The sequence below is a fragment of the Bos indicus genome, chromosome 18, assembly GCF_029378745.1.
Source record: "Bos indicus isolate NIAB-ARS_2022 breed Sahiwal x Tharparkar chromosome 18, NIAB-ARS_B.indTharparkar_mat_pri_1.0, whole genome shotgun sequence".
NCBI lineage: Eukaryota > Metazoa > Chordata > Mammalia > Artiodactyla > Bovidae > Bos > Bos indicus.
Window position 1 is genome coordinate 7,945,283 of NC_091777.1, and position 288,358 is coordinate 8,233,640.

At 43.9% G+C, this 288,358-nt stretch overlaps 2 protein-coding genes and 1 pseudogene across 3 annotated transcripts; 2 read left to right on the forward strand and 1 right to left on the reverse strand.

The window, feature by feature from the left end:
- Nucleotides 1–10,149: 10,149 nt before the first annotated feature.
- Nucleotides 10,150–20,344, forward strand: DYNLRB2 (dynein light chain roadblock-type 2). Its single transcript, XM_019980231.2, has 4 exons — nt 10,150–10,291; nt 12,732–12,807; nt 18,900–19,067; nt 20,097–20,344. Exons 1-4 carry the CDS (start codon nt 10,289–10,291, stop codon nt 20,138–20,140), a joined length of 291 nt encoding a protein of 96 aa, XP_019835790.1. The 5' UTR covers nt 10,150–10,288; the 3' UTR covers nt 20,141–20,344.
- A 47,728-nt stretch (nt 20,345–68,072) lies between these two features.
- On the reverse strand, nt 68,073–237,796 carry CDYL2 (chromodomain Y like 2). 2 transcript variants are annotated; one of them, XM_070770359.1, is made up of 7 exons: nt 237,371–237,796; nt 126,109–126,697; nt 95,661–95,878; nt 85,243–85,415; nt 79,182–79,392; nt 77,279–77,422; nt 68,073–74,728 (listed from the first exon to the last, which is right to left on the reverse strand). In XM_070770359.1, the coding sequence occupies exons 1-7, from the start codon at nt 237,392–237,394 to the stop codon at nt 74,570–74,572; spliced, it is 1,518 nt and encodes a 505-aa protein (XP_070626460.1). In that variant the 5' UTR covers nt 237,395–237,796; the 3' UTR covers nt 68,073–74,569. The 2 variants fall into 2 exon arrangements, with proteins under 2 accessions (XP_070626460.1, XP_070626461.1); XM_070770360.1 differs by lacking the exons at nt 126,109–126,697; nt 237,371–237,796 and adding an exon at nt 108,520–109,980.
- On the forward strand, nt 201,022–201,558 carry LOC109572789 (EEF1A lysine methyltransferase 2-like; annotated as a pseudogene).
- Nucleotides 237,797–288,358: the final 50,562 nt, after the last annotated feature.

Genomic DNA, 288,358 nt, shown 5'->3' on the forward strand with positions numbered 1-288,358 from the left:
ACCCAGGGATAGAACCCAGGTCTCCTGCATTGCAGGTGGATTCTTTACCAACTGAGCTATCAGGGAAGCCCCAAGTGCTATGAAAGCGGGGCTATTCCTATTTTATTCACTGCATTCCCATGTATTCCCATGGTTCTTGTGCAAACACTCCATCAATATTTTTGAAGGAACAATTCCCCTATGTAAGTATGATTCACCTCAAGAAGGACTCTGAGGCTTCATATATTATCTCCATCACTTTGCCTTCCAAACATGTGCCTCAGTTGTGCTTCCTCACTTACCTTGTCCTCTTAATCCCTACAGTGGTCAGAAGAAAAGCCCAAGACTCCATAATGTAAGCTGCTTCTTGCTAGTCAAGGCTTACAGTAATTCCACTTGGGAGCCTGGTCACAATCTCCAGACGATTCTAGGATCTGCAGACTACCCATCTCAGCTACTGAGTCACTGCAAGAGAAGTGGTCAATCAAAATATTATATTTGCAGGATGGCTCTTTCTCCGATGTCTGGTGTTCTCTTAGGAAGCAGCAGTCAACTGGGAGGAAGATGAGAACCCTCCCTCTTTACAAGTAGATAACAAAGTCTTCTCTCTTGTATGCAGTTGGCCTAACAGCATAAAAGGAAGATATCTTTGTTTCTGATTGGAGCACTTACTGTACCCATGGAAGGACTATGATATTTTGGAACTAGGTAAACTGAAGAGTGTAAAACAGGCACTCAGAGAAATCCTGGGAAATTTCAGAGTGATATGAAATGGGATTTATCACTTTGGACTCTTATTCTGTCAATTGGCTTTTTTGCCTCAGAGACTGTATCTACAAGCTTGACAGGCTCAAGGAGTCGCTGTGAGGGCAACTGAGGCTGGGTATATCAAAGTGCTTGGAAAACTATGCCCAGCTAACAAAAAATGAGAGAGAAGAAATTGTTAACAGAAGGACCACAGACTTCCCCAATACCAATTATATTTAGTTTTTAAGGGTCTGGAGAGAATATTTCACTGCTTACATCCTCACATGGGTTTAATTAAGAAAGAAAACTTATAGAAAAATTAGCCAAGCATATCCTAAATGATAATCAGTAGATTCTGAGAGTAAGAACCCGGTAGAGATCACATAGGGTACAATAAAGGGGAAACACCATATATAGTTGTGTCATTTTGTTTCCATATTTGTAATTGTATGGATGGAAATATACATGCAGAGTATGATGAGTAAACATTTTTCACTCAGTCACCTTAGACAAAGCTATACTTTTTATTCATTCATAAAAAATGTTTTTATCGTAATTACTGAAAACTGGAAAAACAGAATAAGAGTTTCCTGAAATGAACAAAAGATATCAAGCCACAGTTTCAAGAGACACAACAAATGCCTAGCATTTTGTTTGTTTTGCTTTAATTTAGTTTGTTTCTTTTGTTTATGGATGTTCAATTTTCTCCAGCACCATTTATTGAAAAAGCCATGTTTCCTTCACTGAATGCTTCTTCACCTTTGACAAAAATCAGCTGGGAATATTTGTGTGGGATTATTTTGAGGTTCTCTCTTCTGTTGCATTGATCTATATATTTAGCTCTCCACCAACATAACCTAGTCTTGATTATTGTAGCTATATATCTTGAAATTTAGTACAGTGGTTTCTCCAACTTTATTCTTCCTTTTCAGAATTGTCTCTGCTGTTATATTTTGTTTTTCAATACAAATATTAGAATAATCTTCTCTGAATCTTCAAAAAATTTTGCTGGGATTTTGGCAGGAATTGATCCTGTACATCAGTTTGGAGAGAACTGGCATCCCTTCATTTACTTTGATCTTCCTTTTCTTCAATCAGCAGTTCATAGTATGAGGCATACAAATCCTATGCAAGTTTTGTTATATTTACACCTGAAGATTTCATTTCTACAAGTTGTTTTCATAGATTCCATGGCATTTTCTACATATTCAATAATCTCCAAATAGAGACAGTTTTATTTCTTGATTTTCAATCTTTTGAAAATCATTTGCCTTTTCGGTCCTTTTCTTGCTTTACTGCACTGGCTAACTGGTCCATCACTGTGTTAAGGAGTAGCAACAGAGGACATCCTCTCTTTTTCCCAATTTTTGGAGAAAAGCATTTGTCTTTCAGCATGAAGTACATTAACTGTAGCTTTTTACACACTCTTTATAAAGCTACAGTCCATGGGGTTGCAAAGAGTCGGATATGACTAACACTTTAAGAAGTTATAGAAATTCCCTTTTATTCCAAGTGTGCTGTTTTTTTTTTTTTTTAATCATGAATTGGTATTGAATTCTGTCAAATTCCTCTTTTTGCATCAATTATTAATCATGTGATTATTTTTTCTTCCTTAGTCTGTTAACTATTGACTACTGACTGACTATTGAATGATGAACCAACCTTGCATTCCCTGGGATAAACTCCAGTTGGTAATGGCTTATAATTCTTTATAATTGCTATTTCTATTAGCTAATATCTTGTTAAGGGTTTTACATGTACACTCATGAAAGATACTGGTCTATAGTTTCCTTCTCTTCCTTTTTTAATACTGTCTTTGTTTTTTATAACAAGATAATGCTAACTTCATAAGATGAATTGGTATGTCTTCCCCCTTCTACTTTTGGAATGATTGTGTGTAAATGATATTAATTAGTCTTTAAACATTTTTGCAGATTTCTTTGGTGAATCTCCAGTGGAAATTTCTTTCGGGGAATTTTCAAATTATAAATTCAATGTCTTGAATATGTACACAGCTATTTAAATTATGTATTTCAAACTGGGTTTTTGTGGTAGGTGATTTTAAGGATTTGGTCCATTTCATCTAAACTGTAAACTGTATGCATGCAAAGTTGTGCATACTATTCCCTAACTTTTTAAATCTCTGCAAAGTATGTAGTGACAGTCCATGTTTCATTCTGATACTGCTTATGTGTGTTTTCTCCCATTTTTGTCTTTGTCCATCTTTCTAGAAGTTTGCAAATTTTATTGATATTTTCCAAGTACCAACTCTGATCTTCTCTATTGTCTTCTGGTTTTAAGTGTTTGATTTCTGCTCTTATGTTTATGATTTACATTCTTCTGCTTCCTTTGGTTTTTTTGTAAGTTCTCGATATGAGAGCTCACTTTAAAATGTTTTACCTTTTCTAATGTAATAATTTAATGGCTATAAATTTCCCTCTCATCATTGCTTTAGTTATATCCCACAATTTTGATATGTTGTATTTTCATTTCCATTCAGTTCACTGTATTTCTATTCTCTTAAGATCTCTATGATTCATGCATTATTCAGAAATGTGTTGTTTATTGTCCAAGTGTTTGGAGATGTTAATATTATCTGTTATTGATTTCTAACTTGACTCCACTGCCCCTGGAAACATACTCTGTTTGATTTTAGTTCATTTAAATTTGTTGAGGTTTGTCTTATTGCCCAGGATGGTATATGCTCTGTGGGTACATGAAAAGAACATATATTCCACTGGTGTTGGTTAGAGTATTCTGTAAATGTCAAGTAGATTCTGTTGGTTGATAATGCCAAGTTCTTTATCGCTGGTAGTTTTTGTTATTCTTCTATCAATCATTGAGAAAGGGGTCTTGAAGTCTTCAATTGTTATTGAAGATGTGTCTATTTCTTTTAATTCTGTCACTTTCTATAGTTTGCAGCTCTGTTGTTTGATGCATACCTTTTTAGATTTGCTGTATCTTCTCTGTGGATTGATCATTTTATCCTTAAATAATTTTCCTTTTATATGTGGTAATTTTCTTTGCTGTGAAGTCTATTTATGAGATATTAACATTCTTGCTTATTTGGATTAATGTTTACATGGTATTTCTGGCTCCTTAGTGGAAGTGACTAGAGAGCTAATAAACACAGCTGGAGGTGTCTCTCCATAGGGTTTGCCTGTCCACATGAGGGTGGCTGGTTGCTAGTAGTTGGCTAGAGTACAGTGGTTATTTTCAAAGGGTTTCCATCTTGCTGGCTGGCCCTTCCTGATCCTTGGACTCAAGAATAGGGTTTTGGATTTTTTGTTTTTCATTTCTGTGCCTATCGGCATTTCTGCATTACCAGCTTCTTCAGTTCCTAGTCTGGGATATAGGAGGCAAAAAAGAAACCCAGGTAACTTACACTCATGTCATTCCTTGGGTCCCAAGGTCCCTGGGCAATCTGCCTGATTTACTCCATCTGTCAAAGTCTTCTTGGGTTTGTACATATAATTTGCATGACTTTTAGTTATATTCCATGGGAAGAATAAGGAAACATACATCTACTCCATCTTTCAAAAACAGAAATTACTGGTCATTTTTTGAAGAATTCTGACAATCTCTCCGTGTGCTTAGTCTGTATCCATTTAATGTAACTGTTGATAAATCAGAATTCTACAATTATATCTTTCTTTTCTGATTGTTCCATTTGTTTTCCATCCCACTGTCTGTCTTTCTCTTTTAGGTTATTTGAACAATTTTTAGTACTCCAGTTTATCTATTATGCTATGGAGGCCTGCTGCTGCTGCTGCTGCTGCTAAGTTGCTTCAGTCGTGTCCGACTCTGTGTGACCCCATAGACAGCAGCCCACCAGGCTCCACCGTCCCTGGGATTCTCCAGGCAAGAACACTGGAGTGGGTTGCCATTTCCTTCCCCAATGCAGGAAAGTGAAAAGTGAAAGGGAAGTCGCTCAGTCGTGTCAGACTCTTCGAGACCTCATGGACTGCAGCCTACCAGGCTCCTCCGTCCATGGGATTTTCCAGGCAAGAGTGCTGGAGTGGGGTGCCACTGCCTTCTCCGATGGAGGCCTGGTGTGCTGCAATTCATGGGGTCGCAAAGAGTCAGACACAACTGAGCAACTGAACTGAAATGAACTGAACTGAATGGAGTTTTGGGGCTTCCCTGGTGGCTCAGAGGTTAAAGCATCTGCCTCCAATGCAGGAGACCCGGGTTTGATCCCTGGGTCGGGAAGATCCCCTGGACAAGGAAATGGCAACCCACTCCAGTATTCTTGCCTGGAGAATCCCATGGACGGAGGAGCCTGGTAGGCTACAGTCCATGTGGTCGCAGAGTCAGACACGACTTAGCAACTTCACTTCACTGTATTTGTATAAATTTTTATTGGTTCCTCTATGGATTACACACCTCACTTCAGAGTTTACTTAGAAGTACTACTTGAACACATCAAGTAGAATGTCAGGATACATCCCTTTAGCCTCCCTACTCTGTGTTGTGATTATTTTACACATTGCATTTACATACTTTTAACAATGTTTTGTTTTCAACCATCAAACATATTTAGAAGACTCAAGAGGGGGAAAAATGTCTATTATGGAGGTCACCAAGTTTTTCAGCAAAGATCTAGACAGTAAATATTTTAGGCTTTTCAGGCCATACAATGTGAAGGTAATGATTGGAAATGACCATGTGGAAGCTTCTGGAATGTGGGCAGTGTTCTATCTCCTGACCTGGTTGGGGGTTACGTAGGCATTCACTTTGTGGTAACTCACTGACTTTATATTTTCTTTTAGGCACGTGGCCTATGTTAGTAACTCACCAATCAACTTTTGTGCACCAAACTGTCTTGTGTGTTATACCTAACAATGAAAGTAATTCTGAACTGAATAGACTAGAGACCTTTTGACTGTATTATCAGGAAAAAAGAAGGGGTATATAAAGTACATGGTTCTCTTATTGCTCCCTTCAGTCCTTTCTTTGAACACAATTAAAAACCAGGAAATAGTAACAATTTTCCTTCATCCCTAAGATACTGAGACTATCTACTGGGTGCAGTGCACAACGATGGAAACTGCTTGCTGGAGCGATTAGTTTAAAAATGGGAATTGTGAAAAAATGAGATGAGAGGTAAATAAATTACACTAGATGAACATTTTAAGTGAATAACTGGAGAAGGGGAATAAGAGAACCAAGGGAAAGATTTTCTTTAGTGAGAAAGTCAGTGATACAAGTTATAAATTTTTTTTCATAGGGAGGGCATGAAGGAAAAGGAGGCTGAAGAGAAAGTAGTCAAGAAGGGAGAGAGGACAGAAATAGGGGAGGGAAGTAAGGAGGGAAAGGCTAGAGAAAGAGAAAGCTGAGAAAGAGGGAAAAAAGGGAGTAAAGGAATGGAAGAAATAAGGAAGAACACTAAAGAAAAGAAATGACACAGAAAGTAATGTGGCTAAATGACCCATAGCGGGCACCTGACACAAGCCAAGTAGTTCACCCACATGATATCTTTGACACCTCACATAAACTCTGTGAGATACTGTCTTTCCTATTTTATAAGTGAGGAAACAGAAGCTCTTATAACTTACTTTACTCACAGAAACACACCTAGAAACATCACCCTGCTGCTGCTGCTGCTGCTGCTGCTAAGTCCCTTAAGTCATGTCTGACTCTTTGCGACCCCATAGACGGCAACCTACCAGGCTCCCCCGTCCCTGGGATTCTCCAGGCAAGAACACTGGAGTGGGTTGCCATTTCCTTCTCCAATGCGGGAAAGTGAAAAGTGGAAGTGAAGTCACTCAGTTGTGTCCAACCCTCAGCGACCCCATGGACTGCAGCCTTCCAGGCTCTTCCATCCATGGGGTTTTCCAGGCTAGAGTACTGGAGTGGGGTGCCATTGCCTTCCTAGCTGCATGTAACTCCAAATTCTGTGCTCTAGGAAACCATTTAATTACAACAGAAAAGATTCTCTTACAGGAAGTAAATGCTTACGTTACACTTGAGTCCTGAAAAGAATTACCCTAGAGGTTGCCTTTGTCCTAATATAAAGTAGAAAATGGCTGATTTTCTGAAACTCTAAATCTGTCATTCTAAAATGGTACTGGGTCAGTTATAATACTTACTGATGTCACTGACATCCCCTAATTCTGCTTCAGTATTAAGAGCAATTTTCAAGCAAACTGTTGTTGCTGTTGCCGTTTAGTCGTAAGTCATGTCCAACTCTTTTACAACCCCATGGACTGTAGCGGGCCAGGCTCCTCTGTCCAAGGGATTTCCTAGGTAAGAATACTGGAGTGTGTTGCCATTTCCTTCTCCAGGGGATCTTCCCAATCCAGGGAGTGAACCCGAGTTTCCTGCACTGGCAGAGAGATTCTTTATCACAGAGCCATCAGGGAAGTCAAAGAATCTAGTGTACACTTTTTTGAGCAATATCACTAGAGTACTAGGAGAAGTTGTGTTTAAACTGACAAATAATGCCTTATTTTATGAGAAAATGGGCACAAAGTATACTCCTTGGCTCATTATTTAGTATTTGCCAACTGGTAGGAATGCCAGTTTCTATATGGGATGGTACTGAAAATACCAAGATAAAACTCGAGCTCATGAAGTTACCTGGGTTTCTTCAGATTAAACAGAGAGTAGAAACAAATTATTAGAGAGATTCCAGCATAAAATCATCTCACTTTCACAAAATTATATGTGAAGAACAGTAGACTTTATCTTCGCATGTACCACAACTTTGGTGGTCACTTCAAGAGTACTTGCAAAAAGTATTATTCATTAAGTCTTTCACTTTAGTTCAAAGTTATTGAACTATAGTTAGCATTTACTGTGGGTCAAAAGAAATGGTGAGGGGATGAACAGAAGAGAAAAAGAGAAACAGAGGTTCCCATACACTGAGCATGGGTATAGAGAACGTGATAGATGCTGCCAAGATATTTTATACAGCACAGTGCTGGATATTCATTATAGTCCCTCAAAAAGCATAAAAATTAAACCATGCTACCTCCAAGGAATAATTAGAAGTGAAAATCAATACGGAGAAAATGGCTCATATTCTCCTCATTGATTTTCTGTGCACAGTGAGTCAAACTTGACTGTTTGTTGGAAGTCAGTTTGGCTACTACTTATTACTTTTTTCAGCAGTTGGATACTCCTGCCAGTGCCTTTCATGCCGGAGTCTCTCTTTGCTCTAATCACAGCTGTCAGCTATCGAATGAGTTTGATACCCTGACTTCAGAAAGGAGGGGATTCGCGGACCACGCATATGCAGTCAGTTCCTTCATTAAAGCTGACTGACATCAGTGATAATACGGAGCACTGCCACTGATTTTTAGAAGCAAAACAAATTGCTGCACAACCAAGTAGGAATCTCCTGGATCTAAAACACCCAGAGAGCCCAAGAATCAGTGTTTATACAATTTATCCAGTATTGCAGTATATGCCTGCACTTTTATCACTGAAAAGCAAACAAGTTATCAGTGCAGAACTAGATCTGCAAACATACACACCAGCTCCTCCCCCAGAATCTCAGTTGCCCATTCCAAATGACCTTGGCTGGAGTGTCAAATGTGGAGTGACAAGGCAGTATGAGTTAGCCATTGTGACTTGGCTTTTTGAGAAGCAGTAAGTTTCTCAAAGGAAAAAAAAAAAAAAATTGAAGCAGAACTAGAGCTTCAGCGAGTGTTTCTGTACATAACATAGTATCATCAAAGGGTAAGACTCCAAGTTGAAATGGATCATCTAGTCCCAAGCCAAGTTCAAAATTTTTCCAGGGCATCCCTGACCAGGAAGACAAGGACCTATTCAGATTCTAGATGACTTCCCTAGCAATAACTATGCCTTGTTTGGTGTAACGTACTTATTGGAAACAAAAGCACAAACTGAGTCAGTATTACAGGGAGCTGCTATAGCGGGGTCCCTATGGAGAAGCAGTCCCAACTTGACCATTTATATTTAGTGCATGCATGCTCAGTCGCTAAGTCATATCCAACTGTCTTTTGATCCCATGGACCAGGCTCCTCTGTCCATGGGGTTTTCTAGGCAAGTAATGGAGTGGGTTGCCAATTCCTTCTCCAGGGCATCTTCCCCACCCAAGGATAGAACCTGTGTCTCCTGCTTGGCTGGTGGATCCTTTACCACTGAGCCACCAGGGAAGACCTGTCTAGAGTTCAGTCATTCAAGTTCTCTTCAAACCCCAGGACCAGATGCCGACCCAACCACAAAATTTTCCCACTGTGCCTCAGGTACACTCTGTCTCTTCCTCCCAGACTACCAAGATACATCAATGCCCCTCGGAAGACCAAGAGACTTGTAACCATCCCTAGTTGACCTTTAACTTGTTTCCTCCCTCAGTTCCTCCAATACCCAATGGACTGCTCTTCTACGGAGATTTGCAGAAACTCAGCACTAACCTGCCACTTTTCAGCAACTCAGAAATGTGGGCAAATGGCTTTGTAAAAAATAAAATAAAGTTCTAGTGGGTTAAATATAAGTACTGGGTAGTAGCAGCTCTACAACTGAGGGAAGAGCAGCTCGGGGGTGGTACAACCACCACGAGAACCTAAGACGTTATGATGACACTTCACCTACGGTGTTGGGGGTTGCTGCTGCTGCTGCTAAGTCGCTTCAGTCGTGTCCGACTCTGTGCGACCCCACAGACGGCAGCCCAACAGGCTCCCCCGTCCCTGGGATTCTCCAGGCAAGAATACTGGAGTGGGTTGCCATTTCCTTCTCCAATGCAGGAAAGTGAAAAGTGAACGTGAAGTCGCTCAGTCATGTCCGACTCTTAGTGACCCCGTGCCTGCAGCCCACCAGGCTCCTCCATCCATGGGATTTTCCAGGCAAGAGTACTGGAGTGGGGTGCCATTGCCTTCTCCATGTTGGGGGTGGGGAGATGTAATTTAATAAATATATATTTACTATATACATACTTATTGTTTGTGTGTGTGTGTGTGTGTGTGTGTGTATGTCTTCAATTAAAAAGAAATGCGCTTGGTGGGCGGGGGAACAAATGTGTCAGCCCTGACCCGGCAGCGCCTCAGCAACTCTGCGGGTCACAGGGCAGCTGAGTCTATACCTAATATCACCCCGGGGTCAGACGGAACCACGCCGGTTTATTTGCTCCAGAACACGTATCACACTTGGACAGTACTGCTTCGTTTGTCGCGCATTTTGTCTGTCTCCCGTTCTAGAATGTACCACAGGCCCAGAGAACGGGACACGGTAAGTGGTCAATAAATCGTTCTTGAACGGGGAATTGGCGGTTACCGAACGCGTACCTCAAGGAATGACTGACTGAAACTTCGAACGAAAGAATCGAAGCCTGGCCTAAGTACCTCAGTTCTCCTCAGCTCAGGTGAGCGCTGGGGACAACGGTCCCCAGCCCCTGGCTACGGCAGCCGAGAAGGTCAAGCCAGTTCCGGGCGGAAGTGCAAGCCCCGCAAGGCCCGCCCCGCGCGCACGCAGGCCCGGGTACCCACGCTTCCGGGAGATCACTTCCTCCACTGTCTCCTAGCAACGGCTGGAAGCGTTGTTGACATCCGAGGCCGCAGTGGCGCAGGTCTGAGCCCAGAGTCTCGCCGCCCATAAGATGGTAAATCCGAGATCTCTGTCAACAACCCGCCCGCCAAGGGTGCCGACAGGCAGGGTCCCTTCGCTGCCCAGTTCTCGGGGCCGCAGGGAAGGCTAGGAGCTCCAGAAGCTTCTTGGAGGGGCACACGGAGACGCTGGAGGGACCAGAGGGGGCGACCGTGGAGGAAGGGAAGATGTGTAGATGGGGGGAGCTTTCTTGGGGAATAGATATCGAGGGGTGTTTTCTGGGAGTAATACTCGAGGAGGAAGAATATCGAGAAAGAGACACGGAAGGGATGAAAGATCCTGAGGGGAATGAGTAATCTCCTCGACAGCGAGGGAAGTTTGAAAGGGGAAGAGGCACCATGGAGGAGAGAAAAATCACCCCGAAGGGAAAGAAAGACATGCGACAGCGCAAGGGAATGGAGAGGGGCGAGAAGGAGGAGCTGTTGAGGAGAGAAGAAAGAAAAATAGAAAAGAGGAAGTAGGGATGGGAGAAGGGAGGCGAAGAAAAGGAAAATGGAGAAAGAGAAAGGTCGAAAAAGAACAAACCGAAAGTGTTTTTGGTGTTTTGTTTGTTTGTTTTTAAGGAAGGAACAGGTATTGGCGATGGGAATTAAGAGACTATATTATGAGGGCTCAGAAATCACGAAAGGAAAAAACACCTGGGAAAATAGAGGGACAGGCTGGGTCGAGCAGGGAGAGAGAAGTAAAACAGAAATAAAGAGGTCAGCGGATCTTGTAAGGAGCTGTGGACGTTGTCCTATAGATGGCACAAAAAAAGTAGTTATTTAATCCCCTGTACAGGTACTATGCTTTAGTGCAGTGTTTCCCAAAGTGAGATGCAAACATGAGTTGCTACTTTAAGATGGCTCAGAAATACCAAATACCACAGAGTGAATCACATCAGAGAAAGTTATTCCTCTTTCATTTTTTTCAGCCTCTAGACTATATCCAGGAGAGACTTTCTGGCACTTTTAGGTCCTTTTAATACTTTGGCCACCTCATGCGAAGAGTTGACTCATTGGAAAAGACTCTGATGCTGGGAGGGATTGGGGGCAGGAGGAGAAGGGGACGACAGAGGATGAGATGGCTGGATGGCATCACCGACTCAACGGACATGAGTCTGAGTTAACTCCGGGAGTTGGTGATGGACAGGGAGGCCTGGCGTGCTGCAATTCATGGGGTCACAAAGAGTCAGACACGACTGAGTGACTGAACTGAACTGAATGCCACTATCATCTATCTATCAAGTAGTTTTGATTTTTCACCTGAAGTGCAAACCTCAGGCTCATAATTTTCATTGGAGTAGAATTTAATAATACGATCTCTCTTTTTTTATGATTATTTCTGCCTGTGACAAATGATACAGAATTTGCATTTGTGGTAGCGATGTATAGTTTCCTTTTAAAATGCATTCATTTAAACTTTTAGCAGTGAGATAATTCTAAAAATGTGCTGGGTGAATAATATAGATGTTATTTATAATGGCAGAAATTGAAAAGCTGGTACACGAATGCCTGAAATTCAGAAAACACCTGCTATAGTGGTGGAAAGAGGAAATAAGTGCTCCCGCCCACATTAGGGTCAAAAGAAAACTGAGTCAAAAGAAAACTGTCTTTGACAAAAGTAACATAGCATTCACCCATACAATGTTGTAAACAAAATTATTTTATAAACTCTCATCAAAAGACTCTGCAGAATACTGTTTGAATTCAGAATATCCAGTGATTACTCTGTTATGAAAAATATGCAGGCTGGAAAAAATATTCTTTAGTTTAGCATTTGTAGAAGGAAATAAACTGGTACAATATAGTCTATGCATAAGATTCAGAAAGCTAAATTTAAAACCCAGTAATGGGATTATAACATTTATGGTTGAACATTCAGCATGCCCTGAGATCCAGGCTATAGTTACCAATAGAATCCTGGGATACATTGTTTTCACAGAATATTTTTAATTTAATCATCTGAACTCCCAGTTAGATGACATTTACAACTGAGAATATGATTTTTTATTAAGTGATGCTTTTAGAAGGAAGGAGGTCGTAATATAGCTCTATAAATATTTTTTTAAATCTATAATGTAGAAATGGGATTTTTTGTGTGAATACAGAAAGATCAATGAATGAAAGATGACCCGAGCAGATTTCTGTTCAACATAAAGGATACTTTTCCAGTGAATAGAGACAGATAAAAATGAAGTGCGCTCTTGTAAGGCAAGATTTCTGTCTCAACAAAAGTTCGGGGCAAGATATTTTTCAGGGTTGTATGTAGAGAGTCTTATATAAGTTTGCATATGGGTCTTGACAGTTTGAAAGCTCTCTTCCAAAAGCTGAGATTTAGCATCCAATACCTTAGTTTAAGGAGACAGAGGAGTAGGGATCTTTCTAAACATTACTCTCGTTAGGACTGGGATCACCATGAAGACTCTGGTTAATTTTTTTCCTGATCTCTTCCAGGCAGAGGTGGAGGAAACCCTAAAGAGGATCCAGAGCCATAAAGGGGTTATAGGAACAATGGTTGTAAATGCAGAAGGTAAATACATCACAGGCTGCCTTCTTGACACGCAGAAGCAGACCAAGAGCCTTTTTTTCTTTGAAGTCTTAGGCAAACATCTTGGAATTTTAAGTCAAAAGTATATTTTACATATTTTAGCTGAATCATTTACTTATCAAACATCTATTGAGTGTCTGTTAATTACATGCCAAGCACTCTGCTAAAAGGTAGGGAAATAAAAATTTTAATGTATATATATTCCTAAGAAGTGCTGTACATTGTCTAATTTTTAAAGCTTTGGTAAACTCTCTTCTAACATTTCAGGAGGAGCTATGAAACTATTACAATGAAGATAAGAATACCATTGTTGGCAGTTTGCTTTCATTTTGAAATTGTAAAGCGTACAGAGTTTCAATCTTCATTTGAAAAGAAACCGTTCCTTCACCATAGTAAATGAAATCTTTGAGAATTAATTTTAATGTAATTTATAGTATAGTCTTCATGGTTATAGTTAAAGGAGGGCCAATACATTTCCACCTATGAAATCTGTAGACTTATTCCAGAAACTTGCCTATTAACAGTCCACAGAGCCTTCTCTCTGGCACGTTGTTCCATGCTCAGCTATGGTGGCAGCCTCTTAAAGGCTTCTGCTGGCTTCATTGCTAATTCAGGCATCTGTAAGGGCGAGAGGTGCCACAGATCCCAGAACGTTAGTTGAAACAAGAGTAGCTACTTCACATAATTCATGGTATAACCATGGAATTGGCACACTGCCAACTCGGTGCTTGGCAACGGACTCTCACAGCTAATCATTATTATGGAGCAAATCCATCAATAAATATTTATTGAGCAACTACCCACTGAAAGTCTGTTTAAGCTCTCAACTTCAATCCCTTATTATTAAAAATGGAAAATAACCCAATTTACTGATGATTGTGACAAGTAAGTGAAATAATAATTGTCAAGGGCCTGGCACAATACCCAATACTTAACAGAATTGTAATGAAGTAGTTCTGTGAATGTGGAAATTTTTAATTTATTTATACAGATAAAATATTTGATGTGTTTTACAAAATAATAAAATTTAAAAATGCTCAATGTCAAGAGAATGTCAAGTAATAAATTCACCCAGCTTGAGTGATCAGGAAGGAGAGGTTTTAACATCAGCCTACAGGTAAATCAAGAGCTATGCCTAATATTTCCTGGAGGCCATCCAGTCTGAGTCCATTGTTCTGGTTGAACTGATTTTAGTTCCAGGCATTTGCATAAGCTCTATCACACCCCCTAAGATTTGAAGGACTTCACAGAGAGGCTGTATTTGTTTTCTTTGGCTGCCATAACAAAGCACTACATACTTAGTGGCTTAAAAAGATTAGACGTTTATTCTCTCTCAGTTCTGGAAGGCTAGATGTTGAAATCAAGGTGTCAGTGGTCCAGGCTCTCTTCAAAGAAGCATCCTTCCTTGCCTCTCTCCCAGCTTCTGGTGAGTTCCAGCAATCCTTGCTGTATGTTTGCTTGTAAACACATCACTCCCACCTCTGCCTCCATCATCGTGTGCGTTTTCCTCTTCGTACTCTTTTTCCTCTTCTTATAAGGACCCCAGTCATTGGGTTAGGTCCCACACTGATCTAGTATGACCTCACATCTTCAAAGACCCTATTTCCATATAAGATCACATTCTGAGGTTTAGGGGAGGCTTGAAATTTGGAGGGGACTCTATTCAACCCATCTGGTGGCTCAGACAGTAAAGAATCTGCCTGCGATGCAGAGGACCTGGGTTCGATCCCTGGTTCAGGAAAATCCCCTGGAGAAGGGAATGGCCACCTACTCCAGTGTTCTTGCCTGGAGAATTCCATTGACAGAGGAGCCTAGTGGGCTACAGTCTATGGGGTCTCAAAGAGTCAGATACAACTTAGCAACTAACTCAGGTACATTCATTCACCAATCCTGACACCGAGGACAATGTATCTAAAGGCAGACTTAGTCTAAAGTTCATAATTCTGGCAATATGCTTTAAATGTTGGAAAAATATCCATACCTTTTGATCTGTAATTCCACTCCTGGGAATTTATTTAAGGAGTAATGAAGAAAAGATTTAGGTGCAAAGGATCTCAGAGAGGCATCATATATAACAGCAATAAAGCGAAAGTCACTCAGTCTTGTCTGACTCTTTGCAACCCCATGGACTATACAGTCCATGGAATTCTCCAGGCCAGAATACTGGAGTGGGTACCCTTTCCCTTCTCTAGCAGATCTTCCCAACCCAGGGATAGAACCCAGTTCTCCCACAATACATACACAGACAAATAGGTAAATAAATCTCTCCCAACAGTAGGGAAATTTTTGAATTAATTATGTAATATTTACTCAATGAACCATTACTCTATTTAAAATGTTGAAGAATATTTAAAGTCATGAAAAACTACTCACAATATTAGATGAAAAAAAAGCAGGAAACGAAGCAGTACCCAGTATTTTTAAATCCTAAATACAGCCAAGCACACATACACACTGAAATATGGAAGAAAAGGCAGGGATGTGTTAACGGTGATTATCTCTTGAGCAGTTGAATTAAAAATGACTTTTATTTTCCTGAGGTCTCTCAATTAACACTTTTCTCATCCAAGGGTAACACAATATTATTTTTCATACTCATTAACTTCTAATTAACCTCTACTAGGAAAAGGTTGTGTTAAGGTTCGGGGCACTTTTCTGAAAGCCAAATTAACCTTTTCCCAAAAAATACAAATGAGGGGCTTATTTTTATGGTCAGATTATTAACAACCAGAGTGTATGACAAGGATGTTTACTAATAGCATATAGTATAAGTTGTGTGACTCGAATGAAATGAAATACTCCATCTCAACAGCCTACTCAAGTTTAAATGAACGTGCCATTTATTACAATGTAGCTTTGCAGCATTCAGAAGTCCCATGAAATTTAACACTGTAAATATTTAACTAAGCTGCTGTTTGTGTGTTCTTGCTCTCTACCAATGGTTTTAGTTGACTAATTCCCAGTAAATCATTTTAACAGTTTTTTAGGTTTTTGATTGTGGTGAGGTAAGCCTTCTACCATGTTATACATTTAAACTCATTCTCTGCCATGTGCAGCAGAGTCCTTTGGTTTCACTATCTGAAACATAGACTTATCCATGACAATGAAATGAGCTTATCAGTTTAACCCAATGCTGAGGGGTGTAGGTTTTTGTTAGATTCTTTGTTAACACTGGTTCCCCATTTATAAAATAATTCATTGTTTACAATATTACAGTCCTGATCACTGAACTAGATACTGGTGAACATGCATATTTGTTTCCCAGACAGTCATATCCGTTGTATATTCTTATGTATATAAGCCTGATTTCTGCAGGCTCTTAATTTTAAATATTCTTGACATTTCTAACAATCCATCATTTGGATTTCATTAGATTTTATCCAGCCATCCAGCCATTTCCTTTTATTTTTGAAATATAATCTAGCAACCAAAATACAAGTGTACAGTTGAAGAGTACCACCTTGGTGGGATCATAAAGATTCATATTTTTAAAGCAGTGTCGTAAATTTAGGAATATTGAATTTATACTCTTTGTTCTAGAAGTTACATTTGAGGAATTTATCCTACCCACAAGTATATACAAATGTGAAATGGCATCCACACAGATATATTCTGTCGCCTTGTTTATAAAAGGCAAAGATTGGGAACAGCCCAAATGCTTGGCAGGAAGATATATTAGTTACGTGCATTACAAAGCATCCATTCAACAGTCACATTATACAGCCATTAACAGGAATGCCCTAGCCTTATGTGGACAGAAGGCAACAACTTTCCAAGTGTATCAAATGGAAGAAGTTAAGGTACAGAATAGAGAATGATACAGTTGAAGAATGCAAATGTGAACAGACTTAAATAAACTTAGACTATCTCTGCAAGGACACCAAAGAAACAGAGCAGTGGTTACCTCTCAGAAGAAGTGGGTGTGTTTTATACCATATGCTATAATTACTTCCTAATAAATTATTTTTTAATTACTTCACATGGTCCCAAGCAAGAACTCAATAAATATTTGTTGATTGATATTTTTTCCCCAAGGGTCCACAGCAATATGAAGAACTCCAAGAGTTTCCACAGTGCACACTTATTATTCAGGAAGGCTAGGTCTATTATTTATTGACTTGGATCATGAATAGACTGACTAAGTAGGCCCGAGCATCTGATTCATAATCTTGTCATCTGCACTTTAAATAATTTATTCTGCTTGTATTTCTTTTTTGACACTGAGCAATGCAGACTTTGTAGATAGTCACTCTTCGTGATGCAAAATAAAACTGTTTGGTCAAAAAGCACCCTTAAAAGGTGGAGTGCTTGCTCCACTTTCAGTCTCCTGCTTGGTAAAGACACACACGTAATGGTTCGCCAGGTGTGAAAGACAGAACTGACTTCTGGAGAGAAAGTGGCCAGCAAACAATAATACAGAAATTAACAAGCTTTCTATGAAACCTTATTTACTGAAAAGGTTTTCCTTATAAATATTGTCCTCCTCATCTTGTTTGGCAAGACCGACTCTGGAGAGAATGAATTTCTTAAAGGGGAAGGAAATTAGTCTGTTTCAGAGTTGAGGCTCTCCAAAGGTTTTCATGAAAAACAAAGTCCCAAGTTAGAAGCACTCAGACCAGTTTCTGGAGCTACATTCTCTGAGGGAAAAAACCAAGAGGGCCACCTTAGCCTTTTTTATTGATGGGCCTTCATTTGGGTTCCTGAGGAACTTGACAACGATCCCAGATTCACCTTCATGTGTCCCCCAAAACTCAAGGCACACTTGCAAATCAAATCCTTGGAATTCCCTGGCTTATTTGGTAGTTTTCAAAATAATATGGAGGTCGGCTCTGATTAGGTACGATATATGTAAAACAGCTAGCACGGCACCTGTTCCACAGTAAGCACAGAGTGACCTGAAGAGAGGCTGGATGGATTTGAATGGAATGAAATTATACTCGCATATTTGTCTGGCTAGGAGGTTTTTTTCTGCTAAATTAATAGCTTCTGTTTTACACTCATAATGAAACAATAGAGCACACAAGTAGCCAAATCTAATCATGCTTAAACCAAGAATGAGTGCAAACCAGGGCATGCCCAGCCAAACTACAGCATCTTTGTGGCTGTGTTTTCTAGCATAAAAATTAAGGTTTGCAAAATACTGTATGAGGAAGTTACAAAGAAATTCTGAAAACCCCTTTTGATACTCTCTAGCAGGTGCAGATACCCCCTTCTATCTCTGTTCTCAGGAAACTAGCACCATGTGTTAAGTGGACTTTTCACAGCTTCTCACGGTGAACTCACCTCACTGTAGACAGGATGCTTGCTGCTGCTGCTGCTAAGTCACTTCAGTCGTGTCCGACTCTGTACGACCCCATAGATGGCAGCCCACCAGGCTCCGCCATCCCTGGGATTCTCCAGGCAAGAACACGAGAGGGTTGCCATTTCCTTCTCCATTGCATGAAAGTGAAAAGTGAAAGGGAAGTCGCTCAGCCATATCCGACCCTTAGCAACCCCATGGACTGCAGCCTACCAGGCTCCTCCATCCATGGGACTTTCCAGGCAAGAGTACTGGAGTGGGGTGCCATTGCCTTCTCCAGACAGGATGCTTAGGGAAATGCATTTCATATAGAAACATGTTACTACTGAAATAATCAATTAACAATTTCCAAAAGATTTGTATACTAAAGTGTTCATCACCATTAGGTACGAAAACAAAAACACACAACCTAACAATCCTATAGTAGGGGGTTGATTATATTATGTTGTATCCAAAGAATAGTAAAGTCTACAGCCATTAAAAATAATGTCGATGGCACCGTCAACAAGGAAAACTTGTATGCTGCCCTTTGAATGAAGAAAAAAGCAACAGTCAAATCTACTTTTATAATTTGATCCAACTAAATTTTTAAATCCATGTGGAGGCAGAAAGATTGGAAGGAAATAAAGTAAAATTGTTCCAGTGAGTAATATGAGTCATCACTTTTTCTTCCTTTTTAAAATTACCAGTATTTTCCAGTATTTCTATGATGCACCTATTGCTTTTATAAAAAGAAAAAAAAAAAAGTTTAACCCATAATTAAATCTTGTACTAGGCATTCCCATCCGAACAACCTTGGACAACTCAACAACAGTTCAGTACGCAGGTCTCCTTCATCAGCTGACCATGAAAGCCAAGAGCACCGTCCGTGACATTGACCCTCAGAACGACCTAACTTTTCTTAGGATCAGATCCAAGAAACATGAAATCATGGTAGCTCCAGGTAATCTGGCCCATTTCATGTCACATTTCAGGCATCTTTCTACTTTACTGGATAAAGGCTTTGTGTCTCAAAGGATGGGGACTGTGGGTTTTAACATGCACTATGACACATCATGTTCCTCAATTAAAAAATGAAGAAGTTTGAATCTGAAAATTCCTTGAAATTAGTCAAGAAGTTGGATTTTGCCCGTTTGTACCTGTTGTTAGTAAAACATTTAGGAGGTATAGATTTCCTGTTACGTAAACTTAGCACACAGACCTCCTGAAGAGTGGGAGAAATATCTCCTATCCAGGGGATAAAGCAGAGGGTGGGTCAAAGGTCTGTTGGGTCTCAAACCTTCCCTGGGGCGGAGCCCATTCACTGGGGCCACTAAAAGCCAGCCACCACAGAAATACTTCTTTCCTCGAAGGAGGTGCATTCACTGTGTTAGTGGATGTCAGTGTAAAACAGGACTCATGTTCCTAAATCTAGTCTAGAGCAAACTTCTCTATAATGCAGCTGTAAAATCAGAGTCGCCCGCAAACTAAATAAAGCTTTACCTGCACCTGTGTTTTCACACAAGGCGCACATTAGAATTGCTTGGAGATCTTTTTAAAAATTTTTACTGATACCTGGAACTCCACCTCAGACCAATAGAATCTGGGGCTGGGCCCAGGTAGCTCAACAGGTGATTCTGATGTGCAGCCAGGCTGGCAAGCCACTGGTCTACACAAGGTCCAAGAGATGTGCTGAAGAGACAAGCAGATGAGCTGAAGCATTCTTTTATTAAATTTAATTTTTAGGGTAGCCTAACACATAAGATGGGCTCCCCTGGTGGTTCAGTGGTGAGGAATCTGCCCACCAATGCAGGAGATGCAGGTCTGATCCCTGGGCCAGGAAGATCCCTTGGAGTAGGAAATGGCAACCCATTCTAGTATTCTTACCTGAGAAAACCCATGGATAGAGGAGCCTGGTGGGGAACAGCCTACGGGGTCGCAGAGAGTCAACCAATTTTTAGGGTGGATTAACTTTGTCCATCTCTCTCCACAGATAAGGAATATCTTCTGATCGTCATTCAGAATCCATGTGAATAGACCTGCAACAGCCAAATTCTGCCCTGTGATGCCAGGCTGAAAACACTTCACTCTTTAAAGATTCCTGAGATTATAATCAATCCAAGTGATCTTTTGGACAATCCTTTCTATTTTTACGTTTAAACTCTTTACATGTCTTATTTAATCCCTTTTGAATGTATTGTAAATTTATAATTTAACTATATAATAAATAAGTTTCTGAAACAGTAGTAAAGATGAATAAAACTAAAAGCTGGTTCTTTGAGAAGATAAACAAAATAGACAAACCTTTAGCCAGACTCATCAACAAAAAAAGAGAAAGAATCAAATAAACAAAATTAGAAATGAAAAAGGAGAGGTTACAACAGACAATGCAGAAATACAAAGGATTATAAGAGACTCTTATGAACAACTATATGGCAATAAAATGGTAACTTGGAAGAAATGGACAGATTCTTAAAAAAGTTCAATATTCCAAGACTGAACCTGGAAGAAATAGAAATTATGAATCCAATTACAAGCACTGAAATTGAAGCTGTGATCAAAAATCTCCCAAAAGACAAAAGCCCAGGACCAGATGGCTTCATAGGAGAATTCTATCAAATGTTTAGATAAGAGCTAATGCCTATCCTTCTAAAACTCTTTCAAAAGATTTCAGAGGTAGGAACACTTCCAAACTCATTTTACAAGGCCACCATCACCCTGATACCAAAACCAGTCAAAGACAACACACAAAAAAGAAAACTACAGTCCAGTATCACTGATGAGCATAGATGCAAAACTCCTCAACAAAAGTTTAGCAAACAGAATTCAGCAACACATCAAAAAGCCATACACGATGATCAAGTTGGGTTTATTCCAGGGATGCAAGGATTCTTCAATATATGCAAATTAATCAATATGATACAATATTAACAAATTGAAAGATAAAAACCATATGGTAATCTCAATAGATGCAGAAAGAGACTTTGACAAAATTCAACACCCATTTATGATTAAAACTCTGAAAAATAGGCATAGAAGGAATCTACCTCAACATAATAAAGGCCATATATGATAAACCTACAGCAAACATTATTCTCAATAGTGAAAAACTGAAAGCATTCCCCCTAAGACTGGGTGTCACTTTCACCACTGTTATTCAACATAGTTTTGGAAGTCCTCGCTATGGCAATCAGAGAAGAAAAAGAAATAAAAATAATCCAGATGAGAAAAGAAGAAGTAAAGCTCTCACTGTTTGCAGATCACATGATACTGTACATAGAAAACCCTAAAGATAGTATCAGAAAATTACTAGAGCTCATCAGTGAATTTAGCAAGGTTTTAGGATATAAAATCAATACACAGAAATCACTTGCATTTCTATATACTAACAAAGAAAACTCAGAAATTAAGGAATCAATCCCATTCACCACTGCAACAAAAAGAATAAAATAGGAATAAACTTACCTAAGGAGACAAAAGAACTGTACACAGAAAATTATAAGACACTGATGAAAGAAATCAAAGATAATGTGAACAGAGAGATATTCCATGTTCTTGAGTAGGAAGAATCAATTCTCTGGAAATGACTATACTACCAATGCAATCTACAGATTCAATGTGATCTCTATCAAATTACCAATGACATTTTTCACAGAACTAGAACAAAAAAATTCATATGGAAATGCAAAAGACCCTGAATAGCAAAAGCAGTCTTGAGAAAGAAGAATGGAGCTGGAGGAATCAACCTTCCTGACTTCAGATTATACTACAAAGCTACAGTCATCAAGACAGTATGGTACTGGCACAAGAATAGAATTATAGACCATTGGAACAAGGTAGAAGCCCAGAAATAAATCCATGCACCTATGGGTACCTTATTTTTGACAAAAGAGGCAAGAATATACAATGGGGCAAAGACAGCCCCTTCAAAAAATGGTGCTGGGAAAACTGGACAGCTACATGGAAAAGAATGAAATTAGAACACTTCCTAACACCTACACAAAGACCAACTCAAAATGTATTAAAGACCTAAATGTAAGACCAGAAACTATAAAACTCTTAGATGAAAACATAGGCAGAACACTCAATGACATAAATCAAAGCAAGATCCTCTATGTCCCACCTCCTAGAGTAATGGAAATAAAAACAAAAGTAAATAAGTGGGACCTGATTAAACTTAAAAAGCTTTTGCACTGCAAAGGAAACTATAAGCTAGGTGAAAAGACAACCCTCAGAATGGGGGGAAATAATAGCAAATGAAACAACTGACAAAGGATTAATTTCCAAAATATACAAGCAGCTCATACAACTCAATAGCAGACAAACAAACAACCCAATCAAAAAGTGGGGAAAAGACCTAAACAGTTATTTCTCCAAAGAAGACACAGATGGCTAATAAACGCATGAAAAGATGCTCAGCATCGCTCATTATTAGAGAAATGCAATCAAAACTACAATGAGATAGCACCTCACACTGGTCAGAATGGCCATCATCAAAAAGTCTACAAACAATAAATACTGGAGAGGATGTGGAGAAAAGGGATCACTCTTTCACTGTTGGTGGGAATGTAAATTGACACAGCCACTATGGAGGATGGTATGGTGATTCCTTTAAAAAAATGGGAATAAAACCACCATATGACCCAGCAATCCCACTCCTGGGCATATACCCTGAGGAAACCAAAATTGAAAAAGACACAGGTATCCCACTGTTCATTGCAGCACTATTTACAAAGCTAGAACATGGAAGCAACCTAGATGTCCATCATCAGATGAATGGATAAAGAAGTTGTGGTACATATACACAATGGAATGTTCCGATCACATCAGTCGCTCAGTCGTGTCCGACTCTTTGCAACCCCATGAATGGCAGCACGCCAGGCCTCCCTGTCCATCACCAACTCCCGGAGTTAACTCAGACTCACGTCCATCGAGTCAGTGATGCCATCCAGCCACCTCATCCTCTGTCGTCCCCTTCTCCTCCTGCCCCCAATCCCTCCCAGCATTAGAGTCTTTAACAATGAGTCAACTCTTCGCATCAGGTGGCCAAAGTACTGGAGTTTCAGCTTTAGCATCATTCCTTCCAAAAAAATCCCAGGGCTGATCTCCTTCAGAATGGACTGTTGGATCTCCTTGCAGTCCAAGGAACTCTCAAGAGTCTTCTCCAACACCACAGTTCAAAAGCATCAATTCTTCAGTGCTCAGCCTTCTTCACAGTCCAACTCTGACATCCATACATGACCACTGGAAAAACCATAGCCTTGACTAGACGAACCTTTGTTGGCAAAGTAATGTCTCTGCTTTTGAATATGCTATCTAGGTTGGTCATAACTTTCCTTCCAAGGAGTAAGCGTCTTTTAATTTCATGGCTGCAGTCACCATCTGCAATGATTTTGGAGCCCAGAAAAATAAAGTCTGACACTGTTTCCACTGTTTCCCCATCTATTTCCCATAAAGTGGTGAGACCGGATGCCATGATCTTCGTTTTCTGAATGTTGAGCTTTAAGCCAACTTTTTCACTCTCCTCTTTCACTTTCATCAAGAGGCTTTTGAGTTCCTCTTCACTTTCTGCCATAAGGGTGGTGTCATCTGCATATCTGAGGTTATTGATGTTTCTCCCGGCAATCTTGATTCCAGCTTGTGTTTCTTCCAGTCCAGCGTTTCTCATGATGTACTCTGCATATAAGTTAAATAAACAGGGTGACAATATACAGCCTTTATGAAATCCTTTTCCTATTTGGAACCAGTCTGTTGTTCCATGTCCAGTTCTAACTGTTGCTTCCTGACCTGCATACAAATTTCTCAAGAGGCAGATCAGGTGGTCTGGTATTCCCATCTCTTTCAGAATTTTCCACAGTTTATTGTGATCCACACAGTCAAAGGCTTTGGCATAATCAATAAAGCAGAAATAGATGCTTTTCTGGAACTCTCTTGCTTTTTCCATGATCCAGCATATGTTGGCAATTTGATCTCTGGTTCCTCTGCCTTTTCTAAAACCAGCTTGAACATCAGGAAGTTCACGGTTCACATATTGCTGAAGCTTGGCTTGGAGAATTTTGAGCGTTACTTTACTAGCATGTGAGATGAGTGCAATTGTGCGGTAGTTTGAGCATTCTTTGGCATTGCCTTTCTTTGGGATTGGAATGAAAACTGACCTTTTCCAGTCCTTTGGCCACTGCTGAGTTTTCCAAATTTGCTGGCATATTGAGTGCAGCACTTTCACAGCATCATCTTTCAGGATTTGGAATAGCTCAACTGGAATTCCATCACCTCCACTAGCTTTGTTCATAGTGATGCTTTCTAAGGCCCACTTGACTTCACATTCCAGGATGTCTGGCTCTAGGTCAGTGATCACAGCATCGTGATTATCTTGGTCGTGAAGATCTTTTTTGTACAGTTCTTCTGTGTATTCTTGCCATCTCTTCTTAATATCTTCTGCTTCTGTTAGGTCCATACCATTTCTGTCCTTTATCGAGCTCATCTTTGCATGAAATGTTCCTTTGGTATCTCTGATTTTCTTGAAGAGATCCCTAGTCTTTCCCATTCTGTTGTTTTCCTCTATTTCTTTGCATTGATCGCTGAAGAAGGCTTTCTTATCTCTTCTTGCTATTCTTTGGAACTCTGCATTCAGATGTTTATATCTTTCCTTTTCTCCTTTGCTTTTTGCTTCTCTTCTTTTCACAGCTATTTGTAAGGCCTCCCCAGACAGCCATTTTGCTTTTTTGCATTTCTTTTCTATGGGAATGGTCTTGATTCCTGTCTCCTGTACAATGTCACGAACCTCATTCCATAGTTCATCAGGCACTCTATCTATCAGATCTAGGCCCTTAAATCTATTTCTCACTTCCACTGTATAATCATAAGAGATTTTATTTAGGTCATACCTGAATGGTCTAGTGGTTTTCCCTACTTTCTTCAACTTAAGTCTGAATTTGGCAATAAGGAGTTCATGGTATGAGCCACAGTCAGCTCCTGGTCTTGTTTTTGCTGACTGTATAGAGCTTCTCCATCTTTGGCTGCAAAGAATATAATCAATCTGATTTTGATTACTCAGCCATAAAAAGGAATGTATTTGAGACAGTTCTGATGAAGTGGATGAACCTAGAATCTATTATCCAGAGTGAAGTAAGTCAGAAAGAGAAATATAAATATTGTATTCTAACACATATATATGGAATCCAGAAAAATGGTACTGAAGAATTTATTTACAGGGCAGCAATGGAGAAACAGACATAGAGAATAGACTTATGGACATGGGGAGAGGAGAGGAGAGGGCGAGATGTTGGAAAGAGCATCATGGAAACTTGCATTACCATATGTAAAATAGCCAACGGGAATTTGCTGTATGGCTCAGGAAACTCAATTACCAATGACATTTTTCACAGAACTAGAACAAAAAAATTCATATGGAAATGCAAAAGACCCTGAATAGCAAAAGCAGTCTTGAGAAAGAAGAATGGAGCTGGAGGAATCAACCTTCCTGACTTCAGATTAGTTGACACAGGGGCTCTATATCAACCTAGAGGGGTGGGATGGGGCGGGAGATAGGAGGGAGGTTCAAAGGGGAGGAAATATATGTATACCTATGGCTGATTCATGTTGAGGTTTGACAGAAAACAAAATTCTATAAAGCAATTATCATTTAATTAAAAATATGTAAAATTTTACTGATACCTGTAACTCCACCCCAGACCAATAAAGTCAGAATCTCTGGGACTGGGCCCCAGGTAATGGTTTTTTTGTTTTTGAGAGCTCAACAGGTGATTCTGACGTGCAGCCAGGCTGGTAAACCACTGTTCTACACAAGGTCCAAGCGATGTGCTGAAGAGACAAGCAGATGAGCTGAATTCATTTATTAAATTTAATTTTAGGGTAGCCTAACAAAATCCCAAAGAAAGGCAATGCCAAAGAATGCTCAAACTACCGCACAACTGCACTCATCTCACACGCTAGTAAAGTAATGCTCAAAATTCTCCAAGCCAGGCTTCAGCAATACATGAACCATGAACTTCCGATGTTCAAGCTGGTTTTAGAAAAGGCAGAAGAACCAGAGATCAAATTGCCAACATCTGCTGGATCATGGAAAAAGCAAGAGAGTTCCAGAAAAATGTCAATTTCTGCTTTATTGACTATGCCAAAGATTTTGACTGTGTGGATCACAATAAACTGTGGAAAATTCTTCAAGAGATGGGAATACCAGACCACCTGCCTCTTGAGAAACCTATATGCAGGTCAGGAAGCAACAGTTAGAACTGGACATGGAACAACAGACTGGTTCCAAATAGGAAAAGGAGTACGTCAGGGCTGTATATTGTCACCCTCCTTATTTAACTTATGTGCAGAGTACATCATGAGAAACGCTGGACTGGAAGAAACACAAGCTGGAATCAAGATTGCTGGGAGAAATATCAATAACCTCAGATATGCAGATGACACCACCCTTATGGCAGAAAGTGAAGAGGAACTCAAAAGCCTCTTGATGAAAGTGAAGAGGAGAGTGAAAAAGTTGGCTTAAAGCTCAACATTCAGAAAACGAAGATCATGGCATCTGGTCCCATCCCTTCATGGGAAATAGATGGGGAAACAGTGGAAACAGTGTCAGACTTTATTTTGAGAGGCTCTAAAATCACTGCAGATGGTGATTGCAGCCATGAAATTAAAAGACGCTTACTCCTTGGAAGAAAAGTTATGACCAACCTAGATAGCATATTCAAAAGCAGAGACGTTACCTTGCCAACAAAGGTCCATGTAAGTCAAGGCTATGGTTTTTCCTGTGGTCATGTGTGGATGTGAGAGTTGGACTGTGACGAAAGCCGAGCGCTGAAGAATTGATGCCTTTGAACTGTGGTGTTGGAGAAGACTCTTGAGAGTGCCTTGGACTGCAAGGAGATCCAACCAGTCCATTCTCATTGCAGTCCATTCTGGTCTGCAAGGAGATCAGTCCTGGGTGTTCTTTGGAGTTGACTCATTGGAAAAGACTCTGATGCTGGGAGGGATTGGGGGCAGGAGGAGAAGGGGACGACAGAGGATTAGATGACTGGATGGCATCACCAACTCGATGGACGTGAGTCTGGGTGAACTCCGGGAGTTGGTGATGGACAGGGAGGCCTGGCGTGCTGCAATACATGGGGTCGCAAAGAGTTGGACACGACTGAGGGACTGAACTGAACTGGACTGAACACATAAGGTGGGCTCTGCTGGTGGCTCAGTGGTAAGGAATCTGCCTGCCAATGCAGGAGATGCAGGTTTGATCCCTGGGCCAGGAAGATCCCTTGGAGTAGGAAATGGCAACCCATTCCAGTATTCTTGCCTGGGAAAACCCATGGACAGAGGAGCCTGGTGGGGAACAGCCCATGGGGTCACAGAGAGTCAAACACGACTTAGTGACTAACCACAACAAATTTTTAGGGTGGATTAACTTTGGCCATCTCTCTCCACAGATAAGGAATGTCTTCTGATCGTCATTCAGAATCCATGTGAATAGACCTGCCACAGCCAAATTCTGCCCTGTGAGGCTGAAAACACTTCACTCTTTAAAGATTCCTGAGATTATAATCCAAGCCAAGTGATCTTTTGCACAGTCCTTTCTATTTTTACATTTAAACTTTTTACATGTCTCATTTAGTCCCTTTTGAATGTATTGTAAATTTGTGATTTAACTATATAATAAATCAGTTCTGGTAGTTATGCCACCTCTTTTTTTTTTTTTTTTTGAATTGGCCAAAATGTTTGTTCAGGGTTTTCTGTAAGATGTCATGGAAAAACCAAATGAACCTTCTGGCCATACCCAAAACTGAAGCATTCTGCTGACAAGGCAGACTTCCTTGTGACAGTTCTTTTAGTCTAGAAGTAAATATTCAGCCTCCTGAATATTCTTTGGAAGGACTAATGTTAGAGCTGAAACTCCAATACTTTGGCCACCTGATACGAAGAACTGACTCATTTGAGAAGCCCCTGATGCTGGGAAAGATTGAGGGTGGGTGGAGAAGGGGACGACAGAGGGTGAGATGGCTGGATGGCATCACCGACTCAATGGACATGAGTTTGGGTAAACTCCGTGAGTTGGTGATGTACAGGGAGGCCTGGCGTGCTGCAGTCCATGGAGTCACAAGGAGTCAGACACGACTGAGTGACTGAACTGAACCGAACGGCCACCAAGAATCAGAAGTGTGATTTTGCCCATTTCGCTGACATGCCCAGGAGATTCAGCAGAGTCCTGTGGGGTGGAGAGGAAGCAGGGTGTCCCAGCCCTTGAGGAGGGTTAAGTGCCTTCCCAGGTTAAACAAGGACAGTAAGAAGTCAGGAGCATGGTTCTCAGTTGGGTCAGCACCGCCACCTGCAAAACTCCTCCGGCTTGTCCCTGCATCGCACTAGCCTGAGCAAACCAGGAGCTGGTTCTGAGCAAGGACGCACATGTCTAAGGCTGCCTAGATAATTCTGGAAGGGTATTTTTTTTTTTTTACAATTTTTAAAGTATTGAATTTGTCGCAATGCTGCTCTGTTTTATGGTTTTGTTTTGTGGCCCTGAGGCATGTTGGATCTTAGCTCCTCAACCAGGGATCAGACCTGCACTCCCCGCACTGGGAGGCGAAGTCTTAACCACTGGGCCACCAGGGAAGTCCCAGGAAGCTTTATTTCTACTAAGGATTTCAAACACTCCAAAAACAATAACAACGCTAGAACAAATACGACAGATTTTCCATGACCCACAGAGCACAGATGTCAACCGTTTGCATATTTGCCTTATATCCTTTTTTTCCCCTAATAATTGTTTTATTTTGAGATCACTAAGGATTCACATGAAATTGTAAGAAATAACATAGATCCTGTGTACTCTACCCAGCTTCCGCCATGGCAACACCTTTCAAAACTATAGTGCAACATCATAACCAGGAAGTGGACCCCGATTCAGCCCAGCCATGGAGCATTTCCATAAACACCAGAGTGCCTCATGGAACCCTTTTTGCAGCAAGCCCCCAAACCTCTGGCACCCAGCAATCTGTCCTCCATTTCCATAATTCTGTCACATCCAGAAGGTTGTTCAATAGATGGAATCACACAGGATGTAGCCTCTTGAGACTGACTTTTTTTTCACTCAACACAGTTTTGTTGAGATTCATCCAAAAAATAAGAAAAATTTCTGATTATTCACTTGAATTAAAAAGATTAAAACACAATGTATATATAATTTTATGGGGAGAAAGGAATTGCTTTAAATAGGATTGTATCCCTTGCTGGCATGTTTCTTCCTCTTTTAAATAATAAATGTACTGATCTGAATCCCTAAAAAATATTAACTGTTAAAATTTTTAAAATTAAAAAACATTATGGGTATAACTGCAGCCCATCTGCCCCTCAAGGCCTCGGCCCTCTCCTTTCCCAGCTGATTGCTTTTCTGTCTGTCTGTTTTAAGATGTATCGAATGACTTATCTCGGCTGCACTGGCCTGGCTGCGGCTGGCCGGGCTTTCTCCAGCTGTGAGTGGAGGCTGCACTCCGGTTGTGGTGTGTGGGCTTCTCACTGGCGCCTTCTCTTGAGAGAAGGTTCAGCAGGTGAGGCGCATGGGCATAGTTGCCTCCATGCATGTAGAATCTTCCCAGAGCAGGGATTGAGTCTGTTTCCCCTGCATTGGCAGGCAAATTGATAACCACCAAACCACCAAGGAAGCCCACCCAGAGGATTCTTATCGGATGCTCAAGTTACCTTGCACAGGGGGCCACAGCACTTCCCCACAACTCCTCCAAGGCACGCCAATGGTGAGGGACAGTGCAGGACAAGTCTAGTTCCACACTGCCGCAGTGCCAGCTGGCATCCTGGGGGGCTACCATGGCCCCACTCAAGCAATGTGTTAGTCACTCAGTCATGCCCGACTCTTTGCAACCCCATGGACTGCATCCTACCAGGCTCCTCTGTCTGTGGGATTTCCCAGGCAAGAACGCTGGAGTGGGTTGCCATTTCCTTCTCCAGGGGATCTTCTCAACCCAGGGATCAAACCTGGGTCTCCTACACTCCAGGAAGATTCTTTACCATCTGAGCTATGAGGGAAGCCCCCACTCAAGCAGACCATAGTGTAACCTGAGCAGCAAGCAAGGGCCTAGGCAAAGCCCTCAGATGAAAGGGGTTTACTCAGCACGTGATGACGTGAGAGGAGGCAGGTCAAGGCTGAGAGAGACCATGGTGGCTGAAGCCAAACAGTTAAGTCTATCCACACAACAGAAGTCTGCACCCCACTGCAGATCTCAGCGCCCCCTGGAAAGCAAGACCAACATGCATATACTCTGAAAATGCTCTCCAGATATTTGCAGTATGGCTCCAGGCTGAGAGCCGTTGCTGTTACTCAACAATGGGTCTTACTGGGGTAGTGAGGAGAGGAGCCCAAGACAACAGATAAATATTATACCAGTTCCAGCCTGGGAACAGCCCTGCAGTTCCCCCGCATCGTCCAGCCAGCTGAGCCCTAGATTTACAAAGAGGTTGCTGACTCTGTCTCTGGAGAGAACAGAACAAATGAGGAAATGAGCTTAAATTACAGCAGAAGTGAGTTCTTCCTAAAAGGGGATAAATAAACACAGAAGAGACAGATTGCAGAATAGAGAACCTGTATACTATAGCACATCTTTGACTTTCAAGCATTTCCCCCCACACTTTTTATTTTAAAAAATTTCAGCATTGCAGAAGAAGAATCAACACCCACATAAGTTTCATCACATTTACTGACTCAATATTTTACAACAGTTCTTCATCTCTCTCTCCATATATAGACTATATGGGTATATTATATACCTATGACCTCAATATCACACTTAAGAAATGTATTAATTGATATAACAATATTATCTAATATATAGTCATATTCAAATTTCCGCAATGGTCCCCTCCTGTCCTTCATAGCTAAGTTTTAATCCTGCGTTCTATCAAGCGTAGCATGTTACATTGGGTAGTCATGTCTCTTGCTTTTCAGCTGTTTTCAGAACCCCTGTTTTCTATTCTCCACTTTGAGGTGGTATCAAATTTGTGCTTGTTCTCCCTCGAATCCCCCATGCCATCTGCTCCCCATGCCCCTTGAGTGCCTCCTGATTGGACCCAGGGGCTGCCAGTAAGAGTAGAGGAAATTCAGCCCTAGGGCGGGTCTTCATTACTGGTGACTGCTTCCCCTGCCTCTGTCATGACTCAGAGGCCAGACATAGTACCACGGACCCAACCTCACCCTTCAACCCAAAGAGGGCTGGGTACCATAATAATACCCAGTGGTCCAGGGGACACGTCTACGTGTGCTGACCATCTCCAACATAAAGAGCATCTCGTGAGAAGCCGAGCAGCAAGGAAATGCACTATTGACAGAGAGGATCACTGACACCGTCTCTCTCAGTCCTTGGTGTTAGGGGTGAAGGTTTCACCTGAGCCCGGTGTGCAATGTCTTTCAGGAATCAAATATGTGAGTTTGTACTGAACTGGTCATGTTATGGGCTTCCCTGGTGGCTCAGACGGTAAAGAATCTGCCTGCAGTGTGACAGACTGGGGTTCGATCCCTGGGTCGGGAAGATCTGGAGAAGGGAATGGCTACCCACTCCAGTAATCCTGCCTGGAGAATCCCATGAACAGAGGAGCCTAGTGGGCTACAGTCCATGGGGCCACAAAGAGTCAGACGCGACTAAGCGAGTAACACTTTCACTTCACTTTTCACTTTTTTGGAATTGGGGCTCATGATCTCATCAGAGGGTTCATGCTCTTGTGAGACCCCCTCCATACCCCCCAGAAAAAATATATCTCACTGTTATACAATGTACCAGAGGCAACGTTTGATTGCAATCCCCTAATCTGTCCTCTCCCCATCGTTTCCCAGCCCACCCAGAGCTCAACAGCAGATGCACGGCTGAGTGGGAAAGCCACTTCCTCCCTCCGGGCCAGGCCAGAAATTTCAAGCCCCATTTGAGATGCAGCAGTGGGAAACCTCTGGCAGGCGCAGGTGCCACCACTTCGCGTGCCAGGACTCTGTGTGGGCTCTTCTGAGCAAGAGCCTCCCTCCATTCCACCGGGCAGGGAACTCTGCTGCAGTCCTGCCTGCACATTTCCAAGGGAAACTGTAACCCTTTGCTGGAGGCAGAGACTGTGGTAGAGAATTTGCCAAACCCAGTGACAGTGGAGGAGGATGTGATATTAGGAAATCTGTGCCACGTCTCTCTGCCTCAGCAGAGAGACACTCACACTCCCCTCGGATTCCTAACAGCAGAGTAAATTAGCTCATTTAAAAAAATATCACAAGATGTCTGTATCTATAGACTCAAGGTCCACATTCATACAAAACCACGGATAGAGTTTTCATTTCCTGTGAGAAGTACAAGCCTGGACTCACTGGGGCCTCCCTTTAGTCCAACTTGCTATAAATTTTATCTGAACAATAGGAGAGCTATTCACAGACTCTCTGGAGGAACATATCCCAACCATCAATATTAATGAGAATGAACCTGGGAAGACCAGCTTAATAAAATAGCTAAAATGCATTTACACATCATTAGCATGATGAGCTCCCAAATTTTCATCACTGAACAGCCAGCCCATTTCAGAGAGGATGGTCAGAAAACTGCCCAAAGATCCAGAGAGTGTCTGCCTCTCAAAGCCACTTTCACTGTGTACGTTCTGGCTTTTGAGCTAGATCACCTCTTCAAAGGGGTAGGTCTGGTGGCTCAGATGATAAAAAATCTGCCTGCAGTGTAGGAGACCCAGGTTCGATCCCTGGGTCAGAAAGATCCCCTAGAGAAGGGCATGGCAACTCACTCCAATATTCTTGCCCAGAGAATCCCACAGACAGAGGAGCCTGGTGGGCTACAGTCCATGGGGTCGCAAAGAGTCAAAATGACCGAGCAACTAACAATTTTCACTTTTTTTTTCACCTCTTCAAAAGCAAAAATTGCCATAGATTAAGACTTGGATTCTGCCCCACTCTTTTCTTGGCCTTCAATAAACCACAATCCTCAATATGTCTTTGACATGGGGGGAAATACCCTTATTCTTCTGCATTTAGAAAATGTGTAATAATATATGCCCTTGAATAATACAGCCATAGGTAGTCAATCAACCAATATTTGGTCTTACAGTTCCTGTTTTAAGAAAAAAGTAGATCATGTTTTGGGCCACAGCAGACCTTTCAGAGTGATGGTAACACCTCCAATCAGGAGTCTTACAAAAGACAAACCAGTATTTCAAATCCTGGGAATCATGGGTCTGGAATGCCCCCCTAATACAAAACCATCTCTAATAATGGACACTCTGCATCCCCAGGGAAGTCTGGATTACTTTTAGGATCTTGAATATTTTAGGTGAGTGAAATATCAAAAACCTCAGATATACAGATGACACCACCCTTATGGCAGAAAGTGATGAGGAACTAAAAAGCCTCTTGATGAAAGTGAAAGAGGAGAGTGAAAAAGTTGGCTTAAAGCTCAACATTCAGAAAATGAAGATCATGGCATCTGGTCGCATCACCTCATGGGAAATAGATGGGGAAACAGTGGAAACAGTGTCAGACTTTATTTTGGGGGGCTCCAAAATCACTGCAGATGGTGATTGCAGGATGAAATTAAAAGATGCTTACTCCTTGGAAGAAAAGTTATGAGCAACCTAGATAGCATATTGAAAAGCAGAGATATCACTTTGCCAACAAAGGTCCATCTAGTCAAGGCTATGGTTTTTCCAGTGGTCATGTATGGATGTAAGAGTTGGACAGTGAAGAAAGCTGAGCACCCAAGAATTGATGCTTTTGAACTGTGGTGTTGGAGAAGACTCTTGAGAGTCCCTTGGACTGCAAGGAGATCCAACCAGTCCATTCTGAAGGAGATCAGCCCTGGGATTTCTTTGGAGGGAATGATGCTGAAGCTGAAACCCCAATACTTTGGCCACCTCATGCGAAGAGTTGACTCATTGGAAAAGACTCTGATGCTGGGAGGGACTGGGGGCAGGAGGAGAAGGGGACGACAGAGGATGAGATGGCTGGATGGCATCACTGACTCGATGGACGTGAGTCTGGGTGAACTCCGGGAGTTGGTGATGGACAGGGAGGCCTGGTGTGCTGCGATTCATGGGGTTGCAAAGAGTTAGACATGACTGAGTGACTGAACTGAACTGAGCTGAATAACACTTTGCTCCATATTTCTTAGGCAAGATTTAACCTAGAGGTTGGATTGGCCATGTGCTCAGCCATGTCTTGGACACAGAAAAAAAGACTTCCTCCTGGATTCTGACTTTGGGAAACTCCCCTCCTTCTTCCCCTCACCATACATGACCTCAGGACTGCCTCTCTTGCCGCCCTCAACCATGAACATTCCTGCTATAGGCAGAAATGATTTTCAAAGTCTCTTTCTCTGGTCAATTAAACCCCATGAGATATAAATATGGGGCAGTTGAAACATCATAAGACCAACAGTCTGACTCTATTACTTACTTATAGGCAGTATCCAAACTTCTCTGAACTTTAGCCTGATGTTGTTTAGATTCTAAGTCATGTCTGATTCTTTGAGACCCCATGGACTGTAGTCTGTCAGGCTCCTCTGTCCATGGGACTCTCCAGGCAAGAATACTGGAGCTGGTTGCCAGGCCCTCCTCCAGGGGATCTTTCCAACCCAGGGATCGAACCTGGGTCTCCTGCACTGGAGTGGTCTCCTGCATTGCAGGCAGACTCTTACTGCATGAGCCACCAGGGGAGCCTGAGCCTTAGCATCCTTACCTGAAAAAATATATATAGGCCATAATTCCTACAATGTAGGTTGTCGGGAGACAAGAAGAAATTACATAAAGCCCTTGATACTGAGGAGATGTTCAACAAAGGGGAGTTGCTATGATCATCAGTACTCTCTAGAGAAGCAGCAAGAGCCAGGAGATGACCATCACAGCAATTACATCATCATTAGAGATATGATCAGTGTCACAACGTCGACATTTGACAGTATTCTGTGGGGTTCATCACGTAGAACAATTACTGCTAATCCTTTCATCAAACTCCAGCAATCAACCATCCATCTGGGTCTCCAGGATGTCAAACCACCACTCCATTCATGCAATGTCATTATATCAGGGACTGCTCTTAGGACAAATCTCCCCATCGAGAAATGAATTTGAGTCAGTTCTAGTGAGGTGGAGGAACCAAGAGCCTGTTATACAGAGTGAAGTAAGTCGGAAAGAGAAGAACAAATTGTGTATATTAACACATACATATGGAATCTAGAAAAAATGGTGCTGATGAACCTATTTGCAGGGCAGGAATAGAGATGCAGACAGAGAGAACGGACTTGACACAGCGGGGGAAAGGGAAGGTGGGGCGAACTGAGAGAGTGGCGTTGACACATGAACACTCCCGTGTGTGAAATACGCAGCTAGCAGGAAGCTGCTGCAGGGGTGCAGGGAGCTCCGCCTGGTGCTCTGTGACAACTAGAGGGGTGGGGGAGCTTCAGGAGGCAGGGGACACGTGTGTACTTGTGGCTGATCCACAATGTCGTATGGCAAAAGCCAACACAGTATTATAAAGCAATTATCCTCCAATCAGAAATAAAAAAGAAGGCATCTACTGTTTAATATGCTGACCAAGCCTATGTTTTACCCCTCCCAGTACAAAAACTAATTTGTACTATGCTTAATCCGCCTCCCATACCATCCACATTTGTAACCTGTTTGAACTGTTCTTTCCTTCCTTCTCCCTACCCTGTGTACGCACATCACCAGCTTTCTTATTCAGTCTGGATTGATGGATCAATTCAATCCATCAGACCGATTTTCTGATCCGTATTAACTGGCTGCATTGCTTCACCAATCCAATCAAGAGACATTGTGCACTTGGCCGCCTGTGAGGCTTAAGGATGCAGACTCTGCCTTGTCCTTACCCCTACCCCAGCATCTGGCTGAAACCCTGGCACAGGATGGGTGCTCAGTCCTTAGGGTAAATAGTCAAGATCTCTATTCCCACTCAGGCCCTATTTTAGAAACACTGTTCACTGGATCATGGGCCTGGTTGAAAAGGGGCTCACCAAGTTATTGAGCACCTCTGAAGTGCGCATCCTCCAAGAATACTCAAGACAGGATTCTGACCAATTGGAAGGTTTGCACTGGCAGGCTAAGTCACTTCAGGCATGCTGACTCTTTGTGACCCTATGGACTTGTAGCCTGGGGACTCCTCTGTCCTTGGGGATGCTCCAGGCAAGAATACTAGAGTGGGTTGCCATGCCTCCAGGGCATCTTCCCAACCCAGGGATTGAACCCGCGTCTCTTACATCTCCTGCATTGGCAGGCAGGTTCTTTACCACTAGTGCCAATTAGAAGCTTTAGAATGTCTCAATTCAGATTGCAGAATGAATTAAAGCAGCTCATTGAGTGCCACGGGCCTCCTTCTGCATCTGTTCCTGCACAACTTCCTGCTTCTTGAATGGCTCCCAGGAAATACTGGGGCCTCCCCATCAATGCCAGGAGAGCAGAAGGCCCAGCTTCTCAGCAGAGGTCCAGTATTCACAGCTGCACCCTCTGTGAAGTGTGGATGGGAGGCCTGTGTCAGCAAGTCCCAGACCTCCCAGGAATGGGCTGGCGCCAGCCTCATCAGATTACAATGCCCTGAACGGTGCTGTCAGCCAGATCCTTTATCCAACATGAACTTTAAGTTGTTCACAAACCCTGAACCTTTTGGCTGGGTATTTGATCATATCTCAGGGACAGAGGGGGAACGTGAACATCTAGTGTCTCCAGGAAAGGAAAAAAAAAAAAAAGCACACACAACACCGTCTGTGATGTCAGGAGGACAGGAGAGAGGCTGTTATCTGAACGTGTTTACCTGCTCTTTCCCAAGCCAGGTAATTTCCGGGAGATGCAGGCGGAGATGAATAGCCATTTATGAAACTACAAATGAATTAAAAACACTGGCTCCATCTGAGAAATGAAAGGAGGTGTGCTTCTTAGTCAGGGAAGTATGAACCAGGTGGTGTCTCGTTCGAAACAGCCTGCCCAGGAGGGGACATGACTGACGTCATCCCCGCCCTCAAAGGGCTCTGGGCGTAGAAAGAGGAGAGGCGTGCAAAGAATGCACTTTCGACACAGTGAGATGATGGTGAAAAAGAAGTCTGTGTGAGGGCAGGTGCCAACACCACGCAGATAAAGGACCCTGACCAAGGCTTGGTGTTTAAGGAAAGTGGCTTGTAAGCAAATATCCCTGAGCTGGAGGCTGAAGGCCGAACAGGAGTTTACAAAGTTAGGGGGAGATAAAGAGCAACCTGGGCTAAGGGTGTGTAAAGTGAGGCACATTCTAGGTCAGCGGTCTTTCGATCTCGCTTTAGGAATCGCTCTCCTCGAAGTTGCGGGGGGTGAGCTTCCATTCTGCCCTGCCCTGCACTTCGCCCCGCCCCACCACACTTACACACAGCAGTTCTTCAGGGACCCCACCCCAGACCTGCTGAACCAGGGTTCAGAAAGACTAAACCTGCTTCTGGGTTTAGAAAGACTCCCAAGGACCTGTGTTCTTCCCATTGAAGTTGGATGAGGAAACCTATGTTTCCGCCAACAAGCGTCCCCGGGAGAGGGGTTAGGATGGGAGTTTATGAACACCGCCAGCCCACCCTTGTTCTCTTGAAATCTCCCTCCACTGTCAAGCACAGGCCCCCCAAAGCCTGGGCTAATAGTAAGAGCTAGAGAAACAAGAAAAAGGATGCCATAAGGCAGTCAACTTATGCCCCAATCCTGACCAAAAAAAAAGAAAAAAAGAGGAAGGAGATGACCTGGAAAATCCAGGCAAAGCTGATTCCCCAGCCAGGTTTCACACACAGGCATTGGGGGGTCCCTGGGGCACCTCAGCTGCCCATGTGTCAGGCCAGCAGTTTTAAAGCAGCATCTTCATGACCTTTGCCTTCACTGCTCCAACCCTCTTGGAGCTCCTACCAGAGCCACAGGGCTCCAAACATCACGGATAGCCTCTGGGGACCAATCCCTCATCTGTGACCACCATCCCTTACCGTGCTGGTACAACTGCCGCCCACGAGGAAGGAAACGTCCCCCTCCTCCTTCTGCCTGGGCTCCTTGTGAAGCCCATCTTTCAGTTTTTACACACAGGGACCCTTCCTGGGTCCTGACTCCATTCTATACTCAGATGATTCTTGCACTCAGAGAATCGAGGATTCCACAGCACCCAGTGCAAACAGGTTTCTGGCAGCACCAGCTCACAGGGGCCCTCAGCCAGTGGGTGCTGGGGTTAGGGTGTAGAATCAGTTTCCCCTAAACCCAGGAGAGGCACAGGGTACCACTCAGAGCCCCTGCGGGAGCAGCCTACAGCTCCCTTCCACGGGTCTCAGCCTGGAGTCACAGCTCTGCCGCCTCCTTCCTCTGCCCTGCCCTGCTCCTGACCTAGTCCCATGCACAGGACTCCGCGGGCAGGGCCCACTTCTAAGGAAACTGCCCTCAGACAGGGTCGTGGATAATTGCTGTATAAGCCACCCATGCACCTTTAAATTTGTTCCCATGTCTGCAGTCAGGATGGCCCTCCTGCGGGGCTGCAAGCCTCGACTCAGGAGATCCCCTGGGCTAGAGGGAACCATACACGTCCTGGAGCCCTGAGCTCCTGAAACACCTTGAATCACGCCCACTTCTCCCTGAAGGGGATTACAGCAGCTTTTGAGTGAAATAACCCAGACAGCCGAGCCACCCCCACCATCACTCCAGCTTTATTGCGCCACAATCAGCAGCCATCTCAAGTGGAGATGAAGCTGTGGAGAGCGGATATTAAAGCCACCTGCCGCGCCCAGCCTCCCCAGATCGGAGGCCAGATTCCCCACCAGCCGTTCCGAGCCGCCTTTGCACCCCTCGACCCTGCTCGGCTGGCAGGGAGGAGGGCTCTGTCCTTGGGCCACAGGCCCTCCCCTGCTTGTTAGCACCCACCCTTCCTGAGAAGGGGGTCTTCCTGCAACATAAGCTCAGAAGTACAAAAAGATATTAAAAGATGGTGAGACTGGGGGACACAGCATGCACGAAGTTATCCTCTCTTTTGAAAAGAAAATTCACTGTCTGTGAATAATTCGTGGCATTGATCTGTATTCGAAGAGCAGGCTTTGACGTCTTCCCCCCAACAGGAAGAGATCATGGGGGCCTCAGAACGACAGGGAGCACTTGGTTAACATCAATAGTTGCCACTTATGTGCCAGGCACTATGTCCAATGTTTAACAGTCTTTTTTTTTTTTTGGCATGCAGGATCTTAGTTCCCCAACCAGAGATCAAACCCACACCCCCTGCACTAGAAGACTGGACAGCACAGAAGTTCCGGAGTTTAACAGTCTTTGAAAGAGGTCCGTTCATCTTTGATTCACAGGTGAGGAAATGGAGACTCCAAAAGGTGAATGGCTGACCTCGACCCACATGTCTGGTAGTGATAAGTTAAGCCCCACGCCCGGTTCTGCCTACCTCTAGGGCTAGATTCTCAAGCAGAGCTTTTGCCAGGGATTTGGGTTCAAACTGTGGTTTAACTTCCTGTTGTTGTTCAGTCACTAAGTCATGTCTGACTCTTTGCAACGCTATGGACTGCAGCCTGCCAGGCTCCTCTGAGGCAAGAGTACTGGAGTTGGTTGCCATGCCCTTCTCCAGGGGATCTTCCCAACCCAGGGATCAAACCTGAGTCTCCTGCATTGCAGGTGGATTCTTTACTGTCTGAGCCACCAGGGAAGCCCATTATCCAATAAGGTCCCATTCTTATACTGTGAGGTTAGTACTTCAATGTATCTTTCCGGAAAACTCAGTTCAACCTGTAACAGAGGACAAGCAGCCAGAACCAGAAACTCTAACTTTCTAAATGAGATTCAGAGAGGATGAGGAGAGACCTGGCCTCCTCCCCGACTGAGGGACCCCCAGGTGACCACTTAACACCTTTGATCTTGAGTCTCGATCTCCATCTCTGCTCACTTGCTACTTAGGGGATGTTCCCAGAGGAAGAAGCCTGCTCACCACTGCACCGCAGCAGGAATAAGAAAGAACACAGAAGGAGGGAGGGCCAGTCTTTAAAATGTGGCACCCTCCAAATGCAGTGTTCTAGGGGACAACCTCTACAAAGCTGTTTTGTTCAGACTTTAGTCTTATAAAACATGTCTCATGAAACTGAGATAGGGTTCTCAGTTGCATGCATGGAAACAAACTCGAGATGGTTTTAGCTGAAAGGGAGTCTATTCTAAAGAGAGGGTCTGGTTCACACAGGAGCCAGGAAGGCTGCAGGACCCAGCTGAAACGATGGCCAGGAATGCGGGAGTCTGACAGCCAGAACCACAGTCAGAACCCCAACCAGCCCAGTGGGACACCCTTACCACTGAGCATGGCCCCAGCCCCGTCACCATAGCTGCCCATAGGCTTGGACACAATCGCTGAGGCCACACAGCTCCCAGAAGAGATTCCCCACTGCCCCTGACTTCAGGGGCCACTAACTCCAGACTGGTTAAGATTAACTGGTTGATCATTAAATCATCGGTTAACGATTGGCTAAAATCATTGGCTAAGCCTCCCACATCAGGGATCCAGCAGCAAGGGAGTCTGGGAAAACATGTATTCAGCTTTTTTTTAAAGCTTTAATACAGGGCTAGGCTTTCCTGGTGTCCAGTGGTTGAGAATCTGCCTGCCAATGTAAGGGGACCTAAGAGCCTCTTGAAAGAAAGAGGAGAGTGGAAAAGTTGGCTTAAAACTCAACATTCAAAAAACTAAGATCATGGAATCCCGTCCCATCACTCCATGGCAAATAGATGGGGAAACAATGGAAACAGTGAGAGACTTTATTTTGGGGGCTCCAAAATCACTGCAGATGGTGATTGCAGCATGAAATTTAAAAGAAGCTTAATCCTTGGAAGAAAAGTTATGACCAACCTAGACAGCATATTAAAAAGCAGAGACATTACTTTACCAACAAAGGTCCATCCAGTCAAAGCTATGGTTTTTCCAGTAGTCATGTACGGATGTGAGAGTTGGACCATAAAGAAGGCTGAGCGCCGAAGAATTAACACTTTCAAACTGTGGTGCTGGAGAAGACTCTTGAGAGTCCCTTGGACTGCAAGGAGATCCAACCAGTCAATCCTAAAGGAAATCAGTCCTGAATATTCATTGGAAGGACTGATGCTGAAGCTGAAGCTCCAATACTTTGGCCACCTGATGCCAAGAACTGACTCATTGGTAAAGACCCTGATGCTGGACAAGATTGAAGGCAGGAGGAAAAGGGGACGACAGAAGATGAGACAGTTGAATGGCATCACCAACTCGATGGACGTGAGTTTGAGCAAGCTCCAGGAGTTGGTGATGGACAGGGAAGCCTAGCATGCTGCAGTCCATGGGGTTGCAAAGAGTTGGACATGACTGAGCAACTGAACTAAATGTAAGGGACACGAGTTCGATCCCTGGTCCAGGAAGATCCTACATGTCGTACAGCAACTAAACCCGTGTGCCACAACTACTGAGCCAGAGCTCTAGAGCCCAAGCACCTAAAGCCTCTGCTCTGCAATAAGAAAACCACCACAATGAGAAGCCCGTGCACTGCAACAGAGAGTAGACCCTGCTTGCTGAAAGCAGAGAAAGTCCACGAGCAGCAATGAAGACCCAGTGCAGCCAAAAATAAATAAATCTTAAAAAAAAAAAAAAAAATAGAAGGCCTCCGACAATTAGCCGTACACTATGGAATTCCACACATAGGAAGGAGGTTCAAATGTTGAGCAAATAATGAAAAATAGCTCTAAGGGAAGATTAGACCTGCTTATCCAGGAGCGAAGGTAAGACAGAGACGGCAGAAAGTAGATTAGAGATTGCCACAGGTGGGGGGAGGGGGGAGGTGAAGGTACTCAAGGGTGCAGGGTTTCTTTTTTGAAGTGAGGACAGTGTTCTGGAACTAGTGGTGATAACTGCACAACTGAATTATATACTTTGAGAGAGTGACGTGTATGTACGTGTGAACTATGCATGAGTGTGCGTTTAGGCACTTTAGTCGTGTCTGACTCTTTGCAACCCCACAGACTGTAGTCCACCAGGTTCCTCTGTCTGTGGGATTTCCCAGACAAGAATACTGGGATGGGCTGCCATTTCCTCCTCCAGGGATCTTCCCGACCTGGGGAAGGAACCGGAGTCTCTTGTGTCTCCTGCATTGGCAGGCGGGTTCTTTACCACTGAGCCAAGTGAGAAGTCCTGTATCTCAATGAAAACAGAAGTCTCAGAGAGGCATCCAGGCTCCTCTTATTAGCAAGCGGTGTTGGGAAAGCTGGCCAGCCACGTGCAAACCACACGGGAGTTAAGATGTCTGAAGGTCCACAGCTGGGACTCAGAACCCACCAGTGGGGACTTGGAAGCCCAGCACCCTCTGTTTCCTCCCTGGGCCGGGCCAGTGGGATTCTCGGGGCCTGGGCAGAGGGTGGCCAGGGCATGCCCCTCACCCTCCTGCCCTCCAGGATCGGGCCTGTGGGATGTGTGGGGGAGCGTTCTCAGGGTCCAGTCCAAGCCAAGCCTTCCTGGCGATGCACACCATCTGCAGACAAAGTCTTACATCAAACAAATTAAAGGCCTCTCAGCCCTGCTCCTGCCTCACAGGCCAGGGACGGGGGGCTGATGCTGGGGCCACGGGGACTCAGACTCATCAGCAGGGGCTGGCAGCCCTGAATGCTGCAGCAGATCAGACGGGGAAGGAGGGGTGGGGCGGAGCACCCAGCTCTCGGCCAGCAGGGGTCTGGACTGAGCTAGACCCTGAGTTGTGGGGAATTCAGGTGGCCTTCCCCTCAGCCCTGGACATCCCCGCCATGGAGGCTCAGGGCGTGCATCTGGCCCCTCTGGCCCCCAGTTCACAGTACTGCATTATGAGAAAGCATGAGATGCTCAGAGAGTGGGGGACGGTCTCTCCTCTGACTCATTTACTAGGATCCAGGCTCAGCAGGAGAGAGCGGGTGGAGGGGGAACCCCCAAACCTCGCAGAGCAGCATTCTCCAGACCTGTTTGGCCACGACTGGCCGCATCACATCCTGGTAGATCCGAATACAAAACAGAACACATCTGCATGAGGGAATCCTCACCCTTACCACCTGCAGTACTCTGGACTTTATTCCATTCCATTCCTTTTCCTTTTACACACACACACACACACACACACATATATATATATTTGCAAATGCTGGTTGTAACCCACAAAAATGATGTCACGCATCCATGAGGGGGACACCTGCGCTCAGAATGACTTGCCACACGGGCGCTGTGCAGTTGAACTGGGTTTGAACTGGCTGGCTGCAGAACCCAGCCAAGTGACTTAGTGTCTGGCGTCTGGCCACTTTTCCTAACTGCTAATACCGTGATCCCTTGTCCCTGGCCTCCGTTCTGGACTGGGGCTCGACTTGCTGACTGGTCTCCCCAAGATGCACCCTGGAACTCCCTCTTTGCACATTCCGTGCACAGCCCATGGCAAATTTGTGAGTGTGGGCATGCCAGCCCTTGCTCAACACCTCCACACTTCCCTTTGATCTCTGGATGAAGACATAGCTTCTGCCCCGGGATGATGGGCGCACAAAGCCAGAGGGGTGTGACCCCTGCCCCCCTGTCCTGCCCCTCCTCACCTTGAGCCCACCCCCCACTGAAGTCTCTTCCCCCTTCCTCCTCCCCTCCTACCCCTCCTCACAACTCCAGACCCACCCGTTCTTCCAAGTGCATGGTCAGTGTCCTTACCACACTCCTGCTTGCACAGGGACTTTGCACACCCTCTCCCTTCACCTTTTTACCTCGTTCACTCCTACCATCTGCCCTTCAGAACTCAACCCAAAGTCACTTCATCTAGGAAGCCTTCCTTAACTTCCTGAGCCAAGTCCAACCTCCCAAATAACCCCTCTGGACCACACTCCTCACCCCCATAGCGCTTCAGGGCTGCAGCTCTGTGCTACTTAGAGAGTTACTGGGTTAATCCAGGAGACTTCCAGACCAGGACTTCTCAGTGCCCCCCCGGGAGTTAGGATCAACTAGAGACATTTCCAAAACTGCAGAAGGCTGACTGCCTGCCACTCGACTGTAACCCCCACCTCCCACCTATTCCAGTTCTGTTCTTCTAAGATTGTGGCTTCCCAAGGGGAAGGAGAATCACTGGGCCGGGCCCTCAGCCTCAGGATGGCAGCGATGAGGTCGGCTTCCTGCCCCACTGTGCGCCCCAGGGCCTAAGGGAGGGAAGGAGGGAGATGAAGGAGATAGAGGAGGGAGGGAGGGAGGGAGGAGGTAAAGGAGAGAAGGAAGGAAGGCAAGGGAGGGCAAGCAGCCTTTTAAAGGAGGATACACCTTCCAGCATGAAGAATTGATGGTTTTGCCCTTCTTGGTTCCAGCCCTTGGAAGACTCTAAGGGCCTGGAGGCACGGAGCAGGCTGGCAGCATGGGGACCTGGGTTCTCAGGGTCCCAGCTCATAGGGGTGCGTCCACTGGCCCTGCAGCCACCCCCAAAGCTGAGAAGGTGCCCCCACGGCTGTGGTGGGGTGGGGAAGAATTCTGCTTAGCTGGAGGAGAAGATGGGATTTTGTCTCCGTCTCCCTCCGACCTCACACAACGGAGCGCAACCGCACTGACTCTTATCCAAGCCCCTTCCTATCTGCGTGACAGCACCCCGAGCCTGTGGGGGCATCAGGGTGAGAGGACAGCCAGCTAGGGACACAGCCAGTCCCCCAGCTGGGGGGTCAATGGGAAAAGGCCTCAACAAGATGACAGCCCCCAGTCTCCCAACGGCTTGTGGTATGGAAGGTAAGAGATAGGTCGAATACATAACCCACTCAACTAAAGCCTCTCTGCTGAGCACCATGCTGCTAGGGTTGGGTGCGGAGGTATTAGGAGCAGTGGCTTTGGAGTCACGCAGACCTGGGTCCCCGACCCACCTTCCACCCGTGGAGTCTTGGTCAGGTGGCCCCACTTCTCAGCCTCACTTTTCCCAACTGTAAAATGGAGACAATAAGATGCCCTCATTGGGCTGTTTGTGGGGCAGAAATGGAATAATCAGTCCAAAGTAAGAATGAACTTTTTGGCCAACCCAGTACTTAGACTCGAATTTTGCGGCCGAAGACATTCCTTGACTTCTGGCCCCTGCCAGTCTCGCCAACCACCTCCTCCCTCTCCTGGCTCTAGCCTCCTAGGATACCTTTCTGCTCCATGAGTAATTCCAGCTTGTTGCCACCTCAAGGCATTTGTTCCGCTGTTTCTCTTCTAAGAACACTCCCGTCATTTATCATCAAGGGCCTGGCCTGAGGTCTCCTCTGATGGCTCCGTCCTGTTCAAGAGGCCCCTCTCGCCTTAACAAATTTCTGCCCTCTTTCTCCATTTTACTTCCTTTTGAGTATTTATCAGTAACTGAAATAATCCTGTTCATTTTTTAATTTTTTTTGTTTACAACGTTATAATTGCAGGGGAGGAGGAGCTTCTGTCTCCCCTCTACCTTCCCTGAATTGTCAGCTCCATGGGAGCTAATTGCTTATCTGATTGGTTCTCACTGCTCTGGCATTATAATGATGCCTGGGGTTAGTGGTACTCAAAACATGTCTGTTTCAATGTCTGTGTGAATGAATGAGTGAGTGAATGAAGGAACGGACGGACAGTGCAGTGGTTGGTACACAGTCAGTGCTCAGAAAAGGCTGTTTATTTAATATCCACATTGTGACGATCACCGTGAGAAAGCTTGTTGCTAATAACGGAGCCCTCACATGTATGGCATCCTCATTACTTCATTAGTTCCCCTCCAGGGGGATAACCAGCTGGGTTAGCTGTCAAACTGGAAGCCACAGGGGCCTGTGATGGGTGCAGGAAGTCCAGACTGGCAGAGGCCCAGTCTGGTGGCCAGATGTGAGGGCAGAAGCTTCCTTGGGGGAGGTATTTGTGTTATTATATTTGCTAACTCAGAGAGGCAACAAGCACCCGCTCTTGGTGCACAGACACACGCACACACACTCCCCACCTCACTCCCACCAGGGCCCTGCCAGGCAGATCCAGCAAATGAGAAACCTCTGGAGGAGAGATCTTCAGGAGCCTCCCTGGGCACCGTCTGGAGCGACCCTCCCATCGTTAATACCCCCTGCAGCTGAGCACATGTTTTTTATGGGGATGAGTATAAATAAACAGCAGCAGGAGCCTTCAAAGAAATGACCCCCAGAGGAAACCTGATCTTCAGGCAATTAGAATACTTCTGTTAAGATAATTGCCAGCTGAAAAAGTGAGCGTGGTGCCAATTCTCAAAAGGCGCCAGCACCGGCCACCCCAGGCTGATCGCAGCCTCCCGTCTGGCGTGGCACTGGAGATGGTGCTCCAGCAGGGGTCCCCGAGGGTGTGAGGGGGATTCTGCCGCTTCAGGGACAGTTTTAGCAAAGCCTTTTTGGTTGTTCCAACTGGCACTTAGTGGGTAGAGGCAAAGGATGCTGTTAAACATCCTGTAACATGGACGGCCTCCGCACCAAAAAATTGTCAGCTCAGAGGGTCAGGAGCACTGAGGGTGAGAAACTCTGGTCCAGGGTGGGGAGAAGCCTGCAGGGGCAGAAGCTTCTAAGGCGCTCCAAACACCCACTGCTCGTCAAACACCTGGTCAAACACAGCTCGCGATCCCTGAATCCTCAAAACGTCACTATGAGGTTTAATCACCATCCTCATTCTACAGTTAGGGAAACTGAAACTTAAAGTGGTTTTTATTAATAAAAGGGGGCAGCTTGCCCACGATCGCCCTGGCAGTCAACACAGAGCCAGATCTCAAAGCTGGACTGGTGCCACAAAGCCTGAGCTCTGCCCTCCAAGCTGGACCATCATGGTTATAAAACTCTATGCTGGTCACTCTTACATAAGCATCTTCTTGACCCCATGGGAAACGTGAAATGGTGGGAATAGCAGGGACTTAGGCTTCCTGTGGACCTGCATTCAATGTCCTGCTCTGCCATTTTTTTACCTGCCACGCAACAGGTTATGATAAAGTGAAAGAGGAGAGTGAAAAAGTTGGCTTAAAATTCAACATTCAGAAAACGAAGATCATGGCATCTGGTCCCATCACGTCATGGGAAATAGATGGGGAAACAGTGAAAACAGTGTCAGACTTTATTTTGGGGGGCTCCAAAATCACTGCAGATGGTGACTGCAGCCATGAAATTAAGACACTTACTCCTTGGAAGGAAAGTTATGACCAACCTAGATAGCATATTGAAAAGCAGAGACATTACTTTGCCAACAAAGGTCTTTCTAGTCAAGGCTATGGTTTTTCCAGTGGTCATGTATGGATGTGAGAGTTGGACTGTGAAGAAAGCTGAGTGCCCAAGAATTGATGCTTTTGAACTGTGGTGTTGGAGAAGACTCTTGAGAGTCCCTTGGACTGTGAGGAGATCCAACCAGTCCATTCTAAAGGAGATCAGCCCTTGGTGTTCTTTGTAAGGAATGATGTTAAAGCTGAAACTCCAGTACTTTGGCTACCTCCAATGCAAAGAGTTGACTCATTGGAAAAGACTCTGATGCTGGGAGGGATGGGGGGCAGGAGGAAAAGGGGATGACAGAGGATGAGATGGCTGGATGGCATCACTGACTCGATGGACGTGAGTTTGAGTGAACCCCGGGAGATGGTGATGGACAGGGAGGCCTGGCATGCTGCAATTCACGGGGTCACAAAGAGTCGGACACGACTGAGTCACTGAACTGAACTGAACTGAACTAACAGGTTATGGGTGTGCTAGTCAAACTCTCTGGACCTCAGTTTCATCATCTGTAAAATGGGTTGATATGGCCCATCAGAGGGTTTCCATGATACTGTGTGTAAATACCTTTGAACATCGCCCAGCACATCAAGGACCTCAACAATCAATAGCTATGAGTGTGATTGCTACTAGTGAATTTGAAATTCAGAGCCACAGAGGTGCTGATTTTTTGTAGGGAAATGGGGTCTTGTGGGGCAAGTATGGGGGGAAGGGGAGGGGCATTGAGTGGGTGAAGGGAGTTGATTCCTCGGGCTGCCAGAACTCTTTACTAAGTCCCCTGTGCATGGCTTCCTTTGGGGAAAGCCTTGTATTTTGTTTACTGGTGATGGTAGCAAAATGTAACAATTCTCTGTCTCACCAAATGCCCAAATATATAAGGTTCCAAGCAGGACTAAGCAGGTCCAGAGAAGCAGGCTGAGGCGAGGGCAGGGGAACTTCCCTGCAGTTTGTAAAGTCACCTGGCTTTGAACCTCACCCACCCTGGCCCTCTCTGACGGAGGGGAAGAGAACTAACACTTCATAACCTGCTGTGTGCAAGTGCTTTTGACACAGCGCTTCCAGTCTTCCCACAAGTCCCTATGAAGTTGTGGCACACACATTTCACAGTTGGGGAAACTGAGGCCCAGGGAGGTTTATTAATTTTCTCAAAGTTGCATAGCTGAAAACTGGAGATCTGAGCCCTGACTCCAATGCTGGTGACTTCAACCACCTTTGAGCTTAGGCAGGATGGCGGCAAGACTGACGAGTCCGCCAGGAGCCTCTCTCTGGCTCATCTCCCCATCCCACTGATGCACGCTGGCCACAGTGACCACAGGCTCCAAGCCCGAGCCCAGCCTCCTTATCTGAAAAGATTAATGTACTCAGAGGCCACATGGGGACTGAGAATCAGGGCCTTCTAGGACAGTACTGAGAGAACTTTTAGCAATGAAACACTCAACAGTCAATGGCTGCATAGCCAACATGGTAGCCACCAGCCACAAGTGATGCAACGTGGCTAGCATAACTATGGGACTCAATTTAACATTTTATTCTATTTTAAATAATTGACTTTTAAAATTTAGTCACTAGTGGCTTCCATTTTGGTTGGACAGTGCAGGGAAAACAGAGAATCCTCAGCTTCTGAGCGTTTTTGGCAACAATGTGCTTCTCAGAGCACCCTTCCACAAGAATTTCAGGTTTAAGATCCACTAGCCCTGGGCTGCTGTCTATGGGGTTGCACAGAGTCGGACATGACTGAAGAGACTTAGCAGCAGCAGCAGCAGCAGCCCTCGACTGCCAGAGAAGGCGATGGCACCCCACTCCAGTCCTCTTGCCTGGAAAATCCCATGGGCGGAGGAGCCTGGTTGGCTGCAGTCCATGGGGTCTCGAATAGTCAGACACGACTGAGCGACTTCACTTTCACTTTTCCCTTTCATGCATTGGAGAAGGAAATGGCAACCCACTCCAGTGTTCTTGCCTGGAGAATCCCAGGGATGGGGGAGCCTGGTGGGCTGCCGTCTATGGGGTCGCATAGAGTTGAACATGCATGACTGAAACGACTTAGCAGCAGCAGCAGCCCTTGACTGCTCTGGGCACATGTATGAGAAACCTCTTGGATGAGCTGAGCTCACGAAGGGTCATCTCACTCATGCTTCCAATCCACAGACACGTGCTGAGATCCTACTGCTCGTGTGGGCACCATCCCCATCCAAGAGGAGCTCCAGAGCTCACAGACACAGTTAGGAATAATGATAATGATGACATCATCACAGCGATGCTGATGAGGATGGTGGTGATGAGAGTGGTGATGGTGGTGAGGGTGGTACCATGCTGACAGTGAATAGTGTGATGGTGATGATGGTGGTGAGGATACTGACGACAGTGATAACGGTGATGGAGAAAGACAGTGATGGTGAATGACGATGATGGTGAATGACGATGATGGTGAATGACGATGATGGTGACGATAAATGACGACGCTAATGATGACAAAGGCAGTACATATGAGGTAAGAATATGGACTCGGAGTCTCTCTGGATTCAAATCCACATTCTACCATTTCCCGGCTATGAGATCATGAGCAGGTCATTTGGCCTCTTTAACCCTCAGATCTTTTGAAAACTGAGGTTAACAAAGTATGTCTTCCTAAGATGGTTGAGAGCATTAAATAAAAAAATATAATGTGCATAGAATAGCCTAACACATAGGGAGGACCAACTGAATTAACATTTTATTATTATTACAATTACTCATTATCACTGATTCAGGGCACACTCTTTCCCAGGTTGTTTTACACAGTCTCAGTTGGTCCTCACACTGACTCTACTCTCCTTCCCATTTGACAGGTAAGATAACTGAGGCTCAGATAAGGTTAAAGGATTTGAGGATTCTTAGAGCAAGTGGCAGTGCTGTGATCTGAGCCCCGGTCTACATGTTTTTGGGCTTCCCAGATGGTGCAGTGGTAAAGAATCCGCCCGCAATGCAAGAGATGGGAGTTCAATCCCTAGACCGGGATGATCCCCTGGAGGAGAAAATGGCAACCCACTCCAGTGTTCTTTTCTGGAGAATCCCATGGACAGAGGAGCCTGGTGGGCTGCAGTCCATGGGGTCACAAAGAGTCGGACACGACAGAGCACACGCACACACACACACACACACACATGCGCGTGCGCGCACTATACTATGTCTTCAAAATGTTTTAAGTTGCTTAACTGCCCAGGATGCTATTAAATACAAATTAGAGATGATAGGGGTTCTCAACATGGCGCTTGTGGAAAGAAAGAAAGTGAAGTGTGACTTGGGTCAGTCCCATCACTTCTCAGATCCTCAGGTGCCTCAGCCACAAAACACTCTACAGATGTTAAAGGATCACACAGGTGAATAAATAAGACAGTCCGCATAAAAACAGCTGCATGGAGCTTTCACAGATAGAACACGCATTATTAGCTCACGTTTTCAACCAGCATTAAATCACCGGGCATAAGCCTGGCACACAGTCTCCAAATGCCCCAGGCCCAACCTTGTCTTCACGTCCCCACCCCCATGATGACAGCACAAACCTCCAAGTGGTTTTATCTGAATGGGACAAAGGAAAGTGTTATTTCCCCACAAGGCTTTTGACTGCCTGGCGAGGCACAGGGAGTAGGGAGGCAGCCCTAGGACGCATCCACCGCAGCCTCTGCCGCAGACCCTCCCCAGGGCTGGGGGTGACCCACCACCCTGGATTCTTGTCCCAGCGAATGAAGCGCAGAGGCTCTGTGAGAAACCCTGGAATCACTGACAACTGGCCAGGGAAGAGAGAGGGTATTTATAAACCTGGCGCCGGTGCCTGAGCCCTCAGGAACCTGAGAGGGCGGCAGCTTCCCCACCCCACGGGGAAACCAAAGAGGAAAAACACCAACACGCTCCGAGCTTGGGCACCAGTCGAAAGCCACAGAGGGCGCATCCAAGTCCCCTTCTAAATTTAGAACATTCTGCCAAACCAGTTCTCCAGCTCACCCCGCACCTCTCCCCTGGGCTGGACCACGGCGTTCTTCTGAGAGGCAGCCACACGGATGGGAGCCCAGATCCCAACCCGCTTTGTCTCCATGCTCGTCCCCATGAGCAAGGACAGCCAGGATCCCGGGGGCCTCTCCCACACCTGAGACAGCAGTGCAGGAGGAAGGGATCTGAAGTCAGAGGTGGGAGTTCCCATGTTTGTGCTGGTTGCTGACGCCAACCAGTTGGAGATCTTAGACAAGCATCTCCAGCCTCCTACTGTCTACTCCGACAGTGTCATATTCATCTGGACCACGAGCAAACCTAACCCGGCAGCGTAGGGTGGGCACCCAACCCCTGCGGCTGAACCAAGACGGAAGCTGGAGCCTGAAAGTCCCTGTTCTGAGTCTCTCTCTCCTTCTCTTTGACTGAGTTCAACACATTTATTTCAATATTACCCATGAGTTCCAGGCTCCATTTTTAGTCCCAGGATTAAAAACAGGCATCATGGTAATTATAATCAAAATGTATTTCCCCATCTTTAAAGTCCTCCTGCTATTCTAGGACCATCATCTCCACTGATAATCATAATCATAAAAATAACAAAAGCAATTAGCAGCTGTACGTAGCACTTACTACGTACAGACATTGGTAATTTATATAATTTAATTAAATTATTAATAGTACATTGTTGTTCAGTCACTAAGGTGTATCTGACTTTTTGTGACCCCATGGACTGCAGCACACCAGCCTTCCCTGTCCTTCACCATCTTCCTGACTTTGCTCAAACTCATGTCCATTGAGTCAGTGGTGCCATCCAACCATCTCATCCTCTGTCATCCCCTTTTTCTCCTGCCCTCAGTCTTTCCCTGCATCAGGGTCTTTCCCAATGAGTTAGCTCTTCGCATCAGGTGGCCATAGTATTGGAGCTTCAGCATCAGTCCTTCCAGTGAGTATTCAGGGTTGATTTCCTTTAGGATGGACTGGTTTGATCTCCTTGCTGTCCAGGGACTCTCAAGAGTCTTCTCCAACACCACAGTTCAAAAGCATCAATTCTTCAGCACTCAGCCTTCTTTATGGCCCAACTCTAGGGTCTTCCCAGGTGGCACAGTGGTAAAGAACCCACCTGCCAATGCAGAAGACTCGAGAGTAGAAGATTTGATCCCTGAGTCGGGAAGATTCCCCTGGAGCAGGAAATGGCAACTCACTCCAGTATTCTTGCCTGGAAAATTCCATGGACCAAAGGAGTCTGGCAGGCTACAGTTCATGGGGTCACAAAGAGTTGGACACGACTGAGCCCACATGCAGGCATGTATATGTGTGTGTGTGTGTGTGTGCGCGTGTGTGTTAGTCGCTCAGTCATGTCTGACTCTTGTGACCCCATGGACTGGAGCCCACCAGGTTCCTCTGTGTGTGTATGTATGTGTGTGTGTATATATATATATATATATATATATATATATATATCAGAACTGAGGTTTATTTGACATAACAATTAAAATTATGAAACAGCAATAACAATACCAATGCTTTTCTTATTCTTTCATTTAATTCCCATGTTGACCCTATGACACATGCCACATTACCTCAGCTCCCTGCTTGAGTACACAGGGTGCCATGCATAAACCCAAGAACACGCCTCTCTTGGACACCCCATGTAATCTGTCTGTCCTATGGCCCTCCTGGCCAGCTCTGGCTCCATTTCTCTATGGGAGGGTCACTGCTGTCCCCAAAGCCCCACTGCCCAGCATGAGACCCTCTAGCATGACCTCATTCTGTGCTCCAACAGCCACCCCAACTGTGAAAGTACCCATCCCCATTTGTGCTACATCCTGTTTCCCTGGTTACAGAACACCACAGCCGTGGGCTCTCGACGCCTTTCCAAGTTTGGATGGATAGCAGGCTTCTGATTTTATGCTCAGAGCTTTATGGCAGGTCCTCACATGCCCCTGTTCCTGGTTAGAAGCCAGGAACATTTCTTCCCTCAGAACATTTCTTTCCAGAAGCCTTGGGTGAATAACCCCACGAGGCCATCCCATCATCCCTTAGACTTGCTGGACTCTGCTGCCTTCTGAGTGAAACAAGGGTTGGTGCTGTCCGGCTGGGACTGAGCTGCTGAACAGCCATGTCTTTCGGTTACCTTCTGGGTCGGTTTCATCCTGACTCATCCACAGTCTCCCTCTGCTGTTGTAAGAAACCCTGTGCACTGTTGAGATAAGTGCTTGGCAGTACGAGTGCTTCTCAGTTCGTGGTAAGCGCTCAGTTATTTGAGCCAAACCTCCTTCCTGTCTCCTTGCACTCATCTCATCAGGAAGGTCAAGTGTTCGTGGGAGGTCAGACTCATCACTTCACCTCTTCAAGTCCACGTCCCGACCCCATGGGCTAATCGTAAGGAAGATGAGGTTCTGAGCTGTCAACCGGAAATTCCAAAGCAAGATGCGCTCGCTGAACTCCGTGCATGTTTGGAATGAAGAAGGACCCCCAAATGTGGAAGGACCACCATCAACTCTGAGGACAGCCCAGCCCACTTGGTGGTGCCAAGATGGCAGCTGGCTTACAAAACGTCCTTGAAGGAACAGCCCCAGCCCCGTGGCTCCCAGCCTGTGAGTCAGCAGCCTCCACTGCCGCTCACTGCTCACCACGGAACTGCGGGTGTCTGCAAAGTTGATGACATCTGGAGTTTCGGTCTCAATCAGGCTGCTTTTGGCAACTACCTTTCCTGGTATGGAGCTGATTCTGAGTATTTTTCAAATTTGTACCTAGGGACTTCCACAGAAAAACCTCTAAAGTGCATCCCGTGAAAGCCACAGCTTGAAATTCCTCGACTGGCACACTTGTCACATGGTTTGACGTGTATCCACACCGAGAAAGGTTGACCAGAGACTAAAGGCACGGCAACAAGCTGTACCTAGACAGACTTCCCTGCGTCTCCCGCCCTCAGGCCCAGCTCTGCCACGTCCCAGGTGTGAAGCTGACAAACAGCTTCCAGGGGCTCCTCTAACTTTGTCTAAAAAAAATGGTGGAAGTGATATAAGTAAAGCACTTAGAAGTTAACTACACATGTTTTAAATGGAAGAACATTTAAAAAATAATTTGATTTATTTATTACTGATGTTGGCTGTGCTCGGTGGGCTTTGTGAAGGCTTTCTTTTCTCTAGCTGCAGCGAGCTGGGGCTACTCTGGAGTTGCAGGGCATGGGCTTCTCAGCGTGGTGGCTTCTGGTGTTGCAGAGCACAGGCTCTAGGACACGCAGGCTTCAGTACTTGCAGCTCCTGGGCTCAGTACTTGTGGCTCCACAGCTGTAGTGCACAGGTTTAGTTGCTCCGTGGCATGTGGGATCTTCCCGGATCAGGGATCGAACCTGTGTCTCCTGCATTGGCAGGTGGATTCTTTACCACTGAACCATCAAGGAGGTCCAGAAGAACATTTTTAAAAAGGCTAACTACAGTGTCAGTATCCTATCAAAAAACTACCAGCAATTCCTTAATATTATTCACACATACACATGCACACAGTTTTTTTTGTTCAAATCAAGATCTGACACAATCTACATATGATGTTTGGTACATATGTCTCTCCTAGGTTCCCTTCTCCCATTGATATTTTCTCCTTTGAAAGTCATCTGGTAAAGGAACCAAATGCTGACATAGTTTTTTTTCTGCACTTTTCTGCATTCTAGATTTGACTAATTGCATTGATAGAGTTTTGCTTAACATATCCTCTCGCATACAGTTCCTGGACATTGCAAGCCCAATTTAGAGGCAGGTGGTATTATGTCTTTCCATGAGGAGAAAAATAATGTCCAGTTGACTCCCTTTTGGTGAAATTACTAGGAATGGCAATCATTAATTAGCTAAATGTAATAACTCATGAGGGGCTGCAGCCCAATCTCTTTTAAGAGAAAGAGAGGTGCCTAAGACTAAGAAGAATGAGGGCCATCAGCACAGAGTACAGGTCATAAAGCTTAAAACAAGACCACTCCACATTCCAAACCAGCAGCTGCCATTTACTAGTTGGGACTAATTGTGACTTGGAAAAGTGACTTAATGACTTTGAGGCTCATTTTCTTCATCTGTAAAATAAGAAGATCATAATATTACCCACCTGGTTTGCTGTAAGGGTTAAACAGCAGATATAAAAGGCAGTGCATGAGAAGTTGAGGAAACACATGCCCTGAGCTCAGACTAAACTAAAAAGTGACAATAATGAAAACAGTGTGGTACTGGCCAAAAATAGAAACATAAATCAGTGGAACAAGACAGGAAGCCCGGAACTAAGCCCACGCACTTGTGGTCAATTAATCCATAACATGGGAGCCAAGAGTATACAATAGAGAAAAGACAGGCTCTTCAATAAGCGGTGCTGGGAAAACTGGAGAACTACGTGGAAAAGAATAAAATTATATGCTATACTACCATATACAAAAATAAATTCAAAATGGATTAAACACTTAAATGTAAGACTATATATTATAAAACACCTAGGAGAAAACAGACAAAACACTCTTTGGCATAAATCACAGCAATGTTTTCGGATCCATCTCCTAAACTAAATAAAAGCAAAAATAAACAAAAGGGGCTAATTAAACTTACAAGTTTTGCACAGCAAAGGAAACCATCGACAAAATGAAAAGACTGAATGGGAGAAAATATTTATTTGCAAATGATGTGACTGATAAGGGGTTAAAATCCAACATAAGTAAGCAACTCATACAAACATCAGAAAAACAAATAACTCTACTTAAGAATGGGCAGAAGAACTGAACAGACACTTTTCAAAATGGAAATGCATATGATCAACAGGCACATGAAAAGATGTCAACATCACTAATCATCAGGGAAATGCTGACCAAAACCACGGTGAGATATCACCTCATACCTGTCAGAATGGCTACTATCAAAAAGAACACAAATAGCAAATGTTTGCGAGGACGTGGAGAAAACAGAACCCTTATACACTGTTGGTGGAAATGTAAATTTGTGCAGCTGGTGGGAAACTGTATGGAGTTTCCTCAAGAACCTAAAAACGGAGCAGCTACATGACTCAGCAATGCCACTCCTGGGTATACATACAAAACAACCCAAAACTACTCACTTGAAAAGATACATGCACCCCAATGTCCATGCTGCTGCTGCTGCTGCTGCTAAGTCACTTCAGTCATGTCCGACTCTGTGAGACCCCATAGACGGCAGCCCACCAGGCTCCCCCGTCCCTGGGATTCTCCAGGCAAGAACACTGGATTGGGTTGCCATTTCCTTCTCCAATGCATGAGAGTGAAAAGTGAAAGTGAAGTCACTCAGTCGTGTCCGACTCTTAGCGACCCCATGGACTGTAGCCCACTAGGCTCCTCCATCCATGGGATTTTCCAGGAAAGAGCACTGGAGTGGGGTGCCATTGCCTTCTCCAACGTCCATAGCAGCATTATTTACTATAGTCAAGATGGAAGTAGCCTAACCGTCCATCAACAGATGGATGCATAAAGATGTGGTATACACATACACACAGTGGAATGTTACTCACAAAAAAGAATGCATTTTTGCCATCTGCAGCAGCATGGATAGGCTTGGAGGGAATTATGTTAAGTCAAGTGAGTCAGACAGAGAAAGACAAATACTGTATGATACCACTAATGTGCGGAATCTAAAAAAATATGACAAACTAGTGAATACAACAGGAAAGAAGCAGACTCACAGATACAGAGAATAAACTAGTGGTTATCAGCAGAGGCAGAGGGTGAAAAGGAGGGGCGGTACAAACTGCTGAGTGTGAGGATTTATTGTACAACACGGGGAATATAGCCAATATTTTGTAAATGGAAAGTAACCTTTAAAATTGTATTAAAAAAAAATTTAAGGCAATGTATGGTACCCAGGGTATGGAAAGTAATCAATAATTATCCCCCTCCCTTGATAACAACCTAATCTACAAGCCGATAGGGAAAACCATTCTGAGTGAGACCCGAGGAAAATGGCAGACTGAAGAGAGACAAAAGAAACCACGCTCGCCTCTTCTGAGGCACAGGGACTACCCCATGCTGTGACCTCCAGAAGAAATAAGGTGTGTTTATGACTCAACTAGAGCTAGGTTCAAAGTATGATTCTGCCATTTCCTGGCCATGTGACTCTTAGAGCCTCAAGTTGATTCAGCAGTAAAAAAAAAAAAATGGCTGTCAAGTCACAAAGAAGACATGGAGGAAACTTAAGTGAAATTAGCCCGTTTGAAAAAGCTGCTGCTGCTGCTGCTGCTAAGTCGCTTCAATCGTGTCCGACTCTGTGCGACCCCATAGACGGCAGCCCAGCAGGCTCCATCGCCCCTGGGATTCTCCAGGCAAGAACACTGGAGTGGGTTGCCATTTCCTGCTCCAATGCATGAAAGTGAAAAGTGAAAGTGAAGTCACTCAGTCGAGTTCAACTCTTCGCAACACCATGGACTCAGCCTACCAGGCTCCTCCGTCCATGGGATTTTCCAGGCGAGAGTACTGGAGTGGGTGCCGCTGCCTTCTCCACACACTGCATAACTCCAACTATGTGACGTTCAGAAAAGGCCAAACTATTGCTGCGTAACAATGCATCACAAACTTAGCCACTTACAACAACACAAATGTATCATCTGTTTCCATGGGTCTGGGAGTTGGGGCACAGTATAGCTGAGTTCTTTGCTCAAGGTCTCATGAGGCAAAATTAAGGTGTCAATGGGTTTCGGTCCCATCTGAGGCTCAGGTCCCCTTCCAATCTCACTCAGGGTGTTGGTAGAATTCAGTGCCTTGTGTCTGTGGACTGAGGTCCCTGTTTTCTTGCTACAAGCCCCTGACTGGTGGCTGATCTCAGCTCCTAGAACCCTCCTCCCATTCCCTACCATGTGACTCTCTCCCTTTGGTCTCTCAAGTCTGAATCTCTGAATACTCCATCTCTGACCTCTAGTCTCCTAATGGTTGAACCGATTAGAGCAGGCCCACCTCACTCAAGAATAGGGGATTATATCGGGTGGCAATCTTGAAGCCATCTCAGTATTCTGCCTATCACGGGCCCAAATAATTAACCAGCTTTCTTAAACTAAACAGTTATGGTCTCCATCTGTGGAAATACCACAAACAACCAAAGATAAGAAAGTTATTTTTACACACCCAGAATCAAAGCAGAAATACCTTTGTTTAATAAGAAAGAGCTGTGAAAAAAATAAATATTTTTCATTTTTTAAAATACAAAATAGATATTTTCCCCTTCTTCTTGTAAGTCAGGAAATATCCACTTGGAAGTGTTAGTTTCATTCACTCACATTATTGAGTATCCACTGTTTGTAGGCAATATAGAAAGCAAAGGGATATATAAGGTATATATTCCTGCCCTCAACTTGAACTGAGAACCCCATTCACTCATATGTTCATGATTTTACTTATTTTCATTCAACAAACAGCATCTTGGCTTTCTCTCTGTGCAAGGCACAAAAGCACCGAAGATTCAAAATCAGTTTTTGCCCTCAAGGAAACTCACAGTATAAAAGCAACATCTTGAGTTGTGGTATCATTTAATATTATTTTCAACAGCTTTAACGGCAGGATCAGTTCTGACAGCTTGAGTCCAGTATATAGAAATCAGATTGTTGGTAGCATGGTGCAGTCAAAAGAAAAGAAGCCTTGGAATCTAAACCCAAATGATCAAGTTGACATCATCGGTAAGAGAACAAATGGCCCTGATGCGATGCACTCAGAGAGACATGACATGGCTTCTGTGATCCTCCTCCCAAAATGCATAACCTGAATCTAATAACGGGGAAAGATGAGACAAACCCAAAACTGCAAAATGTAACTAGCTTCTTATATTCTCTTCCAACTGTCAAGGTCAAGAAAATCTCAGAAAGGTGAAGGAACTGCTCCAGGTTAAAGAGGAACAGGAGAACTAAATGTGACGCATCACCTTGGATTGGATTCGGGACCAGAAAAAGGACAATCATGGGACAGTCAGTAAAGTCTGAATAATTAGATCATAGTATTGTTGTTAATGTTAATTTCCTATTTTTAAAACCATGCCATGTTTATGCAAGATGTTATCGTTTGGGGGATCTGGGTGAAGGGTATGTGTAATTTGGGGGTATACAATTTTTGCAACTTTCTTGTAAGTCAAATTATTTTAGAATGAAAGGACAGAAAGACGCTCTGGAATTCCCACTCACTGCTTACTACTGTGTGTCCTTGGGCAAGTCATTTCACCTCTCTGAGCCCCAGTTTTTCTCTCCTATTAGACTGAGGCAGGCAAAGAAATTGGGCACAAAATGAGTACACGTTTTTCAGTTGTATGTCTGCATACGAACTTCCCTGGTGGCTCAGACAGTAAAGCGTCTGCCTACGATATTTCTTAATTCTTAAAACAAACAAACAAAACCTAGAAGAGGTACCGAAGGCAAAAGGAGCTGAGTCATCACATGACATCACACCACGATGGAGGGAGAACGTGAACTCAGCTCCATTTGACGCCAAACGCCAGGCGCTTCCGGCTTCCTCTTGGCCATTGCTGTGATGATAATACTACAACCAATGCAAGACACAGGGAGGAGCAGAAGGGGGAGGAAAAGACTCCGCAATCAAACAGGAAATGTGGCCAAGAGGAGATACAATCTTAAAGACACAACCGCAAGACTCCTTTAAAAAAAAAATAATTGTCAACCACAGATCTCCTCTGCCAGGAACTGGCCCACAACGTCTGAGTTTTCTCTTCTTTTGTCAGTAACTGCTTGTTACCATCCAAATGGCTGTGAGAGCAGCCTGCGGGCCCCTCTTTGGAAGTGAAAGTGTAAACAAGTGTGTCTGCGCGAGACAAGGAGGCGTCTTGGGACATGGAGTGTGGCCTGAAGCTAGAACCCATCGGGGCCCCCTGGCACCGTGAGACAGCTCATTTGCCATCTGTCCTGGTAGAGCCCAGGCTCCATGTTTGACAATAGATGGAAAATCCCAAGGACACGCGTCCCCCACCTCTGCCCCCCGGGCAAGTCCACAAGTGTTCTGTTAGCATGTGTGTGTGTGTGTGTGTGTGTGTGTGTTCTGCACGTGGTGGCTAAGCCCGTGGACCCCAACTGTCCTACAGCCACAAATCATTTTTAAGGCCCTTAATCCAGGAGGTTAAGTTACACCCCACAAGTCACCATCTGGCTGGGGGGTTCCCACGTGGGTGGGGTCTCCTGGCACTTCTTGAATTACACCAGCTTGAATGTCAGTCCCTGATGACTGACTCGCGGAGACCCTTGCTGCCTCCCAGTCTGCATCATCTGCTCCGCCCCTGTGCTCCAGACAGGTTTCCACTGCTTTAAAGACGGGGAAGGGGAGGAGGTAGGTATCAGGCGATCAACATGTATAGGACACCTACTACGTGCCACTCTACTGCGGGCACTTTCTGCCTTCAGCTTGCATGAGCATTATAATGACCTGTAGTGAGAGTTATTGTGCCCATTGCACAGATTAGGAAATGAAGACTGCCATTCAATGAAGTCAGATCAGAGACGTAAATGCAAGGCTTTCTGCCCATATAACAATCATATACATCATGCTCTTTCCATTGACATTGTTGCTGTTGATCTCTCCAGTCACTTGTCAGCAAGATCTCTCCACATTTCTCACAAACTGACAGCCTTGGAGGAGGAATTATCACTGACGTTCATACACATATGGGTGCTGCCCGCCTGCCTGGTGCCCTGGACAGTCTCCTCCTGATCCCTGAACAAAACAGCAGCTGCCCTATAAAGTGTCCCCCTCCCACTCTCTGCCCTGAACCTCCCAGCCATTCCAGATTTGTGCCCCCATGATGCCTGTCAGCTCCTGGACGCTGATTTCTCAACTTGCCTCGGTGCCCAAAGGGCTCTTGTCCTCACCCCCAGCTTGGGAAGGCTCCTGGACCATCCTTGGGCCCAAGCCTCTGCATCCGCATTTCCAGGAAGGGGTTTAGAGGATGGAGAAGTACAGACCTCACTGGAAACCTCAGAATCCAAGAGCTTCTGACAGGGCCGCCTTAGGGAATCCCCAAGGAAAAGGGCAGCAGGCCTCGCACACATTCTCATTGAATCCTCCCAATAACCTTAAGAGAGGCAGCAGCATGAGCCCCACATGCAGGAGGACACAGAGGCCAGTGAGGAAAAGGGTGTGCCACGGTGTCACAGCCAGGGGCCTTCTCTGGGGAAGTGTCCATTCAGCCACCAGCAGAGACTAGTTCTCACCTGGGAGAGCAGAGAGACATTACTTTCCTACCCAGCTTCTGCCTGAGCCCAGACCTGCATTTGCTCTCGTCTAACAGACATACCCGAGTCCCTGACTGATGTGACCCAGTCTCTCGCCCCGGCCTCCACCAGCGTAAGTACTGATAAGGCTACTCTTGATTCAGTAGCAATGCTTTGCCAACAATGGTCCTAAAGATGAGTGTGTGTTTGTATATGTATGCAGGTAAGTACCCACTTAATCTCACACTTTAAATAAATCTAATATAATCAAATCCCTTAATTATACAGTGGAAGTGAGAAATCGATTTAAGGGCCTAGATCTGATAGAGTGCCTGATGAACTATGGACGGAGGTTCGTGACATTGTACGGGAGACAGGGATCAAGACCATCCCCATATAAAAGAAATGCAAAAAAGCAAAATGGCTGTCTGAGGCCTTACAAATAGCTGTGAAAAGAAGAGAAGCGAAAAGAAAAGGAGAAAAGGAAAGATATAAGCATCTGATTGCAGAGTTCCAAAGAATAGCAAAAAGAGATAAGAAAGCCTTCCTCAGCGATCAATGCAAAGAAATAGAGGAAAACAACAGAATGGGAAAGACTAGAGATCTCTTCAAGAAAATTAGAGATTCCAAGGGAACATTTCATGCAACGATGGGCTCAATAAAGGACAGAAATGGTATGGACCTAACAGAAGCAGAAGATATTAAGAAGAGGTGGCAAGAATACACAGAAGAACTGTACAAAAAAGATCTTCACGACCAAGATAATCACGATGGTGTGATCACTCACCTAGAGCCAGACATCCTGGAATGTGAAGTCAAGTGGGCCTTAGAAAGCATCACTACGAACAAAGCTAGTGGAGGTGATGGAATTCCAGTTGAGCTCTTTCAAATCCTGAAAGATGATGCTGTGAAAGTGCTGCACTCAATATGTCAGCAAATGTGGAAAACTCAGCAGTGGCCACAGGACCGGAAAGGTCAGTTTTCATTCCAATCCCAAAGAAAGGCAATGCCAAAGAATGCTCAAACTACTGCACAATTGCACTCATCTCACACACTAGTAAAGTAATGCTCAAAATTCTCCAAGCCAGGCTCCAACAATATGTGAACCGTGAACTTCCTGATGTTCAAGCTGGTTTTAGAAAAGGCAGAGGAACCAGAGATCAAATTGCCAACATCCACTGGATCATGGAAAAAGCAAGAGAGTTCCAGAAAAACATCAATTTCTGCTTTATTGACTATGCCAAAGCCTTTGACTGTGTGGATCACAATAAACTGTGGAAAATTCTGAAAGAGATGGGAATACCAGACCACCTGACCTGCCTCTTGAGAAACCTATATGCAGGTCAGGAAGCAAAAGTTAGAACTGGACATGGAACAACAGACTGGTTCCAAATAGGAAAAGGAGTATGTCAAGGCTGTATATTGTCACCCTGCTTATTTAACTTATATGCAGAGTATATCATGAGAAACGCTGGGCTGGAAGAAGCACAAGCTGGAATCAAGATTGCCAGAGAAATATCAATAACCTCAGATATGCAGATGACACCACCCTTATGGCAGAAAGTGATGAGGAACTAAAAAGCCTCTTGATGAAAGTGGAGAGTGAAAAGGTTGGCTTAAAGCTCAACATTCAGAAAATGAAGATCATGGCATCTGGTCCCATCACTTCTTGGGAAATAGATGGGTAAACAGTGGAAACAGTGTCAGACTTTATTTTTGGGGGCTCCAAAATCACTGCAGATGGTGACTGCAGCCATGAAATTAAAAGACGCTTACTCCTTGGAAGGAAAGTTATGACCAACCTAGATAGCATAGTCAAAAGTAGAGACATTACTTTGCCAACAAAGGTCCATCTAGTCAAGGCTATGGTTTTTCCAGTGGTCATGTATGGATGTGAGAGTTGGACTGTGAAGAAAGCTGAGTGCCGAAGAATTGATGCTTTTGAACTGTGGTGTTGGAGAAGACTCTTGAGAGTGCCTTGGACTGCAAGGAGATCCAACCAGTCCATTCTGAAGGAGATCAGCCCTGGGATTTCTTTGGAAGGAATGATGCTGAAGCTGAAACTCCAGTACTTTGGCCACCTCATGCGAAGAGTTGACTCATTTGAAAAGACTCTAATGCTGGGAGGGATTGGGGGCAGGAAGAGAAGGGGACAACAGAAGATGAGATGGCTGGATGGCATCACCGACTCGATGGACGTGAGTCTGAGTGAACTCCGGGAGTTGGTGATGGACAGGGAGGCCTGGCGTGCTGCGATTCATGGGGTCGCAAAGAGTCAGACATGACTGAGTGACTGAACTGACTGAATATATATATATATATATATATATATATAAACTCATGCATATATATGTAAAGTTCATTTCATCACTAAAGAGTGGTTATGCACATAGACAAGACATGGAGACAAAATATCCATCAACAGATGAATGGATATAGAAGAAGGAATGTTACTCAGCTAAAAAAGGACAAAATAAGGCCCTATGCAGCAACATGGATGCGACTACAGATTATCATCCTAAATGAATTAAGTCAGAAACAGAAAGACAAATACCATATGATATTGCTTATATGTGGAATCTAAGATATGACAAAAAGGAGCTTACCTATGAAACAGAAACAGGCTCGTGGACATGGAGAACAGACTGGTGATTGCCAGGGAGGAGGGGTGATGGGGAGGAACGGACTGGGAATCTGGGATTAGCGGATGCAGACATTGTATATGGAATGCGTAACAATAGAGTCCTACTGTAGAGCACAGGGAACTACATTCAGTGTCCTGCGATAATGGAAAGAGTATCACAAAAGGATGTCTATGTACAACGGAGTCGCTTTGCTGCACAGCGTTAATTAACACAACACTGTAATTCAACTGTATTTCAGTTTTAGAAAGTGACTGTGTGCCAACAGCTGTTCTAAACATTTTGTACATAGATAAAACCTCAATTACATATGTATGTGTGTGTGTATATTAGCCACTCAGTCGTGTCTGACTCTTTGTGACTCCATGGACTGTAGCCCTCCAGGCTGCTCTGTCCATGGGATCCTCCAGGCAAGAATACTGGAGTGGGCTGCCATTCGGATCTTCCCAACCAGGGATAAAACACAGGTCTCCCACATTGCAGGCGGATTCTTTACTATCTGAGTCCACATATAATGATAATTATATATAATCTCTAAAATTTATATATGATGCTGCTGCTGCTAAGTCACTTCAGTCGTGTCTGACTCTGTGCGACCCCATAGACGGCAGCCCACCAGGCTCCGCCATCCCTGGGATTCTCCAGGCAAGAACACTGGAGTGGGTTGCCATTTCCTTCTCCAATGCAGGAAAGTGAAAAGTGAAAATGGAGTCACTCAGTCATGCCCGACTCCTAGCGACCCCATGGACTGCAGCCTACCAGGCTCCTCCCTCCATGGGATTTTCCAGGCAAGAGTACTGGAGTGGGGTGCCATTGCCTTCTCCATCTTATATATGATACTTATATATAAATCTCATTTATATAAATTTTGCATATATAAGAAAATCTCACTTAACCATTAAATATGGACTATGTTAGCAACTGTTCTAGAGACTCTATATAATTATGCAAATCTCATTTAATCATTAAAAAAGACTTCATGCCAACTCTTATAAATATACATAATCTAATTTTATAATTAATGTCCTTTGTATATTTAAATAAATCTCATATATATAAACTGTCACATATTCATACAGTCACATATATACATATGTTTTTATAAATCTCATTTAATCATTTAAAAACTCCCTAGAAGGCGAGCACAGTTGTAATCCCCAAAGGCTAAGCAAGTTCAAACACCCTGTCCATGTGATACCAGGACTCAGGTGAGCTCCAAGCACTCCAACTCAGATCTGCCCCCCTAAACCCCAGAGCTGTCCCTGCCTCAGTTAGGGGGCAACCCCAAATCCCAGGACCAAACTTGACTCGTTTTAAGTCTGCCTTAAACATACACTCAGGATGTCACTCCTTCCTATTACCTCAACTGCCCCATCCCCAATTCAAGCCTTCATCGAGGGCAGACAGACAACTACCAGGGTCTCCTTTGGGTCCCCTTGCCCTCAGCTCCCTTTTGCCCCAAACTAGCAAATATGCTAAAAGCACAAGTCAGTTCTGGCTGCTCCTTCCTAAGCCCTCCAACCTCCCTTAGAGTGGAAACTTGAATCCTCAGCACAACCCACGAGGCCGTACAGCACATGTCTCCCATACAAAGACCTGCCAGCATGTTGAAACCACCACTCGCAAGAGCCTGAATCATTTTGGGATGTAATGTATGAATCTAACATCTATTAAGGAGGGTTTGTAAGAATTTCTTTGGTGAGAACTATGCTACCTACCACCCCTTCACACACACACACACGTATACACACCCCAGAGTGAGTGAGAAGGCCTCCCCTTTCATCTGAAGTCAAAGGAAACGAGGCTTTAGCAATTTATATGCATCCCCTAAACCTTAGGGAACACAGCAGATTGGCATCTGACTCGTGCCTGAGAAATTCAGTGAACGAGAGGCCGACTAGCTGACTAGTTTGCCCACCAGGGAGGCAGTCGCTGCTGTTTGGGATTCAGCCTGTGATCCCTGGTCTGTGTGAACAGAGGTTGCATGAATGCTCCCCTGAGCCAGATGGGGTCTAGGCATCATCTTACCCTACAGGGACAAACAGACGCCCACTGAAGAAGCTGGCAGTGGACCCCAGACTCCTAGGGACTGAGGAGGGAGTGATGTGCTGATGATGCAGAGTTTACTTGGCAACTGTAAGAGACTGGCCACCATCAACTGAAGAAATCACCAAGAAACCCATATGGGTTCCCTGAAAGAGAGTCAGTATAAACATTTATTGGGCCCAGAGAAGGAGAGTCCCCATGTGACAAGAGCACCACTTGGTCCTTATAAAATCTTTCGAGCGCTCCCTAATCCAACCAGGAAAGGAAATGAGAGTCAGTAAGAATGAGTGAAGTCTTGACATTGAATGAAATTGGAAGCATTGATGCTTAAATGGAACATAACCACCTTTGACAACTGAACTGACATTGTGTTTGTGACACTGTATTATTTGCTGAAAGACTGAAGGCAGGAGGAGGAGATGACAGAGGATGAGATGGTTGGATGGCATCACTGACTCGATGGACACTGAGTTTGAGCAAGCTCTGGGAGTTGATGATGGACAGGGAAGCCTGGCATGCTGCAGTCCATAGGGTCGCATAGAGTCGGACACGACTGAGTGGACTGAACTGACAGCCTACCTGTGTTTTCATCTAGGAGATGATTATTCAGTTAATCCAACTTAAAGAAACAGTGAGAGGCAAAATTTGGGGATTACACTCCATTACTGTTCATCCAACATAGTGGCGGTCCCTTTAATTGTTGATGTGTCTGACCACGTGAGACCCTCAGCTCAGTTCTCACCACTGGGTGAGGGCTTCCTTCAAGTATCACATCGCATCAAAGGTAGCCTGGGAGAGACAGTCAGAAGAAGAGGGTTAGTCTTACAGACGCTTCACCCTGAAACATCTGAAAGGCTTCATCTAGTCTTCTGGAAGGACCAGACACAGTCAGGAGCAAAGGAGTTTCCAGGTTTGATCTTGACTACTCAGGATGGAGTCAGGACTTCAGAGAAAGGGCAGAGAGGCACACAAGACAATACTGAGGACACCAAGAACAAGAGAAAGGAAAGGGGACCATCAGCGGGACGATCCTGGGCTCCAGCCTAGGCTGGCTGGTCCACACCACCGGATGGGGATTTGATGGAAAACTAACACCACCACACCATCTTCTAGATTCTAGGGGTGTTGGAGATTATGTAAGCTCTTCTTTCCAGTACCACATTGTGGGCAGTCTGAGAATTAAGGCAGGATGACATGTCTTTCTCACACTTCTGGACCCCAAGATTCTGCATGACAGGGACTGAGTAATCTGTGCCTGTCAGCACTGGTGTGGCCTCGAGGCAGAGCTGGGGGCTCAACACCGCCGCTGGACGGACAGACAGGTAGACGTGACCTTATGCAAGTTCCTTCCACAGAGTTCCCTGCTGCCGCAAGCCCCTGACAGACTTCTTCTTCCTCTTTCCTGTGGCCTCCGTGTTGTCTCCAGAGCCAGGCGTCCTCAGCAGCATGCTTCTCCTGAGAGCCACGACATGACGACCAAAGCAAAGAGAACAGACTTTGTATAATTCCATAGTGACAAACATGCCTGTGAGTCACGTGTGCAGCTGGGATTGTATAAAACCAAGCTCTGCAGAGGTTTATCTCCAGTGAGGAGGGATAGCTATGCAAAGAAACATGCTGGCTGGGTCAGGGAAGGAGTGGATGCTCCTACCAATTTCTGACAAATCCTACCTGCACCCCTCTCCATTTCCAGGTCTTCTGTTACCAACCCATTGCCCCGCAGCGATCCACCGGCCTGAATTACTGAAGCTCAAGGTAGATGTGGGTGGGAGGCACCTTTGCTCCCTAGGAACTCAGACTCAACCTAGAAGCCTCAGCTGTTGCAACCCCCTGGAGACCCCAGAAACATCTCTGTTTGGAAACCACAGAACTCGTCTGTGAACTTCACCTGCCAGGCTGCCAAAGGGAGGACACGAGTGAACGCAGACCAAGTTTCAACCTTTTTATTCAAAGCAGCTTCTCACGATGTATAAATACTGCATATTAGCACACATGAAAAATACAACTTCTAAGGCACCCAGAAATGTGTTCATACACGTTACAGGACCATTCACAAAGAGAGTGTACAATTTGCTCTAGACAGTCAGCGTTTGATAAATCAGAAGGTTATTATCCCTCAGTACCGCACCCAGTCTCGGGTAATATTTACAGCGTGGTGAGAAAGGGGCACTGTACCTGCTTTATAAGTCTATGAAGTACTCATACTTACAGATATTCAGAACTAGTTAAAGACTTTCCCATGATAACCTGGCGAAAGAAAATGAGTAGCCTAATTTGCAAAGGTCTCCTTGGATTTTGGTGTGTGTGCTAGATCCATGATCAAATCTGAACACTCCCGGGGTGGGCCGGATACATTTTTTGGTAGCCTGCTTCATTATCAGAGGTTTGGTAATAAGCCTTACCACTAGAATCCCACTTCTTCAGTATCAGATCATTTCTCAGCCGGCCGATGGATGAATGGTTTCATTGTGGATGAGCATGGAGCATCTACCTAGTGTGAGAAGTGAAGAGATTTCTTCCAGGGCTAAACAGAAAGCGGAACGGGTTGATGGAGAACAAAAAGGAGGTGGAAATTTGGCAACTGTAGGATCTGGCTGCTCAGTGTAGACACACATCTGAAGAACGCGCGCTGGAGGTGTCTACACGGATGGACAAATCACATGCTGATCAGGGACCCTGAAGGATGCCGGACCTCCACTCTCTACGGTACCGACATGGATAAAGGCTGGACTACACAGCAGAAACACCCGCCTGGGACAGCGCGTTTCAATCTAAGAAACTCATCTTCCAGAGCCTTCGAGAGGGGACGGCAAATCCCTCTGTAGGGCCAGCCGGGGGGAGCATACGGTTGGTGGACGGGGGCAGCTTCTCTGTGCCATGAAGCATGCACACCTCTGCCTAAATGTGCCCACAATCTATGGAACTCGTGCTTTGCTGGAATAATGGAATTCTTTGGTCCTTGGTTTTATGAAAGGCAATATTTTCACAGTCCTGTCAACACGGGCATCAGCAATGACTTCAGGCTGGGACTGATGGCACAGGGACACATTAAATACTATACGGAAAATTCCACACCCTCCAAACTGCCCAGAGTCACCTTAACGAGCTCCAGAGCGAGGCCAGGTGCTGGGCCAACGAGGCAGGGTCAACCCACAGAGAGGTCAGAGCAGAGGCTAAAATCTAGATGTCAGTTTTTCTGATTGACACACACACTGCAAATATTTGAAGCCAGTCTCCATCCTAGTGGGAGACAGGTTGGCTTTATGAACACGTATTTTGAGATGAACCGAATAACTTGACTTTAGCCATTCTATGGCCCTGGTCTCAAGATCATCTTTGAAACCTTGATAAGGAGAACCAGGAGGTAACTGCAGAAGCAGGGCCAATGAGAAAGAATCATTTTTTTTAAGTTTAATTTTCAGAGTTTACTTGGTTTTATCAGACCCTGGTGGACGCCCGTCCAGTGAGCTCCACGACTTATGCGCCATTCAAACAGCCCAGAGTGGGCTGAGACCGGCTCAGCTGATGCGTGTGTTGCACACCTAGGTTGCCTCTGCCCTGCTACACTCAGGTTCAGTATGGCTTAATACACCTACTTCACTGACAAGACACTCAGCACATGTGGGAATGCGGATGACATAACTGAAATCGACTTCGGATTGTCTACACAGTAAGACTCACATGTAAACTTTGTTAACATCTCTCAAGGAGTGCTGACCGCAGCCAGGCTGGACATTCCCAGGTCACCTGCAAGGAACCTGGGGTCAACCGCCAAGGTCAGCAGCAGGAAATGCCATTGGTTCAAAACAAACAATGGACCAGCGGCCCTCCCTGTGGCCGTGTCTACACCACATGAACAGTACGCAGGGGGCTCCAGAACACCTGTCCAGGGCCCCTTCGTATGGCCAAGACAATCGCCAAGGTGTCTAACTGGTCCCTGCTGCCGTCAACTCAACCGCACTCTCCAGATTAGCCATGCTGTACAGACTGCACAGAGTCCATCCACATGGCTTACGCTGCTTAAAAAAAAACAACCCGTATTACCTTTTTTTTTTTTTTTGCAACAAGCTTAAGGCTCTGTTCACAAACTCCATCAACTGCCACACAGTGAGAATTTATGGGGAGATCCTCAACTACATACCTAGTTGCAAAGGTTGGAAAATTTTACTGATCCTAATGGTAAGGCTTATTCACAAATTCAATACATTTTTTCAAACTCAATTACTTTGAAAAAAAGAAAATTAACCGGCTCTCTAACAATTTAGGAGCACTCGATTTTAACGGGAAAAAAAAAAACAGAAAACCATTGGCACCAAACCAGAATGCTATTTCTTGAAAGAACAAGTGATATTAATGGAAAAGATTGCCTAAAACGCAGATCCTAACTTACCACAGAAATATAAAAGTTTATATTCTGAAAATATATATACTGTATTAAAGTCTGTACGCATTTCAACCAAAATTTGCAGAAATAACTAAGCAATACTTATCTACAACAAAAATATACATGCAAGACAACCCCCAAATGGTTTCCCTTAAATATCTACAAAAGCAAAGTGTAGATTTTTAAAGATCATACAAAACCATTTACAGAGAATAAAATAAAATACTTAAGAAATCTCATTTAGAGTCTTAAATACTGTGTATATTAGTGAGGATGTCTAAACTAATATATACAACAGATCTCAGTATCTGAATACAGAAACACAGAAGAGAAGCAGTTCTGCATTTTAAATATTCACTTAGGAAGATCTGAAGGTGTTTCTATATTTTTTCTTTGTTAAAAAAATTTCCACAGAAACTGGCTTGAAAAATTATATGAATGTGACTAAATTTCAAATTAAAAAAGTGTACAAAATTTTTTAAACCAACAGTTAATCATGGGAAATGCAATTCCGCATCCAGTGGAGGCTATTTTTCAACATGGATATCAGGAAATAGAGTTGCATTGGTCAAAGTCTAGTGTGATTATCATTTTTCCATCCTTATACTAAACTCCACATGGGAAAAACCTATTTTCATGCTTCAGTGAGAACACTTCCCAGTTTGCTTTATACCAAACAAGAATAATATTTTAAATCAATTCTCTACTAGCTTCTTAGAGTTATCCACCTTCATTTCCTAGAGGGTCATTTTTCATGGTTTTCACCCACAGGCATTATTTCAGAGCAGGAAGGGATACATGGGTATATCAGCCTTAGGCTGAGCCATTGGAGCTCTGACCATCTTTGCAACATTCTCCAAAAAGCCCTCCTGAACCATGCTGTTAACTCAGGTGCTTCCACTGCAAGGCCCTGGATGCTAATCACCAGGGGCTGGAGGAGAGGGGGGTCCTAACGCATGCCTCACAGGATGGCACAGGAGGTACTGTCCAGAAGACTTCTTGACTAAAGAAGTGCCCTCATCTTCCCCAAAGGCAACCCAGGACGGGGCTGCCTAGACCACATACAGTTCCTCTAAGACCTGCCCAGGCTCTGGGACATGAGCGACTGGGTGGGGAGCGGGTGAGACAGAGTAGAGAGAGGGTAGAAAGGATCGTATGGATGGAGAGAAGGTTCTGGGGTAGAAGATAAGAAATGAAAACCTGGGCCCCATCTCAAGAAGGCTATGGAGGACAAACCGTGACACAGCCACAGGTTTGGCGAATTTCAACCCATGTCGGCCATAAGTCGACAACCCATGTCGTAAGTTGGCCATAAGTTACCTGGATCTCATCTCTGCATTATCAAAGCAATTATTCAGAAAGTGAAAAACTCAGTGGTTTGGTCTACCCTGTAGCCAACAGATTAAACTGACTTTTGCCCAATTTGTGGAACATCCTTCTTGAACTGACTGTATGGAAACAGCCGAAACACAGACTGTCGGGTAAAACATCTCCTCTTATACGTGGAACCTGCCCAGGCATTCCACCTGAATGATGGTTTCACGTTCCTACCTTATCATCAGAGATCCTGGAGGTGTTTAGAAGTTTGGATTTGATGATCCAAAGCTACATTTTAGTCCAAAGCTAAAACACTTCTGGTTTTTCTGGCAGGGGACAAAGATGGGCATTGAGCCAAAGAAATTTCCAAACATTGTCTTCCATCTCCAACAGGAATCCTAACTCTGCTTCTAGAGACGATGAAGTGGTTGTCCTTAGAAGGTAAACAGAAAGCAAGGTGCTCTTTCTTTAGACGACTTAGTGATGGGAGAGAGATTACCTGCCAATAACAAGGCCGTCCAGGGGCTCTGGCAGAGCACACATTGGCTTTCTCAAAGGAGGAGACAAACCCAAATAAAGATGTGACCACAGGTATCTGGGCAAGGGGAGGTGCTTCCCTATGGTAACAGTTCCTACAGGATCCCACGTGGACCACGGTGGTTGGCAGGGGGTGGGGGTGGTGTACACAGGACTTCAACCCATCGTCCCGTGGATGGATTTAGCCAAGGCAGCTGTCTCCCTGCCGAAGGAAGAAGCAAGTGAGACGTGTGCTCTTCCCTGATTCTCTTGAGGTCACAGGAAAAGGAATGGGGCTTTCTGCAGATGGAGCCAAGACCATCTGAAGGATGGAGAACCCAGGTTAAGTCTCTAGTTCAAGTGCAGAGACTCCACCTGTCCTCCGAAATGCAAAGCTCAGCACCACGAGTCCTCTCCACCTGCCCGGCCCAGGGTGTCCAGCTGCCTCCAGAGGAGGGAAGAGGACCAGAGAGGGAGAGGGAACTACAGCAATGACCCTCCCTCAGCCGCCCTCCCCTCCCTCAGCTGTGCCCAACTCTCACCGCTCCTCTCCACTCTCTCCAAGGAAGGGCCAGGAGGGGCTGGGGACTGACAGAGGGCAGAGGAGATGGGTGAGCGGAGGTCCTTGAGAACACTCGGGGGCTGGGGTGGAAATGGAAAGATCCTGCCACGCTGAGAACCAAACTTCCTCTGGTGTGTGACCCCCACGCGGAAGAACATGGCCCTGTAACTTCTCTGCTTGAACCCCGATGCTGACGGCCTCTGAAACCAAAACCAAGGCCCCAAACCAAAACCTCTCCCCTCCATGGCCGATCCGGGGACTCTGGGCGACAGCCTGAACACAAAGGCTGGGGCCCTCTGTGGCCTACGGGCAGAGGCCTAATCCCTGGTTACTGCTCCCTCATGGGAGTAAAGAGCCTGAAAACAGGACTTCTGGAGGCAGAAAGACTTAGACCTGCTGCTGACAGCTCCACAGAGTGGGGACTGTCCCCTGTCTCTCTGGAAGGCCCCAACCAGATACCACTGCCCTATGAGAAAAGGGACTCTGAAAGTCAAGCCCCAAAGGAAGAAGTGTCCCTCAGCAGTATGCAACCCCCAGGGGGCCCAGCCCCCACCTGCCTGACATCCAGGGATTAGGGACTGGCTGTGTCTCAGGACCATTCAGGCGGGAGGCCCCTTTATGTCCTTAAAGGCAGGAGAGCGAAGAGAAGACCCTTCCATGATTTCTCCTAGAACAAGTATTCAATGACCACAGAGCTGTTTCATACGCAGAGAACCTGGTGCAGAGCCATTCCTTCTAATTCTAGCAATCCCATTTCCATCCCTCTGAATTTTACATCTACGTGGTTCATTGCTAGAATGCACCAAACAGCTCGGACCCTGTATGGGATTTGCTCTAGGGCAGCATGAAAGTAGTATCTGTGTGAACAACAGACACCGTGACGTATAAACAGAAATAAATAAATTAAATAAGTCTGATTAAAGGGGGGAAAAACCACTTTCCTAGTAGTTTACGTGTTTTGCAAAACTAGCTTTACATATTATACACATAAATTATCAGAATTTCCACTTACATCGTTTTAAAAAATATATATTTAACAAAACGCTCCTAAATGTACAATATCTGGGTTTTGTAAATCACTTGGTTGGGTTGTTAAGACCAAGCCCTAAAAGTCACACAGACGTGCATCAGAGAGGAGACTGAGGCCGGCTCCACACAAGTGTTCTGCTCATTGCTCTGGAAAATCCCCTAAGACTGGTCGTCCCCCAGTCACTGGATCTGCCCTTAGCCACAGAGGGCATGGCAGCTGAGTCCCCACGTCAGAGGCACTGTGTAGACACAGCCTGCGTCAGAAGGACTGGTGGGGCGAGGGGACTGGTCTTCCTTCCTGGACAAGGATGGTGGATCTCAGCAAGTGGGGCGGGACAAGGGCGCTGGCAAAGGCCTGGGAAGAGATAGCCCTCGATGGCCCTCCAGCCAGTTGGGGTTTGAGGTGCGGACACGGGGCAGGAGGCCAAGCACACTGCGTTTCCCATCATTACACAAAACCAAACCAATGAGGAGCAACCAAAGGACACAAGGAAATGGACACAACCCTAGGGACAGAGAAACACCTGGACAGACCCCTCGGCCAGGCATACACTGGGCTCTGATCTCTGAAACACAGGGGCGGAGCTGGAAGTCAGGGGCCCCGCAGTGCTGGGCCCTCACACTTCGTAAATTTTGTCCTGCAGGTAGCTGAAGAGGGAATCCAGGCCTTTGGAGGAGCTCCAGAGCTGCTTGAGCATGATGCATTCTTTCTCGTTCACATCTTCAAGCACCGACCTCAGGAAGCTCCGCACGAGGCATTTTGACTCCTCCAGCACCTGCAGGGAAATGCACAAGCCTCGTTAGTCAGGCACCGGGGACCTGCTCCCGAGGGACATACTTGGCCTGGGTAACCTTCTGATGTCCACAGCCAGAGGAGGCGCCTCCTGTGGTCCTGGGCTTCCCAGGCCTCTGCCCCTTAGCAACACCAGGAACAGGTTGCACGTGTGCCCAGATGTCAAGCCCTCAGTCCCTGGGATGGCTGAGTGGGACCTGTGTTAAGCCCAACTGCAAGGACTTGGTCTTTTACCCAAGGGTGACCGATACTCAGTTTCACTTTCTATGGATGTCAGGAAAAAACTTGGGGAAACACTGCTTTAACCTCCGTGTGCTACCTAACTCAAGAATGGCTGGGACCGCAGAGTAAGATAATGAAATGAACTAATGGGTTGCCAAGGTACCCACAGGACCCGCCTCGACAGCAATGTCCCTTGTTCAGGCTTAGCAGTAAGCAGTGGTAATAAAAGTAGCAATCCTTGCAATAGCAAGTAATAACAATGGCAGTAAATGGCAGTAACGAGCAATAATAGAGACAACAGTAATACTATAGTATTATAGCTGTGATAACAGTAATGTTAGGGGTGGTAATAACGGTAACAGTAGTAACAGAGCTATAGTATTACAGCAGCAATCATAGTAATGCCAGTGATAGCAATACGATAGTACTATATTACAGCAGTATTAATGATTGGAATATTAGTAATACAGTAGCCAGCGTGGTAAAAATAGCAATAATAATCATGATCATGAGTAAGAACAATCGCAGCAATCACAGCGACAGCAAAGCCACTACAACCACCGTTAGCTGTCGGCTCTATGACAGGCACTCTCCGTGCAGTCGTTAATTTCCACCTCAAGTTCACAGACAGGCAGTATGTTTATCTCTGCATTACAGATGAAGGGAAGATGAAGAGCTCAGGGAAGTGGAGGTGCCCACGGCTGCCTGGTGGACATGCCCTGCAAACCCCTGGCTGATTCTATAGGCCCCACGGCTGCCTCAGTCTGGCAGAGGCACTGCTGGCAGCAAAGTGTCTGAGCATCCTTCTGCCTCCCCATTCTCTGTGGACGTGGGAACTTCAGTTCTCAGTCTTACCAAGCGCTTTCAAACAGAAAAAAGCAAGACAAGAGCTCCCTTGCTCAAGCAGGCTGGAACCATATCCTTCAGCTTGGGCTGGAGGCTCACGGGTGGTAAGAAGGGATCAGCTGACGAAGGACACCTCTTCCCTCCCCCAAATTTCTCTGAGGACCACCATCTCTGGGGGTTATGGGGGAGATTCCTGTCTCAGGTGAATCACCCCGAAGCTCCTGAACTCCTATCTGTGGACAGGAGAGTCTTCCTTGCAGGACTTCTTCAAAAGCCGTTTCTGAGCACCCCCAGAGGTCAGACTCCTCAGGGGAGCTTTGGAGTCTTTGTCCTCCTGCCTTTTCAGCCTCATGGCCCCCAAACATGCTGTGCGCCAGCTCACACCACCAGGAACCACTGCCTGAACCCCACGTGCCCTCACTCACACTGTTTACCCCACTGAGAACGTCTACCCACTCCTGCAGGCAGTGGCCCCTATGGCACCAACCACCCCTGTCTACCTAGGCTCATGCAGTTTCCTGGGACCTGAGATCTTTGGGGTTAAAACCACAGGAGAGAGTCCTGGGCAAAGAGTTGGCCGCCAGAGTCATCAGGAAGATTAAAAGAGAATCCACAGAAAGAGCTGAGCAAAGGGCTCGGCCCACGACAAACGACCACCAAGAAGCCAGGGCTGTCCCCACCCTGCCACCGTCCCTGGGACCACAGGCTTCCTGGGGGCAGCGCTGCACAGTGGGTGTCTGTAAAGGCTGGCGGGGGCAATCAGGAGGTGAGTGACTGCGGGTGGGGACTCAGGGTAGACGGGGAGAAGTTGTGGGGACCGCTCGGCCCCCACAGTCCAGCCCAGTGCCCCATGACGCTGCAGCACAGTGAGCGGCCAGACCTTCTGCTCTCAGAGAGCCTTTTCTCCTGCCCTGCCCTTTCTCCCCCTTCCCAGGGTATTCCCACGCAGTGCTCAGAGCGACTTTTAGGAGATAAAATCGACAGTTAAAACCCAGTACCTCCATGGAGGTGTTATTCACTTATCCCTTTTTCAAGGAGTTGAACTATAGACTCTAAATGTGCTGCGCGCTGGGCGGGCAGGAGAAATGAGGTACCAGGGCGGCAGGAACTGGTGTTTCTCATCTCTCAGCTGGCTCATACCCTGCCCTTATTCGCTTTTGCTTCCCCTTTCTTTGAAAACCATAGATGATTTGTGTGTCTGTGCAAGTTTAGGAACTTTAAAGCATCACTTCTACCCCAGGCTATAAATCTCTTCTGAGGTTTCTGCACTGGAGCTGACGTGGGAACACCTAATGGTGCTCACCGTCTCCCTCTGGATTTAAGCTCTCAGCACCAAGACTCGGCCTCTGCGAAATCACACAGGGCCTCCCATGGACTCCCTGCGTGACCTCTGGCAAGTCAGACACTCCCTTCCGGTCTCGCTGCCCCCACCTGCGAGAACAACGCACAGAGACGCGGAACTTACCACCGCGCTGCAGGAGGCCATCTCCTTGACCCGCAGCATGACCTCCTGGCTGAACGTGGTCGGCCAGAAGACCTGGGACACCAGGCCTCTGCTGCATGCCTCCTGGGCGGTGAGCTTCCGCCCACAGAAGAGCATCTCATTGGCCTGAAAAAGCAAAGGCAGGAGAAAGCTGAGAGCCGGTATGCCTGCGAGCCTGTTAATGAGTGAGCATGCTGTGGGTGATGGTCCCAGCTCTCAGAGGCGGCATCCTTAACTGGAGACCAAAGATGCTGGGGGAACTATTTGCCAACGCTTGTATCTGTATGCATCTTTCTGAGCCGAGGGCCCCAGCTTCTGTTAAATTCCCGAAAGAAGTCATGTACCTACAGGAGCTTCGTCTGCCCAATACCCCTCCCCGTGTCTGGTGGCAGATGCCCCAGGAGGGACAGGGGACAGTTCAGAGTTGACACCCCGTCCTTGATGGCTGATATGGGAATAAGCAGAAGAGCCACCCTAGACATTAAAGCTCTCTGTGAGGTCTCCAAGCTGGAGAGCATGGGGAAGAATCTTTCTCCTTCTCTGGTGGCTTAAGTCACTCAGCCCAAGGCCACCCACTGCTGTGTCTGTCCCTGCTCCATGGAGACGAGGAGCTGCAAAGACAGGACAGGTGGAGAACAAGAGCCCTGCTGCTGCTGGGATTCTGGGGCCTGGCACCCCGAACAGGGGCTCTACTGCTGGACCTGCCAGTTACGGGAACCGTTAAACTCTCTGTCCACACCACCCTTTAAGCCACTTCAGGTGTCTCCCTCACCGACTGCCCAAAAGGTCCTGAGTAACCACATGATCTCGACACAGAAAATGCATCCTTTCCAGGGGCCCAGAGTTGGACGCAAACGCTGCCCAGCAGCCAAGGGCAGAAACCCCTCCTGCCTTCTGCAGAGTCCTCTGTACTCTGCTCCCCCAAGAACTTCTCTCAGCTGTGATCCGTGTTCTGGGAGGAGCTACGTGGACAAGGTCCTAGGCAGCAGCGGGGCACAGTGCAGCCACCACTGACACCGAGCGGCTGTCCCACTGACACTCAGGGCAAGAGGGTCGTAGCCCCTCCCTCCTCAGGACAAGTCCCTGCCTCCTTCCCACAGAGGACCGTGCAATCCCCTCCCTGACTGCTGTCTACCGGCCTCCCCTCCCATCCCCTTCCTGGCTCTGCACACTTTAGCTGCTCTTAGGCAGATGTTGAAATGCCAAGCTCTCCCAGCCTCTGGATCTGTGCACCCGCTTCCCCTCTGGGGGGGTCATGATGACCCAAAGGACAATCTTTCACGGCCGAGGAGCAAAATTTGTCAGGTCGATAACAGGCTAATGGATGCATCTGGTTGGAGGTTTGAAGACAAACACACGCTGTACGTATTTAGAGACAAGAGACACCGTCTCAGGAAGAAGAAATGCGAGGAAGGAGCCCAGTGGAAGAAGCCAAACGGGACGCAGTCAGTTGGCAAAAACAGGTCTCAATTGGGAACATTCTTGGAGTTTCAGAAATGACTGAAATGAAAGAAAGAGACCAGGCTCTGCAATGTTAATATGTTTGTGACCACCAAGGCCGGGAGGAACGGGGCAGAGCGCAGAGGCTGAGATCACAGGGGAACGTGCCTGCCTCATCTGCCCACCACCGCTGAGGCTGTGAGCCACAAGAAAGCGGCCCCAGCTCCTGAGTCCAAACCACCTTGCAATCCACCTGCTGGGCTGCTGCGTAGACACCCGCGGGCAGCAACCCCAGGGAGGCAGAAGAAGCTGAGATGACCTGCAGACTGCACAGGGAGGGAGCAGCCCTGGGACTCTACCCACGTGAAGGGCCACGTCCTAAACACCAGGACAGAGGAGGGGTGCTCTGGCACCCCAAATGTGCTGCAGAGACGAGGAGGCTTACCAGGGCGACGCCTAGGATCTGGGGGAAGGTGTAGGAGGAGCAGCCGGCGGGCGTGAGGCGGATGGTGGCGTACGGGGTCTGGAACCAGGCCTTCTCGCTGGCCCACACGATGTCACAGAGGGGCAGGATGGAGGCACCCAGGCCCAGAGCAGGCCCATTGATCGCCACCACGATGGGCTTCTTGAACTGGATAAAGGCCTTCACAAAGTCCCTGGGGAAAAGACAGGACCCTCTTTAGCAGGTGAGTGGATTTGCCAAGACCCACAGACAAGCTTGATTCTGTCGAGGTGGGAATAAGCCTTCCCAGGTGCTGGAAAGCACCCACGGGTCATCAGGGGACCTCCCAGATGGCGAGCCCCGGAGCCACAGGCACAGAAATGGCACAGTGCTTGGCATCAGATTTTCAGGGGAAAACTCATGGAGTGACCACAGTTTGCCCAGAAGACCCCAGGTCAACCCATGGTCCCAGCACTGCACCTGGCTACCCTGCCCTCCCACCTCCAAGATAGTAATGAAGAGCAAATACCCTTAAGGAGGACACCCTGAATGTTAACGTTCAGAACGGACCTAAAGGAGGGTTTTATAAGGAGGGGTATTTGAACTCAAGGAGAGAAGGAATGTTCTAAGGGTAGTGTTGAGGGTGGAGTGGGCGCCTTTGGTGGCATGAACCCCTTGGTACTGGAGGTACCCCAAGTTTGGCCCGATGATCACCCTGAGTGAGCTTTAGACCATGGGCACAGGTGGGGACTGATGACCTCTAAAGAGTTCTTTCAGTCTCAGGACTGTCTGATTTTGAATTACCTACAGGCATACCAGACTCACTGAGTGTGGTTCTAGAATGTTGATGAAGGTCTGTATGTTTGGGTGGCTTTGGCCAAAACTGGGGAAAGATGCTGGGCTCCCCTGGGGGCATGAGGCATCTGGCTCCGTGGCTTCGGATCAGGCAATGTCGCCTCCCTGTCCTGCACCGAGCAAGCTTACAACATGCATCTTGAATATTAAATAGGGACACCTACAACAACCTCCGGTCCTCTGCCTTAGGACACTCTTCACCTTTCCCCTAGCTGCTTTATAAGGTCCATAAAACATTAATGTTATCGGACATGGAGGAAAAACCCAGGATGTCTAGTAAAGCCTGCATCCCTCATTATTTTCAGGCGGAAGACTGGAAACTAACAGGAACTCGCAAGAATAAAATCCAGACTCCAAACTGTGACCTTGGTCTGCCTCCGCTTCCCTCTCCAGACTCATCTCCTGTCTCTCTCATCTCTGCTCACTGTGCAGGGGCTGCCTCGGCCCTCTGAGAGTTCTTGGAACACTCCGTGATCGGGATTTGCAATTATCCCAATTATTTGCTGCTTGCTTGAACTCTCCTCCTCTTCCAGTTCCTTAAGGAAACTCACAGGTCTGCCTCATGCAGTGCTTGGTCTCCAAGCACATCGGGATGAACACTTGGTAAATCAGCTCCCAGAAAGAGAGCAAGGATGGTAGATGTGCAGTAGGGAGGCACTGGCTGGTCATCAGACCTGCTTTCCCTTCCCTCTTCTTCCTAGGGTTACTGTTGGAACATGGTTCTCAGTCTCCCTGGCAACTGGCTATGCCCAAGTAACCAGGTGCCGGCCGATGGGACATGAGTAGAAACCAGATACACACTTCTGGGCCTGGTACAAGAAAATCTCCCACCACACAGCCCTCCCAGCCCTCTCAGCTTAACAAGCTCAGCAATCTTGGAACACATTTGTTGAATCACAAAATGGCAGGTGTTTGGGTTCCTGACTCAGCCCTTGGGGGACAGCCATGGGTTGATTGGTAATATCTACTCTGAGATTACATACGCAAGAAGTAAATTTCTTTCACAGCTGAGCCATTATGTATGTTGGGGGTTCATTTGTTACAGCAGCAAATACTTAACTTATACAAACATCAAGCTGATTTATCTCTTCTCAATTGATACTACTCCCCCAAATTCATCTCAAAAGATCTGGGTATCACAGTGATACGCCGGGATTGGACTGAACTGTGAGAAGATGGCTTAACATCATGGCTCCTGACATGGGGGTTATCTTGGGACCTACGTGCTGTCACAAAAGTATGCACCCAGGCTTGAGCCGTTGGATTTCCTGACTTCTGTACGACTCTGTGCGTAGACTCTTTGTGACGCACCTCAGCCACTGTTGTCCCAGTGCAGCTGACCCCAGAGTACAGTGCTGCACAGAGGGAGATGTGGCCCTATGCCTTCTGAGTCCTGGTTTTCCAGTGGCCTGTTTCCTAGCTTGACTTCCTAACTTCATGGCCCCAGTCACTGGTTTTAACAGGAGGTTTTTGCCAAATGCAATTTGGAATCTGCAGGGGGACGTGGGGCTTCTTTGCAGGGTCCTTGGAACCACGGGGTTTGGGTTTGGGATTTTCAGCAGATGTCCCATTCCTAAACCCCCTGGTACAACTCCAGGACCTTGGATCTCACAATTGGGAAGGACGTTAAGAGAGAGGCAGGGAACCAAATCTTCCACTTGGCATAGAATCACCTCCTGAGGATGCATCACAGCCTCTGTTGCACACTCTCAGTAAAGGGGGCACACCCTTATCAGGACGCCCCCCCTGCTGTGGCCCCTCTGATACTCCTATTCCCTCTGCTTCACCATCCACACGACAGTCCTTCCAGAAAGTCACTTGGGCACTCCTGACTCTCCAGGAGCTTCCTCTTCCAGACCCCAGAAACTTTCATGCTGTTGTTTCCAACCTGAGCTCTGTACATAGGCACCAAGGACCCCCGAGGAGGGCAGAGGGGCCCAAGCACGCTCAGCTCCGACCCTCTGACCCTTCAACCCACCCTTCCATTTCAGTCCAGCGTGCCGAGTGCTGTTGCTTCGGTTGTGTCCGACTCTTTGCAATCCCATGGACTATAGTCTGCCAGGCTCCTCTGTCCATGGGACTTTTCAGGCAAGAATTCTGAAGTGGGTTGCCATTCCCTTCTCCATTCAATCCAGCAGACTTGCAAATTCATTTCCTTGATATAAAAACGCGGTGAGCAGACCACACTCCCCTTCCTTTTCCTCTCACCTCGAGTAGGAGATCTCAATCACAAGGGCCCGCTGGACGTGCAAGCCAGACAGCAAACAGGATATTGCATTACAGATGCTGCCGCTCAGATATCTGATCCTGGCCTGGATGGCAGGGCAGCGCTGGGAAGATGGCTGGCGTCTCCCCCCATGTCAGAGCCCCTCGGGCTCACGCCAGCCCTCATCGCTGCCTCCACTCAACCTGAGCCTGTGCCGGGAGCTGCAGGCTGGGCTGACGTGGCAGGAGGATCAGGAACTTTGGGGGCTAGAGGACTTGGCCTCCAGCTTCAACACTGCCGCTAACGAGTGGGGAGACCTGGGGCAAGTCACCTAGTCTCTGGAACCTTATTTGGCTTCTCTTAAAACGGGAAAGCCAGTGGTATGTCCTGAGATGAGAGCAGAGGCTTCAATGTGAGGGTCCACCCAGTACCAGCTCAGTGCCTGGCACGTGGGTCTCTGTCATCACGGTCAGCACATCGGCCGGGGAGGGCAGACACAGCTTTCATGCTGTTCCCAGTGGTCCGTGAGCTCCTCTCCTGGCCCACAGGAGACTCGGAGCAAAATCCTGCATCAGGAGTGTCCAAAGTCCACCCGGAGCACTTGGCAACTGTGACCCTGCTGCCCGTTCCCTTTAACAGGAGCTGTGGGGTGCAGCCCCCGACTGCCAACATTCGGAGCCAAGTCGGCTGAGATGGGGCATGTGGGCACCAGGCACACACACAGTGACAGCCACCCTGGGCCCCCCACTAGAAGCCCGTTCCATCGTCAGATCCAGGCTTTTAGCTAGACCTCATGGCTGGAAGTAACGGGAAGAACAGTGAAAATCATTCTTTACACCAGTCCTAAGTACTCATTATGGGCCAGGAATGGACCAAGTACTGCACACAGGTAATCTCACTCCTTCTTGTCCCAGCATCCAGCCAGCAGGCCATGGTCTCCCGTGAGGGGTTCAGGTGAGGCTGGCCTGGATAGAGCACATAGCTTTTTTTGGGTCCTGGATAGAGGCTTCTGCGGAATGAGTCATCCGAGCTCTTCCCACATCTGCTAGTTCATTCAGCAAACATCTGCAGAGGGCAGGCAGCTTCCCGGGCCAGGTGCAGGCGTGTTTTCTTTAGGAAACTATCAGGATGGGGAGGGACCACGGCGGGGGTGCCACGGCCGCGTGTCTGGCCCAGATCCTGGGCTCAGCCCAGCTGAGATCGTGCTTAAGAACTGCAAGGGACGCCAGCAGCTTACAAGGTTCTGTGGCCAAAATACGTATCGGCCTTGCTAGACTCTGAACGAAGTTCTTTCACAAGAGACCTCTCAGACTGTAAATTTCTTAACATGCCTGGAAAATCCACAGACGAGGGGACAGACCTCATTTATCAGCAGGGTCCCTCATTCACGATGCTTCTCTGGAAAGCTGCAGCAAGTTTTCCGGGAAATGCTTCTCTACAACACTGTGGTTCTAAAACTTCTGGGACATGTGTGTTAAGTCACTTTCAGTCATGTCTGACTCTTTGTGACCTCATGGACTTATAAGCCGCCAGGCTCCTCTATCCATGGGATTCTCCAGGCAAGAATAATGGAGAGGGTTGCCATGCCCTCGTCCAGGGGATCTTCCCGATTTCTGGTGCACTGTCAATGTGGAGAAGCCTCTTGGTTGGCACGCGGCAGGGGTTCCTGATCTTGCTTTCATATTAGAATCACCAAAGAAATTTTGAAACCCAAGGCATGCTCCCCCAGCGCTCCCCTCACTCATTAAGCCCAAAGCTCCTGGAGATGCTGCCGAGCTGCTGGGTTTTGGAAAAGCTCCCGGGCTGAGAACCAGTGGTCCGGGGGAGTGTGGTCCCAGACAAGTCATGGTTCGGTGGTGCCTCCTGGTCCCTGGAGAAGGAGCACTTAGTCCACATACGGTGGAGCAGCGGGTGTGTGCCCCTCCCAGGGTGCAGGACCAGTGACAGCCGTGCTGGAAGTCACACTCACTTGCTTCTGACAAATCTGTAAAGAATGAGGTTGTAACCACCCTTTGCTTTCCCAAAAGAGATACTGATCTATGGGAGTGGATGTCCTCCCCAGGATCCCAGCTTTTGCCCCAAAGATAATGCAAGAGGGGGAAATGCTCCCCACCCAAGGGTCTGCATATACAGAGCTGCACATCCCTCCTCCTCCTCATGGCTGAGGCTTGTCAGCTCCATGAGGCTGGGACGCCCAGAAAAGCAAAGATTTCACCATCAGGCAGAGGGTGGGATTAGTGTGTATAATACTTGGGCATTACCAGAGGCTGGGTTTAACATGAGGAAATAAAATCTCTTTATGATAAAAAAAAATAAAGTGGATTATAACCTACAGTGTAAAAGCATCTCTAATTTTAGCAGGAAAATATCGGATGTCCAATTGAACTCTGAATTTCAGATAAACATAAAACAATTTTCCAATAGTCACATACAGATATGAGAATTGGACCATAAAGAAGGCTGAGCACCAAGAACTGATGCTTTTGAATTGTGGTGCTGGAGAAGACTCTTGAGAGACCCTTTGTACTGCTAGGAGATCAAGCCAGTCAATCCTAAAGGAAATCAGTTCTGAATATTCATTGGAAGGATTGATGATGAAGCTGAAGCTCCAATACTTTGGCCACCCGATGTGAAGAGCTGACTCGTGGAAAAGACGCTGATGCTGGGAAAGATTGAAGACAAAAGGATAAGAGGGTGGCAGAGGATGAGATGGTTGGAAGGCATCACTGACTCCGTGGACATGAGCTTGAGCAAACTCCAGGAGATAGAGGACAGAGGAGCCTGGCGTGCTGTAGTCCATGGGGTTGCAAAGAGTTGGACACGACTGAGCAACTGAAAAAATTTTTAGTATAAGTGTATCCCAAGTGCTGCATAGGATGGGATATACTTATGCTTTTAAAAATGTTTCCTTGTTGGAAATTCAAATTTAACTAAGCAGCCTGTATTTTCACGTGCTAAACCTAGGCATATCCCCCCACGTGTCTGAACTCCAGCAAGGCTCACCTGATGGCCTCCGCGATCCGGGTGCTCTCCTTCCTCCGGTCGCTGGACAACCTGCCAATCAGGTAGGAGTAATCCAGGCCACTGCAGAACACGCTGCCCACAGCGCTGAGGAGCAGCAGTTTGCTGTCATCTGTGGCTGCATTGCAGAGCGCACGCCGCACTTCCTTCATGATCTGAGGGCAGAGATGGATTTGTGGGAATGGTGAGTGGTCCCTCTAAAAGCAGAGCACCTCCAGGCCTGTGCAGAGCCCTGGGCGTAGAGGAGAGTGAATCTGCTCTTCCCGTGCAGGGAGCCTCCCCTGCATACACGCCACACCCAGACCAAAGAAAGAAACCCAAACCCAACTCCCTGTACCATCTCCGAAGCAGCACAGAGCGCCAAGGAGGTGCCAGTGGGGTCAGTGGCCGCAGGCTCGGAAGCCGGGTGTGAAGCTGTCTAAGCCTGCTAAATCTCAGCACGTCCTCCGCCAGCATTGCTTATTTGGCCCTTTCCAAGGTGTGGGGAAATATTCTTGTGCACAGCTCAGGCAAGGTATGTCAGCTGTCGCCAGAAGTCCCAGTTTAACTATGCTCCTGCTTATCCTTTTTGTTTTCATAGCAGCAGTCATTGATATATGTTGGGCTTCTCTTGTGGCTCAACTGGCAAAGAATCCGCCTGCAATGTGGGAGACCTGGGTTTGATCCCTGGGTTGGGAAGATCCCCTGGAAAAGGGAAAGGTTACCCACTCCAGTATTCTGGCCTGGACTGTATAGTCCATGGGGTCACAAAGAGTCAGACACGACTGAGCGACTTTCAAATTCAGATTTCAAAAAAATACATATCAATGCTGCTGAGGATACAAAGTGCTAATACCATAGCATACACCAAAAACCCACACTCATTTATATAAACGTTGCTACCTAGGATCAGGTTGCATCTTTTGGTCCCAAGATGCAATCCTGTCCGTCACAGTTCTCTTCTCCAGTTTAATATGTGTTGAATTGAGCAGTTCCATATATCCAGTAATAACAATGCTATCTTGTTTATCCTTAATTCCACTAAGATGCTCACACGGCTCAGAGGTCAAGTGGGAAGTGGGCTTTGGCACCAGACTGACCTGTAACATTTTCCAGGTGCCAAGGAAAATAACCATTAAACACAAATTCTATATCCAGCTAAACCATCATTCAGAGGCAAGGGTAAAGATCAGGCATTTTCAAGGAGGGAAGGATGGGGAGAAGGGATGGTTAGGGAGTTTGGGATGGACATGCACGCACTGCTGTATTTAAAATGGATAACCAACAAGGACCTACTGTATACCACAGGGGACTCTGCTCAATGTTATGTGGGAGCCTGGATGGGAGGGGAGTCTGGGGGATAATGGATGCGTGTATATGTATGGCTGAGTACCTTCACCGTTCACCTGAAACTATCCCAACATTGTTAATCGGCTATGCTCCAATATAAACTAAAAAGGTTAAAAAAAAAAAAAAAGATTAAGAATTTTCAGTAAAAGAATGCTTACTACCCTTAGGCCCTCACTGGAAGAACTAAAAAAGGATGCACTTCAAGAAAAAGAAAACTATATTCACAAAGAAAAAACTGACTTGCAAAGAAAAGCAGCCAGCAAAGAAAGGAGAAAATGTGTCAGTAAATCAATGTAAGAATTGACTATGAAATCATCATCAAACTTATAGAGGCTGACTGAAGGCTGGAGTTTGCACGGGTGAGAGGCCAGAGTTGGGGCATGTGAGGCTGTGTCTGGAGATGGTGCAGAGGCCACTGTCACATTCAGTTCAGTTCAGTTCAGTCGCTCAGTCATGTCCGATTCTCTGCAACCCCATGAACTGCAGCACGCCAGGCCTCCCTGTCCATCACCAACTCCTGGAGTTCACCCAGACTCACATCCATCGAGTCAGTGAGGCCATCCAGCCATCTCATCCTCTGTCGTCCCCTTCTCCTCCTGCCTCCAATCCCTCCCAGCATCAGAGTCTTTTCCAATGAGTCAACTCTTCGCATGAGGTGGCCAAAGTACTGGAGTTTCAGCTTTAGCATCATTCCTTCCAAAGAAATCCCAGCGCTGATCTCCTTCAGAATGGACTGGTTGGATCTCCTGGCAGTCCAAGGGACTCTCAAGAGTCTTCTCCAACACCACAGTTCAAAAGCATCAATTCTTCGGCGCTCAGCTTTCTTCACAGTCCAACTCTCACATCCACACATGACCACTGGAAAAACCATAGCCTTGACTAGACAGACCTTTGTTGGCAAAGTAATGTCTCTGCTTTTGAATATGCTATCTAGGTTGGTCATAACTTTTCTTCCAAGGAGTAAGCGTCTTTTAATTTCATGGCTGCAGTCACCATCTGCAGTGATTTGGGAGCCCAGAAAAATAAAGTCTGACACTTTCCACTGTTTCCCCATCTATTTCCCATGAAGGGATGGGACCAGATGCCATGATCTTGGTTTTCTGAATGTTGAGCTTTAAGCCAACTTTTTCACTCTCCTCTTTCACTTTCATCAAGAGGCTTTTTAGTTCCTCTTCACTTTCTGCCATAAGGGTGATGTCATCTGCATATCTGAGGTTATTGATATTTCTCCCAGCAATCTTGATTCCAGCTTGTGTTTCTTCCAGCCCTGCATTTCTCATGATGTACTCTGCATATAAGTTAAATAAGCAGGGTGACAATATACAGCCTTGACGTACTCCTTTTCCTATTTGGAACCAGTCTGTTGTTCCATGTCCAGTTTTAACTGTTGCTTCCTGACCTGCATACAGGTTTCTCAAGAGGCAGGTCAGGTGATCTGGTATTCCCATCTCTTTGAGAATTTTCCACAGTTTATTGTGATCCACACAGTCAAAGGCTTTGGCATTCAATAAAGCAGAAACAGATGTTTTTCTGGAACTCTCTTGCTTTCTCGATGATCCAGCGGATGTTGGCAATCTGATCTGGTTCCTCTGCCTTTTCTAAAACCAGCTTGAACATCTGGAAGTTCATGGTTCACGTATTGCTGAAACTGTCACATTAGGCATCACTATGTGTATGTACATAATGGGCTTCCCCGATAGCTCAGATAGTAAAGAATCTGACTGCAATATAAGAGACCTGGGTTCAATCCCTGGGTCGGGAAGATCTCCTGGAGAAGGGAATGGCTACCCACTCTAGGATTCTTGCCTGGAGAATTCCATGGATAAAGTAGCCTGGCGGGGTCACAAAGAGTCAGATATCACTGACCAACTAACACTTTAACTTTTTCCCTTTCATGTGGACACAGCTTAAGGAAAACATCTCAAAAGTACATGAGTTACAAAGAATGGATGGCGGAGGGTGTAAAATTTAAAAAAGCTCACTCAATCCAACAGAACTTAGGGAAGCAGGAAAAGTAAGTGCAGAAAGTGCATGAAAAGAAAAAACAAGGCATGTACTTGCCTGAGTGGAGCTGAGAGTCCAATAGAGGAGACAGTAAAGGAACAGGCTTTTGAATGATTGTTACTAAATATTCAAAAGGCAGAATCGTAGAGTACCGTGGGGACACTTTACGAGACCACTGTTTTATAGATTGTACTTTAAGTGACCATGCCCTTTTATTAAGCATAGAGGTGCCAGGATTGCATCCATGAATTTCCACATAATATTTTACCTGAAACAAAACTTCAGTGATGGAGGGTATGCTATCCCAGTCTTGCAGATGAAGCAAGGGAGACTCAGAAAAACAAAGTCAGGGGTTCAAGGTCACCAGCAAGAGGCAGAACCGGGATACAAATCTCACCTCCCTTCTCTGCCCACTACTGCACACTGTAGGATGACTTAAACAAATGGGTGAGTCTTTGTGGGGGAAAAAAAACACATGCCAAGACGTCAGTCTGAATCACAACCCTTGGGGCTTGAACTCCATGAGAAGGACGCGAGAAGTGCTTTCCATTCTAACGGGGATAAGCCATACATATTCATTTAAAACATCAGAAAAGCTAACAGGTCACTATCGTGTGGGTCCTTTAATCCATCTGCCTCCAGAAATAGGCAGGCTCTCACCTATACATGAGCTCTGCTTCTCCGAGAGGCAAAGAAAGGAAAACCCTGCCCTGGGGACGTGAGTTGTAATTCTTCACGTGACTCCCCACCTGAGGGCCTGCGCGCTGGTCAACTAGTAGAATAAAGTCGAACAAAACGGCCACCTCCTCTATGAGTTAGATGGAAAGCAGGTTCGTGTTTTGTTCATGCGACGAAAGAACAAACTCAGTTTTTAATTTTTAAAGTGTATATATCCTGGGGACTTCCCTGGTGGTCTAGTCGTTAAGACTCTGCACTTTCAATGCAGGGGGTGTGGGTTTGATCCCAGGGAAACTAAGCTCCCACCTGTCTTGCTGCTGCTGCTAAGTCACCTCAGTCGTGTCCGACTCTGTGCGACCCCATAGACGGCAGCCACCAGGCTCCCCCATCCCTGGGATTCTCCAGGCAAGACCACTGGAGTGGGTTGCCATTTCCTTCTCCAATGCATGAAAGTAAAAAGCGAAAGTGAAGTCGCTCAGTCGTGTCCAACGTAGCGGCCCCATGGACTGCAGCCTACCAGGCTCCTCCGTCCATGGGATTTTCCAGGCAAGAGTACTGGAGTGGGGTGCCATTGCCTTCTCCAGAGGTGTGGCCAAAAAAATAAATAAAAATGAAAATGTGTGTATCTAGTTAGTGTACTTTTCCTTGGCCTTTCTCGTGTTGATAATCCAACTTGGATGGAAGGCTGAGGTTCCCGCTTCTTGAAGGACCCCCACCAGTCATATAATGTAACTGAACCGTCGTTCTAAAATTCTTACACACTCCTCTGTCTTCTAAAACAGAGCATGCTGCACACGCGTCACTGCCTCTCCACGTCACATGCTAGTCCCCTCAGAGGCTCCCGGGCGCACCTCTGCTAACAAACAGTGCCGGACCACCGTGCGTGTGGAAACCCTGGGTCCCTTCTTGACGCCCACTGCCCTGCTCTGCACTTGGTGGCCACCGCCTGCTCCTGCGTGAGTGTCTGCTGGAAAAAACACACCCCTCCTCTGCAGCTTCTACCTTCTGAGCTGCCAGGGGCTGGAACCAGATAACCAAATCCATTAAAAATGGTATTAAATGGGAGCAGACCAGGGTCCCTCTCTCTCCTTCATCTCTACTTGCTGAATCCAGTCACCCAGGGCCCATATGCACTGAGACCACCCTCGTGAAGGCCTTCTCAAATATTCCCCACGAAATGCCACCTCCTCCTTCTCCTGACACCCCAAGTGCTTTAATCCCCTCCCGTGACACTTCTACCAGCTCCCTGGCAGAATGTGTGTGTCCTTACTTTATCCTGCCCTCTCCTAGCTTAAATCCCTGGGACAGGCGGCCTCCAGGTAGCTGGTATTCACACCTGCGTGAAGTCCCTAGTGACTCACTTCTAAGAGAATATGGTGAAGTCATGGGATGTTCCTTTCAAGAGGTGATTAAGATACAGGATGACTAAACTTGTCTCAGCTTTTCCTGGCCACAATCCAAGGCTTTCAGTATCTCAGTTCCCCAACCAGGGATTGAACCTGGGCCCTGGTAGTGAAAGCATCAAGTCCCTAAGTCAGGAAATCCCCTGAGTTGTCCTCTTTCGTTCTCTCTCTTCCTTAGAGCTCTCAGTCTGGGGGAAGCAAGCTGCCACACCATGAGCAGTCCTATGGAGATGCTATGCCATAGTCCATGGTGGGAAGCCAATGGCAAGAAACGGATGCCTGTGGCCAGCAGGGACCTAGGACCTTCCAACAGTCACTAGAAGGAGCATGGAAGTGCAGCTTCCCCAAGCGAGTCTTCAGGTAAGGCTGGAGGAGCCACTGATGTGTCTGAAGTAAGTGTGTGTGTGTGTGTGTGTGTGTGTATGAGGAGTGACTTGATCATATTTGCATTTCCAGCAGATCACTCTGCCTTCTGAGGAACAGACAACAGGGCAGGAAACACGGAAGTGGGCAGACCTGTTGGTAGGTTATGATTGATAACAATCGTGCAGACAAAACAGCCAGCAGTGTGGCCTCTCAGAGTTATGATGGAAATAGAAAGAAACGTGACTGGCTTGAGGATGGCGTGGACACGGCAGATACACCCCAGAGGGTGTGAAGATGCCTCCAGCGGGTCTGGGGGCCCCCGTGGAAGGTGGTGGTCTGTGGACTGAGGCTGGGGGCTACAAAGAAAACCCCAGAAACACAGTGAGGGCCTGAGGTCCTCTCCTGAAGAGAAAGTGGATGAGTTTTTAATCCCCAAGACTTTGGACCGTCTATTTTGCCGACTCTTTCCTGCAGGGGCATTTCCATTATTTTCCTGGCTCTTTGCTGTATTCCAGACAAGGAGAAATATGACAACACGCATGCTAGCCTCAGAATCCAGTTAACACACCCAGTAACGTATGGATTTCCGCCCATGGGGCCAATCCCGCCAACACCACGTACACAGCCAGGAAAAGAGTCCAGCTGTGACCCTGAGAGCGGCCTCTTTCCAGTCCCTCCCTGAAGGAGCAGGGCTGGGGCTGCCGGCGGCCACTGTCACACCTCTGTTTCATCTTAACAACAATAGGAACATTCACTGAATGCTTCCTAGGTGTCAGGGACTCTGAGAGCCTCTTTTGCAGACATTATCTCTAATCCCACAGGGAATACACTGTAGGATTCCTATAAATGAGAACACTCAGAGAGGCAAAGTAATCCCAAGGTAGCAGAAAAGGAAAAGTGTTGGAGGCGGGATCTGATCCCGGTTCTGCCGGGAGGGGCAGGGCTCCTCTGCTAACTCTGTGCGTGCTAAGTCGCTCAGCTGTGTCTGACTCGCTGTGACCCCATGGACCATAGCTCACCAGGCTCCTCTTAACCATGGGATTCTCCAGGTAAGAATGCTGGAGGGGATTGCTATGCCCTCCTCCAGGGCATCTTCCCAACCCAGGAATCGAACACGTGGATCTTCCGTTTCCTACACTGGCAGGTGGGTTCTTCAGCACGAGCGCTGCCTGGGGACCGGTATTCCTTCACTATCACCATGTCACATACTTCCACGGCTGCTCCACCCAGTTAGCCAATTCATCCACGGCATCAATCCACTCTGGTTGCTGGGAGAGCTGAAAACACCAGATCAATAATTGTTTTTCCATCTTCCTCCTGTTCTGTTACTGACAGACACCAATTAGGAGTAAACCTTGCTAATCAACCAAACCCGAGTCTCAGGAGGTGAGAACCCGGGCGCCTGAAACTAGTCAGATGCCACACACTTCTGTGATGAGAAGGCAACAGTTAATACACAGAGCTGCTGCGAAGAGAGAGGATGAACTGGGAGGCTCCACATCTATTCGGTTTATCAAAGGAAAATACCGTGCCTTTTTCAAGCATGCTTTTTAAAAGTAGTGAAGTAGAAAAAATCTGAGAAGAATTGGTCTCTTGGGAATGTTTTGTGAGGAGCTTAAAATAACAACGTTTCCAGGTGTATCAACATGTGAATGGCGGCCTTTGGGGTAAACCACAGGCCCTGGACTCTGAGATCTCTGCAGAGGTCTACACAGCAGAGAACCTAGAGGTGGTTCCACTGAAGGCGGAGGAGGGAGCGACCCCAAACACCCGTGCTTAGAAGAGGGGTGATGAGTCACCAGCAGCCCCCCACCTCCACAGCCCTGGCCACTCTCTTCCCTCACAGGCTGACAAACATTCCTGCCTGTTACCCCCACAGTCCCCAAAAAGAACCACAGTCTATGTAAATCATAGTGACAAGGGGGAAAATGTAATAGAGAAAAAAAGATAAATTGGATTTCAAAGAATTTTGAATTGAATATCAAAGAGTGCTATCTAGAAAAGAATAAGACAACCCACAAAACGGCAGTATTTTCAAATGATAGCTCTGACAAGGATCCGGGATCCAGAGCATATAGGGAATGTGTGATAATAATAAGTTCAAGGACACAGCACTTCCCATTCCACCCACTTCCGGGCCCCCCCTGAATTGCACTGGACACGCCGGGCAGTGCCAGACCATCTGCACCTCCTGTCTGGGTGGGTCACCAGTGACACAGCCGCTCCCTGACTGTGTCCCCCCCCACCCCAAACCCATCCCGTGGTTCACCCTCCAGGTCTGCATTGCTGCTGTGGACACCAGAGTGCAGGGTACCATGGGAACGGGGGTCTGCACTGAACTGCCTGCGATGCCCAGGCGCTGGGCTGAGGGCCACCCTCTCTGAAGCCATGGGAGCCCAGCCCTATTCCATTCTCTAGGCATACGCTGTCTCACCTGGAAGACGTGAATTGTAATAACCCTACACCAGAAGGCGGGATGAAGAGGGGCAAGTAGGACACGGTGTGCAGATGGTCACTCATCACTCTGTGCCCTCCCGGGTTGGTCCAGCAGGAGAAGACGGCTCGGATGCGAGTCTTCTCACACGGGCACTATCAACAATCTCTTCCCTGCCATCTGCTAAGCACCCCCTCTTTTGAATGGTGTTGTCTATGTAAATGCATTATGTATTCACTGCTTCACGGTTCTGCTCATCTAGACATAAGTAGAATTAGCATTTTAAAAAGTAATAGAGACGGAATCCCCTGGCGGTCCAGGGGTGAGGGCTTGGTACTCTCGCTGATGGGGCCTTGGGCTCAATCCCTGCTTGGGGAACTAGGATCCCGCAAGCTGCCGTGAGCCACAGTCAAAAAGAAAAAAGAAAGTCAGAGAGAAAAAAGATAAACTGGACGTCAAAAACTTTTGAATCGAATGTCAAAGAATGTTATCTAGAAAGGAAAAAGACAACTCAGAATGGCAGGATTTTCAAATCATAGCTCTGACAAGGGTGTGATATTCAGAACACACAGAGAATGCTTAAAACTCAACTCTAAAAAATTCCCAATTTTAAAAATTGGCAAAGGATTTGGACAGACATCTCTCTGAAGAAGACAGACAAATGGCCAACAGCCACCAGAGGAGATGCCCAACATCATCCATCATTAGGAAAATGCAAACCAGAACCAAAATGAGATAGCACCTCACGCCCACCAAAACAGCTGTAATAAAAAAAGACAGACAATAACAAGTGCTGGCGAGGAAGCAGAAGAATGGCGACCGTCATACACCGCTGTTGGGGATGTAAAGTGGCCCAGCCACTGGGGTAAATAGTTTGGTAGTTCAACTATGCAGTTACCATTGTTACTGTAGCTCAGTCGACTCTTTGGGACCCCATGGCCTGCAGCACACCAGGCTCCCCTGTCCTTCACTGTCTCCCAGAATTTCCTCAAACTCATGTCCATTGAGTTGGTGATGCCACCCAACCATCTCATCCTCTGCCATCCCCTTCTCCTCCTGCCTTCAATCTTTGCCAGTAAGAGGGTCTATTCCAATGAGTTGGCTCTTTATGACCCAGCAATTCCATAATTAGGAATATAACCAAGAAAACCTTATGTTCACACAAAAACATATACACAAGTGTTCATAGCAATATTATGCAAGATGGTCAAAAGTGGAAAGTGAAAGTGTTAGTCGATCAGTCGTGTCCAACTCTTTGCGACCCTGTGGGGTGTAGCCCCCCAGGCTCCTCTTTCCATGGGATTCTCCAGCCAAGAATACTGGAGTGGGTTGCCATTTCCTGCTCCAGAGGATCTTCCCGACCCAGGGATTGAACCCAGGTCTCCTCCATTGCAGGCAGATTCTTTGAGCCACTAGGGAAGTCTGCACCAAAAGTAGAGCCAACCCAAATGTCCCTCAACTGGAGAACTAATAGACAAAGTGTGGCCGACCCATACATGGGAGAGGGATGAGGCACTGATCATGCTACCACATGGATAAACCCCTCAAATACTGTGCTGAGTAAAATAAGCCAGCCACGGAAGGCCATGCATTGCACAATTCTATATCTGTGAAACACCCAGAAGAGGCAAATCCGTAGAGACAGGAAGACCATTCGTGGTTGCCAGGGACGTGGGGAGGAAATGGGGGTGACTGCTAACAGGCACAGGGTTTCCTCTGGGGGTGATGGAAATGTTCTGGAATTAATGCTGACAGCCACACAACTTTGTGAATACACTAAATACCACCGAACTGTACATTTTAAAAGGATAAAGTTTATGGTATGTGAATTATATCTCAATCAAAAAAACTGTAAGTGAGCTGAGCGAATATAATTCCATCTATATTAGACATGCTGACTACCATTCAGTTTTGCTGGAGAAGCCCAAGATGTGATGTTTGGTTTCTGGAGCCAATACTGACTAATTCTGTGACCATGATCAGCTTATTGAATCTCTCTGTTTTCCGGGGTCTTCGTTTTCAAAATGGGATACTGTAGTCACAGATCATAAAGATCAGACAGATGACGGATGTAGTGAGATCAGCAAATTGGGTCCCCAGGTCAAGTCTGCCTGAGGGTGGGTGGTCTCCACTGACTCCGGAGGGCTCAGAGAGCCAGCACCCACCCGCCATCCCATCCCTCTCACCTCGGGGGTCAGCGCGTTGTTGTCCGAGGTCTGGCTGGACAGCAGGATGTGCGTGAAGCCCTCTTCCTTCCGCACAACAATGTCCCGAAACCGACAGTTGCTTTCGTTCTGGCGGACGCTGTACCTGAGCCTTTTGTCGAAGACGTAGTCCTTCTCAGCTTCCAGCTTCCTCTTCACCGGGCTGTGTAGGTTGAGGCCCCCGTTGGTCAGAGCAGAGCCTTCCAAAATCAGAACACAGAGTGAGAAGCTGACCGCAGAACAGCCACACAGGAGCACGGCGGGAGAACACTCAGATTGTCGCGGGAAGGGTTGGATGTGGCTGGGACCTGCGGGCAGCCTCTGTTCTGGGTGGTGAAAGGCTACATCTCCAAACATGGAAGAGCACAGATAGCACTCTCTGTGAAGGGCCCCGTGAGATCCTTGGTTCCCTCTCCCACACATCCACCCTTCAGCAATGACGGATCCAGGAACGGTCCCTAAATAAAACAAACCACAAACCAAAAATACTGCAGCTTTACTCATAATCAAAAACTGGAAGCAACCGATATGCCCCTGAGCTTCCCTTGTGGTTCAGCTGGTAAAGAATCTGCCCGCAATGCAGGAGACCTAGGTTTGATCCCTGGGTTGGGAAGATCTCTTGGAGAGGAAAAGGCTACCCACGCCAGTATTCTGGCCTGGAGAATTCCATGGACTATATATGGGGTCACAAAAAGTCAGACACAACTGAGTGACTTTCATTTTCAGCTCTGATTCATTCACACAGTAGAATATTATTTGGCATAAAAAGAAGTCCACTGTCAAGCCACAAAAATACATGAGTGACTCTTTAATGCACATCACTAAGTGAAAGAAGCCAGTCTGAAAAGGCAACACATACTGTATGATTCCAATTATATGACATCTCAGAAAAGGCAAAAGTGTAGAAAAAGTAAACAGATCGTTGGTGGCCAGGGGGTCAGGTGGAGTAAGAGGAGGGCAGAACTGGTGAAATGCAGGGGACTTTTTTAGGGCCGTGAAACTACTCTGCAAGATATGATGGCGAATATGAGACACTGAACATTAGCCGAAACCTGCGGAACTTGACAGCATAGACTCCTTTGCTGCTGTTGTTCGGTCGTTAAGTCGCATCCGACTCTTTGCGACCCCGTGAACTGCAGCATGCCAGGCTTCCCTGTCCTTCACTATCTCCCGGAGTTTGCTCAGATTCGTGTCCACCCAAGGATGGAACGCAGGATGTGATAAAAAGAATCTAACTGTATGACACACATATGAAACCACCTCCCTGAAGGAGGACAGGGGAAAGGTCCTGACCAAAGTAATTTTAGGAAGGAGTGGAGTCTGTAAAACTAAAAACAACCTGCATGGAAGCACTGTAGTCCAGTTGATGAAGTTGATTCCTACAGAGGTAAACTGTTGGTGTTTAGTCACTAGGTCATGTCTGACTCTTTGCCACCCCATGGACTGTAGCCCACAGGCTCCTCTGTCCACAGGACTTCCCAGGCAAGAATACTGGGCTGGGGTGTCACTGCCTTCTCCAGGGGATCTTCCTAACTCAGGGATGGAACCCACAACCTTCTGCACCACAGGCAGATTCTTTACCAATAACCCACCTGGGCTTCCCTGGTGGCTCAGATGGTGAAGAATCTGCCTGCAATGGAGGAGACCTGGGTTTGCCCCCTGAGTTGGGAAGATCCCCTGAGAAGGGAATGGCAATCCATTCCAGTATTCTAGCCTGAAGAATCCCATGGACAGAGGAGCCTGGTGGACTACAGTCCATGGAGTAGCAAAAAGTTGGACACAACTGAGCCACTTTCACTTTCACCTGAGAAGCCCGTGGAGGTAAGTGGAGGTAACTAGGAGTTAAGAATTCTGACATCCTACATGCATGCTGGAGTTGAACAATTATGTAAATACATAGCAAGTGGGAGTGCAAGGTTTCTCTGTTTGAGTGGGAGTTTATAGAGAAATAAAGGGAGGGACCTAGAATGATCCATGTGTTGATGGATGAACACTGAAGACATCAGTATGAACTTAACACAGGTACAGATGGTTACATACAGAAATATTTCTAGATAAGCATCTACGCAGGTTCGTATACACAATGTATTTCCTTGCTCTGTCGGCTGAGAAGGCCCAGAGTCTGGCATCCCAATAGCAGTGGGCACCCCAGGAGTCCAGGTCTTGGTTTCTGATAACCATTCTCAACAAAAGGAACAGGGGCTCTCTGGAGAAATAGGTGATTCCAGGACTGGGGCAGGAAACATGCAAGATAAGCTTGCAGAGACTGAAAGGGAGGGAGTAGTGAAACCAAGACCAAAACAAGTAACAACCTTCACAATGGTGACACATGTCAAAGGACACAGGCATCGACTGACGGAGCTCTCAATGGCCAAAGATGCAGGAATTTGAGCAAGTAAAGTATTAAAAGCACATACTGTGTTATAACTGAAAGTAAAAAGTAAATATCCATGCGTCTAGACTGATATAATCAAATGACTGGATAAACAGGAGAAAAGAGACATGAATCTGAGCAAACTCCAGGAGATAGTGAAGGACAGGGAAGCCTGGTGTGCTGTAGTCCAGGAGGTCGCAAAGAGTCGGACACGACTTAGTGACTCAACAACAAGAGACAAATCTTCCATGGAGAAGAATTCCAAATAGTTCAGGTAGATGCTCTGTTCTCAAGGAGGTAAAACATAGCTTCTTTAAGGGTGTGCTTCATACCTTCCAAACGGTGTAGAAAGTGAGGGAAGGGGCTTAGTGGGGGAAGAGGAACAGTGGAGAAACCTGACTGGGGCAGATGGAGAAGCCAAAGCCCCGTGATCAAGACCAGCACTGACACGGATAAGTCATGGCATGGCCTGCACTCCTGGTATAATGTGAGGGAGAAGGCACTGGACCTCTGGGGTCTCCTCTCAAAACCCTACAACCCCAGTCTAATCATGAGAAACACACAGACAAATCCCAGTTGAGGGGCATTCTACAAAATACCTAATCATTGTACTGCAAGAATGTGAAGGTCATCAAAACCCAGGAAAATCGGAGAAATTGTCTCAGGGCAGAGGATCCTAAGGCGACATGACAACGAAAAGGGGTGTGGGATCCTGGATAGGATCGTAGGATAGATGGTAGGATAAGGTCTGGACTTTAGTTGATAATACTGTATGGATTAGCAGTTCATTGATTGTAACACATGGACCATGCTAGTTTAAGATGTCATAAAAACAGGAGAGGCTGACTACAGGGAACACACAGGAACTCTCTGTATTTTCTTTCCAAATTTCCTGGAAATCTAAAACTATTTAGAAAATAAAGTTTCCTTTAAAGAACATATATTAAAATAAAGTTAACTTTAAAAAAAAGAAAACGACACCCCAGGTGATTCTGACATGCAGGTGGGTTTGAGTCCCTAGACCAGTGGTTTTTGCACTTGAGCAGACACCTGGATCCCCTGGAGAAGGTTCGACCAGCCAGCTGGGCGCACCCCAGACTGTTGCCCCTGCCCCAGGGACTGGACTGTGAGAACCAGGCTCAGGACAGCTGTCAAGGTGGACTCAGATTCTTAATGAGCACGGGGGTTGGGGTGGGCCTTGGAATTGCAAGAAGCAAGCCAAAGGCAGAGACCAGGAAAGGCTGCTCTGGAGCCCTCTCCTACCCCACCGAGATGAGCGCCCAGCCCCAAAAGGGCACAGAAGCACCAGCCGCCGTGTCATCAGACAGACTCTGAGAAGCCTCCTCATTTTGTCCCTTTCCATTACCCAAAGCGACAGGGCTTTGTCAAACACCACAATGCAGGTAAACGATTCAATGAACTCCGGAAAGCAAGCGTGAGCATTTAATTAAAAGGCTCGTGGAAAGGGAGCTGTTTCTTCAGGGTCAAGCTCAAAACCTCCAGCTCCTGAGAAAGCCTTCCTAATTGGAGCCGGCAGATGCGTGCTGGGGACCTGCTGGCAGAGGTTAGCGCATCATGGAGCTGCTCTCAGCGGCGGCCACCCGGCTCACCCGCGAGAAGTCAGAAGCCGAGGGCTCCGGAACAGCAGTGTTTTCCCTGGGGCTGGGAGAGGTCTGACTTCACCTCTCCTGCCCTGCAACCAAGTCAAGGTGCTGGTTTACTTTTACATCAAGGAGGAGGACCTGAGGGTTACCTTTTCTGAGCAGCTCCGTAAGCTGCCTGTAAATTGCTCAACAGTCCTACAAAACTGCCCTTCTTAGTCCATTTTGCAGATAGGAAAAGTGAGGCGCTTGCAGGAAGCCACAAAGGTTTTAAATGGCAGAGCCAGGATCAGAGGCAACTGCCCCTCCTTCTCTTCATTCAGAATCTAATGAGTTATCACCTCCTCTGTGTCAGCCATCACACTAGATGTTAGAGGTCCAACAAAAATCAGAGAAATAAGGCCCATGCCCTCCTGGAGCTTGCTTCATGCCCTCCCAGAGGGTGGGAGACAGAAAGAAAACAAATAGACTAATCATCAAAATAATGATAAATGGGAAAAGATAGGGTGACGTGATAAAGAATACAGGGGTTCTCGGTGAAGGAGCCCATGGTCTTTCTGTTAAAGCATAAGGGGAAGCGGCCCCTAAGGGACCATCTGACCAAATAATCCATAAAACTATGTAAGAAAATAGACCCGTATGTCTATTATCTACCAGGACACAGGGCTCACATCATGAATGCTAACTTGGAGGACACGCCATCTCTGGGCCAAGGAAGGCAGGAAGCCTCCGTGAGGGCCTGGATTCACTCACATACAGTAGCGTTAAGTCACCTTTCTGAGCCCCACTCCGCCCTCCTACAGAGCTGCTCTCAAAGCTGCTACCCTTCTGGGGCACCATGCCTCCAGAGAGACAGGGGAGGCTGGCGGGGAAGGCACCATAGGGGACAGAGTATGCAGGAAGCAGGGAAGTCCGGGGCTTTGCGGCCAGACAGCATGGGAATCCCAGCACTGTGTCTGCTCATCGGGAGAAGCTGGAAACCCATGAGCTCTCCAGCGGCATCTCCTTCGATATAAGCTGGAGTCAGTGGTACCTGTTTTTGAGGGTTGTTCTGTGTAAATTTAATTAAGGAACCGACATGGGATTCACAAGGGCGTGGCTCATTCTAGGCACTTTCAGAAACATTAGCTGAAGGATGCCACGTCACTCCAAAGCTGAGGAATCAGTTGGTGAGTCCGTGTAGCCCCAGCTCTCCTGCTCCAAGCCCAGGACACAGGTCCAGGGGAGATGGGGTGTTCCAGGGGGACAGGGACTGACCACCTGATGAGGCAGAGGCCAGAGTGAAACCCAGGGATGGACCAGGTTTCAAAGCCCACACCCCCCTTCTCAGGCTGGGGATTCACTACTCCCTCTGCACCCCCACTTTCCACACATGGAATGGGAGATGCCATCCCTGCCTCCCAGGATGATCAGGCTGGTTTCTTTCCTTCCACTCCCATCAAGCCTTCTCATGCTCCTTCCTTCCAAGTACAAAGGAGTATTTCCCATTAAGAAGGCCCCACAGAATCTCACTCTCACACAGCCCCTCTGCTCCAGACAGGCAGAAGTGATGGATACAATGCTGGGCTCCAAACAAGATAATCATCTCTGTGTGTGAGAGGTAGAGCATCAACACAAAGCTCGCCGTGGGGGTTGGCACTGGGAGTGATGGGCAGGAAGGGGACGTGGGGGCAGCAGGACTCATGTCTCCCACACGAGGTGGGAGGATGGAGATGGGGGGTGGAAACCAGGGGACGGCGTGATGTCCTCCACGAAGACAGAACAGCGACAACAAAGCCATGTGCTGCCCACAGCCAAGGCTTTATTGGGACCTCTGGGTCGGGTAGAGGGAGAGAGAGGAAGCAAAGAAAGACAAAACCAACTTCCCTCTTGAAATGAGCCTGTCTGCCAAAATTCCAAAACAGGAAGATATCTAATGCTTAGGATTCTAGCTGATAAAATCAACGCTGGTGAAACGAACAGCTCCAAATCAAATCAAATAAATATTATGAGACAATATGACACGGACTTTAAAATAGGAATGCTTAGAATGCTCCAAGTGATAGATGTGAGGGAAACAGTCATTTAAAATAAATTCTCAGACAAAAGCAGACAGAAAGGAAAAGAGCACGGGGGTAAGGTAAAGAACTAATTAAAAAGCGAATGACAAAGAGGAAAAAAATTGCAGGCCACGGATAAAAGATCCCCAGACTAAAGAAAATTTAAACACTGAGGACAAAAAGACCAAAATTCCTCCAGGGGGAGAAAAACAGACGGAAGATATGCACAGATAATCCACAAATCTTACATAAAACCGCTCTTATGTATAAGAATTCAACTTCATTCAAAAGAATAATGCAAACTAAAATTCAGAATGAAAGAAATGAACATTAAAACTACACTGAGAAACCATTTCTTACCCATTCACTTGGCAAAAGTTTAGAATCTTGACAATATACCCTTCTAGAGAAGATGTGCAGAGAAGGCAATGGCACCCACTCTAGTACTCTTGCCTGGAAAATCCCATGGACGGAGGAGCCTGGTGGGCTGCAGTCCATGGGGTCGCTAAGAGTCGGACACGACTGAGCGACTTCCCTTTCACTTTTCACTTTCACGCTTTGGAGAAGGAAATGGCAACCCACTCCAGTGTTCTTGCCTGGAGAATCCCAGGGACGGGGGAGCCTGGTGGGCTTCCATCTATGGGGTCGCAGAGTCGGACACGAATGAAGCGACTTAGCAGCAGCAGCATAACTATCTACACACCCAAGCACAGACTGGGGAGATTAAACTACGGTGCATGCACACATGGGATGCTAATGCAACTGTAAAAAGAATGAAAACTACTTCTAGGAACTAACGAGTGATTTCCAAAGCATGTCTTCAAGTGAAGACAGGCAAGGTATAAAAGTATTTTACCTTTAGTGTAAGAAAGAAGGGGAAATAGATAAATCTGCTTATTTTGCAAAAAGAAACAGAGGAAGGGTAAATCAGAAAATGATTAAATTGGTTACCCACAATGGTTGGCAGAGAGAACAGAGTAGAAGGGATGGAGAAGGAGTATATATAAATAACTGATCACTTTGCTGTGCACCTAAAACTAATACAACATTGTAAATTAACTACACTTCAATAAAAACAAACAAAACCCACAGAAAATATTACTGGGTAAAGAGGCATGATGTATGCAATCTACACTTAAAGAGTTCAGAAAAAGAAAAATAATTTGTATATAATCTGTATAATCATTTGTACATAAGTTCTAAGTGTGTATATATGTGTGAGTCTATATAATTACCTATACATGTACATACACACAGATATATACACAAAGAGAGAGCATGGTAAAATGTTCAGTTCAGTTGCTCAGTCATGTCCAACTCTTTGTGACCCCATGAAGTGCAGCACGCCAGGCCTCCCTATCACCAACTCCCAGAATTCACCCAAACCCATGTCCATTGAAAATTAAAATTATATAGTATATATATATATATATTCTGAAAATAAGAATCAAATTAAAATTCCATACAAGGACTACCTCTAGGGAAGAAATATTTGAAGAAATAATGGTTGAATGTTTTTAAGAACTTAAGAAAAAAGACAAATTCTTACTTTGAAAGAGCACTCAGTATGAAATAGGATAAACAGACAAATAATAATGAAACTGCAGAATGTCCCAGAGAAAGAAAAAAATCTTAAAATATAGCATGGAGAGAAAAGAACACATTCTCAAAAAGGAATATCAGATTGACAGTAAAAGCAGTAACAGAGGCCTGAAAAAAAAGAACTTCCATCAAAATGCTGACAGAGAATAACTCTCAGCCAAGAATTTTATACCCAGCTAAAACCACATTTAAAGGACCAGTTAAATGGGCGTTTTTAGATATCCCAAAACTAAAAGAGTTTATCACAGATTTGAAAATAATTATAAATAGAAACTTAAGCAAATCAAAAAGTTAATTTGTAAGAAGACAAGAGACACAAGAAACACAGCTGATGGTTTTCTATATTGAAAAGCAGAGACATTACTTTGCCAACAAAGGTCCATCTAGTCAAGGCTATGGTTTTTCCTGTGGTCATGTATGGATGTGAGAGTTGGACTGTGAAGAAGGCTGAGCACTGAAGAATTGATGCTTTTGAACTGTGGTGTTGGAGAAGACTCTTGAGAGTCCCTTGGACTGCAAGGAGATCCAACCAGTCCATTCTGAAGGAGATCAGCCCTGGGATTTCTTTGGAGGGAATGATGCTGAAGCTGAAACTCCAATACTTTGGCCACCTCATGCGAAGAGTTGACTCATTGGAAAAGACTCTGATGCTGGGAGGGATTGGGGGCAAGAGGAGAAGGGAATGACAGAGGATGAGATGGCTGGATGGCATTACTGACTCGATGGACGTGACTCTGAGTGAACTCCGGGAGTTGGTGATGGACAGGGAGGCCTGACGTGCTGCAATTCATGGGGTCGCAAAGAGTCAGACACGACTGAGTGACTGAACTGAACTGAACTGAAATGTAATTCCTGGCTGCAAAAATAACAAAAACAATTTTTGCTGTTTAACAACACTGAGTGAGTGAACAAAACAAAAACATGAGGCTCCTTGAGAAGTCAAAACCAAGTAAGGTCCTCCTTGCTGCATCAATAGGAGGACAGCATATCTGTTAGAAAAAATGTGTAGTTGAATATGCATGCTAAAATTTAAGAGCACAAGTATAGCCTATGGCTAGCATCCAAATCAGCCCAGAGAGGAAATATATAAAATGTATAAGCTCAATTAGAAAGTACAAAAAGGGCCGTGGATGGGGATGAGAGAGGGAGCAGAGAGACAGAGTTACAAAGTGAAAATGCAAAATAAATTAGAAGAAAAGACATAAATTATGTTAACAGTCACATTAATTTGTGAGCAGGTTAGGCTCATATATTAGAAGACAGAGATGATCTGACTGGAGAAAAGAATCCAGAATCCAGATGTGAGGAAGCCTCCCTAAGGACAGACTCTTAAAGACGGGAAAAAAGCATCTCAACTCAGCTAGTGGGAGAAGGAAACCTGTCGGGTCAACTGAGAAATAGTGGAAATAATTCAAAGTGTCAAGAAACAGTGCATAGTTGTCACTGTGCGGCAGGAAGAGGTGTGTCGGGAAATGCATCGCTGTTTGTAACATACACAAAGGCAAACAGAAAGCTGGGATGTGAAAGGTAAGGGAGCAGCTGCCCTGGACAGGTGAGGGGTAAGTTTTCAGGGAGGACAGAGGGTAAAGGTCTAGGGGAAGCCACAGAGGACTGGATGGATGAGGGACAGACTGCAGGACACGACTGTGTGCAGCATCAGCCACTCTGGGCAGGGCTCGGCATCCATGTCCATGTTCTCCACCAGGAACATGGCATATCCCAGCCCTGGAGAGCACCGAGCTCCCTCCAGAGAGCAAGAAGGGAAGGAGTTCAGACAGGACACCAGAGGATGCCATCCCCAGGTGAGGGGTGCGTCTTCTATGTTGGCTTCACACTTAACTCTTACTCAGGATCTAGGGCAGCTCTAGAGAGTCCCTTGACAGCAAGAAGATCAAACCAGTCAATCCTAAAGGAGATCAACTCTGAATATTCATTGGAAGGACTGACACTGAAGCTGCAGCTCCAATACTTGCCCACCTGATGTGAAGAGTTGACTCAATGGAAAAGACTGAAGGTAGGAAGAGAAGGCGGAGAAGGCAATGGCACCCCACTCCAGTACTCCTGCCTGGAAAATCCCATGGATGGAGGAGCCTGGAGGGCTGCAGTCCATGGGGTCACCGAGGGTCGGACATGACTAAGCGACTTCCTTTTCACTTTTCACTTTCATGCACTGGAGAAGGAAATGGCAACCCACTCCAGTGTTCTTGCCTGGAGAATCCCAGGGACAGGGGAGCCTGGTGGGCTGCCGTCTATGGGGTCGCACAGAGTCGGACATGACTGAAGTGACTTAGCAGTAGCAAGAGGAGAAGGGATGACAGAGGACAAGATGGTTGGATGGCATCCAACTCAATGGACGTGAGTTTGAGCAAACTCCGAGAGATAGAAAAGGACAGGGAAGTCACGTCCCTCCCTGTGGTCCATGGGATCACAGAGCCAGACACGACTTAGTGACTGAACAACAACAATAAGGGCAGTCCTTTGATTATCTTGGGCAACTGGGCTCAGAGCCACCTACATCTGCCCAGAACAGTCTGAGAGGGCTCCTTCCACGATCAGTCCAGCATCGTCCTCAAAGTCCTTTCTCTCGATTGCCCACTGTTAACACAATCATCCTATTTTGTTGAATGCTTATGTGATCCACAGATGCCTGATCCTGTAAGGCATCATTTCATCCACATTTCACAGGTGAGAAAAGAAAATCCCAAGTCATGCCCCTGAGAAGGGCCAGAATACAGTTCAAACTCTGAACATCCTGACATTAAACATGACACTTGACTCAAGCAACAAGACTCGGAAGCCTAAAACTGGTCCTGGGCCCTCCTGCTGGTGGCTGGCTCTGAGGGACCTTCTGCATTTTTTTTCCCCTGACAGACCACTGAACAACATCAGAAGGAAAATCTGGGTACAGCACATGGCTCCAGTGTCCTGTGGAGCTGTTTCCAAGCTGAGCTCATTTCGCTGCATCCTCGTCATCTCTGCACCCACCTGATGTCTCCACCTGCCAGCAGGCTCTTCAGGCACAAGCCACTCACTTGCTCTGTGTCCGCAGGACGGAGCACAGTGCCTGGAAGGCAGCGGTGGCATCAAATGGAGGGGTGGAAAACAAACGGTGGAAACTAACCGGAGCAGCCTCCTTGCACCACATGCCAACCTCGTATTCAGCGCTCTCCGTTTGGAGACACGTTCCACGCTCACCTCTCGACACACTGGTCATACTTCCGAACCTTGGTATGAGTCTCATGCATGGAAAAAAACAATGGTTTCCTGAAACCAGGCTGCACTCACACCTCAATGACTAACTTGTACTTACATCACACTTGGCCCTTCTGCTTCACGTCAGCCGGGCGAGACCTCACCTCTCAGAAACGCCCGGGGAAAAGAATATGGTGTGAGTGCTATGAAGTTTCCTCCCCTTGCAAAGAAAGTAGTAGCACCTTCTTGGGGTGCGAGCCATCAGGACACAGAAGGAAGGCGTCTCCAGACCAGAGACACTGTTTCCCAGAACGCCCTTCCCCCTGTGCCCTCCTGGTAAAGGTCTCATCCTTCTCAATGCAGCTCTTCTGGGACCTGCTCTCTAATTCTTCCAGGGCAGTTCATCCCTCGTCTAGAGTCTGCTGGAACATCCTTTTCCTTTTTTTTTTAACTTTCTTTACTGCCCCTCCCTTCATTCATTCAGCATGCAATTAAAGAATGTCCAGGGCAAACCTGGCTCCTGGGAATCACTGATGGGCAGAAACAGAGATGGAGCCTGCGCTGAAGAACTTACAGTCTGGGGACTTCCCTGGTGGCCTAGTGGATAAGACTCTGCACTCCCAGTGTGGGGGGCCTGGGTTCGATCACTGGTCAGGGAACTAGATCCCACATGGCACAACTTAGAGTTTTCATGCTGCAACTAAAGATCCCTCATGATGAGGCACAGCCACATAAATAAATACATGTCAAATACGAACTCACAGCCCGATTCAACGCTATCCAGAAGAACCCCCTGCCATGCTGGAGATATTTGCTATCTGCACAGCCACATGCTGCCACCGATGCTCAGTCGCTTCAGTCGTGTCTGACTCTGTGCGACCCCATAGACGGCAGCCCACCAGGCTCTGCCGTCTCTGCGATTGTCCAGGCAAGAACACTGGAGTGGGTTTTCATTTCCTTCTCCAGTGCATGAAAGTGAAAAGGGAAAGTGAAGTCACTCAGTTGTGTCCGACTCTTCTCAACCTCATGGACTGCAACCTACCAGGCTCCTCCATCCATGGAATTCTCCAGGCAAGAGTATTGGAGTGGGGTGCCATTGCCTTCTCTGGCACAGCCACATAGGGCTATTGAAACTAAAAAAAAAAGGTCTAATTTTAATAAACTGAAATCTAACTTTAGCCACATGAGGCTGGTAGTGCCATGTTGGACAGTGTAGGTAATCATGCTGCAGGAGAATTACCTTGTGTGCCTTGCAAACCCTGACATAGCACAGGCACATCTGGCTCCCTCTTTACCCATAGTGAAGTCACTCAGTCGTGTCCGACTCTTTGCAACCCCATGGACTATAGCCCACCAGGCTCCTCCATCCATGGGATTCTCCAGGCAAGAATACTGGAGTGGATTGCCATTTCCTTCTCCAGGGGATCTTCCTGACCCAGGGATCAAACCCAGGTCTCCTGCACTGCAGGCAGACACTTTAACCTCTGCGCCACCAGAGGCCCTCTTCACCCATGCACAGATTCTTAAAGGCAAGGGCAGTGCCGGCCATTCCTGTGTCTTTACACCACAGTGGTAAAAAAATCCACCTGCCAGTGAAGGAGATGCAAGAGGTGAGGGTTCGATCCCTAAGTCGGGAAGATCCCCTGGAGGAGGAAATGGCAACCCTCTCCAGTATGCTTGCCTGGAAAATCCCACGGACAGAGGAGCCTGGCGGAGCTACAGTCCATGGGGTCATAAAGAGTCGGACATGACTGAGCTTTAAAACCAGTGCAGCCGGCAGGCAGAAGTGGCTCAGTCATGCTGAACAAATGAATGCGTGCATAAATGAGTCGTGCCACACACAGCAGAAGGCCTAGAGAAGTTTCTGTCTCCTGACCCAAACCGGGAGAGCGAGAGGCTGGAGAGCAGGACCAGAGCACGGTGAGGGACCTGCCCCGTCCCACCCACATCCCCCCACCCACGAAGGCGCGAGTGTGAGGCCTTTCCCCCGGCTCCTTTTCTCCCAGATCTCCCGGGAAGCAGATACCACTCACGGAGGCGAGGGAGGCCTGCGAGCAGCCGGAGGGCACTGCACCCGAGCTCCATGGCCTGCAAGCTGTGGAGCGGGCTGGGCGAAGGGGAGGCTTAAAATAGACAAGAGAGAAGACTCATCAGTTCCGCAGTTGAGGGAAACCGTCCTTTGTTGACGGCGGGGTGAGGGCTTTCCAGCTGCAGTTCTTAGAAGAGAAAGTGATAGTTCTTACACTTGAGAACCATTTCCTGGTCTGTGGTTGATGCACCAAAGATCCCCAAAGTGTGGCCGGGTCTGAGGGCGCGCTGGGAGGGGAAGTACAGGGTGCAGGGCTAACACGCCCGGTCCTCTTCTGTCTCAGCCGGGGAGGAACGGGCTGCTGCCCGCAGACTCCACAGTGGGGGCAGCAGCTTCTTTCCGCAGAAACGGGGCTGGGGGTCAGGTGTTTGGAGCTGGGTGGGGTATAGGAGTTGGCGGTGGTGCTGAAGTTGAAAACACCCTCCAATCTTCCCATCCTCTCATGTCAAAGAGTTCAAAGAGCCCAACATATAGTCAATACTTGTACAGTCATCTCGCAGCTGGTCCTCGTCCCAGCCCCTAACCGTCACCATGGACGGAATCCCTGATCTCAGGGCCGAATTCAACAGCAAAGCTCAAGTTTAGAGGTACGTTCAAAAAACAAGACTCTTCCTTTAGGCAGTATGCTAAGTGACACAAGTCAAAGATAGGCCCTGTATGATATTGTTTACTGTGAAAACTAAAAAAATAAAATAAAACAACAAAATAGAACAAACAACAACAACAAAAAAAAACCCAGCAGACACACAGACATAAAGAGCAAATCAATGGTCACCAGTGCGGAGGGGAGAGGCAGTACGGGGTGGGGGTGAGAAAGGTATACAAATTATTGCATATAAGACAGGCTCTGGGATGTATGGTACAACACGGGGAACATAGCCAATATTCTGTAATAATTGTAAATGGACTGTAACATTTAAAATTGCGTTAACAAATAAATAACCAAATTAAAAAAAAATTTTCTTTAGCCTCGTTAGCCATCATCTGGCATGTTATAATCATGCCTGATAAATACACTAGGGATTTCAAGAAAGCTTAAGGCTCCCAGGTTACTTCAAACCATTGAGAGTGATGGGCATATATCTTACGATGTCTGTTGCCAGTTCTAAATGTTTTTTAACAGCAGAGCATGAATTCAAAATGCAGAATAACCTGATGAAATTGTTTCTAGAGGTGAAATCACATCTCCTGTGTTAAACACCCCATGGCCATGGTGATGCTCAAATATTTGACCAGAATCCTGGCACCCAGAGAAGGATACCCTATTCAGCTATACCCAACAGCTGAATTTGCTACTGAATTCAGCCCTACGGTCTCCAAAGCAGAAAATGACTCCACTGGAAAGCCGCTTTCTCATCTGTTCTTGTCACCCCTCTGGCTCACAAACTCTACCTTCTGGCCTCACTCTAGTTTCCAACCTCAGCTCCCACCCCTGCCCCTTAAACGCCCCAACCTCCAAGACAATGTCAAGTTTCCTGCTTCCGGGCCATCTTCAGCTGTCCCCCTGCCCCGAATGCCACTTCTGTCCACCTTCACACCTGGAGTCCTCGGGGCCACCTGAAACGCTTCCCTCCCAGGCAGCTGACTTCCTCCCAGGAACAGCCACTCCCTGGGGGCCCCCACAGCGGTCTGTCTAGGCCCTTCCTGAACGCTCAGCACACTCGGCTTTGTGGCTGGCCACTTGGGAGCATCTGATTGCTTAATTAGTTTAATGAGTTCTTTGGAAGTCCAGGCTTGTCGTCTCTAATCCCCAGCTCCCAGCGCGCAGTGGGCATAAAATAAATGTCTCTTTAACTGGGTTGTAGAAAAAATGATGGTATCGGAAGGCTAAGGGATGGGTTTTCGACAAAGAAGTATTCTCTGTGCTTACAGACAACCCCACCCCTCAGGAAGTTGAACAGCTAAAGTTAAGAACATGGGTCTGGAGCAAGAAAAACTAAAATATAAAATTTTACAGTTTTTAAAATAAACAATAACACAAAATAACAAAAAGTATTTTTTAAAGAAAACAACAAAAAATAAACTTAAAAAATTAAAAAAAAAAAAAAAAAAAGAACATGGATCTGGAGACTGACCCACTGAATCTGAATCTTGGGGCAGCCACCTTCTGATGGATCAGTTACTTTTCCACATACCTCAGTTTCCTTATCTGTAAAGGATTCTTTACCAGCTGAGCCACCAGGGAAGCCCTATCTGTAAATGGAGGAGAGAAACAGACCACCCCCCACCCGAATCAAATTAGTCACCACATATTACACTGCTTAGAACTGGGCATGGTGCACGGCATGGGCTCAACAAATAAATATTGGGTATTTTGGGCACGGTATGGAAACTGACCAGATGCTGGGAAAGACTGAAGGAAAAAGGAGAATGGGGTGAGAAGGTTAGATGGCATCACCGACTCAATAGGCATGAACTTGAGCAATCTCTGGGAGATAGTGGAGGACAGGAAAGCCTGTCATGCTACAGTCCAAGGGGTGGCAAAGAGTCGGACACACCTTAGCACTGAACAGCAACAATGGAAACCGCCAATTTGTCTTTTCCCCATCAGTTGCTTTCTCCCCTTAACTGTGAGCACCTTGCTCATCAATATACTTGGAGAACAAGGCACGGAGTGACCCGCTCCTAGGTACACGTGAGGGCTCGTGGCAGTCACTAAATGTTGGATGAAGAAAGCATAAATGAAGTTGACCGATGGTGTCAGAGGTCACTGTTACCTATTTCCTAGAAATCTTCTCAATAAAATGCAGTTCCTACTTGTCCAGAACATTCTCCCTTTTCCCCTTTGCCTGACTACACTCTACAGGTCCTTCAGGTCTCAGATTCGATGCTCTCCCACCTGGAAGACCCTCCTCTCATCTCCTAACCCCGGTGGGCTCCTCACTCACTCAGAACACCCCCATATCCTGTGCGCTGGCATGCTGAGCTGCTTCCTCAGGTTTTCCCATGAGAACATGAGCTGGGTGAAGACAGCAACCATCTCACATACAGCCGTGGCCTTGGCCCCCCATCCCACACCTGGCACACGCGGGTGCTCCTGCCGTCAGATGTTTCTGTCTCGCCACCAAACAATGCTAGGAGCTGCTGGTGGGAAGCCAGGCCAGTAGTAAGACGCCTTGCTTAGACTCTGGGGGCTCAGCATGGACCCACTTTCCTCCCATGTGGAGAAGCAGGCAGAGGGCGGGGAAACCACAGAGCGCTAGTGTGCTGGAGAAGGAAGGACTTGGGATCACTGTCACCATGGCGCAGGCGGAAGGGTTGACTCTGACTACCAACTCTGAGGACACAAGTGACGGGCCAGTCATCCCACCACTCAGAAATAGGGCCTCTTGAGTTTGCCTGCTGTTTGATGTGAATGGAATAGCCATGAAGATCCTAGCATCAGTGAGCGAGCAGCAGGGCACGTGGCGGCAGGGAGGAAAGTGTGCCTCCGAGCAGAGGAAGAAACCCCACCGGAGGCCATGCCGTCTGAGAAAGGGGAGAAGAGAAATCAACACCCACGGCACTGAGCGTGCGGGCCCATCACCTAACCCTCTGCAGGGGGTTCTGTCATCGCCCCGGGACAGAGGGGAAGACCGCCAAGGCTCCAAAGCTGCAAGCACCCGCCTAGAGTCACTGGCTCGACAAGAGGCAGTTTGCACTTGAACTCATGGACCCTGTGCCTCCAAAGCCCCTGCTCACTCGTTCTAGTCTCTTCCTCACCACTGCTGCCTCCAGAATTCACAGCAAGTTTAAAGGAGAAATCCCAAAGTCCTTTCTGGAAACAGGACTTACATTAAGAAGTCTGCTTGCATTTTCTCTGCCACAGCGAAGGACTACACGTGACACGGAACACGTGACTCGAATGAAATGCACTCTGCTGTAAAAGAACACGCAGAGCCCTGGACGGGGGACGGGCGGGGTCTCAGCCCTGCGGCTTCAATAAGAGCTGGGCGTCTACGTGAATATTAAGGGCGGAGAAAGAAGTGCAGCCAGCAGGGCTGTTGGCGGGTGGTGATGCGAACAACTGTCAGGCAAGATGCTGAAAGGGAACCCTTCAGCTGATGAAGAGAGCCCTGACCAAACATCAGCGGTCCTCTGGGCCACGCTGCAGGAGCACAATGTTGAGAAATGGAGACAGCCCAGGATGGGAGGTGCTGCTGAGACGAGGGATGGGGGCGCCTGACAGACATGCGAAGATTCACAGGGCTCAGAGCCCACGGCTCCAAGCAGAAGAGGCTCCCTGCTTCTCTCTGCTCCATTAGTTCATTCACTCCCTCATTCGGCAGGTATTTCTGAAGCACTTCCTCGGTGCTGAGCAGTGCTAGGTGCTGGATCTACAAGTTGGAGCAAAACCAGAGCCCATCGGTGCTCTCTGGAGCTGACAACCCAGGGAGGGAGGCAGAGGCTTTCTGAGAAGTCGGGCTGTGACCGCGACAAGCCGAGGTCCGTGCTGTCAGTGAGGAAACTCGGGTCTAGGTGTGCAAGCAGAAGGGAGGCTCACCTACCCGCAGAGTCAGGGGGAGCTTCTGAGGGAGGGCTGCTGTTGAGCAGAGCCACGAAGCATGAGCAGGTGGGTTAAACACCCACCTGAGGGCTGGCAGGGAGGGTGCCCATGCGTACACAGCACACAGAGACCTCGTGGGGAAGGAGGCAAGGCAGGTCTGACCGGGGAGGCTTTGCAGGTCTGCGGAGTGTGGGCTGCACAGAGGGATGCCTCCGTTCCTTCCAGAAAGACTCCCAGATGCCCTCCCACTGCAGGCTCCAAGCCACCTGGCTCTTAAGCCAACCCTGCAGCTTCAGCCTTCCCTGCAGGGTTGTCCAGAATGTTCTTTGTGATGTGGTGTTGTGTGCCCACACGCCGATCCTTGGCTTTGTGCTTCTGGGGGTGCTGTCATCTTCTCCCACCAGCCCTGCCTTTTTCCTTGCTCATTCCGCCTCATTCTATCAGACTCAGTTTGCGTGTCAACTCCTCCAAGAAGCCCTCTCCTAACTCCTTTCCCAGGCTGGCCTTGGCACCCCTGCTTGTAATTCCCTCAATGTCTTCTGCGTCTCTCTCCATCATGCTATGAGGGACTGCCACTCGACAGTTCCTGGTACACAGCAGTCACTCAGTGAGTACAGTTAACAAATATAACAAGGGATTAGAGTATACAATATATAAAATGCTCTAAAAACAAACAAAAAAAAGCTTCCCAGGTGGCTCAGTGGGTAAAGAATCCATCTGCGATGCAAGAGATGCAAGAGACTTGGGTGCGATCCCTGGGTTGGGAAAGAGTCAAACACGACTGAAGCAATTCAGCATGCACGCATGCAAGAGAAATGGGCAGAGGATTGAAATAACATAGCTAATATTTATCAAATGTCTACTATGTGCCACCTAATATTCTAAAGGCTTTCTGTGAATGAATTCCCTTATTCTTTAGAACAACCCCATGAGGCATGATTACATCTACATTTTATGAATGAAGCCTCTGGCCCAGAGAAGCTGAGCGATTTGCCTGAAGCCACGTGGCCGAATGCCTGGTCCACCCACCCTACTGAGCATCATCCCCTGCTCTGCTTGGCATGACGAGGCTCAGGCCCCTCCCAGGGGGGAACGCACAAGTGTTGGGAACGTGAGAAGACGCTCACCGGCACTAAAATCAGAACCGCAGAGCTTGGGAAAGCGTGACAAAGACTGGCAACAGCCAGAGCTGGCGAGGGTGTGTGTCTCGGGAAGCCGCCTGGACGCCCATCAGAGAGGCCAGCTAAGTCCCTGCAAGCCGTGAGAGCCCGGGCAGCCAGAAAGGGGGGGCACATCTACTCCCCTGACACAGATGGAGTTTCAGATTTAAAACACAGTGTTCTCACCACCTCCAGTCTCTACCCAGATGCCACCTTCTCAGTGAGGCCCCGGTTTCTTACATGTGCGCACGCCCACAGAGGTGGGACTATCCTTGTTCATCATCCCTTCAACAGATCTTTGAGCAAACAGAACGTTTTTACACATGCAACATATAATGTGTAATAAATATACATAAATATATATACAAGTTGCATAAGCTGAGAGAGTAGTCCTGAATGAGCCATAGGGAAATGTGAACATCAGTCACCTCAAAATAGGATTCAGGGGGAAAAACGGAGGGAACTTGAATGTTTAAAAAGCTTACACTTTCCATAGTGTTTCAATTTTTTGAACTAAATTACTTTTTAACTTTAAGAAGGAAGGGAGGGAAGGAGGAAGGAAGGAAAGAAGTCTGGGGGCACGAAAGGCAGGGGACATTTTGGGGACTGCAGTTAGACAGGCCTCCATCCCAGACCATTTCTCTCATGAAAACCACCCTGAAACAGTATGAAGGAATCAATTTTCTAAAAGGTATAAATAAAACTCACAAGAAAAAGAGCAAGAAGGGACAAGAGTGGATACAGCTTTTCACCACGTGGACGGGAAATGGGACAAGGCAGGGCTGAGGTCATGCCCTAAAGTTTCCACCAAGTGCCTGAGAGGGGGTGGCTGAGATGGGGGCCACCCCCCAAAAGCCTTTACAGCTCAGGACTCGCAGGTGCCAAGGACCAAGGAGAGCAGCCCTGCCCAGCCATGGAAACCAGAGGGTGGGGGGGCCCGGAACTGAGTCAGAACTGCGGGAGGCCACCTGAGACTGGGCATCTGGGCTGAGTGCACTAGGGAGGGTGCTGGCCGGGCAGCCAGAAGTGGATGTGTGACCACAGCGGAGGGTGGTCACAATTCCCTTCTCACTTTTACTGCTGACATATAAGCCGGGAGGAGATTTTGCTATTTCGGTCTTTTCTGACAGCTCATCCATAATACAAGATCAGAAAGTCATCAGGAAACCCTAAATCAGAAAAGTAGGATCAGTCCTTCCATTCATGACCGCCCCCCCAAAGCAACTGGTCCTGTAATCATAACTAGGGTTGGGTCCCCGAGTACCCCGGCATCTCCTGCCCTGGCCCTGCCAGCCTTCAGAAGTCTCCCTGAGTCTTCCCCTCAACACAAGCCCACCTCCTCCCCAGCCTGCCACCCCTCTGTATGAGTCTACCTTCTCCCCAGGTTCAAAGACAAGAGCAGACAAGCCCAAAGACTCGATGAGCATGTGCAGAAAAGACTCAGCCTCAGTGATGAGTTAAGAAATGCAAATCAGAGAGACACTGAAGTTCCTCTTTTTTGTTCCCACAAATAATGCTGACAAGACAATGGCAAAAGTAAAACTCATCACCTCGTTCGTTACTTTGTTTGCTGGGGAGAGGGGCAAAATCGCCAGTACAATCCTAGAATAAACGCCTCTGGGAATTTATTCTAAGAAAGCAATTCAGAAATAACGCAAGACAAAACCAAAGAAGTTTTCAGTTCAGTTGCTCAGTCATGTCTGACTCTCTACGATTCCATGGAAGTTTAGACCCAACCTGTGTCTAGCGACAGGAAACTAGGTCAAATGTATGTTTTCTTATATATATAAAATGGCATGACTAAAATTATAAACATGAAGACCTGCCCAATATGGAAATAGGCATATGCTATGTTGAGCAGAAAAATCAAGATGCAAATGTTGTCATACAAAATGTTTTCCATACACACAGACACAAATATAGATACACACGGGTGTGTACATGCGTGCACACACACATACACACACGAGCAGAACAGGCTTTTTCCCACTGTGTGATTAGGGTCTGCAAAGAAAGTTAGATATCACACAGCAAGACAGTGTGACAGAGAAGTTTTTAAAAGCCCTGAATCTCAAAAGTAAAAAGCTGGTCAGGGGACTTCCCTGGCAGTCCGGTGACTAAGATCACACACTCCAAGGCAGGGCTCCCCGGCTCAGTCTGCAGTCGGGGAACTAGATCCCACATGCTGCAGCCAAGAGTTCACAGGCCACAATTAAAAGACTCCGTGCACCGCAGCTAAAACCCAAAGCAGCCAAATAAATAAATGTTTAAAAACAAAAAAAAGCAAAAAGCGGGGGTCAGAATTCTGACTCTGGCATGTTACCCTCTGGGGAGTCCTAACTTCTTAAAGGCTCAGTTTCCTCACCTGTAAACTAGAGATGAAAAAGACACCCTGCTCCACAGAGTTGTCAGGATTGGCTGAGCTATTGCACGTACAGTCCTTAGCGCCATACCCAACCATAGCAAGGACGTCTTCAGTGTCTGTTATTGATGCCATTGCTGTTATCATTATCACTAGTAAGGCTCCAGCCTTTAGAGGGCTTGAGTCAGCTCCTCTCCAATAAACGCGGATGTGAGATTTGCCACGTGGAAAGGTGTCGTGGAATTTGGAAAGTGCTGGCCTTCTATCTCTAAAATCAACAAGGAAACTTAAGCCAAGTTCAAGGCCTGCCAGTTGTTCACAAGTCCACACCAAACAGATGATTCCATTTACACGTATTGTCTAACCCAGAGGACAAAAGCCATGCCTCCTTGTTACTAGCTGGCTTCTGCCCATACAGGAATATAAACCCATGTGTCTGGACTGTCTTCCCTCCTGACTCTGCTATGTGGGAGTGGTCTGCTGGATAATGCACCCCCAAAGATGTCCCCATCCTCATGCCCAGAACCCTGGGATACGCGACCTGATGTTGCAAAAGGAGCTTTGTCAGAGGAGGCCATGCTAGATCACACAGGACAGCCCTGATATCACCACAAGGGTCCTTGAGAGAGAGGCAGGAGAGGCAGAGAAGGAGATGAGATGGTGGAAGCAGGGAGATGCCGGGCCACGGGCCAAGGAATGCGGGCGACCTCTGGAAACCGAAGAAGACAAGAAAACCGGTCCTCCCCGAGAGCCCCCTAGGAACACAGCCCTGCCAGTTCCCTGTAGACTTCAGACGTCCAGGACTCCAAGAGTGTAAATGTGTGTTGCTTTAAACCACTCAGCGTGTTACAGCAGCCACAGGAAAATCATTCGGGCTGTTGCTCCACTAAGAGCACCTGCATTTCGTAGGTGGGGTCTGGGGTCTGGGAGTCGCGCTGTGGCTGTGCTGCAGCTCCACCTGGACATGCCTGAGAGCTGCGCTTTAGCCCCAGTTTCCTGGGGTGGCAAAGGGGCATGTCTCTGCAGACAGCACTCAGGGCTCCCAGGCACGTGGTCAGCACTAGCTGTTTTGAGATATCATTTACATACTATAAAATTCACCCATCCAAAGTATACAATTTAGTGATTCCTAAGTTCACTTGCTGAGTTGCACAACCATCATTTCAATCGAATTCGAGAACATGTGGATCGCCCCCAAAAGAAGCCCTGTACCCATTGGCAGGCATTTCCCCTCCCTTTCATTTCCTCAGCCTCTGGCAACCACTAATTTGCTTTCTGTCTCTATAGATTTGCCTGTTCTGGACCTAGCAAATAGTCCTACAGTAAGTCATCTTCTGGGACCGGCTTCTCTCACTCAGCCTCGTGTTCTCAAGAGTCATCCACCTCGTAACCGTGTCAGCACTTCATTCCCTTTTATGACTGAATAACATTTCATTGTCTGAACATAAAAAGTTTTGTTTACCCTTTCATCAGCTGATGGACACTGTTAACTTTCATTTTATGCCAATTCTTCTAGCCCTGAAATGAACTTTGATAATTAAGGGAATTCCCTAGAAGAGCTGTGAGTATGTATGTGTGTGTCTTTTACTATAAAGAATAGAGGTTTAAAAAAAAAAAAAGACATAAATGAACTTATTTACAAAACAGAAACAGACTTAGAGAGTTCAAAGACAAACTCATGGTTACCAAAGGGGAAATGTGGAGGGAAATAATAAATTAGGAGCCTGGGATTAACAAACACACAGTACTATATATAAAACAGATAACCAACAAGGACCCGCTGTATAGCACGGGGAGCTCTATTCAATATTCTGTAAAAACCTATATGGGAAAAGAACCTGAAAAAGAATAAATATATGTATAACTGAATTACTGTGCTGTATACCTGATACTAACACAACACGGCAAATCAACTATACTCCAATAAAATTTAAAAAAAATTAAGCCTAGTGGAAAATCCTCATGCAGGACTGACAATTCCATCCCCCTGGAATGCTGAGCCAGCATCTTTGGAACCACTGAAGATGTCTCATAGGAAGGCCCAGGGATGCTGGCCAGAACACTGCCCTAAGACCCTGGGGAAGCTTGCTGGTTTGAACCTAAATCCCTGTAATGCCTTTTTGTAAAAATGGGTCACAGACCTCTGAGGACTTCAGCATTGCCAGACCTGGCACTAAGGCCCCACCCAGCCCCTCCCATTGGCACTCCATGTCTGCACCCCTCCAAGCCTCAGTTTCCCCATCTATAAGCAAGGCTGATGATAGCTAAGCTTGTTATGTTGCTATGTTGTCCAGTTGCTAAGTCAGGGAGCCAATGAGGGGATTAAATGACAGGCACTCATCAAACACAAACAGTAAGGCTTCTACTACCGTGGAGCCCAGCACTGCATCATCAGGATGGTCTTTGTAGGGCCAGCTGGGGGGATGGGTGGAGCTGCAGCCCTGGTCCCTGGGGGTCTACTAGCTTTTCACCAACATCTGCAAACCAAATTTTACCACTGTTTTGAGACCCTTTGCCAACAAGGTACCCCTCACAGCTTGTGCCTGGCGGGGCAGCAGGGGACTTCCAGTCCCCACCCCACCCCACCCTCTTTGGTTCACCACTGATAAATAGGACTCGGAAACAATTCTAAGGACTCTTTTTTGAGGTGGTTGAGAGAGGAAAACATCTGAGCTGGCAGTGAAAGTGATTAGTCGATTTCCAAGTCTTGACAGTGGTCAAGATTCCATCGGCCTCCTCTGGATGCCAAAATCAAACCCGGGATTGGGGAGCCAACCGGGAGAGTCGATTTCCCCCTTGGATCTGCCGTGGGTCAAGCCGACAGTCAGATTTTCCATCACAGTCAGGCACTTTCCACTCAGAGGCAGTGGCCAAGTTGGACGGGTCTGCACACATTACCCATAAAAGGGTTTTAAGTTCATTCATTCGCACAAGTCGCTCACTTGCCACGCTTTGAAAGACAAAACGTAAGAATCCCTTAGGCTCTAGTGGCTGCTATATGTCTGGAAAATGACCCACTTTTGTAAAAACAACAAGGCTGGTCAAAGTCTGCTGGCCTGGGAGTGGGTGTCTGAAGTATGTTAAAGGAACAGCTGTGCCCAGGAAAACGGATACCTGCCTTCACAAGAGGCCCCGTGTGGACACCCTCTTCGGACTTCCTGTGATTCACTGAGATGGCTCGGGGCCTCTGCCTCTGACACTCAGGATCTCGGGACAAGCTGGGCACCTCCAGAAGCGGTGGTGATTCTAAAGGTCATGAACTGGGGTCGAGTTCAGAGCATGGAGTGAGGACTTTCTGGAACAGTCACAACTTTGAGGAAGTATCAGGGAACCGTGACAAGCCCAGGGTGGGGGCGTTATTCAGGACTTTATCACTATATCCTTAAGTGAAACTGGCCTCTACTTTTCCTTGTTCCTCCCTTCCTTGTCCCTTTGGAAACCCAGGTTATGCCGGCCTCATCAAAGGAGCTGGGGTGTTTCCTATTTTTCTGTTTTCTCTGCAACCATTTGGGTATGAGAGAGATGCTTCTGTTGTAGAATATTGGGAAGCTGCTGCTGCTGCTGCTGCTGCTGCTAAGTCACTCCAGTCATGACCGACTCTGTGCGACCCCGTAGACGGCAACCCACCAGGCTCCCCTGTCCCTGGGATTCTCCAGGCAAGAACACTGGAGTGGGTTGCCATTTCCTTCTCCAATGCATGGAAGTGAAAAGTGAAAGTGAAGTCACTCAGTCGTGTCCGACTCTTCGAAACCCCATGGACCGCAGCCCACCAGGCTCCTCCATCCATGGGATTTTCCAGGCAAGAGTACTGGAGTGGGGTGCCATTGTAGGCTTGCCTGTAAAACCACCTGAGTCCTGTGTGCCTTCTTCTCTCTTTTTGTGAGGGACGTGGAATGACTGATTTAATACTGGAATCTAAAAGTCATTCCCCTTATTCAGGTTTTCTAGTCATCTGTGAGTCTGTTTGCTTAAGTTGTATCTTTTTAAAGAAATTGACCACTTGCTCCTGCCATTTAGTTGCTAAATCGTGTCCAATTCTATGCAGACCCCATGCACTGTAGCCCATCAGGCTCCTCTGTCCACCGGCTTTCCCAGGCAAGAATATCAAAGTGGGTTGCCATTTCCTTCTCCAGGGGATCTTCTCGACTCAGCGATCAAACCCACGGCTCAGGTGTTGCCCGGTGGACTCTTCACAGCTGAACTACCAGGGAAGCTCTTCAAGTTGAATGGCACATAGTTAACCTCAGTTTCTTAGGCTTAGAAGGATTACATCCATCCATGAGTAAACAATAAGGATGAGTCCAAGTGGCTTCTGCCCCACCAACATTCCAGGGCCCCCCGTCAGAGCGTATTTTTATCAGTGACCAGGAACTGCCTTGTACTGCCTGGGAGCCAGTTGAGCGGTGATCTAGGGACTAGCTCTGGAGTCGGCCTGCTTGGATTTCTCTCCTAGTGCCAACCTGAGCACTTGTAACCTCAGTCTCCTCCTCCTAAAAATGGGTAGATTAACCACAGCTGCCACTCAGGGCTGCTGTGAGGACCACAGAAAGGACTTCGTACACTCCGAGGCCAGACAGGGAAGTTCCCACATGGTAAGACTTTCGACTCAACAACTTTGTTCCACAAACTTTCACCTTATGAATTCTCACGAAGGCAAACTCGAGGTCCAGAGCAAAAGCGCTTCAGCTTCCTGGTACCACCAGCTGGCGTTCCCAGTCGTCTCGGTGCTTACTCGTTCAGACCGGTGGTTCTGAAAGCAGGGTCCCTGAGCCAGCCACAGGATCTGTGAACTTGCTAGAAATGCAGAGTCTCAGGCTCTCTGCCACAGCGGCTACGTCAGTAGGGGTAGGTGCCGTAATCGTGTTTTAATACGCCCTCCAGTGGATTTTCAGAGAAGGCAATGGCACCCCACTCCAGTACTCTTGCCTGGAAAATCCCATGGATGGACGAGCCTGGTAGGCTGCAGCCCATGGGGTCACTAGGAGTCAGACAAGACTGAGCGACTTCACTTTCACTTTTCACTTTCCTGCACTGGAGAAGGAAATGGCAACCCACTCCAGTGTTCTTGCCTGGAGAATCCCAGGGACAGGGGAGCCTGGTGGGCTGCTGTCTATGGGGTCGCAGAGAGTCGGACACGACTGAAGCGACTTAGCAGCAATAGCAGCAGCCAGTGGATCCCGATGCCAGCTCCACACCTGAGAGCCCAGGGTTCTTGAAAGTCACCGGGCACTTCCTCTGTTCGAGTTTAGTTCTGAAGTGCTTTTAAAGCACAGTCACTCCACGAGGATCAATAAAAGGAAAAACGATAATCGTGGTGAGAGAGTGAGTAGGGAGAGATAAACAAACACGGTAGAAGTGAAAGCTGAGATAATTTTACAAGATCAATGGAGAAGAGACGGCAAATGTTGTGCGTTTGTGTGGGATGACTCATTCAATGATGGGAACAGTTCTGCAAACACTGAATCAGGCGGCATCTGAGACGCAGCGCCTGTGCTACAGAAGACAGTCATCAGGAAGCGAGGATGGTGATCCCCAAAATTCAGAGAAACGTGAACACGGGGCCATGGGGTCAGCGTCAACAGTGAAAACTCACTGGCTTCACGGAAATTCGGGGAACACCAGGCACCTGTGTGCTGTGCTTCGGGCTCAGAGTCAGGGATGTGTCCACAGGTTACAGGCTCATCTGAATCTGTCAAGTATTAATGCTTTGGGCTTCCCTGGTGGCTTAGGTGGTAAAGAATCTGCCTGCAATGCAGGAGACTGGGGTTCAATCCCTGGGTCAGGAAGATCCCCTGAAGAAGGGGATTGCTACCCACTCCAGTATTCCTGCCTGGAAAAACCTGGCAAGGAGGAGGAGCCTGGTAGGCTATAGTCCACGGGGTCTCAAAGAATCTGACACAATTGATGCTTTGGCGTATTTTGATGAAACTGTGCTAACTAATTCTGGACCAGACTACAGGGGGAGTTCACTAATCCAACAGCTTTTCCGTATGGATGAAACAGGTTTGTTTTAGGAGAAAAAAGAGTGAAAAAGAGAGAGAGAGATGCCTGGTAAAGAGTGTATGAGCAAGAAGGAGACGTTATTTCAGGTTTTAAACCTTTAAAGAACTAAATCACATTCCTACTTACAAGCTTAAAATTCAAGGAGTAATTCTGAATCTACCAACAAAGGACGTGGACTATGAACCATTCATCACTACAACCAAACGCTTCTGTGAGAACTGCTGTATACACCATGGCTGTGAAAATGCAGCATTTAAAAGACACAATCCACACTCCGCCCCCTGAGATTCATTGATGGGCGTAGAGACCATTTTTAACAAGCTCCCAAAGGGACACTGAGGCAGATGGTATCTGGACCACAGAGCCATTTGTCATTACGGGAAAAAAATCAGAAGCAAAAGCTGTCCTGGGCCCCTGCATGTACTTCACAAACATTGCTGGGGAAAATGCTGTCTGAAACCAAAGCACCACCCGCTAGAGCCCCAATTTAGCACTTGTTCCCACAGCTCAGATCGGGGAAGTCAGCAGTAAATGAGTAACGTGTTACATAAGTTGCTTTTCTGTATGCAAAACCTTAATTCACCAAAGAGAAGTTGAAATCATATAAAAAGCAACAGCCCTCCCCCAAAACAAATGCTGGGAAAGCGTGGCCAGGATCTCCCCATCTTCTGCCAGGCAAATATGAGGCCCCTCTGTGCTGAAAACCCTGTTGCCCCCTCTTTGTGCCCCTGGGGTTCTGGGTCAGTGGTGGATGTGGTCAGAGAAGGCGGGGCTGGGGAAGAGGAGGAAGAAGAACATTCAGGGTCCATGTGGGCATGGACACTGGCTGTACCAAGGCTTCCCTCTGCCTGAAAACATAAGTGGACTCATGTTTTGCTTGACTATACCTCTGACCCCTGGCTGGAAAGTTCTGGAACCACACAACCTCCTGTCTCGGGTCTTCTTCAAGAACTCCAAACCTCGCAATTTCTCTCTCTCTCTCTGGTGAGGATTCTCAGTCTTTTCCTCTTCCCAGTTACTCCAAAACCTGGATATGATGCTATCTCTAACTAGAGTGTTAACGGCTGACCAGGGCTTGGGCATTTATCACCCCACTGACCACTGGAGATATCAACCCAGGTACAGAAAGGCACACCATCTATGTAACAAACGTGCTATTCCTACCAGCATGTCAGCCTCAGGAGTCTTCTCAACAACGACCTAGAGATACCCAGTTTCAACTTACTGGAGAGCAGGCTCTAAGTTTCAAAAGGCACAGCCCTAACCTCCAAGCACCTAGCACAGTGACCAACTCTTGTGAAGAACAAAAAGTAAATTGACAGCTGATGTGAAACATAACTGCCACCCCATTTTACCACAAAGCAGGTCCCCAAAATGCAGGAGAGCCACCAGGAGGTGCTTGTTAAAGACCCACCTTCTGGGCTCCACCCCAGACTTAGGAAATCAGACTCTATGGGACCTGCCTTTTAAGAAAGTGCCAGGGAATCTTACACACGTGACTTTGAGGACCACTGCCCCAGCCTTACGTGAACCCGAAGGACATCAATATTATAGGATGCGATCAAGCCAAAGGACCTTTTGGGAACACTCAAAACCAAACAAGAGAAAGGCAAGTGACTTCCTCCTCTCTATGCAGGCATGGGCCCGAGTGGAGTACAGAATGTTCAACACTGGGAATAAATAAGGCCAAGAAGGGATCAGAAACAAGAAAGGCCCAGAGAGGCACTCAGCATCAACGAGGCCACCAGTAGGGCCGGCAGGCTTGTCCTCGTCTGTCTCCCCCGGTGGCGGGGTACCGTGCCCCATCCTGAATCAAGTGGTATCGACCAGGCCCGAGGATGGAGTGCATACAGCTGGCAGCCACGTCGCCTCTGGAAAGGGGTGCTGAAGGAGAAGCAAGCCTTTATCACAACCTCCACAGGCCTGGAGTCCCTCCACCTTGTGGTCTGGCGGCTGGAGTCAGTATACAGCCCTCCCTGACGCTGCCCCCCTACCCTGCTCTCAGGGCGGCCCCCTCCTGAGCAGGGCAGGGGGGCGGGGGGGCGGGGTGCCGCTACCAGCCAGGGCGCCGGCAGTCACTGCCAAGCCCCTGGGCCTCCAGCCGAGGAGCCGCCAAGGCTCCCCTGCCCGAGACGGGGAATCCCTCCACTGCTGGCGACTGTCACGGGAACGTCAAACACCGGTGTTTGTGCCAGGCCTCATTCACACGAGCCCACTCCTCCCCGAGAGATGGATTTTTTAAAACAAACAGCTTTTCCATATGCTAGCAGACAGAGTCATGTCAGCATCAGGGATCCCCAGACGGAAACGTGAGTCAATCTGGGGCAGAGACTGCTAAATCAATCCTGTTTGGGTGAAATTCCTCTCTCTGGACAAACAGGGACCTCAAAAGCGGATTGCTTGGATTCCCCCCTGCGGAGAGTCCCTGAGGACGCTCTTCCCAGCCACGAACACCCTGAGCGTCCTGAACTCTGACATCACTATCCCCGTAACGTGCCTTGTCACCACATCCTTCTGGGAACTCTCCCAGCCTATCCCACCTGCCTCCTGACACCCTCTGCCCACCCGCACTCCAGTTCCACCCGGGGCATCAGAGGGCCCTACTGTGTTGGGCGCAGGTTGTCCACACCCGTTGCAGGATTTCCTGACGTCCTAAGGCCTGGAGTCCTGGTGGCTAAAGACAAAAATTCACCACGTGGACACACAGATATCTGAGAAATGAAGCAAGGCAGGTAACAAGTGCAGACAGCTCACCTGGAAGACGTGGCCACTGAGGACTCAGTTGGGAAACCATCTGATTACTGGGGGAATGTCAGACTCGAGAGCTTGAAAAACCTGGGTCATTGTCTCCTCTTTCCCCAGTTGTGCCTATGGGGCCTTGGTCAGAGGGAGGGGGGATTCCAGCATCTTTGCTGGGTGACTTGCAAGAGGCAAGTCAGGCACCAAGAAGGGCAAGAAGGCACCAAGCCAAAGGAGCCTAGGCAGGGGTCCAGGCAGCCTCTGGGACCTAATACAGACCGGGGAGCTGATCATGCATATTAGCGAGAGATGGGGGCAGGGAGTTCCAGCTGAAGGGCCAGTTTGGGGAATTCCAAGTCCAAACTGGGTCTGAGAAGGAGGAGCAGCCCCTGGCCCAGACTCCACCTCTCTGGGCTATGGTGCTGGGTTCACAATGAGATTGAAAGCAAGGGCCCTGGGAGGCATGTGAGCCCCAGAGAGACACTGGCCCCGGGGTAAATGAATCTCAGGTTCTGGGGGTTAGGGACTCTGAGCTGCCCTCAGGGCAGGGCCTCCAGAGCAGTTACCATGGCCTCGGGTGTCCCCGAGGGCAGCTGGGGATGCTGGACCTGGGACTGGCCTTGGCCGGAGCGTCAGTGGCTTGGCCTCCCCCACCTACATAGGCGTCCGGGAAGGGCAAGGGATTGAGCCTGCAGGGCCCCAGGTAAGAGAGCCAGGGCAGGGGTCCTGTGTTTCCCCAGGCTGCCCGCAAAGTCCCATCAGAGAGGAGGAGCAGCCACATACCCAGCCCGTTCTCCGCCAGCACCGCGGGGCTCCCATCGCAGTCGCCCAGGTCCTGCTCGCCCACGTCGTTCAGATCCAGGTCAGGCTGGTGGGACCCGTCTCCAAAGGGCCTCTCGTCCTTCTCGGAGCCAGCATCCCCATTCTCCATGCCATTCTGTGCCTTTTTCAGTGGCATGATTTGCAGGCCACTGGGGGTAGTCCTGTAAGACACCGTCTTGGCGGCCCGGTCCCCGCTCGCTGGGGGCTTGGCTGAATAGCCTTTCTTGGGCTTGGACAGGGAAGGGTTGACCCGCTTCCGTTTGTGGGAAGTCCCTTTGCTCTTGCCGGCGTCCGAGGGCCTGTGGGGGAGCTTCTCGACCGAGGGTCCTCGGCCGTCCCGCAGGAGCTTGGAGGCGCCGGGCTGCTTCCCCGACTTGAGCCTCTTGTCCTTGGCCAGGTGCAGCCCGTTGAACTCATCGATGAACTCCTCACAGTGCAGCAGGTGGTGCTCGGGCTCCCAAGTGTCCTCCGTGCTCCCGTAGCCTTTCCACCGGATCAGGTACTCCCATTTTCCCTTCTTGTTCTTCCTCTTGTCTACAATCCTTTCGACCTGGGATGCGGGAGGAGAATCAGGAAAGAGAGAGAGAGAAGGAAAAAAAAAAAAAATCAAATCATTGCTAGGTCACAAGAACAACACAAGGACAGAGGTGTCCATCCTGGCTAGGGGGGCCAGGAGGCTGACCCTCCCAGGAGCCTTCAAGAAGGCTGGTTCATTTCAGGAGATCGCTGAAGGGAACCAAAGGCACACGTGCGGTTGTTTCCCATGACAACTGCATGATGCCACGCCTGGCTGGTTGCCTCTACCTGTCTGTCCAAGGCTTGCTCTTTTTCTTTTTTAAAGATTGGGTGTGGACCATTTTTAAATCTTCATTGAATTTGTTACAATACTGCTTCTGTTTTACGTTTTCGGGTTTTTTGGCCCTGAGACATGTGAGATCTCAACTCCCAGGCAGGGATCGAACATGCACCCCCTGAATTGGAAGGCAAAGTCTTAACCACTGGACCACCCAGGAAGTCCCCAAGGCTTACCCTAGCTCAAAATCGCCTTGTGAGCATTCACGGAAGGTCTTTATTCTTTTCGTGGCACACAACTGGAATCAGACTTTTAAAGACCAATTTGGTGTGGGTTTTCCACTCACTCTGCTAATGTGTCCTTACTTATCATAATACTAATGATTAGTAATGTTTGCTGGGCATGTGCGAGGAGGCAGACGCTGCTAACTGCTGGGCATGGATGCTTTCATTTCATTTTCTCCGAACAATAACCCAATGCTGTAGGTGTTCCTCCTATCCCCACTTTACAGAGAGGAAAATGGGGCTGAGAGATTAAGTCAGTCAACTAAGTTCCAAGCTGGTAAGAGCAGAACTGGGAATATGAACCACTCTCAGCCCAGATTTATCTTCTTACTCACTAGGCCGTACCAAATCTCTCAACTATAAAAATCTTCCACATTGACCAAAACTGCCTGGAGTCAGTGACACCCAATGTCCCCCTAGCTGGCTCCCCTAGCTGCAACATAACAGGTACAACTGCCAAGCAAAGTGACGGTATGTACCTTGCATAACCTCCCAGAATGTACATTATTACTGCTCCATTTGATAGATGAGAAATTAAGTATGAGGCAACCGGCCTGCAACACAGGGCTAGGGATGGTGGAGGTGAGATCCGAACGTAGATCTGGTTTTCAAGTCATGTACTACTCTCTCTATTTACCATCAAAGGTAAGGGAATCTCTGTCTTCAAGTATTATCATGGGAAAGCACACTTACAAAACGCCAGTCCCAAGGCTCATAACTGGTGAACGAGGTGAAGGGTATACGAGGGTTTATTTATTATTCTCTCAACTTTATAGGTTTGAAATTTTTTAACTAAAAAAAAAAAATTTTCCATTGCTCTACCAAAAAGAGCTAAATTTCAAAGGAAAAGTAAATTATTACATTCAAATGTTTATTATATTTCAATGTCAATGTAATTTTATAGGATGGAACTTTGACCCAAAGAAAGTAATAAGTGAGGGTGTGCTCTCGGAACTCATAGGAAAAAAAACCCAACAATATGAGAGGGGGAAAGTGGTTACACTTAGAGCTGGTAACTGTTAAAGATGGGTAATAGGTAAATGTGGGTTCATTTTCAACTGTTTATGTTTGCATATTAGAATTTTTATGTTTAAAATTTTCCATAATAAGAAGTGAAAATTTCTGAAAAGTGAGATTGTTTCCCAATATCTGGGTGTAACAGAAGCTATGCAAAATAATTAAATGACTTTCATTGCTTTGCACTTAATAAATATCTTAATAGCTAGACCATATTGCCTCTTTATAATACTGCTTCTTCATAGACAATTTAAATTGTTTCCTTAATTGATTCATCTCAAATCAAATTGGCCTATTTCTATTAAAATTTGTTTCCTTCTAAAATGCGCTGTGAACATCTGTTTTGGATTGATTATATAATTTTTAGAAGTATCACACAAACTCTATAATAGCTTGAAAAAGTAAAATCATGCCAAACTAATCAAACTTTCAATCTCTGAGTCAAGGAATGGGGCTAGCTGGGTATTCATTTGTGATAATGTTGCAGAAAGTTGGGAGTGTTTGTGGAGGAGCCTGCAGCTTTACACATTTGTAGGACTTTGAAGGGGAAATCCTCTGCAAGTTTACAGAGGGAGGAAAGTGCACAAGCAGAATGGCACTGCTGGAAAGAGCAGCATTCTGGAGAAGGCCAGCCTAGGGGTGTCAGGAGGAAGCCCAGATATGTCTAAGGGCTATGAGTTAAGGCATTTGTGTGGGCATGGAGGTCTCCAGCTTCAGAAAGCATATGCTTGACCTCCAGGATGGAGAAACTTCTTCCCCAGGATGAAGCAGAAAAACCATGCTAGACAAACAGCCAATACAATGGTTGGTAGGTAGGTGGATGGATGGATGGATGGATGGATGGATGGTTGAATGGATGAATGAACAGATGGGTGGATAATGGGATGGATGGAAAAATGGATGCTTGAATGAATGAATGGATGGGTGGATAGTGGGATGGATGAGTGGATGGATGGATGGATGGATGGATAGATAGACAGATGGGAGGATAGTGAGATGGGCAGGTGATGGAAAGATATATAAATGGACAAATGACTAGATGGATGGGGGATGGGGGATGGGTGAAAGGGCAGGTAGAGAGGTGAGTTCAGGAATAAATGGGTGGATGAATGGATGGCTCACACTCATCAGATGAGCTTAGTATAGTACTTAAGAATACAGGCTATGGAGCAAGACTATCTGGTTTAAAGCTTCTAAGGAGTTATGTGTTCTTGATCAAGTTACTAAATCTCTTTGGGCCTCAGATGACTTGCCTAGCAAGAGGGAAATAACAGCACCCACCACCTAGGGCAACCGTGGAGAATATACAAATAAGGTGTTTAGCATTCCAGGGTAAAGGTCACTTCACCTTGCATATCCTCCTGTGAATGCAAACCTGGGTAGTAGCTAAAGACAATGTGTCCCCACCCAGCAGAATAGACATCCTGGGGGTATTCAACTCCTCCCTAGGAGAGTCCACCTCTTAGGTAAGTCCTTCTGAGTAGAGGAGATGCCGTGCAGAGGAGAGAGGCTCAAGAAGCCTTTAGTGAGCAAGGGTGCAGTGTCTACACGCCTACTTGCGGCCACACTGGGAGAGCAGCTGGTTTCCTTCCCTCCTGGTTACTGGAGGATTCAGTCACAGTTGGCTAATTTATGGGGGACAGAAAGGCCACTGCTTCCACCTCTGGTCCTATCCAGAAAGCTACTGGGTGACTTGAAAGTCATTTCTACTTACCTTAACCCAGTACCAACAATGAGCAGTATTAGCGGGATCATTACTAGCCTGATGTGCAGGAAAAAAACTATTGGCTCTTCCACTTTGTATATACGTGACCCTGGGCAAGTTGCCTAACCTCTCTGTGCCTCCCTGTCCCCATCCGTTAAACGGAAATAGAAATAAGAAGAGCTTCCCGCAAGGTTGTTGGGAGAATTAAAAGGAATGAGGTGTGATGAGAAAGTAAAGTGTCTTGAACATCAATCACAAAGCACTTCAAGATGAGTGGAACTGCTCTGAGAAGTACAAAGCTTCAGGTGACAAGAGTTCCACAGTTTACACACTTTGTAAAAAAAAAAAAAAAAAACAAACAGTTTTTTTCCCCCAGGTTTAGAGAAGCAACTGCTTTTTCTAAAAGCCCAAAATGCCCACGAGGCGCTCATAGGAAATCTGGCCCCCAGACACCCCCTGAGACTTTGAATGCACCATCTTCTGGGACCTAATCTCCTTCTTTACATCCCCGTACAGGTTTTCTGACCCTCTTTTCCTCTTCTTCTCAGGAAAGCCTCAAATACAACCAGAAAGCTAATCTGTTCTGTGGATAACAAAAGCCCACGTTATTTAGGACTTGAGTGTTAAATGACTGCAACATTCTCTCTGGAAAATCTCTTTCCCTGAAGATCCCCCAGCCTCCTCCACTGTCCCTGACTCCTTGCACCTGTTGAAAACAGAAACCTGAGCCCTCAGGTGCTGGCAGCTCTGCTCCTGAATCCCCAGCCTACCTGCACAGCCCTCCTGTACTAGCTGAAGCTCACCTTCTAAATGGACACAATTGTCAATTCCCTGAACCTGCAGTTACCTACCAATGCATGTTAAAGTCACTCAGTCGTGTCCGACTCTTTGTGACCCCATGGACTATACAGTCCCTGGAATTCTCCAGGCCAGAATACTGGAGTGGGTAGCCTTTCCCGTCTCCAGGGGACCTTCCCAACCCAGGCATCAATCCCAGGTGTCCCACATTGCAGGCAGATTCTTTACCAGCTGAGCCACAGGGGAAGCCCTACCTACAAGTGCATGAACACTATTAAAAAAGCGCGTACCCACACACCTGCCACCCTCTCTTTTCAAAGGTAAACAATCTGAGGCCCTGAACGATTCCTTGGAGTTCAACCAAATCATTAATTAACATTTCCCCTCTGTGATCCCAGCTGATACAAATGATATTCTACTGCAGGTGGGGGCAGGGAAATTTTGAGGCAGTTATTACCAGCACTGCAATGACATTAGGAACAGGAGGATGCCAGTCACCTTCAGTGGTACATGCTAAGTGAACATGCCAGGCTGTACTAAGAACCTAAAAGGCGTTAGATTTCACCTTTCCACCAGAGCTTTCCCCTAAGGAGCATTCTCGCCACTGACAGCTGAGGAAGTTGAGGCTCAGCAGGTATAGATAACTTTCCCTCCATCACACGGTCAGCAGGCAGTCAGCCAAGACTGGAACCATAGTTTGTCCGACTCCTCAGCAGGAGTTCTTGGCCACTGGCTACACCTCACTGGTGGGAAGCCCCTGGAACCAAGCAAGCAAGTTGCCAAGCATGTGGGCCAGCAAAGCAAAGTGATGGGCACTGAGGAAGAAGGCGGCGTCGTGAAGTCGCTCACCCCACACTCTAATGAGTCCACACACAAGGCCCCGCAGGCCCTGGCGAACCCGCAGACCGCCAGGACGGTGCCCACAGGCTGCGGGAAGGAGAGCGCTTCAGCGGGCGGCACAGAGTCTCGGGGGTAATAACTATGAAAAGTGCTCTGACGGTGGAGAGAAAGGGGCTGTGACAAGAATGGCTACTTCAAATCGGATGGGCAGGGAGGCTCCTCCAAGAAGGAAAGGGACCTTCAGAGACGGAGAAAATCTGGACACTGAGAGGCCTCTCCCGGCAGCAGGACAGTTGCTGCCCACGGGCAGGTGGACCAAATCACAGCAGCAGCACCTAACATTCACTCGGCAGTGACCAAGCGCCAGCCACTGTCATACGCGATCATTGCATAGCAGATTAACACTGTATGTATTAACTCATTTCATCGTCAAAATATCCAAACGAGGTAGGTAACTTTATCCTCTTTTTTATAAAAGGAAAAACTGAGGCACCCAGAGGTTAAAGACTTTGACCAAGACCCCACCTCTGTCAAGCAGTGGACAGCTAAGACTTGGTCCGGAACGTCTGGGCTCCAGACCCCCTGCTTTCAGTGATGACACCATATCCACTCCCCACCCTTACTCAGTGAGCCCAACCTGACTGAGGCTGATGCTGTGTCTGTAGCTGCTGATGCTCCCCCAACTCCTGCCAGGTCCCAGAAAACTTACAGCAGCTGTACATGGCTTAAAAGCGGCCTTCTAAAGAGAACTCTAATTTGAAAAGATACAGGCAGCACGTATTCATGGCTGCACTGTTTACAATAGCCAAGACATGGAAACAAATGTCCATCAACAGATGAATGGATAAAGTAGACGGAGACACACACACACACACACACACAATGGAATATTACTCATCCATAAAAAAGAAAGAATGCCATTTGCAGCAACATGGATGGACGTCAAGATTACCACCCTAAGAGAAGAAAGTCACACCAAGACAAATATCAAATGATATCAATTATATGTGGAATCTAACATTAATAACACAAATTAATTTATTTACAAAACAAAAACAGACTCACAGACATAAAAAACAAATTTATGGTTACAGTGACTGCAGCCATGAAATTAAAAGACGCTTACTCCTCGGAAGGAAAGTTATGACCAACCTAGATAGCATATTCAAAAGCAGAGACACCACTTTGCCAACAAAGGTCCGCCTAGTCAAGGCTATGGTTTTTCCAGTGGTCATGTATGGATGTGAGAGTTGGACTGTGAAGAAAGCTGAGCACCGAAGAATTGATACTTTTGAACTGTGGTGTTGGAGAAGACTCTTGAGAGTTCTTTGGATTGCAAGGAGATCCAACCAGTCCATTCTAAAGGAGATCAGTCCTGAGTGTTCATTGGAAGGACTGATGCTGAAGCTGAAACTCCAATACTTTGGCCACCTCATGCGAAGAGTTGACTCATTGGAAAAGACTCTGATGCTGGGAGGGATTGGGGGCAGGAGGAGAAGGGGATGACAGAGGATGAGATGGCTGGATGGCATCACCGACTCGATGGACGTGAGTTTAGGTATACTCCGGGAGTTGGTGATGCACAGGGAGGCCTGGCGTGCTGCGATTCATGGGGTCGCAAAGAGTCAGACATGACTGAGCGACTGAACTGAACTGAAGGGGAAAGGTGGGAAGGAGGGATAAATTCAGAGTTTGGAATTAGCAGATACACACTACTATAAATAAAACAGATAAACAACAAGGTCCTACTATATAGCACAAGAAACTATATTTGATATCTCATAATAACCTATAGTGGAAAAGAATCTGAAAAAGGATATATACATATAAGTGAATCACCTTGCTGCACACCTGAAACTAACACAACATTGTAAATCAACTGTACCTCAATAAAGAGTAGTGGCCTCCTGAGTTTGTCTCTCCTGGGGTCCCCAGCACGCCATGTGGGACTCCCTCCCTTCCTGCTCCCATGCTCCATCAACTCAAAGGGAAATAAAACAATTATCAGTCATCTTCCCTCTCCCAGCTTCCCACCAAACCAAAAGAGGACATAAAATGACAACTGCTCAGGAATACAGGATCAGATTGTCCAGACTTCTAAAGAGACGCCCCTTATGCCCCCTCCTTCTCACCTTTCCAGACTCTTAAAGGAACGCCAGATGGGGTTGGATTGAGAAACTGTGGGTTACTAGTACATCTTGACCTCTGAACGCAAAGAGCCAGGCCAAAAAGGAATAAAGGAAGGTGATGTCCACTTGGGCTCTCTGCCCACACATGCACCAGAGCAGCCATCCCTGGACATTTCCAGAATCCTGGACCTCAGACTCAACAACTACAAGGGTCTCTCCATCTGCACCCTTTCAGTATCCTGGGACAACTGCCTTGGAGGTAGAATGGCACAGGCGCCCATCATCTGACATGAGGGATGAAGTCCTTGGGTTTCCCTGGTGGATCAGTGGTAAAGAATCTGCCTGCAATGCAGGAGACCCGGGTTCGATCCCTGAGTCAGGAAGATCCCCTGGAGAAGGGCATGGCAACCCACTCCAGTATTCTTGCCTGGAGAACCCCACGGACAAAGGAGCTTGGTGGGCTACAGTCTATAGGGTCACAGAGAGTTGGTCATGACTGAAGTGACAGAGCACACGAGCACACGTGAAGTCCTCAGGAAGAATTAAGATGGAGTAAGTTCTGCAAACTACTAGGTATGGACTGTACCAGGTTTAGAAGACTGTGGTTGTTTCAGATGATCTCATCAGTGAATAAGGCAGTACCAACAGGCAGCATGTCCTGCAGCTGAACTACACTAAGGAAACAGAGGCAGAAGTTCAGCTCAGAGCCATACAGTTCAAGCTGGCTTCTGGGTGAGGGTCAGAATGGGGGACTCAACAGCATCTAAGTGAGGAGAGGACCAAGAGGAATTCCCACACCCACTCTGTTGGAAAACACTAAACCAGAGACTCCTCTTTGATCAAGAGCACACACACAAAAACTGGTAATGTATTTATAAAAACCTCTAAAACCAATCAGAACACGATCATAACTAAAAATTCTCAGGAACATTACACTAGAAGTACTACTGTATATTTTTGGATAGCATTTGTGCTGTGATTTCAAAGACTATAGAAAATATGACCTCTTTTTTAAAAAGAGTAAGGAAAAAGGAAAAAAGATAAATGATGATGATGAAATCAATAGGTTGAGAAGGGAACTGAAATGAAAGAAGACTCATTTACATAAGAAAGAATGTAAGGAAGCCAAAGGAAAAAAATGCCAGCAAAGAAATAAAATTCCCACTGGAACCAGGAAAGGACAGAGCCAACAAGCAGAAAATCAAATCAGTGATGTAGGCAACATACTCGAAACACTCTCCAAGAATGCAGAAGAAAAGGACACAGAGCTTTTTTAAAGAAAATATTGAGGAAAATGAGAGTAGACATATAGGAGGGTTAACAGAGATCCAAGAAATGTAAGCCTGGCAAAGAGAAAAAAATCAAAATAAGACAAGAACACTAACAAGGAATAACAAGAGACATCTCTGTATCTTGAGTCTGCATGTCAAAAAAAGATCTCTTTTAGGGGAAGCAAAGGTTGAGAATAAATCAGCTTAATTTCTATTTTTGCAAACTTTCTTGATTTCAAAAAGTTAAACTCCCCAACTCACACCCCAGCCTTCCCCCATCCAAAATGGTACACAAGTTGAAAGCATAAATAATGTGAACTTAAGAAGTCTAACACCAGTCAAGTGGACCTTCAGCTGAGAAGAAAGGAAGAAGACATCTTGTTCGTTAGGGCACAAAATAAAAAATAAACCATTTTTTTTAAAAAAGAGTCTGGAGGATCTCATAATGCCAGAAAATAAGATAGGGTTTAATCAATCAATAAAGCCCAACTGATGAGGAAATGCCAAAGAAGCCAACTGAAACTGAAAGAGTGCCCAGTGGCTGGAACAGTTTGAAAAAAGCAAATAGTGGTAGTACTACATTCATAACCTAAAAGAATGAAATAAATACCCATGAGGCCACCTGAAATAAATAAGTGAATTAATTATCAGAATTGGTCGCAGGCCAAATCTGGTCCAGGGTCTGTTTTTAAGAACATACCACACCCACTCATTTATGTATTAACTATGGCTGCTTCATGCTACAAGGGCAGTTAGTTGTCTAACAGAAACTGTGTGGCCCACAAAGCCCCAAATAATTGCTATCTGGTCCACTGCACAAAATGTTTGCTGATTCTGAACTAAACAAGTGGAGGATAAGGGACAAATATTCCTCATAGAACAATTTGAAATAATAAATGTAAAAAGAATAAGGGAAATAGAAAAATCATCATTAGAGCACCACAGTAATAATTGCTACAAACAAGATCCACAGATGGATGCTAAAATTAGTGGGTAAAATTTTAAAGAGAAACAGGATATCTGCATAGCCTGAAAATATTTCCCCCAACTACCACAGCAGTTTTAACAGCCCTCCAATTAAACCACCCCCCCAAAAAAAAGCATGCAAAGAAAAAAGAGTAACTATACAGTGCAGAAACCTGGCCCACATCAGTGATCAAGGTTACATCACCTGTGATAAATCATGTTGATGCCACATAAGTCTGATCTGATTCACTGAGAAGAATTCCACTTATTCTCTGTGGAATAATCCCCCAAAACCCATAACCTATTGATTAAACAGCAGACAAATCCAACCTGAGGGAACTCTACAACATACTTGACCAGTATCCTAGAGAAGTGTCAAGGTTACAAAATATAAAAAGACCAAAATATGGCCTTAGATGGACGTGACTGAGGGAGAGCAGTAACTAAGTACAACGTGGTATCCTGGACTGGATCCTGAAACAGAAAAAGACACTCATGGAAAACACGGCTGTGCTGTGCTTAGTTGCTCAGTCGTGTCCGACTCTGCGACCTCATGGACTGTAGCCCTCTTGGCTCTTCTGTCCACGGGGATTCTCCAGGAAAGAATACTGGAGTGGGTAACCATTCCCTCCTCCAGGGGATCTTCTCAACCCAGGAATCGAACCCAGGTCTCCCGCTTTGCAGGTAGAGTCTTTACCATCTGAGCCACCAGGGAAGCCCAAGAATACTGGAGTGAGTAACCTATCCCTAAACTAGTGAAATCCTGAGAGTCTGAAGGTTAGTTTACAGTGTAACACCAATGCTCATTTCTTAGTTGTTATAAATGCACATGGTGTAAGATGTAAATAATTATGAAAACTGGTTAAGGGGTATATGGAAACTCTGTACTATAGATTTGTGAAAATCTATAATTATTTCAAGCCTGTTTTTAAGTACAGTTGCAGGTTACACTAAAACTTTAAAAAGCGTCCAAATAATGGTAACAACAATCATAAAACCTAACAATTTCAAGTACTCATTATATACACTTATTCACTTAGTGAGAAAAGTTAAAAGAAATAACAAAAATATATTAGGCAAGATCAAATTTTGTAAAGAATATCAAAGTAAAATGTGAGGAGCAAAAACACATTAAATAGGAAGGAAGTTTTTTTTAATTAAAAAATACTAAATACATAATAGTCATGAATTTTTCTGTGTCAGATAGCAGATCAAAAAGTAACTTTTAAAAATTCAACAGAAAATTGGTAGAAATAATCTGAACTGAAAAACTTAAACTCAATACTTTCAGGCTAAAATAGATCAAGCAGATGAAAAACATGGACATAAAGAATCTGATGTATAAATATGATGGTTGATCAAGTAAATATTGCATATATTTGAATGAACACAAACTTTTAGCTGCATAATTTGTAAACAAAATAAACGACAAAATTTCAAGAAAATCATCCATAGAACACATCAAAATCAATTAAATACTAAAATATCAGAGGAAAAATCCTCTAATGAATGTCAAAAAAGAAGGTATTTATGAACTATGATCTGTAAATACACAAAATGCTAATATACTAGATAACACATTTAAAAAATAAGTCCCAATCACTTATAAGTGAAACAATGGCCCTAAGTAACCATCAAATAAAGAGCTAAGAAAATAACTACAGTAACAATTTTTTTAAAAATCAAAAAAATGGGGACACAGAAAATCAACAGTTGGGCAGCAGAAGGAAAGAAGGAAGGAGTTAGACATCTGCCCTAAGTAATCAGGGAGAGAAACACACTCTCCTGGGAAGAAAGAGAAAGGCATAAATATCAAAGTAGAAATTAGTAAACCAGAAAATGTAAAAAGGCTGCACTCATTGATATTCAGAAACTGATTCCTGAAATAAAGAGCAAAAAATGGAAGAGTAGGCAGCCCTGAGGGCTTGTTTCTCTACAGAAACACTGAAAAAATCAAGCAAAACATCAGAATCAATTTTTCTAGAATTCTGGAAAACACGGTTTGTAACAACCAAACTGAATGGTGAATCAAGAAAAACCCAACTCAAAAAGTAGGAAAGGTTTTTTTGTCATTTTTTTACCTTACCCTTGCCCCACCCATTCCCCAGCTCAGCAGCGGTCTTAAATAAAGCAGCCCACATTCCCAATATAGAACCATGGTCCTTGGTTCTGGAAGGAGCAGAGCAAACCTTTCCTTCAAAGAACTGTGTTTGTTCTAACCTGTCTAGGGGCTACATGAAGAACCGACATAAGCACTTGTTTTTATTTTGCTTGAAACTTATTCAGGCTGGTAAAACATTTATGCAGACTAATTCTTTCAGAACAATGTAAGATCGCAACATCGGCTGCCAACTGCGACAAAAGAATACAGTTGAGAAAACAAAGTACAAAGTCCTGGGAAGAAAAGATGGAGAGTTTTCTTGGGAAGGTAAGGCACTCAAAAAACCCTGACTGTACCAAGAAATTTAGAAAGCTACACACATTCCCAAGGCAGGCTGCATGCTCAGAAAAGACCAAAGATGGCCCTACAACTTTCGCCTCTGGCTAATCTCTAGCGTTCATGCATGCAGGAAGTGAAGACTAAGGCAGAGTTGTAAATGGCCTGGCTGAGTATTGAAAGAATGTCCCAATACAGAGCCAATCTGAGGCTTCCTTTCTTCCTTCTTTCTTCCCTCCCTCCCTCCCTCAATTCCTCTCTTCTTCTTTTATTTCTGTTCTTTGTTAACTTCTCCTGGCATGCAAGGAAATCTGTCACAACTGCCTTAACATATGCTAAAGGAACAGATTTCATAGACCATCCATGATGAAGAATACAGACTTTATAAAAACTGTTTAGAAAAGCCTCTAAACAACTAGCAAGAGTCCACAATGAGCAACAAAACAAATCCTTAGAAGTGAGGAAAGCCTACTTTCCAGAGTTACCACATTATAACATTCAAACTGTCTATTCTTCAACAAAAATTATGAAACATTCAAAGAAACAAGAAATATGACCATTCACAAAATAAATTAACAGAAATCTTCCCTAAGGAAGGAAAGATATTGGACTCACTAGACAAAGGCTTTGCATCAACAGTCTTAAGTAGGCTCAAAGAGGTAGAGAAAACTATGGACAAAGAGTTAAACTAAGCTAGGACAGCAATGGCTTAACAAATAGAAAAATCAAAAAAGACACAGAAATTATAAAAAAGAACCTAAGAAATGTGGGAGACAAAAAGCACAACGACATAAATGAAAAATTCATTAGAGAGTTTCAGTAGAGAATGTGCACAAGCAGAAGAAATAGTTGGCAAATTTGAAGATAATTCAACTTAAACTGTCCAGTCTGAGAAGCACAAATGAAAAAAATAAAGGAAAATAAACAGAGCCCAAGGAACCTGTGTAACACAATTAAGAGTAATAATATACACACATAACGGGAGTTCCATAAGGAAATTCCAGCTCACTGCTTTACAACAAGAAGAACAACAAAAATCCAGACAAACCCATGTTCATAACTTGCCTAGAACTCGCCACACAATAGATATTGAGGGAAAAACAACTTAGCCCCAAATCTCAGGTGTTTGTAGAAGGAGACTGAATTTGATCAGTGATGAATCAGAGACTGAATTTGATCACCTCAAGTGATGCCACTAGTCACCAGCTCTAATGGAAAAGATGAACAATGCAGAATCAGAGAGAAAAACTCAGTGGATACAAGGAAATTACAAGCAAGGATAGAAGGAAATAATCAAGCAAAAGTGCTAGAAATCAACAAAATAATAAGAGATCAGATAGACTGATCAGTAGATTTAACAAAGCTGAGGGAGGAAATCAGAAAACTTGAAGGTAAGTCAATAGAAATTAACAAAATTGGAACACAAAGAAAAAAAATAAGGGAAAAAAACAGGGCATCTAAGAATGATATAAAATAGTCTGACACACATGTCAGTGGGATCCCGGAGGAAAAGAAAGGGGAAATAGGCAGAAGAAATATTTGAAAAACGAATAGCCAAAGCTTATCAAACTTGACGAGAGTATCCAACCACTAATCCAACAGTTCAGAAAACACTGAGCAACATAAATACTACCCCCTCCGTACCCAAAAGAAAGCGATATAATACAAAGCAATATACCAACTTGTATCATATTGAAACTGCAAAAAAATACAATCAGAAAATCTTTCACTCAGTACAAAAGAGACATATTTCATACCAAGGAACAAAAATAAGCATTACAGTGAAAAAAGTAAAGTGTTAGTTGCTCGGTTATGTCCAACTCTTTGTGACCCCATGGACTGTAGCCCACCAGGCTCCTTTGTCCACAGGACTTTCCAGAATACTGGAATAGATTGCATTTCCTTCTCCAGGAAATCTTCCCAACCCAGGATTCAACCTGGGTCTCTTGCACTGCAGGCAAATTCTTTACCATCTGAGCCATTTCAGACTTCTTATCAAAAACCATGCATGAGAGCACAGTAAAATAACATCTTAAAGGTGATGGAAAAAAAAATGATGGTCAATCAAGAACTTGATACCCAGCCAAAGTGTCTTTCAAAGATGAAAAAGGAAGAATTTATCAGAAAAAAACTAGGGAATGAATCTCCAGCAGACCTATTCTACAAAAAATGTTAAAGGACTTTCTCAGATAGAAGGAATATAATCACTAGACAGAAACTTGGATCTACGCAAAGAAATACAGAGCCCTGGAAATAGGATACATGAAAGTAAATTCCTTACCTTGAATTGCTCTAAAGTTAAATGACTATCTCAAGTAAAAAGAGCAGCAATGCACTGTGTGTTCATGGCATATGTACAAGTAATATGTATGACAACGATAGGACAAAGGCAGAAGGAAAATAAGAATATCTTATTGTAAGGTCATTAAACTGCAATGAAGCAGGGTAAGTTATATAAAAGTAAACTGAGTAAAGACATGGAATGCAAACTTTAGTGCAAGTAGTTTTATAAATAAACAAGAGATATAAATAATTGCCAAAGAATTGATGCTTTTGAACTGTGGTGTGGGAGAAGACTCTTGAGAGTCCCTTGGACTGCAAGGAGATCCAACCAGTCCATCCTAAAGGAAATCAGTCCTGAATATTCATTAGAAGGACTGATGCTGAAGCTGAAACTCCAATACTTTGGCCACCTGATGCGAAGAACTGACTCATTAGAAAAGACCCTGATGCTGAGAAAGATTGAGGGCAGGAGAAGAAGTGGATGACAGAGGATGAGATGGTTAAATGGCATCACCAACTCAATGGACATGAGTTTGAGTAAACTCCAGGAGTTGGTGATGGACAAGGAGGCCTGGCGTGCTGCAGTCCATGGGGTCACAAAGAGTTGGACACGACTGAGTGACTGAACTGAACTGATAAATAAGTGCAGAGATAAAAAGAATCATGAGAAATGCTAAAACTTTTTTGAAAATTTTAACCCAAAAGAAGGCAGAAAAGTGAAACAATGGATTAGGTGAACATAAAATAACAATATTTTAATACAATTATATAAGTAATTACATTAGTGCAAAGGGCATAAACATCAAATTAAAAGATAGTATTCAATTTGATCTTAAAAAGTAAGACTCCACTATATGTTGTTTCTAAGTAATCTACTTTCAATCTAAAGACATAGGTTAAAAGTTAAATGATAAGAATATATACTATGAAAAAATTAACAAGGCTTGAGAGTTATATTAATATCAAACAAGTAGAGTGCCAAACAAAGAATATTACTAGAGACAAACAGGAACATCACATAAGAGTCAATTCTCCAAGAATATACAACAATACAAAAGATTTATACACTTAACAACAGTTACAAATATGTAAAGCAAAAACAGAAAACTGGAAGAAGTAGACAAATACACAATTATAGTGGGAGACCTCAATATTACTCTCAGTAATTAACAATAAGAAAAGATGAAATCAACATGGATACCAAACTCCTTAAAAACACTATGGGATACCAAACTCCTTAAAAACACTATGAATCACTTTGACTTAATTGACATTTATTTAAAAAAACACACAAAATATACATTCCTTTCAAGGGCACATGGAACATTTACCATACTTTAGGCCATAAAGCAAACCCTAAAAAGTTCAAAAGAATGAAAATCATGCAAACTATGTCCTCATAACAAAATTAAACCACAAATTAACTAAAATATATCTGGAAAATCTCACCCCTAATATTTGGAAATGAAAGCACCCACTTCTAAATTATTTCATGGGTCAAATAAGTCTCAAGAGAAGTTATAAAATATTGCAAATTAAATAAACATGAAAAATTTTAATACCACGTATCAAAATTTGCAGGAAGCAGGTAAAATAGTGTTCAAAAGGCAATTCACACCATTACAAGCTGTTATAAGAAGAAAATAAAGATCTAAAATAAATAACCTAAGCTTACACCTTAAGAAACTAGAAAGAAAAGCAAATTAAACTCACAGCTAACATAAGGAAAAATAATAATAATAAAGGTAGGAATAGAAATAAAGGAAATTAAAAACAGTAACAATACAGACAGTATTAATAAAATCAAAAGCTGATTCTTTTAGAGAATGATAAGATTGATAAACTTCTAGCCAGACATAACAGCAAAGAACATGAAAACTCAAGTAACCTATAATAGGAATAAAAGAGTGGACATACTGAGACCCTCAGATAAACATTTAGAGCTGCCCTGATGGCTCAGATGGTAAAGAATCTGCTGACAATCCACGAGGTCCCAGGTTCGATCCCTAGGTCAGGAAGATACCCTGGAGGAGGGAATGACTGGCTACCATACCTCTGCAGTATTCTTGCATGGATAAGTCCAGGGACAGAGGAGCCTGGCAGACTACATACCCCAACATTTAGGGACTTCCCTGGTGGCTCAGATGGTAAAGACTCTGCCTGCAATGTGGGAGACCCAGGTTCAATCCCTGAGTTGGGAAGATCCCCTGGAGAAGGGATGGCTACCCACTCCATTATTCTTGCCTGGAGAATCCCATGGACAGAGGAGCCTGGTGGGTACACGGGGTCACAAATAGTTGGACACGACTGAGCAGCTAACACTCTCACTACTTGCATGATGATCCACGGTTGCCAAGGGTTGGGGAGGGAAAAATGAACAGGTGGCACACAGAGAACTTTCAGGGCAGCGAAACTACTGTGTATGATGATGGATATATGTCACTGTACATGTCTTCAAACTCAAAGCATGTACAGCACCAAAATGTAAACAATGTGACAGTGATATATCAATTAAAAAAAGACAAATGACAGAATGACAAAATAGTGACATTTATGACAAAACTGTTAATGTCCAAATCCTTTTTCAAAACTTTGAAACCAACAACAAAAAAATTTAAAACAATAAAAATGGGTAAAGAATCAGAATAAAACATTCAAAGAAATAAAAATGGATATAACATGCAAAAACATGATCAATCTCATCACTAATCAGGGAAAGTAGCAATGGAACAATGAAGAAAACGGACAGAAATAAGGTTGATAATATTCATTAGCAAGAGCGTGGGGAAATGAACAGCCACGTACGTCTTTTATCAGAGTGTAACACCCTTAGTTGTTAGTTTCTAAGTCGTGTTCGACTCTTTTGCGACCCCATGGACTGTAGCCCACCTGGCTCCTCTGTCCATGGGATTTCCCAGACAACTTCCTTCTCCAGGGGATCATCCCAACCCAGTAATTGAACTTGCATCTCCTGAATTGGCAGGTGGATTCTTTACCACTGAGCCACCAAGGAAGTTTTTGTAATACCCTTAAGAGTAATTTAATAGATACCTATAAAAACTTTAAATGCACAAATAACAGATATCTTAAAATTTATTAACTGCACACACACAGAGTATTTATATTTAGGGTCGTATCCACTAGCTCAGGCCAATAGCCATGAGCAGAACTGTGTGTCCCCTCTGAACAAAAACACATCATTTCCCGCTTTGTCTACTCCATGATAGTAACCATGGAAGTATCAAATATTTTTGGTACAGCTAGGATAGTTAATAACTAGACTCCATCATCAGCCTGGGCCCCCATGGGACTGGGTGGAGCTGATCGCCCCCACCAACCCACCCTGCACTTGAAGCATGAATGAGAAATAACCCTTTGTTGCATCAAACCACTGGAAATAAAAACTGCACAAACCCTTGACCCAGCAATTTGGCTTCTGGGTACCCATCCTGACTATACAACAATGATCAAATAAATTAAAATAGAGCTGTATGCTTTGATATAATAGTATGATTCCATTCATGTTAAAATATGCATATGCAAATGAAGACAGAGCTAGACTATTTCACTGTTAACTGTCTCTAACTATTGTCTAATCCTTAACCATGCTTGGCTCTCAGGCTGGGAGTGGGATCAGGGAAGAGGCATTAAGGGGTTCTTCCCCTTTTATTCAATAGTCTTCTGCACTGCTTAACTTTTTTCAATGCACGCTATTTATATAGTATCTGTGCCACTGTTAAATCAATAAAAATATTTTTAAATTAATGCATTTCCTATACAATCTAAATGACCAGTCAGAAGATATAATGGGAAAACAGCCTATTCCAAAAAGCAACCAGAAAGATTAAATAGCAGAGGTTAACTTTTACAAGAAATATTGAGAAACCATAAGAGGAAAAACCACAAAATCCTGCTGAGGTATTTTAAAGGGCTCAAATGAATGGAGCTATATGTACAATGTTTCTGGGTGGAAAGTCTTAATATATTAAAGATGTCAGATCATAACAAACTGATCGATAAAAATAATGCGGTTACAGTCTAAATCCCAGTAAGTCTATTTACAGAACTGTTCAAAAGGATTCTCAAGTATCTCTGGGAGAATTAAACAAAAATAGTCAAGAGATTTTGAAAAAGAAGAATAATGAGGTTCTTTCCACAATTATAAAATAAAACCCAATATAAAGTCACAATCACTGTGAGCCAAGTATTTGGGCAAGAAAAAAAAAATCAAGTGAATAAGGGAGGAAGCCCAGAAACAATCCTTATTATTAGGAAATAGAATCTGAAGGGGGGAAAAAGGTGCATCAAAAATTAATGCCAAAAGAGGAACTTCTCCTGGTGGTCCAGTGGTTAAGGCTCCCCCCCTTGCAATGCAAGAAGCTCAGGCTGGACCCCTGGCCAGGGAACTAGATCCCACGTGCCACGACTAGGAATTCGCACGTCACACCAAGACGGACGACTCCGCACGCTGCAGCTAAGACCCAGCGCGGTCAACAGATGAATGAATAAAATGAGTGCCGGAAAGAAGAATTTTTGGATAAGTGGGACAATTCAATAGACACGAGGTGAGAAACAGCTCCTCACTTCACAACAGAGGGATCAGAGGTTGGTGTTTCTTTAAAAACTAATTCCAGGTGCTTCCAAGAGTCAGAAAGCTGAAAGACACACACACACACCACATACACAGCCGAAAACCTAGAATAAAATGGACATGGACAGCCATCTGAGTTTTAGTCGAAAGACATTGTATATTTTAAAAGAATAGTTTTTTACTCTGAAAAAAACTGTTTATAAAAATAGAAAAAAAAGTCAAAAGGTACACAATAAAACGGAAAAAAATCAAGAGACATGCAAGAAACACGTCAGATGAAAGCTTAAATAATTACCACATGAAAAGCTCAGGAACATCATTAAGAAAGGTACATAAATAAGCAAAGGGCATGAAGAACTATTCACAGATAGTATATACAAATGGCTATTAAGTATGTAAAAACACTTTAATGAATGAGCAAATCATGTAAACAAAAACAAGAGTGGGATTCTGGTTTTTGATCCGTCAAATTAAAGCTTTTTTCTGAAAATCAATAATGCTTAATGCTGACAAGGGGATGGACCCCTGGATGTACTGTTGTGAAGCGTTACAACTTTCAGAAGAGATTTTTACAGTATGTATTAAGAGCCTTAAAGCATCCACATCTTTGACCCAGTCATGCCTCTTCAAGGACTCCAAAAAGTTGGCAAAGCACCACACATGGAAGTGTGCGTGAAGTATGTGTACATGGAAGCAGGTTGAAATCTAAGCCTCTAACAAACAGGTTAAAATGAAACCTGGACTCTCTAAAAAAAAAAAAAAAAAAAAAAAACACTGCATCTACAAATAGGTTTTAATGATGTGGGAAAGTGATGAACTATTAAATGGAAAACAAAGATTTTTCATAGCTTCAGGGAATCCTAGATTGTTCCAGTTATGGCCCTTAATAAATAACATCTTTCTGTTCCCACCCCACTTTGCAATGGGATCTCACCCCTCTTCTTATCAAAGGGTGGAGTGTATTTTCCAGCCCTGGAATCCAGAATAGGCTTGTGACTTGCTTTAACCATCAGAATGTGATAGAAGCGATGTCATTCAACTCCAAACTCTAATAAGCCTTAAGAGACACTGGAGCATCTAATTTCACCTCCTTGGTCCACTGCCCTGAGACCACCAGGTCCAGCCTACAGAGAGTGAAAAGACCAGAGGTGCCCAGCCAGCTGCCAGCACCACATGCCGGAAAGGTGGGTGAAGCCACCTTGGACCTTCCATCTCAGCTGCATGAATGAGCCTAAGATACCAACAGAGAACCACCCAACCCACCCACTGAATCATGAGAAACAATCAGCTGTCATTTTCAGCCACTAAGTCTGTAGCTGATGTACCATAATATAAAATTGTATTAGAGAAATAGCTCAATCATGTAGCATAGGACACATGGGAACTTAGACAAAAAGACAAGAAGGAAATATTAATAGAAAGATAAAACCTTAACATATAGAATACATACACTTGGGCAAAAAGAAAAAAGGCTGTTAAGGCTATGTCCAGGGAGTAGGATTTGAGTTTACACCCTTTATATTTATGAATTTCCTTTCATGCACAGGAAACCATATGTACATAGAATTGTGTCTTAAAAATTCATTTATTTCCCCAGACTAGATTGTGAACTCCCTGACGCTAAGTAAAGACTGTGTTTTTCAACTGGGAACCCCAAGGCTTGTCACAGAGCAGGTGAACAACAAATGTTTGAAACATGAAAACATGGAGCACCAGGGCTTCCCTGATTCAAGACTGGGCTGCAGTTCCAAATTGTCTTGCTCCCTGGATTGCTCCTAATGTCCACTGGACCAGATCTGGTGCCCAGGGGTTAATGACCACCCGATCAAGTTGCCCAATGGTAGGTCTCCTGGCCACCCTGCCCTGGCTCAGGCCAAAGGGCCCTCTTGTGGGGTCCTCTAAGGACTGTTCTGGTTACCCTGTTTTATCATATCATTTACAGAATAACCATATAATAATTACCATTATTATTATTTCAGTGAAACACTCCAGGCAGCCAATACTAAAGATAATACTAACTTGTTCACTCAACAAACACTTTATTGAGTGCTTATCACATGCCTTCCCTTATAGCTCAAGAATCCGCTGCAATGCGGATACACTGCAATCCACCCAGTTTGATTTCTGGGTTGGGAAGATCCGCTGGAGAAGGAATAGGCTACCCACTTCAGTATTCCTGGGTTTCCCTTGTGGCTCAACTTGTAAAGAATCTGCCTGCAATGCAGGAGACCTGGCTTCAATCCCTGGGTTGGGACGATCCCCTTGGAGAAGGCAAAGGCTACCCACTTCAGTATTCTGGCCTGTAGAATTCCATGGACTCCATAGTCCATGGGGTCACAAAGAGTCGGACACGACTGAGTGCCCTTCACTATCACATGCCAGGCACTGTGGTAGACACCAGAGGTTCAGCAGTGAGTAAAGTCAAATGTGGCCCTTTCTCTTGAGCTTATAGTCTAGTGGGAGACAGATACTAGTCAACAGCATCACCAATCAACTCATAATGACACACAGGTAAGTGCACTAAATGTCTGGAAAGAATTCCCTGCTGATCCTAGCTTCCAGAAAACAATGAGCTATCACTGAATTATCAACCTGGAACATGGGACAGCCCCACAGGAAACCATCCCCATTCCACAAGTAATTCGCACGGGTGACAAGAAAGCTTTGGGTTACAGAAAATATGGAGAAGAATGAGGTTGAGGTCTACAGCGTAGACAGGAAAAAGGAAGAGGAGGAATCAAGGGCTGAGGCTGCAGGGAGGAAAACACGCTCAGTCGTGTCCAACTCTTTGCAACCCCATGGACTGTAGCCCACCAGGCTCCTCTGTCCATGGAATTCTCCAGGCAAGAATACTGCAGTGGGTAGCCATTCCCTTCTCAGGGGACCTTCCCAACCCAGAGATGGAACCCAGGTCTCCCACATTGCAGGTAGATTCTTTACCATCTGAATCACCAGGGAAGCCCCCTTAGTTCCCTGTCCAGGGATCAAAGCCACAACCCCTGCATCAGGAGGTGGATTCTTAACCACTGGACCGCCAGGGAAGTCTCCCTGGTTCTATGATTTTAAACACTTTATCAGAGAAGTAGTCTCATAGAAGCCAGAACACAGTTTCCCCAGGTTAGCTTCACCAAACTACAGATACTTCAGTGGTGTCAATCTAATACCTAAACCTACACTGAAGTCATAATCTTTTCCTTGTTTTTATCAGCTTTGGTGTTTATACAAAATAACCCATTTGCAACAGAATGGCCACACCTAGCCCTCCAGAGAGATAGCCCTGTTCAGTTAGGGGACTCACAGGTCAAGGACTGGTACGTCAAGGGGGCTGTCATGCACGGCACAGTTGTTTCATTGCCATTTACTGGGGAAATTCCAGAGAGAGACCACTGATGTCTCTTTTGCCACAAGTGTTTTCTATTCCAATACAGTGTCAGGGTGCTGAGAGTGTCTAGGTCACCTTGCGATTATCCAGAAAGCAAGGCCAGTGGTTCCTCTTCTGCAGAAGGGCTCAGAAGACCAAATTCCTCATTGGTGGGGCAAAGATGGAGCCTTTCCCTCCCCCATGTTCCTTAGGAAGGTTGTAGGGGATGTTAGGTCATTGGAAAAACCAACATGGGATGGAAGGATGAGGGGAAATGCTCCTTCACCCAATAGGAAATGGAAAAGACACACTTCTTATCTTGGTACAGCCTCAGTACTCCCTTATGAGGACACCAACACCATCCCACTTTGAGGATGAGGCTCAGAGAAGATCCACATCAAGAAGAAAACAACCTGTTCCTTGAGAACGCAAAGGGCATCACTGTACCCAGGAGGCAATCAATAAATATTAGCTGTTAGTCAGCCCTCCTCTTAAAAATGAACAAAAAATAAGAGGCATGGTCCTTTTTTCTAAACTTAGAAATGGAAAATACAAGACACTTATTTTGTAGTTCAAATTGTTCCCGGCTCCAAAGTATGAAGACAGAGCAGAGAAGAACCTAGTAATGATTCTAGTAAAGAACCTAGTAAAGTAAAATTGATGCAATCCTTATTTATTATAAAGCAAAATGAGGCAATTACCTATCTACATTCCTATTTTTAAATACAAAGATAAAAACTCTCTTCAGGAAACACAGCGCCTGTTTGCAAATTGAACAGACGCATAAGACACCAGCCCAACAAGAGGAAATACAAACAGAAAAAAGCACAGTGAGTTCTGCTTATAACTTGTTTTGAAAACACAAATTTGTTCCAATGTGACTGATTTGAAGGTACAATTTGAACAGAATGCAAATTTTGTGTTCGCATGTGCACAAGCTTTACCCATTAGAAACACACTAGATGAATGCAGAATCCCACATAAAATATGTATACACACGTATGCGTGTGCACACACACACACACACCCCTCATGCATCTACCAGCAGCCTCAGCTCACCATGTGTGTTATGAGACACAGCGATCCTCAAGCTTCCTCCATTCAGATGACCTCCTTCCAAATTCACAACCCCTCTTCAGCTGCAGACCCTCTCAAACCCACTTCTGCAGGCCAATTTCCAATCACATGTACTGTCTAAGGTACGAGTTTCTTAGGGCTCTCCAGGTGGCACAGTGGTAAAGAATCTGCCTGCCAATGCAGGAGCCGCAGGGTACACGGGTTGGATCCCTGGGTTGGGAAGATCCCCTGGAGGAGGAAATGGCAACCCACTCCAGTATTCTTGCCTGGAGAATCCCATGGACAGAGGAGCCTGGCGGGCTACAGTCCATGTGGCTGCAAAGAGTCGGACATGACTAAGCCACTGAGCACGCATGCACCCGTGTGTTTCTTAACCATTTAACATGTGCAGAACTCTGCTGCCTTCTTTTTTTTGACTGTGTCACTGACAAAGTTTTTGAGTTTTGTGCCCACTTCTATAAACCCTGTGAGTTTTTTGATTCTGGATAGCACAGTGATTTTTAGGGACACCAAAGTCACACTCTAACAGAACTTGCTGTACATGGAAAAATGTTCTTCCATGGTTGATTTAATTTTTAAAGGAGATACACAGCATTATATTAATAAACTGGCCCAGCCCTTCTTGTGGTCATCTGGCAATATATACCATTATGCCCATGTCTTTTGACCAAGTAATCCCATTCGAGGAAACATTAAGCACGTTCAACAAGAATTACAGACATAATTTAAGAGGAAAAAGGAGACCAAAGCATGCATTTAAGATGTTCATTGTGAAAGCAGCGTGTGTGTGTGCTATGTCTGTGTGTGCACACGTGTGTGAATGCAAAGCCTTGGAACATTAGAATTACAGACAATATGTAACCAAAAATTAATAGTAAATGACTTTAATATATTGCCTGTTAAATGAAAAAGGAAAACAAATGTATGTAAACTGATTAACAGGATCAAAACAAAGGCTGGGAAAACAATAATATTTGTTTACACAAGTATACACACAGGCACACAGAGCTGTGTTTTACATTTTTAAAAAGCGAAGTCACCAAGAAGGGTTTTCAATAGGCTAATTTTTCAGTTTTGCTAAAAAATCAGAACTAGTTCTTCACTGCATATCACATACCCAGCACCCTATTTATTTCTAGACATGAAGAAAGTAATTTGAAATTTTAGTTTTGTGAATACATATTTTTGTACGAGCACCAGTCTGAATCCTGAACTACAGCTGGTTATCTTCAGTCTGTCACTAAAACTAATTTGCAGCCCGCTGCTTGCTGTAAATACGGAAACAATGGTCCCTTCGCAACACGCAAACACACAGGGCAAAACATACCAAGAGAAAGGAAAGGTTTTGCTGAAAGGCTGGCCAGTTGTACAAGGCTCTCAGGCCGACTGTGCTAATGGGAGAAGAAGAGGTGGGAGGGTTTGATCAAGCAGGGTCCTTACCAAGAAGACAATTTTCTGGACACAGCAGATGGCACAACGGGAAGTGAGGGTTTCTCACGTTTAGCACAGAAGGAACCACTCAATGGGTTCCGCAAACTATAAAGTCTGTATCTGGAACCATTCATGTCAGAATCTCTGAATCAGTAAAAATTCTCATGCTGGGAACCAGACGCTGACGACGTGGAGGGAGGTGGGTCAACATGCCTGTGTGCATACCTGGGAGGAGCAGAGATGGGAATACTTTGTGTGTTTAACAGAAAGTTCTGTTTTTATTAACATTTCATGAGTTGGCTTTCCCATACCAAAAAGCTCTCTCCTCTTCTGACCACCTGGGATGCAGAGTAGAAGACAGCACTCACGCTTTGGGTCCTAAGAACTGTGGGGTTTAATCCCATCTGCTTGTTGCATGACCCATCTGCTTGACTTCTCTGAGCCTCCCTTTCCTCTTCAGAAATGTAGAGATAACAGTTTCTCTCTCAAATGTTTGTTCTGAGGATTGAATGTTTTATAAAGCAACACCCCCTGGCTCTGAGAGGGCTTCCCAGGTGGACTGGTTGTAAAGAATCCACCTGCCAATGCAGGAGATTCATGTTTGATCCCTTTGGTCAGGAAGAAGGAAATGGCAGATGGAGAAAGAAATGGCAACCCACTCCAGTGTTCTTGCCTGGAGAATCCCATGGACAGAGGAACGTTGCTGGCTACAGTCCATGGGGTCACAAAGAGCTGGACATGACTGAGCGACGGAGCACACATCGGCACGCTGGCCCTAAGAGGAACCAAGCCAATAGTCATTAAACCTGAAACCTGATATTTCAAGAGACATTCAGACTGCCTCTACTCTTCAACTTGACCCCATGCCTGATGTCCCCAGAAAGAACAAAATGCCCTGACCATATTCAATATGGTACCGAGAGATGAACACCACAACAGGATCTTGAATTATCATTCATCCAACCAACGCCAGATTGGATCAACCATCTTCACTCACTCGATCGCCCAAGCCAAGCGTGTGGGGGATGATGAGGCTGGAAGGTTAAGGGGAGACTGAGTGCAAAGAATTATTCTTCACACTTTAAAAAAAAAGAAAGAAAATATCCAAACCACTGTGATTCAACTGCATGCAATTATGTTGTGTCTGTTTTAAAATAATGCCCCCAAAGTTCTTCCAAAATAACCACTTGGCCACCTGGCGACTGTGCACAAAACCACCAGTGTGAGCGATCGCTGCCTGGTGTCCTCTGTCTGCCCTTGAAATTCTCTCTGACTCATTCATCAGCATCACTGCGATGCAGGTTGCTGGCTCCTCTACATATCAGCTAGCCCCTCATGTGTCCCAATGCCTCACCACGGCAGCAAGAAACTGAATACTCGTGGACGTGAACACGGGAAAAACAATTCCACCCCGAGCAGCAGTGGCCCAGGGGCAGCCGTGCCTCCTCCCCACCGCATGGGAGAAGGTGGGTGGCCAGGAAGAGTGGGGGAGGAGGACTCTTGAAGCCTGAGCAGATGCTTGGAGTGAAAAATCATAATGCATAATACCCTCCTTGAAAGGTGTGTATGGTAAGGCAGCCCTGAGCTGCCGTGCCCAGCTCTGGGAGCAAAGGGAAACGGGCAGTGAAAAGAAAATGCAGTTGCTACCAGACACATCTGTTGCCCTTCATCTGATTTATGTGGGATGCACAGCTGGCTCTGTCAGTTTGCTATCCTCTGGGTGCCACAAGCTCAGTGACATCCAGCCCAGGGGCACTGGCCTCCTTGGTAGAAAATGTGGACTTTCTGCCAATACCCAAATGAGGGACGAGCCCGGGAGGCCACTGGATACTGGAAGCCGAGGGCCCTGAGGTCTGGTGGGTGTGCCAGCATTAATAAAGGGCTCAGCTACAGGCTAGAACCTCTCCACAGCCCCCAGCAGCCCTACTCACTACTGCAAGACTACCTCTTCCAGGCAGCGTGTTCCTTGAAGGTGCAGCCGGTGATCTACTAGACTCTGTCTTCTCTTCTTCTCCTCCTGTGGCTCGTAATGCCCTATGCAATTCACTGCACACAGTAGATGCTTAATAAGTGCTAGGAGGATGGGAGATGGTGCAAGGGTGGGCAGAAATGTGGATGGAACCATGGGTGGATGGAGAGCTGCCGGGCCGAACTCAGTCGCTTCAGTTGTGTTCGCCTCTTTGCAACACCATCAACTGTGGCCTGCCAGACTGCTCTATCCATGGGCTTTTTCAAGCAAGAATACTGGAGTGGGTTGCTATGCCCTCCTCCAGAGGATCTTCCTGACTCAAGGACTGAACCTGAGTCTCCTGCGCCTCCTGCATGGCAGGTAGATTCTTTGACTGCTGAGCCACCGGGGACAGGCTAGGGTTTTAAGAGAAGCCAGGAGGGGCTGTGAGTATACCACACTGGGGGGAAATTCTGAAATTGTTCAGGTGACTCAATCAGATTGTCATCTGGAAACATCCAGGAGATGGGCAGCATTTTTTAATTAAATCAAATGGCCATTCAGTTGCCATGGGTCACTATTTAAGATGTGCCATTTGAACCATATTGAGGTTTAACCCAGAGCTCAAAAGATCCCTCTAAACCTCTGATTAGCTTCAGTCAGTCAGTGGAGGATGACCAAGACCTTGACATTTGCTCCACCACCCTGCCTCTATCAATAAAATTTATGGAAGTGACCCTTCTACGCCTAGACCATGAAAGCGCCATTCACCTCCACCGTGCTCTCCTGGGACACGCATTCCTGGAACCCAGCAGCCATGCTGTGAGGAAGCCCAAGAGAGGCCATATGGAGAGACCACACGTGGGTGTTACAGGTGACAACACAGCTCAGGTCCCAGCCAACCAGACATGCAAGCAAAGATGCTTCAGATGATTCCAGTCCCTGGCCATCAAGTCACCCAAACCCTCAGGTCTTCCCAGTGGAGGCCCCAGACACTGGGGAGAGGAGACAAGCCATTCCTAGTTTCCCTGCTTGAATTTCTGACTGCAGAATCCATGAGCATTTTTTAAATGCTTTACATCATGAATTTATGGGGTGGTTTGTTTTACAGCCATGTTAATTGGAAGACCAGACCTGAAATATTAACCCCAAACCCAGACCACTTAGCTCAAGCCTTGACACTGAACCTCAATCCTGTGAGCCCCTAAACTGCAGGAGGGCCCTTTCCTCCTGTAGTCTTAGATACTTTTAGGGGTCTTACTGCATATCATCAATAAAGTAAATAAGTCAAGAGACTGCTGCCCATCTGGCTCGTCACCCACCATGTACACATCTGTTCTGTGGCTCATGCACTAGATCAGACTTCCTTGGACCTGCCGTGATTCTGGCTGCTTCAATAGAGTCTGTTACCCTATCTCTGACCCCAGCTCTCTCTGTTCACCCCACTGTTCTGCTTCATAAATCCCAGCATACATCACACACACGCCAACCTGGGAACCCCAAGAAAAAATACCATCTCGCTTTCTACATTCAATCAACTAACTCTGAGGCTCACCCAGGGTTGCCCAGGGAAAGGTAAATTAGCCAAAAGTAGGTTACCACTGCATTGGATCTAAGCTCCGACTTCACAGATGAGATGAAACGTGAACATTTGTAATGTTCCTTCAGTGGACAGACAGATTCCACAGAGCAGCATGGATACGGCGTATCAATCAATCCCACCAGGTAGGAGGTAGCCAGAAGCTCAGAGCAGGCCTAAAGGCACTTGAGACAAAACCCTGAGACAGAAACATCAGCAGATGCAGAGTGGGTGGTTAAGCTCACGCAAATGAGTGGTTACATCTGACTCACCTAGAGGACCAACGGAGGTGAGGCCAGAGTGAGCGTAACCGAAGCACAACACACAGACCCAACCGGGACCTTGGTTCACACCACGGGCACAGTGGTTGCAGAGAGCAGGCAGCAGAGAAGAGGAGGTGCTGTGTCTGACCCAGGCCCTGAGGAAGGAGGGACTCACACACACCATGCCCCTGCATCTTGGCCCTGGCCTGAGAACACAGGAATCCTTGCGGGACCCCAAGTCACAAGCTCTGCACAATCACCAGGGACCCATGACTTGGGAAGACTACAGCCACCCTCAACACCCAAACTAAGCAGCTGCGCAAGGGGAGTAGCTATTCCAACAATCAGAGCATCCACCGTGGTCAGGGAAGCGACAAGTATTCAAGAGACCCGCTGGGGACAGGGAACGGTGAAGAGGGCAGACAAGGCCCTGATCTTGAGGGTTAGCCAGGACACACAGAAGACAGACTGCAGATAAGCATTTAAACTAAATGATTGATTGCAAGTGTGCAAAGAAGAGGACGTGCATGTATATTTGGCGGTGGGGGGGAGGGGTGCGCAGTACAGGGCAGGGTGACTCTCTCTCATACACCCGAAATTCCCTGGCATGCAAAATATGGCATGGCTCTTGGAACAGTGTTTCCATGTGATCTGTGGAGACAAAGGAGGCCTGTGCTGAGCAGATCTACTCCTAATAAGCTTCTCACTGGAAAGGCCAGTGGTGCAGGCTAGGACCCACAGAGATGCACAAGGTACCTGGCTCTGCACAAACAAAAGCGTCTGCTGTTTGGCGCCTGCTGGGTGCTTTCCCCACCTCTGCCGCTAAACCACTCAGACGAACCCACAACAGGCGATTATCTCCACTTCACAGATGCAGCAACTGAGGCTCAGAGGGGTGAGATGAGCTGGTCACAAAGCTGACACAAGAATGCACCCCAAGTCAATCTCACTGCTTTACTGGCCACGTGGAGAGTAAGTAGTGGGCTTTGCTTTGTCATTGCATAAAATTAAGGGACCTAATTTTAAATAAAATGGAATATATAGCACTCATTGTTAATATGATCTGCAAGGAAAACTCACAACCTGTTTAAAGATAGATGGTAAACTCACATAATAGATACAACAGTGATAACCTGTGGCTACCACGACACTGAGCACCTCATACGCATGATTCCATTTAATCCTCACATCACCCCCTGGGAGAGACCATCGTACCTGATTTATAGATGTGGGAACTGAGGCTTTCAGAGCTACAGTGCTTACTTAAGGGTCGAGAGTTGAACTTGAGCCTATCCTCTCCAGGGCCTAATATCACCTGACCATCTTGACCAGCACTGACTTACTGCTCCCAGGCAAGCCGGCCAGGATGGTGGCCAGACTCGGGAATAGGACTGGTCACTATGGGGAAAGGACGCAGCCAAAGGAGCTGGACATCCAGTCTGGCCAACGTGACCTGACACCCCAGGCTCCAGTGGCAGGTGTGGTGGGGGGTCGGGGGGTGGGGGTCACAGGATGGAAAATCCAGAACAGGGCACTGGCAGGAGCCTCAGGAAAGCCTGCTCAGGTTAGAGGGTCCCAGCAGCCAGGCCTTGGTGGGAGACAGAAGCCAGGAACTGACCAGAGGCAGGGAAGGCCTGGACCTGGACAAACAGGGAAGGATGAAGGACTTAGGGCCAGGGAAGAAGGCAGCAGTCCAGGCACAGTGCTCTTGGCAACAAGACCAGAGTTGTCAGAGCTAGGGCATGAGCCCTGGCCTTGATGCCGCAATGCTCCCTGGGAACTAGGCAGGAGTCCCTGGGGCTCCCAAGGGACTGCTTGGACGAGAACAACACTCATCCATCCTTCTGATAAGTACTGATGGAGCACGTGACGTGTCTCTGGCCCAGGCCTGGCCCTAAAAATGGAGCCCTGAACAAGACAGACACAGCTCTTGCCTCCTGTGAACTTGAAGTCTAGGCAGTGTTTCTCAAACTAGAGTCTGGGGACCCTCTGGGGTCTTTGGTTTAAAAAAATGCAGATTCCTGGGCCATACCCCAGAAGGAGGTTAGAAGCAGGAGCCTGTGTGGCCTTGAGTAAGCCATCTAACTTCTTAGAGCCTCAGGTTCCCCATTAGTAACTGGGAAATAAGCCTGGCTCGCGGGTTGCTGTATTAAATGTATTCAGCATACAGTAGGGATTTAACACAAGCCAGGATCACCAGGACCATCACTGACACCTTCGGCATCACCGTCTCGGAATACAGTCTACGAGACTTCATTTGAACAAGACCACTAGTCACTGGCATGCGCTAAATTTCAAGAATCTCCGCATTGTTTTCAGCTCTGCAGGCAGTTCCTGCTTTTCCAAGATGGGGACCAGCCAACAACCCAAAATTGAGACAAACAAGTATCTGCACTGGAGACCACATGGAGGAAAACAAGGTCACCTGGGGACCCCAGTTCTGAGCCCCTGCGTGCTGCTGTCTCTCCTAGGAGCCCAGACACAGTGACAGGAAGCCAGGGAGGCCGTCACCGGCCAGCTTCACGCTGTGCAGTCACGGGGACAGGAAGCACCTTGCTCTCAGCTTGTGTCTGTCTGCGCAGAGACGGTGACTTGGGCCGGGGGAACCCGAGGAGTCTCCGAGTCTGCCCTGGCCACCTCTTTCTGGCCCCAGCCCGCCTCCCCTGGCATCACTGCGGTGAAGCCCCATGGATTCACGAGGCGTTTCAAGAGCATCACAGATATTCCCTGTGCTGGGTCATCTCCCAACAACGTCCCTGCTTCCCACACCCTGACATTTTAAAGCTATTACAGAGCAAAACAACACACAGGCAGAAACAGGCAGGTCACGAATGAGGGTGTAAAGAAAGGGGAATTCAGGTTTTCCCCAAGGGCTCTGAAGCTATGCAATATTCCCACCTCGACCTGCCACTTACCCTCCCTGTGGACATACCGGATTCCATGTTGGACCCTGTACACCACAGTCACCTGAACTCTTAATGCCAGAGACCAAAAGAAGCAAGGAGACAGAAACAAGGAACGAGGCTTGCCCGTGCAGAGGCGATGCCAATTCCCACCATGTTTATGAAAGACCCCCACTGAGTGCCCAATGACCAGGCAGTGCAAATTTACCCGTGCACAACACCCCCGATGAACCTTGTCATTTTCATCTGATCCCAACAACAGGAAGCACCCTGGCAATGAGTGTGCACTCTTCTGACAAAGCAAGGAGCATGATGCCCTGCTGGCAGTCTTGAGACTCTGAGGGACTTTGCTTGGTGGGGCCCTACTCTCTACCCAAACCTTCAACCTGGCTTCTGAAACAGTTGTTGCTGTGGGGAACACACTTCTGGTATTTCTACCTGAGACTCAGGACGCATTCTCCTCCGGGACCAATGTATTATACAAATGTGGGAGGCCGACTCACTGCTCTGATGAGTAGAGTAACCCTGCAGCTTTAGCTGGAGGCAGACTTCGGTGGGCTGGCCTGGGAATCCAACTTGTGATATGGTTTCTGGTTTAAAATTAAACCCCAAGGGCCCAACCACTTCAGAAATTGAGTGTGTGTGGTTGCTTAAAGGCTTTCTTTAGAGTCACCGGTGGGGTAACTTATCTTAAATAAGAAAATGGACTAAAATAGCCAGAGAGAACCCACATCACATCATTACGGGGAAGTGGCTACAGAGATGATGCTTCAGCCTGAAGAGACTCTAAACATGGTGAGCACACTTCCGCTGAGACCCCCGGGAAATGTCACCTCCTCCCAAGCAGTCTGGGGCTTCCTCTAAACCCCACGCAGTGTCTCCCACGCATGGCCAAGACAAGGAGGGACAGTACATGAACACGAGAAGAAGCCCCCAGGACAACAGCACCCAGACGACCCATCGCTGCTGTTCTCCAGCTGTCTCTCGTGCCTGCCAGGCCCCTGAGAAACACTGCACCTATGATAACGCATCAACTCCCTGCTGTTCCCATTTGACAGGTGAGCAAACTGAGGCTCAGGAAAATCAAGGCATCTGCCCAAAGTCATAGAGCTAACACTTGCTGGAGCCTGGATTTGAACCCAAAACTATCTGAGCTCCTTCCCAAGACCCTGAGCAAGTCTGAGTGGAGAAACGCTGCCCTGCAGGAGAGTCCTTCTGTCGGGGCTGCCAGGGTAGGTGGTGGTGAGGACTGGCCACACTGCTCCTACAGCTGTGAGCTCTTCCTTGTCCAAGAGGCTCACACTCAGCCTGTGCATCTGTGGCCCCCTTCTGCTAGGCAGGTTTATCATCTAACATACAACCCACTTGGAGGAGGGCATGGCAACCCACTCCAGTATTCTTGCCTAGAGAATCTCACGGACAGAGGAGGCTAGCAGGCTATGGTCCATGAGGTCGCAGAGAGTCAGATATGACTGAGCAACTAAGCACATATAACCCACTATATTTCACTGAGTCTAAAACACACACAATTTTCCATGCTATCGTTTCTGCAACCAGGATTAAAATCAAAGGTGCCGTGACCCCATCCTGCCACAGGGCAAGGACCTCTGACCTGCCAGGGTCAGCAAGAGCACTGTAATATCCATCCTCTGGCCCTGTGCGTCATGGTACCCGTTTCAGGTACCTGCTTAGACTTACTGTCTGCCTCAGCGCATTTAGGTGTGTGGCATGGGTCCAGGAATTCCTAGAGAGCGGAAAAGTGGCCTGGAGAGCCATCTCAGGCCATCTCCTCTTAAGAGCTGTTTCTCTCTACACAAAGGCTGCATTCCCTGCGCATGGCCGGACAGCAGGGAACTCTGCCCAGAAGGGTTGTATTAATTAATACCTGGCCTGGTGTCAAGTCCAGCTTTGGCCTCACAGCCCCAAGAAACTAAGCCGAACATCCAGTTTACAGTTTGCATTCTGTGTGTGGCTGACTCTGAGGCTGGGAGATGAGACCTTAACTTCAACTGCTTCTGCAACCCAGACTTCCTACGTGCAAACCCTGAGTGTAAGAATGCAATGTGGTCCCAGCAGAACTTCCTCAGAAGGGCCACCATGCTCCAGCTGCTCTGATCCCCCTGGAGGACCATGTGGGACAAGTATCATCCCCCACACTGACTTTATCTCAACAAATCCTCCTTCCTCACAAATCCCACAAGTCATTCCCATCCCTTCCTTGGGACAGGGGTCAGCAAGCCACAGCCTGCCAATCTGGCCCACTATTTGTTCTTATAAATAAAGTTTTATTGATAATACCACCACACCCATTTTTTACATATTGTCTTCCTGCGGCTACTTGCCAGTCTTGAGAGCGGACCTGAGTAGTGGACAGAGATAAAATGGCCCAAAAAGCCAGAAATACTTTTCCTCTGGCCCTTTTTCCAACTCTTAACAAAACGAAAAAGAATAAAAGGAGGAGGAAACTTAAAGAAATTATTTATGTGCTCCTGTCATAAGACTCTTTTCTTGACTGTTATTTTCTATTATTATTAGGGTTATTTCTCTCAAAGAACAAATCTGTTTTAAAACCATGGCGAATTTAAAAAAAAAAAAAAAAAAAACACCTTGGTGATATCCCACTTCATACTGGATGAAGATCCAGATTTATTAGTATGGCCCATACAGCCCCATAACACCCTCTCTCTGCCTATTTCAAACACACACACACTCACACACACACACCATGAAATATTGCAGTGTACCTTAGCTATAGTAAAGACGTTGTTTTATGAAGCTTTTGTTCACATGTATATACATACACACGTATATGAATTCACTCTCAGATCTACCCACTTCTCTGCATCACCAGGTCACAAAACCTCTCACCCAGACCTGCGCTGCAGACACATGCTCCTCCTGCTTCCAGTCCTCACCCTCGCCGTGCATTCTGCACATGGTGGTCAGCTCTGAAAGGCCCCATTCTGAAACCCTAAGGTGCTTTCCCACTGCCTGAGGAATAACATCCAGGCTTCTCACCACAGCCTATAGACAAGCACGGTCTGTGGCCAGCCTGCCCCTCTCCTGTACCCACCTCCAGTCTCACTGCCTCCTATGGGGTCCTTGGCCAGCTTCAGCTCTTTTTCATCGCAGCGTCTCTTTGTGGGCATTATCCCCTTGGATACTGGGGTTGAATTAGGCTTAATTAAGTAAATGTTTTACCTTGAATATTCTTAATTCCCATACACTCACCTTTAACACACATGCATGTGCACACACACACACACACACACACACATGCCTTGCCTCACCTAGTTTAATAAGACTTCCTCAGAACATCTTCCCTGATATCCCAGACAAAATCAGGGATGTATACTCTTAACATTCTTTTCCATCCTTTGCAACACATCACAATGTCATTAGTGATTTGTAAGATTCATGGTGACTGTCCCCTTATACTCCAAGGTGACAAGCCCCATGTAGCAGGGTCTATGCATGTCCCACCCAGCACTGTGTTCCCAGCACAACCTCTGGCCCACAGCAGGTACTCAGGAAACATTTGTTGAATGGCTGAGTCAACAAACTCTCCTACAGTCTGCAGACCTCAACCCACAAATTTCAAATTCTCATGAATTTGAAATGTCTAGGAATTACACTCAGTCACTGGAGCCTAAACTAGATCTGAAGTTCTAGCAGTCCACAAGAAATTCTGGCAACGGGTGTGTTAGACTGACCTGAGAAACCTGAACTCAGGCTGAACTGCAAAATGCTTGGCATATTTTGTTCCCAAAAGCCTGCCAGCCCCAGTGTGAGTGGCATGCTTTTGTGACAAGCACGTGCACTGCTATTTAAGAAGAGTGAGATCTGAGTTCTAGATGAGTGAACCTTCATTTGTTCAAATTCTCACTTGTCCTGAACATTCTTGGTGTCACTCTACCCACAGGCTTCTAAGCTCTTTTATCTTCTAAGGTGGGATGACAATTAGTTACTCATTGGCTCTTAAAAGGCCAACTGTGAAATGTTCTTTAGCATATACTCAAACTTCTTCCATTATATATCTGTGAGTCACAAAGAAGCAGTGGTATCTATTTCAAGTTCAAAATTATTTGCTAATCCAAAAAAAAAAGTCAAGTTCAGATGAATTAAGATTGGCCATGAGTTCCAATTATTGAAGCTGATCGATGGGTCCTTGGAAGTTTGGGATATTGTTCTCTGTATTATCATGTGTGTTTGAAATTTTCCACATGAACACTGAAAAATTATTTGATGAGCATTTAGTGACTCAAAGAAATATTCATCCATATATTTGCTCCCAATAATAAACACTTGGTTTTAAAACTGGCAATGGAATGAAGGCATTTGTAAAATAAAGAGACTGATTTTACCACAACAAACAATAATTATATTATGACCCTATCTCCAATTTAATTATAACCCTTTACTAAAATAACAACAAATTATGAATGAATTTCCAATTTGTATGTGTGAAAATAAGTGAAATTCTATTTAAAGCAAGTTTAAAATAACTAAAAACATGACCACAAGTACAGAACTTGACATTCATTATGTATTTACTCAATAAAAGACCAGCTGAGGCATCTTTCTCAAAGAGTAACTATTTTTAGATTAAGCACAAAAAGGATTAAGAATGACTAGGGTTCAGATCTTGGTTCCAATATCATTTTCCAAGAAAAAGTACAAGGACTCCTTGAAAAAACAGCTGATACTAGGGTTAGGACAGGTAATATACAAAATAAGCCTGGAGCATCTTGTGCTGCCAGAAAGTAAGGAAGTGATAGAAAAAAAAAAAATGGAGATATGTCAAAGCCATATCACGAGCCAACCTGAAAGAGCTTCCAGTGGCCAAAACTGGAAAAATTGGAGTAAATAAAATAAGTAATGTAGTAGTGGATTATATCCCAAATTACAAAATAAATGCTCACAAGTCCAATCATGGAAATTAGTACTTAAGTAATTAAACAAATTAGGGAGAAGAGACAAATCTACCACACAGAAGAACTCCAAATAATTCATGTGGATATGCTCCCCTCAAGAAGGTGACTTAACTCTCCACCCTTAGGTGTGGGCTGAGCTTAGTGATTTAATTCCAAAGAACAGAGGATAACAAGAGGAAGGGGTAACTTTACAGTGGAAAATCAGACATGGCCTCAGTCCCATGGTCAAGGCCAGCATCAGCAGTGGTAAGTCGTGTTGATGGCATGCCTCCTTGATAGGATGAGAAAAGAATGGTACTTTCTCCCTAGGATCTTCCTGGTAAAAACCTATAACCCAAACTAATCATGAGAAAAACATTAAACAAACCCAAACTGAAGGACATTCAACAAAATGCCTACTTGGTATTCCTCAAACCAATCAAGGGCATTAGAAATGAGGAGAAACTGTCACAGATCAGAGGAGGCCAAGAAGACATGAAAATTAAATGCAACATGTTATCCTAGATAGGATCCTGTGCTATATAAAAGAACCACAGAGAATTAGTTAAGCCTAGGCATTAAATACATAATGACCAAATATAAACAACAACAGAGTGCAGGGAGAGAATCAGTATCTGCGTTTGCTACAATATATGATCTAAAATGCCTAGTTTTCAACAACAAAAAAGAATTATGAGACTTGTGAAGAAATGTGAAAGTGTGATGAATAACAGGGCAGAAAAGCAAACAACAGAATCTGTCTTTGAAGGGTCCCAGATATTGGATATAGCAGACAAAGAATTTGAAACAACTGCTATAACAGTGTTCAAAGAATTAAAGGAAACCATGTTTAAAGGAACGTTTGATGACTATAACACATAAAATAGAAAATATCAATTAAGAGATGAAAATCATTTCTTAAAAACAACCAAATGGAATTCTTGAAGTTGAAAAGTAAAATAACCAAATGAAGACGTCATTAAACAAGGCTCAAAAACAGATTTGTGTTGGTAGAAGAAAGAGTCCATAAACTTCAAGATAAATCAGTAGAGATTATGCAAACTGAAAACAGAAAGAAAAAAAAAAGAACAGAACTTTAGAGAAATATGAAATACCATTAAAAACAGATATACGCATAATGGAAATACAAGGAGAGGATGAGAAAATATTATTAAAATAAATAATAGCTGAAAATATCTCAAATTTGATGAGGAACACTAGTCTACAAATCCAAGAAGCTAAAAAAAACTCCAAGTAGAATAAGAACAAAGATATCACACCCAGTACATTATAGTCAAATACTGAAAGATGAAGACAAGGAGAAAGTCTTTAAGGCAGTAAGAAAAAAATGACTCATCACATACAAAGGAATTATAAAAAGATTAACAGCAAACTTCTCATCAGAAACAATGGAGACCAGAGGGCAGTGGGGTAACATAGTCAAAGTGCTAAAAGAAAAAACTGTCAACCAAGAATCCGATATCTAGAAAAGATAACTTAAAAAAAATCAAAGGCAGAGTAAGGACATTCCAAGACAAACAGAACCTGAAAATATATGTTGTAAAGATAAATAACTAAACTAAGAAAACATATATAAGATATATAACTAACACTCCAATAAAATAGATTTTAATTTTTAATTATTCAATTAATATAAATGAAGGTGGAAGAAAGGAACAATGTATAAATACGACAAATAGAAAACAAACATTACGGTGATAGAAGTAAGCCTGCTGCTGCTGCTAAGTCGCTTCAGTCGTGTCCGACTCTGTGCAACCCCATAAACGGCAGCCCACCAGGCTCCCCCATCCCTGGGATTCTCCAGGCAAGAACACTGGGGTGGGTTGCCATTTCCTTCTCCAATGCATGAAAGTGAAAGTGAAGTTGCTCAGTTGTGTCTGACCCTCAGTGACCCCATGGACTGCAGCCCACCAGGCTCCTCCGTCCATGGGATTTTCCAAGCAAGAGAACTGGAGTGGGGTGCCAGTGCCTTCTCTGAGAAGTAAGCCTACTCATACCAATAACAACATTTCATATAAATAATCTAAATACCCCAAATAAAAGAGACCATCAAATTGGATTAAAAAAATCAAGAACTAACTACATGCTGACGACATGGAACATTTTAGTTTTAATAGAGACACACCAGGGAAAAATCATTCCATGATGATAAAAAGGGTCACTTCTTCAAAAGCACATACACTTAGCATTCAAACTTCAAAACACAAAAAAAGAAGTGGAAGGACACATATCCACAATTACTGTCGAAAGCTTAAATAGACTTCTCTTAAAACTTAATGGAACAAGTACACAGTAAATCAGTACACATAGAAAATCAGAATTTAGAAAAATCTGAACACTGCTATCAATCAATCTGACCACTAGTTGACACTCCATCATTACTTGTGACCTGACTAGTACACTCAGCCCTATAACACCATAATAAACATTCTTTCCAAATGCATACAGAACACTTGATAATAAGGCCCATAGACTGGGCCATAAAACAAGTCTCAGGTTAATAACACTAAAGTCACACAAAGAATGATCTCTAACCAAAGCGGAATTAAATTACAAATTAATAACGGAAGGATATCTGGAAAAATCTCTAAATATTTTTAAATTAAGAAATATACTTCTAAACAATACATAGGTCAAGGAAGAAACACAAAGGAAATTAGCATTTTAAACTAAATAAAAATTAAAACAAAATATATCAAATGTGTGGCATGATGCTAAGAACTCTATTGGTAAAGACATAAGGCCTCAAGTTAACCTCATGTTCTTTCTCTAAAAATTAAAACAGAGAACAAATTAAACCAAAAGAAGCAAAATAAAAGAAAGAAGAAGTGAAATTAATGAAAGAAAACAGAAAAATAAGAGAAAAATCAATGAACCCAAAAGATGGTTCAATGAGAAAAAAAAATTGACAAACCTCTATCCAGACTGATAGAGAAAACAAAAGAGATACAAATTCATAATATCCATAACAAGGGAGGTGACATACTACAGATTCTGCAAAGACAAAACTCTTACATTTCTCAGATAACCTAAATAGCTCTATGTCTACTAAATAAATTGATTTTGTAGCCTAAGATCTTTTCAGAACAGAAACTCCAGTTTTACCAATCATTTACTCCTACTAGCAGTAGTACTTCAGTACAAACTCTCCAGAAACTGAAGAGGACAGAATAATTCCCATCTTGTTCTATAAGGGCAATCTTATCCTGCCACCAAAACTACACGAAGATAGCACAAGAAAAAAAACAAACTAAAGTCAGTCTCCACTAGGCACATAAACCCAAAAGTTCAACAATTTTAGTAAATACATCCTGACAATTATATATTATATATCATGACCAAATGAAATTTTATCCTCAGGATACAAGTTGATTTAGCATTCAAATAAATCAACATAATTCACCATATTTCCAAATAAAACAAAAACCATACAAAAATTCAATGATCCAGAAAAAAAACATTTGAAAAAGTCTAATATCCACTCTTGAATTTTAAATTTCAGCACATTAAGGACAGAAGATTTCTTCAACTTGCTGAAGTGCATCTACAAACAAACAAACAAAAACAACAAAAAAAAAGACTACATTTAGCTAGCATTGCACCTAATAGTGAAAGAATGAGCGCTTGCCCCCTTACATCATGAACAGACAAGACAGAGATGTCTTCTCTCACTACTTCCACTTAACATTTATTGGAGGTTCTATTCAGAAAAAAAAAAATAAATGTCATCCAGGTGGGAAACAAAGAAGCAACACTGGTTTCCTTCTCAGAAGACACGATTATCTAGGAGATAACTGAATTGAGTCATCCAAAAGAGCTACAAGAACTAGTGAATTTATCAAAGCTGCATGCATGATATAAGATGAATATACAAACACCAATCAGATTGCTATATGCTAGCAATGAACAATCAGAAATTTAATCTTTTTGAAAAATACCATTCACAATAGCATCAAAATATATGAAATACTTAGGAATCAATCGATAAAAGATTGTTAGACTTAAACACTACAAACTGCATTATAGAGAAAAATTTAAGAGGACTCTCTTTTAAGTCTTCTTAAGAGTCCAGAAATAGACACACACACATAAATCAACAACTGACTTTTGACAAAGAGGCATAAGCAACTGAGTAGAGAAATATATATATATATATATACACACACACACACACACACACACACACATATACACATATATATATATAGTCTTTTCAACATATAGCACTGAAACAATTGGAGAGCCGTATGATGGCTCACAGCTTCCCTGGTAGCTCAGCTGGTAAAGAATTCGCCTGCAATATAGGAGACCCCGGTTCAATCCCTAGGCCAGGAATATCCCCTGCAGAAGGGACAGGCTACCCACTCCAGTCTTCTTGGGCTTCCCTGGTGGCTGAGAAGGTAAAGAATCCACCTGCAATCCGGGAGACCCGGGTGACCCGGGTTAGATCCCTGGGTTGGGAAGATCCCCTGGAGGAGGGCATGGCAGCCCACTCTGGTATTCTTGCCTAGAGAATCCTCATGGACTGGTGGGCTACAGGCCCAGGGGTCACAAAGAGTCAGCCACAACTGAGTGACTAAGCACGGCACGGCACACGCTGGCTCAATCAGTAAAGAATCCACCTGCAACACAGGAGACTCAGCTTCTGTCCCTGGGTCAGGAAGATCCCCTGAAGAAGGAAATGGCAGCCTGCTCCAGTATTCTTGTCTTGGAAATCTTATGGACAGAGGAGCCTGGCAGGCTACAGTCCATTGAGTCCCAAGAGTCGGACATGACTTAGCAACAAAACCATCAGTGCAAAAGAGAACTTCAAATCACACTTCACACTACATACAGAAGTTAACTCAAAATAGATCACAGACCCAAATGTAAAACCTAGAACTATAAAACTTACATGAGAAAATCCCTGTGAACTTAGATTAGACAAAGATTTTGGTGTTCTTAAATGGAAGACCAAAAGTACAGTCCATAAAAGGGAAAAAAGGAAAACACTGGACTTTATCAAAGTTAAAACTTTTGCTCTTTGAAAGAAACCATTAAGAGATTGCAAAGACAAGTTATGGACTGAGAAAAAATATTTTGAAACATATATCTGATAAAGGATTTGTGTCCAGAATAAAGAATTCATAAATATCAATAATAACAAAACAGTCCAATTTTTTTAATGGGTAAAAGACTTGAGTCATCAAAAAAAAGTATGCAGATGGTAAATAAGCACATAAGACTCAACATCATTAGTCATTAAGAAAATGCAAAAAAAAAAAAAAGCTAAAAAATTACAAAATTTTTTTTAAAATTAAAAAAAAGAAAATGCAAATTATAACTATAATGAAAAACCATTCAGTTCAGTTCAGTTCATTTCGGTCGCTCAGTCGTGTCTGACTCTTTGCGACCCCGTGAATTGCAGCATGCCAGGCCTGCCTGTCCATCACCAACTCCCAGAGTTTATTCAAACTCATGTCCATCAAGTCAGTGATGCCATCCAGCCATCTCATCCTCTGTCGTCCCCTTCTCCTCCTGTCCCCAATCCCTCCCAGCATCAGGGTCTTTTCCAATGAGTCTGCTCTTCGCATGAGGTGGCCAAAGTATTGGAGTTTCATCTTCAGCATCAGTCCCTCCAATGAACACCCAGGACTGATCTCCTTTAGAATGGACTGGTTGGATCTCCTTGCAGTCCAAGGGACTCTCAAGAGTCTTCTCCAACACCACAGTTCAAAAGCATCAGTTCTTCAGCTCTCAGCTTTCTTCACAGTCCAACTCTCACATCCATACATGACCACTGGAAAAACCATAGCCTTGACTAGACAGACCTTTGTTGGCAAAGTAATGTCTCTGCTTTTGAATATGCTACCTAGGTTGGTCATAACTTTCCTTCCAAGAGTAAGCGTCTTTTAATTTCATGGCTGCAATCACCATCTGCAGTGATTTTGGAGCCCCCAGAAATAAAGTCTGACACTGTTTCCACTGTTTCCCCATCTATTTCCCATGAAGTGATGGGACCAGATGCCATGATCTTCGTTTTCTGAATGTTGAACTTTAAGCCAACTTTTTCACTCTCCTCTTTCACTTTCATCAAGAGGCTCTTTAGCTCCTCTTCACTTTCTGCCATAAGGGAAATACCATTACACATCCAAAAATGGCTAAAATATTTAGCATATCAAATGTTAGATATGGAGAAACTAGAACTCTCATACATTGCTGGTGGGAATATGAAATGGTAAAATCATTTTGGAAAAAAGTTTGGCAGTTTCTCAAAAACTTAAACATACACCTTCTATATGATTCCTCTATTCCACTCGTATGCATTTAACCAAAAGAAATAAAACCATACATCTTTAAAAGTCTTGTGCATGAATATTCATAGCAGCTTTATTTGTAATAGCCAAAACCTGAAAGCAATCCCCATGTCCAGCAATAACTGAATGGATGAATAAGGTCTAGTGTATCTATGCAATGGGATATTACTTAGAAATAAAGGGAGTGAACCATCAGTACACTCAAGAACTTGGATGAATCTCAAAATAATTATGAAGTGAAAGAAGCCAGACAAAAGAGAGTACATACTGTATGATTCCCTTTATATAAAATTGTGGAAACAAAAATACTCTGTAGTGACAGAAAATAGATCAGTAGTTGAGTGGGGTGGGGAGACAGTGGAAGAGGTAGAAGAAATTACAAGGAGGCAAGAGGAAACATCTGGAAGGAATAGATATATATTCATTAGATGGCCTGAGGTGATAGTTTCACAGGTACCTACTATGTCAAAATGTACAAAATTTTGCACTTTAAATATAAGACCTAGAGCAACCAAAAATAAATAAAAATTTAAAAAATATTTAGAAGTCTAAGAATCCAGGCCTCAGGGGTGATGAAACTGACTCTGAACTTCCAGACCGTGGTGTAACGACTTCCTTTGGTTCCCTTTGTTTTGGCCTGTGCACTTCCTTTGGACCTGTGATAGCCCTTCCTAAACAAGAGTTAAGTTGGGACCTTTGAGGAATGGGAAACACATACGCATGCACACCCTAATTCTGTTGCCTGCATCAAGGTATCATGGTCTATGCAGTCTATGAAGAGATGTGACCAACACAGACTCAGAGGCACCTGCAGGAAAGCGTGAAGGTTGCAGCCAAACCAATGTATCCCAAATCTCTACGTTCCCACAGTCACCCCCTAAGCACTTGGCCTCTTGTCTGGGGGTGCAGGTAGCTTACTGGGAGGAGTATGGAGTTAGAAGGAAACTTAGGAAGTAGGAGTCATAAAAATCAGTTATCCAAAACAAAAAAGTTATTCTAGAATCTGCTGCATAGTGTTTAAGATACCCTGAGAACCTCAAAAGGGCCATCGTTGCATCCTGGTTGGAGAATGGGCAGGGATGGAAGAGGTAGGAAACCCATTTCTCTATCTGTTGGAAGCACAGTAAATAGTTTCATAATGCCATCTTGGCTATGCGCTGGCCTCACCCTATTCCAAGATTCTGAAAATGTGAAAATTCTGGATCCAAGCCTCCCTGGACAGGTTGACTGCAGCTTCCTGGAAGGCATCTGTGACCTCACTTCACAGCCAGAAGGACATGGCAGTGTCTGAACTCCCATCCCTCTGGGGACATCACCACTATGCCAGGATAGAGAAGCGCCTGTCCAACAGCAAACAGAGGATCGTGGAGGTGCCTCGTCCCCAGTGAAGTGTGGATAAGCCCAAGTGAAGCCATCCTCACTACAAAGGAAACAGCCCTGAGGATACAGTGATGCAACAAGGAGCCTGTCAAGGACTTTAGACGTTTGCATAACAGATCACAGGCACGACCACCTTGGACCAGAACTGTTCAGTGGCTCCTAACTGATTTCTGCTTCAGACTCCTTCCCCCAGTCTCCACTTAGACACCAAGTTGAGCTTTCTAATATATAAATCTTACTGCCTTGTGTGTGCATGTGTGTGTGTGCTCAGATGCTTCAATCACGTCCAACTCTTTGCCACCTCATGGACCGTAGCCCACGAGGCTCCTCTGTCCATGGGATTTTTCTGGGCAAGTATACTAGAGTGGGTTGCCACTTCCTCCTCCAGGGGATCTTCCTGACCCAAGGATTGAACCTGTGTCTCCTGCATTGCAGGCAGATTCTTTGCCACTTGAGCCATCAGAGAAGCCCCTCACTGCCGCATCTCCATCTTAAAAATATGAATGGCTTCCCAATAGGACTAAGTCCCATCCCGAAGGTAAAAGATATATGAAGTTCCCAAAATTAGAAAGGGAGACTGGCTTTACTAACTTGAAGTTAGTAAAAGTTAGTAGTAGAAGGTCCATTTTAGTAAAAAGTTGGTAAAAGAAAGAAAGTCCATTTTATTCTTACTATTAAGAATAAAAGTAACAGATAAACTAGGATATACAAAAGGTTAGGCTCAATGAACTTAACAGCAAGCCACCATACCTCATACAGATACCTGAGTGACACTGTTAACACAGTTGTGTTCTCATAGACTATATTACGAAATACCATCGCTCAAAGTTTGGTATTACAAGAGTGTAATTTTGAGACTTTACTTGGCCAATGTGTAAATCTTGCTGAATCTACTGGGGGTGGAAAAAAGCTTTCAAGTTAGACCAACAAGAACCAGGCTACGCAGAGGAGAACTCTGGGGACCCCTTATGTGTTTGTACCATGGAGCTTTAGAGGGGCATGCTAACTGGGCATGCTGCTGAGATGCTTGGGATGTGGTCATGAAAACAAGAGGATGCTGGAGGTGCCCTGGGTAGGGGCGAGGGGTGAAGGAACAGTTGGGAGGCAGATGCACTGTGGATCGAGAGGAACTGAGGCAGGACACTCAGGTAGAAAGCAACTGCACAGAAACTCAGAAAAGAAAATTAGGCTTGGGAAGGAGAAAAGAGGAAGGCCTTCTCATAAGAAGTCCATCTATTTGGCTATTAGAAGCATGGGGTTTGGACCTTCTCATTTGATGAGGTTTATTGCATCAGCACTCACTATGTGAAAGACACTGTGTTGGGCCCTGGGGGTACAGATGCACCCCTTTGAGTTTAAGGATGTATTCTGGGAAATGGAGGTGTTGAGTGACTCTGCCATCTGCACATTCACTACAAAGTTTGTCCTCAATTTTGCAACCCAGCACTATTGTTTCTTCAATTGAAGCTGATGGAGGTGATGAAGGATCTCCCACCACAACGTGTTCTAACTACTGACAGTTACTGGGACCCCCAGGCTCTGGTGATACTGTTGATGTCCCTCCACTCACAGCCTTCTTGGCGATCCCCAAGTTTACTCTGTATCCTTTGCCCACTCAGCAAGGTGTGCCAGCCTCAAGTCACCACAAAACGAGCACTTACCACCCAGCCCAACCCTTTCCTGGCACTTGGTTGGTTCTTCCAGCCATGCACCTGGTTTGCCTGCTCTCCATCATCAGGAGCAAGAAAAAGAGCCCCAGTGAAGCAAACAGACCGAGATGTTCCTCACAAGCAAGGGACGTGCTAGAACCTGCCAGCCAGGAAGACAAATGGTGCTCAAGCTACTGAACTTGCCAATAAGCACAAAGAAGATGTATATATTAACTGCACTCTTCTGTATAACGGGTCTATACATAGATTGGGCTTCCCTCATAGCTCAGTCGGTAAAGAATCTGCCTGTAATGCAGAAGACCTAGGTTCAATTCCTGGGTCAGGAAGATCCCCTGGAGAAGGAAATGGCAATCCACTCCAGTATTCTTGCCTGGAAAATCCCATGGACAGAGGAGCCCGGTGGGCTACAGTCCACGGGGTCGCAAGAGTCAGACACGACTTAGTGACTAAACCACCACCATACATAGATTACAAAGATACATGAGAGGAAGCGATGCTGCTTACAGAAATTCTAAACAAAGCACAGTCTGATCACATCTTTACAGGCTCTGGCAAGTTTCCCCAGGTCTGTGCATCAGTGTTCTCATCTGTAAAATGGGGTTAATAATGACCACCTCATGATCAGAAAGAAACCCGTGAGGTCATGTCAGCAGTTAGCTCTGTCTGCCCAGAACAGGCACTCACTGAATGGCAGTGATCACCATGCCTGATGTGACAAGGTGCCAAGGGGGTTCTCAGAGGCAGCCAGACCCAGAGGACTGCCCCCCACAGTCCAACTAGAGGCCTAGAAGAGCACCCTGGAAATTTTGCTCCTGGACATTTTTCTCAGGGCCCTCCTAGAAATAATCCCTGGGCTCTCTGCAGAATGCTCTGCGAGCCATGGTGCTGCCTTCAGACCACACCGTTCACGTGCACTGTCTCCAAAAGAATCTTAAGTCAGTCGAGGAGCTTTGATCAACTCTGACTTTCAGACATTTGTCGTCTGCCAGCCTCAGACATTGCCTGTCCATAAGAGAGGCTAGAGAGCCAAGATACAGGAGGGACTTTGGGATCACCCAAGGTCTGGATCAGCACTTGCTGGCTGAGGGGTCTCGAGCAGGTCAACAACCACTCTCGACCTCAGTCAGCTCCAGCCTCTGGGCTAAGGGTCAGCTAGCCAGCTTGCCCTCAGTCACCAGCCCTTTATGGCAAGGGCCAGTGACCTTGGTTGAGACTGTGGAACACCCGGCCAGTGACCTTGGTTGAGACTGTGTAACACCCAGCCAGTGACCTTGAGACTGTGGAAAACCCAGCTGTGACAGCTGGCCACAAGCCCAGGGCAGCGTGTGCAAACCTCCATCTTGCAGGCCGTTCATCAGCTCCTCAATCTAATTGCAAATGGTGACACATCCCCACCGTCAGTGCATTTATAATTCACATTGTTTCGGAGCCCCTTCAACGGATATGTCTCATTCGTCTGTTCTCATTTCTAATGGCAAAACATGACATGTAACTGTCCCACACAGAACACTAAAATACGAATAACCCCTTGCGTAAGTTTAGTGTGCAAAACTGTCCAACACACAGCATTTAGGAAACTAAGCGCTTATTTTTAAATAGCTGATTTTGAATTTACTAAGCACTCACCATGTGCCACCATAGCAGTGGACAACATAAGTTTGAAGCTAAATCTCCACTTTGTGATGTGAGGAGCTAGGAACACACAGCAAGTAACCGTGGACTTGAGGCACTAATGCATGCCATAACTGGGTGAGCCTTGAAACCACTGTGCCAAGTGAAAGAAGCCCATCCCCCAAATCCCCAGACTATACGACTCCATCTGCAGGAAACGTCCAAAACAGGCGCATCCACAGAGAAGCAAAGTGGATCCATAGTTGCCAGGGGCTGGGGGGAAAAGGGATGTGAGAGTGACTGCTAATGGGTACCAGTTACCTTTCTGAGCTGACAAAAATGTTCTAAAATTGACTGTGGTCATGGTTGCACAGAGTGTGATGAATGCACTAAAAACCACTAACTTGAATCTTTAAGTGGGGGAGCTATAAGGTAGGTGAATTATATCTCAATAAAGCTGTTCTTTGTCTTTTTTGGCTGCCCTGGGTCTTCACTGTGGCTCTCAGGCTTTCTCTATTTGCAGAGCACAGGCTCTAGAGTGTTTGGGCTTGGGTCCCCCAAGGCATGTGAGGTCTTAGCTCCCCCAAGAGAGATGGAATCCACGCCCCCCCCCCATATTGGAAGGTGGATTCTTAAACACTAGACTACCAGGGAAGTCCAAATAAAGTTGTATTAAAACAAAGTAAACTGGGGGAAATTAGGAGCTTCACCAAGCTTCCATTTCTTCCTCTACAGAATAGAGATGATAATAATGGCAAACTTAAAATAACTGGAAAATTCAGAAGGATAACACTGTAAAAAGCACTCAGTTTGACCCATATCATTATCAGCTATAATCAGAGGATCAGTCACACCAGGCAGAAGGTGGAAGCAACCCAAGTGTCCATCAGTGGATGAATGGATAAGCAAAATGAGGTATATACACACACACGAGATGCTTAGAGGAGTCTGATTCACAGAGACAGAAAGTAGAAGGTAGTTATCAACAGATGGGGGAGTGGGGCTGGGAAGTCAGTATTTAATGAGACAACTCACACAATTCAGTCTTGCAAGATGAAGAGAATTCTGGAGATGGGAGAGTGGTGATGGTCCTACAACCATGCCACAGAACTGTACGTTTAAAAATGGCTAAGACAATAAATTTTATGTTATGTGTGTTTGATCATAACTTTAAAAAATTAAAAATGGGGGGATATAAGGGCTGGAGCAAGGAACACTATGGGGAGGAGAGGAGAAATTTGGAGAAGACCTCATAGGACTAAAGGCCTGGGAGCTAAGGCATCATCAGGGCAGACTGAAGGAACACCTCGAGGGGAGGGATGAGGAGCACCTCGAGGGGAGGGGTGAGGAGCACCTCGAGGGGAGGGGTGAGGAGCACCTCGAGGGGAGGGGTGAGGAGCACCTCAAGGGGAGGGGTGAGGAGCACCTCGAGGGGAGGGGTGAGGGCCAAGGAGAAATTATACAACACAGGAGAGTTTCTTATAGGTCTCCAACTCAGAAAAACAAAAAGAGAGAGAGAGACTAAACTAGGCAGGGTTGACATCCACACAACAAGTTTGTCTCTTTAGTGTCCCTTCTCAAACCTGGTGCAGCCTGTGGAAAAGGCAAGTCTGGGAAGATACAGCAAAAACCAAGGTGCCTGAAATTTGCTACTTATATACCCTACTGCAACCCTCATCCTTCCAAGGCCCAAGATCCTGCAGGTATACTTTTTCTTTGTATCTTTTAAGTCTAAAGTGGTAGAGGCTGGGGGAAAGAAGGAAGGACTACAGAAACAGCCAAATGTAAGCATGGGCAGCCAAATGTAAGCATGGGCACAAGTATCCGGAAAGACTGATCCAGAGGTACAACTATGACACCCACCCTTTGGAGCTTTGTAATACACAAATCTGCACCATTAAAAATGAAGCCTTGATTCCTAAAATCATTGCTTTAAATATTGTTTTAGAACTTCCAGCCAATGCAATAAGGCAGGAAACAAAAATAGAGAGGTAATCTATAGGAAAGAATCTTTAAAAAAATCATTTGCATAAATCATCATACATTTAAATAGCTCAAGAGAGATAAATTGAAAGAATTCAGAATAAGAAAATTCAGAAAGATGTCTGAACAAAATAAAGATCTAATTAACATTCAGCAATAACTGGTTAGGAACTATAGTAAGAAAAAAAAAAAAAAAAAAAAACCCATGCCGTATTTATGGAGGCAGAAAAAATATAAAATGCCTAGAAATAAACTTAGCAAAAATGTGCAGGATTAAATGAATAAATCCACAAAACAACTGTGATACATAAAAAAAAAATGATTTTACCAAATGAAGACACTTCTATATTTGTGGATGGGAAGTTTCATTACTATAAAAATGTCAATTTTCTCAAGATTAACTTTAAATTTAAAGCAATTTCAATCAAAATCCCATCTGGATTTCTTAAACCTGACAAATTTATTTCAAGTAAATAAGAGCAGGAATAGCCTAGAAATTTTTGAAACAAGAAGAAAAATGAATTCAGGACTTGCACTACCATTTATTAAAACACAAAGCTATAACAAAGAAGCAATTGATATAAGCAGAGATAAAAATTGAAATTGCATAAAAAGGTCAAAAATATACCTGTGTATATATATATATACATATATATATATATATGTACACGTTTATTAGAATTTTATATATAATAAAAATGTCATTTGATTCTAAATTCAGTAAAGCAAGTGAGTTTATATAACTGGTTTAAAAGAAAAAAATTATTAAAAAAAGAAAAAATTATGAGATATCTACCTCCAAACAACCAACATGAGTACAGTTTAATTCAGTCATAGGTATAAATAAACACTTCACACACATATGTGATTTAAGGATAGAGAAGGTCTTTCTAAGTTTACAGGAAATTTTTAAAGCTTTAATTACATAAACATTTAAAAATTCTTATATCAAAGAGTGTCACAATCTAAATTTGAAAAAATATTGTGAGGGAAAGACTCTTGACATAAATGGTAGAGAAACATTTATTATTTTTATCATTATTATTTTTACTGAAATGATTCAATAAGAAACAGATGAGCACATCAGTGGAAAAGGCGAGGGGGAAAAGGTGTAGAAGGAAAACAAAAGTGAAATGACCAGGAAATAAATACAAGATACTTAAACTCACCAGAAATATAAGCTGGAAAAATAAAGCAATGAATTGACATTTTTCGCAACACTGGCAAGAGTTAAAACAACCGACCATCATTGGCAGGTGTTCAGGTAGACGGGCACTCTTGTACACTGCTGGCTAATTTACACCACTCCTGGAGGGCCATTTGGCAATGCGCATGAAACACCTTTGTGAAATGGTCACAGCTTTTGATCAGTAATTCCACTTCCAGAAAATAGCCTAAGGGAATAACCAGAACTATGTGCACAGTTTCAACATCATCATATGTTATGGGCAGCACGCGTACTTACTTACTAGACACAGTTCTGTGCTTTAAATGGACTGTGTGACTTAATCCTCAGGAAGGTACTCTCTAGATTCTGATAAATCTCCACTTTTACAGAGGAGGACACTGATGCACAGAGAGACCAAGGAAGTCATTCAACATCATACAGCTAGCATGTAATAGAGCCTGGATTGAAACCCAGGCAAGTGTGACTGCCTTGACCCAGACTAGAAGCCATCAGGGGAGCACCGATACCAATAGCAGAACTTGACTACTACCTAATGTCCAACAAAAGGGACGGATGGAAGTACATTCCAGCACATGCACATAACAGAATTAAAGGGTAGATGGATGGGTGGCGAGATGAGGGGTAGGTGGGCGGATGGGTGGGTGAATGAATGAATGGCTGAAATCACAAAGCATGTTTCAAAATCTATCCTTGGTTTTATTTCCACTCACATGTATTGAACGCCAACTTCACGGCAGGCAAGTATTCAGGTACCATTTTGGCCCTCACCAAAATAGGCATGCAACAATTAAACAAGACTTCTGCTCCCAGGAGTAAACGGTGAACAAAGAGAGTGTGAGGCTGCCCCCAAACCTGAAGATGTTCTCTTCCCAAAGTTCTTAAACACTTCTTCGTTTCATAAAAGAGAGAGAGGTGAAAAGAATTCGGAGACTATGAACGTCTTTCATTAAAATCTGGGTCTCCAAGAACCACAGACAAGAGACCTGACAGTTGTCTGCACTGATACAGTAGCTCTGACAGAAGGAGGCAGCACCCCAATGTACGCCGGGATATCTGGGACAGAGGATTACCAAGGATGCTGTGGAAGTGAGGACGAGAGAAGAGGAGTCTGAACAAGTCGGGAGAGATGTTCCCTACACGGCTGTGCGGGGACTGGGTCTCACCTCCATCCACTGAAAAGGGCTTGGCAGTGAGCCCCAAAACCATGACACCTGAGCCTCGTGTTCCATTATTTGTTATTATCTTTAACGAAGTAAGATTATTTCCTATAATAAACACATTCATTGGAAATTAAAAACAATTTTTTTAACATTCAACCTCTTCATATACAATTAAGGATGAAGACAAGTGACCACAGAAGGCAACAGCCTGGGAGAAGGATAAACAGAATAAACCAAAAGAAAGATGAGGTCTCTGAACACAGGAGTGTTCAGTCGTAAGGCATCTACCATGCACTTACGACATCAGAGGAAGTGGCTGGGGTGGTGGTGGATTACACCATTGATACTGGCTCTGCTGGCCCCTAAATGAAAAGGGTACATCCGGTGCGACTGTGTCATACACATATTTTACACCTGTGTGTGCTCAGTCATGTCCGACTCTGTGACCCCATGGACTGTAGCCTGCCAGGCCCCTCTGTCCATGGGATTCTCCAGGCAAGAATACTGCAGTGGGTTGCCTTTTCTTCCTCCAGGGGATCTTCCTGACCCAGGGATCAAACCCAGGTCTCTTGTGTCTCCTGCACTGGCAGGCGGGTTCTTTACCACTAGCGCCACCAAGATCTACAGTCAAAGTCCACGTGGGGATCTAGAGCAAACTAAGCTTTGAAAGCATGCCTCAACACCGCCAAGGGACTTCTGGTTAACTGAGCTCCGGCAGGCTCTCTTCTTGGTGGACAGAGTAGCAAAGCAGTAATTCTATCCTTGTGACAACAAGCAGCACATTCACGCATAATCAGAGAGGTGACGGTCTTGGACCATTCCCCTCCTGCTGTGAGTTATACAAGCTCAGCAGGGAGTGATACAACAGCACTGAGCCACCTGCCTCTCCTGCTCTCAGGAAAGCTCTGCACCCAGGAGGCCTTTGGGTGCCACAGACGTGCAAAACCCCTGGCCTCTAGGGTGAGTGACAGACACGGCGCGATAAAAAATGTCATTGCTGGAGACCCTCTGGCGGACGAAGTACATCCACAACACTTGTTTCCTTCCCCTGCACAAGCACCTCTAAGAGCCAGGTATTACAGGCATCCTGCCCATTGAAACAACCAGGGTAAGAAGTTCACACAACCTGCCCAAGGGTCCTGTGGCTAGAATGGGGTCTGGGATTTTTAACCAAGACTCTCTAATTCCAATTCCCCTGATCTGTGCCCAACACCAGGCAACCTCTTTTGCATGAACTGAACATCTGGAAAGCCAGATGTCCACTCCCGAGGACATTAGTGACCCTGAAACCAGAAGCCCAAATGAAACCCTGTCACAGCTACCCAAGACCCCAAGGCAAAAGGCAGTCAGAATGGAATAAAGAGCACCTGGGCTACAGATCCCAGCCCGACCACTTACTAGCTGGCTGACCTCGGGAAAGCCACCTAACCTCTCTGTGCTTCAAGTTTCTCATCGGTAGAAGGAGAAGAACGGTGCCCACCTCTTAGCGTCAGTACGAAGATTATATGTGCTAATATCTATACAACACTTCAGATGATGTCTGCTACTGGAAGGATGCAAAAAGTCGATACACTTTAGCGATTACTACTATTAGTATTACTGTTGTTACAAAGAAATGACCACGTACAGGTTTCCAGCTTGTAACACAAGGTGCTTTTGCTCCTAGATTTGACTTTGAGGAGTAAAACTTAACATGAATTTGAAAACAACCCTAAACAAGACCAGAGGTTTTTTTTTTTTTTAATATAAATTTATTGATTTTAATTGGAAGTGATTTACTTTACAATATTGTACTGGTTTTGCCATACATCAACATGAATCCACCATGGGTGTACATGTGTTCCCCATCCTGAACCCCCCTCCCACCTCCCTCCCCGTACCATCCCTCTGGGTCATCCCAGTGCACCAGCCCAAGCATCCTGTATCATGTATCGAACCTGGACTGGCGATCCGTTTCACATATGATATTATATATGTTTCAATGCTATTCTCCCAAATCATCCCACCCTCGCCCTCTCCCACAGAGTCCAAAAGACTGTTCTATACATCTGTGTCTCTTTTGCTGTCTCGCATACAGGGTTATCGTTACCATCATTCTAAATTCCATATATATGCGTTAGTATACTGTATTGGTGTTTTTCTTTCTGGCTTACTTCACTCTGTATAATAGGCTCCAGTTTCATCCACCTCATTAGAACTGATTCAAATGTATTCTTTCTAACAGCTGAGTAATACTCCACTGTGTACATGTACCACAGCTTTCTTATCCTTTCATCTGCTGATGGACATCTAGGTTGCTCCCATGTCCTGGCTATTATAAACAGTGCTGCACAACATAGGAAACTCTAAGCAAGGTGAAAAGACAGCCTTCAGAATGGGAGAAAATAATAGCAAATGAAGCAACTGACAAAGAATTAATCTCAAAAATATACAAGCAACTCCTGCAGCTCAATTCCAGAAAAATAAAGGACCCAATCAAAAAATGGGCCAAAGAACTAAATAGACATTTCTCCAAAGAAGACATACAGATGGCTAACAAACACATGAAAAGATGCTCAATATCACTCATTATCAGAGAAATGCAAATCAAAACCACAATGAGGTACCATTTCACGCCAGTCAGAATGGCTGCTATCCAAAAGTCTACAAGCAATAAATGCTGGAGAGGGTGTGGAGAAAAGGGAACCCTCTTACACTGTTGGTGGGAATGCAAACTAGTACAGCCACTATGGAGAACAGTGTGGAGATTTCTTTAAAAACTGGAAACAGACCAGTTTTTAAGACTGCCATACGACCCAGCAATCCCACTGCTGGGCATACACACCGAGGAAACCAGAATGAAAGAGACACGTGTACCCCAAAACCAGCGTTTTTAAACCAAACAGTATGGTGTCCTTATTCACTTGGAAAGGTCTCGACCCTGATCTTCCCTTCTTGTTGCGCCCTCTGCCTCAGAGGATGGGAGAAGGCAGGGAGGACCAATGATACCACCGCTCACCCAGAACAAGCTACACATCACCACCACCTGATTCAACTGCGCTGTGGTCCTTAGCACACACACCCCTTCTTCCTGCTGATCAGCGCACCTGCCGCAGACCTGCCCTGTCGGCATCACCTGCACCAACTCCTTGAAATTGGAAGAGTGAAGTGGAAACCGAATGAAACTCACAAGACCAAATGTAACACCTAGACCCACCTTCCATCCTGGTCTCTGGGGATGAGGCACCTCCCACCAGGTACCATAGCAGGGTACTGGGCCGCCCCCTGGGTGAAGCTGCTGCTGCTGCTTCTAAGTCGCTTCAGTCGTGTCCGACTCTGTGCGACCCCATAGACGGCAGCCCACCAGGCTTCCCCGTCCCTGGGATTCTCCAGGCAAGAACACTGGAGTGGGTTGCCATTTTCTTCTCCAGTGCATGTAAGTGAAAAGTGAAAGTGAAGTCGCTCAGTCTTGTCCGACTCTCAGCGACCCCATGGACTGCAGCCTACCAGGCTCCTCCATTCATGGGATTTTCCAGGCAAGAGTACTGGAGTGGGGTGCCATTGCCTTCGGGGCTATTATTCCCCACACCCTTGAAGACCCGCAAGTGACAAGAGGCTGAATTCCACTCGGTCTATCTGAGCCGAAGCACGGGCTGGGTGCATAGTGAAATGACAGGGAGTGAGCCGACCCTGTGGACCAGGGAGGGCTGACTTTATAATCCCGAGCACTAGGAACTCATGACTGCATTGTGCTACGGGAAGAAAGGGGCTTCTTTAAACGTGCTTGAAATGTTCCATTTGGCCATGACTCCAATCATGACCTCGTGCTTTCTTCTTACAGCCAGGGTTTTTTGAAGTGCGGATTCTAAGCAATTTTCCTTGCGTGCTCGCAAATGTTCTGGAATCTTCTGAGTGCTCTGAATCGGTGTTGAAGACAGGAAAAGTAACCCGAAGAATGGAGGGCACAGGAAGTCGAGCGTTCTGAACAGACTGAGAATGATTCCTGGCTCACACAGAGTCTTCCCTCGGCCACCAGGCAGGCCAGAAAGAGCTACACCGTGTGAGTCAGCAGGGTCCCTCGCTTACGGGAGCGTCTCTGGGAGCATGGCAGAGCACAGAGACCACTCCCCGAGAGACTGCTCTCCCCACAACCCCACTGTTGTTGGCTCAGCGTCATTTAAAAACTGAACTGCTTTTTATAAACTGGTAGACTTCACTTAGGGCTTCCCCGGTGGCTCAACGGTAAAGAATCTGCCTGCAGTGCAAGAGGCGCAAGAAATGAGGGTTCAATCCCTGGATTAGGACGGTCCCCTCCAAGAGGAAATGGCAACCCACTGCAGTACTCTTGCCTGAGAATCCCATGGACAGAGGAGCCTGGTGGGCTACAGTCCACGGGGAGGCAAAGAGTCAGACACGGCTGAGCAACTGAGCGCAGACACAGAGACTTCACTTAAAATCCAGATTATAAGGGACTCTTGTGGTTTTCATTATTTATACTTTTATCTTCCAAATTTTCTCCAGTAATCCCATTTTATCTTCTGATTTAAAAAACTAAAACTCTATTGAGTGCTTCACAGTATTTTACTTAAGGCAAGTAATCCATTAAAAAATGTTTGAAAAGCAAATACAGTATTGAAAATTTACAAGGCAAATTAGTGCTTTGCCCACAGTAGTCTAAGTTTTTTCACAAAAAACAAAAGCAAAACAAAAGCAAAACAATGTCCCTGAAACACTTACAAAAATTTGAACAAGTATTAGTCTTGTATTATTAGAAATAATTCATCAAGTATTATTAGAAATAATAAATATAAATAGCCAGAAATTTACGGGCTATTTTCTCTGTCTCTAAAATAATGAAAAGCAAAATCAATATCTAAAAGACAGACAAAACCTCGAAGCATCCCAGTAATTAAATCTTAGCTAAGGAAGGTAATCCAAACAAACCATGGGCTACAAATATCGGTAACAGCTCCAATACATTCCAAAACTTATAAAACTGAGCCAAGCTGGGCTCAGATGGGTCTGTGGGGTCGCACAGAGTCAGATATGACTGAGGCAACTTAGCAGCAGCAGCAGCATACTTTTAGGGCTTCCCTGGTGGCTTAGTGCTAAAGAATCCACCTGCCAGTGCAGGAGACACAGGTTCAATCCCGGGGTGATGAAGATCCCCTGGAGAAGGGAATGGCTACCCACTCCAGTATTCTTGCCTGGAGAATTCCATGGATAGAGGAGCCTGGCAGTCCATGGAGTCACAAAGAGCTGGACACGACTGAGTGAATAACACTTTCACTTTCACTTAATAAGCTAAAGAGAACCACACATATATGGTTGATCAATACATTTTAAAGGGAACACAGACATAGGGAAAAAAAAATGGTCCTTTCAAGAAACAGAAGATTCTTAACTTTAAAAATAAAAAGAATCTAAAAAAGAACATATATATAACCAAATCACATTTTCTATTATAGGAATTACAAGATTGAATATAGTTCCTTGTGCTATACAGTAGGTTGATGTTATTATCCTATATATTTTATATATATAGTGCTAGCTATTAACCCCAAATTCCTAATTTAAATTAGAAACTTTTAAAGCATTTTTATATTAATTTCAAAATATTAACTTGAATACTATATGTGATGCTGTGCTGTGCTTACCACCCCACCATGGACTGCAGTCTGCCAGGCTCCTCTGTCCATGGGATTCTCCAGGCAAGAATACTGAAGTGGGCTGCCAGGCCCTCCTCCAGGGGATCTTCCCAACCCAGGGATCGAACCCAGGTCTCCTGCATTGCAGGTGAATTCTTTACTGTCTGAGGTACCAGAGAAGCCCAAGAATACTGGAGTGGGTAGCCTATCCCTTCTCCAGCGGATCTTCCCAAACCAGGAATCGAACCAGGGTCTCCTGCATTGCAGGTGGATTTTTTAACAGCTGAGCTACCAGGGAAGCCCCACTACCTGTGGTATGATATGCCTATTAGAACATCCTCTATAGTAACATTACAGTGTCATCTATTCCCCAAAAGCATTTGCATGCTTTATTTTTATTCTATAAGCCTCTTGCCACTATTTACCTATTTATTTGGGGGATACTGATTATTTAGTTACTATTAGAACAAAATGCTGTTCTTCCATCACTCATGTCTTCACATATTTCCCTACTAGTAGAATATTTGAAGTAAAGCCTCCAACACTTAAGAAAATAAATTAAATTAAAAGAAAAAGAATCTTGATACACTATCCTGATATATATATATATAACAAAATCAACTCCAGAAGACCACCCATCTAAATGCAACAGGTCAAACAATGAATATTCTACAAATAACAAAGGAGAACATCTTTATGACCTTCAGGCAGAAAGTTTCTTAAAGAAAAGAAAGTGAAGTCGTTTAGTCGTGGTCCAACTCTTTGTGACCCCATGGAGTGTAGCCCATCAGGCTCCTCCATCCATGGAATTTTCCAGGCAAGAGTCCTGGAATGGGTCGCCATTTCCTTCTCCAGGGGATCTTCCTAACCCTGGGATTGAACCCGGGTCTCCCACATTGCAGGCAGACGCTTTACTGTCTGAGCCACCAGGGAAGCCCCAAGTTTCTTAAACTAAGGCCCAAACTGGACTTCCTTAAAATTATATAACTTGCACTTATCAAAAGACACAGTTAAGAAAATAAAAAGATAAGCCATAGAAGACATGTAGAATACATACATATTTCTGACAAAGAGTTTATTTCTAAAATAATCTGTGCTGTCAACACCCAAAGTATGAAACCAGGGTTCTGGGAAGAAAAGATGCAGGAGACAGGGGGAGTTGAATTATAACTGGACAGTGATGAGGGAAGCATGCCTTATGCTACATCTTATTTGATCTTCACAGTAATCCTTTGAGGCAGGTGCAGTTTTTAATCCCTATCTGACAGGCTCAGCACAACCTTAAGACTCCAACATGCTCCCAAGAGCCACCCCCATGCATGGTGAAGGGGACAGAGATGCTTGGTTAGACACAAACTGTAATCAATCTTTGCCAGTCTGGGAAGCACCGGCAGGAGGTGGATGTATACGAAGTCCCTAGCAGGAGGGGCTGCAACCAATACGTGGGCAGATCCACCATGAAAGAGACGATATCACATTCTGAGGGCTGCATGAACAACCATCCCCATTCAGGAAAAAATGGAGATTAAGTCGGGAGCAAAGGCCACCCCAATATCAGAAGTTAGGAGATGCTGCCATTAGAGAATTTTTTGCAGAGAACTTTATGTAGTTTGCAAAGTACACCAGCAGAATCTGAGAGCCATCACATCCATCATGATCCACAAAGTGTGGTCTCAGGTGGCCAGGAAGAATACTATAGAGAAGGGCAGTCCAGCGTCAGCCCACATGGCTCCTGGACAAGATACTTAGCCTTTCTACTGAGACTCACTTCCCTTACCGCCCACCAGAGAGGACAAGCACCCTCAGGGAGACTGAGCACGATATATTACATTGGTGAGGTTTTAAAGTTCATTTGGGAGTGTGATGGGGTTTGGCCCTTTTTCTCCCAAATGCTAATCAACTGGGGAATCAATAGGCCCCCAGAAGACCCACTTGCAGCAGGGCAGAACAGGGTCTCAGATGAGAAGGTGTACACTGCTGGTTAGGTGAGAAGCCCATGTGACTTCCCAAGAGAAGAATCCTCAGAACTTGACTCCTGAACATGGGCAGTGGCCCAGCAACACAACGTGCATTTCTGGTGAGTGGAGGGGTTGGTAAGGAGCTCAGGCTTCTGCCCTCACTTCTCAGAGTCTTGGTTCCCTCACCTGTACTCTATTTAATGCATAGAGGTATTTTAAGATGGCAAAATATGTAAAAGGCCTGACATTTCCTGGTTGCTCAAAGAGCATCAGTAACACTTCTGTGTGTTAGCTGGGATGCATGGAGATGCCTTGCATTGAGGAGTCTGGGCATCTCTGATCTGTGTGAGGATGGACAGGAAGGGCTTCCTGGTTCCCTCAACCCAGAGCCCCCACATAGGAAGAGAAGATATCACTGGGGAACCAGAGTCCACACGCAACACTTCACTGTCTACAGAGAGCCAGCATCTGTGGAGGATGACTTTTGATACCTACAACCCAGAAAAGGCAGAGCTGCCCTCAGTGGACAAAAGGGCCAGAAAAGAACCTGGCCATATCTATCCAAAGCCTAGAAAATAAGTTTACTTTTGACCTGCTAACCCTGCTTCTATAAACCTATCCTATAATTTGAGATACAGAGAAATACAAAATACTCATCACAGAGTTATAAAGAAATTACAAACATATAAACAAAAACCTCAGTCATTTGGGGAAAAAAACTTTTAAATAATTATTGGGTAAGGAAATAAAATTACAAATTAGTTCAAAATAGCAATGATGATAATACTACATAGACTACTCGAGAAGAGATATGGCCAAAACTATAATCATAAGAAAAGTATTACAATGTTTATTATTAAATAAGAAAGCATAAAATTTAATAAGAAGTTAGGGGAAAAAAAACAACAAAATAAAACCAAAGAAAAATAGAATTAAGGCATTAATAACGTGAAAAGCAGAAATAAATTCATTAAAACTAAATGGCAGTAGAATTCAAGAGCTAGGTCTCTAAAAAGCACTACTATAAACCAAAACTGCCACCAACAGACAAACCTCTATACAGTCTAATGAAAGAAAATAATGAGAAAACAAAAACAGACACAGAATAGAATGAAAAGGGTAAAAACACGGCAGCATTTCAAAAATGACAAGAAATTATATGACTTAATAAATTCGAAAATTCTCAAGGAAATAGAAGGTTGTCTGGAAAAAATTAAAATGAACACAATTGACTTAATAAGAATTAAGAACATCAAATTAAGCAAAAGCCATAGATGATTTTGAAAATGTTACTAAAGAATACTCTCTGAAGCTTTATAAAATGCTCCAGATGCAAGAGGAAAGGAACATTTCCTCACTCATTTTATGACATTTAATGACCTTGACAGAAAAATTTAACACACACACACTAAAACTACAGCCAGTATTACTTCAGAATATACATTAAAAAATTCTAAATAAAATATTTTTGAACTTCACAAATAAAATAAAATATACCTCTACCAGCAAGAACCTGCCCCCCACCAAAATATAAATGCACTAATATAATCATATCAATTAGTGGAAAAAAAAATCACATGATCTCAATAATTTTTCAAATTTGTCTAATACGTCATTTCCTGTTTTTAAAATACAGCAAAAATAGAACATTCCTAGTCTTAAACAACCAGCCAATGTGAAACACAAAGTGAAGTAATACAGGCATTCCCATTAAAATCATGGATCAGGCTCCTATCACAACTAGTATTCAACACTGGTGAACAAAGCAAGCAAAAGAAATAAGGGCTTCTATTATCAGGAAGGAGAGAAACTGACCATTACTTGCTTGAGATAAAACTGAACTCAAAAAATCTAAGAGAATTAAGCAGGAGACCATAATAACTAATAGAGAGTCAAAAACATGGCCAGGTTATAAGTATTCAATAACCAATCATTTTACCCTACAAAATTAACAACAAAAAATATTATAGAGAATGATGTACTCTCAATAATAACAAAAACAAAACTGAACAGAACATAGCTAAGAGAAAAATGTACCAAGAAATATGTAAAACTCACACGAAGAAAAAAAATTACTGAAAGATACAAATTAGACCTGCACCTGTTACAAAGATAAGCCAATTGGCTTGTAAATAAGAAAGTCCTCCCAAGCTCAGTAATGAATTAAATACCATTCCAATCCAAGCTACTAAGATTTTATTTGACTTGAAAACTGATTCTGTAAATTCATATGTAAACTAACTGGGCTAGTGTAGTCAATAAAATTTTGAAATAAAGAATAAAAGCATTATATGCAGAGTACATCATGAGAAATGCTGGGCTTGAAGAAGCACAAGCTGGAATCAAGATTGCCGGGAGAAATATCAATAACCTCAGATATGCAGATGACACCACCCTTATGGCAGAAAGTGAAGAGGAACTAAAAAGCCTCTTGATGAAAGTGAAAGTGGAGAGTGAAAAAGTTGGCTTAAAGCTCAACATTCAGAAAACAAAGATCATGGCATCCGGTCCCATCACTTCATGGGAAATAGATGGGGAAACAGTGGAAACAGTGTCAGACTTTATTTTTTTGGACTCCAAAATCACTACAGATGGTGACTGCAGCCATGAAATTAAAAGACACTTACTCCTTGGAAGGAAAGTTATGACCAACCTAGATAGCATAGTCAAAAGCAGAGACATTACTTTGCCAACAAAGGTTCGTCTAGTCAAGACTATGGTTTTGCCAGTGGTCATGTATGGATGTGAGAGTTGGACTGTGAAGAAGGCTGAGCGCCGAAGAACTGATGCTTTTGAACTGTGGTGTTGGAAAAGACTCTTGAGAGTCCCTTGGACTGCAAGGAGATCCAACCAGTCCATTCTGAAGGAGATCAGCCCTGGGATTTCTTTGGAAGGAATGATGCTAAAGCTGAAACTCCAGTACTTTGGCCACCTCATGTGAAGAGTTGACTCATTGGAAAAGACTCTGATGCTGGGAGGGATTGGGGGCAGGAGGAGAAGGGGATGACAGAGGATGAGATGGCTGGATGGCATCACGGACTCGATGGACGTGAGTCTCAGTGAACTCCGGGAGTTGGTGATAGACAGGGAGGCCTGGCGTGCTGCGATTCATGGGGTCACAAAGAGTCGGACACGACTGAGTGACTAAACTGAACTGAACTGAAATAATGTTTATATATTTGATCACATATAATTAAATAACATAATATATAAATATATAATTAAATAGCATATTATATAATTAAATAGTATAATAAATATTAAAAATCAGTAAGGAAGCAAAGCAAGTTTAGTCCTAAATAATGTGATTTTCTGTGATTTTTCAAGCCCTTCAATACGAACTGGCCTCAAATGTGTACTCACAGATTAATTGAATGTCTTTCATTGTTTAGAGTTATGATCCATATACCAATTGAGTACAACCTCATTTTAAAACAACACGCTAAAAGGATGGCCAGGAATAAAATAATAAATCACTGATCACTACAAATGGTGGCATACTTCTGTGACAATGGTTATGAGCACAGCAATCAAATTCCTCTATCTGGTTTTTGGACAGTGCCTGCTGCTTATGTGGACAGGAAGAGAGAGCTACAACCTGCCCTCCTCTTGCAGGTGGCAAAGCAGGCCACACACCTGAGTGGGAGACGGTTCTCGGAAGCGAATGCGTAACCAGAAAGATGCAGTCACGTCAGAGCAATTGCACTGAGGAAAAAAATAAACAAATTTAAAACGACAACAAATTCAGGAACTGCACAAAGCACTTCGAGTCTAACCACACTTGCAAAAGTTTCCCTAAGCCCAGGAAACTATCAGGGGAATTCTAAGATTCCCTGAAACATGTGGAAAAATCTTGAACTATTTTTTTTTCCTTTGAAGTTCTGTCATAAATTCTACGAGAAATGACTCAGATGATTTGGAAATTACTAGAGTTACTAGAATTACTAGAAATTACCGTCTTCGGGAAAGTTGACCGTAGCGACACAAAGACTATTTAGAGATTTAGTGGTCCACCGTGAAGGTATATTTCATGTTAAAGAAAAGGTGAAAATCTGGAATTATAAATTGGGTGTCACTGTTCACTTTACACGGACTGCTTCCTACAGGGCTCCTTTAAAAATCGCAGGCTGCCCTTGTGCAATTATGTTATTATCCAACCTGGAAATGTGTTCATCTATTGTACAAACAAGGCACACACCTCAGCAAGGCAAGAACTTAATAGCATTTGCCCCTAAGAAAGCAGCCTGCTTTCTTAGAGGAAATGTATTGCCTCTAGTATGTTTTAAAAAAAAAAGTGTTAAAATAGTAGTATTCCTTGCAAGCACCTTCTCACCTAGGCTCTATTGTTGGTGGAAGGATAAAAATCTTACAAGCTGCATAGATCACAAACTACAACCCTGGGTATATCATCTATTAACAGATGCAGGAAGAAAGACAGATGAGCAAGAAGACTCAGAGGGGACCAGTTATCTAAGCCATATTCTCAAAATCATAGAAACAAAGGGCTGGACTCAATCCGATGACAAGTTCTCTCTCAAAGGGTTAAAAGACTCATTGAGAACAAGTGCTTCTGTGGACTGAATGCACAGTGTGACAAAGCAGATTAACTTGGCAGTTGAAAGTAATGGGAGCCAAACAGACCTTGCCATGCGGATTTGTGTCTCTTGTATTAAAGGTTATACTCCCTTTATAGTTATTGTAAAATATCGGCTATATTCCCCAGTATTGCACAAAATATTAATGTAGCTTGCTTCACACCTGATAGATTTTAAAATTGAGATTGTTTAAAATTGACACAAAAAATCAGTCATGTCTGACTCTTTGTGACCCCATGGATTGCAGCACAACAGGCTTCCCTGTCCTTCACCATCTCCCAAAGTTTGTTCAAACTCATGTAAAATTGAGGTGTCTCAGTCCAAAAAAAAAAAAAGAAGAAGTCCCAGATGTTCAAGCTGGATTTAGAAAAGGCAGAGAAAACAGATCAAATTGTTAACATCCGTTGGATCATCAAAAAAGCAAGGGAATTCCAGAAAAACATCTACTTCTGCTTTACTGACTACTCTAAAGCCTTTGACTATGTGGATCAAAACAAATTGTGGAAAATTCTTTAAAAGAGGGAATACCAGACCACCTTACCTGCCTCCTGAGAAACCTGTATGCAGGTCAAGAAGCAACAGTTAGAACCAGACATAGAACAACAGACTGGTTCAAAATTGGGAAAGGAGTATGTCGAAGCTGTATATTGTCAGCCTGCTTATTTAACTTATATGCAGAGTACATCATGTAAAATGCTGGGCTGGATGAAGCACAAGCTGGAATCAAGATTGCTGGGAGAAATATCAATATCCTCAGATATGCAGATGACACCACCCTTTTGGCAGAAAGTGAAGAGGAACTTAAGAGACTCTTGACAAAGGTAAAAGAGGACAGTGAAAAGCTGGCTTAAAGCTCAACATTCACAAAACGAAGATCCTGGCATCTGGTCCCATCACTCCATGGCAAATAGTGGGAAAACAATGGAAACAGTGACAGACTTTATTTTCTCGGGCTCCAAAATCATTGCAGATAGTGACTGCGGCCATGAAATTAAAAGGTGCTTGCTCCTTGCAAAAAAAAAGCTATGACAAACCTAGACAGCATACTAAAAAGCAGAGACATTACTTTGCCAACAAAGGTCAGTCTAGTCAAAGCTACGGTTTTTCCAATAGTCATGTATGGATGTGAGAGTTGGATCATAACGGCTGATCGCCGAAGAATTGACGCTTTTGAACTGTGGTGTTGGAAAAGACTCTTGAGAGTCCCTTGGACTGCAAGGAGATCAAACCAGCCCATCCTAAAGGAAATCAGTCCTGAATATTCATTGGAAGGACTGATGCTGAAGCTAAAGCTCCAATACTTTGGCCACCTGATGCGAAGAGCCAACTCGTTAGAAAACACCCTGGTGCTGGGAAAGACTGAAGGCAGGAGGAGAAGGGGACGACAGAGGATGAGATGGTTGGACAGCATTACTGACTCAATGGACATGAGTTTCAGCAATCTCCCGGTGATGGTGGTGTCCCTGATAGCTCAGCTGGTAAAGAATCTGCCTGCAATGCAAGAGACCTCAGTTCTATTCTTGGGTTGGGAAGATCCCCTGCAGAAGGAATAGGCTACCCACTCCAGTATTCTTGGGCTGCCCTGGTGCCTCAGACAGTAAAGAATCCACCTGCAATGCGGGAGACCTGGGTTCGATCCCTGGGTCGGGAAGATCCCCTGGAGAAGGGAAAGGCTACCCACTCCAGTATTCTGGCCTGGAGAACTCCATGGACTCTGTAGTCCATGGGGTCACTGGGAGATGGTAAAGGACAGGGAAGCCTGGCAAGCTGCAGTCCATGGGGTGGCAAAGAGTGGGACACAACTGAGCAACTGAACAACAACGAGAAAAGAAGGATGTCACAGATATCAGCATCACAATGGAGCTTGTTAGAAACGTAGACCCTCCAGGCCCCACTCCAAGTCTACAGAATTAGAAATTCAGAGGGTGGGGCTGGTAATCTGTCTTAACAAGCCCCTCCAGGCAATTCCTGCACAAAATCCAGGTTGAACCACTCCTGATGAAGTAGCCATTGAGTTCCAATTCTTTGCCAAGGAGCTAAGACTTTGGAGAAGTCACTTGACCACTGTGAACATCTGTCTTCTCATTCGTATTTGGGGTTTATCACAGTATGTTCTGGGCTTCCCTGGTAGCTTAGCTGGTAAAGAATCTGCTTGAAAAGCAGGAAACCTGGGTTCAATCCCTGGGTTGGGAAGATCCCCTGGAGGAGGGCATGGCAACCCACTCCAGTATTCTTGCCTGGAGAATCCCCATGGACAGAGGAGCCTGGCAGACTACAGTTCATGGGGTCGCAAAGAGTCGGACAAGGCTGAGCAACTAAGCACAGCACAGCACAGAATACATTCTGGAGAAGGGGGTGACAGAGGATAATATGGTTGGATGGCATCACCAACTCAACTGACAGGACTTTGAGCAAACTCCAGGAGATGGTAAAGGACAGTGCGGCCTGGTGTGCTGCAGTCCATGGAGTTGCCAAGAGCCGGACACGACGCAGTGACTGAGCAACACAGTATGTTGTTGTTATTTAGTCACTGAGTCATGTCCGACTTTTTCGACCCCATGGGCTCCTCCGTCTGTGGGATTTCCCAGTTAAGAATACTGGAGTGAGCTGCTGAATGTTTTGTGACAGCTTGGATGGGAGGGAAGAATAGATACATGTATACGTATGGCTGAGTCCCTTCACTGCTCACCTGAAACTATCACAACATTGTTAATTAGCTATACCCCAATTCAAAATTAAAAGCAGGAAAAAAAGAGAGAGAGAGAGAACACTGAGTGGGTTGTCCTTTCTTTCACGAGGGCATCTTCCTGACCCAGGAACTGAACCTGCAACTCCTGCCTTGACAGGCGGATTCTTTACCACTGAGCCACTAGGGAAGTCTCATCATAGTATACATCTATGTCACAGAGGTGTAAGATTAAAACACAAAGAGTTTATTAAGGAGCCCAACGCTTATGGTTGTGGTTTTGACGGTTATCATTTCTAGTTGTTGTCATCTTCACCAGAGCTCCCTCACCTGCACAAATCTGACTCACCTGTGGAACTTCTACCCTTTGCCACTGCTGACTCACGGGGGGTCTGGGGCAAGGCTGGGGGGACCTGAGTTTACAGCCCAACCCCCCCACCCCAGGTCATGTAGGTGTGTGCCTCCATTTCAGAACTTCAGGAAAGTAGATTTAAAACATTTTGAGATTCAAAGGCTACATCTGTGGTCCAGGGATGCTAAGAAGACGGGCCGCTCAAATAAACTTCAAAAGAGTCCCCAGAGTGAAATTCTGAGTGTGCAGGGTCAGAGGATCCCAGGAAAGAGAAAGAATTTAGTACCTAAGGAAAAACGTGACCTCAGGGAGAGCCTGGACATCACGGGGACATGAAGCGAAGGCGGAAGGAGTAGAAGGTGACTACGGTCCAAAATGCTGGGTGATGCTAAGACCCAGAGCTCACGACTGCAGAGCTGCTGGCCACGGTCATCTCATTCAGACCAAAACCCGACTCAGGAGGGATGTTCCACCATTTAGAAAAGATGTTACAGCCATACCACATGAAACTACGCTGGATCCTCATTGTTCACTGGTCTCATATTTGTGAATTCTACTCACTAAAATTTATTTCCAACCCCCAAAATCAATACTAAGGAGACTTTGTGGCCATTCAAGAACATGCACAGAGCAGGGCCCATTGAGTCATCTGACTGGCATGACCCCAGATGAGACTGAACAAGAGACTCTCCTTTTCTGTTTCAGCTCCCATGATGCAAACAAGTGTGCCTTTCCAGGTCTATTTAGTGCCACACTTTTGCATTTTCGTGCTTTCTGTTGGTGATTTTGCTATTTAAAATAACCCCAAGCTTAGTGCTGGAAGGCTGCCTGGCTGCCCTACACTGGGAAGGTTGTGCTGGGCCTTGTGCAGAAAATACATATGTTACATGAGCTTCCTTCCAGTGTGAGTTTATAGTGCTGCTAGCTGTGCAATTCAACATTAATGCATCAATAGTATGTATTAAATAAGGTGCCTTTGAACAGAAGAACACATAAAACGAGGTTATGTACTGATCAGCTGACAAAAATGTGACAAGAGTCTCACAAGCTGAACCTTACATTTCCCCTAGGGTAATGGTTCGATATCCTGGGTTGCAGGGCGGAGTCGGTTCCATGACCCCTGAGGATAACAAAACCTGTTGATGCTCAAGTTTCCCTTATATAAAATGGCATGGTATTTGCATGTAACCACCGCACATCCTCCTGTATACCTTGTCATCTCTAGGTTACCTCTAAAACCTAATACAGTGTAAGTGCAATGCAAAGAGTTGTAAATATGATGTAGATCCTCTATGAATAGTTGCTGGTACCTGGCAAACTCAGGTTTTGCTTTCTGAAGCTTGCTGGAATTTCCCCCGCCGCCCCCCTCTAATATTTTCCATCCACAGTTGGAATCTGTGGATGCAGAATCCATGGATATGGAGGGCCCAAGAGTACTGGCAAATCCTGTGTTCACAGGGACTTTAGAAAGAACATAACTTGTGACTAACAATTGTGACAACATGAGAATCAACGGTAGCTATTCAAAAACTGATTTGTTTCCATCATCTTCAACGAAGAAAAGGTAAAAGAGAGAAGGGAAGCCAAGACACTTCAAAAGTTTCACATCTCTGAACTCAAATTAGCCTCAATCTGGAGTTCCAAAATAATGAAACTTCATTCATACAACAAATATTTGTGGAGTCATGTGCCCTTCCTACAGATACAGTGGTAAAGATGAACAAAAATCCCTATCCTCAGGGAGCTTATATCCTCTGGGGAAATCATGAATAAGTTGTTTTTCTTTAAAGGAAATATATGGTATGTCAAAGAGTGTTAAGAACCAGGAGGAAAGACAAAATAGAGAAGGAGCTATAAAATACAAGGTGCACTGAAAATGAAATAGGGCACCCAGGAAAAGCAATGGGGAAATCAGAGATGTAAAACTCAATGACAGCTATAAATATTGAAAAGAACAAGACAAAAAAACACACATCTTTTTAAATATGGAATGATTTAACATGCTTAAAAGAAAAGAATCATGTGAAAGACAAGCATTTAATAAAAAATAAGCATTTAATAAAGTGGCTTGGTATAAGATGAATAAATTAAAAAAAAACTTTTCTATATTCCAGCAATAACTATTAATAGTATAAAATGTGATTTTAAACATTCTATACATGGTGGCCTCAAAAGCTATCTAATACTTAAAAACAGCCTTAAGAAATACACATGACCTGTATAAAGACGGGACTTCCCAGGTGGCTCAGTAGTAAAGAACCTGCCTGTCAATGCAGGGGACACAGGAGATGCAGGTTCGATCCCTGGGTGGAGAAGATCCCCTGGAGAAGGAAATGGTAACTCGCTCCAGCATTCTTGCCTGGAAAATTTCATGGACAGAGGAGCCTGATGGGCTGCAGTCCATACAGTCGCAGAGTTGGACACAACTGAGTGGACTGAGCAAATACATTTATAGAGACAACTGAAAAACTGTTCTGAGAGACTTAAGAGATTTGGAACAATGGAGCTAAGAGCTTTATTCCAGAGAGGAAGACCAAAGAGATTCAAGTACCAAAATCTCCCCAAATTAAATTTAATTTACTGATACAATTCCAATCCCTATCCCAATGGGAGAAAAGGAAATAAAATCTTTTACTATGAGTAATTAAAACAGACCAGCATTGTCGATACTGAAATATTTATAAGAATAAAAGGGTATGTTATGGAACAAGAACAGACAGATCTATGGAAAAGAATATAGAGATTAAAAACTTGCTAGTGTAGACTTATGTACTATGGGGAGATACCAGCAAAAATGGTCTTCTTTTTTTAAGTAAAATTAGTTCAACTAAATATAACATTAGTTTCAAGTGTACATTATAATTCAGCATTTGAACACACTAAAAAGTGATCATCGAATTAAGTCTAGTTATTAACCACCATCATACAACTGACCCCTTGTTCACCCTTCTCACCCATCAACCCCCTTCCCCTCTGATATTTACCAATCTCTTCTCCGTTATATATATGAGTTTGGTTTTTATTTATCTAATTTTTTAGATCTCCCATATATGTAGAATCATATGGTATTTGTCTTTGTTCTCTGACTTATTTCAGTTAGCATAATACCCACTAGGTCCATCCACATTGTTGCAAATGGCAGGATTTTATTCATTCTGAAGGCTGAAAAATATTCCATTACACACACACACATATATATCACATCCTCTTTATCCATTCATCCATCAATGGATATTCCAGTTGTTTCTATATCTTGGCTCCTGTAAATAATGTAGCAATGATCATGAAGGTGCATATGTCTGTCTGAATTGATGTTTTCATTTTCTTCCAGTAAATATCCAGAAGCTGGATACCTAGATCACATAGTAGTTCTATTTTTAATTGTTTTGAAGAAACTTCATAATGCTTTCCATAGTAAGTGCACTAATTTACATTCCCACCAACAGTGTATGAGACTTCTCTTTTCTCCACAACCTCTCCAACGCTTGCTATTTCCTGTCTTTTTGACAATATGCATTCTTTTTGGTTTGCATTTCCCTGATATTTAGAGGTCCTGAGCACTTTTTTACATGCCTGTTGGCCATCAGTATATCTTCTTTGGGAAAAAGTCTTTTCAGATCCCCTGTCCATTTGTCAATCAAATTGTGCTTTTTTCTTATTGAATTGTATGAGTTATTTTTATATTTTAGATATTAGCCCCCTATCAAACTTATGGGGCTTCCCTGATGGCTCAGTAGTAAAGAATCCACCTGCAATGTAGAAGATGGGGGTTTGATCCCTGAGTCAGGAAGATCCCCTAGAGTAGGAAATGGCAACCCACTCCAGCATTCTTGCCTGGAGAATCCCATGGACAGCGGAGCCTGGGGGGGCTACAGTCCATGGGGTCGCAGAGTCAGACATGACTGAGCACACACATACACACATCAGATATATGATGTGCAGACATTTTTTCCCAATCATAGGTTGTTTTATTTTGTTGATGGTTTTTCATTCACTGTGCAAAAGCTTTTTAGTTTGATATAGTACCTTGTGTTTATTTTTGCTTTCTTTACCATTACCTTCAGAGTCAGATCCAAAAAACAAGAAAGAAACCAATGCCAAGAGCAGTGTCGAGGAAGTTACACCTATGCTTTCATCTGGAAGTTTTATGGTTTCTGGTCTTACCTTCAAGCCTTTAATCTACTGTCAGTTAACTCTTGTGTATGGGGTGAGATGTTGTCCAGTTTCATTCTTTTGCATGTGGTAGCATAAACGGGCTCTGATACATAAATGGGTTCTGATACATAGTGTAGGAGTCGTCTCCATCAGTGGGGAAAGAAGTTTAGTAAATAAATGGGGTTATGTCAACTTGTTATAAACATGAAATAGGATGAATTTAGATCCTCATATAATGTGTCCAAATTAATTCCATGCTGATTATATGCCAATAAAAACTAAATCAATATTGCATAAATGATTTCTTATAATTCTGGTTTTTATCTCACTGGAGAGGGGTGAGCAAAAGGGCAGATTCATTCAGTCTGGTAACAGAGAACTGAGCACAAACTACTGTCATTGTTCTTTCCTCTCAAAAATAGAAAAATGAAAATAAAAACAAAGCATGCTGTGTACCTTTATAATGGAAGAGTATGTTTCCATTTAAATGTACAATGAAGCAGAGATAATTCTGTCATAGTCACAAGGACGTTCTGATCCCCCCGGAAACAAAGAAGTGGGATCAGCATTCTATGCTGACTTCAATTCTCTAAACTCACTCTGGGAAGTGAGGCAACGAGAAGCCAGCCCTGGATTCAGAGAGAAGAGGCTGGGGTAGATGTGAGATGCTTTGGGGTAGAAGGCACACATGGGGGTCGGGACAGTGGGGGCAGCAGAAGGCACCATTGAGAGAATAAACGCCCTGCCAGGAATGGGGGTGGCCTTAGCACCCACCTCGCTTGAGGGACACTCTGGGAAGCAACTCTGATTGGGACAGAACTCTGATGACTCCTCCCAACAAAATAAAACAAGCAAGTGGGAAGGAGATTCAGGGGCAAGACCCAGGCCCAGCTGCTTCCATCCTGAGGGCGTCCCTGGCCTGGGAGAAGCTGGCCACGTGCTGAGTGTAAGGAAGGGGGGTGTGGAATGGGCAGTGGGTGTCACTTCTACATCCTTGGAGGAGGAAATGGCAACCTAGTCCATGAAAAGGAAAGACGGGTTTAAGAATAAAATAATTGCAAAAGTATTCTTTAAAGTGTTTCTATACTGTTTATATAATAAAGTACCAGGGTTTATAAAAATAAGGAAACTATCTTGCAAAACAAATGGAGTTAACAATGGTTAGCAGAAAACAAGAAGTGAATTAGAAGTTTAGCTTAAAAGTTCTCTGAAAATTAGGAAGAACAAATGATGAGAAAAATGATAGAAATATTGAGTGTATACCCAAAAACATACAACATATTAACCAATGTAACATAAGGAAGAAACTAGTAACCAATAACATAACTTTCAAGGCCTCCACGACTGATCAAAAGATGTGGCACCAACCTATATTAATGAAAACTGAACACTAGATATATATTTACTTCTGAAATGTATTAATTTAAAAGATAAAGAACAAATCTTATAAGAACCAGAAACAAAAGTTAGTAAGTTTTTAATCATCTTAGCATCAGACTTCTCCTCCACACCATGATTTTCAAAAAAACAGTGTGCAATAAAATCTTCACAACCAGTCAAGCTATCTTTCATGCAGAAAGAATTAAAAAAAAAAAAAAACATTTTCCATGTTCAGATATACAACAGGCCAGAAAGTATACCACCCATACATATGTTCTTCCTGAGCAAAAACAAAAAGTATACCACTGACCAAAAAGTGTATCAAAATGATAAATTTATAAATGAGGCAGATGCGCCATCAAATAATTCATAATAAAGTATAACAGATAAAAGTAAAATGTATATTTGATCTCTAATTGTTAACAACTAACAATATAAAGGCTATTAATCTTTCCTTAAAGAGGACACAATATTTTAAAACCTACAAAAACAAATATAAATTCCTTAATTATTCCAACAAAAACTGGGGGAAAGCTTTACACACTAGACACCCCTAAAAATTTTGTTTCCTTTTTGACAAAGAAAAAGTAGAGGAACAAAAAAACTGAAAAGGTATTGACCAATTACCCAGACAAGACCTGGGAGTAATGGAAAGTCAAGAATTAATCTAAAACTGGAGCCATGGGAGGGTATTTCCTGACCCAGAAGAGTCAGCTGAGATGATCACAAAGCTTGGACCTACTGGGAATTTGTACTGGAACCCTGAAATTCTAATGAAAAAATTAAAATAATAGAATATAAAGGCTTCCCAGGTGGCTCAGTGGTAAAGAATCTGCCTCCCAATGCAAGAGACATGAGTTTGATCCCCGGGTCAGAAAGACACCCTGGAGAAGGAAATGGCAACCTATTTCAGTATTCTTGCCTGGGAAATTACACAGACAGCGGAGCATGGCAGGCTATAGTCCATGGGGTCACAGAGTCCGACACAACTTAGCAACTAAACAACAAACCAAAAATAAAACTGGGAATCTTACACTGTATTAGACGTCAAGGAAGACTTTTTATAGAAAGAAACACTGAAAAAAAAGAGTCAGAAAATGAATATGAATTAATAGCAGGACAGCATTCCAAGCAAAAAACAGAAGAATATTTTGAATAGTTCACAAAATGAAACATGGTACAAAGTCAATAGGAAGGCCAGAATGGACAAAGCACAAAAAAAATAAAGGTAAGAGTCAGTTGTTAGAAAGGCAGGGGGCACAATAGGAAGAAGAGGAACAAGCAGCTGGCTGAATTTCTCAGAAAAAAATACAATCCTCAGCAAGAAGGACTTATTCCAAAATATGGAGGGTTAACATTAAGAAATTTGTAAAGAAATTTATAAAACTGTATCAACTGATCAAAAAAGAAAGATTTCAATAGAAAAAAAAAACTTTAATAAATTAGAAAATTATAACATTTCAAGGAATCAGTTTTCTAAGTATAGTCCTTATCTGAATGAGCTACTTGAGGATACACTCCAGCATCACAGAACACAGTCCAAGAAAATTGTGGAATATACAGAAGCGCAACAAATTATTATGTAAGTAAATTTACACTTAAATCTAAATAACTGTTGACAATTCATTACACTTTGGGAAAGAATTGTTAAAATTCAAGGCCTAACAAAGTAGGTTTAGTATAAATACAACAGTAACAAAAGTCTGTATATAAAATTTAAATAATCAAATTAAAAAACAGGAGAGGTGGCCAGGAGAGAGAAAATAAAGAGCAGCTAAGTTGCTTCCCACGTTCAAGAGAGACGTTCTAGCAATTGCTTAACTCAAGGCATTAGCAGAAAGAATAGTTTCAAATACGTCTGTTAAGAAGTTAAGGACAACCCATTACAAAAAAAAAAGAAGAAGTATATATATAACTTCCAGGGGGAAAAAAGTCACAAAATAAAATAATCAATCCCAAGAAAAGGAAAACAAGAACACACGATAAACGGGAGAGGATGAAGAAGATGGTGCCGGATGGCGCCGAGGCGTGGTTCCAGGGGGCAGTCCCGGAGGGTGTGTGGCTCCGCCCTGTTTGCGCGGGGAACTCCAGAACGCTGAGATGCTAAGAGATATCTAGAACTGCAAACTTTGCAAGAATATGGAGATACAGGAGAAATCGGCTTGGAGAGGTGAGCATGACTCAACTAATAAGGTGGATGCAGAAACACAAGATTCCACCGGATGCTTCAGTGCTTAATATTAGAGCTGGAAATGGTGTTTTCCTGGTTGAACTTGTAGGCAAAATGTGGTTTCTCTGATATTATTGGAATTGATTACTCTCCTTTTTACAGTACAGCTTTCTGGAAGTATTACAGAGAAAGGTTTATCTAACATTAAGTTGAAGGGAGAATACTTCTTGAATCCTTCCACAAAGCTGTCTGGATTTTATAGTTGTACTGATAAAGCAACGTCTGATGCCATAAGCTTTAATCCTGACAACGCAATTCAGAAGAGGAAGCAATATGTGAAATCTCTCTCCAGGGTGTTGAAAGAGAAAGGCTTTTTTCTAATAACCCTATGTGATTGGACCAAAGAAGAATGAATGAATTCAGTGAAGGATTTGAACTTTCCCAAGAGCTGCCAACACCCAAGTTCAGCTTTGGAGGTAGATCTGGAGACAGTGTAGGAACTCTGGTTTTTCAAAAGACATGAGACTTTTCACTGGACAGATTCAGTTAGTTTTTTAAGAAGCTCTGCTTCAAAGTAAACCCGACACAGAAAATGCAAGTGCAAATCAACATTTAGCACGTGTCGCACATGATGCACGTGTGAATCATTATGGTGTACATAAGACGCACATGTTGGATAGATGGAACAAGTTGGCAAAAACAGAAGAGAAGAGAAAACCATGAGCGTGTAAGTAGTTGGGTTTTAGAGATCAATCAAGAACGGTTTAAAGTTTTCTTCTGTACTTGAGATGCAAACATTTTTCTTTCTGATTTAAAAAAAAATCCTGTAACTGCTGAACAGTTAAAACTTTAAAGCAGTAAATGAATTTACAGAAAGGATGTATTCTTCAGGTCTGTGCCTTGGTAAAGGTGAACTGAATATAGCTATTTATGAAGATTTGACCAAGTTATTCCAGGGTCAGAATAATAAGCCAGAACACTTTCTTAAGGTGTGAATAGACTATCACAAAACGTAGTAAGTATGAGGATTTAAAAATGAGGATTTAAATGAGGATTTAAAAATAAATGATTTAACACCTGAGAAAATCCCCCAGCCCTTATGTATATAATTAAACAAAGTCAGGTAAATGTATCAGTTGATCAAAAGGAAGCATGATAAACAGAAAATATAACATATCATTTCATAAATAATTTTAAACATACTAATATTCATAATAATATTACCTAAACACATTGACATGGAAATCTATCCAATACATCTACAAGAAGACCCTGAGACTTAAAACTAGCTCTCACTTTATGAAAAAACAGTAAGGATCTAAGAATTTACTTGATATAATTAGTCAGCTTTATTTAATAGGTATATATCCTAATTGTCAAAATATATTTACTCATATAATATAGATACTACATTCTGTGCTCTCTGGAGACAATTCAGTCTTCAAATAATAAAATATTGATCATGCATTAAATCACAAAAAATTCAGTAACACTGCAAAAAAGGGTTAAATATACACTTTGATCTCTGGCCACAATGCATAAAAACTTGGAGCCAGAAACAATTAAAAGAATAAAAATAACATTAACTTAATTATTTTAAAATAAAATTTTTTATTTAAATTAGAAGCCTCCATAATAAAACTGTAAATAAACCATGCTCTGAAACAAATTAATAACTATAAATCTTTTCCTTTTTATTTTCAAATATCAAATGTGAAATAAGTATTCAGCTCAAGTAACTGGAAAATTAAGAGTAAATTAAGCCTAAAGAGATATAAATATTTTGGAAATAATTTGAGGAAATTGGTATGATCTACTGAAGCTGAATATATGAGTACACAACACAGGAATTCCATATCTAAATATTTAACATGGATAGTCTCTGGCATGGATGTACCAGTAGATAGGTACAAAACATATTCATAGCTACACTGTTTGTAATAGCAAAGCATGAAAATAAAATAAGAAACTTAAATAATTCCAAATGTCCACCCACATTAGAACAGATTAATAAATTCCATAATTTGTATATCCTATTATTTGTAATTACATACTGTATATTTTAACATTTTGTATATTTATATATGTAAATACTATACTCTTATAAAGAAATAGTATACTCCAGTAAAAACAGTATATTCCAGTATACATTAACATGGATAAATCTCAAAAGCATAACACTGAGCAAAAAGCAAGATTGAAGAAGAATTCATGCAATTCAATTCCATTTCTTTACATTTCAAAACCAGGAAAAATCAACCAACATGAACTTTAGGGACCCATAAGTGAAATTATACAGAAAGTGAAGGAAATGATTAACCAGAAATTCACAACAGTAACCTCTCAGAAAGAGGGATGGCTGGGCTTATACTGAGACAGGTGCTCAAGAGGGCTAAAAACATGTTCTATTATTTAAATTATGTGGTGAGTGCACTTATTATTGTTACTATTAAATGTACATTTTTGCATTTCATATTTTATAATTTAAAGTTAAACAGTAAATAGATGGAGTAAAAAGTACTAAATGAAGAAATGAATAATGATAAATCAGGAGCTTATTAATACAGAGAAGAAAACAGTGAAATGGGAAAATAAAGCTAAGAGCTGATTTTATGAAAAAAAAATCAATATAAGAGACAAACTGCTGGCAACCTGAAAAATAGGTAAAAAGGGAAATCACAAAGCTACCAATTTAAGGAAGACAAGAAGACATCATCAAATATAGAAAAGAGATATTTTGAAAATATAGGAGGAAACTATTTGCACCTTTTCAAATGAATTTTAAAACAGGGATACTAGGAATGTTGTTCTTATTACATATAAATTACAAAAAATTACTTCAGAAGGTGAAACACGAAAAAATCAACAGCCATTAGAAATGCTATCAAAAGTATATCAAAAAATATTCTAGATGCAGAAAATATCACAACCAACTTATTTCTTTCAAAAAACATTCAAGAGGAAGCTTAACTGACATGTTGCACAAACTTTTCCTAAAAACAGGGGGAAAAATAAAAGGTTAATCAATCACTTTCATGAAACCAACACTATTCTAACATTAAAAGTTTTACTAAATTAGTACACACAGAAGAAAACCAAAGACCAACAATATTTATGAATATCAATACAAAAATTCTAAACACACAGAGCAGTTGGCTGAACCTAGCAAATTATTAAAATAAAAATTCATCATTACCAAGTGTGCCTATTTCACAATATGATACATTAGTCTTAAGAAATCAGTTACTAAATTATACCCAAGTTTATAATAAGGAGGAAGATTATATGATCATCTCAGGAACTATCAAAGAAGCACCTAATAAAATACAACAGCACTCCTTATTTAAAAAAAAAAAAAAGGAAGACTACAGATACAGGAACTCTAATTAACAGGGAAAATCATCTACCTTTTACCAGTAGCCCCTGCCTTAATTAATGATGAAATCAGAAGCAAGACATGACAAGACATGACTCCTGGCTGTCATGCTATTAGTGAGTGCTTTCTGAAAATTGTGGCAAATAAAGTAAGAGTAGAAAAACATATCTGTATAACTAAGAGAAAGGACAGGCAAGATAATACAATTTGAGGATGATGTGACCACCTAAAATTCCAAAAAGAACTGAACGAAATATATTTGATAAGAATTCAGAAGGTGAAGCATTAAAAACAAATATCAAAAATTATTCTTCTTATAAACAGTAATAAATTGAAAATAAAACCCTATTTACAAAAGAAACAAAAATTTAAACTGCCCAGTAACAAACTCAGACTCTGTATCAAGAGAGCTAGATAACTTTACTAACACACATGAAAGGAAGTTTTAATAAATGTAGAGAAACATGTTCTTGAATGAGAAGACTCAAAATCACAAAGATGCCAACTTTCCACAAAGTGATTTGTAAATCGAGTGCAATTAAAAGAAGAACCTCATATGGATTTTATTTTGGAACTTCATAAATAGAAATAATCAAAAACATTTTGAGAAAAGAATTAGGAAGGTGGACTCAAGTTATCAAACAACAATATGTTTTCTAAAAGTACAATAACTAATGATGAACTATGGACACTCTTGAGAGTCCCTTGGACTGCAAGGAGATCCAACCAGTCCATCCTAAAGGAAATCAGTCCTGAATATTCATTGGAAGGACTGATGCTAAAGCTGAAACTCCAATACTTTGGCCACCTCATGCGAAGAGTTGACTCATTGGAAAAGACTCTGATGCTGGGAGGGATTGGGGGCAGGAGGAGAAGCGGACGACAGAGAATGAGTTGGTTGGATGGCATCACCAACTCGATGGACATGAGTTTGAGTGAACTCCGAGAGTTGGTGATGGACAGGGAGGCCTGGCGTGCTGCGATTCATGGGGTCGCAAAGAGTCGGACACGACTGAGCGACTGAACTCAACTGAACAATAACTAAAACTGAAGAAGAGAGTAGAATGCTTGTAAACAAACTCATATCACTATATGTAATAATTTCACCAATGATAAATCTGACATTTCAAATCAGAGGGAAAATAATGAGTTATTCAATAAATAGTGTTAAAACAATAGATTAACAGTGCCAGTGGCCATATCCCTACTTCATACTGTACAGTAAAACAAATCACAGCTATATTAAATGTGCATGTAAATGTGCATAAGTTTTGCCACAAAAGGAACAGAAGAGACTAAAGATCAATGGTTATAAACTTCAGCACAAGGACGGCTTTCTCCCTACTCCAAGGAAGGAAAGTAGGAAGAAAAGGAGGGAAGCAGAAAGAATAGAGAGATGAGAAGGAATCACAAATATGTTCAGTTCAGATGCTCAGTCGTGTCTGACTCTTTGCGGCCCCATGGACTGCAGCACACCAGGCTTCCCTGTCCATTACCAACTCCAGGAGCTTGCTCAAACTCATGTCCAACAAGTCGGTGATGCCACCCAACCATCTCATCCTCTGTCATCCCCTTCTCCTCTTGTCTTTAATCTTTCCCAGCATCAGGGTCCTTTCTAATCAGTCAGTTCTTCACATTAAGTGGCCAAAGTATTGGAGCTTCAGCCTCAGCATTAGTTCTTCCAATGAATATTCAGGACTGATTTCTTTAGGATAGACTGGTTGGATCTCCTTGCAGTCCAAAGGACTCTCAAGTCGGATTCTCCAATACCACAGTTCAAAAGTATTACAACATATAATCTAGGATAAAAGTTACTCTCCTTATAAAAAAAAAAATTACAACAGGTGAAATTTAAAACTAACCAGAAAGAAAAATAAATATTTTGGTTAATGTATGTGCTTAGACAAGGATTGTTGTTGTTGTTCATTGTTCAGTTGCTAAGTCGTGACCGACTCTTTGTGACACCATGGACTGCAGCACTCCAGGCTTCCCTGTCCTTCACTGTCTCCTGGGATTCACTCAAATTCATGTCCACTGAGTCAATGGTGCTATCCAACCATCTCATCCTCCACTGCCCCCTTCTCCTACTCTCAACCTTTCCCAGCATCAGGGTCTTTTCCAGTGAGTCAGCTCTTCACATCAGGTGGCCAAAGCTTCAGCCTCAATCCTTGCAGTGATATTCAGGGTTGATTTCCTTTAGGATTGACTGGTTTGATCTCCTTGCTATCCAAGGGACTCTCAAGAGTCTTCTGCAACACCACAGTTCAAAAGCATCAATTCTTTGGCACTCAGCCTTCTTTACGGTCCAACTCTCACATTCATACATGACCACTGGAAAAACCATAGCTTTGACTATTTGGACCTTTGTCAGCAAAGTGATGTCTCTGCTTTTTAATATGCTGTCTAGGTTTGGCATAGCTTTCCTTCCAAGGAGCAAGTGTCTTTTAATTTCCTGGCTGCAGTCACCGTCTGCAGTGATTTTGGATCCCAAGAAAATAAAATCTGTCACTGTTTCCACTTTTTCCCCATCTATTTGCCATGAAGTGATGGGACCTGATGCCATGATCTTAATTTTTTTAATGTTGAGTTTCAAGCCAGCTTTTTCACTCTCCTCTTTCACCCTCATCAAGAGGCTCTTTATATCCTCTTTCCTTTCTGCCATTAGAGTGGTATCATTTGCATATCTGAGGCAATCTTGATTCCAGCTTGTGATTCATCTAGACAAGGATTAAGGTCATTAATAGTTTTTTTTTTTAATCTTTATATATAATATCAATAAGAAATGGAAAACACCTCAAAAAACACCTTGCATTTTTTAACAGTTATACAAGTAGTGCTGAGAGCCCAGTGAAAATAAACAAACAGGCTAGTTACTGCTGGCAGTATCTTTTCTGGATGGCAAGCACATCCTTTCTGGAGAGCAATCTGACAGCATTAGCAACAGTCTTTATAAAAGGCATATTCACTGAACTTCCATATCTAGAAATTTATCTTCAGGAAACATCACCAACATATACAAAGATTTCTGAAGAAAGCTTAGTTATATCACTATTTAAAATATTAAAATTTTTATTTTGCCATTTGCAACATTATGGATGAACTTGGACTCCATTACCCTTAGTGAAATAATCAGATAAAGACAGATACTGTATGATATTACTTATGTGTGAAATCTAAAAAATAAAACAAACTAGTGACTATAACAAATAAGAAACAGACCCACAGATACACAGAGCACACTAGTGGTTGGCAGTGAGGAAAAGGCAGGGGGCAAGATAGCAGTAGGGATTAAGTAGTACAAACTACTGTGTAGAAAATAAATGAGCTACAAGGTATATTATACAGCACAGGGAATAGAGCCAACATTTTGTCATTGTAAGTGGAGTATAAAAATACTAGCAAACCAAATCCAGAAACTTATTAAAAAGATAACACATCGTGATCAGTGGGATTTGTCCCAGTACTGCAAGGGTGATTCGACATATAAAAATCAATAAGTGTACTACATTAACAGAATGAAAAAAACTACATGATCATCTCAACTGACACAGAAAAGGCACTGACAGAAGTCCACATCCTTTCATAATAAAAATGTCAAAAAACCAGGACCAGGAAATTTTCTCAACATGGTAAAGAGTATTTATGAAAAATCCCCAGCCAAAATCATATTCAGTGGTGAAACGTTGAAACTTAGTCTCCTAAGATTAGGAATAAGGCAACAATGCCCACTTTCTTCACTGCTTTTCAACACAGTACTGGAAGTTCTGCCCCAAATATGAGACCAAAACCACAGGCAACAAAAGGCAAACTAGATACTTCATTAAAATTATAACTTTTGTGCATCAAAGGACACTGACAAGAGAGTGAAAGACAATTCAAAGCCAGAAAATGTTTTCAAATTACATATCTGCTAAGGTTTTGATAATCAGAATTTAAAAGAACTCCTACAACTCAACCAACAATCCAATTCAAAAATGGGCAAAGGACTTAAATAGAGATTTCTCCAAAAAAGATAAGTAAACACCACTAAGCACACAAAAATATGTTCAACATCATTAGTCATTTAAGGAAACACGAATCCAAACCACAGTGAGATAACATTTCTTAACTACAAAGATGGCTACATTTTTTTTTAAGTAAAGTAAGCACTGGCACAGGAGGGCCTAGAGGAGCTATCCCACGATGAAGATCAGGAAGGGCGGCGGTGAGGAGATACCCCTCATCCAAGGTAAGGAGCAATGGCTGTGCTTCGCTGGAGCAGCCGTGAAGAGATACCCCACGCGCAAGGTAAGAGAAACCTAAGTAAGACGGTAGGTGTTACAAGAGGGCATCAGAGGACAAACACACTGAAACCATACTCACAGAAAACTAGTCAATCTAATCACACTAGGACCACAGCCTCGTCTAACTCAGTGAAACTAAGTCATGCCCATGGGGCCACCCAAGATGGGTGGGTCATGGTGGAGAGATCTGACAGAATGTGGTCCACTGGAGAAGGGAATGGCAAACCACTTCAGTATTCTTGCCTTGAGAACCCCATGAACAGTATGAAAAGGCAAAATGATAGGATACTGAAAGAGAAACTCCCCAGGTCGGTAGGTGCCCAATATGCTACTGGAGATCAGTGGAGAAATAACTCCAGAAAGAATGAAGGGATGGAGTCAAAGCAAAAACAATACCCAGCTGTGGATGTGACTGGTGATAGAAGCAAGGTCCGATGCTGTAAAGAACAATATTGCATAGGAACCTGGAATGTCAGGTCCATGAATCAAGGCAAACTGGAAGTGGTCAAACAAGAGATGGCAAGAGTGAATGTCGACATTCTAGGAATCAGCGAACTGAAATGGACTGGAATGGGTGAATTTAACTCAGATGACCATTATATCTACCACTGCGGGCAGGAATCCTTCAGAAGAAAGGGAGTGGCCATCATGGTCAACAAAAGAGTCTGAAATGCAGTACTTGGATGCAATCTCAAAAACGACAGAATGATCTCTGTTCGTTTCCAAGGCAAACCATTCAATATCACAGTAATTCAAGTCTATGCCCCAACCAGTAACACTGAAGAAGCTGAAGTTGAACGGTTTTGTGAAGACCTACAAGACCTTTTAGAACTAACACCCAAAAAAGATGTCCTTTTCATTATAGGGGACTGGAATGCAAAAGTAGCAAGTCAAGAAACACCTGGAGTAACAGGCAAATTTGGCCTTGGAATACAGAATGAAGCAGGGCAAAGGCTAATAGAGTTTTGCCAAGAAAATGCACTGGTCATAACAAACACCCTCTTCCAACAACACAAGAGAAGACTCTATACATGGACATCACCAGATGGTCAACACTGAAATCAGATTGATTATATTCTTTGCAGCCAAAGATGGACAAGCTCTATACAGTCAGCAAAAACAAGACCAGGAGCTGACTGTGGCTCAGATCATGAACTCCTTATTGCCAAATTCAGACTGAAACTGAAGAAAGTAGGGAAAACCACTAGACCATTCAGGTATGACCTAAATCAAATCCCTTATGATTATACAGTGGAAGTGAGAAATAGATTTAAGGACCTAGATCTGATAGAGTGCCTGATGAGCTATGGAATGAGGTTCGTGACATTGTACAGGAGACAGGGATCAAGACCATCCCCATAGAAAAGAAATGCAAAAAAGCAAAATGGCTGTCTGGAGAGGCCTTACAAATAGCTGTGAAAAGAAGAGAAGCCAAAAGCAAAGGAGAAAAGGAAAGATATAAGCATCTGAATGCAGAGTTCCAAAGAATAGCAAGAAGAGATAAGAAAGCCTTCCTCTGCGATCAATGCAAAGAAATAGAGGAAAACAACAGAATGGGAAAGACTGGGGATCTCTTCAAGAAAATCAGAGATACCAAAGGAACATTTCATGCAAAGATGAGCTCGATAAAGGACAGAAATGGTATGGACCTAACAGAAGCAGAAGATATTAAGAAGAGATGGCAAGAATATACAGAACTGTACAAAAAAGATCTTCATGACCCAGATAATCACGATGGTGTGATCACTGACCTAGAGCCAGACATCCTGGAATATGAAGTCAAGTGGGCCTTAGAAAGCATCACTACGAACAAAGCTAGTGGAGGTGATGGAATTCCAGTTGAGCTATTCCGAATCCTGAAAGATGATGCTGTGAAAGTGCTGCACTCAATATGCCAGCAAATGTGGAAAACTCAGCAGTGGCCACAGGACTGGAAAAGGTCAGTTTTCATTCCAATCCCAAAGAAAGGCAATGCCAAAGAATGCTCAAACTACTGCACAATTGCACTCATCTCACACGCTAGTAAAGTAATGCTCAAAAGTCTCCAAGCCAGGCTTCAGCAATATGTGAACTGTGAACTTCCTGATGTTCAAGCTGGTTTTAGAAAAGGCAGAGGAACCAGAGATCAAATTGCCAACATCCGCTAGATCATGGAAAAAGCAAGAGAGTTCCAGAAAAACATCAATTTCTGCTTTATTGACTACGCCAAAGCCTTTGACTGTGTGGATCACAATAAACTGTGGAAAATTCTGAAAGAGATGGGAATACCAGACCACTTGACCTGCCTCTTGAGAAATTTGTATGCAGGTCAGGAAGCAAAAGTTAGAACTGGACATGGAACAACAGACTGGTTCCAAATAGGAAAAGGATTTCGTCAAGGCTGTATATTGTCACCCTGTTTAACTTATATGCAGAGTACATCATGAGAAACGCTGGACTGGAAGAAACACAGGCTGAAATCAAGACTGCTGGGAGAAATATCAATAACCTCAGATATGCAGATGACATCACCCTTATGGCAGAAAGTGAAGAGGAACTAAAAAGCCTCTTGATGAAAATGAAAGTGGAGAGTGAAAAAGTTGGCTTAAAGCTCAACATTCAGAAAACAAAGATCATGGCATCCGGTCCCACCACTTCATGGGAAGTAGATGGGGAAAGAGTGGAAACAGTGTCAGACTTTATTTTTCTGGGCTCCAAAATCACTACAGATGGTGACTGCAGCCATGAAATTAAAAGATACTTACTCCTTGGAAGGAAAGTTATGATCAACCTAGATAGCATATTGAAAAGCAGAGACATTACTTTGCCAACAAAGGTTCGTCTAGTCAAGGCTATGGTTTTTCCTGTGGTCATGTATGGATGTGAGAGTTGGACTGTGAAGAAGGCTGAGCGCCGAAGAATTGATGCTTTTGAACTGTGGTGTTAGAGAAGACTCTTGAGAGTCCCTTGGACTGCCAGGAGATCCAACCAGTCCATTCTGAAGGAGATCAGCCCTGGGATTTCTTTGGAGGGAATGATGCTGAAGCTGAAACTCCAGTACTTTGGCCACCTCATGTGAAGAGTTGACTCATTGGAAAAGACTCTGATGCTGGGAGGGATTGGGGGCAGGAGGAGAAGGGGATGACAGAGGATGAGATGGCTGGATGGCATCACTGACTCAATGGACGTGAGTCTCAGTGAACTCCGGGAGTTGGTGATGGACAGGGAGGCCTGGCGTGCTGTGATTCATGGGGTCACCAAGAGTCGGAGACGACTGAGCGACTGATCTGAACAAGGATAAGTAAAGATGCAGAGAAACTGTAACCCTCAATGCACTGCTGATGAGAATATAAGGTGGTGTATATGTAGTGGACAATAGCTTGGCAGTTTCTCAAGAAGTTAAACAAAGAATTATAGCATAACCCAGCAATTCCACTCTTGAGTAGACACCCAGAAGGACTGAAAAAAGAACTCAAGGTACTTGTAAACCAAGCTCACAGCAGCATTATTCACAACAGCCAAAAGACAGAAAGTGTCCATAAACAGATGAATGAATAAACAGGTGGTATATACATGAAATACCACAGAATATTATTCAGCCATTAAAAAAAAAAAAAAGGAACGAACCTGGAAAACACTACAGTAAGAAACAGAAAAACTCCAGATAGGAAAAGCCATGTAGTATAAAATTCCATTTATGTGAAATAACCAAAATAGGCAAATCCACAAAGACAACAGATTATTAAGCTGCCATTTGACTACTAAAGGGGTACAGGGTTTCTTTTTTGGATAATAAAAAAATATACATATGTTCTGGAATAAGACAGTGGTGATAGGTGCAGAACAATGTGAAAATGCTAAAAGCCAAGGTACACTTAAAAATTATTAAAATGGCAAATTTTACAGGTGATTGTTGAACACAGGTTTAAACTGCACACGTCTACTTATACACAGATTTTCTTCAATAGATCAAACCCAGGTCCCCTCATTGCAGGCAGATGCTTCACCATCTGAGCCACGAGGGAAGCCCAGCAAGTACTACAGTACTACACAATGTAAGGTTGGTTGGACCCACAGATGGGCAATTGCACACACGGAGGAAGAGGAGCCCTGGAGACAGAGGGCCAACCTCAAGTTACATATGGATTTTCAGCTGCATGGAGGGTCTGTGCCTCTAACCCTAGCTTCATTCAAGCATCAATTGTGTATGCCGCTGCTGCTAAGTCACTTCAGTCGTGTCGGACTCTGTGCCACCCCATAGACAGCAGCCCACCAGGCTCCCCTGTCCCTGGGATTCTCCAGGCAAGAACACTGGAGTGGGTTGCCATTTCCTTCTCCAATGCATGAAAATATTTTACCACAATTAAAAATTAGTTATATATGTGCATATGTGTGTGTGTGTGTGTGTGTGTGTATATATATATAACTTTTACATCCAAAAAAAGCTAGTACAACCTTCAATACACTTATTCTACTATTTTTCTCTTTTCTACTTTATTAATTTTTTGTCTTTATTTACACTTATTCATTCTTTATGACTTCCTTTCATTCATTTTGCTGTCTTTTTTAAACTTTTTGAGATGAATGCTGAGTTCATTCTTTTGGTTTTTAAGGTGATAAATGTTCCTTTAAGTACCAGTTCACCCACTGCACAGAAGTTCTGTGACTTAGTATTTTCATTCGTGCTATTTTGAAATTTTTTCTTTAAAAAAGGTTGACAACAAAAACAACAAAATATAATCTTAGAAAATAAAAACAGCAGGAAGAAAAGATAGAGGTGCTCACTCTGGAGGAGAAAACAGCCCTAACTTCCAGTATCCCAGACTTTTCTGGAATACTTGGGAGACTTCCACAAGCTCCCCTCACACTCTAGGTGCTGGAGATACATCACTGAGCCAGACATGACCGTGCCTCCAAGAAGACAGTCCTTACATAAATAAGTACAAAAATAAAGACTTATTACAAAGACCAACACTGTGGAAGAGAACCACAGGATGCTCAGAGAATACACAACAGGGAGGTCTACCCTGGAGAAGGCACTGGCACCCTACTCCAGTACTCTTGCCTGGAAAATCCCATGGACGGAGGAGCCTGGTAGGCTGCAGTCCATGGGGTCGCTGAGGGTCGGACACGACTGAGCGACTTCACTTTCACTTCTCACTTTCATGCATTGGAGAAGGAAATGGCAACCCACTCCAGTGTTCTTGCCTGGAGAATTCCAGGGACGGCAGGGCCTGGTGGGCTGCTGTCTATGGGGTCGCACAGAGTCGGACATGACTGCAGCGACTTAGCAGCAGCAGCAGCAGGTCTACCCTGGTCTGCGGGTCAGAGGTGTTTTTGGTAAACCAACTTTAGAGCTGCAAGGGGGTGGAAAAGGAGACCAGGCAGGATCAGGGGTTCCCAGGCACAGGAAACAGTACGAGCAAAGGTCCTGAGGCAAAAGACGTCCAGATGCCTATAAAGAGGTAGTGAGTGTAGTACATAGAGAAGAAAAGGGAAAGTAGTCTTAGCTGAGCCTGGAAAGGCAGGCAGGTTCAGATCCTGTGAAGTAGTTCAAACTTTTGTTCAAGAGCAACTGAAGACATTGGGAAGAAAGTGAGAACAGAGAGTGCCAAAGAGGAAATGTTGGGAGTCCAGTTAAGAGGCTATTGTTTCTTCCAGAAAGGAGTGAGGGATGGCTTGGACTAGGATGCCGGGAGGGCATCCAAGGAAATAGGGCTACCTCGGAAATGAAACGGAAAGCTTCCTGGTTACTGAATTCATGGCTCTTACCAACATGCAGGAGTTGCACAAGAAGGGAGACAGGCTCACTATAACAAGGCATTTTCCAGCAGTTAGCACAGGATGCCAAAACGGAAGAGGCTGCCCTTAAGACAGCGTGCCCTCTTTCCTTTGAAAGTTTTCTAGAAGAAACAGTGTGATCATATATGAACGGTGTATATGCTGGTTGAGGAATCAGATTAGATGACATCTAAGACACCCCAACCTCTAAGACTCTTTGCTTTAGTTTTTTGGCTGCCCTGCTGAGTACATGGGCCCTTACTTCTCCAACCAGGGATCGAAACTGGGCTCCCTCCAGTGGAAGCGTGGAGTCCTAACCACTGTACTGCCAGGAATTCCCTAAGACTCTTCGCTAAAATCAACAGAAATGTCAAGCCATCTGGACAACCCAATATAAAACTCCTAGGAAAGATACAAATCATGTGTTTGTGTATGTGTATGGATCATCTCATATCTCAGTTTTCCTATCTACTCAAACTGAGTTTTCTCATAGAAAAGTACATGGATAAATGACTGTCAGTACTTTACAGCTTGTCACACAGATGGTGAAAAAACTATACTACGTCTCTCTTCCTGGTTCTTTGTATTCAAGTATTGATATAATACAGAAGCGCGGCGGCTGCAACAGACCGCATAGAAGCACGGCCAAGAGGAGCTATCCCACGTCCAAGGACAGGGGGGCAGCAGAGAGGAGCTACCCCACGTCCAAGGAGCAGCTGCGGGGGCGCAGGAGGCCAGAGAGGAGCTACTACACGTTCAAGGTCGAGGAGGGGTGACCTCGTACAAGGTAAGGAGCAGTGGCTGCACTTCGCTGGAGCAGCCGTGAAGAGATATCCCACATCCAAGGTAAGAGAAACCCAAGTAAGACGGTAGGTGTTGCGAGAGGGCATCAAAGAGCAGACACACTGAAACCATAATCACAGAAAACTAGCCAATCTGATCACAGTTACCACAGCCTTGTCTAACTCAATGAAACTAAGCCATGCCCATGGGGCCATCCAAGACAGGCAGGTCATGGTGGAGAGGGCTGACAGAATGTGGTCCACTGGAGAAGGGAATGGCAAACCACTTCAGTATTCTTGCCTTGAGAACCCCATGAACAGTATGAAAAGGCAAAATGATAGGATACTGAAAGAGAAACTCCCCAGGTCGGTAGGTGCCCAATATGCTACTGGAGATCAATGGAGAAATAACTCCAGAAAGAATGAAGGGATGGAGCCAAAGCAAAAACAATACCCAGCTGTGGATGTGACTGGTGATAGAAGCAAGGTCCGATGCTGTAAAGAGCAATATTGCATAGGAACCTGAAATGTCAGGTCCATGAATCAAGGCAAACTGGAAGTGGTCAAACAAGAGATGGCAAGAGTGAATGTCGACATTCTAGGAATCAGCGAACTGAAATGGACTGGAATGGGTGAATTTAACTCAGATGACCATTATATCTACCACTGCGGGCAGGAATCCCTTAGAAGAAATGGAGTAGCCACCATGGTCAACAAAAGAGTCCGAAATGCAGTACTTGGATGCAATCTCAAAAATGACAGAATGATCTCTGTTCGTTTCCAAGGCAAACCATTCAATATCACAGTAATTCAAGTCTATGCCCCAACCAGTAACACTGAAGAAGCTGAAGTTGAACGGTTCTATGAAGACCTACAGGACCTTTTAGAACTAACACCCAAAAAAGATGTCCTTTTCATTATAGGGACTGGAATGCAAAAATAGGAAGTCAAGAAATACCTGGAGTAACAGGCAAATTTGGCCTTGGAATACAGAATGAAGCAGGGCAAAGGCTAATAAGAGTTTTGCCAAGAAAATGCACTGGTCATAACAAACACCCTCTTCCAACAACACAAGAGAAGACTCTACACATGGACATCACCAGATGGTCAACACCGAAATCAGATTGATTATATTCTTTGCAGCCAAAGATGGAGAAGCTCTATACAGTCAGCAAAAACAAGACCAGGAGCTGACTGTGGCTCAGATCATGAACTCCTTATTGCCAAATTCAGACTGAAATTGAAGAAAGTAGGGAAAACCACTAGACCATTCAGGTATGACCTAAATCAAATCCCTTATGATTATACAGTGGAAGTGAGAAATAGATTTAAGGACCTAGATCTGATAGAGTGCCTGATGAGCTATGGAATCGTGACATTGTACAGGAGACAGGGATCAAGACCATCCCCATGGAAAAGAAATGCAAAAAAGCAAAATGGCTGTCTAGGGAGGCCTTACAAATAGCTGTGAAAAGAAGAGAAGCCAAAAGCAAAGGAGAAAAGGAAAGATATAAGCATCTGAATGCAGAGTTCCAAAGAATAGCAAGAAGAGATAAGAAAGCCTTCCTCTGCGATCAATGCAAAGAAATAGAGGAAAACAACAGAATGCAAAAGACTAGAGATCTCTTCAAAAAAATTAGAGATACCAAGGGAACACTTCATGCAAAGATGGGCTCGATAAAGGACAGAAATGGTTTGGACCTAACAGAAGCAGAAGAAATTAAGAAGAGGTGGCAAGAATACACAAAAGAACTGTACAAAAAAGAGCTTCACGACCCAGATAATCATGATGGTGTGATCACTCACCTAGAGCCAGACATCCTAGAATGTAAAGTCAAGTGAGACTTAGAAAGCATCACTATGAACAGAGCTAGTAGAGGTGATGGAATTCCAGTTGAGCTATTTCAAATCCTGAAAGATGATGCTGTGAAAGTGCTGAACTCAATATGCCAACAAATTTGGAAAACTCAGCAGTGGCCACAGGACTGGAAAAGGTCCGTTTTCATTCCAATCCCAAAGAAAGGCAATGCCAAAGAATGCTCAAACTACCGCACAGTTGCACTCATCTCACATGCTAGTAAAGTAACGCTCAAAATTCTCCAAGCCAGGCTTCAGCAACACGTGAACTGTGAACTTCCAGATGTTCAAGCTGGTTTTAGAAAAGGCAGAGGAACCAGAGATCAAATTGTCAACATCCGCTGGATCATTGAAAAAGCAAGAGAGTTCCAGAAAAACATCTATTTCTGCTTTATTGACTATGCCAAAGCCTTTGACTGTATGGATCACAATACACTGTGGAAAATTCTCAAAGAGATGGGAATACCAGACCACCTGACCTGCCTCTTGAGAAACCTATATGCAGGTCAGGAAGCAACAGTTAGAACTGGACATGGAACAACAGACTGGGTTCCAAATAGGAAAAGGATTTCGTCAAGGCTGTATATCGTCACCCTGCTTATTTAACTTATATACAGAGAACATCATGAGAAACGCTGGGCTGGAAGAAGCACAAGCTGGAATCAAGATTGCCAGGAGAAATATCAATAACTTCAGATATGCAGATGACACCACCCTTATGGCAGAAAGTGAAGAGGAACTAAAAAGTCTCTTGATGAAAGTGAAAGAGGAGAGTGAAAAAGTTGGCTTAAAGCTCAACATTCAGAAAACGAAGATCATGGCATCCGGTCCCATCACTTCATGGGAAATAGATGGGGAAAGAGTGGAAACAGTGTCAGACTTTATTTTTCTGGGCTCCAAAATCACTGCAGATGATGACTGCAGCCATGAAATTAAAAGACACTTACTCCTTGGAAGGAAAGTTATGACCAACCTAGATAGCATATTCAAAAGCAGAGACATCACTTTGCCAACAAAAGTCCATCTAGTCAAGGCTATGGTTTTTCCAGTGGTCATGTATGGATGTGAGAGTTGGACTGTGAAGAAAGCTGAGCACCGAAGCATTGATGCTTTTGAATTGTGGTGTTGGAGAAGACTCTTGAGAGTCCCTTGGATGGCAAGGAGATCCCACCAGTCCATCCTAAAGGAGATCAGTCCTGGGTGTTCATTGGAAGGACTGATGCTGAAGCTGAAACTCCAATACTTTGGCCAGCTCATGCGAAGAGTTGACTCATTGGAAAAGACTCTGATGCTGGGAGGGATTGGGGGCAGGAGGAGAAGGGGACGACAGAGGATGAGATGACTGGATGGCATCACCGACTCAATGGACATGAGTTTGGGTGAACTCCGGGAGTTGATGATGGACAGGGAGGCCTGGCGTGCTGCGATTCATGGGGTCGCAAAGAGTCGGACACAACTGAGTGACTGAACTGAACTGAACTGATTGAAATAAAGCCTCAACTTACTTGTACATATTATCTTAATTTTAATTAAGATTAGAAACATGTGGAAAACAAAGTATGATTACCAAAGGGGGAAGGGGAGGGAAAGATAAATAAGGATTTGGAGATTAACAGATACACACTACTCTATATAAAAAGATAACCAACAAGGACCTACTGCATAGCACAAAGAACTATACTCAACATTTTGTAATAACCTATAAGAAAAAAGAATCTGAAAAAATGATATATATACATACATGTATATAATTATATATACAGGAATCTCTTTACTGTATACTTGAAACTAACACAACATTATAAATCAACTATACTTCAATAAAAAATAACAATTTTTTAAAGTGTATGCTGTTAATTCCTTTCTGAGCCAAGTGTACAGACCTGTCTGCTAGAATCTGGGATTATGTGCCTCACCTATGAGAAGCCTACCTGTCTGGAGCACAAATCCACACAATCAGGGCACCACTGTCCACCAGGCACCAAAACTCTAAGTACAGAATATGGCAGTAAAGTAAGGATTTCAAACATAGAATCCTGCCAATTCCAATCATGACGGGGTGCAAACACCATGCCAAGAGAAATAAAACCAAAACAACAAAGAAAAAAGAACGTGGAAAAATGCACAGAGGCTCATAAATATGCTGAAAGAAAGGACACTGACCCAAAAATGTTACCAACTGCCCTCCAAACCAGTCTTCTCCTCAATGCTAAAGGTGAGTAGAGGCCAACCAGCTGAAGGCCACTGAAAACAGCCCCTCCATCAAAATTACTAGGTGGGCAGAGGCATCACAATTTCTGAAGCAGCAGGACTTTAGAACAGTGTTGAAAAACATCTACTCAGATGAACTCAAAAGGAAGATTTCCCTTCCCGATTAACTCATGTCTCAGGAACTCCTTCACAGGCCAACACACAGGCCAGCCAGTGTCATCCCCGTCTTGAACACACACAACCACGTTTTCATTCTATAAGCATGAAGCAGCAGAAGGGTTTTCTTGTTCCTTTTCTCGGTTTTGGCGCAACATCCACTGACCTATCCCATCTGGGATTCTGTATACAAGTGCTACAGCAGAATACCACTGAGTAACAAAAGGAGGGAGGCGAGAAGCAATACTACAGGCATTTTATCATTTATCAAAGAGATGAGTACCTCAGATGACCTCATGTGAATCTTGCTTTTAACCATCTGGTAGCTGATAAGCCTCAGTTTCTGAATCATAAAGTGAGGATAATACTAGTACGAATCCCATTGCTGTTGTTGCTCAGTCGCTAAGTCGTGTCTGACTCTTTGCGACCCCATGGACTGCAGCACGCCAGGCTCCTCTGTCCTCCACTACCTCCTGGAGTTTGCTCAAATTCACGTCCATTAAGTTGGTGATGCTATCGAATCATCTCATCCTCTGTTGCCCTCCTCTCCTCCTGCCCTCAATCTTTCCCAGAATCAGGATCTTTTCCAATGAGTCAGCTCTTCACAACACGCGGCCAAAGTACTGAAGCTTCAGCTTCAGCAACAGTCCTTCCAATGAATATTCAGGGTTGATTTCCTTCAGGATGGACTGGATTGAACTCCTGCTGTCCAAGGGACTCTTGAGACTCTTCTCTAGTGCTACAATTCAAAGCCTTAAATTCTTCATCATTCAGTCTTCTTCATGGTCCAACTCTCACATCCATATATGACTACTGGAAAAACCATAGCTTTGGCTCTTCGGACCTTTGTCAGCAAAGTGATGTCTCTGCTTTTTAATACACTGCCTAGGTTTGATCATACATTTCCTGCCAAGGAGCAAGTGTTTTGTTTTGTTTAATTTCATGGCTACAATCACTGTTCACAGTGATTTTGGAGCCCAAGAAAATAAAATCTGTCACTGCTTCCACTTTTTCCCTTTCTATTTGCCATGAAGTGATGGGACCAGATGCCAAGATCTTAGTTTTTTGAGTGTTGAGTTTCAAGTCAGTTTTTTCACTCTCCTCTTTCACCCTCATCAAGAGGCTCTTTAGTTCCTCTTCACTTTCTTCCATTAGAGCAGTATCATCTATATCTGAGGCTGATGCTATTTCTCTTGGCAATCTGGATTCCAGCTTGTGCTTCACCCAGCTTGGCATTTAGCATGATGTACTCTCCATATAAGTTAAAAAAGTAGGGTGACAATATACAGCCTTGACGTACTCCTTTCCCAATTTGGAACCAGTCTGTTGTTCCATGTCCAGTTCTAACTATTGCTTCTTGACCTGCATACAGGTAAGGTAGTCTGGTATTCCCATTTCTTAAAAATGTTCCAGTTTGTTGTGATCCACACAATCAAAGGCTTTAACATAGTCAATGAAGCAGAAGTGGATGTTTTTCTGGAATTCCCTTGCTTTCTCCATGATGCAATGAATGTTACCAATTCGATCTCTGGTTCCATTACCTCTTTGAAATCGAGATATACATCTGAAAGTTCTCAGTTCATGTACTGCTGAAGCCTAGCTTGAAGGATTATGAGTATAACCTTGCTGGCACGTTAAATGAGTCCAATTATACAGTAGACTGAACATTCATTGGCATTGCCCTTCTTTGGGTTTGGAATGAAAACTGACTTTTTCCCATCTTGTGGCCACTGTCCAAATTTGCTGACATATTGAGTGCAGCTCTTTAACAGCATCATCTTTTAGGATTTTAAATAGCTCGGTTGGAAGTGTGTCACCTCCACTAGCTTTGTTTGTAATAGTGCTTCCTAAGTCCCACTTGACTTCACACTCCAGGATGTCTGGCTCTAGGTGAATGACCATACCACTGAGTTTACTGGGAACATTAAGACCTTTTTTGCACAATTCTTCTGTGTATTCTTGCCACCTCTTCTTAATCTCTTTTGCTTCTGTTAGGTCCTTACTGTTTCTGTCTTTTATCATGCCCATCCTTGCATGAAATGTTCCCTTGATATCTCCAATTTTCTTGAAGAGATCTCTAGTCTTTCCCCTTCTACTGTTTCCCTCTAATTCTTTGCATTGTTCATATAAGAATGAAAATTCTTCCCTCTCCTTGCTATTCTCTGGGTTATATACCCAACTGAATGCAGTATATCTTTCCCCTTCTCCTTTGCCTTTCACTTCTCTTCTTTCCTCAGCTATGTGTAAAGCCTCCTCAGACAACCACTTTGCCTTCTTGCATTTCTTTTTCTTTGGGATGGTTTTGGTCACCGCCTCCTGTACAATGTTATGAACTTTCATCCATAATTCTTCAGGCATTCTGTTTACTAGATCTAATGTCTTGAATCTATTCATCAGCTCCACTGTATAATCATAAGGAATTTGATTTAGGTCATACCTAAATGGCCTAGTGGTTTTCCCTATTTTCTTCAATTTAAGCCTTAATTTTGCAATAAGGAGTTCATATCTGAGCCACAGTCAGCTCCAAGAAGGACCAAATGAGAGAATGCATGTGAAAATTTATACCATGTCTGGTATACAGTAACACTCACTAAACACTATTATTACTATTATTACTATTTTTAATAAGACCATTTTATATAAAAATCATAGGAAGTTACAATTCTAAAACCTCTCTGTACCTCAACCAGGATCAAAGATTAGATTTCTTCAAAAAATATATCAGTTCATGAAGTCAAAAGTAAATATACTAGCTTCCCAAAAAGTCAATCCCATAGACATAGCCACAGAAGAGTGGGAGAGTGGAGGGTAATAAAACATAAAATGTCTCAAGACAGCAAAGAGTTTGGAATCACTGCCATGTTTGATAAACAGACAAGAAAACAATCTATGACAATCTTTTGTTGCTGTTGTTATTTAGCCATTAAGTCGTGTCTGACTCTTGCAGCTCCATGGACTATAGCCTGCCAGGCCCTTCTGTCTACCACTTTCTTCTCCAGGGCATCTTCCCAACCCAGGGATTGAACCCTTGTCTTCTGCGTTGGCAGGCAGATTCTTTACCATTGAGCCCTTGACAATCCTACATGGTATTAAAATATACATCACTTTGGAAAGAAACTTAGGTATATAATTTGGAGAAAGTCCATATGTTTTTACATCCCAAAGGCAGCCATGGTGTGGTTCCCTTCCTCTTTCTGTTAATATTTAACTACAAGATGCTTACCAAAGTCTGTTTCACAAACTACCCTGTGTACCGTATTTTTCTAAGTGAACATGGTTTTAAGGCAACACAAACAAATACAGCAATGTAAATATCAGGACACTAAAATACTTTCCATTCACTTTTTAAAGCAACAGGAGCTTTGGATTCCGTGAGTTGATCTGACTTCCAACAGTTCATCATCACGTCTGGATTTCCAGGAAAAGTTTAGATGTCAAGTGCCTGCCATAATGTCAAGGTCTGTGAGGTCCGTCGCTGAGGCATGTCTTAACCCCATTCTTCATCAACAAGAGAATTAAACAAGACCTGAGGCTGGGCTGAGCCTCACTGGCCTCCTTTACTAAGTCTTGTGCAAGAAAGCGATAATGACGTCAAGATTTCCAAGGCAAGTCTCCAGAAGAGTCTAGGAAGATACCATCTCTGCCTCGTGGATGACACTCAGACTTAGTGAAGGCAAACAGCCAGTTTTGACATCTTAAGCATTCCTCTCTTCTTCAGTAAAGTAAAAAAGTCCCTCGCTTTTGTTCACTTGTTGGAGATGTTAGTGAAAGACTGAGCAGAAGACTTCAAAACTCCCATCCACTCCAAGATTCAATAATCCCTTGAATACAAGACTGTATTAACTTTACTTATAACACAAAGTTGAATGCTGTGAGTTTAACTTATGAGAAACCAAAATTATTATTAATTGACCAATAAAGACATAGAAAATAGACTCAAAACTTATATGCCCTCAGGAAAACTGAAAGATTAAAAATGCCTTCAAGCTTCCTACAAAACAGACTGTGCAAACATCTGAGACAATTTCAACTTTCATGTAAATGAAAGACCTAAATAAATTAATTCTTTCACTAGAGTGTTTTCTGAATCTTGCACTGTGTGAGCTGCTAAAGATGCAACAAGTCAGAGGGAATCCCTGCTCTCTCAAAACTTACAACCCAGTAGGAGATTTAGAAAATAAGATAATAAATTACAACCTATTAATGTGAGTGCTGTGATGAGAGACAAACAGGGTTCTACAGGAGCCCGAAGGAAACTCTTGATGAGCCGGGGAAGTTTTCCCAAGAAAGACATCTCAGCTGAGACCTAAAGGATGAACAGGAATTAAGGAAGCAAAGATGTGGCAGGGATGATAATGAAGAGTGCCCTGTCCCTTAGGAGGGTGTGATTAAAGGAGAGCACATGGGATGTCCAAGAACTGAGAACAGATTTCTCTGGATGGAATATGTGCTGTGAGTGGAGAGCTAGTAGAAGATGAAAAGGGTCAAACCCCAAGGGCATCACTTAAAAATACTTCATCGGGAGAGACATAGAAAAATGGGGATTTTAGAAAGACCTTTGTGAGTCCAGTATGGAAAAAAAAATTGAACTAGATTCAGAGAGACCAGCTGAGAAGTATCAGGGTTGACTGAAACAGTGAGAGTTGTCTCTTGAATTAAAGTGCTGAGAGTGAGTATGAAGAGAAAAGGCCAAGTTCAAGAAATACTCAGGATGCAGATTCATCAGACACATGGGGTCCAGGCAAAACACAGGAGGACATATTTCTAGCTACAGAGCAGGTGGATACAGATGCTATTGAAGCTAGGAGCCCAGAAGGAAAAGCAAGTCTTATATATGTTAAACGTAAGTTCAGCTTTGGCTGTTTTGAGTTTAAAGAGCCCAAGAGAGTTAGATGGCTAGCTCTGGAGCTCAGGGGGGGAAAAAAAACAAAGCAAGAAAGTGTCAGAGACTTGGAAATCACCCTTCTGGTCACTGTAGCACAATGAAAGAACAGAAGAACCCCAGGTTAAAACTACAAGAAGCCTCAAAGTTTAAGGAATAAATAGCAGAAGATGACACAAGGGCAGTTTAAGAGTGGGAGAGCCAGTGGAAGAAACCATCTCAAGTAGAAGGGGTGGAGACCCAAAGGAAATGTCAGCTTCTGAAACACCTCCCCACATGTGGATCTGTGCTGTGCGTGGTATGGACAGATAAGGAATCACAAGCATGGGTTGCCATGGCCAGCGTGTCAGTACTCAAGACCTGGGCGGCCCCCAAGAAGCTGTCAAATGACAAATGATGTCTTTGGGAGGAAACAATAACCTAAAGGATGAGGACAGAGGATGAGACGGTCGGATGGCATCACTGACTCAATAGAAATGAGTTTGGGCAAAGTCCAGGAAATAGTGAAGGACAGGGAAGCCTGGCACGCTGGGTCCATGGGGTCACATGGAGTCAGAAAGGACTAAGAAACTGAACAACAATAACCTACAGTACAAGTGAGGTGACAGATGTTCATTATGGAGGACCTACAGCAGACAGACTCGCCAAGCAGTGAAGAGCAACAACTGCTGATGTGGTGGATAATGTGATACCCCCCAGATCCCCTTTTCAGGGTCCATGTGCCCGTCCTCTCAGCTTCTAGGAATATCCGTGCTGCTAAGGACTCACAGATGTGAGCCTCAAAGGGAACTGCCTTCCACCACAGGGGAGCTGTCCTGCCCAAGAATAATTCTCGCCACCCCTCTCAAGGGCAGCCTACCAGCAATGGCTGGCTGATGTAGGGATATGAGGGGTCTGGTTCCCTGGCCTCAAGTTGAGACATTTCTGAAGAGTCATTCCAGCTCCCAAGCCTTCCTTGGGATCCACTGAGACCTCAGCTGGAAACTCAGTGCAGGTCTGCTTCACCAACCAATCCTGCCTCACTTCCTTACAGGTCAAGCACCCAAGAGAATCCTTCAGTAAACCCTCTGGATACAATTCTCCAGTTCTAGGCAGCTTGACCTAAAATGGATGGTGCATACCAAACTGGGCCAAGACACTGAGGCTTGAGTAGAGAAAAACAGCAGCTGCAAACCACAGGGCAGTCTTTGTGTGTAAAGAGGTACAGGGGGCTCTGTCTCAGGCAGCACTTAACAGAGAATGTTGCTGGTGTTGGTGTTCAGTTGCCCAGCCGTGTCCGACTCTTTGCAACCCCATGGACTGCAGCATGCCAGGCTTTCCTGTCCTTCACCATCTCCCAGAGTCTGCCCAAGTTCATGTTCACTGCATCGGTGATGCCATCCAGCCATCTTATCCTCTGATGCCCTCTTGTCCTAGAATAGCCATTCTCAATCCAGTTGTCACCCATAATAAAGGACAATGATTTGGGTGTTTGAATTCACCATAAGGGACTTTTGTTACCTAGTAAGTCTATACAAGATCCAGTGGAAGGCAAAAGGGAAACTTGAATTTCTAGGGCAATCTGAAGGAATCTTCTTAGAAAGGGTAAAAAGTAATACTCTATAGGGGAAAAATAAAGGACACTCACTCAAGAGAAACCCGAGGTAGCCTAGAAGCACAGGTTTTGAACATTCTCAATGACTCATTCAACAAATATTTATTGAAAGGTCACAGTGTGCCCAGCAACATGCCATGAGTTAAGAATACAATCAGGGAAAATACACTAGACATGGCCTGTACTCTCAGAGAGCTCAGAATCCAGCAGAAAATTCTGGAGTTCAGCAATGGAACCCTCTTCCCCCACCAAAATGGTTCCAGGAAACCTAACACATAAAATCAGATACATGTGATAACTTCCCAGTGGAGATGTCTGGTGTAACTATAACTTACAGACACTTCCTTATCTCTGCGTTAACTCATGAGAGCAATAAAGCCTATCGTGCTTAAGAGTAAGGTTTTTAAATAAGGTCTGAGGAAGTTACTCTTCCTATAACAGCCTTGGCAATTTATCTCCACATTTGGTTTGCTTGTCCATAAGAAAACAAGCCCCGATTTGCAATGAAAAGTAGTTGTGAGTGCTAACCAGGCTTGGTTGGTTTCATCACCTTGTCTTGCAATTTCAAGGTGTCCTTCACTCTAATTGAAGTCTGATGTCTGTTTCAGAGTTGAACGTTTAACATAAAGAGTTCACACTCTCTCTCCTAAATATAAAAGTCAGGGTAGAAGGACCCAGAACTCTAAATAAACACCCACACTACCTTTTATACAATTTAAGGAGACAAAGTGTTAGACATTCAGTTACTACCAGACACTGATGATTATGCCAGGTCTAGAACATTCATCGTCACACCACCTGAACCTTAAGCGGTTATTTAAATGGACGGGGTGCATTGTGCTCTAAAGTGTGTTTGCTTGTACACATTCACGTGAGGCGCTATGAATAGGCCTGAAATTCTTAAAGAATGTTGCAGACTCAGAATGATGCTAAAACAGTGTATTTACTGAAAGTTCACTTACACATCCAGAGATGGCAGGAAAAGCTGTATTCTGAGGTCTGCTCACAGAAAGGGTTGACCTGATTGCCCCTTTTAACATACTAAAAACACTCCAATGTGTTAAAAATGTGGTATACAACCATATGTGGGCGTGAGGTTTTCTTCACGATCACATTCTGAACAGCAGTTTAAAAGACATTCATGGCTGCAGCCCCAGCACTTAGCATAGTTCTAGGCACATAGTTAACATACAATAAATATTTGATTGATGGTTAATTGAACAAAAGTAACTTTTTAAATAAAATTCACATCCAGGATATGTGATCCATGGTTTATTAGCAAGTGCCCTTGAGATATAAGTTTTAGAACACTGAACTCAGACAAGGAAATGAAAATCAAAGAGGAAAATTCCCTGATCAAGAATCTGAGAATAGGGTGGAGGCCCCTCGGCAGGGGAATTCCTGGTATGGCAGAATGTGGCCTGGGGCCCCAGTCCCACACATGTGTCCCTCCAGTCTCCACACCAATGCTCCTATAAGTCATTTAGAAAGCAATGTGGTGATGGAACGATGCTGGGGGGATTCCGGGAGAGATGGGATGACTGGAGCAAAGAAAGAACAAATTTTTTTAATATTTAACATTTTACTGATTAAAATATTTATGATTATAAATTGCATTCAGTTTTCTGTTATCAAACACACAATTAAGAGAAAACAGGACATAAAATGACAAACTGATGGCCCTCCCAGGCTTCCCAGGAACGGACCACAGCTTTCTATAGGCTTGGTCAACTGATGGGCCTGTCATTGGAGTAACAGGAACTTTGGAGGGGGCAGCTTCCACCAAGTGACTCAGCCTAACTGGGCAATGTCAGAAGAGACACTTTGCTACAAGAAGGGACAAGAAGGAGTGACTCAGGACCAAGAAAAGCTACTTCACCACCCCTATCATTCACTCAACTACCAGAGCAGGGGCTGACTCAAAGCAGGGGTGAGTTTGAGACCCAGCGGAGGCCTGCCCCAGGGGCCCAGTACCACCTCTAACCTGCCATCCCCAGCATGGCTCCAGGGAACAGCTCAGGGTAACGGAAGACCAAAACCAGCAGCATCCTTGGAGGTCTAGGCTTGCCTCTCTTCACACACAAGACGATGATGGCTACAAAGAAGTAAGGTGTTCACATGAAAAAGTAACAAGACTCCATCAGGAGGAGGAGTTTTTTTAAAAACAGAGGAGCTCTCATTTTACAGTAGAAGCCATCGAGGTTCAAAAAGACTCAAAGACGTGTCTAGCTTCACAGTGTTACGAATCGGTGGTATGTTGATGGGGATGCTGACTATCAATCAGGGTTCAGCCAGGGAAGCTGAACCACTAGATATACTGATATATACTAAGAGATTTAACAAAGAGCATGTGGTTATGGACCTGGCTAGGGAAGTCTGAGGTCCATAGTCAGGTCATTAGGAAGGGGAAGCTGGAAATCTTCCAGGCTGAGGCTGCTATCCACAGATGGCATTTCTTCTTCTTCAGGAAAGCCCCCATTCTATTCTTAAGGCTCTTCAACAGACTGAATCAAGTTCACCCAGATTACCTAGAATAATCTCTCTTATTTAAAGTCAACTGATTATGGACCTTAATCACCTCTACAAAATAACCTCACAGCAACACCTGTTTTAGTGTTTGACTGACTACCTGACACTTAAAACACTATCACACTCATTTATCAGTAGCACCCCAGTGATCTGATCTCTCAGAGAACTGCTGGTACAACCCGTTAATCAAGAACTTTATCTCCTTGTTCTCAATACAGCAAGATCTCTTCCCTGAGCAAATTTTATTCAAAAAGGTTCTGGGTGACTACGTTAAACGTATTCTACCTTTTTTCTCCAGCTAAAATTACTGAAGATGTTGGGCCCCACTGTCACCATTCAGCAGGAGAGGAGTTTGTAGGGTTCATGGAAAATCACTTCTTGGGTCCAATAAACCAAAGTCAGTATCACAATTTTTGTTATCCACCAAAGCAGTAGACCATGTGTAGAACTAGGGGCATGGAGAATAGGCTGATCTATTCTCCCACTTCACCCTGGATATCACATTCTCTCTCTCCTCACTATCAAACAATGTTTTTTTAACTGAAGCATAGTTGACTTACAATGTTGTGTTAGTTTCTGATGATAAAGTGATATATTCTTTGGCAGATTCTTTTCCATTATAGTTTATTATAAGATATTGTATATAGTTCCCTGTGCTATACAGTTGGACCCTGTTGTTTATCTATTTTATATAGTAGTGTGTGTGTCTAATGCAAAACTACTAATTTATCCCTCCCCTCTTTTCCTCTTTGGTAACCATAAGCTTGTGTTTTTTTTTTTGTTTTTTTTTTTTTTTTTTGTCTGTGAGTCTGTTTCCATTCTGTGAAAATGTTCATTTGTATTATTCTTTTAGATTCCACATATAAGTAATAACATATGATATTTGCTTTGTCTGACTTACTTCACTTAATGTGATAATCTCTAGGTCTATCCAAGTTGTTGAAAATAGCATTATTTCATTGTTTTTTTATGGCTGTCTCACTCAAGCTTCTCAAGAGTGTTACCCATATGTCTTTACATCCACATTCCCCACATCCCCCTGCATGCATCATCACACTGCAATCAAGCCCTCCCACCAAAACACTCTATAGAAAACATGCCCCTTAAGGTTTCCAATGACTTACTGTTTATTACAGCCAAAGGACTCTGTTGACCACACCATTCATGAAATACAATTTTCCATTACCTTCCATAACAGCAAAGTCTCTTGTTTTGCCTCCTACCTCTCTTGCTATTCCTTGTAAATCTGATCTTCTGTCTCTTCTTCCATCCTGTAAATGTCCACTTTCTCCAGTCCTCCTCTCCTGGACTCCCCTCCTATTTACATTCTAATCTATATGCCAATGATTTCCAATCTCTATCTCCATGACAGATCATGCTTTTGAGTCTCATGCTCACATGACCTACTGCTGTGAATATCTATACCTAGGTGCCCCACAAACACTCTGAACTCATTGTCCTTTCCACTGACCCCACTTCCTCCAACCAATGCTTCTTCCTCGATTCTCTATCTCCACTACTGGTTCCACCACCCACCTAATGGACCAAAACAGAAACCACCAAGTTACGCCTCAACTCCTGCCTTTCCCTCAAGCCTACATAATGTCAGTCAAGTCTTACTTGAGAGGAATGAAGAGAGTATAACTGAAAATCACATTTTCTAGCCTCCTTTGCAGCTAGCTATGACCATATAATTATTCAGGCCAATAAGAGGAAAGCAAGATTGCATGGAACTTTCAGCAGCTGTTTATAGAAGATTACTCAACTTTTGCATCTCCTTTTCTGCCTATTTCTTCCATCCTCTCACACAAAAGATGGCTAGAGCTCCATGGCCACCTTGGATCCAGCAGTGACCTTAATGGGAGAAGCCACAGCTGAAGATGAAAGAGACAAGAAGAAGCCTGATATCCTGAGAACTTTGGAGAGCATCACACCAATCTTGGACTGCCTAACTCCAAGTTTATTTCATGTAAGAAAATAAACCTTGTTTCAGTTCAGTTCAGTCGCTCAGTCGTGTCCAACTCTTTGCGACCCCATGAATCGCAGCACGCCAGGCCTCCCTGTCCATCACCAACTCCCGGAGTTCACTCAGACTCACGTCCATCGAGTCAGTGATGCCATCCAGCCATCTCATCCTCTGTCGCCCCCTTCTCCTTCTGCCCCCAATCCCTCCCAGCATCAGAGTCTTTTCCAATGAGTCAACTCTTCGCATGAGGTGGCCAAAGTACTGGAGTTTCAGCTTTAGCGTCAGTTTAGGCCACTGTTATTGTACATTTCCTATTAAAAGCAGCCAGCCATAATCTTGACTAGTGTACCAAATTACGTTGATTCTTTTTTAATCTTTCAAATTCCATCCATTTCTCTTCATCTGTATTACCACTCCTTTGCTTCAAGTCACCAACTGACACTCCTTCCAATTACCAAAAGAGTATATTAACTGGTCACCATGGCTTCTAATCTTCCTCCAAACTAATCCACTGTCCATTTCTGAGGGGCAATCTGAGATTATGCAACAAAAGTGTTAAAAATGTTAGCATTTTTCAACCTAGAAATTTCACTTCTCAGAATTTATCTTGAGGAAAATAATAAGACAGGAATACAAATAATTATGTTTATGGAGGTTAAAAGCAATATTTAAGTTGTTTATAAATGGAAAAAATCTAGATGTCCAACAATAGGGGGTCAGTTAGACACAAAATAGTGTATCGATTTAAGTGAAAATTAACCTGTCATTAAAAATCATGATGTAGAATAATATCTTAAGATACATAAGGAAATAATCATTATATATATGTATAAGAAAAATAAAACAATATATATCCTATGTTCTAATTTGATTTTTTAATTATATAGATATAGAAAATACTTTCACTCATATTTGTACCTATACCAAGGAAGCTAACACTTTAATTAATTCAGATATCACATCACTATTTAATAAACATCAAGTATATGCTAAATGTATAATATATGTATAATAATATTTATCTTAGATATATTAGATATATATATCTATGCTGCTGCTGCTGCTAAGTTGCTTTAGTTGTGTCCGACTCTATGCAACCCCATAGATGGCAGCCCAACAGGTTCCGCCATCCCTGGGATTCTCCAAGCAAGAATACTGGAGTGGGTTGCCATTTCCTTCTCCAATGCGTGAAAGTGAAATCACTCAGTCGTGTCTGACTCTTAGCGACTCTGACTCTTAGAGCCCACCAGGCTCCTCCGTCCATGGGATTTTCCAGGAAAGAGTACTAGAGTGGGGTGCCATTGCCTTCTCTGATATATATCTACATATAGATATAATTTTATGCTTTTATTTTTCCAAGATGCAACAATAAACATAAATTGCTTTTAAAAGTAGAAAAGATAAATAGTCTCAATAAGTCCTGCAAACCTGATCATGTTCATTTCCTAGTTCAAACATCTCCACAGTCATCACGTTCTCTGGAAAGCTTTCATTTATTCCCCCAAGGTAGATTCCCCTCATGATGGTAGAGAACCCCATCTTTCCCTGTACTAACGCTTTTCCTCCTGCACTCTAAACTGCCTATTTTCTGAACTATATCTCATACTAGACCATAAGCTCAGGCAGTACAATCTCATCAATTCCCTAGAGCGGTGGTTGGCATATATTTGGTGTTCTCTTAAATTGAGATGAGCAAATGAATGATGGTGTTATGAATTTAGCCACATCTACCACTTTTTTCACCATCCAAGAGACGTAGAGGGGCTCACATCTTTGCAATCTAAATGTGTGTCTCCAACACTTAAGATTTTTGATAATTACCATGCCTGAACCATTCCTTAGCAATTGCTCAGGTACAAGACGCTGTATAAACTCATTTCAAGGATAGTTTAAGCCCCTGAGGAAATAATCTTATTCGATGAGGAATGACTTCGCATAAAAGTCTATACTGCTTGAAAATAAGCTGCTATCTATCCACAGGGAATAATTTAAAATAACTTTCAAAAGCTGAGAGAATCATATACCCAGTCGATATTCTTCAGGTGTCTACCATGTGCCAAAAAATCAATTCAGCTCATCCAGTGTATTCTCTTTGACAATATTTGCCTCTTCAAATACTGGTACTGACACTCAAGAAGTTTTATCACTGACTGTTCATTCTGGAATTATATGTGTTTCACCTTGGGTACAAGTGGTACATAGAGGAATATGTCAAATTAACAAGTTGTGTTGGTTCTTATGTGAGTTTCATAGTTTGTTAATGTTTTGAAGCAATTGCAGGAAAGAGCTCTGACAAGGAAAGAGAAAGACTTAACAATGCTTGAAGATCAAGAACAAAGCTGGAAACGCATTCAAGTGCCTTCCTTTAATCTGAGTAGTGGCCCATGGTGGCTTCAAGAATTATTACCTTTCCAGTATGCTAACATGACTGGCAAAGCTGCAAATTACAGATGAAGAAGGTACAAAATATTTCTTTTCATACAGATGAATGCAGAGGGCTACGCTCTGGGTTAGATTTCATTTCAGTGAAAACGGTCTCCATTAGAAGTGAATGACCTCTGCGAGCTACAGAGAGAAGAAAAAAGTACCAGCCCAATTTGAAGGCTGTAAGGATGGACTGACCTGGTAAGAGCAAACATCAGCCAGGTGGAGATTTAACTGAGGGGTATTTTCATTAGATTCGGTTTTGTTTTTCTTCACGAAGTTCCAATGTTTCTGCAGTCGGCCTCAATCCACTTTTTCCCATAAACCCTGTTATTTTCAGTGCATAATTTTGCAGGACACAAGGTGCCTATGTAGCGCTATAGCAGAAAGGTCCATGTTCATCACTGTAGCAGCATCGATTTTTAACTAAAGTAAATTTCTTTCAACGAAACGAAAATCCTATTATCATTTATTTTATTTGGAATGAAACAAAAGCAGTATTTATATATATATACATACACATAACGGTATACATATTTATTAGATATGGATGCGTGAATACATAAGATAGAACTATCTTACGGGAAGATACCCAGGAACTGTAAGTAAACTGAACACTGACAAATGTCAGGAACTGCCACTGTTAGAAACGCCTCAATCAATTTCAACTTGGCCACTGACCTTCTGTGTAGACATACAGCATTCTCTTTGAATATTTTTGCCAACTGAGTGGAGCCCTCCTCCATACTGTCAGCTAATCACAAGGGAGAGGGTGTAAAACACCACCCAACAGCCACTTGGAAAGCCATGCGGTTGAAGCTTAAATGCATTCAATCCTTTTAATGAATAACATAGTCTGGCTCTCTGGAAGGGGACTCAGCCACACTTCCTTCCAGAAAGAACTGGAAGGGACTCTCCTAAACAAGGTGTTACCACCACGGAGAGACCACAAGTCAAAGGAGAAAGGAGAACAAAGGGCAGCGCTCCACACAAGTATAACAAAGGTCAGCCAAGGTACTTTATCTATACTTAAGTTGGTCTTCTGTTCACTGATTCAGTCAACAAGTATTTGAATGTTCGAGGACACAGAGATGGACAAGGCAACTGGGCTCCTTATTCCATTGGTTACATCTTCCTGATATCCAAACATGTTAGCGAATGCTTGACTACCATCTGGGGGCTGCAAACTCTAATGCCTACTGGAGCCAGACAAGTAATGTGAGAGTGAAGCAGAAAGGGTTTCTGGTAAGAGGGCGCACTGGGACAATTAAACACAAGTATCACACGCCCCATCTAAAGGTATTCAAGTCCATTTTTCTTATCTACCATCCAGGCAAGGCAAAAAACATAGAAAGCCTAGACCTGGCTCACAGACTACCATTTTATGACTCTTTTGTTTAGCAGAATATTGACCAGAGCATCTGGGTAAGAAATTTCATTTTGCATTTAGATATATGACTTTAAAATGCTCAGCCCATATTTACGATCACCTTCGTATAGTGGATGGCTATAATACACCAGATGATGATGAGAACTCTGCTATAGGAGAAACTGTCTATCAAGAGCCAAAATTTTGGTAACTGAGCTTGATTCCATATTTCTTCACTGTGACTGAAGAGTGCCATTACATAAACAAAGTTTTTCTTTAAAATTAGCACCTATTCCTTGAAAGATGCTATTCAGGGAAGGCTTACTTTTTACAATTTAATTGTCTAAAGCACCAAAGAGAAGTTGAAGACTCTCTAGACTCCAAATCGCATCTTCACCATAGAGGGTCAAAGTGTCAGCAGACACACAGGTGAAATAAACCAATTACAAATGTATTCAATAATAGTTCTTGCCCAGTCAAAATGTGGTTTCTTGGTCAGAGGTTACAAGAAACCATTTTACATACCCTTGGGTATAGTATTTAATTAACGTAATATTTAAATTGAGAATGGTATCAGTTTTATTCTTTTTTTTTCTTTAAAGGTCAATAAATGTACTGGATAATCCAAGATGTGTCCTTAAATCAACAGCCTGCTTTTTACACACCCAATTTTACAGTTTGAAATGTACAGTTAGCACTTCTTAACTGTTTTTAAAACTAAATTTGAACAACAAATTAAATTCCTCAGTATGTGTTATGTAATGTAGACACTGGCTATAAAAATGCTGACATTGGTTATATTCTCATAATGCAATTTAGGCCTTTTTAGTAATAACTATGCAAATAATCAGCCACGGGAAAACTATTTTACATCTAGTACAATTACCTACTATCACAGAAGTAATTATTATTATTGTCTTGTTTACTAAACTTCAAGAAGAACTCGAGAGATGCTAAGACACTTCCAAGGCTGGTGTGAAAACTCCCCTTTTAACAGACTCATCTGGCAACTATAATTACCAATGTTAAGGAGGGCATTTCAGATAATCATTAAACAAGAAATTATCCCCAAAAGGTTCATAAGTTCCAAACTTTAAAAGAAGAAAGTATACTGACAGCTCCTAACATGTCCTCTTAATGCCTTCTCAATGCAACTCTTCTCCCAGGCAAAGTCAGAAGCTCTGAGATGACTCACTATCAACAGGTAGAAAAATCCATACTCCCAACGAGCTGAGCTTTGCCCCTGAACAATGCCCACTTTTTTGCTGGTTATACTTTGGGAAACTCAATCAAACATCCCATTTGACTGTGCTTCAACTCTTTTGGTTTCAGAAATTGTTCCACCATCTTGAAATAGACAAAAGTGCTTGGGTGACCTATTGGACACAATCTTCCAAAGTTCTTCACCAGGTCTACCCAGCTTCATCTTCTCTATCAATGCAGGGATGAGGAAGGCAGTAGGCTAGAGAAGAGGTCAATCCACAACATTCTTTCAAGGATAATAGAAAGATTTTAGCTGGATGGTTCTGCCCCAGAACATATCATGGTGTTTCAGTCAACGTGTTTGTTGGGTCTGTGGTCTTCTGAATGCTCAACTGGGGCTGGAGTTCCTGTTTGCCAGGTGGCTCACACACAAGCTTACTAAAGCGAGGTCTGGTTGTTGGCAGGAGGTCTCGACACTGACCTCTCCATAGGACTGCAGTGTCCTCTCAAGCCATGGCACCTGAGCCCACTGGTGGTTCACGACTGAGCCTCACCAGGTCCAAGGCGAGGCATCCAAAAGACCCTGGTTGCACAGGTGGCTAAGATGCTGCCTTGCCTGTTCGCCACTCTTCTTCTCTCACACTGGCCAGCAAATCTACCAACTGAAAAAGCTACATCTTTCCAGAAGGCCCAAAGAGAAAAAAGCTCATTGTGGGTGAATCACCCCTATAGTCTCCCACCAAGAATTCCACCCCTTGGGGTGTTCATCTCAATTTAGCCGAAAGTCAAGAACCAGGGCTACTGTTAATCGATTTATGTGCAAGGGAGTCCAGGTCCACGCCGAGCTCTGATTCTGGTTTTCTGAAGGATCAGCAGGCCTTCAGGTTGAAGATGGGGCATCTTTAACTTCCTTAATCCTGAACGTTCTCTTGGGTCCAACAGCTCTTTGGGGGCATTCTCCCTAGCGAAAGGGAGTTGCTTCTTGTTTTGTCCACTTGTCCCAAATCCAAAAGCAGTAACTGTTCTGTTCAGAGCTAGTAAAACCCAGCTCCCAGAGGCCATGGCTATTTCTCCATTGTTTCAAAGGTGCCAGACTAATGTCTTCCTTGACCATTTTTTGAGACATTTGCAAAACATCCATTTCTGGTCACTACCTGTTGTGGACCTGGAGACAGGCATCCCCTGAGGTCAGTGCCGTAGAGCGTTGGGAGCCGGGCTTGCATCCCCAGTACTCTAGCAACGTGTTACCACCCACCTCCGCCTTCCATGTGCTCCGGCTTCCACCGGAGTCCCTCTGCAGCGCCCCCTCTCGCCCCGAGTGAGCGCGACACCCGCAAGGACCGCCCCCACGCCCCGGCCCCGAGTCGGCGGCGGGGGCAGCAGGTGGGGGGAGGGGGGCGGGTGGCCCGGCGGCCCCGGGGAGCGGTTTGGCGGGGGTCTCCCGAACCCCCCATCCGGCCGCCCCCTTTCAAGGCCGCCTCCCCCCAGGACCCCGCCTCGCCCCGGCCCGGCTCCGCTCCATCGCGGCCCGCCACCCCCCCAGGTTCCCCTCCCGCGCCCCCGGCCCGGCCCCGGGGCAGCGCACCCCCGGCCCCTCACCCGCGCCGGCCGCCCCGCGGCCTCCCGCATTCCCCGCACGTCCGGCGCCGACTTTTACCTGTACTTTCTGCACTCGAGGCGGCTCGTCGGGCGAGAAACACCTCCCCGGGACCGCTACCTCCCCCGCCCCGGCTCCGCCCGGCTTCCTCCTTCCCCTCCAAGGCCGCAAAGTAGATGGAGTAAGAGAGTGTGTGCGCGAGAGAAAGAGAAAGAGGGAGCGGGCGCGGGCGCCGCGGGAGGGCGGGCGGCGGGCGGGAGGCGCGCCCGGCCCCCGCCACCCTCCGGCCGCCGCCGCCGCCGCCACGGGCTCGGCAACTCCGGCTTGCGCCCGGCCCCGGCCCCGGCCCGGCCCCCGCCGCCCGCCGCCCGCCCGCGGGCTGGGGCCGGCCCGCGCCCCCGCGTCCCCGTACCTCGTAAAGGTCCCCAGAAGCCATGCCAGGCTGCGGAACTTGGCTCGCCGGCTGTGCGCGTCTGCTCGCTCGCGCCCTCCGTGCGTGTGCGCAAGGGGGGCCAGTGTGCGCGTGTGTGCGCGCGCGTGTGTGTGTGTGTGTGTGGTGTGTTGAGTAAACTGTGTTTTTGCAGAATGACAGGCTTGGGGGCTGCCTATGCGCAGAATCAGAGCGGGCGGCGGCGGCGGCGGGGCTGGCGTAACCGGCAGCGGCGGCGGCGGCGGCGGCGGCACGAGCGCGGGCAGCAGCGACGGCCGCGCAGCGCGCCCAGGAGGCACCGACGCGGCCCGAGCGCCGCGGCCCCCGCGACCCGGCGACCCGGCGGCGGTGTGGCTGCGGCGGGCAACGGCTCGCCCCGGCGCCGCCTGCAGGAAGCCGCCCCGCGCCCGCCGCCGGCCCGGACGCTGCTGCCACTGGGCGAGTCCCCGCCCCCCGGGAGCCCGGCCCGGCCCCCCGGGCGGGCGGGCGGGGGGGGGAACGGGGGCGGCTGCCGGGCCGCGCCCCGGGGGACCGGTCCCGGAGCCGAGGAGCGCCCAGGCCCGCCCCGCCGCCCCGGGCCGGCCCCGGAGGCGACCGGTGGGGCTCCCCGGGGGGTGGCGGGCCAGGTGCCCGCCGGGCGTACCCGGCCCGGGACTGCGAAGGGGCGGCCGGGAGGCAGGTAGAGGGCTACGAGGCCCGGCGGGGAAGGGGCCCCGGGTGGGCTCAGCCAGCTCCCGGGGGCCTCATCTCTTGCCCCGCACCCCCGGGAGGGAGTGGGCGCCGCCCCCGGGAGACTTAGCCCCTGGGGACCGCGCGGCCCTCCCCGGGCCCATAGCGCCTCCCTCTAGTCTGGGTGGTGAGATGTGGAGGCCACAGGAAGAGGGACGAAAGGATCCCTCCAGAGACGCCGAGAGAGCCAGGACAGCACCCCGGCAAACCCCGAAAAGTCTTTGGAGCCGGGCGTGGCCTTCGCCCAACCTCCCCAGCCCCCATTCATCCACTCATCCATTATTCAACAAGCATCTTCCAAAGTCTACCCGACTGCACCGTGTCCCCGGGTAGGCGCGACTGGGACCCTGCCCTCAAGGGACTTTGACTCCAAGAGGAGTGAGGAACCACGCGCACGGGAGGAGGATTCAGTCGCTCAGCCAGAAGGCGCTCCTACTGTGTGCCAGGCTCCAGAGCCGGAGGAACTCTGAAAACCAAACTCGTTCTTAAGTCATCTCTTCCTGCTTCATCGTGGACACCAATTCTGTTTAAAGATAGTGAACTCAGGACCTGGGAAGGCAGGCTATTGAATTTGGAAGAAAGGTCTTCCTCATTCTAGCCCCAGAAATGCCCAGTTGGTCATTCTCCAGCTGTGGTGTGGACTTAACTCATATTCTCCCTCGGTCTTTTCCTATTTGAGAGACTCGGACAAGTCACTTTACCTCATGAGGCTTGCTTTCTCTATCTCTAAATTGGAGATGGTAGGACACCCCTAAGGTGATGTGAGAATCGAATAGAGGATGTCTGTATACACAAAGTGGCCTATTCCAGCAGAATTCCATAAGGTTACTTGTGTCTGAATTTGGGCCCTGAACTGCCCTTGTGAAGAGGGAGATGGCAAAGGAGAATTATAACAAACAGAAAGGTTTGATCCATAGATTATCAAAATTTTTTTAAGTCATCACATCTTTCTATTAAAAAAAAAATCCCACAGAATCTGGAACACAGGGTTTTCATGTCTGGCTCATTCTAGGAATAAATACATGGGCTTTTATATGCTGTCCCCTGTGCCTAGAATGTCCTTCCACACTGAATCCATCTGGAAAGCTCCTCCTGCCGAGGCTTGTTCATCTATGTATCACAAGCATGGCAATGTGATCGTTATCCCTATTGCTGGCAGAGAGTGGGTATACAATGACTGTCAGACTATACCAATACAACAGATTTTATACTAATGTCTAGTTAAAATCCCATATTAAAATGATGAAGGGGGAAAGGGGTGAGGGGTGGAAATAAACAAGGAAGTGTATTTGGTTTAGAAACTGGAAATTGCTATAGCAGTTTTCTTCCCTCTTCATACTGATATTTTCCCCATGGTCATGGTTTTAAATAAGAATATTAATAATAGGCAGTTCTCTATCTGTAGGTCAGAAAACAAATTTTAATGATCCTTAATTTGTACTTGGGAATAAATGCACCACGATAGCATGAGGATGTAATTTGGAAGTAGAAGACAAGAAAGAAACTGGGTTTGGAAATAATACACTCAGCCAAATTTGAATATATAATCAGTAGTTTTACAAAAACACCAAAAACTTCACTTGTGCTGGCCAAGTACTCCCTGGGAATGTGAGCACAGTTTGAAAAAAAAGAAACCTTAGTCTAGACAACAATTGTTTACAGAGTTCACAGAAGGAGATGTTCACTGTGGATTGGCATGCTCAGGGAATATTTTATGGATGAGATAGTATTGTAATGGATCCTGAAGACTCATAGAAAAGGAGGGACTTTGGAGAAAAAGACAAGGGTAGATGGTAGGCAGTGCTGCAATGAGATGGGCATGAGAAGACCAGAAGATTGATTTGTGGAAGTCACAGGACATTGGATAATGAATGTGGGTCTGTTCATGGAGAGTCTTGAACACCAAGCTAAGCACCTTGCAATTTAGCCAGTCAGCAGGGGGAAACTGGATGAAGACTTTTGAATCCATCAAAAGCATGTGGCAATCAAAAGTGTGTTAGAAGACAAATTCTAGAAGAAATATGAAGAACAGACTCCAGGGGTTGAGGTTAGAGGTAGGGAGACCAGTCGCAGTGGTCCAGTGTGGTGGAGGTTGAAATGAAGAAGAAAAACTGGATTTGCAAGATGTTCAGAAGGAAGAACCTGGCAGCCACAGACTTTCATTATGGTTACTCCATCTACTTCCATAAAGTATTTGATCCACATCAACAGGACTTGATGACTAACAGGATGTGTGTGTGTCTGTGTATGTGTGTATGTGTGTGTGCATAATTGAGGGAGGGGGTGAGCAACTAAGGAAAGAAAGGATACAGAGATGACTAAGGTTTTAAACTGAGTGACTGAACTCCCCATCCGTCATAGCACCATTTTATTTTGAGCTTGCCCCCAGACCATCGCTGGCTTCCAGAAAGGCCAGATGCTTCCTAAAGGATTAAAAGGAAGTCCTTCACCCTCTGAGGAAAGGCCAACCAATGGACAGAACTGCTCCAGGTTCTTCGGATGACTTAGAACCACTGTTGCTCATGGAGAATGGAAGATACCTACCATCTTCCACAAAATGGGACAGACTCTTCATACTAGTCACAATGAAGGGCAACTGATAGAAACTCAAACTAATTTAAAACACAGTTTATTGACTCACATAGATTAGAAAAGGATGGAGTTGCTCTCCAGGTTGGCTGGCTTCAAGGTCTCTAAGGATGTAAGATGTCCTCTGTCTCCATGCTACACTCTTTCCTGTTGGAGATAGACTTCCCCAGGCAGCTAAGAATATGGCACCTGGCAGCTCACATCTGGAAAAGGCAATGGCAACCCACTCCAGTACTCTTGCCTGGGAAATCCCATGGACAGAGGAGCCTGGTGGGCTGCAGTCCATGGGGTCTTGAAGAGTCGGACACGACTGAGCGACTTCACTTTCACTTTTCACTTTCATGCACTAGAGAAGGAAATGACAACCCACTCCAGTATTCTTTCCTGAAGAATCCCAGGGATGGGAGCCCAGTGGGCTGCCATCTATGGGGTCACACAGAGTCAGACATGACTGACGTGACTTAGCAGCAGCAGCTCACATCTGAGCTTAGAGATCTCAACTGAGTATTTCAAAATCCTAGGGAATGTTTCTGCTTGGCCACTGTACATCATGTGCTGGTATGTTGGACAGATTACTGTAGCCAGTCACTAATAATGCTCTATGAGTGGCCAGTTTAAATCACATCTCCACCTATCCCAGCAGGAAGAGTGCAATGATTGATTGCTTTGCCAGAATTACCTGATCCCAATTGAGAATGTGCAGAAGCCCAAAGAAATGGGGGAATGAAAGGATGCCGGGAAGACAGATGTTCACTATATGCTAAAAGAAGCTTGGGGCGGAAAGGGAACTTAGAAACAAGGGAAGTGGCTGCGTGAAACATGCCCTTGTGATAGAGCAAGAATGGACAGTTTAGTATCCAAGGATAGACTGTATCCTCCACCCTGACAGTGGCATTAGAAAGCCACACTCTTCTCCTTCTGGCATTGCTTGAGACCTGATCTTGACTTCCTATATAGCATGGTTGAACATTTGGGTTCTAGGTTCACATTGCCTGGGTTCCAATTCTTGTATCATCACTGCTAGGTGTATGCTACGAGGCTCTTTACTTAACCTCTCTGTTCTTTCATTCCCCAAAATATTTATTGTTACATAATAAGTTATCCCCAAAACTTAGTAACTTAAACGAAAGGCATTTCTTATCTCACCGTTTCTGTGCATTAGGGATCTGGAAGCGGCTAAGCTGAGTCCACACTCAAGGAGAGATGAATTAGCCTCCACCATCTAAAGGAAGGACCATCAAAGATTTTGTGGACATATTTAAAACCACCATACTGCATTTGTAAATTGAGGTGATAGACAACCCATAGAGTTGTTTGGAGAATTAGATAAGATAATCCATGCAAGGCACCTGCCACTAACAACGGCTGAATAATGGTATCTGTTATAATTAATATTACAACTGCTACTGCTGGTTTTAAACTTGCATGTGTCATTAATATCTTTGAATGTCCAAGATCCTGTAGAAAGGCATTAAATAAAACCTTCAAACAATATTGTTTTCATGCCATATAGAAACCCTTGTTGCTAATTAAACCTTATTTTTAGCATTAATTTTAAAACATTTTATTTCAATGATGATGATGACGATGATGGTAATACAGTAGTAATTGAAGTAAATCTTACTTATTCAGTGTCTACAGCATGTCAGTTGCTATTCTCACTGAACAAAACAAAAAATGCCCTGCCCTCTAGGAGCTTACAGTACAGTGGAGGAGACAGTGAATCAAACAAGAAAACAACATATATATGTGATATTATTTCATGGGCTCATAAGAACTACAGAGAAAAATGAAACCATGTAAAGAGGCAAAAACCAAAAAACTGAGATGGGTGTATGCTTGGGAGAGGGTACTGGTTTAGATAAAAATAAGACCTCACTGAGGTTGTGACTTCTGAGCTGAAACCCCAAAGAAAGTGAGAACATAAATCCAGTCAGAAGGCAGAGAATGTCAGAAACCAAAAACAGTCAAGGCAAAGCCCTGGGGTTGAAGAAACTGTGTGTGTTCAAGGTCCAGCCGTGAAGCAAAGTGGCTAAAGCTGAGCGAGCGAGAAAGAGCACAGGTGGAGGTCAGTCTGAGACCTGACCGAGGGCCAGGTATATGGAGGGCCTCGGAGGCCAGGTAAAGAATCGAGATTCCATGCTCAGTGATGTGAGAGGTCATTGGGGAAGCTTTGAACAGGGGATGATATGATTGGGTCACTTGGCTCCTGGGTAGAGACTGCAATGAAGGGACTCAAGCGGGCTGCTGGATACCATCCTGGAAGTCCAGGTGTGAGATCCTCGTGGTGTGGACTAAGGCAGAAGTGTCAAGACAAAGAGAAGTGGTTGGATGGGAGGTGTCTACGGGGATACATGGGCTGTGAATAACATAGAAGAATCCTACATTTTTAAAAGTCTTTATTTTATTTTGTATTTATTTTATTTATTTATTTTGGCTGCACCATGGGGCATGCATGATCTTAGTTCCCCAACCAGGGCCCAAACCCATATCCCCTGCATTGGAAGCAGAGTCTTAACCACTGGACAGCCAGGAAAGTCCAAGAATCCTAAGTTTTTGGTCTGAATGTCTGGGAGAATGGAGATGCCATTTACTGAGATGTGGAAACCTGGGGAGAAGTGTATCTGGTAGGTTATTTGTATTTGTATTAGGTCTGGGTGAGGGGAAATCAATAATTCCATTTTAGAGCATGCTAATTTTGAGGTAAGTTTAGACATCCAAATGGAGATGAGGGAAGAGTCAATATGTGAGTCAGAAACCCAGGTAGGGGACTTCCCTGGTGGTCTAGTGGCTAAGACTCCCAACTTCCAGTGCATAGGGCCTGGGTTCGATCCCCCTTCAGGGAACTAGAACCCAATGCTGGAACTGAGTTCAGTGATGTACCAAAACTAAGACCCAGAGCGGCCAAATAAAAAGTAAATTAAAAAAAAGAAACCCAGGCTGGACACAGTGGCAGTGGTCAGCACACAGCCGGTAAAGACTAGGCATAGACCTGGTGGGAAAGAGGGTGTCAGATAGAGCCCTAGAGTGGTTTAGTAGTTAAAGGTCAGGAAGACGGTGAGGAGTCAGCAAAGGTGTCTGAGAAGGGGTGATGGAAATAGGAAGGGAGGAAGAGGGTGTGGCATCCCAAAGCCAACTTAGAGACAGGGGACCTCTCATGAAACCTCAGGGGGAGAACGGGGGAGAAGGGGACTGATCGTAGGATCCAGCAACGGGGAGAGCTTCGGTGACCCTGACAAGACCCATCTTGCTGGAGCAGTAAAGTTGAAAGCTAGACTGATGTGAGTTCAAGAGACTTGGGCAGAGAGGAAGTACAGATGGTGAGCACAGGTGACTCATTCGAGGCCTTTTTCTATAAAAGAGCAGAGAAGTGGGTCGGTAGATGGAGGCAGGCATCGGATGCCGGAAGGGTTTTTAATACAGATGATATGACCACATGTCTGAACAATGATAGGAATGACACAGTCATGAGGAGGAAATAGTCACACCGCGAAGAGAAGAAAGAATTGAAGGAACAGAGTCTTTGAAAAGGTCCTGGCGAGGGGATACAGAAGGCCAAGGCAGAGGGCCCAGCCTTAGGAACACAGAGTCTGTCTGCAACGGGTTGAATAGTGGCCCCCTAAAACCCATGTCCACCTGGAACCCCAGAAGGTGACCTTATTTGCAGATGTAATTAGTTAAGATGAGGTCATACAGGATTCGGGTTGGCCCTGAACCGATAACCAGTGTCCTTAAAATAGAGACAGACAGGGGGAATGCCATGTGACAATGGAAACAGTGATGGAAGAAATGTGTGTAGAAGCCAAAGAATGCCAAGGATTGATCGCAATCACCAGAGGCCAGGAGGGAAGAATTCTTCCCCAGAGCCATCAGAGGTAATGTGGTCCTGCTGACACCTTGATTCCAGGCCTCTAGACCCTAGTCCTGTGAGAGAATAGATTGTTGCTGCTTTCAGCCATCGGGTTCCTGGTGAGCTCTTACGGCAGCCACAGGAAACTAATACACCATTCTCTGCACACACACGGCAGGCCAAGTGTGTGGCTGCAGATGAAGTCACTGGCAGGTTTGGAGCTCTCTTCTGTGATTTCTATATTCCCCATGAAATGAGCCATGAAATCATCAAATGAAAGCAAGGGGAAAGGTATCAGATAGGGGAACTTGATTTGCCTGGAACAATACTTCTCCCAAAACTAATAACACCCCTCTTTTTCACTGTTCAGGCTATCTAGATTTAAAATGAACATGTGTAGTTCTTCTAGTGTATGAAGACAGATTTTAAAATATGAGAAAATGACTTAGGTGAATTCCCTGGCAGTCCAGTGGTTAGGATTCTCTGCCTCTACTGCAGAGGTCACAGGTTCTAACCCTGCTCAGGGAACTAAGACTCCTAGCCAAGGAACTAAAATCTCTGGCTGAGGAACTAAGATCAGGCATGCCCTGCAGTGAGGTGGGGAAAAAAAAGGTTGACTTGGGGAAAAGAGGAAATTGACTAGGAAAATAGGGTGGTGTTGCTGGGAGATACTGGAGGCCCACTGGATATGTGGTCATAATTTAATCAGACCCGTAGGCTTGGTTATTCTTTATCCAATCATATTCCATTGTTCAGGGGCAAGCTGGGCATTGGGTTTAACCAAGGGTGGGATTCACCTTGTGAGTTCAGTGGAAGGAGAGAGGAAATGGGGTTAAGAATATATATAAGGAAGTAACTGTAAGGAAAGAATGATGGTAACTGAACCTAAGCTAGATAAGGAGGTCTGTGATATCATGTGGGCTGGGCAGAGGTGATATAAACAAAATTGTTGGTCAGTGAGTTGGAACAAAGATTGTGCAAGTGAGAAGGACTACACCAAGTAACAGGGCTCTTGAAATGGTGCAGTCAGTGCTGGCAGGGACCACTGTTGAACAACTACCTTGAGCTGCATGCTTTCCTGTTTTTTTTCCTGTTGTTTTTTTTTTTTCCTTTGGCCACGCCGCTGGGCTTGTGGGATTAGTTCCCCAACCAGGGATCAAACCCGTGCCCCCTGCAGTGGAAGCTCAAGGTCCTAACCACTGGCATGCCAGGGAAGCCCCCACATGCTTTCCATGTATGACCATCTTTTGTTTCCTTTGCCTCTTTCTTGCTACCCCTATTCACAATGAAAGACCTTGTTGTTGTCCCAGCAAGACAGAGGCAGGATCCACGTACAGAAGCTTGATGACCTTAAGAACAAAGAGTGGCTCCAAGGTAAGACCTGAGGGGCAGAAAAGACCACAGATATTGGGGCTAGAAGAGGGACTGAGAAATGAGAGAAGGATAATGAAAAGAAAAGACCTCCTAGGATCGCAACCGAGGTAGGCTTTGAATCACCTTAATTGAAAGGGAAAGTGAAAAGATGTGTTGAGCTCTTTTTGGACGCCAGTGATTTTTGGTGGAGTGAGTCTGCCTTTCCTTCTAGGCATGGTGTACAGAACTCAACTATTACATGCAAGCTGTATCATTTTAATCATTTCAACAAGGTAAGAACCATTGGCCCGTTTTATAAATGTAAGAATCATGATGCTGATCATATGCTCCAGAAAGGGCAGATAGACCTTCTGTTGCCTGAAGTAGGCTCAGACTCCCTGTGGGATATATTCATGAGAAAAAGTTATTTTTGTAGAGACCATGAGGCAAGAAAGAAAACCCAAGTGTTTGCCTGTAAGCCATGACTAAGAACTGATCCTCTGACTTTGAAATCCTGCAGTAAGAGATGCGTGAATACTGGGAGGCAAACAATATCAGTTTTTAGGGGTGTCTCTGTGTATGTGTGTTGTAAGAAGAATGAACTTGGACTCAAATTTGTTGACCCAACACTACTTTGTTGGGACTTCCCTGGTGGTCCAGAGGTTAAGGCTCTGAGCTCCCAATGCAGAGGGCCTGGGTTCTATCGCTGGTCGGGGAACTAAGATCCCTCATGCAGCAACTAAAACCCGGCACAGCCAAATGAATGTTTTTTAAAAAAACACTGCTTTGTCTAAGAAGATCAAAATGCAATTTTTTGTATGTAGTAAATCAATGACATTACTGTGATATGGGTATGTCTCTCAGTGTTGTTTAAAGTGACTAAACTCTATTACAGGCTCTCAACTTTGGGTCTCAGGATCTATCGGCGCTCTTCAACAAGATTGGGAATGCCAAAAGGGCTTGTGCTCATGTGGATTATAGCTACTGTTATTTGCTGTTGGAAAGTGAGTTGAAAACATTTTTAGAACAGGAATTTACACACATAAAAATAAGACACCAGCACACACTCCGTTAGCCTCCAGAGGAACACAGTTATCTAGAATCATGCTGCTAAGTCGCTTCAGTCGTGTCCAACTCTGTGTGACCTCATAGATGACAGCCCACCAGGCTCCCCCCTCCCTGGGATTCTCCAGGCAAGAACACTGGAGTGGGTTGCCATTTCCTTCTCCAGTGCATGTAAGTGAAAAGTGAAAGTGAAGTCGCTCAGTCGTGTCTAACTCTCAGTGACCCCATGGACTGCAGCCTACCAGGCTCCTCTGTTCATGGGATTTTCCAGGCAAGAGTACTGGAGTGGGGTGCCATTGCTTTCTCCACTAGAATCATGAAACTTCTAGAAAAGTACCGCATGCACTGGTGAGAGAATGAGAGTGAAAAAGGCGAAAGTTTCTTGGTGTTATTATGAAGATAGTTTTGACCATGGGAGTCCCTGGAATGCTTTCAGAGACCCTGAGAGACCTGGACCACTCTTTGAGAATTGCAGTTCTACAGGATCAGGTAAAAGGCTGTATCTGTTGTGGGGAAGGTCGCATCTTCCAGGGTTATACGGACGTGTTTCTTTTCTAAATAGACCTAGACGGCATGCTTCCTACATCTTAGGATGTGAGCATGCGTGTTCTTACTCACTCTTCTCCCCCTTTTCCTCCTCCTTCTCTCCTTCTCATTCTTCTCTTTTTAATCTTTTTTTTTTAATGAAAAATTTCAAACTTATGCAAAAGCAGAGAGAAAAACGCAGTAAGCCTGCATAGACATACCCAGCACGAGGTACTGGGCTCACCAGCCTGAGCTCACTCTTATTTCATCTCTCCTGTCCCATTCCCTCATGCAAAACACTATATTATTTTCAAGCAAGTCTAAGGAATTACATCACTTTATCTGAAACCGTGTCAATACACCTCTCTAACACAGAAGGACTGGCATCATGCAACTGCATCTCCACCATCGCACGTGGCTGTTGTTATTGTTGTTACTTGGTCACTAAGTCAGGTCTGACTCTGTGACCCCAATAGACTGTAGCCCACCAGGCGCCTCTGTCCATGGGATTTTTCAGGCAAGCACCTAGATTAACACTAATTCTTTTTTTTTTTAATTGAAGTATAATTGCTTTACAATGTTGTGTTAGTTTCTGCTGTACAACGAAGTGAATCAGCTCTATGTATACATACATCTCCTCCCTCTTGGACCTCCCTCCCACCCCTCTAGGTCATTACAGAGCACTGAGCTGAGTTCCCTGTGCTATACAACAGATTCCCCACTAGCTATCTGTTTTACACATGGCAGTGTATATATCAATCTTAATCTCACTAATTCTTTGATATTATCAAATGTTCAGTCGATGTCCAGATTTCCCCAGTTGTCTCATAAATACTTCGTCACAGTTGGTTTGTATAGATCATGGTCCCTGCCTTTTTCTCTTGCAATGCATGTGTTGGAGGAACTAAATCATTTGTCAGCAGTGTTGTTCAGCATGTGCTTCTGTACCCAGTAGCTCCTCTGTGTGGGTCGTTAGATCTAGATTTGATTTTGTTTGGGGGAAAAGAATACTTCATAGCTGGTGTGCACTCCCACCAGGAGGCACATGGGGTCTGCTTATCTTTTTCTGATTTTAGCAGCCACAGAGATACTGATTTCTGCCTAGATCCATATCATTAGGGGTTGCAAAATGAAGATCATCTATCACCTCTTCGTTATTTATCAGCTGGATACTTGTATGAAATCTTCCCTGATCAACTGTTTGATTGCCCTGAGGCATATCTATACAGGAAAGGCTGGCTAAATGCTTTGTTTTTTCCTTTATGAGTTGGTTCTCCAACAGCCTCCAAAAGGTCATAAGGTATTTGTCTTAGTGTCACGTTGAACTCATGAATTCTATCGTATTTAGTATATCTCACCCCCTTCTTATTGTTCCTCTTCTTATTGCCCAAATGGCCCCTGTTTTTGGCCAGCGGGAGCCTCTTGCAGTTGGTTCCTGAATCTTTCAATGCATCCTCAATTTCTGGTATGAAAAGATACTCAGGTGTCATGACCACTTCCCGCACCAGATCTTGAATCCACCATGTCCCCAGTGATCCCTGGTTCTTCTCACTGAGAAAGGTCATTGCCATAAAATGAACACCAACTTGTAGCTGTGGGCTGGTCATCGCTTCTATACCTTTTCAATGAATAAAGCTAGAAACTTTTTACAGTTCTTTTAGTCCTTAGGGTATATCCCACAAAGGATTTCCAGTCACATTTCTTTGTTTTAAAATCACTTGGAATAAGTTCTCCATGATTGGTTAAGTCAACAACTCACTACACGTTTAGAGTCATTTGTTTTTGTCTTGATTTTGATGTTTAGAAATTACATTTTTACATCATTCCAAAATTAAATCTGTAAACAAAGTATATTTAGGGAAACCTGCTGTTGTGGTTCAGTCTCTAAGTCACATCCGACTCTCTGCAACCCCACGGACTGCAGCACGCCAGGCTTCCCTGTCCTTCACCATCTCCTGGAGTTTGCTCAAACTCATGTCCATTGAGTCGATGAAGCCATCCAACCATCTCATCCTCTGTCGCCCTCTTCTCCTCCTGTCCCTGATCTTTCCCGGCAGCAGGGTCTTTTCCAATGAGTCGGCTCCAAGTCTAGCTTCTACCGTTTTCCCTCCAGTCTGTTCCCTCCCTCCACTTGCAGGTAACCATTTTATTTTATGGTTTATGGTTGAATTTTTTAACACAAATAAAAACGCACATACATTCATATACCCCATTTCTTAGATAAGTATTGGTATACTATGCACACTTTTCTCCACCTTGCTTTTCTCATTCTCCTGTAGCTCATTCTTTAGCATTATCTACAATTATTATTCTTACAGCTGCATAATACTCCATGATGTGTAGTGACATTGTCAGTCGGCCGCCTTTTGCAGTTACAAATAGTACTGCAGTAATTAGCTTTATGCCCGTATCCTTTTTGAATATCTGCTTGCCTGTAGCAGGATTTCAATTCTTTGAAACTTGACTTCAGAAAATGTACTGACCATTATAATCTGTTGGGAGAGAGGGTGCCCAAAAGCAAGCCCTACCCCTGTGGACAGGACGCTAGGTTTATTTTTACTTCTGAGAAGGGTACTCACTGCAACTGTCGATCATTATGGCAGGGAACTAACCTGGAGGTAACATATGGGTACCTGCAACGGGGAGGGAACCTGAGGCCCCACAAAAGAGAAAGCCAGTAGAGGAAGCCACTGGAGAAAAGGTGAAATGAGGTGGGCCTCTACCAGAATCACTCAGTCTAGGGAGCGGCCCTGGCAGTGCCAGCTGGGCACTCAGGGAGAGGAACCTGGATCCGTGGTCTCTGAGGATAGCAGAATAATGAGTTGGAACTTTCTCTGTGTTCAGTGTCTCTTATCTCAGAGTCTTCAGTTTTGTGAAATGTTGCAGCGCTGTCTTAGTTATGCTATGGGAAATTCAGAGTCAAGCCTGTATGTATGATTGGAATGCACTGATAAAGCAGAAAGTAGTCATCTCTCCTTATGCCCTGCCCCCAAGGCAGCAGAGTGGCAGCTGTGCAGCTAAAGGGAACACAGTGGCTCGTGATTCCGGAAAGTCAGTTCATGCTAACCCTGTAGAAATCCTTGTGGCACCAAGAGTGGGGTCATGGAATTAAGAGACGGTCCAGGCTTGGGTCCTTATCAACCTGCTGAGTGGAGTCAGACTTCCTGATGAAGGATGGCCACAGAAAAGGCACCCAGATGGATAGACACTCACTCGCAAGAGGTCTTCTCTTTTGAGCAGAAAAAGACCATTGTGTGTTGACTGAGGAAATATTAATGATAGAGCCTTACGTGATTAATAAGCAGTCTACAAAACAAGGTGTCTAGGGTGCCATTTTTCTAATTAACCATGTCTAAAATGTAAAATACTGACTTCTGGTGTGTAGATAGACACATCAAATTGGAAATGATAGCAATGGACTTAGAAGGGGTGATGAGATCATGGGTAATTATTTTCTTTGTTTTTAAATTTTTTATATTAAAATGCTATTTCAAAATAATAAGAAATAAAAATACCTAACAAAAAAAATGGGCAAGGCAAGGGAATTAGTGGGCGATATAGAAATGAAGAAATATGAATGGGCAATTAATTTAGGAAAAGACTATTCAAACACACTTCTTATAAAAAAAATTCAATGAAAAAGAACGGCAAGCTGGCATTTTAATTCATCAATTGATAATTTTAAAAAATTAGTCCAATAGTTAGGATTGCTAAGGATATAGAAGAAATGGTTTACATACAATGTAGGTAGGAAGCTATTAATAAATTGTTGCTATCTTTTCTGGAAGGAAATTAGACATTGTTTATCATTCTCCTTAAAATGGTCATACCTTAAGTAATTTAACTTCCACGAATTAATCTAAATTAAAAAACAGATATTTAAATAATGACATGTTTAGGAGTATTTATTATAGTCATTTATAATACCAAAAATAATTAAACTGTAAATGTCTAAAAGGATAATATTCTTTAGGCAATTAAAATCATGATCTTTAAGAATAGTTATGAACATGAGAAAAAGTTGACTGGAAAAGGCAGATTACAAAATAGTATATCTAGTATGATTACACTTTTATTCAAACGAGCAAAATCCATATACACGTAAACAGACGCATTTATAGACTCAGGATATGTTGCTTAAGGAAATGGTATTTTAAAAGTAAAGCAAGGTTCAAACTATTATATATAGAATGGATAGATAATAAGACCCTACTATATAGCACAGGGAACTACATTCAACATCTTGTAACAAACCACAATAGAAAATAATATGAAAAAGAATGTATCAGATCAGATCAGTCACTCAGTCGTGTCTGACTCTTGGCGACCCCATGAATCGCAGCACGCCAGGCCTCCCTGTCCATCACCAACTCCCGGGGTTCACTCAGACTCACATCCATCGAGTCAGTGGTGCCATCCAGCCATCTCATCCTCTGTCGTCCCCTTCTCCTCCTGCCCCCAATCCCTCCCAGCATCAGAGTCTTTTCCAATGAGTCAACTCTTCGCATGAGGTGGCCAAAGTACTGGAGTTTCAGCGTTAGCATCATTCCTTCCAAAGAAATCCCAGGGCTGATCTCCTGCAGAATGGACTGGTTGGATCTCCTTGCAGTCCAAGGGAGTCTCAAGAGTCTTCTCCAACACCACAGTTCAAAAGCATCAATTCTTTGGCGCTCAGCCTTCTTCACAGTCCAACTCTCACATCCATACATGACCACAGGAAAAACCATAGCCTTGACTAGATGGACCTTTGTTGGCAAAGTAATGTCTCTGCTTTTGAATATGCTATCTAGGTTGGTCATAACTTTCCTTCCAAGGAGTAAGCGTCTTTTGTATGTATAACTGAATCACTTTGCTGTGTACCATAAATTAATGCAATATTGTTAATTAACTATACTTAGATAAAATAATTTTTTTAAAAAACTAAAGCAAGTTTTGGAAGTGGAAGTTTACAGAGAAATGTGAGAGGAAGCTGGAATTATTGCTGTGGAAATGGGTTGGAGGTGGAGACATCAGTATGGACTCATGTTTAGCTTAACACAGATGCAAGTAGTTACATATATAAACCTTTATATCCACACGTTAGTGTGCACACACGTTATCTCCTTGCTCTGTCAGCTGAGAGGGCAGAGAAGTAAGGGCTTGTCAGGTGCCCTGAGCACACGTGATGCCCAGATCTTGGTGTCTAACACCATTCTACAGTAAAAAGAACCAGAGCTTCTCAGAGAAATGGCTGATTCCAGAACTAAGGCAGAAAATATACAAAATGAACCGAGGCTCTCTTATAGTACCAGAAAATTAAAAAGTACTCAAAATGAATAAATAAACCCACAAAGATGAGAGTATGTCAAAGAAGCCAAGTGAAAAAGCTTTGAAGAACCAAAGCTGGAACAATTTGAGTGACAAAATAAATTTAGTAGTATTGGATTATATCCAAAGTATGAAATAAATATTCATGAGTCAAAAGCTAATATAAATGAATGACTAAATAAATAAATGGGTTAGAAGAGACACATTTTCCTGTGCAAAGAATTCCAAATAGTTTATGCAGATATTCCACACTCAAGGAGTTGAAGCATAACTCCCTACCGTAGTGAGTTCTTTCCAAGAGTGTGGAAGGTGGCGGGAAGAGGCAGGCAGCGGGGTGGGGAGAGTAATTTTAGAGTGGAGACACCTGACAAACACATTCTCAGCCAGGATCAAGACCAAGGTCAAATAGTGAAAGTCAAGCTGATAGTAGGCGCCCTTGATATGATGTGGTGAAAATGGCACTCTACTTCTGGAGCCTCCTTCTCAAAAACTGAAGATCCCATTGTAATCAAGAGAAAACTATCAGACAAACCCTCACTGAGGGACATTCTATGAAATATCCAACCAGTACTCCTCAACGTGCATGCAACATGTGGGCGTACTCAGTCATGCCCGACACTTTGCGACCCTATGGACTGTTGCCCACCAGGCACCTCTGTCCATGGAGTTTTCCAGGAATGGGTTGCCATTTCCTCCTCCAGGGGATCTTCCCCACCTAGGGATCAAACCCACGTCTCCTGCATCTCCTGAATTGGTAAGTGGATTTCTCAGGACTGAGACAGCTGGGAAGCCCCAGTACTTCTCAAAAGCTCATCAAAAACAAGGGAAGTCTAAGAAACCATCACAATGAAGAAAAGTCTAAGGAAGTACGATGATTAAAAGATGATTAAATGCAATGTGGTAACTTGGTTGGGATCTTAGAACAGGAAAAAAAAATGACTCTGGGTAAAAATTAACGTCATGTAAGTAAAGTATGGCCTTTAGTTAATAGTAATGTATCAGTGAAAAGTGAAAGTGTGTGTCACTCAGTCATGTCCAACTCTTTGTGACCCAATGGACTGTAGCCCTCCAGGCTCCTCTGTCCATGGGATTCTCCAGGCAAGAACACTGGAGTGGGCTGCCATTCCCTTCTGGAGGGGATCATCCCAACCCAGGGACTGAACCTGGATTTCCTGCGTTGCTGGCAGATTCTTTACTGTTTGAGCCACCAGGGAAGCCCTATTAGTTGCTAATTGTGACAAATGTATCATACTAATGTAAAGCATTAATAATTACATTAGCTACTGTTACTAAAATGTTAATAATAGGGGAAACTAGGTGAGTATGTAAGCAATCTTTGTACTATCTCTACAATTTGTCTGTAAATGTAAAACTATTCCAAGAAAAAAAAAATTTTTTTAAAGCAAGTCCTGTAACAGAATACAATAAAAGCATTTTCAGAAATTATCTATTCAGGGCTCTAAAGGAGGCCATTAAAGACAAGGTTTTTCCTGGAGAAAAACTTTATTATATTGATTTCAATTAACAGTTTTGCTTTTTAAAAAAAGTGCACTAAGAGGAGGAGTATTTTTCTTTTCATTAAAGAGTGAAATATTACATTTTCCCAAACATACAGACGTCCATAAGGTTATAATTTCACTCAACTGAATCAAAAAGTAAAAGAGAACATAGTGAATTCATCTGAGGAAAAGGCACATCTGAACAACAAGAAACCTGGAAAAAGGAAGAATCCAGGAAAGAACTTGCCTCAGAAGATGAGCTACTCCTAAACTGAGAAGAAAACAGGAAGTTTTCTGATTGGGATTCTCAAAGGACAAAAAATAATCAGTTCTGTAAATAAGGATCAGAGTGTCCTGAGAAAAGACAAAGACTAATAAGCAAAAGAAAAAAATTAAAAGAGAGATGAGGTACACAAAAGATTTCAAGGAAATCTGAAACATTGTAGATGAATCAAAATCAACATCGTAGACAGTACATGACGGTATGTAATATGGACAGCGAACCTGACAGCAGTTCTCAGAACTTAGAAGAACAGAGCTTGAGATGAAGACAGAAAGCATGATAGTCATGGGACATGGAGAAAAAAGGTGACTTTTTAAGTGCCACTAAACAAGAGAAAAAACATGAAGAAAGGTCTGAAGCTATAATAGAAGAAAGCAATGATGAACAAAAGACTTACCACTTTAAAGTAACTTTAAATGTTAACCACTTTATACTAAGAAAGTAGTCATTTTTATGTAAAGACAACACAATAACATTGTAATATGAATATGAACTCAGAAAATATATTTCTGTTGAAAAAAATTACCTAATTATATATTCCAATCCAAAAAAAAAAAAAAAAGCCTCAGGAATGGACTTATCTATGGAGATCAGTAATAAAACACTGAAACTTGTCATAATAGTGAGGTCTAAATGTGTTTTCAGTCTGTTTTTACTACTGAAAGTGAATGTAAAAGTAACAGTGTAATAATATCGGGGACTAAAATGCGTGAACAAGGGGGAAGCGAATACTTTTTCTTGAATGGGAGATGGTGGGTTGGAAAGCCCAGATTCCCCTTTGCTCCGGACCCTGCAATTAGAAAAAAAATCAGATGGCAAATCTGAAACAGTAAAGATAACCTCTATAGAATTTACATGATGCATTAGCTTCCAAAATACAAAGTTAATATCGTCCACAAACCGCAAGAGAGAATATAGAGATAAAAAATAGGAAACTTCAGTGAAGATGACAGGAGTAATAGTTATAATAGTGACAGAAGTAAATGGGATAAATGCCCCCAAAAAGAGGCAAAGACTCTTAAATTAGGCTGCAAAAGCATGTCAGGCCAAAAACCACAGATGAGCCTTGAACAGACAATGTGGAGGTTTAGGGGTGCTCACCCTCTGCATGCAGTGGGAAATCTCCCTTTGGCCTAAAGTTGGATCTCTATATCCATCATTTCTCTGAATCCGAGATACCTCCACATCTGAGACACTGCATCCTTGAATTCAAACAAGGGATTCTCTAGTACCATAGTTTTTACTATTGAAAAAAAAAATCCACCTGTAAGTATATCCCACAGTTTAAACATGCATTTTCCAAGGGTCAACTGTATTTTTTTCACATATAAATATAAAATATAAATGATATAACATGTTTAAAAAACAAAGGACTACAAGAAAACATGGACTTCCCACATGGTGCTAGTGGTAAAGAATCCACCTGCCAATGCAGGAGAAGCAGGAGATGCAGGTTCAATCCCTGGGATGGGAAGATCCCCGAGGGTAGGAAATGACAAACCCACTCCAGTATTCTTGCCTGGAAAATCCCATAAAAAGAAGAGCCTGGTGGACTACAAGTCCATGGGGTTACAAAAAGTTGGACACAACTGAGTGACTGAACACACACACATGAGAAGACATGGTATAAATGAAAAATTAATATTAGATGAAACAGAAATCTAGGGGCTTCCCTGGTGGCTCAGTGGCTAAGGCTCCACGTTCCCAATGCAGGGCGCCAGGGTTCCATCTCTGGCCCGGGAAGTACTCGCTGCAACTAAAGATACCACACGCCACAAGGACCGAAGATCCTGTGGCCACAACTAGGACCCAGCCAGTCAAATAAATAAACGATAGTAATTTTAAAAGAAATCTAGGAAAAACACGGAATGTAAAACAGTGGACATTATATAGTCATATGGGACATAATTCGAAATGAAGACATGGTGCATTGTTCAGCAAATATTTATCAATTCCCACAGCTTTTTGGAACAAAAAATGCATGAAACATTTAATGTTAGCTACTACTACAATTTAAAATATGTCTAAAACTTTCTTGAGTTACTCTGTTGTGTACAACATTTCATTTAATATATTAAGAAAACAACAATGCATTAGAAATACAATTAAAAAAAAATCTGACAGAACCACTGTAATTTTGTGAAAGGTCAACATAACATTATTGCTTTTGGAAGGTAAATTAGGCCAAAAAAAATCAACAAAAATATAAAGGATTTAAGTCATAAAATTAGTAAGCTTAATTTTTAAAATGAGGTGAGGAGAGAGTATATTTCCTGAAAATTTACAAACATAAAACACATAATAATAAAATTCACTAATAATAATAAATATATAAATATATTGTATATATTGTATAATAATAATTCAAGGATAAACACATAATAAATAAAATTCAAAAATGCAGTGCAATTACACATTGATCGCAGACATTCCTTGAGGATATCTGATCCTGAGAATAACCTTTTAAAGTAAATCCCCTTAAAAGGAAGTTCAAATTTTCACAACGAGCACTGAAGAAAAGTTCATTTGTCTTGAAAAACGAAACAAAAAGTTATCAAGGTAAGTTTATTTTAGTACACATTTAATGAAATCAAAGAACAAAAAATATTGATTTTGGCATATTCTCACAAATCTGTGATCTCATGATGCAACACCCTTTTTGTTTGAATAATATTACTAGAATGATTTTGCTGAAAAAAACTCAAAACTTTTATCAGTTTCCCAAGGATCGTTTCAATGCTTTTGTATTTAGATATCTGTTCCTCCTGGTGGCTCAGATGGTAAAGAATCTGTCCGCAACGCAGGAGACCTGGGTTTGATCTCTGGGTCAGGGAAAATCCCTTGGAGAAGGGAATGGCTACCCACTCCAGTATTCCGGTCTGGAGAATTCCATGAACTGAGGAGCCTGGTGGGCTACAGATTATGCAGTCGCAAAGTCGGACATGACTGGATCACTAACACTTTTTCTTTCCTCTGATACTACACACCATCATCTTGAAATTTTCCTCTTCTTTCACTTAAATTTGGGTGATTCTAACAGTTCTCCAACATCACCTTCAACCTTATAAAATCTTCAGGCTCTCTTTTTCATCAAGTATAACATGCCAGCTTTGTTTTGTCAGGAAAATATCCACTAATCGACTAAAGGAAAATGATCAACCAAAAGGCCAGGTAATGACCCTTGTATTACCAATAAAAGGACCTTTAAGACGAGATCAATTTTATAAATGATTAATTCATCAGTGAATATTTCATGTGAATACAGTTTTGCTCCCCTATACAACTTCATGGCAGGTTCCCTGAAGGCTCAGTGGTAGAGTATCTGCCAGCCAATGCAGGAGACGCAGGAGACGTGGGTTTGAGCCCTTGGTTGGGAAGGTGCCCTGGAGAAGGAAATGACAACCTACTCCAGTATTTTTGCTAGGGAAATCCCACGGACAGAGGAGCCTGGTGGGCTACAGTCCATGAGGTCGCAAAGAGTAGGACACGACTTAGCGATTGAGTATACACACACACATGTATTAATACAAATTCGTAACTTCAGGGAGTTAGACAGTGAAGTCTCCTCTGTTTGAATGTAAAACAAACCATCCTGCATAAGCATGTGTAAGATGTCAAAATTGTAATGACAGCTTATTTAGAAGTTAATTGCAATGAAAATAGATAATATCAAAACTAATTGATCATGCTGAGGTTTGACAGAAAACAACAAAATTCTGTAAAGCAATTATCTTCCAATTAAAAAATAAATAAATTTAAAAACCTAATTGAATACAGTCAAGGTGTCAAGCAGAGGAGGAATTTACAGAGTTAACGGCTTCCATTATTAAGTAATACGGAAAATAAATAAACTAAGCATTTAACTTTAAAAAAAAAAACAGGGAAAAAGATATGGAATCTAAACATAAGGAATTAAAGATATAAATTCATCTAAACTCTGATTCATTGAAAAGAACAAGGCATTCCAAGGTGGCGCTAATGGTAAAGAAGCCCCTGCCAATGCAGATGTAGAGAAATGTAGGTCTATGCAGGTTGACCCCTGGGTCAAGAAGATCTGCTGGAGTGGGAAATGGCAACCCACTCCAGTATTCTTGTCTGGAAAATTCTATGGACAGAAGAGCCTGGTGGGGAGAGGAGTCTGGCAGGCTACAGTCCATGGGGTCGCAAACAGTGGGACAAGACTAAGCACAAGGCTAAGAAAAGGAAGGGAGGAAGGGAGAGAGGGAGGGAGGAAGGGAAAGAGAAGGAGAGAGAAATGAAATGAGAAAGAAATAAGGGAAGCAGAGGGAAAATAGAATAAACAGGGCACAATTATATAACGCTGCTGCTGCTGCTAAGTCGCTTCAGTCGTGTCTGACTCTGTGCAACCCCATAGACGGCAGCCCACCAGGCTCCCCAGTCCCTGGGATTCTCCAGGCAAGAACACTGGAGGAATGGTAAAAAGGTCTCCTTCAGTAGAGATTAGGTTCTGAAAGACTTTCAAAGTCCATTTGGTCTTAAAGTGCAATTAACAATACAAAGTGACCGCTATCGCCATCTGTTGGTGGCAGACAGAGTTGATGTCCTTGTTCGGCTTTGTTTCCATTTAAGAAATTTTATAAATCAAAGTTTCCAAGCTGTTTTAAATTTATAGCTTCTGAAATATTTTAAATGGAACAAGATACCTTATATGCTATGACAGTTAATTTTTTTCAGTTTTAATGACATTGTTTTATTTCTAATATTGCAAACAATACATGTTCATTGAAGACAATTAAAAATACATAAAGGCATAAATTAAGAATTAGCAATCACTCATAATCCCCACCCCCAGAGATAACCATCATTATCACTTTGATTCACTGCCTCTCAATGTCTACATATTTTTAAATTGGGGTATAATTGGTCTACTTCACTATATTGGTTCCAGGTATACAACATAGTGATTCAATATTCCTACGACCACCTGATCTGCCTCTTGAGAAATTTGTATGCAGGTCAGGAAGCAACAGTTAGAACTGGACATGGAATAACAGACTGGTTCCAAATAGGAAAAGGAGTACGTCAAGGCTGTATATTGTCACCCTGTTTATTTAACTTACATGCAGAGTACATCATGAGAAATGCTGGACTGGAAGAAACACAAGCTGGAATCAAGATTGCCAGGAGAAATATCAGTAACGTCAGATATGCAGATGACACCACCCTTATGGCAGAAAGTGAAGAGGAACTCAAAAGCCTCCTGATGAAGGTCAAAGTGGAGAGTTGAAAAAGTTGGCTTAAAGCTCAACATTCAGAAAACCAAGATCATGGCATCCGGTCCCATCACTTCATGGGAAATAGACGGGGAAACAGTGGAAACAATGTCAGACTTTATTTTTCTGGGCTCCAAAATCACTACAGATGGTGACTGCAGCCATGAAATTAAAAGACGCTTACTCCTTGGAAGGAAAGTTATGACCAACCTAGATAGCATATTGAAAAGCAGAGACATTACTTTGCCAACAAAGGTTCGTCTAGTCAAGGTTATGGTTTTTCCTGTGGTCATGTATGGATGTGAGAGTTGGACTGTGAAGAAGGCTGAGCGCTGAAGAATTGATGCTTTTGAACTGTGGTGTTGGAGAAGACTCTTGAGAGTCCCTTGGACTGCAAGGAGATCCAACCAGTCCATTCTGAAGGAGATCAGCCCTGGGATTTCTTTGGAAGGAATGATGCTAAAGCTGAAACTCCAGTACTTTGGCCACCTCATGCGAAGAGTTGACTCGTTGGAAAAGACTCTGATGCTGGGAGGGATTGCGGGCAGGAGGAGAAGGGGACGACAGAGGATGAGATGGCTGGATGGCATCACTGACTCGATGGACGTGAGTCTGAGTGAACTCTGGGAGTTGGTGATGGACAGGGAGGCCTGGCGTGCTGCGATTCATGGGGTCACAAAGAGTCGGACACGACTGAGCGACTGATCTGATCTGATCTGATCTGATACATTATAAAATGATCACCATGGTAAGTCTAGCTATCATCTGTCACCATACAAAGCTATTACAATATCATTGCCTATATTCTGCAAGCTGTACATTTCAGCCTTGTGACTCCAGTACTCAGAGGCACTGGAGATTTGTACCTCTAAATCCTCTTCACCTATTTCACACATTCTCCCCAACTCCCTTCCATCTGGTTCAGTTCAGTTGCTCAGTCATGTCTGACTCTTTGTGACCCCATGGACTGCAGCACCCTGAGGCCTCCCTGTCCATCACCAACTCCCAAAGTTTATTCAAACTAATGTCCACTGAGTCAGTGATGGCATCCAACCATCTTGTCCTCTGTCCATCTTGTCCCCTTCTCCACCCACCCTCAATCTTTCCCAGCATCAGGGTTTTTCCAATGAGTCAGCTCTCTGGATCAGGTGGCCAAACTATCGGAGTTTCAGCTTCAACATGAGTCCTTCCAATGAATATTCAGGACTGATCTCCTTCAGAATGGAATGGTTGGATCTCCTTGCAGTCCAAGGGACTCTCAAGAGTCTTCTCCAACACCACAGTTCAAAAGCATCAATTCTTCGGTGCTCAGCTTTCTTCACAGTCCAACTCTCCCATCCATACATGACTACTGGGAAAACCATAACCTTGACTAGATAGGTAACCACATTTATTCTCTGTATCCAAGAGTCTGTTCAGTTATATTTATTTGTTTTGTTTTTCAGCTTCCACATATAAGTGAAATCATATGGTGTTTGTCTTTCTCCAGGTTATTTCACTGAGCGTGATAATGCTCCAGGTCCATCCATACTGTTGCAAATGGCAGAATTTCATTCTTTTTATGACTGAGCAATACTCCATTGTGTATATATACCACACTTATTGATGGACTTCGGTTGCTTCCATTATCTTGGCTATTGTAAATAAGGCTGCGATGTTTTCTTTGGGAAAATACCCAGAAGTCAGATTACTGGATCATATAGTAATTCTATTTTTTAATTTTTTAAGGACTCTTCATACTGCTTTCCATTGCGGCTGCGCCAATTTACATTACCATCAACTATGTGCTAGGGTTCCCTTTTCTCTGCATCCTTGTCAAATCTTGTTATTCACTGCCTTTTTACAATAGTTTTTCTGACAGGTGTGAGGTGTCATTGTGGCTTTGATTTGTATTTCTTTGATGATTGGTGATGTTGAGCATCTTTCGATGTTTCTGTGGGCCCGTATGTATGTCTTCTTTTGAAAAATTTCTCTTCCGGTCCTTTGCCAATTTTACAATTGGGTTGTTATTGTTTTTAATGTTGAATTGTATGATTTCTTTGTACGTTTTAGTATTAACCCCCAAGAGACCTAGAGTTTGCAAAGATCTTCTACCATTCAGTGAATGGCCTTTTCATTTTGCTGATAGTTTCTTTTTCTGTATAATCTATCTCAATTAATCTTAAAATCTTAATGGAAAAATGAAAATGTGTTGGAAATTATAAATCACTAAAATTGACTTGGGAAGTAGTGAATTCAAAAACACAAATGACTATGTAAGATATATTAAAAAAAAAAAAAAAAAGCTTTCCTCAACATATTTTAGGACCAGAGATTACAGGTGAAACTCTTTTAAGAAAGTACCTATACTCTTGAAACTGTTTCAAAATGTAGAAAAAGAGGGAGACTGATTAATTTATTAATCTCTAATTAATTAATCAGCATAACTACAACACCATTAAAAACTGACAAAAATACCCCCATAAAGAAAATTTAGAGGTAAATTACAATATTTAATATGGAAGAAAAGGTTAGCTTAAAAATTATAACAAGACAAATAAAATTATATAGCCAAGAATATCACACTGTGTCCAGTGAGCATTATTTCCAGATGTACAGGATAATTCAATATATGAAATCATCAATCTGATTCACCATGGTGATAAATCCAAAGAGATAAACTCTATGAGGATCTTTAAGAATAAAAAGAAAACACTTTGAAAAATCCAAGTGCATGTCTAATTAAACAATCCTAACAGTTGAGTTGGAAAAATAATTCATAAACATCAGTAAGATTTTCCTCTCCTAAAATAGCAGTAAGAAAATTATGCCTGAAATAACCACTATTATTCAGCGTTGTTTTAGAGCTTTTGGTGAGTACAATTAAGTAGAAAAAAGAGATATAAATTGCAAAAACATATGTAACTATTTGGTCCCCAAAAAAGAAAATTAATTGAAAACTATTAAATAGTTTAGAGTTCTAATTTTATTAGAAAATAAATATAAACCAAGACAATGGCTTTCCCATATACTAGTTGCAATCATTTATAAAATATCATGGGGAGAATTATCTTATAAAAGTATCAAAAACTATGAAATTTCTTGAAACAAATGTAAAGTTTAAGACACACTTTGTAAAATTTACAAAACTCTAAGAAAACTTAAAACATAGCATGGACAAATAAAATTAACATACTATGTTCATGGATGAGAAGACTTAATATTGCAAACAAACAAGTTCCCCAAATAAATCCAAACATATAACACAACTCAACCATTATTTCAATAGGATTTCTTTTTGAAAATAAATGATGCAGGTTTTCAAAAATTCAACTAAAATAATGAACACAGAGCATACTCAAGACATTTATTAAATAAAGGAAATAAAGTGAGCCCTTCCCTAGGTAACTTTAAAAGTACAACTGGGCCTTGTGCAGGAGGAGAAAAATAGATCAATGAAACCCAACAGAATGTCCAGGAACTAAAAGAAGGATATAAAAAGAAAGTAGCTTGTAATAAAATTAGCATCACAGAGCAGCATGGAAAATAAGACTACTAATACATGGTATTGAAACAACTGGCTAACTACTTAGAAAAATAAAAAGTTAGACCCTCCAGTAAACAAGTGGAATGTCATACTTAGTTTTTAATTGTCAGCTGCCCTTCCTATGAGTCTATGCTTCCGTGCACCATGACAGAGACTTGGCCACATGACTTGATGTGGCCAGTGACTCTGCCACATCCTGGTGTAAGTTCAGTGAGCCACTGCATGGTTCCACCATGGCTCTTTGTCCCTCTGGCAGGAGACAGAGACAGAGGCTGCTTGTTCAGGTGGACTCCCAGAATGAGGCATGTCTGGACCAGTACCAAATCAGGCCTGCAGCCAATACACAAAGTGAGTGAGAAATAAACGTCTATAATCAGAAGGCATTAAAATTTAGGGATCATTCATTACCATGAACAACCTAAAGAAAATGCGGGTGGCAGAGAAATAGAAAGATGAAATGTAAAAAAGAGATTATGAAGTCTCTAGAGGAAAATATGGACGAATGTATTTATATAATCTTATGTCTATTTAAATATAACATGGAGGAACAATATTTAAATGAAACACAATTTAAAGCTTTGGCTACATAACAGGTAAAATTTCTTTTCTACAAAATATTCAGCCAACTACACACTGGGAAAATTTATGTACAACACATATGTCAAAGGATTCATATGAAAAAGTTCTTATAAGTGAAAAAAGTAACATTTTAAGAGGCCAAGGATATTAATAAAAGTTCATTCTCAAAAGAAAGGATATAAATAATTAAAATATATGTAACAGCAGAATCACCAAATAAATGCTAACAAATATTGAGGCTCCTTTTTTTTCTTTTTCAAAGTTTTTTTTTTTTTTTTTTTTTTTTAATGTGGACCGTTTTTAAAGTCTTTATTGAATTTGTTACAATATTGCTTCTGTTTGATGTTTTGGGTTTTTGGCTATGAGGCATGTTGGATCTTAGCTCCTTGACAAGGGATTGAACCCAGACTTCCTGCATTGGAAAGGGAAGTCTTAACCACTGGACCACCAGGGAAGTCCTTTGAGGTTCATTTTTTAACAGTCTTATTAACAGAGACAAAAAAAAAAAAAGATCTGTGCCCAGTGTCAGCAGATGAACAGAGAGAGAGGCATTTTCTTATACTGCTCTTAAGAGTGTAAAATTTTTGGAAAGTAATTGAGTAAAATATTAGAAGACTTAAAAAGTGACTCAGAAAGTCAACTTCTTGTAGCCTGTCCTTAAAACTAATTGGATAAATGGGTAAAAATATAGATATATATCACTGTAATTTATAATAAGAAAATATATTTTTAAATCTTAAATGTTTAAATTTATGATACATTTATACAATGGAATTCCATATAATCATTGAGGATGATTATGTAGACATATGTGATTCAAAAAGGCAAAATACAATTTACAAATGTTTGGTTATATCCAATTATTTTATTCTAAGAATATATAGTATAAAAAATATGTATATATGTATATTTCAGTTGTGTGTGCTTATTTATATCCATGCATAATTTTTAATACCTAAAGCTGGAGAAATAGCTAAATATGTAGTTTTGGTATATTTTTTTCTTTCATTCATATGCATTTTCTAAAACTTCATATTATTTATGTATTAGATAATAAATTCTTGAGGGTATTCTAAAAAGCTATGTTGCTTAAACCCCATTAGGGTGACAGATTTCTGAGACTATAAGAAAAGCTATTGATTGGCTGACCTTGAAAATGCACAGGTCCAAAAAGAAAAAAGGAAAGAAAATGCACAGGTCCAGGGAGATACAGAATTTTGTATGGATTTCTAGTGACTTTCATTCCTCTTGAGTATAAATCCATGGACACCTAGGTGAAGAACCCTTGAATAATAAGTATTGTACACCTGATTTCTGTCTACTTCAGATTTCATAAGTTGGGTCCACTTAGTCCAAGTATCTATACAGAACAAGCTCCGGCATTGTTTAACTTTGTGTTCTCTTAAGTTGACAAAACATGTTTTGAGAATGAATGATTGCAAAGTTTGTCATGAAAATGGCATCATTAATCCTCTATCATTAGAACCATATAGGAAGTATATTCATTTGAAGGACTGAGGCTGAAGCTGAAGCTCCAATACTTTGGCCACTGGACGTGAAGAGCTGGCTCCTTGGAAAAGACCCTGATGTTGGGAAAGATTGAAGGCAAGAGAAGCGGGCAATAGAGGATGAGATGGTTGGATGGTATCATGGACTCAATGAACATGAGTTTGAGCCAACTCTGGGAGATACTGAAGGACAAGGAGACCTGGTGTGCTGCAGCCCATGGGGTGCAGAAGCTGAACAACACTAGGAAGCATAGCCACGGTTCCTGATCTAACTGCCTGTCTTTTCAAAGCAATGTGTGAATCCCCTTAACCAGGACAACCAAGAGAAAAAAAGGAACACATACTGCTCTGGTCTGATCTTCTTTCTGAGTTTGAGGTTCCACATTTCCTATGCTAGGCTCTCTGTGTCTTTATCCAGGCTAAGTGATGCTTCAGCTTCCTCACCTGAACTTGGTTCTATATCTGTGTCTGCTTTGCCTGCTGTTCTCTCACTCTCGTATTCTCCTTAGTGATGGAGTGAAGGAGAGTCTATGTTCCTCTCCTTGACCAAAGGGTACAAGGGCTTGAGGACCTAAACTGAAAACCCATCACCTCCTTTCATGCCAAGACTACAGCACCCTTAACCCTGGGGGATCCTTATCTAGCAAGTTCATGCTTCGTAACATGGGACTCTGAGAGTGTGCTTTTTTCTCTCATGGACAAGATATTCTGAACATCCCTGAGATCACTCACTAAACCAGAACTCGTGTCACTTGAATTCTTCTAAGTGTGACACAAACTCTGAAGAGCTGAAAGATTAAATGAAGTTATAACACCCAACAGCTTCTACATGTGAAGATAAGTCAAATCAATAGAACTTTATCACCTGTCTCTCATGCTCTATCGCTGTAGGAAGTGTGAGCAGAGATATACATTAAGAATTTAGGATGATAATCTCTAAAAAAAAAAACCTGTGACATGTCTAGGCAACAAGATAACATGTGTACCCGGATATTTAAAGTGAAATGTGTCAGATACGAGAAGCTTACTGTTTTCAAGCAAAAGTTTGGGTTTTTTTTAATGGGAATCTTTCAGAAGAAGCTAAAACATTTTCCTGCCTTGGGCAGAATATATGAAACATAGATTAACCTCTTCTATATGTCTCTGGATAATTAGGAATGTCAGCTTTCGTACTGTGCTGTGATATAGAAATCCCCCTGGGAATTTTCAAGTGTACAGGCTGCCTGAAGCTATATGAAATGACTTAGAGCTATTACAATGCTCACTTCATACTTTTTATAGTTTTTTCGGTCTCCTCCTATGTTATCACCACTTTTTTTTTTGTTTTGAGCAGGCTGGCAACCATTTAGCCAAGTTTTGATACAAACCGAATCCAAAGTAAAAGTATACAAACTTACAAGTAAGATAAGAGGCTCTCTTCTTAGATTCTGCCTTTAGATAAATACTACCTTTATAAAATGAGGGTTTTCACATCTAATTTTCTGCACAATCGCCACTAATTTTTCTCCCCCTCACAATCCCCAACGGATTCTCAACTATGTTGAAGAAAGACAGGTTCGGTTGATAGGTGACATTCAGTCAAATAAGATATTATTGAATAAAATTAAATATGTAATGAAGGTACGAGCAAAAGAAATAAATGGAGTCCTTGGGAAATAATACAGGGAAAGCACAACTTAAACCAAACCAGAAGAGAGGAGTGAAGGGGAAGTTCTTGGCATTTATTGACACTCACTATTGCCAAGTACTGGTATGAGAACATACTGTTTCACATTTAAGATTACATTAAAGATTGCAGTTAGGATTTCATTCATCTGCAATATAAAACAGGAATTTATTTAACTTTTCTAACAAAAAGCCTAGGAGTTAGTGGTGGCTGCCTGTGATTCAGTTTCTCAACGATACTGTCAGAGATCTGGGCTCTTTCTCGTTCTCTTCTGCCATTGTTCATAAATTGCCTATATCTTAGTGGTTACAAGATGGTTGCTGCAGCCCCAGACTTCACATACAATGTTCAAAGCAAAAGGAAGACGAAGGGACAAAGATTTTATCCCTGTGAGACTTTGTCTTTTTATTTGGAAGATTGTCCTTCTTTGGCAAACTCCTCCTTTCATCTCCTTATCCTGATCTAAGTCATACGGCCTCCCCCACCCCCACCCCGGGCTGAGATAGGTTCTATTTTAATCTTTTTGGCTGTGCTTTATGGTTTGCCAGACCTTAGTTCCCACACCAGAGATTGAATCTGGGTCATAGCAGTGAAAGCACTGAGTCCTAACCACTGGCCCACCGAGGAATTCCCTGAGATAGGGTTCTATTATCCTGAAATAAATTGGAATGTTGTTAGCAATCGGGGAAAAAGTATAGAAAAAGTACGGGTGGGGAAGGCTACTGAGTCATCCACAGACAATGTACACCAGACAGGTATTTCCTCATTTAACCTAACAGTAACTTGCCTTATTGTGATAGGGAAACTGAGCCTCTACTATGCAACTTGTCCACACGCACACAAGGCTAAATTTGAACCTCTTGCTCTTCCTCTCTCCATGATCACACAATGGCAGTGGAAACACCACTCACATTTAGAAGATATATGCCAGCAGGAAGAATAAAGCTATTTGCCAAATTTGTTGTTGTTCAGCCACTCAGTTGTGTCCAACTCTTTGTGCAGCACGCCAGGCTTCCCTGTCCTTTACTATCTCCCAGAGCTTGCTCAAACTCATGTCCGTTGACCACCAGAGTTTGAAAGCATCAGTTCTTCAATACATAAAGAATATTTCAGGAAGCATTATCTTCATCTTTATCCAAATTTGTAAAGATGGAGTGGCCACTGCCATTGAGCTGGAGGAGGCAAGAGTGCCTCTCAAATTGCTGCCCTATCTCCATGCCTCCAGGGTAGCATCACTGTCCTGCCTCTTGCCAGAACTGCTTGGTCACGGCCTCTAACTTCATCAGACATCTGTCTCACCCCAAGTATTGCACTTTCAGCAGCAACCTCACCTTTGGCCCCAGAAATCACAAAATTAAACTCCTCCACCCACATCTCCCTCAGCTCTCTACCTGATTCCAGTGAATCGAGACAAAACGGCATTTACTCCAGGGTGTTCTTCATCATTTTTGAGCAAGCTGCAGAAATTAAAATCATTGCTCCTTTTTGTCTAATAAAAATCCTGCTTTGGGACACATGATAAGCAACCTTACTGATTTTCCTTTGTATTTAAAAATTTCCAGAAGGAAAGAATGAAGTATTTTGCAAACGTATGAAAAGGGAAGTGACTGCACTCTAAGTCTTTCATATTTAAAATCTCCCTTGGTTCCTTCTCATCTCCACGTTGCTTCTGTGACTCGTGTTCTGAAACTCAGACCCAGCTGAGTTAATGGTGCATGTGCATGCACAGTCTTGTCCAACTCTTTGCAACCCTTTGGACTGGAGCCTGCCAAGCTCTGCCGTCCAAGGGATTTTCCAGGCAAGGATCCTGGAGTGGGTTGCCATTTTCTCCTTCAGGGGCCTCCCAACCCAGGGATTGAACCTGCATGTCTTGCACAGACAGGAGGATTCTTTACCCCAGGCCACCTGGGAAGCCCCAGTTGGTACCCCAGTTTCTAGAGGAAGGGTGCTTAACCTTGAGACCTACAGTTGAGCTCTAGCACATACATTAAAGTGATAGCAAAATTGTACTTGTGTGTACATACATATCTTTTTTGGGAGAAAAGATCCATAGATTTCATCAAATTCTCTAGAAGACTGGATTAGTTTTCTAAAGCAGTCAAAACCAATGACTAAAACCTTGCTGGCTTAAAACAATAGAAATTGCTCTCTCACAGGCTGGAGGCCAGAAGTCTAAGATCAAGATGTTCTTGGGATCACATTCTCTTCAAAGGCTCTAGGGGAGGGTGTGTCTTTACCGCTTCCAGCTTCTGGGGACTCCTAGTGTTCCTTTACTTATGGTCACATCATTCGAATCTTTGTCTCCATCTTCATAGGGCCTTCTTCCCTGTGTCTCTCTGTGGCCTTTTCCGTCTCTTATAGAGACACTTGGAGTTAGGCCTCACCCTAATCTGGCATGACTTCATCTTGATCCTTACTTTTGCTATATCTGCAAAGACTCTGGTACATGCATGCTCAGTCCCGTCAGTCATGTCCGACTCTTTGAGACCCCATGGACTATAGCCCACCAGGCTCTTTCTGTCCATGGGATTCTCCAGGCAAGAATGCTGGAGTGGATTGCTGTGCTCACCTTCAGGGGATCTTCCCAGCCCAGAGATCGAACCTGTGTCTCCTGCATTGCAGAGAGATTCTTTACCACTGCTGCTGCTGCTAAGTCACTGGGAAACCTGAAAAGAATCTTACTTTCATACATAGTCACATTCTGAGGTTTGGGGTGGACATAGATTTTGGGAGGACACTGTTCAATCCACTCAGGGATCTGTGATCCTCAATAGGTAAGGACAAAGGATGTCCCGGACTCCAGGAATGACATTCCAGGACCTCCAGACTCTACCCCCATCTTATATCTCTGATCTCGTCTTCTTCAGCCACTCTCCAGCCACCCCTGCCTATTCCAGCTCCCCAAACCGCTACCCTGATCTGCTTCCCCTCCTTCTGATGCCTTCTCTTTGAGACTTTCCCATCTTACTATGGATGCAACACACAGCTTGATCCTTGATCCTCCACATCCTTTCTTCACACTCTTCCCTGTAGAGAACTCACCTCCCTAGAGAGCTCACCCACACCCAAGACCAACTTTTTATTTTCCTAAAAAACTGAAATCTGCAACCCTGACCCAATCCATGCTGTGTCCACAAGTCTCTTCATTGAGACTTCCTTAATTCTCTGAGCATGTGGCCCCATGTAGTTACCACATATGCTGCTGCTGCTACTGCTAAGTCGCTTCAGTCATGTCCGACTCTGTGCAACCCCATAGATGGCAGCCCACCAGGCTCCACTGTCCCTGGGATTCTCCAGGCAAGAACACTGGAGTGGGTTGCCATTGCCTTCTCCAATGCATGAAAGTGAAAAGTGAAAGTGAAGTCACTCAGTCGTGTCCAACTCTTTTCGACCTCATGGACTGCAGCCTACCAGGCTCCTCTGTCCATGGGATTTTCTAGGCAAGAGTACTGGAGTGGGTTGCCATTGCCTTCTCCATACCACATATGAGGTAGGTGCTATAATTACTTGCACTTTACAAATGAGAGAAATGAAGGTTAGACAAGGAAAAGAATTTGCTCAGCATTACACAGCCAGCAACAAGCAGAGCTGGGGTTCCAACCCAGATGTAGCCAAGGCCAGAGCCCATACTCTTGACCATCAAGAGTAAACTTAGCTTGTTCAAATAAAGAAAAGAATGAGTGTGATTGGAGTAAAGCAAAAAGTGGAAAGAGACTGAAAGGTAAGTAGACCAGCCCATGATTAGGTAGGGCCTTGTATACATGGAAAGTTAAGAAGTAATTCTGAGTGTGATAGGAAAACCAACAGAGACTTTGAAGAGAATGAGAACTGGGACAAGACCATAAAGTAATGTGTCATAAAGAGTAGTTTCACTCATTCATTTGTCCGTGTCTAAATAAATAGTTACTGAGAACCTGCTAGGTTCAGGGCACAGTGTGAGTAATTGCGTAAAATGGCCAACATGTTAGATGAGACCCTGGTCTTCACGGAGCTTGTATTCTAGTGTGTGCTCAGTTAGTAGGTTGTATCTGACTCTTTACGATTCCATGGATATAACCCTCCAGACTCCTCTGTCCAAGGGATTCTCCAGGCAAGAATACTGGAGTGGGTTGCCACTTTCTCCTCCAGAGGATCTTCCCAACCCAGGGATCGAACTTGTGTCTCCTGCATCTCCTGCATGGGCAGGAGGATTCTTTACCCCTGAGTCACAGGAGAAGCCCTGTATTTTAGTAGGAAAAAGGCAATAACCAAGAAGGGACTAAACAAAGCAAGGCAGTTAGTGACAAGTACCACTAAAACAAAACAAAAGCCGCATAAGACGAAAAACTACTACAGAACGGCAGAGAGGCAGAGGAGCAACACTCTAAACCAGAGAGTGCTTGGGGGGAAGGGCAGTGAAGGTCTCGCCAGAGCGCTAACATCTGAACGGACATTAAAGGGGATGAGGAACCAACCAAGCAAACATCTAGAAGCAAGCTTTAGTGAAAAGCCGAGACACGCACACAGAAGATGAAAGTGCGTTAGGGCTGATTTAGTGAGCAAAACTCCAGAAAGAACTTTATGGGACCTAGACCATAGCAGTAACACGCAAATGCTTTACAGTTCCTATAGCTGCATTTAAACAGTCTCAGTATGACTGGGAAAACGGTGAATTATTGTCATTTGGACACCCTGACTACTCATTAGTATTCCTGACTAATGGAAGATGACAAATATTAGACAAGAAAAATGACTGCAGCAAATGCCTTGGCACCTCTAACTTTTCACCTTTGGCAAACGACTTCTTCGACAGCCTCTTATGCTGCATCTGGCAGCTGGGAACTCCCAGAACTGCAGGGAGACAAAGCAGACATGATCTTTGCGATGCAACAAAACCAAGACATCTTGAGGGAACATGCTCCGAAAAACGACGTAGACTTCAGCCATCTTCCAAAGCAAGTGATGTCAACAGAAAGCCTGGGCTCCGACTCATGCAACCAACCCCAGGCAAACCATCTTACAACCATCTCCTCCTATCTCATCTCCCTTCCTCTCCTTCACATAGCTGGGTTGGGCAAAAAGAACTAGATTTCAGGCCTTTAGGAAAGCTGCGTGTGTCACCTAAAGGCCTTGAGAAAGCCACAGATACACAGATGTCTGTACAGGACACACGTCTCCAGTGTGACTCGTGAAAAGGCACCATGGCTTGAAGGTTCCTCTCACTCACTCAGTTCTGTGAGCCAGATGCCTCCAGGACTGTCTGGCTAGCTGAGGGCACATCTTCTTATATCATCTGAACGATGTGGCTCACGGCCCCATCCTAGTTCACAAGAAGTCCTGTTTCTTTTCTAGTGTCTGAGAGGATGGGAACCGGAAGGAGAGGATGGGAACCGGAAGGAGTGAATGGGGCATTCCGCTTCCTGTGATCGCCACTCATCTTCCTTCTTCCCCTCTCTCTCTCCACGCAACAGTATCCAAGTCTGCTGTGTGTGGTTCACTTTCACTGAGGCTTTTAAGGACAACCAGTGTGGTTTCTTCACAATCACTTCCTAACAACCAGAGAAACTCAACCTCCAATTTAAAACAGTGTCGTTTTTTCACAGGTCTCCATATTTCCTCCCCCACAGGAAATTTTCCACTCTCACAATTTGTCCAGAAATACTGCCTGTTGCCACAGGACTGAGAGTTCCTTCCGACATGCTGCGGCCCTCAAACCTTCTTTCCTCGGCTGCCCATCAACACACAAAATCCTTACTCTGCTCGTGGAAGCAGTTGAGCTCTTTCACCCTCAAAAATCTAGGCTTTGCCTGCAAGTTGGCAAAAAAAAAAAAAAAAAAAGGCAAGACAGAGGCTCACCTTTCCCAACCACACAGCCCCATCAAAGTATTTTATCCATCAAAGAGTCCTTCATCTCTAATACTCATGCTGTTCTTTCCCTAAATGACAGAAACTTGACACTCATTTTTTTTTCACTGAAGTGCATTTTTTTCTTTCTGCCACACTGCCTCATGATCCTATAAAGCTATATCAAGACAAATGCCATCAATGAATTCAGGTCCTTCCATATTTAATTTCCCTCCCGCTTTAATTGCTGAGTCAGTTTTGTTTTGTTTTAAAGCATCGTGTCAAAGTACAATGAAACATCAGTAGCACCTCTTCACAACCGTGACAACCAAAACCATTCCACAACATTGACAACATCCCCTGAGGGCAAAATGGCCCAGGTGGACAACCGTTGGTCTACTGAACAGGATTTTCACTTGTCATCTGGTTCTTTGAGCTCCTGGGAACATTTCACAATAGTGTCAGATCTCTGAAGACAGCAATGTGGATGAGGTGTTGGCTGCATCTCAGGACTCCTCTGATGGACTTGGGTGAAGACTGGCTGTCCTTGAAGTGTTCCATCAACAAATCTCCTTGAAGAAGATTGCCAAGCAGTTCAAACATAGAAATTGGCTTCGTCTGTCTGGCCGAAGTCAAAACATCTGGTTGAACATTAATTTATCCTGTTTCCAGTAAGCTAGCAAGTCCCAATGATGGATGAATTTTTTTCAGCTTTCATTCTTTGGGGAGCTTATAACACAGCCCAGTCCCTGGGGAACACTTTGTGTCAAGAGGACACAGTTGTAGTGAGGTACAATTAGAAGGAACTAGCCTGTTTAACATCTACATTGAGTAGCTTTGCAGGTCACAAAATTTTATGAACTTCCCTATAAACTTGGTTCTAACAGGGATATAGAAGGTCAAATTCTTTTTTCCAGGGTCATCTTTAAAATTTAATATTCCATTACAATGCTCCTAGAAGGAGGGTCACGCCTTGACAACATCAGTGAATTTGTTAAAAAAAAAATAATAATAAGAGTGGCTAGAAAGGAAAATGGGAAGAATAATGCAGTCTAGCAAGTATTAGTATAAAAGTGAAAGTGAAGTCGCTCAGTCAAGTCTGACACTTTGCGACCCTATGGACTGTAGCCTGCCAGGCTCCTCCATCGATGGGATTTTCCAGGCAAGAATACTGGAGTGGGTTGCCATTTGCTTCTCCAGGGGATCTTCCCACATTGCAGGCAGACTCTTTATCCTCTGAGTCACCAGGAATTCTGTGTTAGTAAGGGACATCCCTTCTAATAAGGGCAAGGAATACATTGGCCTCTTTCCACCCTTGGTCAAGAGCAGCCCTGCTTCTGTTTAGTCAGTTTCCTGGGCTGCTCCTTTTAACTCTCCACACTCATTCATTCATCTATTTCAAAAAAGTAGCCCAAGGAGGTACTTTCCTGGTTGCCCAGTGGTTAAGACTTTGCCTTCCAATGCAGTGGGTGTGAGTTCCAATGCAGGGGGTGCAAGTAGATAGCACTTATGTGTGTTATCTAAAAAATACAACAGACTAGTGAATATAGCAAAAAGAAGCAGACTCACTGGTGTACAGAACAGACTAATTTACCAGTGGAGAGTGAGAAGGGGGAGGGACAACATAGGGTTGGTGAATTAAGGGGTACAAATTATTAGGTGTAAAATAAGCTACCAAGAATATATTGTACAACATGGGGAATGTAGCCAATATTTTATAATAACTACAAATGATTCATAACCTTTAAAAATAGTGAATCACTATATTGTATACCTGTAACTTAAGTAGTATTGGACAGAAACTATACTTCAATTCTTTAAAAGATTTTTTAAGAGAAAGAAAGGTATGGGAATAAAAGAGCTCAGTGCTACATGAAGCCAGAAGGCTCAACTGCTACACTGCAATTCTTATTTCCACTCTACCTCCACTTTAAGGTGGCCACACTTAAAAATGCTCACAACCCAAGAGTGCAAAAACAAGAAAAAGAACACAAGAGGCTATTCTGTCTCCAGCAGCTAGTGCATTGCATTTACATAGCTTTGAGTATTTCAAGTGCTCCAAGATTCCATAAGGGAAGGATGAGGGGTTTATAGACACTTCCCAGGTGACGCTAATGCTAAAGAATCTGCTGCCAATGCAGGAGACACAAGAGATGGGGGTTCAGTCTCTGTGTTGGGAAGATCTCCTGGAGGAGAAAATGGCCACCCACTCCAGTATTCTTGCCTGGAGAATTGCATGGACAGAGGAGCCTGGCGGACTACAGTCCATGGGGTTGCAAAGAGTCAGACAAGACTGAGCAACTGAGCATTCATGTGCATAGTTGGTGCTTTAAGGATTCTTCGGTCTTGACAAATCAGAAAAATGCAAAGCTACCATAAGAAGCCCATTCCTTCTTATGATTTAGATATATTTCATTCTCAAGGTGGAGAATTTACAAATATAGACTTTTATTTAGGGAGCAAAACTCAAGGCACCACAGCTGCTCAAGAAAAGAATGAGAAAATGGCACCTAAGTTACCACTAACGTCGTCAGAACGAGGGGAAAGGTCAACAAGGAGATTGCTCAGCTATTTTCAGAGCATGAGTATTGCCTTGGGAAGAAATATTTGGCTCTTTTTTTTTTTTTTTTAAAGCATCTGCTTTGAAGATTTTCCTGTTTTGGAATCCTATCAGTTCTAAAAATCAAGATATTTCCTTCAGCTTATTTATGTAAGAAGCTTCCTTATTGATATTTCTCTCACAAAGGCAGAGTCCCCGGTTGAGAGGTTACTCATAAGCAGCCTGTTTTGGCATATGCTTTGCTATTTGCCTTTTTATTTCAAGTCCTTGAAAATGAACTTTAACACCACGTTTTGATTGCCAGGGTACACAGTTAAGTTGTCGATAGACATGTAAAAGACTGCTTATGTTTTTTAACATGCTTAATATTTCTTGCATAATTATCAGTCATCATTTGAGAATTCCACCCCCAAACCAGCCATTCACCCATCAGTCATTATTTGAGATTACGGTTGAGGTTTGTTTTTTCTTCTGCAGTGCTCTTTCTTCCCTGTGTATCATCCCACTTACATTAGCACATGCTATTCCCAACACAGCATAAACTTTCACGAAGAGATTGCTTCACGGAGAGGCTTAAGAACTTGTCCTCATTTCGAAGGGGTATGCTTAACATTAAAGATTTATACACGCTGAACTTCCTGCCTCTTTGATAAGAAAAATGAAAATGAATCGTGAAATGAGTTTTTTAAAACAAGTGACTAGTTCTTCAACTGTTTCTGTTTTTGTTTTTCTTTAGCCTTAACTTGCCAAGTTATTTATGAGGCTGCAGTCTTTCCCAGACACTATTGTAAATGAGTTGTAAAATCTGGTGACATGTGAGGGGTCAAAGGTGTAAATGTCAATGAAATATGCTTTTGTCTCTGGGGTGGGAGTGGGGGGGGGCAACCTCTCATTCCTCAAAGGAACAAGCCCCACTTGATGCACACCTGTGATCACCAGGCTCTTAAACCTTTTGTGTTGATCTCACTTCCATTCAACTAACACTGAATGATGTCCTTTTATACCAAAGATACAGTGGTGAGCAAAGCCAGTCACGCTCCCTCCCCTCATGGAGCTTACAGTGGGGGAAGAAAACTGCAAGTCAAAGAGAAACACGAGTAAGTCTGATATAGAAAGTGCAGTCTGCTGGGGGATCCTGAGAGGGCTTCCTGGAGTGACCATCCAGGCAACAGAACAGGCGTGGCTGTCCAGGACAGACTCCACAATCTGCTGTTCTGCCGGCTTATACAGCTACAAGGGCCTTCACCTCCAGAATCACGGAGGAAAGGAATGAATCACCTATCCTCAGTGAAGTCCACTCTAAAAGTAAGGACTCTCTAATGAAATAAAAAGTCCTTTACTTATTTTTTTTTTCTGTAAAGAAAACAGACTCCACCTACAGTTCATTCTCCCTTTTTCCCCCATCTTCTGAATCATTTAATTGTTTCACTTCATACATAACAACTTATAACCATGGTAGAATCTAATTCTCCGATGACATTGGGAGACTAGTGATTGCTTAAAAATTTTAGTCAATGAAAACAGTATGCCATTAAACAACGTATATGTTAAATATATAAGATAGGCATGTGCACACTGGTTAACCAATGCTTGTAATGGAAAAATGAGAACTTTTCTGTGAGTTGCTGTTGTTCAGTCGCTCAGTCGTGTCTGAGACCCCATAGTCTGCAGCACCCCAGGCCTCCCTGTCCATCACCAACTCCCAGAGCTTGCTCAAGCTCATGTTCATTGAGTTGGTGATGCCATCCAACCATCTCATCCTCTGTTCTCCCCTTCTCCTCCTGCCTTGAGGCTTTCCCAGCATCAGGGTCTTTTCTAATGAGTCAGCTCTTCGCATCGGGTGGCCAAAGTATTGGAACTTCAGTTTCAGCATAAGTCCTTCTGACGAATACTCAGGATTGATTTCCTTTAGGATAGACTGGTTGGATCTCCTTGCAGTCCAAGAGACTATTAAGAATCTTCTCCAACACCACAGTTCGAAAGTATCAATCCTTTGGTGCTCAGCTTTCTTTATAGTCCAACTCTCACATCCATACATGACCACTGGAAAAACCATAGCTTCGACTAGACGGACCTGTGACTGGGTACCCCTGAAAGCAGTGCTGTGAAGCGGAACTCTCTGTGATGCTGGAAACGTTCTACGCCTGCCCTAATGCAGTTATCACCAGCCAGAGGGCTACAGCTATAACTGTGTGTGGTATCAGCCAGCACAGGGCATGACTCTGTGTTATTTTTCCCGTATAAAGCACACCACATGCCTCCTCTCTGATTTTCAGTTCTTGATTTCCTTAAAATGGAGTGAGAATTTAAAAACAATTGTGGCACGTTCGGAGAGAAATATCCTTTTAGATTTTAATATTTTTTCCTAATTTTTTTTTACAGGTCTTTTGCTCACATCTAATCTGATAGTCACATTCTGGAGCAGATTGAATGTTTCAGGTCTTTTGGAGTGTTCCACACCTGTCTTCCCTTCCCACTCCTGCCTGCTTCCTCTCTTGAGATTGTCAGCTTCTCACACGGACAGACTGGAGGTGGGAGGAAATGGTTCCAATAGGCAGAGACTCTGCTGAGTTTCCTCCCTCTGAGCTGAGCGAGACCCAAGGGGCCAGCGTCAGAGGACCTTGAGACAGAGATTGTAAATGACAGGTCCCAGGAAGAGTGAGATGTCTCCCATGGGGTTGAGACATGCAGGGAGCAGAACACCATGGTGGCGAACAATATGCCTTTCTTGAGTAAAGAGTTGGAGTCTTATTTGCAAATCACAATATACAGACAGCATATGAACACAGAAAAAGGGAACAGAGTGAGACAGAAAAGTTTGGTAAAATACTCAAATGAACAAGGAGGGGGAAATGAAAAATGGAATGAATAGCAATCTAATGAAATCAGCAAAAAAAAAAAAAAAAAAAACCAAAGTTAAAAAATTACTAATCAAAGGAAATGATTATCGAGTGATGACCATTTCCAGAACATGCCATGAACTTCACTCCGCCGTGTCTCTGCTGGTTTACCCTCCTCGCCTTTCTCTGCCCCACGAGGCTCATGGCTTTCAGTTGTTAAGCACTGTGTGTCCATCGCCACCCTTAAGAGAGCATTTTTTCACTGCTCCAAAGAGGAACCCTCTTCCCTCAGCCATCTCCCCCTTCTGGGAAGCAGGGCCTCAGTCATCTCAAAATCAGTTTTTAAAAACCGATTGGTCTCACAGTTCTTCATTTCCTGAAACATAACTCTACTTACAAAAGCCTTTAATCTTGCCTCAACTGCTTGGAGTTGGAGGAAATTTTATTAAACATTTGCTGTGCACCAGTAACAGTGAGACACACTACACAAAGCCACTGTCAACCTCAGATACAGGAGACGCTATCAACCAGCAACCACATCTCTCAGAGGATTAGGAACAATACGAATTGCTACCCAACACCAGATATTGCTATGTGATATGCTACGGTACGCTCAAGAAGGAGTAGACAGAAAATAAAAATCCACGTCGGCTCAGATGAGTCATAAGGATCCAAACTGAAAAACAGTACCTTACAAAGGAAGATGTTTGGATCTGGTTAAATATCACACTTGGAAAGTAGACTTGGTATGATGTTCCATATACAGTGATGAAAGTATGGGATTATTTAGCACATAATGTTGCGATGACTGAAAAAGAATTACTGAATCAGAATTAGAGAAACATTGCAGTTGTTTCTTTTCTTTTTTTAATCAGGTCTCCATTAGATAAACACTTTGAGACTGTGGACCAGATAAAGAGTGTAAGTAAAGTGTAAACAGTGTAAGTAAAGTGTAAGTAAAGTGTAAACAGAAGACAGAGGTGGGGGAGAGAGCGGGGTGCAAGTTGAGGGAGCTTCTGTAGCTGACAGATGGTGATAAACTCCTTTTGGGATGGCTGAAAGGGATATATTGAGCCTATCTGCCTGAGAGCATCTTCATATGGTTTCATCCTGCCGTCTCTTTCAGTCCTGATAATTCCAACTCTGCAAGCATGAAACCATCTATGTTGACTTGCCTCTCTTGCTTAAAAACTGTGCTGTGTGAAGAAAATATTGGATCTACAAGATGATGAAATTACTTGTCTGACAGTTGCAGAATGTTGACTAGCGCTGCCAGCTATAGTGGCAGCCAGCAATCTCTCTGCTGCTACTTACACACTCTAAATGGCGAGTCCACCTGGAGGTGCTATAAGAAATCAAGAGAGAGCAAAAGGTGCTCCGAAGTTCAAGAGAAAGGTGTAAAATTCTAAGTAAGGTTCAAAGAAGAGTTTCCTGTGAAAGACTTTTCCAATGGAAGATCATTTCTCCAGAATGTCCAGGATTTGACCTCTTCCAGAACAATGTGGTATATCCAGATTTCAGTATCTTAACTTCAAACAAGTACAAAGATTTTTTTATTTCATTTTTTAAAAATTAATTTATTTATTTTAATTGGAGGCTAGTTATTTTACAATATTGTGGTGGCTTTTGCCATGCATTGACATGAATCCGCCACGGGTGTACATGTTTCCCCCATACTGAACCCCCCTCCCCCCCTCCTCCTCCCCATCCCCCGGGTTGTCCCAGGGCACTGGCTTTGAGTGCCCTGTCTCATGCATCGAATTTGGACTGGTGTCTATTTCACATATGGTAATATACATGTTTCAATGCTATTCTCTCAAAACATCCCACCCTCGCCTTCTCCCACAGAGTCCAAAAGTCTATTCTTTGTATCTGTGTCTCTTTTGCTGTCTCGCATATAGGGTCATCATTACCAGCTTTCTAAATTCCATATATATGTGTTAATATACTGTATTGGTGTTTTTCTTTCTGACTTACTTCACTCTGTATAATAGGCTCCAGTTTCATCCACCTCATGAGAACTGATTCAAATGCATTCTTTTTAATAGCTGAGTAATATTCCATTGTGTGTATGTACCACAGCAGCAGTGGGATTGCTGGGTTGTATGGCAGTTTTATTTCCAGTTTTTTAAGGAATCTCCACACTGTTCTCCATTGTGGCTGTACTAGTTTGCATTCCCACCAACAGCGTAAGAGGGTTCCCTTTTCTCCACACCCTCCCCAGCATTTATTTTTTGTAGAGTTTTGGATAGCAGACATTCTGACTGGACAAAGATTTTTTTAAAAGGCATCCTAAAATCTTACATGGCACCTATGGATAGAAAAAATAAATTATTTTTTAAAGTTTTATATATCCTAGGAGAGTATTATCTAATATAAATGTCTCGTGCAAAATAAAGGAAGAATACTAAACATGAAGCCATCACTTTACACCCAAGAAAAACATCTGGATTAACTTGAAAATGGAAAAATAACATATACCTAATATCTAATAATGGGAACACAGCAACCATATTTTACTTATCAATTCAAACACAAAGAGAGAATTTGCTTTACACTCATTTCCTTTTAAAAACGACAGGCTTATAAAAACGATAAATTACTCTTTGAAATGAAGTTTTTATTTCCCAGGAAATCCTCCTTGATCTGAAGAGGGGGATGTGGCTAGAGTCTCTTATCAACAGGGTTTGATGTCACAACAGCACAAAAACTGAGAATGGAACAGTGCCACAGTGCTGATGAAAAGACCCGTCATCTGCTTTTCCTTCCTCTGCTGTTTTTAATAAATCTGTTTTATTCAGATTTCTCTTTCAGCCTCTACATCTGAGCCATCTTTTGCTCAGGAATAAATTACATTTGTCCCACGAAATTTATGAGTTTTTCACAGTATAAAATGGCATCAGATAAAGACATTCTTCATCCACCCATTTCAAATCTCACCATCACAGATCCAGCCCAGTAGAACTTAGGGTTACCATGGATCATTCACTTCAGGAAATCATTCTTCAGTTACTATAATAAATGGTTTTTTTAAGTGGGAAATGTTTTTTTCTTTAAAAAAATAAGGATATAACAAGTATGTAATAATTTCATCATATATTCATGTTTAGACTCTTGGATAAATAATCTTTTATTATATCAAACGTCGTGAAGTAAAAGGATGATTCATTAAAAGATTCACCTCTTATGTTCAGTAGGATACAAGAGAAATATTTTCTATTAAACAAGAACAAACTGATATAAACCACCAACTGATATAAGAAATTTTAATTAAAAGTACAGCTGTATTGGACACGGAAAACAAACAAACAATGCTGCCCAAACTTGACTAAACAATGGATAGAACAAATTCGAGAAACACTAAACAGAACTTTTTAAAAATCAACTATTTAAGCAATATTGAATGAAAATGAAAATATTAGAGGAGTTGGCAGATAAATTGGACACATTACAAAGATTTCACTAACGAAGGGATCTTTTGCAGAAAAAGAGCAAATATAGCAAAGCAATACTCAAAAGTATAATAAGAGAAAATTTGTACAAGCTAAGCATCATTAAACTTTTGAGAATGAGATAGGAGCCTCAAATCTGGCTTCCTAGAAACCCACCTTGCATCCCATCTAAATTCATTCACCATTCTGCAACCAGAGAGGTCTTTCTAAAATATAAAAATGATCATGTTGCCTATGTCAACACCTACAACTATTTAAACTTTTCACTTTGGCTCTGCTTTTCGGAAAACATATCAAATCTCAAGTAATCTTATATAACCTATGATCCTGCATACTTTAGGGAAACATTCTCCCCTCTGCTTGATTCTCCTCCAGTCTTCCTCAGATGTGACACTTATTTCTTAATTCATGTTGTCATATAATTTTCCCTTTGTTTGTAATTTTTTTTCCTTCCTACTTTCTATATCTCAACCTATCCAACTCTGACTCATTATTCAAGCTCCCTCTTTTGTGTCATCACTTTCTTAAGGAAGAGTCTCTCCTTAGTTGGGTTAAATTCGTTTAGCCAGAAAACAAATTTGTGTTCAGTCACTCAGTCATATCCGACTCTTTGTGACCCCATGGACTGCAGCATGCCAGGCTTCCCTGTCCTTCACTATCTCCCTAAGTTTGCTCAAACTCATGTCCATTGAATCAGCAATGCCATCCAACCATCTCATCCTCTGTCATTGCCTTCTCCTCCTGCCTTCAATCTTTCCCAACATCAAGATCTTTTCCAGTGAGTCAGCCCTTTGCATCAGGTGGCCAAAGTACTTGAGCTTCAGCTTCAGCATCAGTCCTTCCAATGAAGGTTCAGGAATGATTCCCTTTAAGATTGACTGGTTTGACTTCTTGCTGTCCAAGGAACTCTCAAGAGTCTTGTCAAAAAAAAAAAAAAAGCATCTTCTTTAGCACCACAACTCAAAAGCATTAACTCTTTGGCTCTCAGCATTCTTCACGGTCCAACTCTCATATCTGCATATGACAACTGAAAAAAACCATAACTTTGACCATATGGACCTTTGTTGGCAAAGTGATGTCTCTGCTTTTTAATATGCTGTCTAGGTTTGTTATAGCTTTCCTATCAAGGAGCAAGCATCTTTTAATTTCATGACTTCAGTGACTGTCCACAGTGATTTTGGAGCCCAAGAAAATAAAATCTGTCATTGCTTCCACTTTTTCCCCTTCTATTTGCTATGAAGTGATGGGACCAGATGCCATTATCTTACTTTTTTGAATGCAGAGTTTCAAGCAAGTTTTTTCATTCTCCTCTTTCACCTTCATCAAGAGGCTCTTTAATTCCTCTTCACTTTCTGCCATTAGAGTGGTATCATCTGCATATCTGAGGTTGTTGATATTTCTCCCAGCAATCTTGATTTCAACTTGTGATTCACTCAGCCCAGCATTTTGCATTATGTACTCTGCATGTCAGTTAAATAAACAAGGTGACAAACATAGCCTTGCAATCAGATCAGATAGTCGCTCAGTCGTGTCTGACTCTTGCGACCCCAGAATCACAGCACTCCAGGCCTCCCTGTCCATCACCAACTCCCTGAGTTCACCCAGACTCACGTCCATCGAGTCAGTGATGCCATCCAGCCATCTCATCCTCTGTCGTCCCCTTCTCCTCCTGCCCCCAATCCCTCCCAGCATCAGAGTCTTTTCCAATGAGTCAACTCTTCGCATGAGGTAGCCAAAGTACTGGAGTTTCAGCTTTAGCATCATTCCTTCCAAAGAAATTCCAGGGCTGATCTCCTTCAGAATGGACTGGTTGGATACTCCTTTCCTAATTTTGAACCAGTCAGTTGTTCCATGTCTGGTTCTAACACTGCTTCTAACATAACATCTGCATACAGGTTTCCCAGGAGACAGGTAAGGTCATCTGGTATTCCCATCTCCTTAAGACTTTTCCATAGTTTGTTATGATCCACACAAAGTCTTTAGTGTAGTCAATGAAGTAGACATTTTTCTGGAATCCCCTTGCTTTCTCTATGTTGGCAATTTGATCTCAGGTTTCTCTGCCTTTTTAAAGCCCAGCTGTACATCTGGAAGTTCTCAGTTCACACACTGTTGAAGTCTAGCTTGAAGGATTTCGAGCATAATCCTACTATAATAGCATGTGAAATGAATGCAGTTGTACAGTAGTTTGAACATTCTTTGGCATTGCCCTTCTTTGGGACTGGAGTGAAAACTGACATTTTCCAGTCTGGTGGTCACTGCTGAGTTTTCCAAATTTGCTGACATATTGAGTGCAGCACTTTTAACGCAACATCTTTTAGGATTTCAAATAGCTCAGCTGGAATTCTATCACCTCCACTAGCTTTGTTGATTGTAATGCTTCTTAAGGCCCACTTGACTTCACACTCCAGGATGTCCAACTCTACATGAGTAACCACACAAGCATAGTTATACAGGTCATTAAGACCCTTTTTGTATAGTTCTTTTGTGTGTTCTTGCCACCTCTTCTTAATCTCTTCTGCTTCTGTTAGAGCCTTACCATTTCTGTCCTTTATTGTGCCCATCCTTGCATATATTCCATCCCTTGATAAATTCCATTTTCTTAGAGATGTCTAGTCTTTCCCATTCTATTCTTTTCCTCTATTTCTTTGCATTGTTCATTTAAGAACGCCTTCTTATCTCTCCTTGTTATTCTCTGGAACTCTGCATTCAACTGGGTGTATCTTTCCCTTTTCCCTTGCTTTTCACTTCTTTTCCTTCCTCAGCTATTTGTAAAGGCAACCCCTTTGGCTTCTTGAATTTCTTTTTCTTTGGAATGGTTTCAGTCACTGCCTCCTGGACAACGTTATGAACTTCTGTCCCTAGTTCTTCAGGTACTCTCTCTACCAGATCTTGAACTTTAATTCAATTTAATCCCTTGAATCTACTCGTCACCTCCACTGTATAATCATAAGGAATTTGATTTAGGTCATATCTGAATGGCCTAGTGGTTTTCCCTACTTTCTTCAACTTAAGCTTGAATTTTACAATAAAGAGCTGATGATCTGAGCCACAGTCAGCTCCAGGCCTTGTTTTAGCTGACTATATAGAGCTTTTCCGTCTTTGGCCATAAAGAAAATGATCAATCTGATTTCAGTATTGACCATTTGGTGATGTTCATGTGTATAACTGTCCCTTGGGTTGTTGGGAAAGGGTGTTTGCTACAACCAGCAGGCTCTCTCGACAAAACTTTGCTAGTCTTTCCTCTGCTTCATTTTGTACTCCAAGGCCAAATTTGCCTGTAACTCCAGGTGTCTCTTGACTTCCTACTTTTGCATTCCAACCCCCTATGATGAAAAGAACATCTTTTTTTGCTGTTAGTTCTAGAAGGTCTTGTGGGTCTTCATAGAACCAATCAACTTCAGCTTCTTCAGCGTCAGTGGTTGCGGCATAGACTTGGATTACTGTGATGTTGATTTGTTTGCCTTGGAAATGAACCAAAATCATTCTGTCATTTTTGAGGTTATACCCAAATACTGCACTTCAGACTCTTTTGCTGACTATGAGGGCTACTCCATTTCTTTTAAGGGATTCTTGCCCACAATAGTAGATATAATGGTCATTTGAGTTAAATTCACCCATTCCTGTCCATTTTAGTTCACTGATACTTAAGACGTCAATGTTCACTCTTGGAATCTCCTGTTCAACCATGTCCACTTTACCTCAATTTATGGAGATTCCTATGCGATATTATTCTTTACAGCATTGGACGTTACTTTCCACACCAGCTACTGCTAAGTCACTTCAGTCATGTCCAACTCTGTGCGACCCCATAGACCGCAGCCCACCAGGCTCCCCCGTCCCTGGGATTCTCCAGGCAAGAACACTGGAGTGGGTTGTCATTTCCTTCTCCAATGCATGAAAGTGAAAAGTGAAAGTGAAGTCACTCAGTCATGTCCGACTCTTAGGGACCCCGTGGACTGCAGCCCACAAGGCTCCTCCATCCATGGGATTTTCCAGGCAAGAGTACTGGAGTGGGATGCCACTACACCAGACACATCCACAATTGAGCATTATTTCTGCTTTGGCCCAGCCACTTCTTTATTTCTGGAGTATTAGTAATTGTCCCCTGCTCTTTCCCAGTAGCATACTGGGCACCTTCCAACCTGGGAGGCTCATATTCCATTGTCATATCTTTTTGCCTTTTCATACTGTCCAAGGGGTTTTCCAGGCAAGAATACCAGAGTGAGTTGCCATTTCTTTCTCCAGTGGGTCACATTTTTTCAGAACTCTTCACTGGGATCAGACCGTCTTGGGTGGCCCTGCACGATATGGCTCAGAGCTTAATTAATTTATGCAGGCCCTTTCACCATGACAAGGCTGTGATCCATTACATATATATGTAATGGAATATTACTCGGCCATAAAAAAGAATGAAATGTTGCCATTTGCAGCAACCTTTATGGATCTAGAGATTATCATACTAAGTAAAGACAAATATATAATATCACTTATATGTGTAACCTAAAAAATAATACAAATGAACTTATTTACAAAACAGAAACAGACTCTCAGGCACAGAAAACAGACTTATTATTGCCAAAAGGGAAAGAAAGGTGAGGGACAAATTAGGAATTTAGGATTAACAGACACACACTACTATATACATAATAGATGAAAAGGACTTACTGTATAGCACAGGGGACTATATTCAGTACCTTGTAATAAAAAACCTATAATGGAAAATAATCTGAAAATAGGTATACATATATAACTGAATCACCTTGCTGTACACTTGAAACTAATGTAATATTGTAAATCAACTTATACTTCATTTTTTTTAAAAAGCAAAGGGGAAAAAGGACACTTTTCAATAAAAAGAGATGGAAAGAATTTAGCACTAACAAACCCTCACTGCAAGAGTTACTGAAGGTTATAGTACTTTCAGGAAGTAGGAAGTTGAACTCAGAAGGAAGTAGAGTCGTGCAAGAAACAGTAAGTAGAGAAACTCATAAACACATCAATAAATCTGAGTAATAGCAATAATAATGACATTTGTGGAGGGAATAAAAACAAAACAGTGGTGATAACAGTGACCCGACTTAGCAATAAAAACGAACAAAGTATTGATACACTCAACAACTTGGATAGATCTCAAGGACATCATGCTGTGTGAAAAGACCCAGTCTCAAAAGGTCACATACTGTACAATTCCATTTATATGAGATTCCTGAAGTGATACTGTTATTGAGATGGAGCACAGATTAGTAATTGCCAGGGGTTGGAGACAGTAGGAGAGCAAGAGAGGGTGAGACCATAAAGGAATATCACAGGGAGAGCTTTATGGTGGCTGATCAGTTCTGCGTCTTGATTACAGTAGTTGTCATACAAACCTACCCATGATAAAGGGACGTAGAACTATAAATAAACATTGTGCCGATGTCAACCTCCTGGTTTTGACATTGTACTTTATTTGTCTAAGATGCAACGTTTTAAATAATTTCATTTATTTGTTTGTAGCTGTCCTGGGTCTTCTTTGCTGCTGCAAGGGCGTTTATCTAGTTGCAGAGAGTGGCGGCTGCTCTCTGGTTGCGGTGCACAGGTTTCTGACTGTGGTGGCTTCTCTTGTTACAGAGCACAGACTCCAGGGCATGCAGGCTTTCAGTAGTTGCAACCCATAGACTCAGTAGCTGAGGCTCCCGGGCTCTAGAGCACAGGCTCAATAGTTGTGACACACAGACTTAGCTGCTCTGTGGCTTGTGGGATCTTCCCCAGTCAGAGATCGAGCTTGTGTCTCCTGCATTGGAAGGTGAATTCTTTACCACTGAACCATCAGGGAAGCCCTAACTTTTAGAAGGTACTGGGTGGAATACAGAGACTGCTCTGTACTATCTTTGTAACTTCCTATGAATCTATAATTACTTCAAAAGAAAATGTTTAAAAAAAAAAAGATGAAATCACTAAATAATAAAAAATATGGAAGATGGCAGGAAAGATCAGAGTTAAATCATTCTGAGGTCTTCATATGTTTGAAAAGAGGACAAAGATATTGATTAAACCTTAAGCCAACTATGTCATTAAAAATTTAAAGAAGATAATAAAAGAATAGAAAAAATGTACAGTTTCTAAGTCAGAGAAGGAGAGGGGAAACATAATAAGGAAAACTTGATTAATTCAATAGAAGTTACAGAAGGAAAAAACAGTAAAGTGGCTTGCTAAAACATATATATTCAAAAAGTCATAACTTTCCTACAACATCAGTAAGAATGAACTAGGAAAAAGTAATCCAGTGCATAATAATAACAAAAAAAGTATAATATCTGTAAAAGATCTAGGGCCTCCCTGGTGGCTCAGATGGTAAAGAATCCACCTACAGTGTGGGAAACCTGGGTTCAATCCCTGGGCTGGGAAGATCCCCTGGAAGAGGGCATGGCAACCCACTCCAGTATTCTTGCCTGGAGAATCCCCATGGACAGAGGAGCCTGGTGCAGTTGCAAAGTGTGGGTGGGACACGGCTGAGCAACTAAGCATACTTAAAGATCTAAATGAAAACTATGTGTGTGGCATATGAAGGAAACTACAAATATTTGTAGAATAAGTTCTGTT

Bases quoted from the DNA above. Each gene is read 5' to 3' on its own strand.
- DYNLRB2 (XM_019980231.2), top strand. The intron at 12,808-18,899 runs GTAAATACATCA...ATCTTGTACTAG, and splicing joins AATGGTTGTAAATGCAGAAG to GCATTCCCATCCGAACAACC. The intron at 19,068-20,096 runs GTAATCTGGCCC...CTCTCTCCACAG, and splicing joins TGAAATCATGGTAGCTCCAG to ATAAGGAATATCTTCTGATC.
- CDYL2 (XM_070770359.1), bottom strand. From the start codon at position 237,394: ATGGCTTCTGGGGACCTTTACGAG. The intron at 77,423-79,181 runs GTAAGCCTCCTC...TTGCTTTTTCAG, and splicing joins AGATCCTAGGCGTCGCCCTG to GCCAATGAGATGCTCTTCTG. The intron at 74,729-77,278 runs GTAAGTTCCGCG...ATTTCCCTGCAG, and splicing joins TGGCCTCCTGCAGCGCGGTG to GTGCTGGAGGAGTCAAAATG.